Source organism: Strix aluco, chromosome 8 (assembly GCF_031877795.1).
Source record: "Strix aluco isolate bStrAlu1 chromosome 8, bStrAlu1.hap1, whole genome shotgun sequence".
Lineage (NCBI taxonomy): Eukaryota > Metazoa > Chordata > Aves > Strigiformes > Strigidae > Strix > Strix aluco.
In genome coordinates this window covers 18,580,518-18,825,612 of record NC_133938.1, presented here as the reverse complement: position 1 = coordinate 18,825,612, position 245,095 = coordinate 18,580,518, and the positions used below count along the sequence as shown (strand labels likewise).

General features: G+C 38.7%; 3 protein-coding genes across 18 annotated transcripts; 2 read left to right on the top strand and 1 right to left on the bottom strand.

Annotated features, from left to right (window-relative positions):
• Positions 1-51,562: 51,562 nt before the first annotated feature.
• CDC7 (cell division cycle 7) lies at positions 51,563-71,281 on the bottom strand. Of its 2 annotated transcripts, XM_074833248.1 has the most exons (12): positions 71,235-71,281; positions 68,501-68,649; positions 64,843-64,929; positions 62,846-62,981; positions 62,114-62,207; positions 61,889-62,031; positions 59,799-60,048; positions 59,134-59,229; positions 58,120-58,298; positions 56,807-56,889; positions 53,753-53,902; positions 51,563-52,751 (listed from the first exon to the last, which is right to left on the bottom strand). In XM_074833248.1, the coding sequence occupies exons 2-12, from the start codon at positions 68,592-68,594 to the stop codon at positions 52,375-52,377; spliced, it is 1,689 nt and encodes a 562-aa protein (XP_074689349.1). In that variant the 5' UTR covers positions 68,595-68,649; positions 71,235-71,281; the 3' UTR covers positions 51,563-52,374. The 2 variants fall into 2 exon arrangements, with proteins under 2 accessions (XP_074689349.1, XP_074689347.1); XM_074833246.1 differs by lacking the exon at positions 71,235-71,281 and having other exon boundaries at positions 68,501-69,479.
• Positions 71,282-95,547: 24,266 nt separating this feature from the next.
• On the top strand, positions 95,548-138,639 carry HFM1 (helicase for meiosis 1). Its single transcript, XM_074832469.1, has 40 exons — positions 95,548-95,795; positions 97,755-97,806; positions 98,302-98,400; positions 98,790-98,911; positions 100,370-100,691; positions 101,452-101,711; positions 102,849-102,896; positions 104,627-104,697; positions 106,851-106,983; positions 109,262-109,413; positions 109,760-109,837; positions 109,973-110,134; positions 110,580-110,780; positions 110,863-110,951; positions 111,869-111,912; positions 112,001-112,102; positions 114,220-114,365; positions 115,854-115,948; positions 116,756-116,889; positions 117,808-117,855; positions 120,691-120,771; positions 121,392-121,483; positions 122,345-122,451; positions 122,542-122,589; positions 122,803-122,900; positions 122,987-123,118; positions 126,266-126,351; positions 127,357-127,440; positions 128,464-128,621; positions 129,325-129,428; positions 131,446-131,601; positions 132,027-132,122; positions 132,523-132,641; positions 133,471-133,550; positions 133,704-133,813; positions 135,892-135,990; positions 136,452-136,512; positions 136,770-136,875; positions 137,268-137,425; positions 137,711-138,639. Exons 3-40 carry the CDS (start codon positions 98,330-98,332, stop codon positions 137,775-137,777), a joined length of 4,320 nt encoding a protein of 1,439 aa, XP_074688570.1. The 5' UTR covers positions 95,548-95,795; positions 97,755-97,806; positions 98,302-98,329; the 3' UTR covers positions 137,778-138,639.
• Positions 138,640-153,572: 14,933 nt separating this feature from the next.
• ZNF644 (zinc finger protein 644) lies at positions 153,573-231,763 on the top strand. Of its 15 annotated transcripts, XM_074832465.1 has the most exons (9): positions 179,443-179,617; positions 201,195-201,246; positions 214,087-214,159; positions 215,546-217,595; positions 218,034-218,589; positions 218,783-219,388; positions 221,948-222,070; positions 229,329-229,431; positions 229,924-231,763. In XM_074832465.1, exons 4-9 carry the CDS (start codon positions 215,577-215,579, stop codon positions 230,114-230,116), a joined length of 3,600 nt encoding a protein of 1,199 aa, XP_074688566.1. In that variant the 5' UTR covers positions 179,443-179,617; positions 201,195-201,246; positions 214,087-214,159; positions 215,546-215,576; the 3' UTR covers positions 230,117-231,763. The 15 variants fall into 15 exon arrangements, with proteins under 15 accessions (XP_074688562.1, XP_074688555.1, XP_074688553.1 ...); XM_074832467.1 differs by lacking the exons at positions 229,329-229,431; positions 229,924-231,763 and adding an exon at positions 223,185-223,202 and having other exon boundaries at positions 179,442-179,617; XM_074832459.1 differs by lacking the exons at positions 179,443-179,617; positions 221,948-222,070 and adding exons at positions 179,815-179,900; positions 195,823-195,927 and having other exon boundaries at positions 215,546-218,589.
• The last annotated feature ends 13,332 nt before the right edge of the window (positions 231,764-245,095 follow it).

The following is a 245,095-nucleotide window of genomic DNA, read 5'->3' as shown; positions in this document are numbered from 1 at the left end:
GCCCTCTGGCTGAAGCAACAGAGCTCCCTTGGGCTGTTGTACCCTTGACTGCAAGTGCACACTGGAGATACATGAGCAAGGCTGAGATGTGTTTTCATTAATGAAGGGTCTTCCTGTGCTAGAGCAGATAGTTTGGCCATGTATCAGCAGGGCAAGCATTTGGGTGTTTACTATCCTGCTTACTGCTTTGTTTCCTGTATTTCATGTGCAAAATATTTTTATGGACACTCTGGCAGAGCCAGCCTCAGCGGTATTTCCCTGGATTATTCAAAGGTTGTGGTTATTAACTCACAAAAGGGTTCTCTAAGAAAGGGATCTAAAATGTTTAATGATCACTTCTAAATATCAAGATTCCTTCAGTACAGAGAAGGCTGTTATTAGAAGCAATCATAAACTTACATGTTGCCTGTGACTTACAACCCACAGAGGTGTGATACATTTATTGCTTCATAACAGCCATATTTCAGTTTCTGCGTTAAGACAGTTTTTTTCCTTTGGAAATAAGCTCCGTAGAGCTGACACTAAGCATAAAGATATTGGAGCTGTTCTTCACATTTAGGATTTGTATTTTGACTGAAACATGGTGTGAAAGCATGATCGGTGTCTCATATGAGGAATTAATTTTAAAATGCTATTATTAGCCAACAAATTGTGATATATTTGCACGAGACATTAAGAAGTAAGAGTCTTACCATATTACAGAGTAAGTATCAATGTTGTGCTTGTTTGTTTCTGTCAAGCATTTGTGAGCGAAGCAAACATTTTGGAGAGTCAAAAAATACCAAGTGCCAGTTTCAGGAAAAATACAGTCCAGAACTCTTCTAGTTTAAACAGAATTAAATTTACCACGGTGTTCCCTCCAAGACAATATAAAAGAAAAACCAGCCATTATTTTGATAAATTTTCGCAGCTGTCACTTTGTAATTGTAAAGTAGATATTTATGAGGCTGTAGGGTCTGTTTGCAGCTTGGGTTTTGTACTGTGTTCCCAGATCTCCAGCCCTAGACCTGGCCTTGCAAACCTGTGTGCATTTACACTGTTTGAATTCTTTGCATAAGAAAGATCAAATTACATTACCTACCCAAAGAAGGTTACAGCTTAAATTACATTTTTATAGTCTATTCTTCCCTAGAAGCCTTCAGGAACTCACTGCAACATGTCCAGAAGATGGTGTGCACCGAGGTGGCTCCAGACCTGCTGTGCAGCCAGTCTCGCCTGCCTGGCATTTAGTTCTGTGCTGTGCTGTGGTTTCACTCTGTTTAGGAAAAGTATAAAGAGGAGACCATTTACAGATAGTTGAGGAAAAAAAGCAGCACAGAAGTGTTACTCTTGCACTTTTTTAAAATGACAAATTTTTTTCCATCCAATTATTTTGGCATGTATATCTGAAGAATTGGTTAAAAAATATTTGGGTGGAGTCTCTTTTTTGCTCTGCTGTTACTTACTGCTGCTTGTAAACTGCCAGCTCTAGTAAAGAACATACTGTACTACTAACAAAAAATTAAATCAGTATTTTAAAAATCAGAATACTGAGTGTTAAGCAGAGAAGACTGATGATATTTAAAGATGCTTTAAGTCGCTCAGCAAACTCACTCTCTGTTATGTCAGCCATGTAAATTTTTTATGGTATGCCTGCTAAAATCAAAGTGCAATCCCTGTGAGTGACTGTGGTGTTCCCGATTCTCTAAGCATTTAACTTCTAGATTTGCTTTGCAAATAGGGTGAAAGGATCAAAAAGTTCTCAGTCTGTCCTTTAGTGCAAGCAGGCATGCCCCATGGGGTCATAAGAACTTGGGATGTACCGGAAGTCTGCTCTATGCAATATTTTTATTAGTCTGTGATCCTAAAAGTGATCAGTAACATTAGCTGTTAAGAATGGAAAGTAAAATAAACAGGAAGATTTAAGAGGATCATACACGCAGGGCACTTACAGCAGGAATATTTAGGTTTTCACAAAATTTTTGAGTGCCAAAACATGTCATAGAAAATTTAAATAACTGAAAGGAAACCATAAAACAACATGAAGGAAGCAGTTAGAAAGTGTCTGGAAATGGCAGGGTGAAGACTCAAGCCACACTTCAGCCTGAAAGGAGCTGGAGCTGGCGGGCTTCCAGGGCTGCCACGCACCGGCTGCAGAGGCAACCTGCCCCCCGCCTGCGGAGGGCCTCTGGGGTGGGACGTGACCTGTCACCAGGAACTCACGCTTAGAAAGTGCTGGGCATCAGCAAACCGAGCAGGATTGTTATTGACGAGGCTTGCGATAACAACTTTGGGGTATGTCTATCCTTGTGATACACCCTTTATTAACAGACAAGGTTTTTCTGTAAGCTAAGCAGCGCTCTCCAGCTTTTGCTTCCAGAAGAAGGGCTGTAAAATACAAAAGGCTCCAATTAGGAGTCACTAAGCCAAATGGCAAATCACAGTGCTCACGCTTGGGACGGTCAGATGGCACATGTTCGCATTGCAAGAACAGTAAAATGCTAGTGCTGCCTTCTGGGGAACTCCACTGCTAAAAAACATGCTCAGGGGTTCAAAATAAAAATATCTGTCATGAATGAGAGCAAATTTCTGCCCTTCCCTGTCCAGCTAATGCAGGAGCAGGGGGGGCAGGCGCACAGAGGGGTGGCCCCACCATGGGTCGAGGTGAGAGCTGTGGCTTCTCAGGCAGGCTCAAAATGGCAGTGTGGGCCTTGGCGCCATCTCAAGCGGGTTTTGTGGTGAAGCTCAGACAAAGTGAGAGGGGAGGCAGCTGCCAGCACGGGGATGCTGGCGGGGCAGCTGAGGGGTGCATGGCAGCATTTGGTAATGACTCCTCAGGGAAAGCGAGTGTTCAGGTGTAGATTTGAGAGGACAGCCATGACAGTCTGTGTATGCTCGGTGGGCATGTGTGAGGTGAAACACAGAGCTGTTGTGAACCTTTTTTGACAAAATTAAATAACGCTGTTGCTGAAAGATGCACGTGGGTTTTGATGGGGAGGGAGGGTGACCCACATTTTTAGCCCAATAGTTCAATTGCCATCTAACTGAACTGCCATGTGGGGAGCAATGAGGGCCCCTGTGCCCTCTGGGACAATAGATGGCTCTGTAAAGTGTCTCTGCGTGCAGATGGCACCTGCATGGTCTGGGGCTCTGGTCACAAAACAGACCTGCCCTCACTCTTTTGTTTTACATGGAAAGAGACCCAAAACTGGCAGTGCCCTCAGTCTGATGATGCAGGGAGATGATGTTGGTAATTAAGGATGGAAAAAGGAAGGAATCCGTGATGAGGTTATTGTCAAGTTGTTTGACAGAGAAAGTTGGATCAATGCTGTGATTGCAAGTATTGGAGCATGAGAAGCAGAGTATGCTGGTTTTGTCCGGGGAGGGTTGAAGGATGATTACACTGGAAAGTGTGCGCCCCGCTGACACACTTGTACCATTACAAAGCCAGAGTAAGTACACCCATGTTTTTACTGGCAATGCTTAGTTAATTTTTCTGTGACTTTCCTTAAATGTGTGTCCCTGAAGTGAGTCATATTTTACAAGATGTTAGACAACAAGTGTCTGTCATAAACCAAGAGGCTTTTGCTGGGCTGGCTGCCTGGCTCTTCTCCTGTCCCCATGGGCTATGAACATACAGGGTGATCTGCTCTGTGGACAAGGAGTGATTTCTCCTCTTTGGGTTGTGCCCATCACCTGCATCATGGCGTAACCTGCCGAGGAGGCCACAGTAATACCGTGAACTTCAGAATTCTGGCTCTGGCAAGGCATTATGTATGGTTGATTTGTTTTCTGGTTTAATGGTAGGAGTAAGGTTATGCCAAGTTGATTCCAGAAGATTTCTCTATTGCTTGCTTTTGTAAAGTTTCATATATGGCATGGCTCTTTCATTCAGAAGTAAAAAATGAAAAGCTTAAATAAAAATTTACATCATAGGCTAAGTATATAAGATGTTGAAAGTCAGACCTCATACTTCTACAGTGCGTACTTCTTAGTCAATATCTGGTTAAACAACTGTGAACCAAGAACAAATTTGCTATTCTCTCTCTTAGAAATTGTAAGAAATCTTAATTACTGCATTTATTTGAGTAATGACAAATAGTATGGTTACATGGACCCCAGCTACATTTTTATAGCTTTCCTGTGCTTTTATTGAGCAAAGACAAAACTGTGATACCAAAAAGCTCAGTAGTCATGCATTTATGTTTTCAAATATAAATGCACACGTATGTACAAACATACATTGTTCCATCTAGTAGTGGGAGAACTCAAGAAGGGAAAGTGCCAATATGTATGTTAGAGGACAAATGCACATGGACATGAATAGTGCAGAAAGCATCTAGAGTATGCAAGCCAGTGCTCCTGTGAGCAAGCGTTTTACATCTGGAAGATATGACTCAATTGTGTTCTCTTTCAAAATCTTAAAGATCTGGATTCTCTTTGCTTAGTTCAGGCAGTTAGGGGAGCCATCAGCCTGTGCTTCCTATATGGTCGCTGAAGGCAGGCAGTTCCTGAGGCTCAGTACATCTTGCCTGTCTCCTGTATGGGCACTGGGGACATGCTAGAGTAATTCAGTACCTAACTGAGCACCTGCAGTTGTCTGGGATGAATCTGGATGTCCATCTTCTCTAGATGGTGTTGCTCAGGCTGGGGAGCAGTTCTTACAAAAATCATGTAGTTGAATGGGAATGAACTCATAAATTCTCAGACCTTATGTGTGCTGGTGGTGCCAGCGTAGAAATACAATAATGTAAATTTATATTGAAACAATCAATGAAGATAACAGGTACATGGAAGGAGGCTAGAGGAGATCAGGGTCACTGCCGTGCAGGTATGCAGCTTCTGTCCCTAGGTGGGATAACTCAAGTGTTGCCTCCTGCTTACAAAACTTTTAAGAAGATTTTCCACAGCACTGAAAGAAACCAATGTGTGTGAAACTGGAAGCACTTGCCAGCATCCAGGCCCAGTGCCACATTTGGAAAAAGAATGAGTTTGTTGTTATTCAGAGTCCATATTTCATTTTTAGAGCACACTAAGGGCTAGATTCTCAGCTGGTATAAACCTGCTCCTTTGACTACAGTCAAATTCTGTCTGTTTACACCACCAGAGCATCTCTCAAGTGTATAAGCTGTTCTTTAGTACTGAGTAACAGAAATATAATCTGACACGCAGCCAGTTTGAACAGCTGCCAGTGTACATCAGATCCAAAGATGATTCCTTGAACCCTAGCTCTTCCCTCCTTCTTTAGACTTTTATTGAAAACAGGACCTATTCCCTAGTCTCTCAAGTCATACTTGCAACTTTAGTTCGGCACACTACCCACTTTCTCCTAACATCTGAATTTTCCTCCACAGCTGTAAAGCCTTTTTCCTCAACTCTAATTAGCATTAAAAGCTCTTATTTTCAACTGAAGTTCTGAGAACTGTGGTGCTGGTTGTCCTGTTTGCATTTAAGTCAAGAAGGCTCACATTTCAGATCAGCCAGTGCAAAATGCTGTACTCATTTTTTTTAAATGTATGTGTTCTGAGCAGGTTATGCAAGGTAGCAATGCACTAGACTGATTCTGGCTTCAATGAATTGTGTAGATTTTACTATAAAAACCTCCAAAGAAGGTTGAAGCAGGTGTTCTGGGCAACACACATACAAACATATGAATAATGTGTTAATTAGTCACAGAGATACTCTACAGCAAAGCCCACAGGCTCTAGCTGACACTGCAAAACCCTTGGTGGTTCTGTACCTGATTACAGCACACAGAGGATTGAAGGACACTTGAGATCTCTTCACTCCTGGAGTGGTTGTGGGCTTGCCCAGACAAGTACACCATGATGTATTTGACAAGTTGTCTTTCTGGGGCAATGTCACTCTTGTAAATGAAGAGAAATGCTGCTGATGTGCAGAGCACTGAGCTGTGTTTCCCAGGTGCTGTCACTTCCGAACTTGTAAAGACAAACAGCTTCCAGGCTGCTGATGGGCTCGCTCCTGACAAGGGTGACAGCCATCAATGGGCCACTACTGCTCTTGCGCCTCTTTTCTAAGCAACACTTGGTTAGGCTTCCAAGGAAAATGCTAGCATTAGTCATATGTGAATCAGCTGAACTATCCCACCCATTATAAACCCTATTCACATTGCCTGTTTCCAGATGTTTTTAACTGGCAGCTACTTTAAAGTACGTCCATGCTCTGGCCAGGATGGGGCTTCTTAGTACTGCATGTGATGAAGCCCCCTTACCAGTGAGTCTTAAAAACTCCAACTTCTCAGGAGGGTTACTTACTCTTTTTCTCTTGAGCTCATTGCCATTCCTGCATTGAGTGCTGTCCATTCACACTTCTGTGAATGCTTTTTGGACAAAGCAAGCACATCCCTAGATTGACATTTTTGCCTTTGTCTTCTGGAAGTGAGTTTGAAAGCTAGGTGACCTCACTGGAGACAAAGAAGTAGCATATGATGTTTGAGCTCTTCAGTATTAAAGATTTCTAGAAAACAGTCTGCAAACAATATAAAGGCTGCAACTTGCCTTCAGGACTCATCAAATGCCTTGGAATAGCAACCAGAATAGTAAAATCACACACTGCTCTTAGACAAGTAGTAGGTAGGGGAAAAAAAAGCTATATGAGCTAAGTATGTCGGCTGTGTTGGACTCTTTGGGGAAGATTTTAAGTCTGTGGAAAGAAATTACTGTCCAGTTCTGTAAACAAAGACACGTGAAGCTGTTGCACAGTGCTAAAATAATTTTTAACTAATTATAGTTGTTCCTTTATCAGTCATCAGAGTTAAGGAAACCACTCTTCAGGTATCATGCACTATGCTTTCAACATACTCTGTAATTCATTGTCCAGGACTAAGATATTGCAGGGATGTTCTGTGAACTGCTTGTCTTTCCTAGGACTGACTGCCATAGAAGAACACATGACCGCTGATAAAAGACTTATACAATACATGATTCAAACTGAGACTTGACTAAGTCTTTCATGGGAAATCTTGCATTTTCTCCAAAACTTTGATTTATTTTCCTGAAGGCTTCTAGTGCTAAAATTAAGCCTATTTTAAACTGCTTTACTGAATTATGTCACACAACTTTATGCCTCTGGCTGTGAACTCGGACACCTATGGGCAGCCAGTTGAGGAAATTTCACACCTTTGTTTTATTCTTCTAAAGTACTTGATAACTTCCTGTGAATGTCATCGGGATAGTAAAAACAGCTCATGGAAGGGTTGCCCATTTCTTTCTTCTTGAGGAAGATCGGTTGATCAAAGCTAGCATATAAATCTTGCAAAAACGTCAGGTTTTACTCTCCATAACACAGTAATAAGAACCTTTCACTGGTGATGCTAATTAAGAAAAACATTTCTCCACAGCAGTGGGATTTTTTGACATTCCTATCAGGCCAATGCAAATAAACAAATGCCAGAGAGCTGAAACCATATTGCCTACTAGTATGTCAGTAGTATCTAATACTGCAGGTCTGTTTTCCAATCAAGGCACATGGTTTTTTTGTGTATAAATTGTTGGAGTCCTAGTGGGAATTTCCCATGTAAATCTCTCTCCTGCAGATCAGTTGAACAATTGGCTCTTTACTGTTCATCTCTGTTTATGTATCTTCCTCCTTTCACAGGTTGAGTTCATTTTTCAATAAAAGCAGTTTGTGCTTATTTCCTTTATTTTTAAATCCTGATAGTGACAAATAGGTCTTAGCAGCCTATTTCTGGTTAGTTTTTGTTATTTCTGCATACTTCAGGTACTGCAATACAGTGGAATTGCATTTAGAATAAAAGGTTCACACATTGTAAATTAGACACAGAAAATATCTATTTAGGCCACCTTGCCTGCATGTTTGAGACATCTGGAGGTTTGATGTGGATTTTATAGCAGCGAATTAGGGCTGATTTCTGTGACACAACTTCTGATTATTACCTGAGTCAGGTTTAGACACAGGAAACAGGAAACTCAGAGCAGATCTTGATAGGTCTAAATCCAGGGGATTGGGGATGTATTATTATATTGTTTGAGATTTATACAATCTACTTTAAGCCCTTTGGGGGCCACTCTTATCTGCTCTGTTTCATTTAGGCATCAGTTCTGAAGAATGACGTTCCCTGGCCAAAATGCCATTCAAGAAAGATAACCTTGTATTTCCTATGCAGCAATGTAAACCACTCTGTGGGGCACAGCACAGTGGAGAACCCAGCTCTGCCAGTAACCCTGCCAAGGCATTTAACTTTTCTCTGCTTCACTTTTCTTTCACATGAGGCTTTCACATCCCCTTTAGCACATTAAAGATGATGCACATCTGAGAGCTGACATTCTGGGGGAACGCCTCTGTTCTACTTTAACTAACTTCAGCAATCTGCAGTAAAATGTGAAAGGTTAAAAGACTTTGCTGTGTTTTCTAACATTTCTTGCTGAAAGGCACATTTTGCCAGGTGCAAAAAAAAAGTATTCTTTCACTATATTTTTAAAGCATTACATCAGGAAAATTTCCCTAACATTTTAAAGTATGGATTTCTTGTTTCTATTGTTAATTTGTTTTCCCCATGCTATCTGCAAAGGTAAAACAGTGGAATACTCAGTACTGTTTCCTACTGCAAATAACACCAGGAGTTAGAAATAAATGAGGCAATTTTATCACTAACAACAGGCATGTCCGTGAAGAAGTGGAACTCAGGAGGTGTTATTTTATAGGCACAGTCCCTTCATTAACAAAGCTGACTTTTTAAAAATCCTGTTCACTTGTAATCCACACTAAAGGATAGTATGTAGGGTGTAAGAGGCTGTTCTTCCTCTTTTCTGCTCCATGTTATCATCTGGTCTGTTTACAGCATGGTGCATCTGTCACAACATGCAGAATTTGTAGACGAGTGAATCTGCATGAGTGTTAAATGTCAGGCTGCAAACTAAACACTCCCAGGAATGGGAGTCATCATGGAGGGATTCATGTGGTGAGGCAATATTGTTGTCCAGGGTAAACTTGAAACAACCATGTTTTGTTGACTCCGTATTTCAAAACTAATTGCATGTTCTGAGATTACTTTGGCTCTGAGTGATGAATGCCATGCTCATTATTTAATAAGCTTTTCACTCTTGTGTAGAGGAATGTTCTGTAAATGATGGATGTAGAAAATATCCCAGCTTAATGGAGTTGATTTGTAGGTCAAGAGAATTTTGTAGGTCAAGAGAATTAATCTAATAATCATTACAGGTGATTAAAGGATGCTGAAATACACTGGATCCTACCCCTTCACTGTGCCTAGTTTATTTTAAAATTTCTCATGATGAAAGGATGAATGTTGTATCACAGCCAGGTGAATCACAGCATCCAACGAGACATTCAGCACAAAGTATCCTCCTATTTAGAGACCGGTGTGACCACAGCTGGTGCCTCTGGTGTGGCTGAGGGTCAGAACCGCTCTTCCCAGCTCCCAGGCTGAGGCTGACCACCAGGTTGGGGGCTGGGATACCTCAGTCTGATCCTAACCTCTGTTTGCTCTGTAATTTGGACAGTTTTCCTTTTTTGTACCACTGTTTTCATTGCCCAAACTTTGTCTGCAGGAAGTCTGAATGTTTGGCAGCAAAATCTGCCTTTCTCTTTGTGGGGCTTTGCACTGCGAGGGTCTTGTCTTGCTAGGAATGGGGGGTATCTTGACCCCTCAGAATGTGTTGGACTCCTGCCCACCATCTCTTGCTGCTATAACAGGCTGGAGCGTCCTGCAGCAACCGTATTGCTCATGGCTCTGGGACATCTTCCTCCATCTCTAGCAAGACAAATCCAGCCCACAGAAAAGGCTCCTTCCATAGAATGTCTTCTCCATTTTGAATTCTTCCCACTGTGCTTCTCAGACTGGAAAGCAAGCACATTCAAATAAACAAGAGTACTTAATAGTGAAAAAGCCATGGGCAATAGTTTTACTGGGGGGGGGTGTGTTTTATCCATGATGATTTCTCTGAAATCAGGATGAGAAATTGGAAGAAGTGGCAAGGAGCAGCTCAAACTGTTTTGGAGATTTCTTGGAAACACAGATTGCTTTTTGAGACATTTATTTTGTGTGATCTGATTAGTGTATGCTGGGTGAGTTATGGAGGTGACTCACTCGTTGCTTGGGTGCAGGGGGTGAAAGAGAAACAAGAGCAGTTGGCTGTATCCTTGCAGAAAGCTTTGACTTTTCTTTAGTAAACTCTCTGAGGGATTCCCGTTCTAACTGTCAGAGAAATCTTCTCATTGTATTCTCAGCCTAATGATGATTTTACTTGCAAAGGAAGACATTTTCCCATCTGTGCAGCCAGCTTGGAATAAGGGCTACACAGGAGATGAGTAAATAGCAAAGGAAGGAGAGGTGGAGGGCAAAAGGAAGATTAATTAAAATCAGAACTATATTGCAATATCAGAGCTACATATTGCAATTTATGGTTGTTCGGGGTTGTATAAGTACTTTCCTACAATTGTTTTTACTGCAGTGTAGTAATCCAGATATTAACCTAACAGAAATCCATTTAGTCAGTTAAATCAATAGGCACAAGAGTATGGTTCATGGTTTTTTTACTCCAGTTAACTCTCCCATACAGAGTATGCACTAACATTCATGTTTCTACTAGAGTATCTGTTTACACAGAATATTACGTTCTGAAATCTTACTTTAATTTTTGACCATGACAGTAAGAACTTATTGCCCACAAAAATCTGCCAGGCACGGCAACCTGTACGTGGAGATAGGACTCTCTCCAGAGAGGAGACCACTTCATTTGAATGGTGACTTGAGTGGAATAGGATTACATGAAATCATTCTAATGCTTCTGCTTTCTCATTAGGTCAGTTCATTGAATTGTCTTGAGGTTTTAGTGACAAAAGTAGTGTTTTGTTTTCAAGTGACTTAAATGAGATTTCTCCTAGGTGCCTTCTGTTGCTATTACAGCTAGCACAACTGAGCATAGCTTATTTCCCCAGCTCAGTGGGAAGGTTTTTTAAATGAACATCAGTGGGTCAACTGGCTACACCTGCCTCCCGGCTCCCAGGTGTGTGGGTTGGGTGTCCTAGGAGGGGCTGTTTCCTGGGGACTGTTTCCTGGTACAGGATGTAGGAGGAAGGAATTGACCACCTTTGATGTTAGAGCCTGCTCTAAGCTTGTCAGGCAAAGGTAAGGCAGATTAAAAAAATTAATGTGCTGGATTTTTATTTTTGATACAAGGCCTTTGAACATAAAATTGCAGAGGTATAATGCATATGAACCCTACAGTCATTTTGCACGTAAGAGTAAAGCTATATCCAATAGTAGGGGGGAAAAAAAGAGCCCCCGAACTGTCTTTATTTGAGTTTTGTTAGAAATAATGTATCGAGGCTAATTTGAAAAGCTGTGTGGACAGATCTTGTGGATGATGAAATGGAGAAATTGCTTTAGCTAACATATGGAAAATATTTACAGATCTTACACAATGGTGATATATAAGAGTAAACAGAATGTCAGATAAGCACTGCATTCCTTTATTTTCACTTAAGACTCAGGAAAAAATATATGCCTCTGCTAGCAGTGAGAGAGGAATAGCTCGCTGTTGGAGGGCAAACTGATCTGGGGAAAAATGTGCATGTTAAGCAAAGTGAAATATCAGTTTTAAAATCCTTAATAAATTCACATGTCAGAGTATCTCCTCTGAAGTCAGTGCAAAAATTAATTTTTGTGGAGTAGGAGCTCAATTTTGGTTATGGCTCAATTTTCTGTCTGCTTCCATCTAACTTGCAATTAAAAAAGAAAACATCACAATGATGACTTTCATCCTGCTCATGGTGGTAGGGGTGGGGTAGGGGTGTCTGTACAGGCTGAGGAGGGAAACAAGTTAAGCCCCTAGGGCAAGTTGAGGCTACTCTTCCTTTCCTTGGCCACCAAGGTAATACCAAAGGATTTCTCATGGAAGGAAAAGCCTGGGAGACTGAACGCAGCAGGGTGTCACCGTGTGATAGCTCAGACAGAGGGAGAGACCATGGTATGCAGCACTGGGCACTGCCTCTGGCTCTTGCCCCTCATAGCTGTGAGCTGAAGGCAGGACTTGGATACTGAGATTGTCTTTCCAGAGCTGAGCCCAGCTGCTTGGTCTTAGGTGTGGTTCCATTTTCCTGTGGCTTTACACTATTTCAGTGTTTGTATTAATGTAAAAATCTGTAATCTCCTGCTCCCAAAGCTCCTAGTGATTCCCTGGGAGCATTGCAGAGGAACAGTACTGTGCTCTAGCGCTTGAGCAGTGACTGGGGCCCAAGCATCCCGGGGTCATTGCTCAGGAGGAGAAAGGCAGGAGCATGCTGAAAGCCCAACTGGGATGCAGCTGACCATGCTCAGCCTTCCAGCAGCCAAAGCAATTCCAACAGGCTTACAGACGCGGACTTGAGTTACTGGAGTTTTGCTGTAGATTTTATTAGTATGGAGCAGGGTCCTATGCAAATAGTTTCTCATCTACCTCAAGTGATGAAAGGGTGGAATGATGATGATTTTTTTTTAAATTTATTTTAAGGCATAAAAGATAGCTGGCTTTCTAACAGAGGCAATGTTGCTGATATATGGGAAATTCAGTATGTTGCTAACTCAGTGAGGAAAAAATGTAACTTTGAACAAGTGTGTTACTAAAGCTGAGATCTAAGAAATGTTGGCTTGTGTAAAAATATTGGTGATTTGAAACAACGACATTTTAAAATATTGCTGACCTAATAATTTTCTTTCACTTTTACTGTTGTTTCTTTTGGATATGCTTAGTTGTTTATCTAAGCAACTCTGGTCATTGAATGAGGTTTGAAGAGAAAAGGCAAATAAAGGAAAGAAATTAATACAGGCAAATACAAATAGCTTCTGCTATAACAACTACACTTCTTCCATTTTGCAACTCAAACTATATTAAAATGTATTGATTCAGTAAACTTTTCCATGTTTCTAAAAAGAGCAGGATTGAGAATACTGATTCAAACTGAAATGCTTAGGAAGTACCCAAGATTTGTTAGTTTTGGCACAGGCCTGCAAAGGCAGTCTAATGTCATCATGTTTGAAAAAGGAGGACAGTGGCAAAGGGTGATTCAAGTGCAGCATAAACTTGGTTAATTTACAACATGGTCTTGGTTTTAATAAAAACCAAGGGAATTGGTACACAGTGTTGGCACAAAGTCTGAGGCCAAATCAGATTTAGTTGTAGATACCAATAAGGAAGCACAGCAAATGATTGCCATTGCTACATTTATTTATTGCTGCTTAAGCTTTTTAGGATGACTAAATCTGTATGTTAGGGTTTTTTGTTTTGCTTTTTTTGTGTTTTTTTTTTTAAAAGTCCAGCCTGTAACTGTGTCTGAAGTACTTTTTACATGACTGTGGTATCCTGGTCTGCTCTAAGTTCCACTGACAAACATGTACCAGATCACTTGCTGCTTGGTGCTTACTTGCATCAATGTTGGGTCCAAAAAGAACCAGCTGTGAACGCATCTGAGCTGTCTCTGATACAGCTCCAAGTCTGGAAAAACTAATTCCTCCCTCTCTATGCAGACGGTGTTGTGCAATTGTCTGAGCTCACTAAATACTTCTGTTGTACAATGGAAAGTAACCTAGGTACAGCATCTGCTTTAACGGCAACTGACTTGTTGAGGCAATAGATGTTTGGGGTTTTTTTACAATCTGTGGTCTGTTTCTACCAACTAACTTTTGTATGTTGATGGAGTCACAAGAGATGGATATAACCATGCCATCCTGGTCACTATTTCCGTACTATTTTGGCTGCTAAGCAGACCTGAGAAACATTGTTTTATGGCAGACCTCCAGCAATCAGCTTAATTCTATCATGGCTGTACAGACAAAACCAGTGTTATGAAGTTTCTGTTATCTGCTTACAAACTGCTTTGAGAAAACATTTTATAAGACAAATTTCCTGAAGATGTTAAATGGTACCATGAACTAAGGTGGCTAATTATTAAACCCTATGGAAAATCAAATGATAAAGCAAGAAAAACAACCAGGAACTTTTGGTATTGTAATGTTTCCTGAAAGTGGTGATCTTGGCTAACAAGATTTCTATCATCATCCCTTTCCTGTTCTACCCCCTATATCCCTTGGCTCTGTAGTGCTCTTGCAGGTGGTGTTTGTTGCAAAATGCACCTAACCCCCAAAGAATCTTGATGACTACTTCTCAACATACAATATGCTATTGTGCCAACTGATCTCTGTTTGTGCTTTTGGAGTTAGAAGTTTGCCATAGTTATTCTTCAAGAGGTTTTTGCCAGCTGCTTTAGTTATTTTAGTGTTTACAGGTCTGCAGTTGTTGACACCATTAACAGTATTGTTTGTTCCCTTTCCTTCTGCAAGTAGTCTGATGTTACACAGAAGCACCATCTCACCCACTTTCCTATTTTAGGACTCAAGCAAGCAGTGTAGCATTCCTGGGCTGTTTATTCTCTGGAGCCCTATTCCAGCATCAAAGACAAGGGTCCAGCATGAGGGCTGACATATAGAAGCTGTTAATGTGTTCAAGTAGTACAGCATTAATATTTGTGCTTTAACTTCATAAAATACTAATGCTAAGACAAGAAAATGGCCACAAATATAGTTTATGACAGCACTGTGCTTACAGCCTGCAATGCTAGCCTGCAAGGCTTCAAGCTGGTCTGTCTTTGTGAGCAAATGGATATTCTAATTTCTTATCTCCTTTCCAGAAAATATAGCCTGTACTCAGGGCCAGAATAATCAACTGCTAGAGTTGGTGGAACTGCCCTGAGATTAGCAAGAACTACATGGCATGCTCAGAGCTGGGGACAGCCTGGGTTTGACAAGACTAATTATTAAAGTGAAAAGGAGCAAGAAGGATCAGGTCTTGAAAAAGCTCCAGTGATCTTAGAGGATGTGGCTAAGACCAGGCCCAGAGGTACAGTTCTGGTAAGAAGTGGAAAAAGCCAAGGGCTCCAAGTGGTGTAGAGGTAAAAAATGGTTACCAAAGGCAAGGGGTGGGCTGCATGAGGACTTTGTCCTTGACAATTTAGGGAATGGCTGGTGGATGTGGGAAAAGGTTCACTCCATGCTTAGTATTACACTTGGGTTTAGTGTTAACAAACGGACAAAGCCCAAACCTGAACCCTGATCCTAGTCATGGCCTGAGCCCTAAACCATGACCCCCAGTTATGGCCTAGAGGAATAAGCTGCCAGGGATCAAATGTTTGCACAGCCTACCCTTCCCTCTGGCAATCCTTAGGTGCCCCACTCCAACAGGTGCTCCTAATCCTAGGAATTCTTGTTTACCCTAACACTACCCCCAGATGTTGGCTGATCAGTATAAGATAATAATGTCCAGTTATGGCCCAGACAAATACTTCAGGAGTTAATTTTTTGTGTGACTGACCTATTTTTTTGGCTGCCTCTCTACATTCTGGCCCTGATTTGAGCTGTGTCTCTCTCATAACCCTAGGCATGGGCTGAACCTTAACCCATGGCCACAAGGCATGGTTCAGAGACCATGACTGAAATCCTTGTGCAGCCTACCACTTGCTTTGGCAGTCCTTTTTAATCCCACAGTAGTTGGAGCTATTCTTTCAAGGTAAAGAGCGGATTAGGTGGTGATTATCCAGCCCTGATTACATCATGTACCTAAGAACAAGTACATTACAAAGAAAACATAAGATAAGACAAGAAATGTTTCCTCTCCAGGCCTATCCTACTTGGTACGTTGTTCTCGGACCCTGGGCAAATGACGTCTCTGGTAGGGTAGTTCAGTATGTCCTTTCTCCAAGGTCACAGTTTCATAAGGCTGAATAATTGTAATATTTTAGGGCTGTGATTCTGTATTTAACAACTCCATTTTACATGTAGTCTTGCATAAATCATTACTAACCCAAGCCATTTCAGCTAGGGACAGAATCACTGTCAGGCCCATGGAAATACACTAACGAACGTAATGCTGACCAAATGTCTAGTACATCATATCACATTTTTGAGAACAATCACAAGGTAAAATACTCATTCTTTGGCAAGGGGAGATCTCAATTAGGAGGTGCCAAAGGAATTCACAAAGCTTTGGAAAGCTCTATGTATCCTTTCCTCTAGGGAAAGGGGGAACTCAAACATTATTTCCTTGACTGTTTACAGCTGAAAATGAAAGCTGGAAACCCATCAGGGACACAAGAATTTCAACACAGTTTTGTTGCCACAATTGGCGCTCTACGGAATATTGATTCTGAGGCTGTTGAGCTTGTTCTCAGGAGCCTGTTTTGTAATTTATAATGGAGGATTTGCATTTTATAATCTAATTGGAATTTGTAAGATTCTTATGCATGCTGATTTATAAAAATCAACCTTATGTACTGAGATTTTTAGATCTCTACTGTGCTAACACAGATAAGAGAAGGGTGTATTTAACAGTCCAGTCACTGTTAACTCAAGAACTAACAGACCACACTACTTGGCCTTGGACAAGACAGCTAAGATAAATTAAGATATAGAAGGTCATTAACAGCAACTTCTCCTTGTAGTGTCCCTGAGATAACAACCGCTAGAAACAAATGCTAATGTGAAAGAGTATATTTTGTTCACCAGTTTTCCCTAACACTGGACTTACCATACTACTAGTATTATTGTTTGATAGTTTAAGAATCTTCCCCTGCATCTGGTGGTGTGTTTGATGTGAGTGCAGGCGCATTGCAGAATGGTAGTGTCTAAAGCAGCAGTGTCTGAATCTTCATACCGTCCCTGTTGGCGATGAAATTTAGTCTACCTTGGCAAAAAAGTGGGTCACAGGTCCAAGGATCCTTAAGTATGTTGTACAGCAGTCTAATCATCTCCTTTGGAGTGGCCACTTGTGCATGTGAGGGGTTGCCATAGTCTGTGGACCTCTATCTCCTCCTATACCTGTGTTTGGGTGGAAGGCCGAAAGGATTTTATTTTAACAAGAAAGGAAATTCTGGTGGTTTAGGAGGATTCAAAATGCACTTTTTGCTGCAGCTCCAGGGAAGAGTTGTCATTTTCTGTGTTGGTGAATTAGCCAAAACCATCACCAAGAACTGGTGGAAATGAATTAGCCCAGATAACCAGGGAAGGCAAGTTCTTTCATTTGAATTTGTTATGAGCATTTGTCACGTCATTAATAAGATGGCACCAATTCCCTCTCATTTGTTTGTCTCTTATCTGCATAGCAGTTACCATAGAATTAACCAAGGCTCATTTGCAAGGACAGCTACAAACTTAAGTTATTCTTTCTGATGAAATCTGAGGTTTTTATTAAATAGGTCCCCAAGACAAAATTGAAGAGTGGTGATAAAATCACAATAGTTGTCAACATGGACTTAAACCAAACTCTTAATCAGTCTTTCACCACCCACCACCCCTTTACAGAGCAGAAAGTAAAGCTGGGTGCCATTTCTGCTCTGTGGGGTTTCTGTCCATCAAAAGCTTCTGAAGAGGAGGTCTTCCCTGCTTTCTCTTTCAAAGCAATTTCAGATGTGAACAGTACATGATACTCTATTTCCAAAATCAAATCTTCAGTATAGCACACAATTCAATATGTAAACTCTGTTTATGACAGTCACTAATTTGCTCCTTTGCTCCTGAGTGCCTAGTGTCTTGTACAAAAATTGATTGTCGGACTGTTGCTTGTCCTTAACCTCTTGTGTTACTGAGGGTGTTGAACCGTTAGCGATGCTGGGAAGCAGTACCAGTTAGGCAGGAACTGTTATTTCATCATGTTGCTATGGTGGTATGAGCTTGCTGACACAGTCTGTGATGATGGATCCAGACAGTTGGCCTTGGAGAAAGTCTTGCCTGTTTAAGGGCTAACATAACGAGAGGAAAGATAGCTGTCATGCCTCCAGACCATTTCTGTATAAAAGAAACAGACCACTGGACTGTTTTGCTAGTTAGGGTGGAAAGTGTGTTTGGTTTCTGTCTCATATAAATAATAAAAGTAATAAAAAGACACAAATACCTTACCGCAAACTAAGCGGTCAGGAACAAATTGAAGAGAAAAACAAATTGCTGACCAAAGCACATTAACCACTCAGACTGAAATCTGACTTCAGTCTGCAATAAAAGGCTTTATTAGCCTCTACACTTGATGTACTCGGTGGATTTAAGCACCTAGGGTTTTTTCTTGCTTCTGGCAAAACAAGGACCGATTAGGATAATTATGTTCATGAATGTCACTAGCTGGGGAAGAAGGGTCCTGGGACTCCTTTGCTTGTTTGCTGTTGTCTCTGCCCAGGAGACCAGTCAGTGCTTGCTCTGTTAGGAGACACTGGCAGGAGTGTGTGTTTCCTTGGCAGAAATGCAACTTGCTGTATTCACACACACAAAAAAATGTACACAATGTCCTTTTTCCTCAAACACTGGAAATGAGCATAATGCTGTTTCCTTGCTCAGATATCCAAGCCTGCCTTCCAGCAAGTGCCATGCCTGGGTCCCAGCCCCCAGCTCTACATGCTGCTGGCTGGGCTGGGGCTCAGGCTCCCTCTGTGGCACGGGTTCCCACAGCTGCAACCCACCTGTGCCCCGGGCTCGTGTTTGTGCTCCATCACCGAGAGAACTGCTGAAGCCAAATGGTTTGGTTTCAAATCGTCCAAGCCTTGCCATCTATCAGCCTATATCCTGGGCAGTGGCTTCTGGTGTCTGTTTCTCCAAAATGCAGAGCTATTGCTACTTTATTTAGCCTGAATGCAGTTTTCTGATGTCTCCTAAGTACATGAAGGCTGTTGTCATCTCCTTGCATAGTCTTTTGTGGAAGATTCTTGTTGGCAGTGGTCGACTTTGTGTTTGAGGACCAATTCATATTTAGGTGATGCTTTTTTTAAAAGGTACTTGATCTTTAAATGTTTTTTTTCTGCCTGCGCATTGTTCAGAAAGGTTTGCCTTACTCAAGGCTGAGGAAAACACTGTAGGCACCTTCTGCTGGTATAAACTGCCATTAGCAAAAGCCTATCAAATACATCAGCAGACAACTGGGGTTCTTAAGTGCTTAGGAAAGATTATAATAGTTATTGTACATATTTTAGTCATTACTACATTTCTGACCTTTATTAGAGGATTACTTCACACAAGAAAACTCGCAGACCAGCCATGCTGTGCCAATGTGGCATGTAGGGACTGTTTGAACACTGCCACCATGTTTAGAGGGACAGGAAGGCAGAGGGGACTACAGCAGAGTTGTCTGCTCTAGGATAAAACTTACTAAAACCAAAATCCCATCATTTATAAGTATTTGGTTGTTAAAGAAGCTACCTGGGTTATTCCTGGGAAGGAGTGAATTTTTGGTCTGCAAAAAGAAGCAATTTCCAAATCCCTTGGCCTGATGCATCATGTGCCAGTTGGGTGATGCTGCAGGGTACCCCGCTGGCTGTGGATGCTGATGGAGAGAAAGCTGAGACTGAGCAGACTACCAGGGTTTGTCTGAAGACATTTTTTCCAGATACCAGGAACTATAATCTTTCCTGGCTTCCTTGAAATGCTGAGTACTAAAATAAGTGCAGTAGATGGAAAAACTGAAGGAGAACATACAAACAACAGATCAAATGGAGTGAAGGCACAAACTTTCACATTTTGGTATTCCTTCAGAGTGCAAGATTAGATTAACAAAGATGTAGACGATGATACATCAGGAAAAACAAGATATAAAATTCTGTGTTATATATATTACCTCCAAAGAAAACACACAGCATTTCAAGTCTCAAGAGCAAAATCAGTTTTTCTGAATATGGTAGATCAGGTTTTCAGGATAGTACGAACAATTTTCAAAGTCTGAAGGAAGGAACAGTTCTGTGATTTAAAAGACAGGGCCAGTGCAGGATGGCGCAACCTGCTCATCAGGACAAAGCTTCCCAGGACATCCATCTTAAGTCACTGCTTGATTAGTTGTTGCAGTCTTCCCAGGAATTTCTATGTGGAATTTTTACAATATATGCTTTTCACAGTTTATACTATAGTTGAATAGGCATTTATAACTTGCAATTACAGTAACTTATAACACAAAACTGAATATAACTATATAATAAAACTTCAAATGGCTTGAAACAGTGTTTTCAGAGAACATGCTGCCTCCCTGGTGGTCAGCAGGGGTTTTTGAGCTGGAGTTCCCCCAGATAAGTGGGAGGGAGCTGCCGGTGAGGCCTTCTCATACTCCACATGAGGTGCTCTGTTTGGGAATGTGCTGCTCCAAGAGTCTGCCAGATGTTGGACATGTTAGCTCCCTGGGTGCCTTGCAAAGGCCATCTTCTCCCTTCCCTGCATAGCCTCTTGGAGGGTGTGTGCTGAAGTGGATATGTTCATGCTGTAATTTTTAATTCTGTGGGATATGTGCCCAGAGTAGTGCATGGGCGCCTCCAGTTGTATCGTAGAATTTTGAAAAACTACTAAAATAAAAAAATGTGAAAAACTTAAGTTCTACAATATCTCAGAGGATCTTGTTTAAGCAAAAATGTTCTAACTGAAGTGAGGCCTGGGAATGCACGAGCTGTTGAGTCACCTTCCACCCTGACGTTCCTTCTCTTTTGCTCTTACCACAGCATGTTTCCCTCATGTGGAGGCACTCTGTCAGCGCTTCATTGTAATTAGCTTGCTTGCACTGGGAATGGCTCCTAACAAGCCAGCTTGATGCTGCCTGGGTCTCAGGAGTGTGACTGACAGTGAGGAGTTGTGCACAATAGATGCAAAGATGCAGAGTTTGCAGGAAAGTGCGAACTTTGTGTAAATAATCATGTAGATCCGATGTGTATGTTCTGGATAATAATTCATGCTAGAAGTTTAATTTGAAGTGAACAGGAAAAGAGAGTATTATCAATGGCTTGAAACTGATAGTTGCTGAATACTTTGGAGTTCCCTGGGGAGGTTGCATAGAGCTTGAAAAGCTGGTTCCTGTTGCATGTTACTGTTCCCTTCTTTTTTCAGTATTCTTCTGTGTAGCTTTATTGTGTCTTTATTTATAGGCCTGATTTTTCTCTGGGATGTTAATTGAAACCTTTTTTATAAACAAAACGTGTGTATGTTAAGTACAAAGGCTGTGCACTCAGGAGGGCTACAGTGAGTTTTAAACAGAGCAGATAAGAGTGCCACCCCTGCCCCTGACTGTAAAGCTCCGTGGGGTAGGGACAGACTGTTGTGCATGCAAGGCAGCTTTCTTGGGGAAACTGATGTTTCCTTAAATTGATCTTTTTAATGTTTCTTGGGAGAGTGTTTGACAGTAAGAGACCAGTGGACTGCATTGAGGAAACATTTAAAAATAAGGAACGCTTTATCCCTTCATTTTAAGGGGAAGCAAATCTGTCTTCAGAAGCAGAACCAAGCTCTGACTGCAGGGGGTATGCCTCATGGGACTGCATATTCTCTGCTCCCCTTGGCTGTACTGAGATGTCCAAAATGTTAGCGGGTTCATAGTTTAATGTTGCTAATGCTAATGAGAACTGACAGAGTGCAACATTTCTCTCATTGAAAGCCTCTCTGAATAGTTTTGTGCAAAGCTCTCTAAAGTCAGTGGAAATGTTCCAGCTGACCTCAGTGGGCAGTGAATCAGGTAATACATCACATCTGTCCTAGTCACCTGTGGATGTACATAAATAACATGCTGTTGAAGGTGCTAAAGCTGTGCAGCACAGTTCGTGAGTTTTGTAGAATGTATAAAAACTTCCTTGTAAGTACTGGAATACAATGCAGTCCTTTTAAAAAAGTAAAAACAAAATAAAAACCAAACCCACCACCACCCCAAAAAAAACCCCCCGCCCACCCCACCCCCCCCAACTTCTAAACCAGAAAACCACACACACAAACTGGAGGATTTAACTATTGAAGTTAAATCCTGAAGGTCTGCTTTGAAGAAAAATTCTCTCTTATTGTGTGAAAACTGGAGTCCAAAAACAGTCCAAAGGAGTTCTGTGACATTAAAAAACCCCTAGAATTTCATGTTGTAATAAAGTGTACTCAAGGAGCCTGTGGACCACTGTATTTGGAAAGAACAGGTATATTAGCAAATTGATTATAATTGCTTTATAGGCTTGCTCTATTTAGTGTTCTGAAGCTGAAGTCATCTCTCTGGGTAATAAAACCTCTTGCCAGTACAGATATGTAACTCCTGTTAATGTTAGAGAGTGGATGTTACTACTTATTGGCATAGGATTTAGCCTTATCAACTCCTTACTAGCTCTCAAGTATGAGCATTTTGTCTAAACTTCAAATTCTTAATAAATTTGTGCTTCTCCAGCAGCGATACAAAGTACCACAAAATGTGGTAGCTGTACTTCAGTGTCTTCATGTGTTGGTTTAATAGTGTGTATGTGTAGTGTGTGTGTATATATACATATACAGATATATGCATTAAAAAAATTAATTTTTTTAATTTGGGTCAAGGACCGGGAAAACTCATGTCTGTGTTGTCTATAGGTAGTTTAAGATTAATTTGAAGAATCATAAACTTTCTAAAATGGATACTACTTTTATTGCAGTGCAAAGTAGGGTGTTATTTTTTTATTTTGTGGTCAAGAAAAGTAAAAGCTCTGGTAAAAGTAAAGCTCTGGTGCTTTACTTCTTCAACATTCACTCTTTAAAACATGGTGCCTCATGCACTGGATTATTTTTTTTTTCAGTATCTTTATCATTATTTCAGGCCTATGGTGCAGAGATCCCATTTTGTAAGATGCCTGTGACTAGCAGCTCATGAAGTCCTTCCTAGAATGATGTCATCAGTCATCATTAGAGATATCTGTCTTTTGAAGCCTTTGAGATTATTCTGATGATTCTGACAGCTAAGAAGGCTGAGGGGGCAAAGGAGCAGCAGCAGCCCTGTTCTTTCAGCAGGAACTGAGCTCCTTTCCTGCTTATCAGCTGTGATACCCACTTGCTTCAGACCTTTGTTTTCCTTCCACATGATTTTCTTCCCAGTGCTGGAGATACCCACTGACAACTTGGTCTCTTTAAAACCTCTTTGCATGCGTTTTCTGTGCTGGATTGAAAAACTTCACTAAATTAATGACAAGCTCATTTTCAGAGGCAAGCACATTTTCCTTTCAAGCCTCTTGTGGCGGAGGGTGAGAGTTCATATTTTCTTCAGCTGTTATGGTTGACTTTTGACTCTTTTTACTTAAATGACTTGATTTTTCACATTCAGAGCTCTGGTAATATGTACAAATATTTACAGATGGCAACAATAGTTTGGAGTAATGTCCTGATAAATAGTCTTCTTCACAGCAATTAGGATATCCAGAAAGAACTGAAACTACAAAAGGGTTTGCTAGACACCAGCAACAACAGATGAATAGCCTATTCAGTGGAGATGGCTGATCTCCATTACGATTTTGAATTTGCTCTCTCCATCTCATTAGTCTACATTATTAGAGAGAAGTGTCATCTAAACCAACTTTCTTTACTTCTGACAGAGCCTTTTGTAGAGCATTTGGGTTTGAGGACAATTTCACATTTCATGTCTCACCTCCTATTTCAGGAGCTTTCAATATGATAAAATGGACATTTGTATGTACCCAGTGAGGCTGCTTCTCTCCACAGCTAAACAAGTATGTGCTTCTACGCATTTCATCTTCTCCACAAGAAAGAAACAGGATTATTCTAAAGACACTACCTCTGTTTCTGTCAGGAAAAATAATAGCGTTGGCAAGATTTCATAGTCTAAAGCAGATCCTCTTTCCTCACCTCTTGGAAGTCATCTGTTGCAGAAAACAGCACTGTCTCTGGATCGGTCCCTGTGGAGGTCAGGTCATAGCGACACTGATGCCTTCATCAAATGAAAGACTTGGCTGCTGTGACTGAGGCAAACCTGCCCTTGTACTAGTTCTTTCCCTTGTGCCAGGACTGGCGTTCATATACGTGAGTATCTGGCAAACCAGACCAGAGGCACACAGGCAAATGAAAACTAAACTTTTAAGGCAGAACAAAGGGGAGGAAAAAGTATATTTTTAGCCAGGTCATCTCTCTGATTTGTCTTATGGTTGCTACTGGTAAAAGAAGAGGAGAATGTAAAATCGTCTCTTCTGACAGCAGCCTGCACTTCACTCAGCATAAGGCAAGTGTAAAACTCCTGTCTGTACAGCTCCCACATCTGGCAGGAGAGTCAGAATCACAGTTCTCCACAGGTTTTGGTTTGCCATGTTAAGCACCTGGACTAGTCAGAAATAGTGAGTGAAAAGTTGTCCTGTCATTAGTTGTAACTATGAAGAGCATGTGGTATGGAATTCATGCAAGATATTGATATTCAAAACAGCCTCAGATCTCCTAAGGACCTTACATGCTCTGAGGCCATAGCTGTATTCTGATCTGATTAGAATATGTCCACAAAAAACATGGAATGCCACAAATGCTACTTGATTACCCAGTGCAGCTTTTAAGGCCTTCATAAAATTATAGAATGGTTTAGGTTGGAAGGGACCTTAAAGCCCATCTAGTTCCAACCCCCCTGCCATGGGCAGGGACACCTTCCACTAGCCCAGGTTGCTCAAAGCCCCGTCCAACCTGGCCTTGAACACTGCCAGGGAGGGGGCAGCCACAGCTTCTCTGGGCAACCTGTGCCAGTGTCTCACCACTCTCACAGTAGAGAATTTCTTCCTAATATCTAATCTAAATCTACCCTCTTTCAGTTTAAAACTGTTACCCCTTATCCTATTCCTACACTCCCTAATAAAGAGCCCCTCCCCATCTTTCTTGTAGGGCCCTTTAAGGCCGCTCTAAGGTCTCCCCGGAGCCTTCTCTTCTCCAGGATGAACACCCCCAACTCTCTCAGCCTGTCCTCATAGGGGAGGTGCTCCAGTCCCCTGATCATCTTTGTGGCCTCCTCTGGACTGGCTCAAGCAGGTCCATGTCCTTCTTATGTTGGGGACCCCAGAGCTGGACACAGGACTCCAGGTGGGGTCTCATGAGAGAGGAGTAGAGGGGAAGAATCCCCTCCCTCGACCTCCTGGCCACACTTCTCTTGATGCAGCCCAGGATACAGTTGGCTTTCTGGGCTGTGAGTGCACATTGCTGGTTCATAGTCAGTTTTCCATCCACCAACACCCCCAAGTCCTTCTCCTTAGGGCTGCTCTCAATCCGCTCATCGCCCAGCCTGTATTAATGCTTGGGATTGCCCCGACCCGTGTGCAGGACCTTGCACATGGCCTTGCTGAACTTCATGAGGTTTGCCCAGGCCCACCTCTCCAGCCTGTCCAGGTCCCTCTGGATGGCACATCCCTTCCCTCCAGCGTGTCGACCACACCACACAGCTTGGCATCATTGGTAAACTTGCTGAGGGTGCACTCAATCCCATTGTCCATGTTGCCAACAAAGATGTTAAACAGCACTGGTCCCAACACCAACCCCTGAAGAACACCACTCATCGCTGCTCTCCTCTCAGACTTTGAGCTGTTGACCGCAACTCTTTGACTGTGACCATCCAGCCAGTTCTTTATCCACAGAGTGGGTTACCTATAAAAAGCATGTCTCTCCAATTTAGAGACAAGAATGTCATGCGACAGTGTCAACTGCTCTGCATGGGTCCAGGTAGATGACATCAGTTGCTCTACCATTATTCACCAACACTGTAATCCCATCGTAGAAGGTCACCAAATTTGAGGCACAATTTTCCCTTAGTGAAGCATGTTAGCTGTCACCAATCACATCCTTATTTTCCATGTGCCTTAGCTTAGTTTCCAGGAGGATCTGCTCCATGGTCTTGCTGGGCACAGAGGTGAGACTGATTGGCCTGTAGTTCCCCGTGTAGTTTCTTTTTCCATTTTTAAAAATGAAGGTTATGTTTCCCTTTACCTCCTTGTAAATGAAATTATGAACCAATACCAACAAGACCCTGATTGCTGCAACCTGAATGAGTCCTGAAAATATAATATCTCTTTCTGGAAGTTGTAATGAGCTTCCTAAACAGTCTTTCTAAAATCAGGTTGTTCAATTCTTCAGGAGGAGGAAAGTGTTTGGAATGTGGAGATGACTGGTTATTGAAGTTTACATACGTTGTTATTTACCTGAAGGCTTCTAAATCTATTGTAGCATGGTAGACCTAACTTCCATAGACATCCAAACAGGGACATGTGTCAGTCTGCTCCTTCTCCTTCTTTCCAAATGCTCCTCTGTTTGTTTCTTCCTTTGAGAAAGTCCATTTCAAGTTACTCTAATCCTCTTGACCTCCAATGTCCACGGACCATCAGCTGTAATTGTCTCTTATCTACACTTGAGTGTTTGCAGAGAAGACCATACCCTGCCCTACCCTCATCTAGTTATAAAATAAACATCCAAGTAACTGTGTAAACATTAAACATTCATAAATGATTGCAGAGAAGCTCCAATCCATCACAACAGAATCTTGATAAGGCTAAAGCCTGTCTATGTGAACTGTGTTGTAGCAGTTTCTTGACTACACTATAATTTTAGTGTGAAACAACCATTACCCTAGCACGGGTTTATGAAATTATTTTGTAATATGGTTGCCACTGTACACTCTGAAAGAGAAGCCACATTAGTACCTTGCTAGCATGGAATACAGTGAAACGCATTTCATGCAATGGACTGGCTTAGGCTCTTCTTGGTCAGAGAGTACTGAACTCCAACTTCTAGATGTGCTATATGTGGAGAGTTTAATGTTTATTATCAGTTTCACTTATTTGAAGATATTTGATGCTAAAAGTCATCCAAAAATCAATTGTAGAGCTAATCCTGTATTTCTTGTGCATCCAGTATTCTCACTGAAACCAATATCTTCATTTGCAAAGAATGTGTAATTGAGTTTCCATTTTTACAAAGAGAAGTGCTCTATAGAAATAAATTTTAAATTCCTTCAGAAGTCAAGATGAAAATGTCAATGGCTAGGGTGGTGCATTGTAGCCATGACTAATATCAGAGAGCAAAATGGTGCTGTGTGGTAGGAGCTGAAGTTGATCTGTAAATGCTGCACACAGCTGCTGCTACCTGTGGAGTACAGTATGCCCAGGTACTGCTGACTGATAAATCCCAGCTGACGGCATGCAGATGACTGCAGGATGCATGATGGTGCCTCATTGCCTTGCACTTCTGCAGCACGAGTGCCAAGCTCTCTTTTGATTTTAATATGTACAAGTCACTTTGAGATGCTACATTAGGTAGCATGCCATGGGGACGAGGTGCTCTTCAATGTGTGTGCAGAGAACAGAAATCACAGCCTTTAAAAAGCTTTCAGAGATCAAAAAATAGCCTTTAAAGCAAGACTTGGTATGGGAATCAAAGGTGTATCTAGTGATCAGAGAAGTGACCACACTGTACTTCATGTAGCATTTATCATGAAGTTGCTGAGCATGATTTCAGCTTTACAATGTCTTTATAAAAGTTTTTTCAAAGATCCCTAGTCACTTATCTTGGCAAATCCAGTCTTAACCAAATTATGAAAAAAGTATTACTTAAGCTAAAGATATCAAAAAATTATTTGTGTAGTTAAACCAGAAGATTAAGTTATGGCAAATAACCATATTAAATGAGGGTCAGGTTGCTCTCTTAATCAAATAACTTTGCCAAATATTTACTAAAATAGGACAGACTCTTGTAAAAGTATAAATAGTTTGTTAGTTATTTAAATAAAAGATCCTTACAAACCTTATTTGGTATGATTCTTTAATAGTGTTTATGAGGGGTTTTTTAATAGCAGGATTTCCATTGTGATTTTTTACTAGTAAAAAAGAAGTAACATTTTTTTCTGGCAAAGTAGATTTTCCCTATAAAGATTTGATAGAAAACATACTACTTAGTAAATTATGAGATATGTTATAAACACTGTATACATGAACTTTACCACTAAATAAATATTTAAATAGAAAGGATGTTCCCATTTCTGGGATTTGACTAGATATTTTGTTTCTGTACAGCAACTTGTAATCAGCAAGTTCTGAATTCCTGATAAGAAAATGCTTAGAAATGCAGGAAGGAGGGGAAATGTTCTGGAAGAGAAAGCTTGCAGTCTTTTGCCCAAACATGTTCTTTGTACATGCTTGTATTTTGCAGAACAGAATATGTCCGGAAGAGAGAAGATAGAATTTTTTAAAAGGTAATACTAGAGAATATATGTAAAATAATTCAGCATGAATATTGGGAGCAAATATGCACATTTTCAGTCTCCCTGACTGACTTGGCGGAGGGTGGAGTGCCTGTATTCGTGGCTTGCTCAGTCCTGTTGTGTAGAATTCACAATGCTACTTAAAAAAAAGACTAAAAAGGAGTTAGAAAGTACAAATTACTCTCTCATAGTGTAAAAGTCCTGCATAAGGAAATTTAAGCACTTATGAAGTGAAAATCATAGAATTATAGAATGGTTTAGGTTGGAAGGGACCTTAAAGCCCATCTAGTTCCAGTCTCTCTGCCATGGGCAGGGACACCTTCCACTAGCCCAGGTTGCTCAAAGCCCCATCCAACCTGGCCTTGAACACTGCCAGGGAGGGGGCAGCCACAGCTTCTCTGGGCAACCTGTGCCAGTGTCTCACCACTCTCACAGTAGAGAATTTCTTCCTAATATCTAATCTAAATCTACCCTCTTTCAGTTTAAAACTGTTACCCCTTATCCTATTCCTACACTCCCTGATAAAGAGCCCCTCCCCATCTTTCTTGTAGGGCCCTTTAAGGCTGCTATAAGGTCTTCCTAGAGCCTTTTCTTCTCCAGGATGAACACCCCCAGCTCTCTCAGCCTGTCCTCATAGGGGAGGTGCTCCAGCCCCCCCTGATTATCTTTATGGCCTCCTCTGGACTGGCTCAAGCAGGTCCATGTCCTTCTTATGTTGGGGACCCCAGAGCTGGACACAGGACTCCAGGTGGGGTCTCATGAGGGTGGAGTAGAGGAGGAGAATCACCTCCCCCAACCTCCTGGCCACACTTCTCTTGATGCAGCCCAGGATGCAGTTGGCTTTCTGGGCTGTGAGTGCACATTGCTGGTTCATAGTCAGTTTTCCATCCACTAGTACCCGCAAGTCCTTCTCCTTAGGGCTGCTCTCAATCCACTCATCACCCAGCCTGTATTTGTGCTTGGGATTGCCCCGACCCATGTGCAGGACCTTGCACATGGCCTTGCTGAACTTCATGAGGTTTGCCCAGGCCCACCTCTCCAGCCTGTCCAGGTCCCTCTGGATGGCACATCCCTTCCCTCCAGCGTGTCGACCACACCACACAGCTTGGCATCATTGGTAAACTTGCTGAGGGTGCACTCAATCCCATTGTCCATGTTGCCAACAAAGATGTTAAACAGCACTGGTCCCAACACCAACCCCTGAAGAACACTACTCATCGCTGCTCTCCTCTCAGACTTTGAGCTGTTGACCGCAACTCTTTGACTGTTCTCCAGCCAATTCTTTATCCACTGAATGGACCATCTGTCAAATCCATGTCTCTCCAATTTAGAGACATGTATGTCATTCTGCACAGTGTCAAAAGTGAAGTGTAATTACAGCTTGGACACTTCTTTATATATGAGAAAGACCATAATTATTTGATTAGGTTTCAGTGCCATAGATGTTAACACCGTGTAATTACAAATGGTTTGGGAAAGTGGTAAATGTTACCATGTATGAATGGATGACGTTCAGAAAGCATCCCTGATGAACAGATTAGGCAATGATTGTTCACCAGAAGGTTGTCCTGAACCTTCTTTTTGGTTGTTCTCTGCCTAGTATGTCTCAAGATTTAGCAACTGTAAGGCCATAGTCCGTCTTAGCTGAATGGAAGGTTACTTATGAAATGTCACATAAAAATGTTGGGTTGTCTTGGAGAGAGACTGAAACAGATTCAGCGATATTTTCAGATAGTCTGTGTATGAGAAGCAATTCGGCCTAAAATCTTGAAGACTGAAGTGTCTGGCTGCAGATTTCAAAATAGTACTATGTCTGTATCAGTTTTGGTGCTATTTTTAGGATTCTGATTGTGTAATCTGTAATTGCGGTGGTGAGCATTTATATGGTTCATTTCTCTGGCTCTGGCGGAAGTGGTCGTGGGAATAAGATTTACCAACACTATCAACCTCTACTTTCTAGTTCTATTTTTGTTCAACCTTGCTCAAAGCATCTATAGGAAGTAGGTGTGCATTGTACTGAGGCATTGATCACAAGTATAGAGACTTTAATTTCTTTCTTGATGTGAAAATGGCCTACTCTGAAGGGATCTTGACACAGGACTCCATAGTAAGTGCTGAAACTATTGCAAGTGACAGTCCAAGAAAGGAACAAGCCTGGTATTCTCCAGGCAAGGTAAGAAAACCAACTGGAGTCCCAGCTATAAGCCACCAGAAGCTAGAACCATTAAATAAAATGGTGGCTGCTCACTTTATTTTACAAAGGCTCCATTCTGAGGTTCTGCCTGTCTGCACGTCATAAGGAGTAATAGGGTATAAAATTATTTTCAATTGAAGACCAGAAAGATCATTGATAGGACCATAAAAACTGTGGAGTATGCTACATTCCTAAAAAGACTTGAAGTCACCCAATAGGAAAATGAAGCTAGCTAAGAGCTAGACTGCCATCTAACTCTAAGCATAATCTCCTGTAATATTGTTTTAAAAGCCTGGAAGTATTCCAGATATGTGATCAGATGATTTAAATCCAAATGATATCTAAGCAAGTGAGGTAATAAAGGCATTAACTGTAGATGAAGCAACTAAAAATATGTCAAACAACTGAAAAAGGACCAACAAAAATGGAAACAAACATAAGGGGTACAAAACCATAGCAACAGTCAGTGTTGCTGGCTACAATAACCTTGTATTAACTGGAAATAGAACTAAGTAACTCAGGGATTGAAGAATAAAAGATAAAGGCAGTTTTAGTATTTTCTGTTTTAAACCATGCTGTTTATGGAGGAATACAGCAGAAAGCAGTGCAGTTTAAACAAGCAATGTAAAAGGATGGGAATAGATAATTCTGTGAATGAAATGCATTCCATGTTTAAAACTCTTCAATGAAAGAAAATTCAGAGCATCAGCAGTTTGTGCTTGTCACAGAAAATACTGCTGATGCAAGCAGATTGCACAGGGTCTTTCCTGTGCAAACGTCTGCAGAATCATCAATCATAATTAAATGGCAGTCTTTAACTGGTGGCACTGTTTATATGAAAGGCGATGCCAGTGCTAAAACAGTGTGAAATGTAATGGCAAATGAAATGTCTTTTTAGTAGGAGAAAGGAGAGACAAGCAACAGTACCAGACTTACAATACTGCAAAAATTTGATGGGGGGGGGGGGGGAACCACCCTGAAAATAGACAACAGGAAAGAAAGTGAACAACAGCAAGATTGTGCAATTCTGTTTATGTGTTTCAAGGGCTTGGGAGTTTGCCAGTACTATGTACTAGATGGCTCTACTTCAGCAGATTATAAAGCATGAGCATGTCTTATACCTGCAAGTATTCTCAAAGAGTTGAGGTAGTGCCTGTGGAAATCCAGCTGGGCGCTGATGTAATGCTTCAGGCTTTCTGCTTGCAGGTTTCCTAGCAGGCTTGTGGCTGAATTTCTTGCTGTCTTATACTGTACTTGCATACATGCTACAGATAGTCCCCTTGTGGGCAACAAATTTGGGTCTCTTCTATCTATGGGTCAGCTATTAAAAGATCTTAGATGTTTCTGTCCTTTAGCAGATTTGGTAGGAAAGGTCAAAAATGGCTTTGTGAGGGGGTAAACAAGTGATAAATGTACAAACAGTATAATCGCTAAAACCTCCTTACTGTAAGAGAGCAGACTGAAAAAGCAAGGCCTGCTAATTAATGCAAGGATAAATGTATCAGTTGTTTAACTTAAGGGTGTGTTGAGTTGAGTGAAAGAACAGGTTGGACGGGAGAATGAACGGCTGGGACTCATTTGATTGTAACACTCAAAGCACCAGACATTAGCGTCAGAATTTCTGCAAAGCCGAGAAATTCTCAAGAGAGCATGCTCATCTCCTGACTTGAATGAAATAGTGGGAAGAATAGCATCAGCCAAATGACTTTAATCTAGATTTGCTCCAGCAAATACTATTTGATGAGGCAAATACCAGAATATTCGCTATAAATAAACTGTTTGGACAGCTTTGATTCCTGTTTTCTATTAGTGCTCTGCACCCAGTGTTCCACTGGACACAAATGCAAATATCTGATGGTCACACAATATGTTTTGACAAAAAAATGCAGAAAAACACCAAAGCAGCATGCTAAAACCCATGTTCTCTGTTTGTAATTAAGGCAGCACGCACTTTTTTTTTAATTGATAGAAATCACAGATACTGGGGAGTACAGAGATGGGAAAGCCTGAAACAAACAGGAAAAAGTAAAGCAACTCTAGGCATGCTAGTGCACTACAATGGAGGAGATGCTTCTTACATATTTATTTTTCTGTGGAAATCCTTACTTTATACTTTTTTGAATTTCACATAACCCAGCAACAGGGCATTGTTCTGTGACCATCTGTACAGGCCAAGGGCGCTTATCCTACCTGATCCTCATGCAGAATGGTGGGCACTCCTCTGAGAGCAAAGGCTGCAGCTCTAGCTGGGGGGTCTGCACCACTGACCCCAGCAGTGGCCAATGCCTCCACCCAGACAGAGCTGCTGAAGGGAGAGGCAGGGAAAGGAGGCAGACCTGCCTGCAAAAGGTGTGCCCAGGTGGAGGAGCTCCTGCAGCAGGTGGCTGAGCTGCAGGAGGTGGTGAGAAGGCTGCATAGCACAGTCTGCAGCAGACCCATGGCCAAACCGCCAAACACTCCCCCACCGGTACACACAGAAGGAAGGGGGACCAATAATGCAGAAGAATGGAAGTTTGCAACAGCAAGAACCTGCAGGAAAAAGAGACTTCACCCAAAGCCTGAGGTGCCCTTGCAGAATGGCTTCATCGCTCTGCAGACTGGAGGAAAGACCCATCACATCAAGAGAGATGCTAGAGCTGAGTAAGATAGCCTGGTCTGCTCTCCATATAACAACCAGCGCAACAAAGAGAAGGCCTGTGCAAACCTCGAAGTTCAACAAGGGCAAGTGCAAGGTCCTGCACATGGGTCGGGGCAATCCCACACACAAACACAGGCTGGGTGATGAGTGGATTGAGAGCAGCCCTAAGGAGAAGGACTTGCGGGTACTAGTGGATGGAAAACTGACTATGAACCAGCAATGTGCACTCACAGCCCAGAAAGTCAACTGTATCCTGGGCTGCATCAAGAGAAGTGTGGCCAGGAGGTTGGGGGAGGTGATTCTCCTCCTCTACTCCACCCTCATGAGACCCCACCTGGAGTCCTGTGTCCAGCTCTGGGGTCCCCAACATAAGAAGGACATGGACCTGCTTGAGCCAGTCCAGAGGAGGCCATAAAGATAATCAGGGGGGGCTGGAGCACCTCCCCTATGAGGACAGGCTGAGAGAGTCGGCAGTGTTCATCCTGGAGAAGAGAAGGCTTCGGGGAGACCTTAGAGCGGCCTTAAAGGGCCCTACAAGAAAGATGGGGAGGGGCTCTTTATCAGGGAGTGTAGGAATAGGATAAGGGGTAACAGTTTTAAACTGAAAGAGGGTAGATTTAGATTAGATATTAGGAAGAAATTCTCTTCTGTGAGAGTGGTGAGACACTGGCACAGGTTGCCCAGAGAAGCTGTGGCTGCCCCCCGCCCCCGGCAGTGTTCAAGGCCAGGTTGGACGGGGCTTTGAGCAACCTGGTCTAGTGGAAGGTGTCCCTGCCCATGGCAGGGGGGTTGGAACTAGATGGGCTTTAAGGTCCCTTCCAACCCAAACCATTCTATGATAATCTAGGTAAAACCACTTTGCTATTGTTTTGAAGGTGAGGATGGATTGGAAAGTGAGGTACTTTTAAACCACCTTGTCAATGTTGTTATGTTATTCAAAAGTTGAACTGTTAATCAGCTGTTTCTGATCTGAACTTCAGCACCAACATAGTTGTAGTACCAGCAAAAGAAAAATTTCCAGGAAAACATGACTTCAAAAGTATTTAGCAGAGCCGAAGAGAGAATCTGTATTTTAAAAAATTACAAATAAGACTGTAGGCTTGTGATAGATGTATGTGCTCTATATATGCATGGGCTGGGATTTTTGATGTGCCCTTTTCAGTGGCTGTGTGTTATCCATGAATTGGGATTAAATGAACTTGAAAGTATAGCTTGATACTTTTGCTCTTCTGGCAAAGCCAATTAGAAAAAATTCATGGGTCTCCCATGCCCTACTCCCTCCATCCCCCTGTGCTCTCCTCATACTACACTATCTCTTTGGTTGCACTCTTGAAATTGTTGGTGCAGTTGTGTGCTGATTTGTCTCTCTGAAGTGATACATCAAAGTCTCTAGGACAGGGTGGGGCTCCTTTGTTTCAGTGGTTCACTTCACAGCAAGGTCAAAACAGAAGCTGTGCCAGTGTGAGAGAAAGGGGGAGAAGGAGAGTAGGGGATGCTCCTCAGTAGGAGGGATCCTCTTAAACCAAGTGTGTTTCTGGAGGAAAGGTATTACACTGCATCCTTCAGGCATTGCATCTCAAGTGTTTGAAGCTGTAGATTACTAGTACAATCTAGGATGTAAATGTAGTGAAACCTACAATTGTTCATACCATATTTTATTTTTTTTAAAGTGATCCTACTAGTTATTTGAAGAAACTCATTAAAAGCCGTATTCTGGCCATAAGGGTATATGGCACTTCTCCCCAGAACATACAAATTATCCTTCAACTCCTACTTTATTTAAGTTTTAACTTGAAACTGAACTGTTGTTGGGGACCACAAATAGCTCAGCCAAATCTATTCTGCAGTTTCAGAGCAAAGAAATTAAGAGAGTAGTTGTGCCAGCTTGCCAAGAGGCTATTGCCTTATATGTAATACAGAAATTGCAAAGGGGAACTTCTGAATTATGAAACTGTCCACAGTTATAGAAATACATTAATAACAGCAACAGCAGAAGGCACAAGCGAGTCAGTGTTGGAGTCGGCGTTGCCCTGCAAAGCCAGGAACTGATAGCTGAAAGACTGTTGTTGCTTTGTACTTTGGATCAAAAATGTACTGTCAGGCAATACTGTCCTGTGATGGCTCAATTGCTACATGTTCTGACATGTCTTGTTCAAAGAAAGTTTTTTATTCAAAAAAGCTTGGGTTATGACTCCTCTCTATCACCTAAGAGGAGGTGGTTTGCATATGGGAGAGTGTACCTAGCCCAAGAAACCTGGACTGAACTGCAGGTTCAGTGTCCTAAGCCTGGAGATGAGACAGTGTGTTGCAGAGTTTGGACAGTGGTCCTGGCTTTTAGCTTCTCTGAAGTCTTCTGGTTGTGCGTGATACCTTCAGAGAGATGAGGCTTCTGTGATGAATGTACTTGTGTTACATATGTCCCATAGATGGGGTAAAGTAGCCTAGTCACTGTGAGAGGAATGGGAAACAGAGACTGTTCCTCCCATGGTAACCACTAGCATGTAGCAGTGGACAAAATTGATTCCATTTGGTATCTTATTTGATATAGATCAAAATAGTTTTAATTACACTAGCAAAGGAGGTGGCTAATCTGTGGAGCTTCCACTCTGGTCTGAATATCTCTGCATGTTTCTTCTATAGCCTCGACTTTTTTTTAATGAAAGCATGATCCAATATACTGTGCTTTAAAAACTACCTTTAAATGATAGGTAAAGTTAAATTAGGAATAAAAGCTTGTTCTGTGTCTGCCTCAGTTCCTAATGAAGTAAAGATATTGAAAAGCTTACAAGCCCAGATTCTAGTTTTTAATACCTAAATTATTGTTATTGTTGTTATTATTCCTTGGTTTAGATTTAGAAAGACCAAGTACTAAAAAAAAAATATCTTAGATTTCTGTGGTTTTTTTCCTACACAAACACACCCACAATTCCCTCTGTAGTATAACATCACCTTCCATCAGGGCAGCCATTGTCAGGAACAAAAATTCAGTATGGCCAAGTATTTCCCACTTCCTCCACCCATCCAGGAGGTTGTTGGATAATTTTAATTTAGCCTGCATGCAGATGGAAGCAGGATACCAAGGAAGTTTGGGTTTTTTGCTCCATTTCATTGATATCCCAAAGAAATAAACTTGCTAAACTCAGAAAATCTATTTGATTCCAGCTTCAGAAGTGCAAGAAAAGTTCCAGAAAAGTAAAAATCTCCCTCTTTGGTTTTTCTCTGTGAGACAGTAGATACAAATATTTTCATTTAGAATTTCAAATTTGTGAATGCTGAAAATTATAAAAATAAATTCAGACAATGCAAGTATATATTTTGACCGTTTAAACATGTTAACTAAAATATCAAAGTGGATATACAATGTTTGACACAAACTGTACTTTCTGACTTAAACATACCCAATTTTGACATGTCAAACTTGGCTTTGATTTTGGGGTTTTTTCCTTTGTTGCTTCTTGGATGTTTTTTGATCAAAACATTTTTCAAAAATAGCTTTTTGTTATGAAGAATTTTTGATAAATCGGGATTATTTTTCTCCTGTAATGAAAACTTCCTACTGCGACATTAGCCAAAACTTCTCACTTCCAGGTTTTGGACTAGGGACTTGAGTTATCCCTAATCTTAACAAATATCTATTTGACAGAACACATCATCAAAGAAATGCTATCAAGTGAAATTAATGAAATTTAACTGAAGTAGTCCATTTAAAAAACGCCTTGATTAAGGTATAAATTGTCAATGCTAAGGAAAGTCAGTCTTGAGGTTTTGCAGCTATTCACTGGGAATCTTAGTATGGTATAAACAGATTTGGGTTAAAAGCCAGACATATAACAGCTGTGTTGCTGGAAAATCGGGATATCTTATTCTAAATATTTTAAGCCAAAAGAAATGTTTAAAAAAATCTGCTATGCTTCAAAATGGTCTCATGTGAGCAATACCATTATCTTCAGGGGAATGAGGACTATTTAACTGTTTCTAGATCTTGCCCTTAACTGGTGGTGTATTTATATTCTGAATTCAGAAAGACAAAAAAAAAAAAAAAGAGAAAATCCTGAATTCTGGAGAATATAGTTGAAGTTACTTGGGTCCCTTACAAAACCAACTTTTTAAAATACAATGAAGAACAGATCTGTCAAAAATCTGAGAGGATGTGATTTCTAACTTTAGCATAACCAACAGATCTAGCTATTTCTTAGGTTTTTTTAATGAATAAAACACATGGGGCGTAGTGGGTGGAGGAGCTTGTATTTCACTTCCCACCACCTTGGCACTGGGGGGAGCTCAGTCAGTAGGAGTCCCAAGGTGGTGGGCTCCTGCGCCAACTTGGAAGCAGCAGATGACTGGATGCAAGCTACAAGGGTCAGTGTGCTATGTTTTGCTTACAGTAAATGGGTAACTCATTTAAGACACAGGGGAATAGAAGAGTGTTAACTGTTAATCATCAACTCATTGTCAGTGCTGAGTAGAAATGCTGTGTTTTCCAGTAACCTTCTGGGTGACATACAGTGGTGAAACCCTCAGACCATGAAGAAATTATGATACCTTGATCCTGCTACAAACACCTCATGAAGGGCTGTTTTACGTTCTAGCTCTTAGGGAATGTCATCTCTGTTTGGAGAGGCAGAAACTAAGAGGGTCACTAATGCATGCTTACTAAATAACAGTTTGTGACAAGCAACGCTGGTGGTACTCAAGCACTAACTTGGGTATGAGATGGAATGCAATTCAAAGAGCAATGGGATTTGGGAGGTCTGGTCTCCTGGGAACAGCAGGTGTGTGGATTCTGCCACCAACACTGTAGGAACCCCCTTAGCACAGATGTTTGTACACTTCTATTATGGCTCCTGTACTTGCTAAACTTAAAAAAACCTTACTGTTCTTCCCACTTTGCTTGTAAAACTTGTTCTAAACTATCCGACTAGCCGCCTCCTTCTAGAGTTCCCAAGGGTGGAGATAACACTGCCTTGAGTGGCCAGTATGAAACATTATCTCTGTTACACTCACCCTTTCATGCAAAAAGTGAACCACATGGCTTGGGGTGGGGGAGAGGATGAGTGTTTCTACGTTTCCACTGAGAAAGATAACTGTTCATGTTTTGGTGCAGCGGTTCAGACCAGCTCCTTCAGGGGAAGGGGATTTGCAAATATTTGATGTATCTGAATTTAGCATGTTGGATCATCTATGGAGTTGGAGTCTCCTTTTGCTTAATGTGCTCCTGGGTGTTAGGAGAGAGCAGGTATCTTGTCCAGGTCAGTAGGCCTGTCCTGAACTGGGACTCTAGGGTTGGGCAACCTGTCCTGCAGCAACATCTCCTGGCAATTGGAAACATTTGGGGTGCTTGGCACCAGAGCCTGAGAACAAGACATCTCTCTGTAGATCCAGCACTCCCAAAAGTAAGCCCACTCTCCTTTCATTGCTCAGAGCAGCCACCTGATTAGAAATGATGCAGCTTGGAAATATCTGGGGCATGAAGAGGCTGGGATAGGAGTTAGGAGAAGAGAAGGAACGGGACAGGTTGACCCTTCTGAGTCACATTTAGTTGGATCTTGCTCTTGTATGTTCTGCTGCAGCCCAGTGACCACAGTGAGCACTTACTCATACATGCAATATGGTGTGCTGACCTACTTTAAAATACTTGATTTCAGCTTAGTCTCACTCTGCAGACCCAGCAGTAGGCTTGCTTCAACGCCTGCCTTATTTTCCTTTCCCAGACTAACTCTTTAGTGGAATAATTACTGTACAAACTCCAAAGCCGAGTGAGCTGCTCCACATTCCAGTTTCACAGGAAGTAAAATCTGAGCTTGCCAAGTCTACTCACTCATCTGTGGCCACTCGGCATCCCGAATTCCTGTGCCCATTAGCAGGGGGTTACGTAACAGGCGCACACCAGGTCTGTGACTTCTTTTTTTTTTTTTATACGGAAAACCAGAAATGAATGAGTGTGATGTGGCAGGAAGCAGCTTGTATGAAAGGCACAAATGGAGATTGAGAGATGACAGTAATATGTTTTCAATACTAAGTTAAAGCAATGAAATACTCACTTGAGCAGCAACTCTGAGGTCCCTGAGGCTGGCTTTAAAAGGTATAAATGAAGTAAACCTCAAAAATTGCATGGTCAATTTATTTGACAGCATGAGCTTAAATTACCCTCACAGCTGGTTTAAGAACTTTTCTCTTAAGAGAGAGACAGAAGCACTGAGGCAGCTGTCTGTCTTTTTGGAAACATGATGATAAAAGCAATAGGATTACAATGGTAAACTCCTCCTGCAAGGAGATGAGCAGTTAAGGTTTGAACCACTATGTTGGGGCTCTGAGTGCACCACCAACCCTGAGCAGCCTCCCCTGGGGCTGTGTTTCAGCTCAAGCATTGTAAGAGTGCCTGTCTCCAGCCCTGGCCCTGCCTCCTGGATGGGTCTTGGGTCTGTGTTGTGGCCTTGTCTCCAGCTCCATCTCTTTTTGCTACTGACTGGACCCTCTGCATAGGCCCTGCACCCAGTTTATATCCCTTTTGCTTTATCAGGGACTGCCACTGTGCCAGCACCCAGCTCTGCCTGTCCTGTTTACATGCTGTGAGATTGCGTCTTGTTGGTGAGGGGGCTGTCTGCCCTGTGGTTACCTTGGCTCCTGGCTCACACCCCTTCATGGAGCAGCCCTGCTCCTGCTGCTCCCTGGCATGCTACTTTTTACCGGCCTTTGGCGGGCATTTCCTTGCTGCTGAATCGCAGCTGATGCTCATGCTGGGAAGTACCGGACAGCTGGCACATAGCAGTACATACCAACTCTGCAGCAGTGTGTCTGCTGAACTCTCCTGCACTTCATCAAACTGCCACAGAAGCTGATGGAAATCATTTCCATCTTGAGCAGGATTGCACTATTCATGCATCTCAAGGGGTTACAAAACTTCTCAAGGTGTCTGCCTGCGCATGTACTCAGACTAAGCTGATCACCAGCATGTTTCCTGACCTCTCTTACCGGGTCGTATCTTTTTCCTGTGTACTGGGGGCATTGATTGCTTCTTGGGATGAGCTCAGGCTTTTGTTTAACAAATTTCCTGTTGTTGTGGGGACCAGGGCAGGGGTGACACTCAGTTTCTTCAGTGTTCTTCCTACGGTGTGTTACCAGGCTTTGGGGCTCTTGTGCAAGTCTGAACCTTGCTGATGTTTGTTGAGAAGTGTTTTATAGCCTGTGGTGATATTTGAAGCCCTTCAGGGCTTAATAGCTATAGTGCAGATATTTTAGACTTGAGAAAACAGAACTCTTAAGCAAGATGCCTGTCTTGGTTTCCCCACAAAAAAAGAGGAGATGATACAAGGAAACTTTTTTTGCTCTATGCCAGGTGTGAAAGTTGGGAGATGCTTCATCTCTGATGGGTAGGGTTGGGGACAGTTCTGATTTCCTCTGCTAGAATGCAAAAAGACGGTTCCTGCCTACTTTTTCTGGCATGAACAACCTCAGGGGGGGAAAAAAAAAAAAAAAAAGCTTGGCAAGCAAGCAGGACAGACAGATCCTGCCTCCACCGCTGCTGCAGTGGAGAGTGAGGTTGGTGGTGTGGGTGCTAAGGAGCAGGCTGTGCTGCACTAAAACCTGATGTTGCATGCACATTCCCTTTCCTCCTTCCCCATACTGGCTGGCCCTAAATGGCTCTGCCCCAGAAGACAAGACCTCCATCCTCTGGCAGAGCCCACCTGAGCCTTGGTAACTCTGTGCTTACCTGCCAAGGTTGTGCTCATGTATCACAGACAGGCTAACCCTACCTGAACCAGGACCTGCAGCTCCAGCAGCACAGCAGTGGCTGGGCTTCACCTGGCTGGAAATGACCAACTACTATCTAAAAGCTAACCTGTGTTTCGAAAGAAATATATGGTAAGATCTCACTAAAAATCAGCAAATTATGAACTAAGATGTAAGATGCTCCTTTCTAAAGGTTAACTAGAAATAGGAGGGGGGAGGGGAACAGTATGCCTATCCTGTAGTATTAGAATCAAAATACAAAAAAGATGGAGGGGATTTGGGCCATAATTAGTTTACCAGGATGCTATAGCTCTCATTTCACTGTGCTACAGTAATAACTAAATGAAAATCCAGATCGTGTCTGAGCACATGAAGAAATAAACAGTTCCTGTGTATTTCAGAGAAGAATGAATTTCATATTGCTGTGGTTCCCATTGGCTCCTCAGTTTACTTGGAGATGGTCGTTATCAGGATAGTAGATTCTTTAAAGATGAATTAAACTTGATTTTGTTTTTGAAACGACATACTTCTATCATCATCAACACCCTAAGCAAAACACTTTGTAAACTTTTCTTATATTATAGTTTTATGATGAAAAAAATTTAAAATATACATATGAAATTTATAGTCAGTACCTCATGACCTTCTATCTTTTGGGGGTATATTCTCTGGTTCCTCTGAAAGGATTGTTAACCTGATGCTCGAGAATTCTGGTGCCTCAAGCAGTGCCACATCTGAGAGATCACTTAAAAACTATGGCTCTCTAGGGATGAGAAGAAGTATCTTACATGCTTCTAGCACTGTTTATTATTATGAAAGCTAATGGAAAAATTAGATTTGGAAAAGATATTATGCAGATTCTGTGCTACTAGAAATCCAGCAATTTTATAAAGAATTTTAATCCTTTCTGCTACAGATCACCCATCCCTCTCCCTGTGCTTCACTGTGGGCGCTCTCTGTGCAGAGATGGTGGAATTTGTGTGAAAATTCAACCAGGGCTTTGGTCCTGTGTGCTGGCCTGACTGGGCAGGTACAGCAAATGCTTACACAGGCTGTTGATCATTTTTAGATCTGATTTTAAAATCATGTGTAGAGTATTTAATAGAAGGAATTTTATAAACAATATAATATAAAGTTTACCTTTTATAGATTTTATAATTTTTTTTGTTGTTGAGATTTTTTTTAAACTATAAATGAAAACGTTTCCTAGTACACTTAAATGCTCCATATTGCATTTGTTTCTATCGGGGGCATATTCCTGTTGTTCAGATTGCTTGCACTTACATGTGTGCATTCATCCCTATGATGGATGATCTTCTGTACAGCTAAAGTTTTTGGGGAGCCAGTCTGTTTCAGCAAAATCAACCAGATAGAAAAGGAAGAATCTGCACATATCACTGCAACTCTCACATGTGAAAGGACTAAATTCATTTAACCTTTTAAGAGAAAGGTTTAGGTTTTCTTCCATAGATTCCTCTTAAATGTATCGTTTAACTTGCTCCTTCACTGTATGCTTCAGAAACTAGGAAGGCCTAGAAAATACTTTTTTTTGAATTGTGGCGAGACTTGAGCATCTTGTGACCCTCTTCCTCCCAAATGACATGTGCATCTGCAGCTTTTTGGAAAATAAAACTATAAGAAAGGAGTATTTTCAGTGTAACTTGATTAGCAAGTCAGTTGCTGTGTATCTGGAGCACCAGCAAAGGATGTGTATATCAGTTTGTCTCCGTAGTCAATAACCTTTTGCAGGAATACACTCATTTATTCACAGACTGCTTATGTACCTCTGGCATAGACTCTTTTTTTTTTTTAACCAGCAGATCTTGCAATCTATTTCACAACCACCCTTGTCTCCTATATGTGTTGCTTGCCAACTCTAATTAATGGACTGAGTTTAATAGGCAATGCATGAGCATGTTCTCTATATATGTCCTAATTCTGGCAAAAGCTGCATTACCCAGGCCTCACTATGAACTATATTTCTGTATGAAATCCTAGCATGTGTGTGTGTATTGAGCAGGCTGTTGAGATGGCTGTTGGAAACTTATCTTTAAAGCTTTATTGCAAGCCAGAATATTTCGAAACTTGGCATACTGCTTTTGGAGTGGGTGCAGTTCATTTCGTTAAATCTGGGTCTGTCTCCTGCTCTCTTTTTATAGTCCAGGTTCCCTAGGGTAGAGGGAAGTATCTAATTGCAAATCTGTCTTGCCAAGTACTTGGCAACTAGAGTTTTCCCCCACAATGGAGTTTGTCTCTAAAGCAGATAACGGCCGTTTGGAATAACCTGGCACTTTAGGCTAGGAAAGGGCAAAGAGTTTTGAAGAATAGTTCAGAGTTTAAACTCAAGTATTTGTAACACACTTATTCATTTCTAGACACTGTGGATACAATACTTTTTTAAAGTGTCATTAGTTGAAAAGAGTGTCTTGTAACAATCTTAACTGTTTATTTTTCACCTTCTCTTGCATTTTTATCCTTGACAGCTGTTGGTTTAATGTGGCATTTTAGGATATTTGGGTCAATAATCAGGTTATGAAAACATTTTGTACCTATGTAGCCCACAAATATATATTTTTTTTTTTTAAATTTCAAGAAGTTTACATGCTCTATTTGAATCAACTAGATTGCTAGAGGTCACAAAGTACTTTTATGGCTTTGTGTATGCTACAGAAATCTGGCATCTGAGGCAGTGTTTGCAGTATGTGCATACCAAGGAGCACATATCAGTAGAGCAGAGGTACCAGCAGAATTAAGGGCCTGCAGTTGCTGCTAGTCAGTCCTGTAAATCTGCAATACTGCAGAGTCAGCACAGGCCCCACTTGAGCAGAAACCTAAACATCTGTTTAACTTTAGGCATGTACTTAAGCTTCTTTGACATAGTGAGCTGCTAAGTAAGGGGGGTGGGGTTTTTTTAATCACTATTCTGAGTGCTTTACTTCACAAGGTTATGCTTAGGAGGCACTTTTCAAGCAGGATGGAGTTTGTTCCTTAGGTTCAGCCTGCCTTCACATAGCAGGGTAAGATGTAGGCATGCAGTCCCAAAAGTTCTCTCTTCCTTTTCTTTCTCTCCATATACTATGTTTGCAGAGGGAGGAACCTTGGGTGCCCCAGACTAAAAGAGAACTGTAGCTTCTTCATGTAAGTCTCCAGTGTGGAGAATCAAAGGATGAAGACTGCAGGACTGCTGGGTGCACACCTGCCCAGCATACAAATAGCCTAGAAAATGCTTAGTGTTCTCATTTCACTTTCATATTGTGTGGTATGTTCAGTAACACTTCAGTGCATAGGCTGACCAGTATTCATGCAATTATCTTGAGGGACTCTGGCTGTCAAAACTTGCAGTGGGCTTGTTCCTTTTACTCCTCCAAGCTATGAAAACAAATTGCTCTTCCTTTTGGATTGAATTCCATTTCCATTTCATTTTGTTGCTGCTCCTCCTCTGTTTCATCTATTTTCTTCTGCTTTTTGCCTGTCCAGACTCTTTCTGTACTCATGCTGATAACTAGCTGGAATAGTCTGTATAATATATTCTATATATTATTCTATAATAAAGTTCTGAATTAAAATCTCAGTTGTCCTAGCTCTTATGATAGCAGGGTCAAAGAGAACCTTTTGAGAAGGACTGTGGCTGAAAATGCCAGGAGGAAATCACATTATTGCCCTGACACTGACACGATATCTGAAAAGCTACTGGCAAAGTAGCACTGGTCTGTTGAAGCCTTTGGGTTGAGCTCTGTTCTCCCAGACAATAGAAACTGTTACTTTGTTCCACCCAAATGAAGGAACTCGACTTGGAGGCCTCTTCTGACTCTTTGGTCACCAGCAGGTTTGAAAGAGTTGTTAAAGATCCCTCCTGTGCTTGGGTCACTATACTAATTATGTGTTATAAATTTGATAAACTCATTTTGGGGAAGGAGAATGTAGAAGTCAGAGGAAGGGGGCAGGAGGGAAACACTTTTTGCTTATTTCTACTAGAAAGACTTAATTCTGAACCAAGGGAAATAAGGCTTAATAACAAATGGTATGTTTCTTTTAAGAGACCAACAAGATGATGTCCCTCCCTCCCTCTGAGTGGGGGGATGTTAATGACTCATTACAGTTTGTTTGATGGGAATTGGAATTTATTGTGGTATCTGGTAGCATCCGTCTTTCAATTCTTCATCTGTTTTGATAAGGAAAAAATCCTGTGCTGCTGTGTCCAACTCCGTTCCTCCTGATAAATAAGCTGCATATCTTTAAAAGCCATCTATTACCCTCTGTTTGTCAGTTTTATAAACTGGAAAAGATTAGTGGGAAGAGAAAGGGAGGGTTGCTGCTTGCACTGTGTGCAGGGCCTGACAGTGTCGGGGAGGCAGCAGGCTGCTCCCTCTGAGCAGGGGGCCAGGAGGACACCCCACTGGGGCATTTCCCTGCTTCTGCCTCTGCAGCTCCTGCCCTGAAACCCTGCGTGGCCCCAGGAGACAGTGCTGTGATGTTCTCTGGGTCTGGGTAGCTGCTGGAGCTGATTAGTTGGACCAGTGTTAACTGTTGAAGAATAATTTCTTCTGCTGGGCCATAAGTGGTGCCCTGGGAGAGCTGCCCTCCTGGTAACCACCACCTCGAGAGCCTGCGGCCGGCAGAGCTCCTCCTCTGCATCCACAGCTCCCTTGCTCAGTCATAAGGACACTTTTAAAAATGTGCCAGCTGTAGTGCTTTTGGGACCCTGAGTTGTCCCTGCCCCTGCCCACTGAAACTAGCAGAGATAGCTTAGCACTGCATCCCTGCTTTCCTTAGCAGAATTTCAGAAAACAATGGGCATGGGATGCTCACAATCCAGGCACATAAAGCTAAGAGAACAAGCACAGCCATCTAGAGCTGACTTACCCCAGCCTCAGCACCTAACAGCACTTTTTGGAACGCACATGCAGACATGAATGAGGCTGTCAAGCCACCTCCGAGCACTGTGGATCACAGTTGTCCTGTTCTGAGAGGTGAGCATTCCTCTCCCAACATCTGTAATGACTGCAGGTGTGTTTCTGGTTGTGCTACCTGAATTTTTCTTTTGACCTCTTATTTAATGTAGCCTAGTTTTTACAGAAGTCTTTCTCATTATTTCCAGTAAAATCATGAGGAGGAATTATTTTCCAAACTCCAGTTTGTTGTACTGGAAGATAGAAATAGACCTGCTGGGATTAACCCAAACATGCACTTGGCTGAATCACAGCACTGAATTTCTTCCCTGGATGTTCTGAGACTTCTTTGAACATTGCAGATTAGCATTTCACTTAGTCTGATACTAGCAATAGGGTATGAGTGATGTTAATATTTGAAAGTTGTGTGGTAAATCTAATTTTCAGGTTTGCATGACAAAGCCTGGCATATACTGGGGCACTTTAAAACTGATATATAGATGTTGTAGCTACAATTTAAATGTGTGGTATGTCTCAGCATTTCATGGCCCTGATATGCAAATATTAGAGGGTTAAAACTGGTGAGTTGTAACCACAATGGTATGGCTATCTCTTTTGAATAATTAGTACATGATAGAACAAAACAATACCATCTCACAAACTGTGATTATGGTCAGTCAGCACTTGAAAAATATTTTGTTTGGTAATTTTAATTTTTTACCTCAAATTTTACAGGGAGGATGTAGGCAGTGTAAATCTTGTCCAGTTTATACTCTCATCTCCAAGGATCAGTATGCAGTCCTAAAGGTGGTGTGAGAGCAGGAGCTTTGTGGTTCAGCAGCAATCAGCTGAAGTGGCACAGTAATATCCTACCAAATTCATTCGGATCTGAAATGGCAAGAAACAGTGAGTTTTATTAATCAATTTTATGTGCTCTGTGAAATTTGTAGGTGATGAATCTTCACAGGATTGTTCCAGGGAAAAGCCCTAGATTAAGTCTCATTTTATAGGCTCTGAAAGAAGGCCAGGGAATACAGTTCCGGAGCACTGTTGGTCCAGTATATTTGCATCAATGTCCAAAATAATTTACCAGGGATTCTGCAGTCCTTGTTTTGCTGGCTGTCAGGAGATTTACTATATCTAAGTCATAATGCATCAAATTAATTTAATTGATGATTTTTAACAAACAAAAAGCATAGTAGTCAGCAGGTAACTTGAACCTCTCTCCCCTCCCACAATAGGCTGCCTCTAAGTGAATATTCCAGAATACTATAATTTTTACAAAGACAACTGGGGTAAATACTGTTTTCCTGAAGCAACTGTAGTGAATGTGACTCAAGTTACAGACCTAGTTCCAAGCAGACCCGCAATGGAAAACATATGCCAGATTGCACATGTGAAGGATCCCAGCAGGTGATAACCACTTGGCTATAAGATGTGTGCAGGATAATTCTGTGCTGTGGTGAATTGTCCATGGTAAACTACCCTAGTTCAATCCATTAAAACAAAAAATACTAAAGAAACGAAAAGATCCCTGATCTGACTTGTGCTCCGCTGCAGTAAGTCAGCTATTGTAGTCCCCTCACTTCTGGTGGAAGAAACCCCACGAGTAGCTATGGCAGCCCGTGGGAGTGGGCTGCTAATCAGAAGGCAGAATAACTTTTTGGGGAGCTTTGAAAGAAATTTTGAAACAAAATTTATAGCTGAATATGAATCTGGTGAAGGAAAAGTATGTTGATTTGTTTATACAAGGAAGAAGAAGGCTGGCTGTAGCATTTTGTGTCCTCTGAGTTCAACGTTACTGCCTCACTTCAGCACTTTCCTCTAGTGTAAGACAGACAGGTGTGTAGACACATAGAAGAAATTTCAGCAGAAGTTAGACTTCCTCTTTCATTTGAGATTGGTATTCCGAGATCAGATAAGACAAGACTATGGACAAGAAAAATGAAACACTTTGGAGAGCTCTAGAATTTCTTACCTACACTGCCAAGTCCAAGTTGAGGCATTTTGATAAGGAAACAGATCTTTGAAACAACCAAATGGACAGTAGAACAGAAGCAGGACTTGAGAGAGGACTCATAGGACACTTGGAAATAATTGGTGGTTTTCACATAATGCACAGTAACTTTCAAAGCAGCAGAAGAATCATTAAAGACAAATACCTTATAGCAACACAGACTGCAGGAATCTGATCCTCTGGTAGGATTTTTTGGGAGAGGTGGTGGGAGGAAACAGGATTGGGAAGTATGAGAGAGGTTTTATTGATGAGCTGCCTCCTGTTAGACATGACCTGTGGCATTCATTAAAACAAATTATATAATCTTAAATTATAATAAATTAATTTTCTTTGAATATTCCAATTTCTAGGCTACATCCCTATCTCTTCACAGTAGGAAGTAAAACTAATTATGCATTATTTGTTACAAGAAGTTTGTTTATGCCATATAAAAAAATGGATCAAATAGATACCTTAGGTCTTAGCACTAGTATTTTTGAAACAAAGGTATAATTAGGGCTTAGATTAAAATCTGACTCTTCTGAAAACCATGGAAGAACTTTATGCGAGAAAGCAAATAACATGTAACAAAACCACCCTCTTCCCTGCCATATCCCCACAGGAGGATTTAAGTCTTTCCAGAAATGGAAGAAACAATACTCTGGGGATAGTCAGGAATGCTTATAGTGGTTAGTTTTTAACATGATACAATAAAGCATTGTATAGGGATAATATTCTTGCAGAGTCAAAGGACATGAAAGTAAAAAGGGCTGAGTCAAGGACGGGCAGAATTAAGTATACAGCAGACACACATTTAAAAACCCTTTATCTGGGTCATGCTGTACCTTCCTGACGCAAAATACCCAATTTACTGGACCCTCACCTCAGTGGTACCAGAAATTTTTTGTTACCAGAGTAACAAAACTCTATATGCTGGCCTTCGTAAGCCTATGATCAAAGTGACTATCCAATTTCCACCCACTGTATGCAGGCTGCCAATTTAAATATTTACTACCCCTTGAACTGGCCAGCCAGGAACGCAGCAGCAGAAAGGAGTATGAACCACACGTGTACTGCCACTGACCTGGTACACGTTCTGTTTTCTGGAAAAGGTACAAGAGTAATTTGAAGTGAACATGCTGTGGCTGCTTTAGTAGAAAAATTCACTATGTGCTTTAAAAAAACAAACATTCAAAAAAAAAAAAAAAACCCAACCAAAACCAAAAAACCCATTTATAACTATGCTGCAGTAAGAACATTGCTTGAATAATCTCAGAGAACTGTCCTTGCTATAAGCCTACCAATTAATATATGTTGTTTCGTTATAGAATAGGAATTAATGAAGCCATTATGTATTAATTTCCTTTAAAATGCTGTTGTTCTATTAAGTGCCTTCAACAGCTAGTCATTTTCTCCCCATAGCCACAGTGTCTTTGAAATGCAGCGATAAATTGAACAAATGGGAGAAAACTGAGGTTTTTTTACTTCTGTTGTCTTGTGTGCTCTGCCTTCAGGAGGTAGGAAGATGGTGTGCCCTGCTAAATGCAAACACTTTCTTCTACATAGGACATCTAGTTCAGAAGAACATACCTCTTCATCACCAACAAATATTTGAGGCAAGCTCTAAAGATTTTTTTCTTTTTCTTTGTGTTTTGCTGACTAATAGAATGTAATGGTCAGAAAGATGCTAGAAAAATAAATCATCTTTGTAAAGGAAATACTTTCTTGCTTTTGACAGTCCTATCCAAAATAAGACGTTTCACTGTAGCCAGAACAGATTCCAAAGCCCACCATGAGTTTGATGTGTGTTTTATTCCTGCAAAACCACAATGCACTGATTGCTGGATTACCCGTGTCAGAGCTGCCCTAGAATGAAAATCTCCATGTTCTACCTTAAGGTCCAACATAGCTCCTGACCATAGGAACTTGGCTGGATATTGGGCAGTTATGGATGCACTTTAGGATCCCATCACACCTGGTGGCCTCAAGAGGCCACTCAAGGATTCGGGGGAGCCTTTTGCACCTGCACAGGAAGTCTTGGCTGCATATTGGTTTCACATTGCCTTTACTTTCTGGAGAGCAGAGAATATGTAAACTTCAGATACAGCTATATAGATATACTGAATATTCTCAGACAGAATATTGTTGTCCCATTTATTTTCTTATCCACATAGTATTTTGCTTTAAATAAACATTTTACTGAGTCCAGTCTCAAAAGTGACAGGACTACAAACTCAATACAACTTAAAATTTCATTTATCCCTTATTATCACTATTATCCAGAAAAACTTTGATGCTGTTTTGCAGGTGTTTCCTCAGATACTCTTAATAAGATGACCTCCTGTTTCCTAATTATCATTTACAACTAGAAAAAGTATCATGAACTTAACACATGCCACAATTTCCCCACCTAGCCTAGTTTAGTACTGAGAATAAGCTAGTCTTCCCTATGCTCGATACACAGATGTATTTAGATTTGCTGTTCTCAGGATTCTACGTATCAGTTTCTCTTCCTCGTTCCAATCCATGCTGCTTTTTGCTGCTGTTTTTGGTTTCTTGCCAATTTATTAATATCCTTGTCATAGCACAGTGTCCAGAACGTAACAGTAATCCAGCTGCAGCCTCACGACCACTGCACATGTGTTCCAGCGATGTCATTTCTGTGCAGTTTCTTCTACTTGCAACTCTCATGGTAGGAGATTCACATTCAGTTTATAAACATCTCAAATCACGCAATTAAACTTTAAAGGAATCTTGGTACTTGACTCTTACCTATGGCTTTGAGAGATTCTTAGAATCACAGGAAAGAGAGAAGCAGAAAACTCAGTGGCAACCACTGCTCACCTCTAGTGTTTTCCTTAATTTTTTTTTTTTTTAATTTTCATTGGGAGCCCCTTGCATTTAACATTTTACTTCAGACTTCCATTCTTTTGTGGAGTGCTACAAAAAGTACTTCATAACCGTATGCTTGTTCAAATACCTTTTTCTTTTCACTTTATCCTTCCCCAAAAAAACCATCTCCAGGCCTGAAATACATAGCTATCTGGAAGAAGGAATGTATTCTTCTAGCTTGTTATGGAATATACTGAGCTTATAATTGCTCCTTACAGAATTTTATTTACCCTTAATGTTTTGGTAAAAACACTATTAGAAATAATTTTCCCTTTCTGGCTATTAAACTTATGCAGTGGTTAATTGTTGTAGTGCCTGCTGCAAGGAGCTGTTCAATGCTGGGGTTAGCAGGAAAGCTTAAAAAGCTGAAGCTGTTTAGAAAGTTCACAATAGATAGTTGACATATTTTTGCTTCTTGTCAGCTCGTGCTCTCATAAGACCATAGACAGCATGAGTGAACGTAGGAGGAAACAATACATCTGCAGACACTGGCAGACAGCATTGCTTGCCAAATTTGGCCACAGTTCCTTTAGATAAATAATTTCTCAGTGACGTACTGTGTTGAAATTATATAAACAGCAAAAATTACTAAGACCTGGGCCCCAGGGTCTTGTGGATTTCAAGATTTTCTGCAATCAATATTCTGACATCTGCAAATATTTTTCTCTAACAGCTGATGCCAGGAGCAGAGCAACTTTACCATTACTTTCTATGTATTTGAGATTTTTAATATATTGAAATGTCTCTTCAGCCCCAGCCCTGGTCAAGACCTTTGCACTATCGTAACCACCAGCTCATGAGAAGGCTTATACAAAAGTTATCAAAGCAGCAATCTTTTCTCAGAATGGCTTGTAACCTCTTATAGCAACAACTCCATTAGCATTTAAAGAAATGTACATGGAAAAACACTGTATTAAGTTTCAGTCTCCAGAATTATCAAGGGTTTTGAAGTAACTTCTGCTGAACATAATGCAATTTACTTTGCACATTGAATGTACAGGGTTAGAGGTTATTAAGGTTGTTTCTTCTACTTAGGACCAGACAATAGCTAGCTTTTAGCTCTCTGGTAAGACTTCCTTGATAATTAAGATACTTCCACTATGACAGTCATATACACTAGAGCTATCTGAAAAGTGTTTTCTATCACTGAGAATTTATGCAGTAAATAAACATGCATAATACTTCCTGAACGGAAACACACCCCACAGGAAAACCTTACCTGACTAATTTTTATAGAAGCATCTCTAGACAATCTTCTGAAGTTATAAAAACAAATCCTTTATTTAACAGATATTCTTTTAAAAAATAAGGTTCTATAACAGAAATCAAACCTATGCATGTCACATGAGACATCCTGAAGGCAGTTGCTGTTGAATAGTGAGTTACTGGCACTGAGGAAACATGGGCTATGCAAAATGAGTAACTGCATTTAGTACTATTGCCTAAGTAGGAAAGACCAGACAGGAACAAAAATGTCCTTTTAAAACAGTTATGCTTTTCTTTTGATGATATAACTTCCAACACCTGGCCCCTCCTCTAGCAACACTCCCAAAGTAGTAACTGTTCTCTGAAAATATTCTGAACAAAATTAATACACTTTGTTCCATTTTCAGTCCCCCACGTACTAATCAGGAACAAAGCAGAGATATGCAACTATGTAAAAAAGTCTCTCAAGCACTTTATTTCAGTCCTACCTTAAGGCAAATTTGTAAATTTTAAGGGAGTATCTTGAGAATTAAGCACAAAGCTTGTGAAACTCTTTTTCTTTGTAGTTTTCGATCAAAGTTAACTCTCTCAGAGAACAGGTGTGCCCTGCAATAACCCCTCAGAAGTGTCTTAGGATAAGACCCTGTTAGTGATGTTTATGTAATTTCTACATCTGCAAGTATTTCTTAAAGTAAACTGACATTTGCAGTCCAACTGCACAAGACTAAATTTCAGTAGTTCTGTACACAGTGTGATGGTATTCCAATGAGTGTAAATGTTGAGGTCAACAAGGTAAAACTACCTCAGTATCTCATTTCCACATAAAACATGTGAAAGCAATAATAGCATATGGTATCTTCTCAGAGTCTCATGTCTTTAAAAAAAGGATGCAGCAAAGCCTCTTTTGCAGTTATTCTTGTTGCAGGGTTTAAGTCTAGTAGCTTATCAAGTAGGTCATATGCTTCATCAGGAACCTGATCCCATCCTTTCATGTCTGTTGCCTTCATTTCCAAAATACCATCACCTTCCTGAAAGCTCTTTAAGTGTTGAATTTGTTTTCCAAGTGTCTCAGGAGCACACTGTTTGTCTACTGCAACTGGCAAAGCTGAGTCATTTACAGACTCGCTGGGCACTTCACCCTGCGATCTCTTACAGCTGCTATTTGTTCCTCTCAACTTCTCACAGAGGGTTCTTAAGTTTTGTGCTGGGACAACTTGGGTACACAGAACTGATTTACCTAGAAAAAAAATTTTACAGTAAGTGACATTTTATTATATTTTCTATGCAACTGTAAATTCTAAGTTTGTTTCAGAGAAACTTCATGTCTTGAAGTGTAACCAGCGTTTAAAAAAAAAAAAATTCAAACCTCTCAAAAAAACCACATCCAACCTCCCCACTCCTCCAAACCAGCCATGCTTTACAGCAATAGCCCCAGCAAGTCAGCAGGGTAATAGTCTTGGTTCTGCTCGGAACAAAGCTGTTTGGGTTTGTTCGTGAAGTTATGTAGTGAGAGGTTGTCACTCACCCCACACACCATCTTTTTGCATTTCACTGTCATTTTAACAGAACTGAAGAAAATTAGATACCCTGATTTTTACACCTCTGAAGAATGAAAATAGCTGCTGTCAGTTACACTTCCAGGTAGCAAGTGCTGCAGCATTTGGCCTGCAAACAATTAGGGGAATGGTTATTTTAGGGGTTTGTGTGTTTTGTGGTGGTTTTGGTTTTTTAAACAGGCCATCTGTTGGTTTTTTGTTTGGTGTTTTTTTTTTTTTTACTAGCCCTTCTAGAGGGGGGGAAAGCAAGGTTTACATCATCTAAATATTAAATCATATTGACTTAAGCCTCCAGGACAAATTTTCCAGGAATAGAAACACTGCCTCAAGAATTCTAACCAAATGCCAGTAGAAAAAATTTAGTTGGCATATTTCACCTCAAGTGGCCCTGACTGAGTGAAAGGCAGTAGACAGGCTGGGAAACCTATGGCATGAAGTACCCCAAATACAAATTATAGAAGACAGAAAAATACAAAACTTTCTTAAAACTCTGTATACATAGACTAGTACTTTTAGTGTTTTACATGATAAAAGTGTAATTTACCTCCAAGATGACTCCCAAACCTAAAAATATATTTTTATATATTTAAAAAAAAAAAAAATCATAGATTGTAAGTCCCTGCATTAAATAGCAGACCAAGCATACGTTTTCCCCTTTTCCCCATAATTAAGGCTTGCATACCAAAAGTTTTAGCAGCCTGAATGGTTTCTCTGGATCCACGAACTGTCATGATTTGTGCCAGAGCAGTTAAATCATCACTTGCTTTGTAAAATGGATACCGTCCACTGAGCAGAGAAAGGAATACGATCCCCGCAGACCACATGTCAATTGCTGCAATTGAAAGCAAACTTAGTAATAACTAAACTCACCACTTTATCACAAACAAAATCACAACCTTCTTTAAAAAGAAATTATGACCTGAGAAGCTTCTATCAGAAAAAGTTATGTTCTGAAGTACTTACTGACTTTGGTCACATAGATAACACTTTAGCAAACAGTGGAAATTACTATAATTAGATGGAAGAATAATTTCCTGATTTGATGCAGAGGGAGTATTTAAGCTTTTCCATAGAAATTTTCATGAGTAATTCCATTAACTTGCTAAACTTACAATGTACCACAACAATGTTTGAGGTTGTATTACCCAGGGAGACGAGGGGGTGAAAAACTCTCTAGTTTTGATACTTATTTACGTTTGCTTCACATGAAGAAAACCTTATATAAGGATCATAAATAACAAATAATTAACAAATGAATGTGAATCTGAATTTTTCTGGGACTGAGGCTGCCAGTTAGACAGTACTAAAAAAATTTATCTTAGTATGAACTTTGTTCCTCTCTAATATGAAATCACCTGACAAGATAGCCAGTTTAAGAACTGTAATAGTTAGAAGTTATTCATCACTTTCATTGTGTTATGAAGAGTACAGAGAGTACTCTGGGGAGAGACGCCAAAGCGCGATGGAAACTTTAATACTAAAAGTTATGAGAATACCTGTCTGCCATAATTTTTTGGCTCACTAAGGTGCACATTTTGAGAGATGGCAAGGAAAGTGAAGGAGAAAGTTTGAAGGATTCTCAAACTCTAAAGAGAAAAATTAACAGTTGGGAAATAAAGCCATAGTTATTCTACTTCTCTTCAAAAAAAAAATGAGTAGTAAAATAGGCAGTAATTAATTTGGACATTTTAGTTAGAAACACTATTACCACAGGACTTTGGGGGGGGGGGGCGGAAATTAAGTTGACTTCGGTTGCAAAACCAGATTTTATGTCTTTTATTAAAAAATTAAAAATCCAAGTTAATCATTTGGCACAATTGACAGTGGAAAAATTTTGTATCTTCTTCATAGTTCCTGTTAAAAAGTTTTAGTATTACTGTATCACTGTTGAAAAGATCATATTATCTGAGGTGTTGTGCATCATCCCGATTATGTGGTTGGGAAAGCTGGAGCCATCAAGGTGAAGACCTTTAAATAAGTTTAACTACTTAACTCTTACTGAAATTAATAGACTTTATATGTCTGAATGGCTAGTAAATCGTGGCCCTACAATTCTGGTATTGCTGAGATCATTATCAGACTGCAAGATCCTGTGCAATGGTATCAAAATCATGATTACTCTCTATGCTTTTGTCTAGTGCTATTGAACTAGTGAGGTAGAGCAAGGAAAGGGGAGCAGAGGGACAAACCAAGTGACTAGACCCGTATAACATCAACCTGGGAGTTTAGGTTGTATTCCCTGCACTGTGAACCTGGATTGGATGCACTAAGGTAGCTCTGGATAGTCAACTGGATCTAGCTGTTAACTTCATCTCAGCCCAGAGACCACAACTAGTAGTAAGACTGGAAGGAATACAAGGAGGTGACTACAGCAGTCCCAGATGGAAGCAGAGAAGATCTGTAAGTTCAAATACAACATAATCTCATAAATATTAGTATTAGTCTACCCAGTTCTAATTAAGGCCTTTGTTGACATACTACAGGAGCTCAGCACCACTGACTCAGTATTTTTAGGACTGTCTGTGCCACACCCAAGGGTTTCCAGATTAACCCATATTTTCTGTAATCCTGCACTCCATTGCTCTAGAGAACAGAAAACTGTCTGAAAGCATACTTAACACCAGCATGTGTCCAAGATTTCCTAGGTATGTCTTCTTTCTGCCTAAATTCTGTCTAGACAGATTCACAGATTGTCTAAACTTGTCCTGGATTTCTGGATGTCTTCTAGCCAATAAAGCTGGCTGTTACAGCACAGGCACAGTAACTCCAAACAGGCTGCCATACCCCTTGAAACCCCAGTAATACCCACAGCACAGATGTTGTTTCAAATAACACTATCTAGGGATAAGCTGGTCAAATGTAGTTAGGTCTATTCTGAATGTGTACACACACTTTAAGTACTGAAAATTGACAGTTTTCTCAAAAGGTATTCAGCAAAACAGTGGCTAAAAACGGTTATTTTAAATCCAATTTTTGAGGACATTGTATTTATGCCCCTTTTCATAAGTCAAAACTCCTGGTTGTACACCAAATGTTTAACAGGTAACTTTGCTTTTATTGGTCCTCCGTTCTCCAGGTAGGCACAACCTCTCCCATCCTACTTGCACCAGCTAATGCACTAACCATCCTTCTGCTCTCCGATATCTACCCAGACTACTGAAACTTATGTATTTGATAGTTTTTAACCCAGAGAAATTAAACATTTAGTAGGAAAAAAATATGACATTTATAGACCAGCTATTTAAAGCACTAGCTAAAAGGAAAAAGATATGATAAAAAGTATTAACTAATGCTTTCTAAAACACATTTGCAATTATACCATTAACTATGCCTGTTACGAGAGCAAACTATATGTGACAACCTGTCTAGAAAAGTATAAAGTACATTCTCTCCCCAAGATTTATTCAAGTAAAATCTTGAATCAATAAGCCAAGAAACTTGACAAAAATTACAACTTTGTTTTCTTTTAAAAGTCATTATATTCAACTCCTGCATATGGCATTACCCCTCAAATGAACAAAGGCATATTCAAGTTTCAAACACAGGAAAAATATTCCTAACGTTCTTACTCTGAATACTAAACTTTTAATTAAAATCAGGAAATGCCTGATAAGTGTTAGAAGGGATGATATGAATTTCACATGTAAACAAAAACCCTCCCATACAACATAATATGCATAAATGAGAAGGATCAAAAGGTGAAAAAAGGCATTAATTTCAGTCTGTTGTGCAGTACCTGTGGTCTGAGTGGGACATTTTGTTAATACTTCTGGTGCTCTGAATCCAGGTGTTCCTGCCCTGGGAGCAACTTGCTGACACCTTGTAATGAGACAAACATGTTTAGAAAATAAAAGGTGATAAGTAACTTCTAGTTCTAATAATGCTTAATATTATATACTTGTGTAAGATGTGTAAACAGTCTAACCCTGCCTTATTCAAGTTTTATAGAAGTTTGAAGCATCTTATAATTATCTAGCATGAAATTATGTGGCATAATAGACTTATATTATCTATTGTATTATTATATTTTTATTATATTATCTATCATAAGGTAATACCACAGAATACTTATTGCATACTTCACTCACAATGACCTTCTTTAGTTTCATTCAACAGCAGGCTTGTTTTCATAGGAAACTTTAAAGTTGAGACTGATTAACCAAAGGCAAAAAATGCACTAGATTAGTGAATGTGGATGCTCTGGCTTTGTATTACTCCACAGCAAACTAAGGTTCAGTACTTCTGAGTGTTGACAAGAATGTACTTTTCATTAGATTAACTAAAAGGTATGAGATTATCATTATTTAAAAAAAAAAAAACAAACAACTTTCCAGAGCTTTCTTGTATGGCTTAAAGTGCCTTCCTTCTATGGGCTACTTCTGAGTCTGGCAAATTCCTCATGTTTCATACTTCCGAAATGAAGTTGATATCACCATATTTTGACAGTCTGGGAAGAGAGGGACCCCACAGTTTCATGACTATGCCTAGTGAAGCAGAATTCTCTATATTAATCTGTGTTCCTTAATGTGTGGATAAAGGCAATAGGAGATCATAACCAAAAGTAACTGTAGAGGGATGGAGCTGAACTGAGTTATTAAGATTCTCTAACCTATTATTAAAACTTAAACTTTATTTTTTAAATTAACAAATACAAAACAGTCATGCTCCCTTTTTATTCTACATTTCATGATTTCCAGAATCCAAGCTGTTGGTGTGATTTAGGCCTATTAGATAACTATTAATGACATATTGATGTATTGTCTTCTAAGTGTTGTAATTAACTTGAGTGATTGGCTACAACACATGTAGGTGGATAATAAAATACAACAACAAAAAATCATTAACAGTGAATCTCTCTTGCTGCAGATAGCAGTGAACCAATTATTCCATGAACTATTCTTGTTTAAAAAGAGCATACTCAGTGTTTTAAGGGTTGCACAGATCAAATGCTATCTTTTACCAACTAAATCAGCTGTCTAGTAAATCTAAGTTTCTGAGCGTGCTTGACAGCACAGCAGACAATTTTACAACATTGTCAAAACAAATTACCTTGAAAGGCAAACACTGCAAACTCTTTCTGTTGCGAAACAGTCACAGGTCAGGTTTGAGGGACAACCACTGGCAGCTTTCCTGGCTGCCCCATTGCTCACTGTTTTGGTAGAAATAATCTTCTTCTTTGTTACTAACTTCCTAGATGAAACATCTATCATCTTTGATTGTTTTATGAGCTGCAATGTAGATATTTCAGAGAAGGTGACATAGTTAAGAAGCTTCCCTTTACATACAGATAGGCCAGTTCCTAAAATACTATGACTGAACAGGTGCTCATGAGCAAAAAGCTGCAGTTTTAAAACAGAAGACAGCAAACCTTTTTAACAATAGCACATCTATAAAATAGACACTGGAGCTTTCTAAATACCCTGAATTTTTCCTCCCCTTCCCCTTTAGAAAACATTTTTCAGTGTTTACTAAAACACAAATACATTAGGTACTCTGAAGCTACAAGACAAAGATTTTTCAAGTTACTATCATGTTTCAAGAATTCTTTTGGTTCAACATGAAAATTAAAAAAATGTACACAAAATGCCACAGCAACACACAGGCTCTAATTCTACAATAAGATGATCACTGGTGGCCAAACCCTCTAATTTAGTTGGGGTTTCTCCCTTGTCATATTAAATACTAATTACAAGAAGTACAGAAAAGTATTTACTACAAGTTTTCTCTCTAGCTTCAACTGTAAAATGAAAAGAAAATGAAGTTTCACAAGATAAGTACATCCTAGTTGCACAGATACATGTGTAGGAAAAAAAGATAAATTTAGCATACAAACAAGATCAGCTAGAGAGACAGCTCCAAAACTAGTTCTTTTGAGTTTCAAAAGGGACTGAAACAGAAATGAAAAATTCTTTGAGCCTTTCAGCAAAGACACACTTAATAATCTGCTCAAAAACTTCTAGTCCCACAACATCCTGGAGTAGTGTCCAGTCTTACAGAACAACCAGTTCTATAATTTTTCAAATATGTAACAGATTGCTCTTCCTGATGAGTCATACTTCTTACTTTTGTGCTCGAGTTCTCCTGGTATGTGGAACTATAGACATTGAAATTCCTCTCTCCAAAGACAGAGCGCTGGACAGAATGGTGCACAGAATCCTCCTACAATACCAACAAAAAGGACAATAAGGATCCTATCTAACACACAGTCAGCTGAATACTGACAGTTAAAAAAAAAAAGTGTGAAGTGATATAAAACAAGAACAGCTGCATAGTAAGTTATTTTCAGGCATCAGTTTACTGTGGATGAAGAAAACATGGTCTAGACAGAACAGCAAACATGCTTACAAAACTAATCACACCTCAGAAGTACCCCAAGACAATCATCTGTATGGCATTTGTTATGCAACTAATAACTAAACGTAGATGAAAAATTATTGGCTTGGAGAAGAGTTCCGCAGTACATGTCATTTAAAAAAATATTTAAGGCTGTCTAAATAGTAATCCGTGCTAGGGTTTTATACCACCTTTGGCATTGTGTTGTATCTAACAGATAATGAAATGCCAATAGGGTTACATAGCCACTTTGATAAGAAAACTGTGATTCTGCGCATCACATTAGGATCCCCCAAGATACGCGTGCACAACTTTTGTTCAAGTATTACATCTCCCCCTGTTGGATGAAGTAATACATTAAACATACAACAATATTAATGAAAAAGACTGAGAACCTTTCCTCCTCTTCCTTGTTTAATCTGTATTTTTGAAAGTGAGCTGGACCTTTTATCAGCTGCTTTTGAGGCTGACTGTTGAGCTATCTGTTTAGCTGCTGTGACACTGACAGAAACCCCATTTCCCAAGGCTATGGTGGGATTATTTTGCAAGCAACTTCCCTGCTTGTCTTCAGAGTGGGCAGTTTTGAGAAGTTCAATTTTCGTATCAGGGGTTCCTTGTGCTAAGCCAAAATCTACCAAGGCATACCTGAAAGACACAAATTTAGAATCAGGAGTCACAAAGTATCCATCAGTCAGTTCAATTTACTATTCATTACTTGTTTACTTATCTTTCTTTCAATTTTACTCAGTATGTTGCTCGTCTGCTGTTGCCAGCACCACAGTCCTGTTTTCCTCCTCCTCCTCTTGTCCTACCTTACCTATGCCCTCAATGTTTTTACCCTATATCCATCATACTTCGTTGTTTCTTGTACCAAAATCTTCTCAAATGCATACTTTCTCCAGTGGTGTTAAAAAAATACTCCCAGCAACTCTGTTGTGGGGTTCTTCTAATCCTACAGCTCCAAACCTTCAGCCAACAATGAAGTACAAGTGACTTGACCCTTGCAGGATTCCCGTGGGCAGAGAAGAAATGTAGCAGTGAAGACAAACAAGACTAACAATGCTGAGATTTTTTCCAGACATCAAGCCATACTACTGGAATTTATTTCAGTCTTCAAACAGGTAAGACTACATTAGTTCACAATTCAGATCCGTCTTTAAAAGAATTATTTTTTGCTACAACCAGTACAAAGACAATCCAGCTGTCTCTGGGTCTCAGACAAACTCAATTTCATGGCCTCCACATGTAAAGATTAAGGCTCAAACAAATGCTGGAAGAGCCAAAACAACAGTACGAATTATTTTGACGCATTTAAAAAAAAAAAATAAGTAACTCAGTATTTCTCAAATTTTTAAGCTTGTGGTTTGACAAAAAATAATCAAACCTCCCCTACAAATTTCCACTACATAGAGTCCTAGGATCATTTAGGTTGGAAAAGACCTTTAAGATAGAGTCCAACCCTTAACCTAGCACTGCCCAGTCTACCACTAAACTGTGTCCCTAAGCACCACATCTACACATCTTTTAAATACCTCCAGGGATGGTGACTCCACCACTTCCCTGGGCAGCCTGTTCCAGTGCTTGACAACACTTTCAGTGAAGAAATTCTTCCTAATATCCAATCTAAACCTCCCCTGGCACAACTTGAGGCCCTTTCCTCTTGTCCTGTCACTTGTTACCAGGGAAAAGAGACTGACACCCACCTCAGTACAACCTCCTTTCAGGCAGCTGTAGAAAACGATAAGGTCTCCCCTCAACCTCCTTTTCTCCAGGCTAAACCCCAGTTCCCTCATCCGCTCCTCATAAGACTTGTGCTCTAGATCCCTCACCAGCTTCGTTGCCCTTCTTTGGACGTGGTCCAGCACCTAGTGTCTGAATTGTACATAGCACAATACTCACCAATACAGCCATAGGACTGCTAGCACTAAAACAGTACTTTATTCTATCTATTTCAGCTTCACAAAAAAGCAGCACCTCGCTTTCTACAGTCTTTAAATATTGTAATTTGCAGGAAAAAACCCAGCCCTACTAGTTCTAAACATTAATTCAATGTAAAGTGAAAACAGCCCAAATTCAGCTATCTTATCTGTATCAGTTTTACTCTATCCACAAGTAGAAATTTACAAGTATCAATCACAAGTCACTATTAGCTTTTTTATTAAAAAAAATCCCAACTGATTTTATTCTTCTCATTCTTATTAAAAAATGTAGTATTTGTACCCAATAGTAAAATCTTCATTTTTTCAGGTACTTGTCACTCTGAAGCAGATACTACATTAAGTATGAAAAAACAATTCCTTCCCTCCTCAAATCCCTAAACACTGAAAGAAAAATTTTACAAATAAAAAACTACTTTTTTAGTTTTATTATTTAAGCACATGTTATGCAGCTGGAAGGAAAAAAAACCAAAAGCCTAATCGACTCTGTTCTGCCAAGGCACACATCCCCAAATGAGATCACAATATGGTCATCTGGACAGACTTACTCTTTAAGCTGCCTGTTGTAGAGGAAGTTACTGGGCTTGACGTCACGGTGAACAATACCAAAGTGATGAATGCGCCTCAACGCTTTAAACAGATTAAACATGTATTCCCTCACTTCTTCAAAGGAAAGAGAATTCAAAATGTCCTGGAAGATTATTTGGATACTGTAATTATGCAACAGTTTTTAATTTAAAACTTTTACTACACATAAGAAGTCTGGGACTCACCAAGAAGGATTCATGTTCCAGATATGGCATAACAATAACCACATGGTCATTTTTCCTAAAGCAATATTTTACTCCCATAACATTATCTTGTCCCCTAGAAGAAAAATAATGTCACTGAATAAAGATCAGAAGATGGATGTTTATTTTCATTTACTTCTTAAAAACTTCAATCAGGCTTTCTGTTATAATCTGATTTATATTTTGACAGCAGTCTTATCAGCAGTCAGTAGTTATGCTGTTGCCTCTCATTGCTATGTTCCATTTGAGTTCTGCAATCTGCAATGAGGTATCCACAGATTATCTGTGGGGCCATGATTTGTAGTTACTGCTGTAATTAAATGTAGGACCTAACTTTCATGATACCAACTGCTTTAAGAAGGTGCTATTTAGCACACTCTGGCAACAAGTATTCATTCCTAAAACCACAGTTTCTGATTAAGAGATTATTTTTTCCAAGCATTTCAGAACTGGAATATTAGTTATCACAGAGATACATCATAGAATTTCTCAGATGGAAAATACAGCACCATCTGCAAACTGAGACGAGTAGAAAAGGGCATCCATTGCAGGTAAGACACTCCAATTCTTATTTGCTCTTGATAGAAAGAATATACATTTCTGCGGTTAAAAAAAGGCAAGCAAAGTGCCAAAACTTAAAATAAATAAATACAGAACAGTGAGACAATGTTCAGCAGCTTAGTCATGACAGTCATAACTTTTTTGTTTATGTACCCTGCTACTGTGAGGCACTGAAGTTCAGCAGCAATTCGCAGAGGGTGGCTGGTTGGAATCAAGTGCTTCAGAGCCATTTTTTCCTCGTATCCTGTTTGTAGTTGTGCTGTGGCCAAGTAAACTGAACTAAAAGTACCTGTAAAAAGGGGAGAAAAACACTGTCTTCAGCATTTTTAATTAGGTCAATTCAGATTTTTGCAGAAGTGATCTAACTGTTCACAGTCCCACAGTATACTTGATACTACATCAAAAGCAGATTCTAGAAGAGAAAAATGCAGTTCCTTTTTTTCTCCTACTGAATTCAGTGATCTTGTATACAAGTTTTTTATGTCAGTAAAAATGCAAATGTAACACTGTCTAACTTGCTTGAGACACAGAGCTCTTTGAATGTAAATTTCCTGTCTTTGATTTGCTTTCTTGTCTAGGTACCTTACTTTCATCTGACATCTAACTCTTCTCTCCTTACGATGTAAGTGGGGTATATAATGCTAATCTGGAAAGTACTGCCTTTACTATTCAAAGAACTTCTGAAATTGCTACATTTTTCTTAATTCTGTTACCTTATCTACAAAGTAAGACTTCTCACATGATGTGTAACTTTACTATTTGTTTGCCCAGAGCATTATCGCATAGACAGAACATGATAGACCCATTTGAAAAAGAGAATATTCAGACCGTATGCTAAACTTACCCACCCATTTCATTTTAAGGATATTCTAATATACCTCTTAGGAGGTTCATTTATCCTAATGATCTGATATCTGAACATACAAGTTGAAGCATTCTTCCATATGAATAAACAGTACAAATTACTTTTGATTACATTTTAAGTATTGTGCTTGCATCATGCTAGTTTAACAGTCTGTAAGTGCATACATACATCAAAATGCCAGCAAAAACTCTAAGTACTTCTTGCAGTCATAAACAAAAAAAAATCTAGAGTCTCATACATTCAGTAGAATTGATTACAGCAACAAGGGTTACCAAGTTGACCTTAGACATTATTTTTGAGAACTACTAAAATGAAAGTGACTCCAGAGTGGAATCTTAAGTTGAAGCTTTTCTCATAATGCTGCAGAAGTGCAAGTATTTTTTAAAAGCATTGTTTGCTCCCAATAACAAAATCAGAGTACTATTCATAAACAGATATTTTGTTTAATTATACTGTCTTTTTTATGACAGGCAGAACACCTTTTTTCTGTTGTTTTGTTTTTGAAACTTTGTATTGCTGTGGTATATGGAACTGGGGTTATTTGGGGGCGGGGAGCAGAGACAAAAACTTTTAGCCATCTAGCCTGCCATCACAGGTATTCCATCACAAAATAGTTGTTAAACAACCCAGCTCCTCACCAACATCTTTGTTTAAAAGTGTGAAATATCACAAAGCATTTCAGAGATCAAACGGGTAAAGTTCCAAAAAGTGCCGAAACCTGCACTCAGAAGTACCTAGGAATCTATTTAATAGTCATGATTAACAGTCATTGAAGGTATCAGCAATAGTATCTGTTGAAGGCAAGGTATACACAAGTGTTCTAAAATTTGATACTGTATGTCTTAAAAAAAAAAAAAGTTGTTTTTTTTTTAAATATCAGCTATAATCTTTCAGTCTCCTTCAGTTCTGCCCACAGGGTTTCAGCAGAAAGAAAGACATCTTAAGGAACAGTAGTTAAATATATTAAATAGATTTCATGTGTAAAAGAGAAAAAGAATGGAGTTAGTTATTCAAATCTATCTCAAAAAATTTTAGTTGTCAAAACTGGAATGCTGTTTTTTTGAAAGGCTTTAATATACCAGATTTTCAAGAAAATATCTTGAAAATGTCCCTAATTAACATACCTATGCGCTCAGCAACATATTAGAATTCATACAGAGACCAAGAATTAAATCAAAAATGCATCTGGCTTGAATTGCATATATTGGGATCTTAGATTTATACATTTTAAATTAGAAATACCAAAAGAAATCTTAGTCTAAGCAAGCTAAAATAAAACATTTACCTTCTCCAATTTTTTCCTTGATTTTGAACACATTTACAAGCTGTGGCACTGCTTCATAAAGTTTTTCAATGTCTTTTTTTATTCCTGCTGTGGAAAAAATGGGAAAAGTTAGGAAATTTATTTCTTGATTCCATATCTGATCTATATTTGCAATCACAAATCACACTTGAGTTCACAGGACTGTGAATTCACATAAATAGAGGAAAAAACAGCAGACAGGTATCTATCCCTGCTGACATTACCATCTGCATACTTGATAGTGTTGTTGTTCATCACGCTCCCTTTTAAGCTGCAGCATTTAAAAATTTGGTGGTTTTTTTTTTTTACTTATCTGCTACCTAGCAGTTCCTGAGAGGACAAAAGCCTTCTGGTTAGTAAGACATCAGATTACAGCTCATTGATAAATGTTTTCATGAGATTTGCAATGTCAATTTCATAAAAGACAAATTATAATAGTTGTTTCTGTAAGCACAGGAGCACATCCATCGGATGCAAATCAAAAAGGTAGGAAAATAATTTTTTTTTTTAAGATCAACAATGCATTCTTTCACACTGTTACTTAAAATAATAAACGCCAAAAACCATGTTTGCTCTGCATTTAAATTGATGCACTTTGTGCTGCGATCACTAGATGGCATGACAAGGATGTTGTACTGTATTATTTCAAAAAATTATGTAGTTTTCCATTCAGTTTATGAATCCTTGTCATTTAAACGTTCTCTATACCCTGCATAGGAATTCACTTCTTTTGAAGCTGTGAAGTATGTAGAGGCTGTGACTAATTTCTGTAAAGCAGGGGTGAAGAATATTTTATTATGTAGAACTAAGCACAAACAGGTATTTGGAAAGCAATCAAATAGAAAAAAGAAATGTGTATACATTTTTCATCCTAAAAATAATAAATTAAATTTAACATAAATATATAGTGTTGTATACATAAAAATGTGCTATGTTTTACCAGGAGCAAAAGTCATATGCAATGAGAAAAATTTTCAAAATATCACTGATATGCTAGAAACAAAGTATGGATTAGCGTGCATCCCCAATCTTCTATGCTAGCTCACTTTGTACAGCAACAGAATCTGTCTCCCTAAAGAACCCTTTCTTCCTGGTAAAAGCCCAGTAAATTAGTTGGTAATTCAAGTTATAATTTTTGACTGTAATTTCTTTTTATTTCAAAAAATTGTAAAACCCAACATACATTTGAGAACTGAAACCTGCTGCCTCTCTTACTATCCATTTACTTTTTTTTTTTTCTTCCCTTTAAATTGTTCCCTCTGCTTCTCCAAGTTATTTTGTTTTAAGTCATTTCGGTAGGGATATTTCAGAAATGAAAAAATACCTCTGTACTACACACCAAAACCATTAACATTCATAAAAGATACATTTGATTAACCAATAAAAGGTTAATCAGTTTTGCTAGGAATCATATTTAAAAACTTCAAAATATGCTAGGATAAAAATGACCAGGCTTGTACTAACAGTCAAGATGTACAGGACCTTGTGTCTTAATAATCCCTGAAGGAAAAGGCTAAGGAAAACTGGTCAACTGTACAGTTATTCTGGTTATTCCCCAATTTTACAGAGCCAGATTAAGCTAAATACCTTGAAAAGTAGGAAATTGAAAGTTTGCAAAACCCCTTCATTTTCCTGTCAATATAGTAGAAATTTGTTGAAAATACACTAAAAATTCAAGAAGTTACTACCTAACATTGCTTTCATAGCATTCATATTGCCCATGTGCTCTGAACTTTGTCAAGAAATTTATCTATTATTGCTGTAATTCTTGTTGTTTTGTCACTAAAAAAGAACTGTTGATAAAAAGTTTTATCATTTAAAAAGTAGTATTTCCAGTTAGTTTGCACAGTAATTTCAATTTTTCAAACAAATGTTTGTGTATTACATAACAAATGTAAAACATTCAAGAAAGCTTTCTGAAATCTTCAGAAAATACAGGAAGGGTAAAGGCTGGTATTTGTACCGTGTTCCATTTCCCCCAAGAATACTCAAAAATGTTAAGACATGAAACCACATAACAACTATAAAGAACTTAACATTGAAACATTATTGCGTCGCTCAAAGACCTAGGCTTTCCCCTCTGGAAGACAGTCCTGTTACTGGCTTCTGAAACATCCTACACAAACATGATCCCAAGAGGTCAGTAGCCACAGGACAGAGCTACAAGACTGTTTTCAACAGTGATACAGTTCTGACAGGCTCTGTTAGAACAACATTGCTTAGAACTAGTTTGCTATCTAACCTGCTCCAAATAAAGCAACTTAGTTTTGTTCCAATACTTGCATTTTACTCAGACTTCTTACGAGAGTTGCTTAGGCTTCAGTTTTTACTAAAGAAAAAAGTATACTGACAGTAACTTACCACATAAAATTTGCACTGGAATTTCTCCAGTAAAGTTGCTTGGTTAGGAAAAAACGTGTTACTTCTTGCAAAAAGCAAGACTCCCAACAAGGACTCAAAAGACCTTTTAAGTCTTTAGAAACTGGCGGATTTCTACTTTCCCTACCCATATCAGGTTTTGGGTTGTTTTGTGCCACCAGTCTAACAGTCCTAAGGTAGATACTAACAATCATGAAAAGCTCTCTCAGTAACTGCTACAGCATCTGCCAAATACTCCATTTTGTCTGACAATGAATTCAGGTTCCTGCCTGGACAAAGTTCAATGCTATCGGAGCACGAACAGCTGGGTTACACAGGTAGCAGATTCTAGGCCAGCGTAGTGCCTACCCAAGGCACTGAGAGCATTCAGTAACTCAGCACAGCTTCTTGTGTTGAAAGATCCCGAAAAGTGCTAGAAACAGTCAGCAACTGTCCTTGTTGACAGACAGCAGTATAAACATCATCTGTTCTCTTCTGGGACCTGAATCCCCAGTTGGCTATAGAGAACATACAGTCATTGGATATTATTATTATACACTGATGGTACAACATTTCTATGAGCAGATTTTAAAGTAATTTCTTTACTTCCTAGAATGAAAAGAATTTGCCAAGTGAGACAATTAAACGTTATTCAGCATCACTCTATGTAATTCTGGACGTAGATGTCCAGGGGACTGACAGAGGACTACCTTTTTCTAGGAAAATTAGTAGCCATTATATATATAAGCTGGCTGACCACCCACAATTACCGAGCAAGCATTGCACAGAAGGTCCAGATTGTGAATGTACTTCAAAGAGACTCAAAAACGAGCAATAAAAACACTATCAGAACACGTTTTGTAGTTCAGCTTCTCTGGTAAGAGCGAACAGTGTTTTTATGCACATAGACACATCTAAAGATATTTAAGGATAAGGCTGGCGACTATAGGTTAAAAGGCATGTGTACTTGTCTGGTCAGAGAATTTTATTCTCAGCGATTGCCTTTTTTGAATTCTGGTATCCTCTTATAATAACATACTCTGTAATAAATAGTAGGGTTCCTGAATTGTGACAAACTACTGCTGCTGAAGTTTTGTAACACACAAAAAGCAGGAATAAACTTAAAATCAAAAGCCACCTCAAACATTGTCATTTAATTAATTCTTTATACAATAGGATCATATACTGACAGGCTTATAATTGATGCTGAAACCTCCTGAAGCGACGAAGCAGTATGTCAGCAACAAAACATAATGTTAGCCATCTCTGTTTTAGCATGTACCTGAAAGCTTGCTGTTCTGCTCATGCTTCCCATGGAAGTCTTCAGCCTGATGAGGGTGCTGTTCATCACAGTGAGCCTTCAACACCGTCTCCATCACAAAACAAACCTGAAGTTAAAATTCCAAGACTTTGAGGACCACTTCTGAACACCTGGGGGAGCAAGCATATCTGGTTAGACACTTCCTGGCCCTGCACTTAGTTACTGAGGTGAAATTTAGGGAGTCTGAGGAGTTCCTCTGTGCTACCTAAAACAAGAAAGCATAACCCATAATCCCAGAGAAAAACTAACCCAGTAAAACCCCTCTATCTCTAGTAAGAAGAAAAAAGGGGGAAGAGAAGGAAGACAGGAGGATAAACTGAGACACAAATTATGTTCTTTCATCTCTTGTGTGTTTTCTCATTCACATTAAAGCATTATCTTTTCCCTGAAGTTTGCTTTGAAAGACAAGGAACTGATGCACACAGAAACAGCTGCATTGGATACTGCAACACCCATACAGACAGAAAACCTGAAAGAAATAAGAGAAAAATATATCGTCTCAATATGAGAGATTTCTCTCTCTTCTAGATAAAATCAACAAAAGGCATTATTATTTGTTGCCCTCTCCCATAACAAGAAATAATAGCACATGCTTATTTTGAAATGCTTCTTGCCTGTGAATCAGTAAAGTGTACTAATATTGTACATGCAAAAAATACTGTACAACCAAAAAACTGATAATATCATGAAGAAAGGCAGAGAGCCCCAGGGCAGGATAACCAGTGATAAGTGAGCCTGAAAGCACCACTTCTTACAGTTGCCCAACACTGGTTCCATTCAAAGATCTTCCTTGCATGTAACTTTGCCAAATCTTCAAAGTTCTAACTGAGCTTTTCCACACAGGGGAAACATATTCTGAAAAACTTCAAATTAAAGGATTCATCTGTTTCAGCTATGGAGCTAAAAATATATTTTGTCCCCAAAGAATGTGAGCTACCTTGAGTCTGTCATCCTTGTGCAAGAGAACAGGGACAGGCAACAGTCTCTTTTTTTGAGGGAGCTTTGCTGGAAAGTGGGACTTGGGAACTAATGGAATGAGATTAGAGATATTTCTAGACTCTCACAGGTAGACACTCCCTCCGCTAGTGCTGAGTAGGCAGACAAGCCTGTTCCAAACCTGAAACAGCATAGCCTCATTAGCAGAATAAGTAGTGCAAATTAATACAAACACCCCTTCTCCCCGCCGCTCACTGCCGCTCACCACGGCCTACTTGCTCTGATTCAGCCCCACGCCAGCCTCAGTTCTAGGCTCTTCCAGTTCAAGGCAGGTCACAAACACCTTCTTTGGAAAAAGAAAATGCATGCTTCTGTCTGCCTGCAAACCACCATAGGAACATGTTCATGGCTTGCTGGCCATGAGGAGGGTGAAAGGGGCTCAATAACTCAAGGTGTCATTTCCATTCATTTATGTTAAATAAAGAAGCTACTATCTGCAGAACTGGATACCTCGAATACTTGAGTATATTAAAAAATGGTTTACTACTCTGGAAGTGGGCTTAACAGTTATAAAATGGAACATCAAACAAAATCTGATTCAGATATTTACTTTTTACATTAAAAAACACTCAAAAGACACTATTAGATAAAAAATTAAGAGGAAGACCAAAATGATCCAAAGTTTCAGCTCAGACAACTTGCTTGCTGTTAAATCACATCTCCAATTTTAAAAAAAATGTTCTCCGTATCAAAACAAGAAAAAAAACAAAACCCAGATAACGACAGATTCAAACAGCCCACATTGCTTCATGGTCTTTTGAGTCAGCTATCTGAACCCTGCAGACAGAAATTAGTGACAGTGCTGCTGACTTCTTGGCTAAAGCAACGCTGCTAACAGGAACACAGTCTGCTGCCACTAAAATGCAAAGCTCCTTTAAGTGGGAATTTACACAGACACCCCTGGAAAAAGCTCAGCACGCCAAAATAAAAGTTGAGATTAAGATCTCTTTGTCATTTAATAAAAGCAAATGTTGTGGCTGGATTAAGTCTTGCAATAAATTGATGTTTTCTACAAAGACGAAATAAATCCGTCTATTACACGACAAGCAACAAAAGTCACACATCTAGAACTTCAATTTGCGCTGATGATGCCGATGCTGCCAGACAAAAGGAAAACGTCTGGTGCTTGTCAGAGCAGGTTGGCTTTACAGGACAGCCCCTCTAGCAAGGCTCCGGGCCAAGCCCACGTCCCCGGTTGCATTCGAACTGCAGCCTGAGAGCGCGCAGGCTGCAGACGGGCAGGGGCACCCGCGAAACGGCGGGGTCGGAGGCACCGTGCGAAGTGCAAGAGGTTATAACGAGGCGGACGGGGATCCGCGCGGGTGGGCCAGCGGGCGTGGGGCTTCCCGGGCGGTCACAGCCGCCAGGAGCGGGGAGAAGCAGCACCCCACCCCCACCCCCGGAGCTGCCCCTCAGCACCCCTCCGCCGGGCCAGGCGACCGTTCCGACCACGGGAACTGCCCCCCGCGGGGATCAGCCGGGACTAAGGCGGGGGGGAGGCAGCGCGGGGCCTCCCCACAGACGAGCAGGCCGCACCGGGCTGGGCCGGGTCCCTCCCCCGTCCTCACGGAGAGGCCGCGCGAGACCGGCGCCCCCGAGCCGCCGCGGCCGCAACCCGCCGGTGGGGAGGGGTTAGGGGGGTGTGCGGGCCGGCCGCGGTGCGGGCAGGGCAGGGCCGGGGGCTCGCGCGGGGACTCACGCGGGGCGCGGGCTGCCGGAACGCGCCGGGGTTTTGCCTGCTGCCGCCTTTTCCCGACCGCCCCTCCGCCACCAATCCCGGCCCTCGGCGGAAACCGCGGCCCCGGCCAATGGGGCCGTCGGCCGGAGGAGAGCGCGCTGCTATTGGCCGGCCGGCGGGGAAGAGGCCCGCCCAGAGCGGCCACTGGCGGCGCGCGCCAGGCGGGCTCGGCGGGCTCGGGCCTGCGGTTGGGGGGCCGCCGGTGGGGCGGCGAGTGAGGGCCGGGCCGGGCCGGGCCGGGCTGGGCCGGGCCGGGCCGCGGCTGCAGCCGCGCCACCCCGCGCAGCCGTGCTCCGGCCCGGGGGTGGGCAGCGCGGCCCGGCTCGCCCCCGGCCGCCGCCGGCTGCCGGGCCTGGTAACGAACGTCGTGTGGCCGTGACTGAGCGATCGGCGTTCAGCCAGCGCTGTGCGGGCGTAGAGGCCGTGCCTCGTGCCCGCCGAAGGGCCGAGGTGCCGCAGACCGAGGGGCTCCTCTGCCTCTCCCTGGGGCGGGGTGACGCTCCGCCGCAGGCGCCCGGGCAGGAGAATGCGCGGAGGCGGTCGGTGCGCGTCTTGAGACGGGTTGTGTGGGTCCGCTGCTCCGGGGGTCTGGAACTGTTCAAGATACTCGTGCTCGGTACAACAGTATTCAGCCCTTGTACATTTTATTTCTTACATGTGATTTCTGCGAAATAATTACAGTCCCTGGATAAGATCTTGTTCTCATTAGCTCAGCTATAAATTCAGTTAAATAGTTGAGAGTCCACGAAACGACTCTCCATTTACACCAATAATAACAGAGAACATAACTTGGCTTGCAGCTTTGTCTTATTACCTGATTATGTAACAAAAGGAATTGCACAGAATACAAAATTAAATATGCATCTTGATTCTGGTCTGCACTGTAGCCACTGATCAACCATGAGCAGGACTAGGAAAAGAGACTATTTATTGGAATTATGTTTTGCTGTTGAAAGTGGTTGGATTTTACTGAAGCCAATGCAGTTGCATGTTTGGAAATAAAAGAATTTAGCACTTTTTTGTCTTTCATCCATTTTGGGCATTATTTATTTTTATTTTAAGATAAAATAATACTGCTCTTTTTAAAGACTAGCTCTCCTGTATTTGACAATGTATAGATCTCTTGTTCACTAGAACATGAACTACAATACTCTTGTTTATTGCATATTCCATGTAGAGCTATCTAACTGCACCCCTTGGTAAATAACAACCAAGCCTGGGGTTGCCCAAGTGCCCAAGGCAACACTGTAACTTGGCTATTACCTTATAATATGCTGCGTTTAGGTTAAGAAAAATGTTAAAAGCAAAAACAGGTTCCACCACTTTTGCAAACTTGCGTTGTTTTCTATGACACAGTTCAGAAGGAGGGTGCAGAAACAAGTTGCTGAGCTGCTTGGGGGGGTGTTTTGATGTGTGTGTGGTTTTTTCCAACAGTTGTTTAAATTTGCACTTTCTGTTTAGAGCTCTAATGAACCAGTGCAGCAGCTTGAGATTTAGCTACGTATACTAACTCTCAATAATTTCAGTTAAGAGTGACAGTATTTAAAAGCAGATTATAGCAAACATGAATTGAATGAGGAATAATGACAAAATAATGCAGGCCAAATTCTGTTCTTTCTTTTATCCATGTAATCTTACAGAAGTTAGAAGAGTAGCATAAACATTCATGAGCATAGGCTTGTCCTAGTGCTAATGACAGGCACCGTCATTCTAAATTAACCTCTTGTGACAATCTTACCTGCATTCATTTCTGAATACTGTATTGAATCATGGATTACTTTTTCAGATTAATACTTGCAAAATAGCTGGTGATTATTTATGGGTTGCATATTTAGCTCTGCTGTCTCCTGGATAGGTCAGGGTTTCCGACAACCTCCCTGGCCTCACTGCCTAGGAGTTGTCATCGTGTGAAATACCAAATCATGACCGTTTCTGTACAGCCCCCATTATTGACGTTGTCAGTCATATCCATACTACCTTTCTCCCCATCACTTAGGTTGCATTCATACACAGCGAGAAATTTGTCTGATTATATCTTCTGATCTAGACCTTGTCTAGCTGTGGTTTCTTTCCCTGCAATATCTCAATTTATCTTGCTTCCAACACCTAAAATCATTTTCATTTAGATACAGGTCATTTATCTACCTTGATCACTTGTTCCTCTCCATTTCCTCCTTTCCTATTGATCCAAATGTGTTGTGCTCTCTCGTGCTGTCTTTCCAGTGATTCTGGTTCTCCATCATGTCAAATTTACATTTATTTGTTCTCGGGAGCATAACTACCCTTGTAATATAATCTAATACTCTCTCTTATTTGATTGTCCTACTCTTTTTAGTCTGCCAGAAATGCCAGCCTTGATGCTCGCCTTCATTTATCTCTCTAAAAAAGGCTTTTTCCCTTCTTGCTTCTCCTCTGTTTAAGGAGGAAGTTCAGGCAAATTGGCTATGACTCTCCTCGTATGAATATCTTCTCAAAAGTCACCTCTTCATCAATGTCTCTCTTCATGTACATCTTCACAGGAGAGTGACAGATTATGTGTACTGTTTCCACTATATTTCCTCAGTACTTTCTTAAGTATCTCTAGTTTATTTTTGCTTTATCCAGAATGAATGTAGAATAGGTAAAGGCACAGCTTCTGCACAGCTTCTGTGCCTTTGCTACAGCATGAGACACTCCTGTTGGCTTGGGTAAGCAGAAACCCCTTCTTTGCTGTTGGGGCAGAGAACGTTCCATCTTCTCATTCAACACTGAGCTTCCAGTTCTAACAAATACCCAAGGTAGGAACTTCTCTGAAGGAAGGAGAAGAAATTGCATCAACTGAATATGACAAACAAAGCAGCATGTCTAATGCTCTGTAAGCCAAACTGCTGCACTGTCTTCTCTTGTGGCTTTATCTCTGGGTTGGATCTGGAGGATGAGACCAAATGACAAGCCAGGCCTGTGCAGAACATTCCTTACAGCTGACAAGCAAATCGCCAAAGCCCACCTCTGGGACCTCGCCAAGAAAGGATCCAAACGTTGCTGTGCAATTGCATCCACTGCTGCCAGAATCTGCAGCTAAATCAAAATTTTGTATCTGCTGACAGATCTAAAAGAATCCGTGCTGACACTAGAGCACATCTATTAACCTCTTCCTAGGTCAATTAAACTAGTCAACGTCTCCCTGTGTTTGTACTGTCCTCCAGCCTTGAAAAAAAGATAAGCAAGATCCAGGAAGATAATTGATGAATGTGTCCAGCGCAGACAGAGGTAGGAGATCCTTACATCCCCCTGCTGCCAAGAACATCTGCTCATAAATTAGAAACTTAGAAATCAGAAACTACTTAGAAATGAGCAAATAAAGGTAGCTATTGCCCTGGCAGTATTAAAAATATATATACATATACATGTATACAAAATTAAATTTCAGTGATCATATAGACTGTTAAAATATATTAGTCTTCATTAGCTTAAATGCCACATTTTCCAACTTTTAATTCCTCTTTTTGTTAAGCAATATGATTCTATGGCAAAATTTTTCTCTCTTTAGCACCAGGTTGAGACAAATCTCTTCATGCTGTTGTGCCCTTTAGGAATACTGTCAAATTCAATCATTCAGGACTCATGAGTCTTGCACTAACATGAAGAGATTGATTTGAAAACCAGGGGACTAAAGTCCTTTTTTCTGTTTTTCATTTTCCATTTCCATACCTTAACTGTTTTGCAGGAAAGCTGAGATTGCCAGCTTTGGTCTCACATGCAAATGAGTGCTTCCCGATGCTACACAGCCCTAGAATATAATACACTCAGATGTCCAAGTGACTGTCTCTGCCAGTATTTTCTGATCAGTTATATTTGAAATGTCAAGAATTATTGTGGTGTCAGAAAATATACCAGAATATAGCAGTCTCTACAGCCTATTTAAAGGGAGTTAAAAATAGATATAAAAATTACCTCAGGGAAAGATGCAGGGGATTTCTTGACCTTTTATAAACTGGGTCCCATTCAAGCAAAGTATGTTTTAATAAAATCAATAGCAGACATATACCTAAGAATAAGGAATGCACGCTCTCCTATACAGTGGAAAAGTTTGAAAAGGACTGATGAATCAGCTGATCCATTTGCTGGGGCAAAAAGGGTTCATGCAAACCTTGACTTACAGACAGAGTGCAGATGTTAATGGTGGCAATTTTTACCTGTATGTGCAAATTGCTGAGGGTGATTAAGGCATGGTGTGCACAGTTCTGATGCTTACATTGCAAGATGGATACTGAAAAAATGGAAGTGAGTATAGAGAAGGGCTACAGAATGAGCTGAAGTCAGATAAAATGCCATGTAATTGAAGAATTAAAAACCTAAAAGATTGAAAGGTGAGTTGATAATAGTGTATACATATATGCACAGGAAAAAATATTGAATATAAGGGCCCCTTGAACCTACCAAAGAGAGAAATAAGAAAGAATAGTGCCTAGTAGCCAGAATCAAGCAAATTAAAATAGAGTAGTCTTCAGTACCTAATTCAGTACCACTGACAATAAGCAATCCTTGGAACAAACAGTTAAGGGCTGCAGTTGGTTCCTTGGCTCTTGATATCTTCAGATCGAGATTCAATGCCTTCCTGGAAAACGCAGGCTAGCCAAACACAGGCTACATTGCATTTGAGTATAGCAGGTTCAGTTCCGGGTTAAATACAGTTGCCTGTTATTTACAGCAGATCAGACTATATAACCCCATAGTCCCTCTTTTCTAGACTTCATAAATAAATTTTTGTTTTAAACTCTCCAAAACCTCTATAAAGAATTCTTTTCCTCCTATCACCCCAGTTTTAGATTTCCTTTCCATGTATGTGTTTGACTATCCTGTCCCACTTGCACAGAACTGTAGCCAGAAAAATATCACTGACAGGTAATGGGGAGATGACAGCACCCACTTGTGCCAGCTGTTGAGACTGTTCAACATCTCTCAGAGGAGTTTCTTATCTCTGGCCCTTGCCTTTATTTGTCCTCTAGGAGAATGCACTTTATCCATCCATCTCTCTCTATAGCTGGTCTGGGGTTGTACTTCAGAGACTTTTTTGGCCTTTAAAAGAAATCAGAATAGAAAACACCAAAGCTTTCCTCAGCAGCAACAATCAATTTAAAGTCATTTAAATGTTCTTATATTTGCTACAGCTTTTGTGATCGCTTACAGCCTAACAGGAATATTGGGCTTGACCAAGCTGGTACCTGATGTAACGAGGGGGAAAAGTTGCATCTTACGCATGTTGCTGAGTGCTTTTCCTTTCCCCATGTTGTATATTGTCTTTACTTGGAGCATCTGTTTGAATGTAGAGCTACAGTTTTCTTTGTTGTTCTCTATATTTTACCAACATACAAGGTTTTTCTCATGGTTAAATAAGAGATTCTGTTCTCCTAATAGATATGTAGATAACACTGTGCTTTTGCTCCACTATCTGACATAAGGCTGAATCGGGTAACCTCACTTACTGAATAATTGTGTTGTCACTGGGAATACTCACATATGTAAAATGATCAGGACTTGGCCCTTTGGTCCTATTTTTGTAATAAAAGATAAAATGCGATTTTTAGAAAACTGCAACTTATGACCATAATATTTATGAGGCTGTCAGGACTGCACTGTAAAAATTCATATTATTTAATTCTTCACTCTGACACTAAAGCATCATTTCATTTATATGCAAATAAGAATATACTCTACTGCTGTTTCTTCACTGAAGAAGCTGTTTGAATTATTCACATTTTATTAATAAAGCTTCATAAATAAGTATTTTTTCTACTCAATTGGTAGTGGCCAGGGGAGAGAATCTATTTATCAGACTTTGTTATTATGAGCTTCATAACAAAATATGAAGATTTATGGAGTACATAATTAGACGTTATGTGATTGTAATGGAAACATTGGGTTATCCAAATGAAATACTCTTTTCTTTATGCATTTCTCCTTGGTAGAGACACTTTCTGGAGAATGGATTAAACCCATCCCCACCACTAAATTCCAAGAACTGCCTGTGAAAGGAACAGAGCAATTTAATACCTTTTTTTGATCATACACTCTGAAATAATTTTGAACAATGAAAAGATGCTTAAGGAAGACTATAAGGAATGCCAGGGAGAAGCACGCGGGGAAAATGCTGTGCAGAGGTGCTGGTCTGCAGACCAAGGATTGACTGTGTGTATCCACAGCCTGAAACTGCCTGGCCTTTAAACCATCATTTAAGTATCCAGCATTTAATGTTCCCTTTGGGTACAGATCATAGTCAGAGTACTCCTGTGGTAAACTCAGACCTGTGCAGTCAAAGAGGCTGCCTACAGGGCTGAGACCCAGCACTGAACCCTGGTTCTGGCCAGCCAGGTCTGCAACCTCCTGATGGGTTTAGGCAGAACAGGGATGCCGTGGTTCTCAGCTTAGTCAAGACAGTTTCTACATGTGCGCAGCAGGAGGACTTTAGGAACCCAGGTATTTTCTCCAGCAAAATCAGAGCAAGCCATAGAGACTACAGTGACTAAAAGAAGTTTCTGTAAATTGCTTTGTCCAACTTAGGTCCATATATTGCAGTTAAAATAGGCACTTTTTGAAATACTGGCACTGAATTCTCCCTGTGGAGCTGAAGTATGAGACATATAGAGCAATACAGTCATGAGATGTCCAGTGTTATTGCACAATAGCACCTGTGTGCTTATAGATAACTTAATGAAAATTTAAGGGAAGAAGGCTGCGTGTGAAATACCTGCTGAATATTACAGATCAGCCCACAGAATTTTATTACTGCATGCTGTAATCCAAGTAGAGTTTTAATCTCACCCCCAGCACCTCTGAAATTCACCACAGCAAAACTACTGTAAATTAGAAGTAGTCGAGCACATCTAGGCTGCCTGGGCTTGTGCAGAGAGCTGAAGATGTTTTGTGGGAAAAGTTCCTGGCTTGTATTTTGACACTGCTAATTGGATATGGACTGATTTTAGTGTTTCTCTGGAAGCAAGACCATGGAGCATGTCTTGTGGAAGTCTTTCAACATCTCAAAGTTATCAAGACTAAGAAATTGGCCTGTAATTGTATACATGACTGTTCTTGAACCGATTTTTTGCATGTGAAATAAGGGCCTGCAAGTCACTGTACTGGGCTTCATCCAACTAAGCACTTAAGTGTGTATGTAACTTTAAACATTCGTGTAACCTTGATGAAGGCACTGAACTGGGTTGTGTGCTGCTGTTAGCAGCACGTGCTAGATAGATAGGCACATGTGTGTTTTGAAGAGCAGCAGGAAGCATCCCTCTATAACAGCTTGCAGCTAATCGAAGGATCTGGTTTGGTTGACAGAATCGGGGAGGCAAAGAATGTTCCCAAAATTTTCAATTCTGCACAGTCATTATGGACCTAATGCTGGTCAGAGCAAAATTTAATCATTGACGTTAATTCTGTGACATTTTACACACAATCAGGTGTTTAGAATGACAAAATTCCTCACAAAACCCCACTTTTTATGCTAGCTTGTGCAACCACAGATTTTATTTTCATTTATTTTTATAACATTAAGTCCTGAAAGCACTACACCTAAAACTACACATTAGTTTTTGAAGGATCAATATTGTAGCACTGTAACTTTCATTTCTCAGTTTAATTTTTTAAAAAGTCATTACAGTAAACTTTTTTCTGTAGACTCTTTAATCTTCTGCATGTCAAATACAAGCTAAAACTTTTAGACAACAGCAGAATGCTGTTATTCCTTTCACAGTATGTATTTGCTGCCTATTCACAATATTATTCACAATTATTCACAATAAGCAGAGTCAAAACAGAAAGTAAAACAAGTATAAATGTCTGTTTTGCTGGGATGTCTGTGACAGCATTGTAGCCAAGAATAACAAATTTTTAAGTCTACAGACATTTGATATGCCAAAAAAATTCTCTTTGAAAATAGACTCAAATTCTAACCCCTAGGACATTTTATGAAGCTTTATTTACAAAAAAAAAGAGTAGTAAAAGGAGCAGAAGAAAATTCTTGAAGTGCATGCTAATTTTGGTATGTTTGATCCCCCCTGGCTGAAAATTGAAACCAAAATAAGCTTGTATATCATCTAGAAAGTAATGTTGTAGACTGTTTGCAATATGCTAGCAAGGTTAGAATTAAAAGTACAGATGAGTTCAGAAAATGTGCATACAGTTTTCTTCAATTACATAGTTTCACCTACTGAATTCAGTAAATACTGAATCTGGAGGCATGAGTTGTCACCTGCACATTACATCATTTTGTGGGCCTCAGTAGAAGGGATACGTTACTGATCCAAAAATTCATAAGCAGTTCCTTCCTCTCCATTCCTGGTAGAGGACAGATGCTAATTTTCACTACTGAAACGAATGGAAATCTTACTCCTAGCTCTGCAAAGGGAAGAAAACCAGGGATATGATGATTTTTTCCCCCTGCCCTTTTTTTTTTTTCTTGGAATTGGTTACATACATTCAGACTTGCCAGGGCCCTGGGGGCACTGATAGGCTTGATGAGCCTTGGTCAGCCCCACCTGGGTCTTCTCTCCACCCTGCCCAGAACCCTATTTCAGCCCAGACTGGGGCCATCAGTCTGTTTTCTGGTGATGCTGTAACTGCTGGTCTCCAGTCTCTACACAGCCCAGCCTGGTTATGGGCTAACCTGTGGGCTGGTGTCCTGGTTCAGCCTTGGGCTGTCCCAGTGCCTGAGATGTTAGGTGGGTGTTGGGGGCTGGCCTGGCTCTTCCCTGTACAGCTCCCTGGCTGGGGGTGGTGGCTGGTGAGGTCCTGCCTGCCCTGGGGGTCCCTCCCAACTCTCAGTACTAAGAGAGCTCTCAGCCTTTGATGTGCCCTGACAAGAATATTGTTATAGCTGAATTTTACTGAGGAAGAAATCCAGCACTCATCATCTTAGTTCTCCATTACTTCCTTCCTCCATTAGAGAGATGTACAGCAGAGACTCTCTATGAAAGCCTTCTGGACAGGTAGGTCTTGACCTGTGTGTTTCCAGCCTGGCAGCAATCTTTGCGTGAAACCCTATATGCTTTTGGTTCAAAATCCCAGGCTCTTTGGCCAAAGGCAGCAAATACAGAAATTTAAATTGAAAACCATACATCCTAGTCTAGGCAACTAAGTAACCTAACTTTGGGGCTCTCCTAGCCCAGCAGTAAATCAGAACAATTACTCAGTCTGGGTTGTGATATACTTGTTGCTTGATTCTGTTGCCATTCCAGTTCTTCCTTGGGTCAACAATAATAAAATCTGAGAAAAACAATTAAGTTCTTGCAATCTGCTCTTACTGAAAGTAGTCATACCTCTAAGTCAGCTGTCTCCAATACTACTGCAATGCCTACCAGCTACTGTAAGGGTAATAGTTATTGGACTTGGATGTATAACCTTGGGGTTTTTTTGCTTTCACTAAGAGGAGAGGCTAACATGCCTTGGAAAGGCATTATTTAAAGTGTGTACTGGTGCACTGCAGAGCTTGTTCTGTATTAAATTCCAAGGATGAATTCTCTTGTGAGTAGTTTGCTGTGCCTTGATGGAATCATTTATTTTTTAAAAAAACTGACTTTCTTTTTCCCTTTCTTTCCTTACTCAGCTACAGGTAATGAAATGAAAACTAGCTTCACTGTTATGCTATGAAAAACTACAATGAGCTGACTTTCCTAATTACATGAAAAGTTGGTAACTTCTGTGAGCTGATAGAGGAAAACATTGAAGCTTACTGTGGCTTCTGACCCTGGCGACAGGCATAGCTCTGTGTCAGGGTACAGCAGAAGGCCCTTCTTGGGCTCTGGCACAAGGAAGACAGTGAAGTGATGGTGTGGGAAGGCTGTTCTGTGTCTTCTCCTTCCTGTGTGGGAAAGCATGCTGTGTTTCTAGTCTATGGTGACCTCTGGCAAATAAGCAGAGCCATGCTTTCCTTGTTACCAAGGTACATGTTTGGGTGTATGAGACGAGAGCTCTCCAGACAGATGAGGAACAGTACCAAATAGCACATATGGCTGCCTCTGGAATAGGCAGGACAGTCATTTAAAAATGAACTTTTTTGAGCCCTTAAATGCCACACTTCTCTAACGTTCCTCTAAACATAGAAACTCACCTAGAAAACTTTATTATGTCACATTGCCTTGCCTGTATCTGGTTGCCTGCTTTCTGCCATAGTATGTTTTTGCAGGGTGGCATTAGTTTTTCCAAAAGTCCTCCCACACACCACCACTTCTGGAGTTTGTGGATCTCTTTCATATCCTCTGTGAGGAAATAATTTAGCGCCATAATTTGGTGTGGGCATGCTTCAAGTAGAGGGTTTGGCCGCACATGAGCTTTCCAGGGCAGAATTTTGATGACTACATTCTGATTTTTATTTTTGTTCTTCACTCTGTGGTATGCAAACCACAGGACCATATGGCAGAGCTACAGAAATGTGTGAGCTGATTATGCAACTGCTTCCTATTATAGCTACAAAATATGGAAATGATGAGTTAAATGGATCAAAAATAATGTCACTGTTCGAGAAGGCAGCAAGCCCCAAACATTTATCTGTGAAAACTGAAATATTGTTGTCCAAGGCATTTCTAAAATATCTCATGTTAAGAAGACAACTGAAAATTAAATTAATTCACAAGTAACACAGGAAGGTACTCCAGTTCTTTTACCTAACTGGAAATGGACTTGCTACTAGCATCCCTAAAAGGGGAATGAGGGAGGCAATGGTGGTTGTTCATACTTCATCCATAAGAGTTGTCAGCTACCTAGTGGCTCACACATACATTCAACAAACATGAGGTGTTGAGATGTTACTGGGTTTGGTACAGCTGTGGTAGTAGACTGACACTTGTGCAAGTCTTTGGCACTCTTCAGATGTTGCTCGCTGTCACAGCAATCTCTTTTATTCTCTCTTTTGTTCCTCTGTTAACTAGAATTTGTAGCAAAATAAAAGGAGTCACTCGGGTATTATCATACGAAGTTCGAAAACAAATGGGAAAGCAGTAGTACTGTATGGAAGGACTGAGAAAAATGGGGGTTTTGGATAGCAGAAGCAGCTCAGGAGCAGTTTTATTAACACTGCTGGTAAAACTGTAACAAAGGACAGAATGGAGAATGGTGCTAATCGGGGGGAAACTCAGGAACATTACAGCTTTAATTTAGAGATGCTGGGAAAAGTGAGAAGTCTTCATGTTTGTCCTAGTTACAAGGATCTTTAAGCTGTTGTGGAAGCATACGGCTTAGCAGGGTGTTTTCCTTCAGAGATTTGAGTAAGGGAAAAGAAATAAGGCAACTGTAATGCCCCCCTTCCCTCTATGAACACTGCCTTTCATGCCAAAAGAAAGGCTGACAGGTTACTCCATCACGATCCCTATTACATTGAATATTCTTGTAGCCACAGGCTTTGTGTCCTAACCCTTCCCCCTGAAAACTGAATTTCCTCTTGTTTTTATCCAAAATACACCCTTTGGACACAGTTAGGGGTATTTTGTGTCATAGATGGTCTGTTTATCCCAGGGCACTCTTGCATACCACTGACCAATGGGACCTTATTCTGCACTGACTTTAATCTGCATTTGTATATATACAATGAAAACAAAGCTGTATGTAGCACAGGCTTACTTGACAGCACTTGGTACCCATGCAGCTTTGATGAAGGTTACTTTCTAAGGAGAGGTGGAATGGAAAGGCAAGCCTTTAGATGAAAAGGTAGTCTGGAGAAAATCCATGGAGGAATACAAGGAGAGACATTTTGAACAGATCCTGAAATCAATGAAGAGCTGGTAGGGATAGCTGAAGATGAAAATTTATACATTTTAATGTATTTATACATTAAAAATTGCTTTAAGTGGATTAATTTGAATGTTTCTGCTGGGTGCTTATATTGAGAACCATTAAGGTCAAAATACAAGCATTTCAAATTAGGAAAGCAAATAGCTTCAATGATAGCTTTAAATAATCACATTTTTTTTAACACGAGACTTTGGTGAGGATGAAATTATGGTAGAAAAATAGATGGCTAAAGCTATGAGAACAGTAATACACAGCCACGAGAGATACAGGGAGAGGAAGAAAGCCAGGCTCAAGGATGAAGTCAGCATCATAGACGAGACAACCATTAGGTCAGAATGGAGTAAAACAAAAGAGAATGAGCAATGCATGTATATGTGATAGACGGGGCCAAATTCTGTCTGAGCTTACATCAGTTTAACTTCATTGGCTGAATCTTAACACAATGTCACTTTCAATACGATCTAACAACACACATGCAGGGTTTTACTTAAATCAATGCATAAGGCTAAATTTTCTACTCTCTTATGCTGTTTCTAGGCTATTGTAACTTCATTGTTCCATTGTTGTTACTATTATGGTCCTTTAGGTACTGCTGAATTTCTTCTCCTGCGTATCTTCTATGAGTAAACATTTACCTATTTCACATCTGTATTCTGCTTTAGGAAGATTAAATTCTTCAAATTAAAAGATCATTTTAGGAAAGCATGATACTGTACATTATTGCTTGAACAGTATACTGTTTTATGCACACTTTAAAACTGTGAATTCTACCCATCAATGCTAATTTTAAAATATTTAGGGTTTTCACAGTATTAGTATTCACTTTTTTCATATTTTGGCATCAGTGGTGTAAAAAGGAGCAGTGAAGAGGAGAATCAGCTCACAGAATCAATAAGCAGGAAAACTGACTGCTTGAAACATTTTTCTTATCATATCTTTTACACTTGTAGCATTGATACTATTTTTAAAGTTGTCACTGATGTGAAAACAGTTATTTTAATCTAACACCTGGTTTTGCATACAAATAAAACTGTGCCCACTTACCTGCTAATATAGTTTATGCATGTGCGCGTGCATGCAAGGCTTTACTACTCTAAAACCAGAAAAAGCTACAGGTATTTATGTTTTTAAACTCTAGCTCTTTTATTCCTGTTGTTTGGCAGAAAACCCCTACAGATGATTTTACAAACAGCCAAACAAAAACAACAAGCCTTTCTAAGCCCACCCCTCCCACAATAAAGTGACTGGTGTGGTTTCAGTCTTTGCCACCACTCACGACCCATGGGAAACTCTGCCTCTAACTTCTACAGTTTAAAATAAAAACTTAATTGTAAGTCTCTAAAAGCTGCCAACTCCCCAAAGCTCCAGGCTTTAGCCACTCTTACTTACCTATATTTTGTCTTAGTTTAGCATTATAGACAAGACTGTATTTACTCGTTGTTTACATGAGTGTAACAGAGGTAGAATTAACCGCTTAGTTCACTGATTAATGAAGAGCAGCAGTGGTACCGTCTGGTCTTTTCCATGTGCCTACCACACTTGCAGTTCTGAAGCGCTACCAACACAAGAACAAAGAACCGCGGTTCATAAGAAAACTGTTCCATACCCCCACATAGAAGAAGGCAATACATACAAAGAAAACTGTGCCATATCCTGCAAGGCAGCATCCCTGGCGGAGGTGTGCCGAGGTCCCAGTGGGCTGAGGGAAGCAGTTTGGAGCCCCCAGCAGACAGCAGCGCTGGGGCCCCCAGACCAAAGCAGTCTGTCAAAGAGAGATTTTCTACTGAAAGTAATACATATATCACTTAAGGCATCTAGCTTAAAATATTAAAAAGGAGGACAGAACTATGGAAAGGGGGGTTCTTTTAGAAAATTGCCCACAGACTGTATTTTAATGTTCTGAAGTTGTTCCCTCAAGCTATTTCACACAATACCCAGTTTTCTCAAGTTTCAGAAGTACTAATGATTCAATGGATGCAGAATCACAGAAAGCTCTTGAACTCATCTTATGCTCCCCTCCACCGCCTTGAAGTCTTATTTCCAGCTAGTGTTTCAGAACTACAGAGCATTGCAAAGGGGCAAAAATCCCTCTGCAGTATTAACTGTTATCTTCTTTGAAAGGAATTCATTTTAAACCAGAGAAATTGGATGTATATGATTGAAATATTTTGTCTCTTTTTCCTGAGAACTGGTAGAATATTAACCTAGAAGCTTGGTTTAATGCAACAATTACAGTAATGAAATGCAGCATTGTCTTTTGTATTTAGTATCAGGATTTTTTCCTCTCTCTTCCAATATCTCTGTAGATATTTCTTGTGGGTTTTGATGTTTAAAATAGCAGTTACCTGAAATGTCATGGATATCAAATAGACATTTGATAAGTAGCAAGCCCCTCTCTCCAATTTAATATGAGGATAGTGCTTTTTAATCCTTTCCAAACACATGATCAACAGTTCTTCCTATAATGTCAAAATATAACAAATACCATTTAATGCAAATGTTAACTATATGTGACTTCAGATACGTGCTGCATACTGTCTTGCTATATAAATCATCATGGTAAAGATGGCTTGTTTTTATGACAGCAGCAAATAACATTGCCGAGACTTCCACTATTAAAATAAAACTAGGAAATATGTAGAAAATGCAAAAATGTAACTGAATTTTTTTTTTAAATAAAACCTGCAAAATCTCATTTTAATGCCTTTTTCTACAAGACTGTTCTGAATGAATTAGAAATTACTGCAACATTGTTGAAGCAAAGCCATGTTCTGCTGAAATTTCATCATAATCACAATACTCCACTTGGAGATGCGTCCTTTGCCCAAGGTTTTGATTAAAAGTCTCAAAACAATTGGATATTTTAAAAGGGAAGCAGTCTGGGGTATTAGAATTTTACCAGTATGAAAACTAGATTTTTTTTTCAACCAGCTCTGGGTGAAAATGCACTACTTATTTCTTCATTCCACTGTTTTAATTCCTGTGTCACATTAATGGTGATCATGATATTTCACTAGCTTTTACTTATCTGTCCTCTGTCAGCAATGAAAGCTCTCCTCTTGATCTTGAGAATAGACCTGATTCTGTCCTACTCCACCACAGCATCTGAAACGTTCTTCAACAGAAAGATGGCAGTTTTAACAAACTAAAGCACAGTGTTAAGGTAAATTTCTCAAGCATCTCCTTCAGATCTGTACCAAATTGTCCAAGTGTAAAGACAAAGCCAACCAAATTGTCTAGCACTAGTACCATATATCTTAAAATCTTACACTTCCCCTACTGTGATGATAATGCCTGTGGGCTTCCCAGAAATCAACAAAGGAATCACTAGTTATAAGAGTTAAAAACAAAGGTATGCTTTACTACCAGAGAAGTGAGGTGGCAGTTACTGGGAAATTAGTCCAAGTCCTTGAAATTCCTTCTATTTCAGTGACACGTTGTACAACTGTTTAATTGGCAGGAAAGGAATAATGGTTAAAACTATTATTTCAGGCTGGACGTGCAGCAGTGGTGGTCTCAAAAGGGGGAGTTTTGCTGCTTTCTTGTTCCCTAAGGTAACTGCTGTAAATTAGTTTTTGCTCTTAAAGCTATATGTACTAGTACCATGTGTGTGCTTATTTTTCTAGGTTTCCAATGTACATTGGTCTGTATTTAGTGCTGGAGGCATGTTTCATGCTCTCAGTGTCAGTAGGAAGGACCAGGTGACACCCAAGCTGTGTTTTCAACCCTTGAAATACACACAATGCACACCCCATGAGCTAATGACAAAGCAGAAAGTCTCTGTTGAAAAACCACTATGCATTCCCTTTAGTCTTTGTGAAAGATGACAAGAAGCAGTAGTAATGACTCTGTCTTAAAAACTTAGAATGCATTTGGGGAATTAAGAATTTATTTTTGAAACATGAAATACCTGTGAGTAAATGGGACCAGATCTTTGGGATCTAAGGCAGGTGCTATCAAAGCTGGGAAGTCAGGATCTAGATGCCTTTCCAGGAGCATCAGCCACTCACAGAGCCCTTCCCTATCGCTTCTTCCTCTTTTTCTTTCTTTTGCAGAGTAATCCTCCTCCACTGAGCTCATGTCCAGTGTTTTATTGCACGGTTATTATTGCAGTGAGAGATCTCAGCTCCATCATGATAACTGCCTTGTTATCTCTTGTAACTCTTTGCTCTCCTTTGGCATCTAGAAAGCAGTGGTTAGACCCATGTAGCAGAGCTGCCAGCTGCAGTGTGCTAACTGGCAACATGATAAATACGTGCTCTAAAATTGCACGAACACTGGGCTTATGTCTTAACGCTTTGGTCATTTCTGTTGCTCACACTCCATTTTTTTAATTACTGTTACTTCTAATGAATACTGTGAGTTTATCGAAGTTAATTCTCAAGTTCTGTAGATCTATATTCTGTACCTCGTGTGCTGGTGGTTAAGATTCTTCCGCATACATATGAAGTAGCTGGGAGGAATAGCTTGGCACTATGATTTTTTTTTTTTTTTTTGAGATTTATCCTAACACTTTGTTTTCCCTGGTACTCCTGCTGTTGCCACTTCTGTTGCCCAAGGAAATGCTTCTGCCTCAAATCCCTCTGCTTCCAAAGTCTATGCACAGACTGCAAATATAGGCCAGAGGTCACACTTTGGAGAAAACAAAAAAGGGTGGAGAGAAAAGGAAAAGTTACAGGTCTCAAATAGGTGGTGACTTGGTGAAATTTAATGGCTTTTTACATGCAGGAGCTCATGTTGGAGATTCTTATGGACTCCCTGGTCTTAAAACTATGGCTCTGCAGAGGCTAAAGCCAAGAGAAGAACGAGAGCTAAAACAAGGTGACAGGAGATAGATAACATTTTCCTGATATTCAGGTAGTATTTTAATTAGCTAAAAATATATGCAAAAAGAAGTCTATCAGTGACTTCTCAAGAAACAAAACAACACTTCCTTGTCATGAAGACATATTTTTTTCCACACTGGGTATTTTGTAGTCAGCTTATAAAGACCAAATGTTAAAGTCATTTGCCTAGATGTTGCAAGTCCAGCTTGTTTTACAGGAAAATAAAGTGCTTAAATGAGTATGAAGAAGTAATGAATGCTAAAAAACACTTGAAACCCACATTTTCTAATTTTTAGTGATGCTGCAGCAACAGTTTAGGTTAAGCTGATTGTAATTTTTTGTAAGTTAGTATGATTTGCAAAAACATTCTGTTAAGGTACAAGTCTTTAATCTTTAGTTTCTTTCATACTGAATTAAAAAGTTTTAAAAGTTACATAAAATCCACTCCTGAAATTCAACGGTATTAGAATGTGAACAAATTACATTTTGCACTTTTAAATATTGATTTGACCTTTCGGCTCTCCTTGCAAATGTGATCCAAACATCACTGATGTCACTAGAAATACCTTGCTTGCTTATAGTGGATATTTGGTTGGGTGCCTTTGCATGAATTAAATATTTGGACAAGAGTGCACATGACACTATTCTCTTGTAGCCTAGGGGAATGCAGCGATTTGGTTGGGGAGGGGTGTCCCAACTCTCAGATGATTTTCCTGAGCCATACAGTTGTGTTGGCACATATGCACTCTTTCTACATAAGGTTTAACTATTCCATACCATTTCAAAAGGTTTTACCATGAAAGAGCTGAGACAGGCCCGGCCCACAAAACCCAACAATTGAGTAATTGGGAGTTTTCACTCAGAAGGTGGGAGATGTGGATTGAAATCACTTCATAAAAAGGGAAGGGATCTTGAGTGAGTGCTGTAACTATAATGCTGTTTGGAAATATGTATACATACTTTGTAGAGCCTTGCTAGATTCTGTAAGTTCTCAAGTCTTCCACAGAATTATGCAGGAAGCTGAAGCTTTCCATTTTCCACAGGATATTCCAGTAAATAAAACACTACATTCCAGCAGAAGATGCACAAAACTGTTGGAGCATTACAGCATCCTGGCTTCTTCTGCACATACAGCTTCAGTCCACTGACCTTTCTATCTTTTCTTTATGTATTTTAAATATGTATGTCCTCTTCTGAATATCTTAGAAAAAATTAACCAGTAAGTCTACATGGTCTGAATTACTACATGAAAGGGCTGATGAGTGAATAGCTGGACTAAATATGCAAATTACAAAGTTTTCTTCATGGCTTTATATAAAAAGATGTTTTAAAAACTTTATCAATGTCAATGTGTCAGCCTGCACTTCTCTGTGAAATCTTGAAACTGCTCTTTCATCTATGTTGTAAACACATCAACAAGTATGTAGAATGTCTTGACTTTGAAATGCTGTCACCTACTTTCTGTATCATTGTCAGTAGTCAGCTTGTTATAAAAGTGTTTCATATCTAGCTCTGTTTCTTTTGGTAGTGTGTCGACATACTGCATTTTTCAACTGCGTTCCTTGCTGCCTCTTCCATTTTTATCAAAAATTCTGTGTGACAGAAGTTTTTCTTGCTTTGCAACATGTTGGTGTCTCAGGTTCTCCACTGTCACCAAAGCAGTTGTGCTACTTTGAGGATAAGTTGAGTCTGTGTAAACCATCTTCAACGTTTTGTGCCAAAGTGCAGTGGGATTTTGAACTCAAATGTTTTTGTGATGGTGAGAAGTCCCCAAGCTTCAGTCATTGCCTTTACTTCTTCGTTTGGAAGTTTCCCAGAACACGTTCAATCTAATTCAATGCCTATTCCTGACACACTCCGCAATGTGGAGTCCACAGTTTGCTTGGAACAAACCCATCTGGTGATGGACAATTTCTTAAATGTGAGTGTACTCAGGCTTTCTATTGTGCTGCTTCTCAAGTCATTTTCTGTTTTGTTTTCAGAAAATAACATGTCAGGAACTGGTATAATTGCCTCAAGTGTCCCAACTGAAAGCTGAACATCTGTACAAGTTACTGCATTGCAGAATGTAAGACGCTTGCTGTTTTCAAGTTTTGAATTATACTTGTTTCACAAGGATTTTCAGTCCAAAAATACAACACTGCTGAAGCTTACAGAGGTACAAAATTGGTTAAATTGGAAAAGTGTTCTGTTCAAATGCTTTTAAGACTTGTGCAATAGAATTGCAAAGACCTGTACATGAAGGTCAGCGAACCCAAGAACTAGGATGAAGTACCTGACATAATAGATACTTTAATATTAGATACTTGTATCACTCTTGTGTTTACTATGTCAACATCTTGTTGCATCTACAACAGTAGTTTCCTCACAACTTTCAAAGGCCCACATCATACACCAATACAGTCCGAGTGCTGTAAAATACATTTTCCTGGTATCCGATATGGAGTCAGGAGGGTTGGCTTATGTCCCTTCCATCATCTGCAAGGATACGTACTACTTCTGCACTTGTACCTCCTACTGTTTATTACTTTTACTGCATAATACCCTAAAGCTCTACTCAGGACTAGACCAGACTGTGTACCAGAAACACAGTTTTGCACTTAACCTTTTTATGAGGCATTTGGTAAATACTGCTATATTATAAAATTATTACATTTAAATTCATAAGGCTCAAGGCAATGTTCTTTATGATCATAAAAGTTAAAATAGATGAGTATGGAAGAAAATACAAACTTTGAGGAATGTATGCTTTCTACTTTAATGCAAGGAAAATAAACTTCATTTCTGAAGAAAGATCACTGTATGAACTCTTTTCCCCTCTATCAGTATAGATCACATTCCTGATAACTAACATACCGTAAAGAAATATCTTCTAGTTACAGTATGTTTCAAAACCAGGTTGACATAAACCAGAGATCAAACAAAATCTGTATACATGGACCTACTTTGAAAAAGTTAAGGATCTGTAGGATGTTCAAATCATATAGTCTTCAGAAATTTAATTGGCATATTGTTGCTGTTTAACTTAAAATGCACAGCATAGCTACAGTACAGATTACTAGAAATAACTGAGTAAGCAGGCTGTCATCCTAGGAAAGACAGGTTAAAATTATCAGAATTATCTTTAGAATACATATGTGTCTTAGCCGTGACTACATCAAGCCATTAATCATATCAGCTGGACCCCATTCACCTCACATGTGGATGACACTGCTTCTTTAAACATGGTTTATGCTGCTGAGTCACTTTGTTCCACCTTAATCAGCATAAGTTTAGTAATTAGGAGAGGAGCAGGAAATGAAGAAAGGAAGATGAACTTTTTGAGACATCTTTGCATGAGCATTTCAAAGGGGACAGTAGCTGAAATATTTGCTGCTTCTTTTTCCTAAAGAAGAAAATAAATTCTCCTGAGGAAGAATCACACATCATGGCCACTTAACATCTATATGTCACACAAAGAATCAAGGTCTCCTTACCTCTTGTCCTCTCCTCAAACCATTGTCTGCCAAAATAAAAAACATTTCAAGAGACAAGCTCTCTCAGTGAATGAAAATTCTAGGTGTAAAACATAATATATTCTAAAAATTCACCTTTTATCAGACCCATATTTTCAAAACTCACAAACTTTCTTCTGTCCCTTGATTGTGAATAATTACTTCAGGCATATTAAGATTTCTGTATAAGCACCTTTTCCAAGATAAGAAACATCCCTTTTCCTGAGAATTATATTTCCTGATTTATTCTATGGACCTTTCTTTCCATAATCTATTTTCTTGCTGGTTTAATGAGCAGCAGCAAGTTATCAGGCTTTCACTTACAATCCTAACTTTAAGTCAACTGGTCTGTAAGTATTACTGATGAATATTTGTAGAACTGAGGATTTGGAAGATGAACATTCTGGATATATATTTATTCAGTGATGCATGAAGACTACTATGAGTAAATTTTTTTTAAATTGCCAGAACTGTACTCAAAATGAAGTTCATAAACAGTGCATGTTACTTCAAAACATGTGCAGAAAAAGACTATTATTGTCTCCAGGGAACTAGTTTGATGAAATGATGAATAAGCTCACACTACAACAAGAAAACATTATCACTTAAGTTCTCTGTTCCTGCACAAAGCTCACTGCAGAACTGGGACTAATTCAAAACTTTAATTTTTTTTAGAACTGTTTATATTTCTTACAAATGAGAAAATGATTCTAAGAAAAATCTATAGATGTTATAATACACTTATCTAATAAAAAGAAGTCTACAAATGTATTCCTTTTCACGAGTTTCTGAAACATTTTTCTCAATGACAGAATTACAGTTTCCAATCCAAAGCAAGAAATTATGTTGACAGGAAATCTTGTCAAAGTGAATGAACTATCAGAGGATCTGGAATCCAGATGTTAGCCATTGCATAGTAGTAAATATCATCAATTTGTATTAATTTAGAGCAAGAAAATAGCATTTTGTTGTACCTTATACTTCTGCTGAGATCTGACTTCAACAAAATAGCTCTAGCTTAAAAAACATTCATTCCTTTCCTCCCTTAAAGTACATTGTTGGAACTGACAAGATGAAAATAGCCAAGTTAGTTATTTTCCAAAACAGTGGTTGCAGATATAACTTTCAGGTTTATTTGTCATTTATTCAAAAGCAGACTCCATGGGCACTGTATCAACGGGACATTCATTATGCTTTTAAGGGAAGCAGCAATGACTTGCCTCTTAGGAGGTACACTCCAAAAGAGCAGTTATCACCATGGCATTAATCTCATTTTCTTTCCTTCTGCATACGTCTCATTTTTATCAACTGAGCCTATGATTTAAATATACAAAAATTAAAAAGTATCAGCTATGTGAACAATAAAATCTATACTAAATCTAAAATATATACTCAATAATACAATCTCATTTGCCTATATGCAAAATTTCTGATGTCTCTAAATAGTATGTGACAAAGTAATGTGTTTGTACATGATGAGATTTGTTCAGGGTGGAGTTGTGAATGTAAAATGTGCTTATTTTGTTAATTTGAAGAAAGATGCTAATACTATACATAATGAAAATGGTTCTTGATGGTTAGTCTATGCTTGAGGGGTTCAGCGGGAAGAGTTCATCTCTTAAAAGAAAAAATGTATGAGTAAGAAACTGAAAAAGGAAACAAAGGTTAAAAAGTACTGAGAAAAACGCTCTCCCCACCTCACCATGGAAAAAGATAGCATTAAAAATATTTTACTTTAGCCACATAAAAATCGAAGTTCAAGATCTAAACTTCCTGGGGAAGCATATGTAAGGAGCACAGCAAGAGCAGGCTGCCTGCTACAGCTCTGGGGAGCAGTGCCTTGTATCAGGTCTGGGAGATCCCCTCCAGCAGACATGCAGAGCAGTATTGCCACTTCCCAACGGGAGCTGTGTTTAGCTCTCTTAAGACCCAATCTTGCAAACACTTATGCACATGAGTAATTTCAGCTGCCACAAATCAAGTTATTCACCTGCTTTAAGTTTTTGCGAGGGTGGTGTAACATCAGGCCCACATTTGTAAGTTTTGGCTAACAGGATAAAATGGAAAAAACTTCCCTTTTCCTCATCTAGGTAACTTTGGTTTTCTTGTATTTTTATTTCCCAATTTTGACTGGAAAAGGTTACAGCTGCAAATATTTTTTTTAATTCTTGAATCTTACAATTTCTTTAATAAATTAATCGTTGCAACCATCTCAAGCATGTGGTAAAAATCATACAATTCAGGAGTTGCCTGTGATTTTAAAACGTTCCAATATTTCATAGTGATTTCTGTTACAAGATAGGGCACTTTAGAGTCCAATGGTTTTGTCATGTCTATGAAACTGTGGATAAAGCCAAGCAAAGGAAACTGAGAGAGAAATGGTGATGATTGTCAGCCTATTTATGTCTTGATACTTTTCTGCATTTAATTTGTTTGTAGCCAATTTGTTCAATTTGTAAGTTCTGGAGAAAACGGAATCTTCTAACAGCTTTGTGTTTAGTAAGTATGAGTATTATTCTGTTATCATATGGATCACTGACCAATGTCTGGTGTTCACGATTTTCTAGTTACGTTGCTCCAGAACATGTAGGTTTATGACTTAGTATGTGATCTCCATGAGCTGAAAAGACTCAAAACATATGGCAGATCAGATGTTAGGCTTGGGGAAAATCAAAAATTAAACTGTCTCAGAGCAGTTGAGAGACTGCTTTGCTATATATTTTATGTGATTTGTGTGTGTGTTGAGGGAGATGTCACCTAGGGATGGGAATCGAAGAAAAAATAGCTTTAAAAAACGAACTGTTTGTATTATGGCTTTAAACTTTAAAGCCTGGTCAGCTAAAAGCAGATGTTGTGAACTAAGATGGAAACTTGCCTGGGGCCAGAATCGAAGAAGGCATTCTTTAATAGCAAGAAGTAAAAATGCTTTCTGGTTTCAGAATTTATTATAAGCACAAAATGAATGCTTATTGTATGCTTATAAACACAAATATTTTCCCACTTTTATTCAAAATACTGAATAATATTGGTGGCTTCAGAATTTAATTTCAGACAATGGGTTCATTAGCAATCCTGATTGTATTCTAAGCTCTTTATCACAAAATCTTTTGTTATTCTGTGCTGGCCAAGATCCTGTCATGTTGGAAGTAGGAATGAAGTGTTGCTTTCCCTTGGCTGTCTGCCCAGTAATTAGATGGGGAGGTGGATTAAAGCATCCAAACATGTGGTGCAAATTTTGGAACACTGTAATCTGACACAGTTCTGATGTGAGTCTTTTTAAGGTAAGAATAATAAAGGAAAGACCACATATACACAGAATTGTAAAAATGAGCATAATCTTTATTGCATTGACCTGGGCTTGCACAGTCTGAGAGAACACACTTACATTATATAAACCTACAACGTCTAAGAATTTGAAATGGAAAGTTAAAAATTAATATTTTCAAGAAAGAAAAACAAAAAAGTTGATGAAATGAAAATTATTTATGTTAAAATCAATCAATATTTGAGAAAATCTTGTCTCCTTTTCATCTATTTATGTATGAGGAAATACATATTTACAGTAGCTGCCTCTATAGTATTTGTTGAATGGCATGAAGCTTTGAACCAGCTTAAAATTTAGTCTTTGAGACAGTTCTGCAATTTATTTTGAATTTACTAGTTCAAAAGCTATGCTCTAATGGCAAGTCCAGAATTATAAGTTGCAGTATTTCTGTGAAAAAAAACCCAGCAATCTACTTCTGCATTTTAGAAATACATTGTATTATTTCAAATCATACAAATTGTTTGAGGCAGCTTTGTTGCTCTAGTTCAGCAGCAATAATTAAAAAAAAAAAATTAAAATTCTACTAGAAAATATTTTAAGGATCAATATTTTCAGCATATGTACTTCTTCTTGTAGGAATCCTTTTGATAACAGAGTCGTATGGCACAGGAATCGGCCACCTTTTCTAAGTTTATACCAAAGACTTTTCATGAGAGGGAGTAATTCCCAATGAATCCACGTTTGGACAAGCTCTAAATCTGGCACCAGGGGAGTCTCTCCACGTTCCTTTTTTACCGTTTTAAGGAGAATTTAGCCCCTTCCTCTCCCATTGGTTTCAGGATTTGTGAGTGTAGGTGGTTTAGTAACCACCCGTCATGTCACGGCCGGGCCGCGCCTCCGAGGAAAGGCAGCCGTCGGGGAGCGGGCCCGCGCCCTCCATTTCGTGCAGCGGCAGCCCGCACCCCCGCCGCGGCGCAAGAGAGCCAGAGCCCGCCAGCTCCCGCAAGCTCTGGGGGGGCGGCCATGGCCTGGGGCGGTGCGAGGAAATGGCCGCTACCCGCTCGGTCTGCCGGCCCGACTGAGGAACACTGACCGCGCGGCGCTCCGGCACCGCCCTGGCCCCTCGGTTGCCGCCATTTTGCGCGGTGGTGGCGGGAGGCGCCTTGGTGAAGTGGTGAGCGGCTGTGCCCGGATTCCCTTCCTCAGTCGAGGGAGGAGGGCGGGAGAGGGAGCCTGACTGTGAGGGGGTGTTTATGGGCTCGCAGGAACGTGGAGGGAGCGCTGTGAGGTGGGGATGCCCCCTGGTCCACCGCTGGGAGCGAGCAGTTGCAGTTTGTTTGGGTCGGCACTGCTGAAAGTTGCGACCTTCGCTCTGGGCCGCCTGGAGAGAGCACTGAGGTGAAATACTGAGGTCTGAGGAAAGAATTCGGTTTTGGGAGGGAGGCGAAAAGCAAAGGGCGTTCAAAACGGAGCAGACCCCCTTGTGGCCTGCAGTGTCTGTGGTTCCTTAAAGCAGATACATGAGAGGTCTTTGCTTACAGGAGTAGGCACGCATCTCTTTGTGTGAATCAGTGGTCTGTGCTGTTCCTGCAGAACCTAATCATCTCGCTCGTTCTGCCATCTTGCATATACATTTTCCCTGAGCTATCAAAAAACACTGATAGTATGGAAAAGACACTTCGATATCTGTCTGTCTTGGAGACATGTTTTGCCCTTTTATTTGTATCTTCTTCTTACTTTAAAAGTCTGAGAGCCTTTTCACTATTGGCTGGGGATTTTGAGGGGGATATCCCAGCTGACAGCTAGCAAGCAGGTGGATGAATACAGAACTGCATAAAGGAGTGTTGTGCCAGGGTTTTCCAGTCTCTTAGAATGACCATTTTTATTTACATTATTAAGCAATTGGAATTAATAGAGCCAGTCAAAGAATAAATGACATATGGAGAGCAGAGGCCTGAAGGGCCTGGGAGATTAAATACTGTGTATAACAAAGACTGCTTAAGGATGGGAATCATAAATCCAGTTTGTTTAAATGGGAGTTGCGTAATTGTAGATTGATGATTCCCCACCTGAGGTATGAAAACCGTATCACACTGGTGTGCAGTGTTTGCAGCTCCTTGGAGCTGATGGAGTGTTGGTTTTTCAGTTGTATAAGCACTTAACACAGATAATTACTACTTGAATTGCAACAACTTGACAGTAGTACTACTACAAGTGCTTGCTGCTGCTGCTGCTGATACCCAAGCCTGAGAACTCCTGCTTTAGATTACTGACATTAAAAGCATGCAAAAGTATGGTGGCAAAATTAACCAGCTTTGTTAGATTTATTGGTGTGACTTCTAAATTCTAGATTTATTACTCTGAAGAAAAAAGTGGCAAAACCTGGCGGTGGGGAAGTGGCAGAAACTGGCAGAAGTGGTGTTGCAGACTTACTCTGAAAAGAAGTGTGAAAGGGACACTGACAGATTTCTTGTTTGAAGTTCTAAAACCTATCTTCTTCACTGTGTCTTCTTCACAGACAGTTTTGATTACATGCTCTATGTTCTGCCGGTATTGTGAAATGTTTTCTGTTTTAAATTTGAAACATTTCTCTGGAATATTTGAAGTTTTACAGCTTCTGTGGAAGAAAAATATTTTTTAAATTTTTGATTCACAGCTGACAGTATACAGTAATTAAGTAAACCTGAGTCCTATTTGCAAAGCACTCTAAAAGATTTTTTTCATATGTTACTAATGAGATGCTGGAGTACAAAAGAAGTGTCAGCTTTGGTTTATTTCTGAACATAAAGAAGATAGCTTTGTTTTGTTATTTTATCACCAGATTTGGCCTTTACAGAGTTTTATAAACTCTGTTGAAGTTGATTTGGTAGTCTACCATTTGTTTCAGTGAATCTAAGATTGTTGGCTCATGAAATGCTTTCTGTGGTATTCTTTTAGTGAGATCTTTGCTCTTTAAAGCTGTCCTTAAGCAAAATTAAGAGCTGTGAAAATTCTCAACACAAACAGATAAAGAAAATATGTCTAATGCCTAGAGTTGGTGCTAAATGAAAAGCATTTAAATTAACTGGAGTATTTTTAAAACTGGTGTACAAGCTAAATAATTTATAAATAATCTCTGGTCCTGATGTTTCAGAACAAACCTGTTAACAACGTTAAGGAGTTGGGCCCATACTCCAATTATCCAGGTAAGAATTTGCATGTAGTTTTAAAAAAAAAAAAGTCTGATTTTCTTGTAAATCAAAATAATTATTGGGTTTTTTAGATAATAGAATAATTAAAAAAAAAATCATAAAAAATATTTTTCCATCAGAATGGAAACAAACAGGAAAATATATTTTCTGCAGTTGTATAAAAGAATTTTAGCATTATTCTTAGAAATGAAATAATTTAACATAGACTTTATCTGGATCTTCACTCTTATCCACTTTTTCCCTCCTGACATGTCATGATGATGTTGTTTAAAGTGCTGTCCTACAGGATTTTTTGGTCATAAGTAATAGCAACGATATTTTATCAGGAGAGAGATTCTTCAAAGAATTAAGGATGCAGGCAAGAGCTCTAAAAAAAAAAAAAATCTAGAAATTAGGCATTGGCACCTTTAACTAAGAAGCCTTCTATTGCTTATACAGGTTCAATTCTAGTAATTTCAGTTTCACAGTTCCTTGTGCTGCATTTTGCAGATTAAGAGACTTCACATTTGATCTAAAAATGTTCAACTCTTCAGACATGGTTTTTTCATTGAATGATTTATTTTATGAAAGACCGGATACAAGACAAAGGTAAATCTTTATTGTTAAATATATATAATTGTTTTCAAAGTTTTTCTACACTCTGAATCATTTTACAGCCAAATATTTTTTTGTAACTTCCTTTTCTGTTTACAAATAAAAATGTGGGGCTGGAAATTTCCGGGTTCATAACTCATACTTCGAAATGTTTTTCCAAGCACACTGAAGTTTGAATGATGCAGGTGTATCTTAGGGCTGTAAGAAATATGGGTTAGCAGAAGTTTTGCCTCTTAAATTTTCTGTGATTAAAAATCACACAAATTAAAGAATATTTTTTAGCAGGAGAAACAGTAGGTTATTTATGATTAGTGATTTTGAGCTAGGCATTGTGGAGGGTGCTTAAAGAATGCTTTCACCTTACATTTATGTGTTAAAAATAGGTATCTAGAAAATGAAGAGCCTAAGATTTGGTGTGTTGCACCTGCTCCAGCTATTGCTGAAATTCCAGCTGCAGAGGAGTTACAGAGGGAACTGGAAGAACATACCACCAACACTCATCTGGGTAAAATATCATAGAATAGAATCATAGAATCATTTAGGTTGGAAAGGACATTTAAGATCAAGTCCAACCATAAACCTAACACTGCCAAGTCCCACTAAACTGTAATATTTGAGATTCATTTTGAATGGCTTAACAAATAATTAGCTTGACAGTTAATTTCTCCTCTCTCTTTTAATGCTGTGAAATATGGAATATTCTAGGTATGCAAATATAGCCAAAGAATGTATTTTAGTTGAGAGTAATGGTCTTGCATATCTTTGGGGTATTAGCAGCCCTCTTCGGGAGTATACAGGCTACAAGTTTACTGTGCAGAAGTGGGCAGGGTAAGAAGCATGATCAAAATTTCAGCTATTCCACATTGTTCCATGAAGCATCATAACACAGTGGGAAGCAGCTGTACGAGCATAATGCAACACATGGATCGGTGGCCTGTCTCCCACCCAAGGAACAGAGAGTTTGTATGAACCTGACTTTCTTCTTTTCTTTTGGGGCTTTTTTGAAATTGCTGTTCAGGAGGCCAAATTTGAATCTGGCCATTGATTGCTGCTAAGTGGAGTATTCCTTCCATCTAGACATTTGGGATCACATTAAGGAAATTTATTTTAAAGAATTTGGTTGCTTTATCTTTGTCGACTAGATTTCTGCATTTCTTAGCTGTTGTGCTGATTGATGATATTCTTTATATAGGAATTGTATTGTTAAGACAGAAGGGTTTTTTTCTAATTTATGCAAGAGCAATTCCATTAAGAACTACTCATTCAAATAAGCTTTCTGGTGTTTGTAGAATTAGAAATGTCGGGGTTATGTCACGAACAGGCCATTGTAATTTTAAGTTTCTAGATGGATAGCACTGAAATTAATAGGCTGTGGAATAAAGCTACTCTGTAATCTTGTTGCATTCAATTGCTTTTTTCTGCTCTTGCCTTCTTTTTGCTGACAGCAATACTGGTATGGTCAGCCAGATCAGGACACATCCTACTGAGAACTAACCCTGCAAAATGTGATAATTAACCAAGATGACTATGAACCCAGCCTGCCACAGACTTCATTATGATTTTGACTGTTGAGATTGCAGGGTTTATCTTGCAGCTCTCTGTAGTAGGAACTGCAGGCTTGGTCATTGTGTCATTTTTTAAAAAAAATCATCATTCTGGGACAGGGTGAAGAGTTTCTATCTTACAAACTACTCTGTAGTTCTGAGGAATAGTTTTGCTCTATTACTTTGTATAGGAAACATAGAATGTGACCCTATTTTTCTAACTTTTTAATTGACAACTGGCGCATTACATTCATCAGCATGAGTCATAAAATATATAAAAAAGTTCTTGCAATAAGATAGAAGTATCAGTTCATATAATATATATTCATTTGGCTTATTCTGTGTGGAAGTTATTTAATTAAATTACTATGAATAGGAATATGAATATTAATAGATGCAATAGTTTATTGGTTTTGTAGGAGGGAGAAAGCACCAGAAGTTTATACAACAATGTAAGACTAAAGCTGAGGAAGTAAATGATCAATCACCAGCACCTGTTCATTTTGGGATAGACTCTGAAAAAGAAGTGCTCCAATTAAGTGTAGGAGAAAGAGAGAAAATTGGTTTTCGGTGTGAAAGTCTGAAAATGGTTTCATTGTTTCTCTCTTCTGACCAAGATAAATCCAAAACAGGAACAGGGGTTTCTCAGCAAGCTGGTGCAAATTTTTCACAAAATAAAATACTAAGCAGTTTTCCAGCAAACAGTGATGATGAGAGTGTCCATTCAACACTAAGAAGAAGGTACGTGTCTAGTCAATTCTGCTAATTTATCAGCTGTCAGAATCGTATTATTATTTTAGATACATTTGTTAAATGCAGAGTTTTGAATCCTTCAATTGAAGGTACTTGAACAGGGCTCCAGACACTAATTCTTTTTAGTATAAGGAAAAAAGGTGTTTCCTTTTGGCAGTATTTCAGTACTGTAAATAAATGTGGCCTGAGCTCAGCCTCTTTTATGGGAAAAGTAAGTATGAGGTATGTTGCTTTAATTTTAAATAAATTGTTAGATAACAAAAGTTTTTCAGAGTTCTTTGTCTACATGGTAATGAGCAAGAAGGCTAAGATCACTTGCTTTTCAGAGCAGAGGTCAGCCCAACCAGGAATACCTTGAGCAGTTCTCAACACAATTTCAGTGCTGCCTGGGAGGAGAGGTTTTACAGATAAACTCATCTTCTATGCCTATCTCTTCTCATTCCTCAGGATCTGTATGTCTCTGTTGGTTTTAATCATGCAGAGATTGATAGTTAATCTGCTAGTGGGATTCAGAGCCCATCTGGACAGGCAGTTTATTCTTTCAGGTTCTTTCTAGAATGAAAGTAAAGTTAAAATTTATCTTGAAAGGAGTTTTCTTCAGATAACACAGTATCAGAGCAAATAAAGTTAGATACAAACTTTTCTTGTTGTATCTTGCTACTTCTGCTTCTAAAACATACATATTTTTCAAATATTAGAGAAACTGCAACATTACAACAAACTAATGAAAATCCTGGATCTTTTTCAGCTTATTTAACATGTCTGGTTATACGTATAAAAATACAGAATTTAAAGATAGTTCTGTGGATGTGAAAGAAATCGATACTTACTTAAATAGAAGTGAAAACATGAAAGAAGTGAGAAAAGAAGGTTTATGGAGTAATAATCATCATGCTCCAATAACTAAAGACTCAGATTTCACTCTGCATAGGGTAAATGCTGGGGACATTGCATCTAAAAATGGAATTAAATCTTTTTCCAATGCTTTGGAGTTTCTGGATACGACAGGTAATTATAATTACTCTATTTCAAGAAAAACAGTCCACTGCCTGTCTTTGGTATATAATAATAATAATAATAATGGATATCCATGATCTGAGGTAGAGTGAAGAATGTTTTCTCACCAGCTCAAGGTGGTATATTTGGCTAGACATATTGCAATTCTATGGAACTTAATTGCATTGTTGTTTAATATGAGCTGGGTAAACAATTTATGAAGAAGAGTTACATTTTCAAAAGTGCTAAGTCATGTAAACCTTTTTGAAAATGTCACTTTAAATCAGTCCCCTAAACAGTTTGAAAAAGAGCAGCCTTGTCCCTTCATGTGGTAAATAGTCTGATCTGTGTTTGAAATGAGAAATTGAAAACAGAATGTTTATTTGTGATGTGAAGCATTTGTATCTTTGTAGAAATAGATTTTAAATAGGAAGAGTCATTTCCTTGGATTTCAGTGAGGCTTTTCATAGAATTGTAGGATGGTTGAGAAACACTGTCTTCCACAACATTCTTGTATCCAAGTTACACCATTAGGAATGGCTGGACAATGGCATGGGTAAAAAAAAAAAAAAAGGTGGTTGAATGATTAGACTCAGAGGGTGGTGGTTAATGGGTCACACTCTGCCCACATGCCTGCCACAAGTGGAGTAGTGCAGGGATCTGTCCTGGAGAAGGGGGTTGCCAGGGATCTCATGAAGTTCATTCAGCAGGAACAAATGCAAAGTCTTTCCCCAAGGAAGGAGAAAAACCCCTGGGTTTCCTCTGGGATGGACTGACTGGGGCCAGCTCTGCAGAACACATCCTGGGCTTTGTCAACAGGAACAAAACCAGGAACTTGAGGGAAGTGATTATCCCTTTCTTTTTGGCACTTTGGAGACCACTTCTAGATACTGCATCAAGTTTTGAGTCTCTGGTACAGGCATCCTTAAACTGGAGTGAGTTCAGAAAAAGCCACCACGATGGTCCTTTCAAATCATAACCTTGTGACCTCTCTGTCCTATCCTGTCAGCTCCTTCTGTATCGCCTGGCCCTTGTTATAGGCTTGCAGCTCCTCACAGAACACATAGCTTGGGGTCAGGAAGACATTTTTCATGGTTATTGATTGAAAACAAATCTGGTTTTATAAATTAACTGCTTTTATTTCTTTAGGAACTGCAGGAAGAAAATTGGAAATTTTGAGGGCTGTTACAGAAATACGTATCCTTCTATTTGCAGTATCTGATTTACTGATTTTACAATGCTTTTACATTTACAAAATTATAGGTGTTTAATTTGTAGCCATAGGAACTCATGCATTATACTGTAATAGTTTTGATTTGTAATGTAATGCTGAGAATCAAGTGATGAATGGGTGTTTACCCTTTGGACTTCCAAAACTAGAATGAAAATAGGACAACTTATAGATCATTCACTGCTAAGCAAATTTATTCTTATTTCAAACATTCAAATTTTATTCTCAAACCTGTTTATTTTTAAAATGTAAAAAGTAAAATTTTTAGTTTGCATAATATGAATTTCAGGACAGATTTTATATGCAAAGACACATATACACAAATATGCCCATACACTTTAAATAAAGGAAAAGTGAATTAGTATTTAAGCTTACTGGGACAGCTGAATCTTACTTTTTGTCCCATTTTATCAGGAGAAAATAAACTTCATGTATTCCTTATAGATCTGTATTTATGTTGTAGTGTACATACAGCATATTTCCATTCTTTAAGCAGATTTTACAGTAATTGTCCGCCTTCTTGCCTCTGCCTTGAACCCATAAGATAATTAACCATCCATCTATATCTGTCAAACATTTTTTGCTTTGTTTACACTGTCATTTCAATATTTTGTTTCTAGCAACCTGTCAAATGATAGGTTAAATAGGAAGGGGAAGTGTCTAAATTTAGGCAACTTAAATTAATGTGAGTAGCTTTAAGAAGTGTCATAATTTCCAAAATGAGTAAGGACTCGGTTGTTCTGATGTTGCCAATTACAGATAGTCAGTGTTCTGCATTTTGGAAATAGATCACTTATTTAGAGAGGTCTTTTAAAAAAAAACCCTGCTTTTCTTTAGTCTAATATTACTTGCTTATCTTCACCTATTTTTAAAATGTTTATGTTTAACTAGTTTTATTTCTTGGTTTGCTCACTTTCTTCTTTATTTAGTCTTCTAATGTAACATCAATCTGAGGCCTCATCAGTTCATTGTTCTTGTTACTGTTGGTGTTATGTCTTGTGTGTTCATCCTCAGCCTGATCGGATGGTTACAGTTAGTCTGCTTGTGTGGCTTCAGTGCAAGTCCAGACAAGGATCAACTCACTGTAACAATACTGTTTTTCATCTTACTCATATTTTAGATAAGAATGTGGTTGTCTGAAGAATACACAATATTAGCAATTGAAAATATCTTTAAAATCACTTTCAGCACTAAGAGATTGTAGGTGAATTTCTTTGCTACTGTTATGACTGGATATACAATATTATGCTAATTAATTTGTGTTATATTACAAATATAATGACCATTTCAACTTTAGATATGCTAACAGCAGTGCTCTGCTTGCTCTTGTATCTGGTTAGCAGTGTGGAATAAAGCTTTTGTCCCTTTCAGTTTCACATTCTATAATTGCATGCTATTCCATGAAGCCTATGCCAAGGAGGAGGTTCCTGATTATTGGTATAATCCTGAGACCTCTCAAATAGGTAGTAGGTTTTTTTGGTGAAGTGGAATATATGGCACACCAAGAATCTAAATGAAGCTACTAAATCATTTAATAGGTTACTTTTTGATATTTTTTTACAAGCCGGCATCAGTGAAAGGTTGTTGCATGTGTTTTAAGTTTGCATTTGAATTACAAGAGAGAGATGCATTTAGAGTTCTAAAATAAGTTTTATAATATTCACTCAATTGTTTTCAATTCCTTAATGCTGTCAAGCAACCCAGTTTAGAAGTATTTTTAAGGAGTTCCCATATTTTAACTATGCACAGTCTAAAGCTTTGGATGATGTAAGTATGAAACATTACCTGCAGCTGCAAGTAGTACTTTGTAGATAAATTTAAATGATACTTTGATATTCAGAACTTAGAAAGAGTTAGAAAACTAATATATCTAGAACCTCTTCCTGGAGTACTTGAGCAGGGTTGTGCTTAGCTGAGAAAAGAGACCAGAAGACCTTTTAAAAATGTTTTTCTCAGTTTTAAATACATTTGTGTGAAGATGTGAATTATATGTATATTTATGCATACAGATTAATAATTTTTTTCAATGATTTTCACAGGAGGATTGAGAAAAGCAGAACTTTAGAGAAGGTTGTCCTTTTGGAGAAGTGATGTTTATCCATGCCCTTTTTATCAGCTATGCTCTTTCTTTAAAACCTGAAACTTATTTTGAAAGCAGCTAATTTGAGAAAGATTGTATTATAGGTATTGCAGAGAGGAGATACAGATTCCAGCAGAGTCTTCAACAAAGCATTTGAAATTTTTATTCAACTCTAGGGGAAATCCCAGTGTCATTCACGAACATTTCTAGGCATGTTTTTTTGAGTTTTGATGTTGTGAATGTTTTTGTTTTAATTTCTTATCCACTATGTTTTATAAAGAGAAGATTTTAAAAATAGTGCTTATGTGAGTGGAATGATCTTGTTTTTAAATTATATGGGGAGCTGTATTTTTACCTTTTTTCCTTACGTTTTTAGTTTTATGTATAGATTTGGGGTATTTTTCCTTACTTCCAAATTTGTGTTTATTTTCTGATGAGAGTTATACATCATATTGGCCTGTAAAATTATCTGTACGACTCTTCGTTCCTAGAAAAATGGAAGACCCCAGCTGTAATCAAGATTTACTCTCATGAAAGTTGCAAAACAGAGTTCTTAGGGCAATAGTTTAAAAAAAAAAATAATAATTTTTTTTGTTGAGTGGCTCGTGTGTTGGTACTCCTAAATATAAACTTGCTTGTAAGGTACCAGGAAGGACAAGGTTTGCTTATCACTGATGTATGACGTGACATGTTGTTAAAAAATGAAGAGAAATCGGCTTATTAAAAAGATAATGGTCTTGTGGGATTTTTTAATTGATTTAGCTTGCAAAATTCAACTTGTAGCAACTCTCCAGTTCCAAGAAATGAGTTGTAAGCCTTCAAATTGGTAGAATTTCTGTGGTTGATTCACAGTGAATGTTACAAAGGATTATTTAACAGAAATCAGGGAAAAATTTTATATTCATACAGCATTCATACTTCACTGATTTTTGTGAGCATTGGAAAATTGGGAATCGTAGGTAGATGAAGAACACAGGTAATTCTTGTAACTGTTCAGCAGTACTGTCAGTGTCAGTCATTGCTACAGTTATTTATAAATCAAATTCTAGGTAATTCCTGCTCATCCTTGTGAGCTCCTAACACTGATAGAATAGTTTTATAGCATTAACAGCTAGAAGTAAAAAAGAATGAGAGTAGTTGAATCCATGAGGAGTTGGGAGGGAAGGAAGGAAGGAAATGAAGCTGCGCAGAGCATGCTGCATGGAGGGAGGATGGGTGAGTGACACTGCAGAGGAGGAAGGAGGGTAGAGTCAACCCAGTCAGAGGAAAGTGAGGGAACCTGACATGGACATATCTGGCTTCTAAGATGGTGGAGGATAGAATGTGGAGGAAGGAAGGAAGGAAGCATAGTCATACAAAACCTACTTTTGTCATTGTTGAAAACTTAACATTCTATTAAAATGGTATCTATTCAACAATGTTGGAATTTTAAATGCAGATTGAATTACAGAAGGAAAACAAATTACACAATGAATTTGAGCACAGAATAACTCTTTCTGACGAGACTATGTTTGGTTGCAGTTGGACTTGGGCAGTGATTCTGTATTAATGTCATCTAAGGCTAGATACTGGGTTTTTCTGTTTGTCGCAGAATTTCATTACATAATAACCTTAGATGAACAGTATCTCATTTACGTTTCTGTGGTATATGTGTAGCAGATGATGTTCTTTCTTTTGCTGTAACTTAAAGTTCACATCTAATACAAAATTTTTTAGTCTACATACATCAATGTAATAATAACTTCCTTGTGTCATTTTCCCCTAGACAATGCTTTTGGAATGTATGAATAGGTACAATGGATAGCTGTGTTGTATTTACTACTTTGCAATTCTTTCCTAGCTTCTTTATACAGATAGGAATTTTGTGATTTGTGCTCCAACTGGCTCTGGAAAAACTGTGATGTTTGAGCTAGCTATTACCAGATTACTCATGGAAGCCCCACTGCCTTGGTTAAATATTAAAGTTGTTTACAGTAAGTATTATGCAGCTTTAAACATTTTGGTGACAGCAGTAGGAAAAGTCATTCTGTAAATGTGCAGATCTGGAGTGAGTGCTTTAGTAGTATTGAAATTAAATATGTTAAAAAAATGTGACCTACCTCATTCTTTTAAAAGTTGTTTATTTTAGGGTTTGTTTATTTGTGATACCATTGTAACTATTACTAGTATTTAACAGCACTGTGTGATTGTAGTGTTCAGCATTGCCTATACAAATAAAAATCTTTAAAAATCTTGTAAAGAGTTTGTCCTCTAAGAAGGCAAGATGTACATTAAAAGAGAAGAAGGAAGCAAAGGAAACTAAAACCAATTCTTAGTGGCAGAGCCAGAAATTATGCAGTATCTTTTGTATGCCCGTCTGTTGCTCTGAGATGATGATCAAATTTCCCAACATTCACTTACCTGGCAAGGTTTCATGCTAACTGTTGCTTTCTGTCTAACAGTTCAGAGGCAACAGGACTGTGATCTTCATGCGTTTAATTGATCTGTATAGGAACTAATGAAAATACTTGAAGATAGTCACCAAAATTACACTTTTTTTCTTTCCTTCCTGGAGAATTGAGTTCATATCATGTAAATCAGATTAAATTAGTGGGTTTGTCCTAGTTGTAATTAATTCATACAGTGATATATTTGTCAGTCTTGCTATTAATGGTCAATCTTTATAGTTACAGAAATTTCAGCTTAATTATCTTTTTTTTAAAAAAATTCCAATGTGTTCACATTCTTACAATAAAGCTAGTGTTGATTTAGAGTTTACTGTGTATTATAAACAGATCTTTTATAAACAGGCATGTATTATAGTTTCTCTGTCAGCGGATCAAGGTGGAGCATTTCAGTGTACTGTAATGTTTTTGATTGCCTTGGTAGAATTGATACAAACTGGCTGGTTGGAACTTTTAGTAAGGAAATAGTTACCCACTAGTGGTACTAGATCTGCTGACCTTTCCAGGTTCGACAATGATGGAGAAGGAGACAAGTCAGTTTTCCAAACATTGGAACAGAGGTGTTAATCAGATTACACACTGCCGGAGCGTGCTCTGGTACCTGGTTCATCAGTGGACCAATGTATGTGAATTAGTTTGCAGTAGTTGTGTAAATTAAGAGTTGTTTCCCAGTAGCTTTATCATATGCTAAGGACTGGTGACCGAAGTTTGGGGAGCAATCACTAGCTTCTTGCATTCTTGAAGAGTGAAAGATTATTACTTTTGCAATTTTGTGAGTTACTTGCTGGTAATCAGTTTTCTAGAGCTAGTGATTTCCCCTGCTTTATAGGCCACTGATATGTTTATGAGATTTTTACACCTCTTTCTAAAGTAGAAACTGGTTCTTTGTATCCTTTCATTTTAAGGATCACTTGTCAGCAGATATGCAGAAATGGTTCATATTCCAGTGGCTCTAACTAGCCTAGAATGTAACCACTGCAAGATCTATTTTATTACTGCTGTTTTCAGATCATGTGTAGAATACTATTTCTTTCACTTAAATCACTGCATTTTCTATATAGATTATTCATCCAGTATAGACTTGCATATGTTGCTAGTATCAGTCTTTGTAGAGGATTACTTCTGATTTCTAGAAATTGACCTCATCTGCAGAAGTATAGTATGTATCCACAGGAAAAAAAAAATATTAAGAAATAGGTTGTTTTAGGAGTCTACTCATGAGGACCAGCATCTGCTACCTGCTGTGTTAGCTGCTTGGTATGACCCTGACTACACTTAACTGTACATTTGGTTTAGATAGATTTTGATTTCTTCTGGTATTCTGTCTCTCACTTGTGGATGGTTTCTCGTTTATAATGCCTTTTCTCTCTGAATATGGAGTGCTCAAATCATTCTGAACTGGAAAAAGGTTGGTATTTGTATGATCTTCCATTCGAAAATATGTGTTTCTTGTGGTTTCTTCCGTTTGTGAGAAAACCTTTGATAGCTGAATGATTGTTTCCATGTGGGATTGAGGAAGAGATCAGGATTAAGAGAGAGCATAAATAACCTTAATTAAAGGGTTCTGTTTCTGATTGCTGATAGGGAAGAACTGGAGCCCAAAGCTCAACAATGAACTGTACACATGGAATAAGATAATAAGGATAATAATACCAGTTACAAATTTTGTGCTTCTGAAAGCAAAGCTGAAAATTAGGGAAATGAAATTCAAGAAGACATCTTTAAAATGTATGCATTTAGCATCTTTAGCAATACAGTCAAAGATTTGGGTTTCCTGATATAACTGATTATTTTGTGTTGTTTTTAGTGGCTCCAATAAAAGCTCTATGCAGTCAGCGTTTTGATGATTGGAAAGAAAAATTTGGACCTGTAGGACTCAGCTGCAAGGAACTGACAGGAGATACAGTGATGGATGATTTATTTGAAATACATCATGCTCACATTATTATCACTACACCTGTAGGTTTCAATCCCAATTCTTACAAAAACCTAGAATAAGCAGACATTTGTAGCCTACTAATTGTATGCTACTAGGACTGCTCCTTTTTTTAATAATAACTAGTAACTTTATGCTTGCCCGCACACTGCTGTGCATAATATGAGTTCATATAAGGAACAGTTAGTAATATAATAATGTGCCAGATGAAACATACATGGCATTAGCTTGAATTGATTTAACTGATTTTATGTAAAGGTTTATTAAAGTTTAAGCATGTCTGCCTGTACTTACTTCTGGCATATGTTGGCCTTTAAAACATCTTTCACCTTCTGTTGTTGTTTTGTTGAGGGTTTTTTTTTCCCCTAGGAAAAATGGGATAGCATGACTAGAAGATGGAGAGACAACTCTATAGTCCATCTTGTACGGCTGTTTCTCATTGATGAGGTAAGAAAATTAAAGTTTTATATGCACTAGTTTTGTTCTTGAAGATAAAAGGAAGCTTAGAAAATGTAACGTTTATTTAACACATGTACAGACTGTAACTGGAGAAATATATAGCAAATCTAAAATTCCTAATAGGTGCATGTTATAAAGGATGAAAGCCGTGGTGCAACATTAGAAGTTGTAGTCAGTCGAATGAAGACTGTTCAGTCATCTCTTTGGCGTCTTTCAGAGAATCATGACACTGTTCCTCCCTTGAGATTTGTAGCTGTTTCTGCAACAATCCCAAACGCTGAAGATGTAAGAGTTAATTTTAACTGTATTTTAATTAATGTAGTTGTATTTTATAAAATTTACCTGGAGTTATAAATTCAGATTGATAACAAAGTTGTCATTTTGAAGCTGTCAGCTGAAGACAGCTGTGAGGTTGATGTTAATGTAACAAATGACCTACAACCATATGGAACTATCAGCCAAGTATGGACATGCTTCAGTTTTAGACTTCTGTTTGTGTTTTTTTGACTCTTAAATATAAATCACAACAGACTTGAGATTTCAGTCCACATTATATTGATCTTGTAGAAAGCAGAACTGCACCTGGGATTTTGAAGATAAAAGCAATGTCAAATGTGTTAATAGTTTACATGTGACAAAAGCTAAGTTAATTATTGTGTGATGCAGTTAAAGCAGAGCATGATTAAACCCAGAAATTTATAATTTCCATTCTATTTCTTCTTTTCTAAAGATTGCAGAATGGCTTTCCGATAGTAAGATGCCTGCTGTGTGTCTGAAAATAGATGAGGATCAACGACCAGTGAAGCTACGCAAAATTGTGCTTGGTTTTCCTTGCAGTGACAATCAGACAGAATTCAAATTTGACTTAACTCTTAACTACAAGATAGCTAGTATTATACAAACATACTCGGAACAAAAACCAGCGCTTGTGGTACAACAGCTTTTTTTAATCACATTTGAAATTGTTCCTTTCTTGAAAGTGTTGATTCAAGAAAATATTTTCTTATTTATAGTTTTGTGCCACAAGAAAAGGAGTACAGCAGGCCGCTTCCGTTCTTGCAAAAGACGCAAAATTTGTGCTGAGTATAGAACAGAAACAAAGGTATTTTTATATTTGAGTTCTTAATGAGTGTTTTAGTAATCCTGTGACATCTGTGAAGAAAGCTGTTGAGCTAATACAGTTTCTAGCAGAGTGTCTGCAGCAAAATCATCATCACAGTTGACATTCTTTTTGGTAAATTGGCACTTTTCTTGGAAAGTTTTATTTGCTTCTCAGATTTTTAGGGTACTTTTAACAAACATTAAGTTGTTTCTAAAAGCTGCTTTTTAAACATACAGATGTTAATTCTGATGGCCCTATAAGGCCTTGCAGTGCAAAGATTAAGCATATGCATAGTTGAATTGGATATGGTCTTACTAGTTTTTTAAGTTAAGCCGTAAGAAGTCTTTGCATTATCAGATAACTTTAATAAATACAGCCCTCATCCATATTAATTATTATTTACTTCAGGGTTGCCTAATCATGGCAGCTACAGAAGCTACTTCCTGATTTTGGACCTCAAACATTGTCATCTTTGCCTTATTTGAACAACACATCTGGATTGTAGGTTGTGATTTAGAAAGATGACTGGGTTTGAAAGGCTGCAACAGCTGCCCTGGAGAGTCAGTTTGTTCCCTTTGCAAAGGTGGGAAAGGTGGTGGTTGAAAATATCCAAGGAATGTACATTTTAAAAGTTACTTTAAGACTGTGCCCTTTTGATAGTCTAACATGTAGTTGAGAACTAAGAACATCCGTAAAAAGCACAAATGCAGTAGAGTTGTGGGAACATGTGTAAAAAATGTACATTATGTCAAGGAATACACCTTACAATCTTTAGTGAGGTAATTGTGTATCTAGTTTCATGTGAAGCTTTATTTTTGCTTTTTAAAAACATACTTGCATCTTTGTATATTCCACTTGCATTAGTGAATCTGTTTTGTGATTTTGAAGTATTCTTTTTTTGTGTGTGTGTTGCATAGATTACAGAGGTCTGCAAATTCATTGAAAGATTCCAAACTGAGAGGTAAATATAACCTTCTACTGCTCCACTCTGAATGAATACTTTCTTGAGTAAACTTAGTGAAGGATGGATATAATTATTTCATTATCAGATCTTTTAATGTATGGTGTGGCTTATCATCATGCGGGTATGGAGATATCGGACAGAAAAATAATTGAAGGAGCTTTTACTGTAGGAGACTTACCAGTACTTTGTAAGTAAATTTAACTTTGAAAGTCAAAATGTTGTTAATGTATCCTGAGAAGATTGCAGTTTGGAAGTGGTACTACTTTATGATTCTATAGTGTGTATATATATAATATATAACCTTTGGAGTTACTGGGAAAAAAAAAAAAAAAGATGTGTTTGTGTTTCACATGCATGTTTACCCTGTGAGTATACATACACACTGTTACTAAAGACCATAGAACTTAACTTTTCAGCATACATGGAGGTCATCCTCCCTCATATGTCTGTATAGGTCTGGCCATGTCCATTTCCTTCTTGTACCACTGAGTCATCCTGTTTGAGGTGGAACTCTCTGCTAGTGTGTCTTTCCTCAGAGTTCACATGATGTTTTCTTTGTTTGTCATTTGCAGTAGTGACTTCCCTGAAGGTAATCTTTTACATTTGTGCTTCTCAGATGGGCAGGATATTATCTTCAAAATCCCATGCAAGGTTTTTTGACTGGTGGGGAGGTTCCTAAGAAATATTCCATCTGCTGTTACCTGAAATGAGAAGGTATCTGTTTGAGACATCATGGTCTCAACTCATCCAGGCTTTCTTCTTCTGTAAAAAAGATTCAGACCCTATGGGGAATTGTCTGTGTGGTTCATGTACAACACTGAAAGATTCATGGATTCCTTTTCTTTCCTGTACAATGGTCATGACTCACTATGAAAATTTAAGGTAGATACCCTTACTGTGATCTGGCAATGCTGCTAGAGTTGCAATGTCCATGGTATTTAAAAAGTCTCTACATCCCTGCAATCTACTGTACTTGGCTGCCTGGTTCACTGTGTGTGGCTTTGACAGCTGCGGTCCCATTTCTGAAATCTCAAGCAACTGTGGTTCTACAGTTGCTCTTTGCAAAAATAACGTTGAGACCCTATGCCACGGCTGAACACGATGTGAATGTACATATGGACTACCACTGAATGAATACAATGTTGCTTATTGGTACTTCATTCCTTTGAAAATTATAGTTTGTATGAATATTTCAGAATCATCTGAGATAGTAGAATTACACTTCTACAGCTGAGGGGAAACTGAAAGAGTATGGGGCACATTCCACTTCATATGTCTGTGAGCATGATAGGGCTAAGGTTTTAACACACCTTTCACACATACTGCCAAGGGGAAAAATTCTTTGGTCTTGAAATGGTGTATGTATACTCACAATGTGTATGTATGTGTATATACACACACACATACATGGACTGAAGCTCTGATTGCGCTGGTAAGTGACCTTTCTTTGCAACTTTTTAATGGTTAGGTCATTGTGCTTTGACAAATTTCCCATTTTGCATACCACCATGATATGAAAAACAAAAATATTCTTACAAAGTGGTGTGTTTATGCCTTTAGTTTAGATTGGATTCTTTTTTCCTGATGTACCTGATTACTTATTTTAGTTCTCCTTTCATTTCAAAAAAGAATTGGAAAATTCATTAATACTCTTTTCTAGTGGACTGGAAATGTCAGTTGGCCTGTATAGCTGGCTTTCCATGTTCAATTCCTGCCACCCCATGTATTTGTTAGAGAAAGATTAGAAAACATGAGTGTGAGATAATCTGCTACAAACTTGACTGGTGTTTTCCGTATGCGAGTGCATATTGGTAAAGTATTATGATAGTATTGGTGGTGATTCTGGCTTGGTACTATGGATATAAACAATGCTAATGACTGATGACTTTAAAAAATATGTCTTAAAGATATTGATCCCTACAAAGCAAGATGAAGTCATGGCTGTAATCAAATATCTATGAAGAAATATGAATAACATTTCTTCAGTGTGTGTGTGTTATATTGAAGATGGATTGGATTCTGGATTATCTCCAGATGTTAAGGAATGTTTAAAAATATCTGGGATGTAATTTGTTGAAGAATACTTGATAATAAATTAATGTTGATGATCAGATACAAAAATTTTTATGCAAATACATGTCTGTATTAGTCTAATTCTTTGTGGGGCAGAATGCCCACTGACTTCACTAGAAAATAAGAGCTCTTATGAATTAAGAGTTAGTCACTTATTTGCTGCTTGTTTAACGTCTGCCAGACGTTTCAGTGGTGTTCATCTTGCAATCAATATACTTTAATCTGATGTAGTTACTACTAGCACCTTAGCTATGGGAGTCAATCTACCTGCACATCTGGTGGTTATAAAATCCACAATGCACTATGTTGGAGGAGTGTTCCAAGAGTACAGTGAAACTGATATTCTGCAAATGATTGGGAGAGCAGGAAGGCCTCAAGTAAGTTAATGCTATATTATATTGATGCTATCTATAGGCAGATCAGTAGAAACTAGTCTTGGCAAAAAAACTACAATTCCAACAATTCTACTGCAGCATTTGGTTTTTAAAGGGTTGTTATTAATAGTTAAATTACTCCTGGGTAACTTCTTAATTGAGAAATGTTTGGTTTTGCATTGCTCACTAAAAAATACTGCTCCACCTTGCTGTGGAGAAAGATTTAAAGATTACATTTGGGTTACATAATGAATGGGGATTAGAGAAAAAGGAGGAAGCTGGCACACAATTTACAAATTGCATGATAAAAAAATCTGGAATATTGAATAGTATAGAGAGCAATGTGCTTTTGTTGTCATCAGAACAAGAAAACTTCTAGAGTAGAAGTGGAGCAGAGGGGGAGGGTCAGAAGCACTGCCTTCAAAGAGCTGTAATTCATTTTGCTTGCCAAGAGGTTGCTGTTGCCAAGAACAGTATGTCTTAGAAAGGGTTTAGACATTGCTTTGGTTGTAAAAAGGAAGGGGGAGTGGGATTTAAAAATTGTTATTTTAATCATATCTCTTTAAAGTCTCCAAATCATATGTTAAATCTTACACTTTTAAGTCTTCTAAGTTGTAGAAATACAGATAAAGCCTAATACGGGTGATAGCTTACCCTACATCTGTCTCCAGAGGCTGCTTATATTAGCCACTGTGGTATGTTGTGTACATGACAGTATTTATCTGGACCTAAGATCTAAACTAATATGAAAATTTCAATATTACTAACTTTCTTAACTGATTGGGGTTTTTTTGCTAGAGATTGTAATTCAGTAAGATTTTAAAAGTTGTGACTCAGAATCCTGAACAACTTTAACTTACTGAGTCAAAACCTGAAATATTTACGAAGATCTACCTTTCAGTATTATATACACTAATCTGATCTAAAAAATGCAAAAGACAGGAAACTTCTCATACACAAAAATAATAAATCAGTCTAACAGCATTTTTTCCATTACAAAACAAAATAATCTAAGTGAGGTGGCTTTGAGAGTAGATGATGAAGATTATAAAAAATTACTTGCAAAAGACTTGATGGCTCATTCAAGTCTTTCTAATGTTTAGGGATTACTCATGAGAATTCATGTCAGTAAATTATTTTCTATAGTTGTGGTTAGGAATCCTTTCCTTAGCTGTGGACCTTGTAAGGGGGTCAATAACAGTTCACACTTGTGTTGTTTCTTGACTTGTCTCTGTTACACGTACGTTAGCACATGCAGGCTGCTGTGCTGACCTGCCTGCCATCAGTGGCTGGAATCCCAAGTCCTGCTTACTACCCAAATGAGTTAGAACTTGCCTTTAAGTTAGAGAGGTCTTGGCATTCAACAGCCATTTCAACAAGGATTTTAAGAAAACAATTTTAATGGTTTCAACAGATATGTGATGCATATTCAACTGGAATTTTTTTGCTAAGACCTAGAGACAAGTTTTTGTTTGTGGCCTTATTTTTCAGTTTGACACTACAGCTACAGCAGTTATTATGACTCGTTGGAGTACAAGGGAGAAGTATATACAAATGTTAAATGGTGCTGATATAATAGAGAGCAGGTACCTGAGTATTTTTTACAAGACTATATAGATGGTAGCAATGTTTCATAGTTTCTACAGAGTGTGTTTTTTCAGGTGGGTTTTGGGATGGCTTTTTGGTCTATTTAGAAGAAATTTATGAAAAATTTAAGGTAAATCAAATCAAGCTATTCAGAAGTTAACAGCCTGTTTTATCAGCTGAAAACATCTTTAGAACATCTTAAAAAAAAAATAGTTGTAGATTAGCTGGAAAACTGAAGAAACTGAAATAGTACATATTGCAAAGACAGAAAGCAAGAATTGACCCCAAATTGTGTCTCTGAATTTTTAGATGATAGTCTGGAAAATTCCAAACTACAGAATTCACTTGATGTGAACAGAATATCAAGAGAAATATGTAGGAAAGTTAAGACATTAGAGGGTAAAACAGGAAATTTTGCTCATGTAATTTTGTTAAGGTTTAATTTTTCAAATATATTCAAAATATCAACACTGTGCTGTAACTTTTAAATGTATGTAGCTTTGTTTTCTAAATAATTGTGAAACTTCACAGTTGACAGAGGTTTTTTTATTTTTGTTTGCTGGACATTGCCATAATAAAATTTATTGATTATCTACATATTCTTTACTGTTTTCTATTGATTTCACTGATTAAAGTGAATAGCTGACACACCCCACCCCACCCCCCAGCCTCCAAAATAACCAGAAAATTGTTGTGGTTTTGGGGGAGGGGCTTGGTTTGGTTTCTTTTTTCCCAAAAAGTAGTTTAGCGCTTTTTGTGATACTCATTGGTAAATGTACTTACCTTTTTTTTTTTTTTCCTCCTAGCTTGCACAGGCATCTTGTTGAGCACTTAAATGCAGAAATAGTGCTACATACTGTCACAGATGTCACTGTAGCTTTGGAATGGATACGATCGACATTCTTGTACATTAGAGCCTTAAAAAATCCAACTCATTATGGTTTGTTGGGGTTTTTTTAACTGATCTAAATTATGACACTAGGATGTATTAGATCCATATTATTTGTTTCTGTCATTTTCTTATGAACCATTATTTCATAAGGGGTTGAAAATAAGATGTGTAATATGGTCTGTAACATTTTTAAGAATGACAGTTTCAGTTATTTTAATATAAGTAATAGGAATTTTGGCATGGTATAACATCTAAAAACTATGAAGAAGCCATTTACATCATAATGATCTATTTCTTTTTATCTTAATACACTAAACCATGTATTAATGCAGTATCAAGCCATAATGTTTTTCAGCGCTGAATATGTAATCTGCTAGGAAAAAAAAATGTCTAATACTTCATAGTTTTTCTAAAGCGAGATTTCAGTTATCTTATTGCTGGTGTCTTCAGTTTGTCTTGTACAGAACAGCCTCTTGGTCCCCAGCCCTGACCATATCTTTGTTCCTGACAACTTGCTCTACTCCTGATTCTGAAGTCATTGGGCACTTGCTGGAGAAAATTTTTTTTTTAAGGATTTATAGAATGCAACTGGAACATACTACATCTAGTGCTTGAATGGATGTTACAATTTAGGTGGCTTCCTGTATTATAAAATAGGAAAACTCTACATGTGAAGTTGCTCACTGATATTTCTTCAACTTTTAGGACACTCATAATTTACATAGGGGAATATCTGCAGCTTTTACCTTTGCACATCTGTTCTAACAGCCACTTACTGATACTTAGATACTTACACTATGTAAGGCTTTTGACTTGTTCCCAGTATAATAAATATTTACAAGTTCTTCCCTTTGGGGTATTTGCCTGGCTCCCAAAAATAAGCAAATCAGTTTTGAGGAAGTAATGATATTGAGAAGGAAGTATATCACTGTATTAGGTTATAAAGCCTTTTGTTTTTTCATGAAGGTTTTTCATCTGGATTGGATAAAATTGGAATTGAAGCAAAATTACAAGGTAAGTGGCTTTTAAGCTTTTTTCAGTAAGATACTACGTTTTAGGTCAGGTTCATCCATTTTTATTACATGTCTCCATTAATTTCAGTGATCCCTTCACAGAATAAATGTAATTTACTATGTCGTGCTATTGATTTTATTTAATTATTAGTAATTTTGAAACACTATCAGTGCATTTTGATTTGTGAAACAGTTTGTCTTGTATAGAGGAAAAAATTAAATGCCTTTACCTCATCTCCATATACATACTCAGAAATATGGAGCAGAGTACTTTAATTTTGATTGCTGATCATTCTTCCTAATTTTCCTTTGATTGGTCTCATTTGCTTTCATTAATTTTTGTTACTATACTTGCAAAAAAGCCTTTTTAAGAAATTGTCATCTTCCCTTCATCATAAATTTAGTGTTGAAAAAAAAGGATGTAAAACGTAAACATCACCTTGTTCAGAAACAGTTTAAAATTGCATGATTATAGCATGTTAGTCAGCAATAATAAAGAGCAGGTTGAGAGAGGGAACACATTATTTTTTTTATGAGGGATATTTTTGCATTGGTCATTCAAAAATGCATAAATAATGTGAAAAAGGAATTTTAAAGAACTCCAGAGTGTGGCAGATCTTGTCCAGCAATGGACTCGGTGAATTGGAGGATAGGAACGGATCTTAAATTCTGTATTTTTGTACAGGTAAATCAGAGTACTCACATTGTATAGGTTTGCTGTTCAGACATCTGGACTGATATGATCTGAGACTTCCACTCTCTGACCATGACATTTTGCATTGGAGATGCACATTCTAGTGCATTGTTTGCTTGTTTCCTGAAATTTGACCCTTATGGATTGAATTACTCATTTTGTTTAGAGGCATCAAGGGAAGACTTGCAGTCTTTCGAAGATTTCTGTGCATTAAGCAGTCCATACAACATCAGTCATATCTCAGATGTATGGATTCAGTAGATCCTCTTAAGAATCACTTTGCTATTTTAATTCCAAATTTAGTTATGAAATTTTCATATGAATAGCAAATGCATAATAGCAAAGAACTGAGAGAATGTAAATATATAATTAAGAAATCGCACTTGGTCTTCAAGTGAGCAGTAATGTGAGAATGAGGCATCCAACTTTACAGATACAAAAAAAAATTAGCAGCACCGTGTTTTTCCTGTAATACTCTAAAAACTACTGGAAGACTACTTTTAAGAGGCTTTTTTTGCTAAGCCCTGAGTAGAACCCAATTACTGATTTTTTTTTTTTTTTTAAAATACTGCTTTTTAGTTATTTACAATTCCATTAGAAAACCTACAGCTGACTAAATAGTTTGGAAATCAGTGCCTCTCATCTTTAAATATGGAAATAGCATACAACTCTTTTATTCATTTATTTTTCTTAATGTACATTTTCTAGTAGATCCAAAATAAGTATATTAATAAAATACTACATACTAAGATTGTAAATGGAGTTCTGCAAATCTACAGATGCTGTTTTCTCTCTTCATTGAAAGTCCTCATGTCCATTGTAATTCTGTATTTGTATGCTAGACCATTTGGAGCTTAAATATCTGGAGGGGGGCCTGGTACATGAAAACATAGACTGATATATGCCCTGAAATTTGTAGAGCAAATACTTGGACTCCACTCACACATTTATTAAACTTTACACAATTGTGTAGAAAAATTTGTGATTGTTGTTGGGCTTGGTGGAACTATGCTGAGGCTGTTTATTTTGTAAGGGTTTCAAGGACCCATCTCCACGGTATATACATATATATACTTAGTATATACAGTACTGCTTGAAGTCTCCAAATATGAGAGACATTGACTATGACTTGCAGATAGGAAAAAAAGGAGTACTTACCAGTAAGAAAAGTTACCTAGTTCATATGCTCATTCAGTTGTTTTCTACCTTTTTCTGTATTTTAGATCAGGACATTCTGTTTTTGTCACATAGGTTGAAAGGAGTGGAGGGTATGAAGTATGTTACTACCTAAATAAGCCTTTATGGGAGAAGGCAGGGTTTGAAATCACCTCTACAGATAGTGCTAGGGTAGAAGGCTTCACTTAAAAATGCTTTTTAGGTGTGGGTTATATTTCCCTGAAGTTCTCTGATCTTACAAACAATCTGTATTTAAAGTTCTTACAGAATCTAGCTTCTTTTCCCTGCACACATGAAATATTTTGTAGTAATGTATATAGTTATGTTTTCATACATTTCATATACATTGTGAATGATTTCTGGTTGCTATGGGAACTATCACTTTGAGTGCTTTCCCAACTCAATTTTAAATTCTGAACATTGTATTAATATTTGCCTTTTAATTACCTTGGTTTTGCAAGAGAAAACCAAAACATTTTGGTCATCCTCATGCAAATATCTGACTAAATAGGTTTAGTGAAGTAAATACAAATGCACCTGATACAGTATGAAAATTTCTGATTAAGAATTCATAAATACCTGTGGATATTGCAATTTCAACCATTTAAGTGTTAACACTGTTGTGGAAATCTTTTGCATAAATACTGTGGGCTCTCTGGTCTGGCATTCAGAATTGAATGTGGCAGCCTACATTCCATGCATCTAGTTTCTTTTACTTTGCTGCTTTTGCGTTACTGAAAAGAGTTGGGTTGTCCTGTATCAAATATCTTTCAGGGAGCTTTCCCCAGGCAGAAGTTAACCACCAACTTTAGTAGAAGCAGGATCATGTTCTAAAACCTATACTTGAGTTCAGTGGAATTACTTGGGTATACATTCATTGCAATTTGATGATGATGTTTCTGGTTTGTACATAGATAAGTTTTTCTGCATGTATTAAAAATAGATATCTTTTCAAATTGTTGACAGAACTGTGTTTGAAGAACTTAAATGATTTATCATCTTTTGATTTGATCAGGATGGATGAAGCAAATAATTTCAAACCAACAGGTAGCACTTTTTTTGAATAAAATAGTTTTCAGGGTCATGTTGTGATAGTAGCGAACTATGAAGACTCACAGTTATTCTTGTGACCCGTTAATAGGAGTACACAAATGTAGTAGAGAGCAGAATCTGAGGGATTGTTTGGCTAGAATATATGAGCAAGTTTCTTTAACAAATCATGGAAGTTCATTCTCTTCATGTTGATCCATTAATAGATCTTCTGTTGCTGGAAATTTTGTTGTAGATTAGGAGAAAATTACAGAACATTATCAGAGGATGATTGGATGTGACACAGTGCAATGAAGGACAGGTTTTATCAATATCTATCTTCTCTACAATCCTCTGCTAGAGGTGGTTGGATTCTCAGCAGCCACGGTTCACAGTCTGGTATATTAGTGTGAATTCATCTCCATTGGAGAAAACTGTAACTGGCACATGTTTCTGCCACTCTATAATGGGATCAGTAATATCTATCAGACAGCTGGGGGCAATAACATGCTGAGTCAGTGGTGGTAAATCTCATATAGCCCTGTAATAAGAAAATTAATTTGATTTGTGACTTTAAAAAAATACACTAAAAAAATACTTGGCGTATTTATTTTTTAAGGCATATTCTTCTTTTACAGAGACTGGAAGATTAATGGCGTGGTATTATATTGCATTTGATACAGTGAAACAATTTTTCACAATTAAGGGAACAGAGACTTTAAATGAATTGGTAATTTAACTTTTTAAAGAAAATTTACATACATTTCATTGATTTTTAAACAGAATCAAAGATAAGCAGAAGTTTTTATTTCTTTTAATGAGCTCAGGCTTAGTTTATGTAAAGTATAAAGTTTTAGAGAATACATCTAAATAAATTCCATATGGAGTATTTTTGAGCCTTTGTACTCTGAGATCTTTCAATTTCCAACTCTCTCCCCTCACTAACCTTGCTTACGAAGATACAAAGTTGCTGAACCTGTTCTCTTTATGTATTAAACACTGTATTGTTTTGTAGTTTAGTAGTTATTTTTTACTGCAAAAAACAGCTGAATGGAGAGCAGATTTTACTTCTAAAAGAATGTTTTTGTCTTTGTGTTTTAAGTAATTTTCCTCTGTCAGATAACAGGTTGTTATTGCTACTGTTAAGTCACAAAAGACATTTTGTTTTCAAGCAAATACCATGGTAGAACAGATTGGCCATGAAAAAAATGGAATGCCTGTTCTCCTGTGGCTATCTTTGTTACTAAAATATGAAGAAAGTAAAGTGAAATACATAAAAGATAGCAAAAAGTATTTCTATTTGCCTTATATGTCATAAAGTGTTACCAGTGTGGTTGATTTTTGGATAATTTCAAGTGGAATAGCAATCTAAAAACTGAAAGAAAAATCTTCCCCTTTTGTTATATAACAGCCTTTATAGGAAGATGAAAGAAAGTTGGTCAGTATTAGAAAAAACTGATTGACTGTCTTCTCACGGTCATAGTGTTGAGACAATATATTTTTTTTAAGCTTTTTTTAAAAAAAAATTTGGAAGAAATGGTAGAAAAAATGGCAAAGACATATAATTAATCAAAAAGTGAAATTGTTACAGATTACAATGATCTCCAACTGCACGGAATTTCTGGATGTCAAGTTAAGAACAAACGAAAAGAAAATACTGAACAGTTTGAATAAAGACAAGGACAAAATAACGATCAGGTATAAAAAATAAATACATTGAAAAAGGGAGGTATCTTTTTAGCAATAAATAAAATTAATAGCAGAATATATGTATATTTTTATGCATAGGTTTCCAATGGAGGGGAAGATAAAAACAAGAGAAATGAAAATAAACTGGTAAATACTATATTGTGTTTACTTTTTATTGGAAAGCTGTCATTTTATGGCTGTTGAAGTCCATGTTAAAATTTGTCTCACTTTATAGAGGACTAAATCTTGCATTTCATTGTTTCTGTTCTGAATTTTCTTTTGTTTTCCAGTAGAAACTTTTATGTTGGTATACTCTGCTTACTGCATGGCTTATACACCCAAAAATATTTTTTTTCCCAGTCTTATTCAGGCTCAGCTAGGATGCATTCCTATTCAAGACTTTACTTTGACACAAGATACTGGCAGAATATTTAGAAATGGCTTAAGAGTTACTAGATGTATGGTAAAATTTAATCCTTTTTTGGTACATATAATAATAAGCTACATTTTATTTGATTAATACAAGTGAATCTTATTTTTACAGGGTTATCTGACTTTCTGGCATCATGTAAGAACAACTTTTCTGCTTTATTAAACTCTTTGATTTTAGCAAAGTGTTTCAGGTGCAAACTTTGGGAAAATTCACTTCATGTGTCTAAACAACTGGAAAAAATTGGTAGGTACTAGTCAGAAATTATGAAGGTGTAATCTGATAGAGAATCAAAACTCATAATTAGCCTGCTAATTTCTGGAGTGTTTACTTGCATAATTAAATGAGTCTCTCCTAATTACTCATTTGCCACAATTGGGTACCACAGTTGTCAGAATAGTCTGTCATGATAAAAGTAATCCATGTAGTATTTTTCTTCAGGCTTGCAAAGTATTTCAGAGTTGCTCTTTTTTCTTAATGTTCATGAGTATCTTGGGCATATTCCACATTTGTGTGATTGCACATCTCTGAATAGGCTATGCCTGCATTTCCAAACAGCTGTCACTGTTACTCATATGCATGAAAGCCCTTTAATTTGCATTGACATGGATAGAAATCATGAAATAGAAATAAATTTACTGTGCATGAGGTTCCTATACACATGAGGATCATGAGTTTCTAACAATCTTCTTCCTATCACAGTGTCCTGTTACTAGACAAACTTCTGTCTGGAAGTACAAACTTGTCATAATTATTTGAAAAGGAGTTCAGAAATTTTGGAGTCCTCTGTATTACAAAAATGTAGTTATACTTGTTTGAGGTAGTAGTATAGCTTCCTGATTTGATGTCTGGTCTTACTGTACCGTCATGCTTTCAGAATTCACTGCAGTGTTCTCTGTATTTGCTCTGCAAATTAGAGAATAGCTAAGACAGAAGATCCATATGGTACAGTACATTGCAGCCTTGCCAGCTCAGGTGCAGAAGCTGTATTGCTTCAAGGAGGTTGCAGAGAGTGGGGATGAGTCCCTTTAACCAAGTAACAAGCGACAGGACAAGAGGGAATGGCCTCAAGCTGTGCCAGGGCAGGGTTAGACTGGCTATTAGGAAGTATTTCTTTCCAGAAGGGGTTGTTGGGTGTTGGAATGGGCTGCCCAGGGCAGGGGGGAAGTCCCCATCCCTGGAAGGGTTTAAGAGTCAGGTTGACATAGCGCTGAGGGATATGGTGGAGTTGGGAACGGTCAGTGTGAGGTTCATGGTTGGACTAGATGATCTTCAAGGTCTTTTCCAACCTTGATGATTCTGTGATTCACGTGAATTCAAAGCAAGGGACAGGGCTTAGCTTGTGCACAGCACAGTACAGTGTGGTGGGAGCCCATTTCCACTACTTTTGGATCTGTGCCAATGTGCATATGGTCATTTGGGGAGTCTGCCTCATGTTCAGCATTTCTAGGGGGTTAGGATGAGTGGAATAAACATGGCACTTGCAGTGTAGACAAACCCTCTCTTGTACACTATATTCAATAGAATAAAGTCAGGTTTATTTTTTTTAATAATAGAAGTGCTATATATATACATCTCTGTCCTGGTTTCCTTTTTTTTGGTATTTTTTCCTATGCTGTCATTGCTCTTGCAGCATATGTTACAAAGAATTGCTGACTTTCAAAGTTCCATTTGTTCCACTCACAGGCTTCTTTTGAACCATCTGCTGACAGTTCACTCTTTTTTCCTGAATCAAATATTGAATTGATGCCTATATTATGATGTCTGATTCTTGACCTCTGTCATGCTATGGCTGCTAAGCCTATTCTATGTCTTTGTGAAGTTAAGTGAATTGTTTGAGCTCACAGAAATTTACTGATACTATGTAACATATTCAGAAATCCCTAATTTTTAAACTCTTATCTCAGTATATTTTTTTTTAATCTTAAAAAAGTCTTAGTAATCAAATCAGTATTTCCGTTATAAGAGTGACTGTTCTTTAACAACATTTGGCCTTACTGAGATTGAGGATTCAGTTGAATTCTTACTGCATTTCTACTACTATCTCAATTTGTTACTCTTGTCCAATAACGATGTTCCCTCTTGTTGCTGTATGATATGCTTGATTTCTGTTTGCTTGTTCTGACAGACAGGATAATGACCAGCTGCTGTACAGCATTCTATCATGTTTACTACTTGTTCAGCTTGATTTACACCTCTGGTTTTTTCTTGCTCAGAAATAGATAAAAACAAAGAGAAAAATTCCTATTTATATCTCATATTTTTTTCACTGGTGGAAACCCTTCTGCCATGTTAGGAATTATGACAAAAGAACTAGTCTTCAGCTTCACTTATAAAAGAAGCAAGGTAACAGCTCTAACTGGAGTAGCTGCAGAAGTAAAAAGTAAGAGTCTTAAGTCTTCAGACTGTTTGCAAGAGCTTCTGCAAAGGAGAGGGGAGATGGTAGAAGATGCCTTCCCTAAGTCAGACCCAGAAGGTGTTCAAATACATATAAAAGGACAAAAGGTCTTCTCTTTCTCTAAATCATTAACTTCCTGAGTTGAAATGAGTCTTTTCTTACAAGATTGCTGTAACATCTTCCAAAATGCAATCTAAGAGTCTCCTGAGAGGTTTCCCACTTAATTTGCAGATCTCTTTTACTGTTCTGCAGCATTAAGTGTGAAGAATCCACATACTCATTCTAAGTATTTGGTAGTATCTTTTATCTAAAATTATTGCAGTTATTGTAGTAGGCTGTAGTTTCAGGTAAGGGAAATGCCTTTTCAAATGTGTTGAAAACTCTAAATCTCCCTGGAAGTTTGAAAGAACTGGGAATCACAAAGATTGTATGTGGAATTCTCTGCCAGTCTGCTTTTGTGGCAGATAAGCCATGGGAAAATGTTTTGCTAAATCTTCAAAGCCTCCTAGATGCTTATAATAAATGGGTTTTTGAGTGAATTTCATTATTAGCTTGCTTAAAAACATTGAGATCCATATGACTTTAACATAGTTATATAATTTCTTGGATAGGGAAAAAATTTCTGAGACAAAGAATGCTGTGTGACATGCTTTTTTTCATCATATATATGCAGAACACGTTTCTTGATTCTTGTAGAAAGTGATCTAAAATCTGTTTTACTCTAGAAGACATAACTTAAAATTGTCAGTATTGAAATATTGAATGTTTTCATGTTTGATTTGTATTGCATTTCTTTTTACTAATGGATAAGTGAAATTAAATAATACTAAAATACTTAACTGAAAATAAATTTAGTAATATGCTGGGCAAAAAACTGGGACAAACATACTATAAAATTATTTTTGCTTTGGTTTTACCTGCTATAATGCAGTTGTTGAGAGTAATTTGAGATTAGTGATTGTCATTTAACAGCATAAAACTTAAATTTTTCACAGGTGTATCACTGTCAAACACTATGGTAAATGCTGGGCTGACATCATTAAAAAAAATAGAAGACACAAATGCAAGGGAACTTGAATTGGTAATATATTATGTTGTATGCAGATAAATATGATAAAGAAAATATTGAGTATTAATAATGTTACCAGTAAAAGCGGGATGGTTAATATATGTATCTGCTATATGATTGTCAGTAAAATTGAATGGTTTAAGTGGTTTATTCATTTATACTAGTGAATTAAAAAAAAAATACGTGGCTACTGCTATTTTTCCTTGAAAATATGCATGGTGTTTTGTTCTAGCAAATTTAATGTGGATGACTTCACTGATTTGGCTGGTTTTGAAAAGCAGTTGCTTAAATATGTAGAATTTCATCATTAACATGTTTTGAAACAAAGGACAATCCTTTTGTATAAAGGACTCCCTTTTAGGAGTGTTAGAAAAAATATCAAAGGGAATATGTATTTACAGATTCTCTTAATGTATGTTAATGACGAGAATCCTGAATTTCCATTATTGCTAGTTTTAGTTAAAAATAATCATAGAATAAAATTCTTCTGAATCATCTATAAAGCACTTCTTATTTTAGGGGAGTTAGATTTTACTCCAGGACAAGTTCTTCAGCTCTTGGCTTCTTTTCTGAGGAAACTGTTTTTCCAGTGTTCTGTAAGATACAACATATTCGGAAAGGAAATTGATCTTACTTGGATTTTTCTGTTTTGACTTTAGGAATTTGATTCTCTTTTCTGCCCCCTTTTGCAGTTTTCCTGTAATTTGTTTTGTTTTGACTGAAGCTAGTGCAACATAGAAGAGTCATCTCCTATAAAACTTGAGTAGTCAAGTTTTGAGGTCATTGGCTAGTTCATTGCCTGTTACATGAACAGCAGTGGTGGCAACATGAAAAAGTATTGGAATTTTCTTTTGGTTATGTTGCTATTCTGGGCATCACTGACAGTAGAGAACCAGGGGTGATAAGGACTTTTGTTGATAGCATGATTACTCTGGTGACTTTGATTCCTTGGATTTACATTTCTGTTGGCATCTCTGATTAGCTGAATCTATCAGAAATTAAATTGAATCTTTACAGATTTTAAACAGACATCCTCCTTTTGGGAACCAGATAAAAGAATCTGTTTTGCACCTTCCAAAATATGAACTTGACATTGAACAGGTATATGCTTTTTTATTTATTTTATGTTTTTATGCTGATATTATTAAATGAAAGAGCAAATACTGACTTAAAGAAATTTTGAGCCTTCGCTGATAGAAGAATACACGATATTATGGCCTCCTTCCACCTTAGCGTGTATAATCAAACTCTTAAACATCAACGGAGAGCCTTGGAATAGACATTCCCTATAATACATCGGCCTCTCTCTCATTAATAGCATTTTATGTTACAGATGCAAACCAGTGTATTCTACATTCTAGCATTATATGTGAGTCTGAGAGGTCTCTTCTATCTTGAATATAAACAAACCCTAGAGACAGAAAAACATCCATATAAAACTTACTGAAGAAGCATTAATTCATGTTAATTTTCTACATCACACTTGGGAATATAAAGAAACAGTAAATTATTACATTAACCTAGCTGGTGCCATTTCAAAGGAAGGGTGCAATTCCCTGTGCAATCAAGAGCTTTGAGGTTCTGATTTTGTCTTTAAACAGGTTACATAGCCACTCTACCTCTCTGAAATGCAAAATTTGAAAAATAGTCTTAAAGTGTCTCATGAATTTGGTACAAAGACACCTTTGAAGTTAAACACTCAATAAATGTGTGAGCTAATACTGTTATAATCAGTTCTATTTTATTTGACATAATAGCAGATGAGTATCTCTGACATTATTCTCAAAGATTTAACAATTATAAATATGGAGAAATGTTGGGATGCCAAAATATACCTAGTTTTCTTCTTGCATCTCTACATTGAATAGAGGATAATTTTTCAAGGGCTTAATGTAGACTGACTTTTATTCTCAATACTTAAATCAAATTTAGGATATTCAGCTATGTGCAAGTTAGTACTGTATAATAGTGTCTCAGAACAACAAATAAAAATTGTACCACAAATTGAAATTGCTTGAATCGAGCTTTTGTGCTTGTATCAACAGTTAAAAATTTATGGAAGGGTGTATATTTTACTTTGCATATTTTAGCAGTAATGTCTTCTTCTATATAATTTTTTCCTAGCTTCCAAAATACAGTGATACATTGGCTGAAATCTTAGTAACCATCAAATTAACAAACTATGAGCAGCTACAGACAAAGAGAACAGCAACAGACTTTCACTATGTTACATTGGTCATAGGAGATGCTGACAACAAAGTCATTTTTAATCAGAAAATTATGTATGTATGATCAGGTTTTTTTGCCTCGCATCTTTTAAGGGTGTTGGCTTTTAATCCTTTCTGTGACTTGCAGTTTTTGCAATACTTTCTACTGATGCCAAATGGTACAAAATAATTCTTTATCCTACAGCATTTTCTAGTCACTGTTGTAATTTAAAATGCTGCACAAGATGCAGAAACCCCCAAAATATGCCAGTGTGCCTGTCAGTACAGAGAGTATGTGTAAGTATCTGAACAACACTGGCGTAATATTATGGAACTCATAATTTCCACATAAATGTAAAACAAGTAAAATACCTATTAAAAAGACACATCCTCAAGTTGTTCTTTACTCTTATTAGCATATTTCTTTAATTATATCATATCATCAAAGTTGTTTTTCACTCAGAGTTGAAATTAAATTCTCCAGTTGGCAAAGATATGCTTGGAGCAAATGGGAAAGGGAAACAAAATCTTGCGTGACCTTCATGTGAGTTCTGGTCGAAGTCTGGCACTTCTGGCAGAACTGAAAGTGATCTGCAGGATCCTGGCACTCTTATGGCCATAAATCATATATTATTGGAAGGTTATTCTTAGGCCACCTATCAAGCAAAATCCAAGAACTAAGACCAAGTAAAGGCTCTTTCACTTGGTTACAGATGCCATAGTATACAGGTTTGTTTTCATTGTCCATGTCTAACAAAACATTACTGATCTATTACAGGGATTCTGTGCTCCTGAAAACTGGAAATTGGATGAAGAAAATAGAAGTGAAAAGAGCTCTTAAATCAGAGGACATTAGTATAAATTTAATTAGTTCTGATTATGGTAGGTTGATTGTTATGCTTTTAATTTAAAAACAACTGCATAGGAATTTTGAATAAATTATTAAAACTTTATATCAAGCAAAAAATATTATAAAATGAAGTGATCTGGAAACAAATTTCTATTACATGTTTTTTACTGGGTTGGGTATTACCTAACACTCTTAATTACATATCTGTTTGTTTCATTTACTAGCATATTAATGAACTGGGAAACATCAAAACTGTTACTAGGAGATACTATTTTGCTCTCTTGATACAGATTAAGATTCTCTTTTGCCCCTCGCCTTCAAGTTGAATTAACTTTCAGTAGTGATAACCTATCAGCTTGATAGGTTATTTATGCTGGAAAGAGTTGTCTTTGTGAATGGTTAGGTTTTGCATTGTGATAAAAAAGTATTAGATATGGATTCATCTCCACTTCAGTAACAAGAAATTTCTACAGTGGAAAATTCTGTGCCTTAATGTGTGTAGATTTAAACATTGGTCCCCTCAGTGTCAATTTCCATAGAATTGGAACTATAGCAGCAGAGGAGGAGTGACAGTGATGACCTTGAAACATAGAACTTTGAAATACAGTTTAATAGACTGGCTCTATTAAATTCTGTCATCATGCCCACCTGTAAAGAAGATTGCTGTGTGCTAGGTTAACTGAAGTATACTTGGTGCTTCCATGATAAACATTGAATATTGAGACTATTACAGTAATCAAGCCTAGAATAATCTGTATTCCTATGGCTAAACTTGTGGCTTAGGAAAAAGGAGGGTTTCCTAACCAAACAGAGGTGAAGAAGTGTAGTGGCCAAAATAATTCGCATGTCGGGGTCACCAGTTGTGGCGGCCAAAAAAAACTGAGTCAAAATTTTCTTCCTTCTTTCTGCAAGGCAGGGACCATTTATTTTCTTTAATCTCTGTTTTTCTTCTTACAATAATAATACTTATGCAATAATACATACTTATGCTCTCATTCAATCTCTTAACTTCATAATAAGCAAATCAGCACTAGACAGCCATCAACCCTCTCCCACAAACAGTTCTGTACTTTTCCACAGCTCAGCGTTGCAGCTGTCCGTTGTTTTTCCTTGCCAGCTTAGCACAGCCTGGCAGTTTCTTATCTTTCTTCCAAGGCCTGTTTCAAAGCCTTGCTGCTTCTCTGGGCCTGCACAGAGCTGACTGGCTGATGTGGATTTGCCTCTTAAATTGAATCTCCCACAGCTGTGCAGGGCTGACAGGCCAATGCCGACTTGCCTCTTAATCATTTACCAGTAACATATTGAATCTCCCACAGCTGCGCAGAGCTGACGCTCCCACAAAGAAGGAGTTGTCCTTTTATTACTACTTGGCTATCTACATGTTCTGATGAGTTCAGTAAAACTCAACACAACAGTTAATTTCTCTGAAATTGGTAACAGTGAAGTTAGACTAAAAGCAGGTCTTCCTAGTCTTTACTTATTTTAAAGTCTGCTTCTGTTTCAGACTTAAAGACTGTCTGGTTTTCCAGCAATATTTGCCTAATAAAAGACAAAAATACTCTTTTTACAAATGGTGTCTCTCATAATCTTACATGAATCTGCGTTTAATTAGAACTAGAACCATTACTAGCATTCAACTTCAAAAATACTATCAACACACTCATTTTATGCCTTGGCCAGTACTGAGCTGCCATTACTCCTGTAACACAGACTGCAGTACAGTTTTAAAGTTTAATTATCTTGGCAGTGCAAAGCTGTAAATAAATGTAGTTTTCAAACAATACAGAACAATTTTTTAAAGGTGCTAATTTTGTTACTCAAGTAACCATGTCTTTAAGTCTGAAAATGTTTGGTTTTTTAAATCTCAGTCATAAAGAATCCATTCATATAATAGCATGGTTTTAATGGTACATTATCTTAACAAATTTACATGATCTTTTAATAACATTTATACTTTCTTAAACTCTTCAGTAAAACTAAAAAGAGTAAAACTAAAGAGTAAAACAGTTTATAGCAATTTTAAATATTTTTGTCTTTTTTCCTTCAAAGTCGGCCTTGATGTACAGCAAGCATATACAGCCTTTTACTTAACACCAAAACCAGTGGGAAGTAAAGTGGTTACAAATCAAAAACTGAAAGCTGAGTCTTCAGTTGATATGCATTATGGCTCACCACAAAGTCTGCCAGGAGCAAAAGTAGATACAGGTAAACAGTCAGATCACAACATCTGCTTAATACCAAAGTCAACAGAAAATTTAATTTTGTTTTTGGTAGAGAGCTGAATCTTTGTTTATCCATACTGTTTCTTTCTCATGTTAAATAAAAGTACAATGCTGCTGCTTCTGCTTGTCAAGTACTACAGTGCAGTTCTTTGAATTTGAAAGTAAGAAAAATCATAGGTGTTTGGTATCTAATATTACTGTTTCAATTTGGGAATGTGGTAGTAATTCTGTTTTTCAGTAGCATTGATTAATTTCTTTCCAATTCCATTGCTTGTGCCACCCAAAGTTTTGCTGAAAGCAACAAAATTCTAGTGACCCAGATTACTTCTAGCCTTTTACTGCCTGAAGTACTCTCTTAACAATACATATGAAATAAAAAATGAGCATTTCTGTATTATATTTATCTAGGAGGCAGATCTAAACATGAGATTACTTACAAGAAATACGGAAACAGAGAATGCAACCATCGCTGTAAAAATAAGGATGTGTGTGGGCATGACTGCTGTGAGTTTCATTAAATCTACAATTTCTATTACTTTTAGACAAATATAATTTCAAATAGCTTCATTTATATCAATAGATACATTAACAGAAGCAGTGTAAGCAAGAGAGTCAGGCCTGAGTTGTTGCTATAATGTAGTCATAAAAACAGTAATAAAAAACTTTGTCAGTAACACTTTTATAGGCACTACAATGATTAATAATATTTTTCAGAACATCTAGCATATAATTTAAGAGCAACGTCAAGCTCGTTAAATTTTATATAAACATTGGTGTGTTAAATCTTTTAGGATCTTTCATTAGACAATACTAAGCTTAGTGGCAAAGTTTCCATTGATCTGCAAAGAATTAGAATTTATCCCTTCTAAACTAATCTGAAGATTATTTTAATTCCTTTTCTCAGGTAAAACTGGAGTACCTCCAAACTCTGAGATGAATGGAGATTCAAAGTTTTCTTTGTACCTAGCTGATTTAAGGAGCAGGAACTCAATTTCATCTCTACCACCAGTAAAACGATTAAAGGTTCATTTGAATACAGTCAGACATTGAATAGATTTATTTTAATCTGTTATGTATTTGTATATATTGTTTGCAGAGAGAATTTTATAACTAAATATGAACATTCAAGTTTGTCTTTTCTGTATAGAATGCAAAAAGCAAAGCAGTACAAAGGTCCAGGAATCTTTGAAAGGTTCTGCTGATGTTTGGAATACTTCCAGTGATCCACTTCTGTGCATGTACTCTTTGTTTTTACTTTTATGGCATTTGATAGATTGTGGTGAGGTGAGGTACAGGGGTGTCGTTGGAAGGTACTGTACTGTGTCTTGGTTTTGGCAAAATATGATCTGAATGACAATAGTGGTATTTATCAGAGTAATGATACTAAGAGATGTTTTTGCATTGACAGGTAAATCCACTTGTTTATAAGAAAAGCAACCATGTTAGTTTTTAACCTCTGAAAGATTTCATGGCTTACACTTTATTCCTTTGAGTGTAATACTAAACTAGTTCTTTCTGCAGCAAAAATGGCATTTGAGATATTGGAGCGTTTTATTTCCTCCTCAGTTTTGCTTTCTTGTTTGCAATAGGGAACGAGTTAGCCTATAGCTAATACAGATGAGGGTTAGTGATAATCAGTCAGACTTTGCCAGGGTACTTGGATAACTCCATTAGAAGCATGTAATTTAAACCTTTTTAACTGATTACGCTAGATAAGCAGATACCAGAAAGATCTTATATATGATCTTTAAAAATTATGCGAACTTAATATTAATGATGTCATTAACATTGTTAAAAAAATGATTTTCAATATGTTTATACCCTATAAATTACAATAATCTGCTTTCTTTAGATGCAGATGTTAAATCAAACTCAAAATGTGGATCTCAAACAATTTGTTTTTACACCTAAGTCTTTGCTGACATTGCCAAGGTACTGATTAATATAAGTAACAAACAAGAAATCTGCCTTATTTTAGATAGTATGTTAAGTTGTAACAACTAAAAACTGTTTTCTTAACAAAATTATTTTGCAACTTTCTGCAACTGTTTTACTGACATGACTGGTTTTATTTTTTTTCAATAGGTCTAGCAATAAAGAGTCCTCTGCATCCCCTTCAGTGGACCGGGAAGATAATGTTAATAGCTTAGGAGTATCTCAGAAACAACTGCAATCTTGGAATTATGGAAAGAGTAGTAAGTTATTGCTAATGTTTGAAGTTATGATTTTCACTGCTTTGATCTGAATATACTTGTAAACTCAAACTTGCTGAAATCACTACAACAACCAGTATAACATTATAGAACACTGAATGTATAGGGAAATATAGTGGCCTTAACTGGCTTTCCTTCTGGCATCGGTAAGAATTTCTAATGTAGATCTAAGCCTCTAAATGTACCTTTAAATATAACAGTAATGACTAAATCGAATATATGAGGGCCCAAATCTGTAAATACTTCCTGAAAGGTATTTTACTCCTTTCTGCTGGAAGAAGTTAGTGAAATATGAGCTTTTGTTTGGTAGTTGACAAAATATGACCATTCAGTAACTGAGTTCATAACTAGTAAAATATCTCTATCTGGAAAAAAATTTCCTCTTTGTTTCTCTTCAACTGGAAAGGCCACAAATTTTTTTACATTTGGTGTTAAATGATCAGACTTCATTATCAGTACACAACTATGATGTTCTCCTCACTGCATGCCTTTTGCTGTTGTATTTGGTGACAGTAGATTGATGTGAATCAGATTTTGATTAATTTAGCTAATAAGTGGTAGCTCCAATGTTTAGGTCATACTCAGACATGTAAGAAACACTGTGCTGAAATGAATTGAAACGTTTTTTAGTTCATACTTCTTTAACTGCTGGCAGCTATGCTGCATAATTTCATTTTTACTTAATATTTTGATGATGGGATTGTAATTCCATTCCTTTAATGCTCCATGTTTTCCTGCCATACTAATTTACCTGTTATAGTTGTTATCTAGTCTTAAAATGGAAGACTGTTGCATAGCCATATCATTGGTTGCTGGGTGGGGTGGGCAGTTAATGTATGATATGATTGTGTTAAAAGAATAAAGTCCTGGGAAGACAGATGGATATTCCAGTAGAGCTATAGTCTATGCTCAAGAAGATCTTGAGGGAAATCATACAGAATCAAGGGGACGTAGTAGATATTGCTGACTAAAAACCATCTCCATGGAATAGTAGCAGAAAAGATAACCTTGGCCAATTGATTGGGCCAGCTGCATTTTAAAAAATGCACCAAAAGTAGTTCTAATGAAGTAAGGCATCAGTTCATATGATTTTTATAGGGTTAACTGCATCTGTAATACGGTAACTTCCCATTCCATACCAAAAAAAAAAAAAGCAGGCAATTAAGAATACACTGTGAAATTGTAGTAAACTAAACCTGTACAGTTTGTCTGTGTGTCTGTGCAATAATGCACTGTGCTGACTGTGCACATCCAAAATTACAGTATCAGTGCCTTCCTGGAGTTGCCAGTGTCTGTGGAACAGGATTTTTGGTTTGAGCCTGTCCTGCTCCCCCTCTATTGAAAGGGAGACCTGGATCAGGGTTTTCTAGGCATATTAGGGCCATGACAACAGAATGAAGATTCCAGCACTGTCTGATGCTGGAGGGTAGTATGGCAGAAGAGAGATGAAAAAAATTAGCACAGGGAATTGGATTGGTGATGAAAAGAGAGAACACAACAAACAAAAGGGAAAGAGAATAAGAGAGGAAACAGGAAAGTCATCTTTGCACCAGAAAAAAAGTATTCTAAAACATTAACTCTCACATTTAAATTAAGAATTTTAACAATGCTTAAGAGTGTGTTTGTTGTGGCTAGTTCTTAGACATTAGATGTATAGGAGGAAGGCAGCATTTAGAGTTCTTTAGAAACTGCGGACAGAAAAAGGGACTGAATTGAAAGTATTAAATCTGGAATCAAACAATGCTTCTGACACAGGGAAGGAATGAAATTGCAGTGATTTTTTTATAAGGCCTGTTTTTCTAGAATCTACACTGAGAATAACTTTTCTCAAAATAACTCAGGAAAAAACGCGTATGTGACAATCCTTTCAATAGATTGAACAACTGGTCATAAAACATAGTACAGTTTTTGTTCTACTTGTCCATTACAAATATATTACAGCTTTCTCTTGGAAACATTTAGTGTTTGTGAGTGAGAACAGCTAAGAAACAATGGCATAAAAAAAAATCTTTAATACATAACTTGACTGATACAGATAAAAGCAGATCCTTGTTTTTCAGATGCTTTGGATGTGGACTTTGAACTGAGAGATGATGTTTGGGATGATATTGATGATGAGAAATTAGTATTTGCTAGCAATTTTGCCAGTAGAGAATTGGGTAAGGTCATTTTAACAAAATTCTTTGCTTCCTACATACATATTATTTTACAGGCTGCTATTTGAGAATAATTTATTGTAGTATACAATGAATAGAACTACCTGAAATTTTTTGGTTAATTGATTTGACTGCCAGGTTTATTACTCTATTTTGAATGTCAGCTGTATTGAGACAAATCTAATATGGAAGGGAAAGTTGAGAAAGTCGTCATAATTTTTTTTTTCAGATGGCCTGCAACTGCATATTTGTTATTTTATCTGACTGCTTATCTCTGCTTATCTTTACATTAGCTCAATACCACAGAAGAAATATGTCAAGTATTAAGACATTTGAATAATTTTTAAACTACTATTTATCATATTATGTAAAAGATTTACAAGGGCTTTCGGCTGGTTTGTGACTTGGTTTTTAAAACTTTCGTTCTTATGTGGAACATGGAAATATCTGCCTTCAAATCCCAGATGAGTGTGAACCACTTTGCCAGTATACAAGAAGCAAAGCCACAAATGACATTTCAAAAGAGTAAGCATTATATAATTTATGACAGTTTTATTCAGTTAAAAATATTGTCTGTATATCACATGTATCTGTATAATTAAATGTATTCACTCATAAAAGTGAGTGGAATTTCAACTTCTAAAAGGAATGAATTGTTGAATGATTTGAATTTTTTTTTTTATTTAAGTGTGGAAGGAAGTAAGTAGAAAATCCTGAACTGAAAAGTAAATAATTTTGCACTTCTGTAAAAATACTTAAATTATTCAACTTAATATTTTCAGCTTGTGCACATTACAAGATGAAACCAATATTCAGAACTCAGTTGTTTCTGTGGTTAACAGCACATCAAAAGTGAATTTATCTGTACAGAGTGGAAATATAAATATGGTGAGTAAAAGTATTCAAACAGAATTTCATATAATTAGAGTATTTCATGTGTAAATATGTTTACCATATCTGACTTATGAATCAGTTTGGACATGCTGAATTTCTGAACCATTCTGTGTTGTCCAAACATGCATGCATCCTGTTGATATTCATGATTCGGAGAACTAAGACTTGAATTTATTTTATATAGTATGACTTCAAAACTATTTACTGAATTTGATTGTGATGTGATTCTGCAAGTCATACAGTATATAACTATGTTTATCATGTGCTTGGTCCTTGTCAAATACCATAATATCAATATAAATATCTGCACTACATACAACAATCTGGCAGTTTCTCTTTTGGTTAGTTGTTTTAACCATATACGTTTTTTAACATTTACATTGCAGTTCAGTTTCCAAGAAAAAAAGCATTCAAATCCTTCACAAGATCTGAAAAATGTACAGTGTTCTTCAATCTCAAAAATAATCTCAGATTCTTCCAAATTCACTAGGAAAGAGGATTTTTTTATTTTCACAAAAGAAAAGGAAAAAGAAGTGGATCCCAGGTACTAAAAAGTTGTGTAATGTTTTTCTGTTGTCTTGGTCCTCTAGTGCTTAGTTCTTCATGGATCACAGACATTAAGGCAGTGTGTTAATTTATAACATTAATTTTTAAAAGATGAATTTTCACAGTAATAGTAGCAATTAACTTTTCTTAGAAAGGAAAATACTTTAAAATTATTTTGCTTGTGTTGGTATCTCTTGACTATACTTTGTATAGTGTTCCTGATTTCACAGGCTTTGATGTACTATACCTAATTTAATTTTCTTGTTTGCTTAATCTTCATTAGATATCTTCTTGATGATGAAATCAATGATGTCAAGCCCTTTCTTGGAATATTTGATGGCATTTTGTGAAACATATAAACAAAATACATTGTAAATGCTGAGGAAAAAGAAGTTCGTAATTTTTACAGTGTGAAGTCTTCAAATTCAGTTAAGAGAACTTCATTTCTGTTGTATACCTATTTACCAATAGCTGGATTGCTGCATAGAGTAGATAATAACAAAACTGATGTCTAATTTATGGAATTCTAGGTATATTATCTTATTTTGAGATATTCTTAAATATTTGTTTGTTGACCTTGCCGTTCTCAGGATTACAAAGAAAAATACTGGAATGTGTCAAAGGAGAACAGTTCTCAAACTGAGGATGCTTTTATAGATAAAGTAAAAATCACATAAGGAAAAGTAAGCTGTTTATTACATGCCCTGCTCACAAGTACTCTTTAAATGTATGAAACACTCTTTTCTCAGAAATTTCTTAATGCCTTTTGGTTTTGTCTTTCTGTTTCTCTAATGCTGAATAGCACTGATTTTGTAAAATAATTAGATTTACGCAGAAGTAATAGAATGGTAAATTATTCTAGACTATATTTCTTTTGACAGTGCTATCAACTCCTTAATAAAAAAATGTAACTTCCTTCAAGCAAACATGTTTCCAGACTCTCAAAAACACAGTTATAAAATATCTATAAAGAGTATTCGAAAGTTGTGTTTGGCTGTTCACTTTGACATCTAAAGTCATAAAATGGACATTTATGCATCCTAGATTCAGGCAACCAAACATTGGTTTTGGATATCTTCTTGTAGCTCTAGTGTTTGAACATTTGACCTCACAAGTTCAATAGTTAGAAAAATACATGATATTGCCTAAAATCCAAGAGAATGTTAATTATTCAAAATGTGTGGAATTAAAATGTTAAAATCACATATGGAACCTTAGCTGTCTGTTCTTGCAAACTTGTTTGTGGTGCATCTAAATGCAACCATGTTTTGCTGCACTTCCTGGTTGTATTTTTCTCAGCTAATAACATTTTACTTGACTCCACTGTTTCCTTGCACTTTTGACTTACTTTCTGGTATAACTCTTTCTCCATATGGCCTAGCACAAGCAGCCTCAACACTCACCACTCAATGTGGTTTTGACCATGCCAAATCCAGCAGGCCCAAGCTTGTAACTCACTTTGCTATACCTCAGATATTTCATTGCATTTGGAAGTCAGTAGCATGTGAGATCTCTTTTTGTCTCAATTTTTTTTTTTTTAATTAAGCTTCCAAATGGGGGTAACTCAGAATTACTATACTACTGCTATGTTTAGCCCAGCAGTCCTAGTCATGTACATCCAGGTCACCTCCTAGTTCTGTGTCAGGGTGAGATTTAAGAATGCAGAGTGCCCAATGTAATTTTAGATGCCCCAAAGAATCTTCCCTCGGCTCCATCTACCATGCCAGAAGAGCATGGGTCTCCTACATAGAGGTGTTCCAGGTTTTCCAGGGCATCTAAAATGGTACTCGGTGCCAGTGTTTAAGCACCTGACTTTCTCCTTGCTGCTTGAAATACATACATTTTTTTTCCAATTTATAGTTCATAGTTATATAGCATACTTTAATTGCCTTTGTATCCTGCCTTTTCCTAGGGTTTTAGCTTGCAACAACTAATTGAGCTGTTCCTCAGTTTCTTCAAGTTTGACAAAAGCTTTTACACAGCAACACAAAGCTGAGCTTCAAACATGGGAAGTGGGAGAGGAAGGAAACAATTAGTATAATCTTGTGATTATATCATTTATATAATTTATATAATCCTGTGATTATACAACTTGCAAGTTTCCAAAACCTCTCACGGGCTGGTTGCTCAAGCCTCACCTGCAAACTGGGGATGCTTCTGATGGCAGGGTCTGCACTTTTTCCTGCCAGTCTGCATGAAGCTCCTTCTAAAGGTCCTGAACTGTGAGGTGGCAACTGTAGTGGAAGCTGATTGTGCTTAGGTCTTCATAAAAATGAATAAGGTAAGCTTCTATTTATTTCTCCAAAAATACTAAAGAAAGGTAATAGTAAAAAGGTACTAAAGAAGTATCTTTTTGAGTATGTTTCTTGGTCCCATTTCTACACTGAAGGTGTATTCCCTTTTTTCTGTGAAATATTTTGGTGGTTTATATAATGTCTAGAAAGTAATTGACATTATTGCCGGGTTTGCTTCATTTTTTTTGTATAGGCTAAAAATAACCACTTGGGTTTAGTTAGTTTATAGGAATAGGTTTATATTTAGACTGTTACTTCAAAGAAAATTATCCTTGCAGGCAGGTATTTTATTTTCCTCCTTGTTTTCCCCAGTGCAGGAGTTCAGTAGTTATTATTGAGTTTCTTCAAGATTCAGGCTGATTAATTTTCTCATACTGTATTCAAATTTTTTCCTTTTGATTTTTAAAAGGTTTTAATTTCCAATTGATTCATAGTCAAAACACATGATAACAAATGCATTTCAGTACTTTCAAGACTAATCAGAGTACTTTGCAGATGGTTTATAAGATTGTTTCCTGTCTCTGTTTTTCACAAGAAATCAGCATCCTATATCATCCTTGGAAAATTAGAAAATCATGCTATTGCTGCTGGCAGTATTTCACAGATTTCAAAACATAAATCTTTCAATACTGCAACGTCTTTACAGTAATATTGAACCTCTGGTGCAAACCCATTTTTTTAGAGATAAGGGCTTTATTTGACATTGTTCTTTTGCTTCATTATTCATATTAGCTCTATGACTCTTTAAAGTCTAAATCACTTTCAGAAAACCAATTTGGAAGTACTTATATGCTGAAGTGTTCTCTGTCTCAGAAGAAGGAATGACTTTTCATATGGTAGCATTTGTTATTGTTCCATTTTTCAAATCATAATAATTTAAAGATCAAAAGTGATAACCATAGTAGGTCTCTTTGGCAATAATTAATTGCACATACACAGTGACTATACCTTGAAACAAATACAGGCAGAAAGAGCAAATTGACTGCAGAATTAGAAAAACCCAGTCAAATCTGAATTATTTTTCTTAAATTAAACTTCCAAACTGAGATAACTCACAATTACTATACTACTGCTTTGTTTAGCCCAGCAGAATGCAGAGTTTACCTCCTGCCCATCACCGTTGTCCAATTTCCATGGAAATCAGATGGCTCCCAGGCAGGAACAGTGGTGATTCTCCACAGATGCTTTATATGAATGGCCAGGGCACCAAAATCCCAGGTCATGCCCCAAATGGTTAAGTATAGACATAGCTATGAAGAGCTGTAATTTTAGTTATTTAACTGAATCACCTCAAGTGATAAACCTAGTTTACCTGGACTCCCTGTGTAGTCACTAGAAAAAGGCAGACACTGTCGGAAGATGATTCAGATCGTAAGTGGGCTAAATTGCTCTCTGGTGGAAGTCACCAAATTACCTATGATGAAAGTAACCACATGGAGTTAGTATGGAGAAGCTGATGTGCTGTAAATTCACAGCAAGACTCACTGAATATTGCCTTTCTTGTGCGCGTGAGACACCTGAGTTCTTTTATCCACATAAGGATCCAACTTTTCTAAGTTTTGAATTGTCTTATTTCTGTACAGCAAAAGATGGCTGTGCTCCACTAATGTTGCTGCATGCAGCTTCCTTTCAGGTGCTGCCCAGATAATAAAACAGACTAAATTCAACAGAGTAACATCAGACCATTTCACTAAGCTACTACCAATAGATAAAATACAGACTAAAATACATAAAAGCATTGTTAAAGTCTGAAAGGATCCTTGTTTTTAATGCTGCATAGAGTTGTAACATTAAATGAGTGGCTTGAGTTTGAATCAGTGGGATTATGTAAGTAATTCTTTGGGGATACAGAAGAATGCCACAGACTTTAGTCTGGGGATGATTCTATAAAATAAAAATACTGTTTCCCATAATGGAATAGTGAAAGAAAATTCAATGTGACAAGAAGTCAGATTTTACTATCTTACTTGTCTGATTCTCCCTAATAAAATACATGCTCATACCTGCTTTTAATTTAACTTCAACTTCCTTATATGCTTCCTTGTCCTATCACATATATTGGTTTCAAAATATAAACTGAGGTCAACCATATCTGTGCCTGAAGAAAATGCAATATGCACTCAAAAACCATGATCTTCAAAAATTGTTAGCAGAAAAGAAAGTATAGTGTTTAAACATGTTGCCAGACACATTTGTGTATAAGGTACGTTTATAGCATATAGGATACTGTAAATGTATTGTGACATCATTTTAATTGTATGTAGTGTGGCTTGTGATCATTTTAATTATGTAAACTTTACTAAAGTATTCGAGGACTAACAGGTTAAACATTACAGTATTGTTAAAATAGTAACAGCAGTTGCGACAAATCAGACTCTTGTTATTTGGGTGTATTTTTACCTAGATATATCTTCACAGATAGTTCCATGAGGGATAAAAGTTGGTGCTCTTAAAGGCAGTCAGCATAATGATAAAGAGTGAACAGAAGTTACGTATGGAACCAATATGCACCTGAAAAATAGTTAAAATCAGTCATTTTGTAGAGCACAAACAATACCTCTCTAAGGCATCGTTATGACAGATTCAGTGGCATCTCTTCTAAAAGAAAGGGTGTCTTGCATTACCTCTTTGTCACCACTTCTGCTTTTTATATAGAAGCAAGAGAGCAGTACCATATCAATTGTTTTACTGACAGAATCTTTAAATTATATCCATGAAATGAGATCCATGAATGCCTGTGTTTTTTCTAGCTCCTTTGCTTAACAGTGAAATAGAAAAGGAGATACTAGTCAGGGTAAAACTGACTTCCTGCAGAGGACTAACAGCACAGTGAATTTATCAAAGGTTTACATGAGAATAAACTGAAGCACATACTGTGTGCTGATAGTTCACAGTAATGAAGTTCAGCTTGACTGAAAAAAATCCGATAGAAAAAGAGCAGTGGTTCATTGGCTGCCACTGTTCAGCTGAGATAAGGGCCATCCCGATTGAACCATGTTTCTGTATTCGTTCTTTAAACCTGTATGAGATAACTGTATCTGTCCAAGCCCTCGCTTTTCTCCCAGTGTTGTAATCCTTGGTCTCCATGTGCCGTACTCTTGATAGGTGTTTTGGATGGAGTGAGCTGGCATAAGGACTGCATCTTTCTAAGTAATAGGGGCCTTTGGGGCCCTTTTGTCTCTGTCCTGGTTTTGGCGGGGATAACGTTAATTTTCTTCCTAGTAGCTGGTATAGTACTGTGTTTTGCATGTAGTGTGAGAATAACTGTTGATAACACACTGATGTTTTAGTTGTTGCTGAGCAGTGCTTACACTAAGTCATGGACTTTTCAGCTTCCCATACTGGCCTATCAGCAAGGAGGGTGGGGGTGCACAAGAAGCTGGGAGGGGACACAGCCAGGACAGTTGACCCCGAAGGAATATTCCATACCATATGACATCACACTGAACAAAAAACTGGGGGGAGTTGGCCAGGGAGTGGTGGCCCACTGCTCAGGGACTGGCTGGGCATCAGTCAGCAGCTGGTGAGCAATTACTTTGTGCATTACTTGTTTTATATATTCTCTTATCATTGTTATTATTTTCCCCTCTTTTTCTGCCCTATGAAACGGTCTTTATCTCAACCCATGAATTTTACCTTTTTTCTGATTCTTTCCCCCATACCACTGGGGGGGAGTGAGCAAATGGCTGTGTGGTATTTAGCTGCCTGCTGGGTTAAACCACAACAGTCTCCCATCTTTCTCTAGGCGGTGCTGATCACTGTTGCTCTTCCGTGTGGTTGTGAAGCAACTGGAAAAGCTGTGCTGCTGTTAACTTGCAGTCCTGCACTGCATGTCCTGTTCTTAATAACAGGTGCCAATCCAGACAGTTTATAGCAGTTAGTGAGAGTTAATTCCCTGTTCACTTTAGTATGCTACCTACCACACTAGAACACTACACTTTCATTCTGGTCTTGTGGGATGATGTGCTTCGAGTGCTCCTGGGTCTGTCCTCCTGTGGTTTTTAAATGGATTTTGTCCATGTGCAAGGACTTGAGGGGCACACCCGATGGGTTTGCAGAAATGCAGGAGATGACACTGGGTGGACGTCCTTTGTATAAAGAAGGTATATGTTCTTTCAAACACAGTAAAAGTGCCTGCATACAATAGCAAGGAATTTCTTCTTGTATTTAACATATACTATGTGGAGCTAGCATGCAATGATGACACAGACTGTCCTTTTGATTAATGCTACATGGCAATGTCTACATTTTTAGATAGCTGAGCATAGGGAAAAATGCAAAACATTTTGTTTTGAAGGCTTGTAAGGGTATTTTGTTTATATAAATGAAACAATGTTTCTTTTGTAACTGTGAAACTTCCTATTAAAGGATGCATATAACTTTCAAAACAAAAAGATGCTTGTAACTGTAAATGGCTATGATGTATTTGCTGCTCCCCCACCCATTTAGAGGCAAAACCTATTTATGAGGCTTTATTAAGTGCAAATAATTCCCATGGCTTCAGCACAGAAGAAACAGCTGCAGAATATAGTCTGATTTGCATATAAATGACATGATTTCTGCTCAGAAAAGGATATTGAAAAATATGTATTTCTACAGTGAAAACCTGATAGTCACACATATTAAGGTCAGCTTCTGTAACTTTTTTTTAAGCTGCTGCATGTTGATACCTGATCCCACTTCCAGCTAGATTCAGGCTTTATCAGTTGTGCCCACTATGAAATTGGGAATTTTTTCTTTTGAGCTAATTAAGCGATAATTTGTAGAAATAGATTCCAAAACATTTATCCTAACAGAATACAAGTGGACAACTCCAAACTTGGCACTTTTCTTTATCTTCAGTATTGTGAATTTGTGATGACAGGGAATTCCTGTTGTTTGGGTAAGACAGAAAAAGTCCTGCTAACTTGCTCTAGTCATGTTAATAAATGGTAGGATGTAATTAAAGCAGATACAGGGATATTACTTTTACTGTCCCAAATAGTTTCCTCAGGTTATCTTTTTGTATTAAAGATAAGTTCATGCTTCTAAAATTTCTGCCTGACATAGGCAACCATTGATAACTGAGATGCTTGGCCAAAACAGAAAACAGGTGCTTCAAAGCTAAAGCTGTATATGCCGTTTTATTCCAGTAGTTCCAGCTCACTGCACAAATACTTTAAAATACGGTATTTATTACAGTAGAAGTATTAACTCTAGATAATTTTAATAATGAGCTGTCTTCAACAGTAATCTAATTGCTGAACTCAGATGTTACACTGTTCAGCATATATACTCATACAGAGCACCAATATTCATACAGAGAGCTTAGGCACCAGCAAAACCAAGCTCCGTAGAACAGACCCCTACCACTCCCAGCTAAGCTGGCAGAGTTCCCCCAGATTCTTGAGGAATACCCTTGGGAAGTCAGCTAGTGCGTGAGAAAACTAACCCAGGGTTCCAGTCAACAAGCCACTTCCCTCCCTGAAAGGCTGTAACTGTGACTTTCAGTGGAGGGTTCATTTACTGACAGGCTCCTGCTGCTTCTTAAATATATCCTAACATAAAAGAAAGATGCTGGAGAACAAGGCAGTAAAGGGTTTAGAAGAGATCTGCCAAACCTTGGTTCTCAAATCCCTGCTTGGCAAAGGCCTTACTGAGCTGAATGCTATTGCCAGAAGCAATAGATTGTCTACTCAGAGATTGATTGGCCACAGTGAGTTGTCATTAGTCTGAATGCCTCTTGGAGAAGCTTGATACTGTTTAGTAAAGAAAAAGTGGAAGTAGTGCTGTCTAGAAACTGTGCAGGTCAGAACTTCCTTTTCAGCAATTTCTTTCAGTTTATAAAGGCTATTAATTTATCTGAATGAAAATGGGGCAGTAGAGTTTATTACTAGAATTGTGATTTTTTGTTTGTTTGTTTTTCTGGTTGTGGTGTAATATTTTAGCTGTTGTAGTCCAGACTTGTTACCTTACTGGGTGCAGGAAATAAACTACTTTTATCCCAGGGCTCCATTCTTGTGTCTTACATGTTATGCCTAGAGGAGGTTTTTCTGCCTAGCTGGAAATTTCTACTTAAAGAATAGTCACCGAGCACCTTGGATCATTAACATTTTCAGTATCTCAGTATTATAAAGATTTTAGGTTCTGAGGTCAGTTGGGTGGTTTCTAAAAATTGTACTAATAGATGTAAAATGAGCATTCACCAAAGCATCACTACATTATCAAATAATTTTATTTCAAAAGTATGGCAGTAGAAGTGATTAAGAAAGTGTGGGCCATGAAATAGGTCTACTTACCTTGTGGTATATCACAGAGATGCATTTCAGAGACTCGAGGCTTGCTTAGTGAGGAAAATAACCTGTATTAGGAAGATAAGAGGTACAAGTGGGTCTCCTTCCCTCCCTCTCTCTTGGGTGTGATTGTCTCAGACAACCATATTAGCAGAAGCTTAGATGCATTCTTAGCTTCTGGAACCGATTTACCGAAGTGACAGTGCATACTGAGGATGACAGTAATAAAATGGGCAGTGTATTCTGGAAGAAAATAAAGTTGGCAGCTTGGAATGCTGGAAAACAGCTTCAGATAAGCATGTGGTTCAATAGAAATTAGTCTCTGTCCATAGACTTTATAGCAGCCCATCAGAACTGCTCTTTCAGTTCAAGCAGTTAATAATATCTCAGCACTGTAGCTTAAGGGATACAATTTTCAAAATTATTGTAGTGTGGGACCGATAAATTTCAGCACAAAGAAGGCAGTATTCCATATAATTTATTTTAGATTTCCATCTAGGGTATGTTCTGACACTCCACATGAAAGTCAAATTGTCCATGTAAAATGGTTTTCAGGTGATAAGTTGACCCCTGGGGTTTTAGTAAAATAATAGATTCAGAATTCTATCTGACTCTCCAATCTATAAAAGCTAGTTATCAGCTGTTTGAAGGATTTGATAAGAAGGAGAAAAAAAAAAGAGCTTTTGTATAGTGACATTTTTCTCATTAATGGGGACAATGTTAGAATCACAAACTCCTTCTGGATTTGGTAGTAAATACTCTGCTGATGTGTTTTGGGAGGTGGTTGTTCTGTGTGAGGAGTCTATGTGTCTAATCCTCTGTGATATGCATATGGAACAAGGAATATTTCTAATAGACAGTACAGCCCTTCAAAAGAAGGGTGTTTACTGTGCCACCATCTGGCCATCATTTTTAAACGCATTCTATCACCAGAGCCTACCTCTGAAGAAGCTTTGCTGGAGAATGACTGTCTTATGGTGCCTAGAGAAACACTAGAAGAGTAACAACATAAACATTTTTCCTGCCAGCATTCTTCAGTATTTAAATGTAGTGCAAAACAAACGGTAACCTGAAAAGAAACAAGGTATTACTTCCAGTTCTTGTCTGAACACTCTTACAGGACCTGCTGTAGTTTTTTTTTTCTAGTTTTGTTGTTTTATTTAATTGTATTTTCTTGAGAATACTTACAGGTAGTTCCTAGTGTATTGTGTGGCTTCACTGTCGGTTTAAGGAGATCCAAAGCTGGGTAGAGGCTTTCTTGCATTTTGTTTTAGTAGATGGGTGTATCTGCATGTACATGTGTATGAAATGCAGCACTAGTAAGTAATGAGGGAAAGTTGACAGTAAGATAGGACTAGCCATAGTGACAGTAAAAGCTTGCCTAATAAATGCTAGAAGCATGTTTATGTTTAGTGCAGTTGAGTGTCCCTTTGAATTTTCAGCAAAGAAAATACCTCCTGCTTTTTAAAAACAACGATGCTCAAGAAAACTTGACTTTTTACGGTCTGTGTAAACAAAAAGGATTATCTCAAAACCCCAAGTCTCTCTTCAGTTGTTGCTCATGTTAACCACTGCCCTGGATATTTTCCTGCTCTGTGATGAACATTTAGTTCACTGCAGAAGTACTGCCTATTGTACTCTGTTGCTGGGACTTCTGCAGGGCATAAAGAAGGCTGCAAGGAGGGCGCTTGTTTGCCTCCTGCATTCTGGGTTACTGGGGGAAGAGGCAGATGTCTCCTCCTCTGAGAGGAACTGAGCAGTGCTCAGGGGTGGGGACAGCTGGTATTCCCAAGTGGGGTGGAGAAAGGAAATGTTAGCCAAGATCTTGTAGGCAGTGTCGTGGAGGCGCTGGGATTTTGCTTGCGAGACAGAGCCAAGAAGTGACAGGAGAAAGGGGAGTTCCCTAGAGCTGGCTGAGGGATCTCTGTGATGCTCTGTGAACCATTTGGAAATTTTCAGATTGAAAGTAGGCCTGGAAAGAAAGATTTACCCTGCAGTGACACAATGGGGAGACTAATTTTCAAGCTCCTCTATTTAATCTACCTCTCCAACAAATCAGACTTCTCATGATTTAAAGAATAATTCTGTCCTGCCATTCTAATAACATCTGCTCTTAGAAATCTGGATTCTGTGAGTGTGCTTATCAAAAGGAAAAGCTTCTACCTAAAGACAATTGTTAATTCATGGTCTCTGGGGATAGGATCCAAAAAGAACAAACCTCTCTTAAACCTTGCCTTTTTCTGGTTTTGGTTGGTTGGGTTTAGCGTTACAGAGATAATTGGGTGCTGGTCCTGCAAGTAGGTAAATTACAGGCCTGTTCACTGATTTGAGTGAACAGCTGCTCACTCAAATGTATATGAGCTCTACTGAGGTTGTCTGGAGTGTGCTCAAAAGCAAAGTGTCTGTCACGTTCTTTAAAGTGCTTTTCTTCTGGAAGAGCAGATCTGGAAGAGTTTATAAGTAAATCTGACTTCTGCGATTGACTAGATTTAATCTGCATTAACACTTTCCAAAGTAGCAGTATATTCTCCTTTGGGTTGTTTGTCACTCTGAGGCTGATTTTGAAAATGTATTATCCAATTTCAAGGTTTCATGTGTTAGCACTGAAACATTTACCTATCCACTGAGGTAATTATCAAAACGTTTGTATTTGTGGCCCCAGTTAATTGTAGGCCACACCTTTTGCTTACTTGAAGCCCTGTGAGAAACTCTTTCCTTTCCTGGCTTGAGATGATTCACAGGAGGAAGTACAGTACTTTATCTGTATTCCTCCATACCCTTTATATGTTCTGGAAGTGCCAGGCTGGTACACTCTCAGGTGCTGTAGCTGTGTTAAGTGTTCACTGAAAAACCTGTGACTGCAGCCATAGGTAGAGCTAGTGTGGGACATGGAAACATGATACAGGCCTGCAAGGAGAGTCCCAGGGCTCTGCATAAGGGAAAGCCCAGAGAGCAGCCATGTGCCCAACATCAGCCTCCTCAGAGCAGCTTGCCTCGGGACAAATACAACAATCCATTCCCCCAACAGGGTAAGATTACTAAGGAAGCCTTTCATAGATGTGTTTTTATGAAAAAGTCCCTCCCATAACTTTTAATGTGGGAGTGGGGCATCTGGCTTAAGACTTCTAATTCAGTTCATCTCGTAACTAAAAAAAAACGAGGCAAAAAACCTGGACAAAGTATTGCCTCCTTCAGAGGCACAGCTTTAAGAACCATCTGTTGCTTATATGAAGCGCTGAGGCTTCTGGAGCAATGTAGGCACGTTAAGTTAGGGACATACCTCACCTTCATTGCCTGTATTTTGCCTTGTCCATAGGACAAACTTTATGCCATGTTTTCTACTGGTAGAGAAGGTTGTGCTGACTGGCCAGACATTTCTGGAGGTTAGTATGACTGGAAGGTGGTTGTGAAGACATGGGAACTTAACCAGTAAGGGAAGTAAGTACTCACTGCAAACATAAAGCTTGTCGCTGCTGCTGACTGCTGAGCTCCACTGCTGCCCTGTGCCACCCAGCTGTTGTGCCAGTCCAGTTGTTCCATAGAGTTGTTGTGTGAAATTAGTTAAAACAAATGTGTGAGTAATCTCCAGCCCCCCGCCTCCGTTTTGAGAAGCCTGGCTCTTGGCAGTGCTGTTATTGCTAGGAAAAAAGTGCATGCATGCAAACAGCAAAGCACGCTGAAATGTTACCTTCTACAGTTATATTTCACTCATCTTTAGATTGGAAAATAGCATTTGTTTCATGTATATGACAAATGAACTACATAACATTAATAAAATAGAGATCCTAAATCCTGCATGGAATTGCCATTGGCAGCTATTAATGTATCTTCAATTGTATTTTTTATTTGTAGCTTAATAATAACTCATCAACATGTAGTTGGTTCTGCTTGTTAGCTTTAGATGAGGTTGAAAGTGCTTGGGATGCTCCAAGGTTTCATCCCAGCTACACAGCCTTCCACATTGCCTTGCTGGGTTTTGTATCTGGTGAAAGAGCTGAAAAAAGAGCAGCATTAAATTTACATTTCCAGTTGCTATCCGGATGGAATGGGAAATGGGCTCTTTGCGACCAAGTGGAATCGGTAATGTAATTTCAAGTACTGGCTAACATCTGTAAACATCTGTGTCTTCCCACAGCCTCTGACAAGAGATTTGAGAACGTATTTCTTTAAAAAGGGCATTGAGGAATACAACCCCCAGGATGCACCGCACGTTAAGGGGTTTAATATGTCTTTTGCATAGGCCTCATATTGGACATTTCCCCTTCTTAACGACGCTCACAATCGCCGGCCCGAGGCACGCTGAGGAATCGCCCATCTGCCTTGCAAAAGCTGTGCGCCAAACGAGCCATCTTTCCTCACGGCGGCGCCGCGCCGGCCCCTTCCCGCACACTGGCGGGTGCTCCCGGGCGCTGCCGGGCTGAACGCTGCCAGCCAGCCCTCTCCCTGCGCTCGGGTACCGCGCCCCGGCGCCGGCCTCGCTGCGGGGCGCCGGGGCCACACTTCGGGGCTCGTTACCCGCCGCCTTGGGCGGGCCGCCTCCCCCTTCGCCACCGCCGCGGTCCGCAGCGGAGGGGCGGGCTGGGCCTGGCGCGGGCCCCTGGGCTGCGGGGGGGCGTTGGCGCCGCGCCCCGTTTCCTTGCGCCCCCCTTTTTCGCGGCTGTCGCCATGGAGACGGGCGGGCCCAGCGCGGCGCTCGGCGGGCGGGGCCCGGCGTGGCAGCCATCTTCCCCGCCGCCTGCCAGCGGGCCGTCGGCCCGCCCCGGCCCGGCTGTTGGGGTAGTTAGCCGGTGGCCCTCGCGTGTTACCGTGCCCTCCACCTTGGTGTTAGTAGCACCGGGTGCAAGGTGAGTTTGAGGCATTGCAAAGGTCATGTTGTAACCGAACCATGGTGTATTTCGCAGTGTTTATCCAAAAACCTCTCAAGTCGCCGCAGTATGAGGCGGCAGAGCTGTCGGGGGGAAGGGGTGCCGCAGCGACCCCGGGCAGCCACGGCTGCCTCCCCAGGCCGCTGAGGGACCTGCTGGCTGGGCACGCAGCTGGCTTAAGCAGGTTTTTCTGGACCTAAAAGAGGTTGCCCTAAATACTGAACGCTTAAAAAAAGCAATTTAAAAGCGAAGGTGCCGACTATACTATAGCACTGGCAAGAACTGTAATTTTAAATGGGGAAAAGCCTAAGTAACAAGATGGCTGCTTAACTGTGGGCTTGAAATGTATTTTAACAAAACAGATTAAATCATTAAACAAGGGACCGACATGCTGCAGATGAAAGGTTAACATACCATCCTCTCAGAATTTTTCCAGATGAGGGAGTCGTGTGACCCACCCCAGAGCTGGAGTTCCCTGATGACTCTTTTGCTTTGTCATTCTTGCCGATCCGGTGCAAACTGAGCCAGCCAGGAGGGGAGGGCCACCATTTTGTCACTTCCTTTTCCAGCTGCTGCATTACACTCACTGCTGCTGCAGAGACATCTTGGTGTGCATTTCCTCTCTGTGCAGAGCCCATCTGGGTGTCTGCCCCCAGCCAGCCGATCATCCTTGTTCTTGGAAAAAAAGAGAAGGAAAAGTGCGTTTTCTTTAATGTTTGTGGGTTTTTGTTTTTGTTTTTTTGTCTCAGAATTTATTATCTCCTGAAAAGGAAACTGCATGCCCAAAGCAGCTGTTGGGCTGATCTCCCTTCCCTGCATGTGTGGCCCCAGTTGTGTGCCAGTGGGGGGAAGGGACAAGTGGTGAGACTTCACTTTACTCTGTCCTGTCCTGACCTTGCTGGGTTTGGCTCTGCAGCTGGGGGCCGAGTGGTGGGTGGTGACTCTTGGCCTGAGGAAGGCTTGGGTGCGCCTGCACACAGGGGGCTGCACCCAGACCCTTCCCTACAGGAGAGCTGTGTCAGCACGTGGACTGGTACCTATCTTCACATTCCCTTTCAGAGTTCATAAGATGTTAACTTTCAAAAGGGAAGTCCCCCTTGTGTATTTACGTCAGTGATTTTGGGGTTTAAACTATTCATGCATGAAAAATGACTGTAGGAACGGTATACTCCCATGTGTGAATAATGACTACATGGGAACACAGATTACAGCAGTTTTGCACTGAGAGTGCTGCAGTTTACATGCTCTCTTTGGGAGCGTTATGAAACATTTTTAAATGCTGGTGCATGTTAATGCGTTGATTTCAATCAGTCTTCTTTTTGTCCCTTTTGGATTTGTTCAACTTAACAGTGTGTCTCATGTTTGCTCTAAGATATGCCTAGCAAATTAGGCAAATTAAAAAATGCATGCAAAAATATGGCAGTATGCACATGTATCAGGTTTGTTATTTATTAATAGACTCCAATTTCCATACGATAGCCTACTTTTTTTTTACTTTGGCTCAATGGATAGTTTATGCCAATTACATGTAGCTTAACAGCTTTGTAATCTGTTTTTGCTTTTCTTATGCATAAAGACATGGATTCTGTTTCAGGTTTTAATTAAACTCTACACTGGCTTTAAAGATTCTATTGTCCTTTTCATTTAAATAGGATTTTTGTTAGATCTTTAACAAGACCTCAGTGGGGTAATAAATCTAAGCAATTGTCCTTATTAGGAGTAGATTATTCTCAAGAGATGGAAAGTCACAGAAGTAACTAAAACCATTTGTAGAGACTGAACTAAAGCTTTTTTTTTCCTAAACATTAAACAGACTTGCGAATGACTTGCTTGGGCGCTCAAATTAAATTAAATGATATTTTGTTTATTTTTCACATTTTCAGTGTAGGCTATTTGCATTTACTTAAACTTTGAGTTTCATTGAGCAAAATTCACTCCTGGGTAAGGATCTTTACTTTGATTACACAAGCTGTAGATTAAACTTGGTATATCCTGCAATTTCTTTTGCTAGTAACCCTTGCAACACTTGTAATGTCTAGGACCCACGGACCTAGTGTGTTCTTAGTTCACTGTATTTGTCAGAGGACACGAGTCCTGGCTGCAGAATTAGTCTTGCATTTTGTCCCACACCCCCGCCAAGTAGAACAACTGCAGAGCACGTAGCTGCATGCAGCTTGTCCAAAGATCTCCTCGGATGATGGACTAGAAACCCAAGTTCTTAGAGAAAACTTGCCACAAAACCAACGGTTCTGCCCACGTTTGGCCTTCACATGTCTACATATCGCTAGGAGGGGTAAGGGGGTTTGACTCCAGTGGTTCTTTTTGTTTCAGCTGCTTGCTTTATTTGAGGGTATTTTCCAGTCTGTAAGTGCTCGGGCCCTGTTTTGTTCCCGGTTTTAATCACAGGTTAGCTTCTGGTGGGACATGGCCTCCTTTACACACACAGTCTAACCCCGAGTTTCTGCCGCGTGTTTAATTCCCAAATTTGTTATACACCCTGGAGTGCAGCTTTTTTTAAGCATCCGGTTATCTGGAAGCTCCATTTCGTGGTGCCAGGTTCGAGACGCGCATTTCTAGGCCTTCGTTCTACGCAGAAACCAAGAGGCGAAGGCGCCGCTGGCGCGGGCAGGGCCGTGCCGCGGGGCTGCCCTCTGCAGAGCGCGCCGCAGGAAGCCGGCCCGGGCACACGTGACCGCCCGCCTCCGCCTCCCCCGGGAAGGAGCCCACAGCCCCGCTCAGCAGATGAGGACAAGCCCTTCTTAGTTGCTGCAGCTGCCCCAGCTCTCAGCCACCAGGTATTTAATGTCTTGCAGCTCTCCTGTCCCTGTCCTGCAGGCCGGCGTCTCTGTAGAGCCAAGTACTGTCAGCCTCCAGCCTGCTGCTGCTCCCCACATGGTACTCTGCTGTGTTGCTCTATTGAGGGACTTCACCTCGACCCTTCTTGTCTTCTAAGGACACTGTAGTGATAGTTTGGGGTAGAACAAATTAGAGTAGAGCAACATAGCTCATAGTATTTATGAGCTATGCTGCTCTGCTATAATACTAATTTCTGATTAGACATTTGCTGTATATTGTGGGCAAAATTGCAGATTTTGAGCCTTCATCTCCTGCTTTCCATATCACTCAAATGGCAAAGATTTTGGCATGGTAAGTCACAGAGGGAGGTGGAAAATCTGGTGCAAAGTGAGATGATGTAGTTTTTCAGGATCACAGCTTCCCTGTGCCCTGGTAGGAAACTCAGAAAAATGGAAGGTGCTGACAGCAAATAAATCACCTGGTTTGCTGCTCTGCTTTTGGCTAAAGCTGAGGGAAAGCAGGGGGAGGAGATGTGCACCCTGGCTTTTAGGCTCGGATTGCCACTCTTCCTGCCTCCCAATGCAGTGCACATTCACAGAGTGACAAACCTAGGCTGAGTTGTTCTACTGGTTTAACGTGACTCAGTGCACAAGATTATGAAGCGACTAAGAGTGCTCAGCCTTTGGGACAGATTCTGGGGGAATTCAGAGACTATCCATCCTGTATTGTGTGGCAATTAGACCTGATTTAGGCAATGCTGTATCTCAGACAAAATCCATCGGGCATAGTTTTGCTCCGGATTCTAATCAGGATGTGGGATTTTCCCTCATGTTTTCTCCAGCAGCAGGGCCAGGAGCTAACCTGTTCTTGGCTCTGCAAGGTGAGATTGAGAGTGTCCAGCACTGCATCTTGCCAAGAGATAAGTCTCGTCTCTTCCCCCTTCCCTCCACCCCTGTTTCTGGGAATGTATGGTGTAGGCACAGGCAAGTGCTGGGGATCTGTGCCTGCAATGTGATAGTGATAACGTGTGGACAGGAAACGCAGGGCTAGCTAAGTGGGCTTCCACTGCTTGCTGATGTTCGTGATCTGACAAAAGATTCCTTTCTTGCCTTGCACTCTGAAGGAATGTGTGTTGCTTTCCAATGCCGAGTATATACCACAGCATCAAATGTGGCTAGATGCTGTTTGCACATTGGCCGTGTGGTGAGCCAGCAGCATTCTCCCCTGTTCGCAGCAACCTCCCTGGAGGGGGAACAGGCTGCTCAGAAGGTCAGGAGGGCTACCTGTGCATCACAGGTGTGAAAAGCTGCCCTCTTTCTGCCCTGAGGCACAAACCTGCTTTCACTCTGTGAAGCAGAGCAGAAAAGATGGGGTCCAACACTGGTAGGTATCCCTGAGTATCTACAAGATGAAGGTGGCATGTGGGTGTAAGAAATCCAGTTTGCTTCTCAACATGAGTAGGTGAGGTTTGGGTGGGAAGGTAATGGGAATGCTAAGTGATTGCTGCTAACACTTACTAAAATGACAGCAAATCTTCTTTATATTAAATGTTCAACTTTTGAGACTAGATTGAATCTTACTTTATTAAAGAAGGTAGGAAGCCTAGAAGTAGCTCTTTAATCTTCAACTGGAAAATACAATTTTGAAATCCATTATCTTAGGAATGCAATAATCAGAGTAATAACTGATGTTAAACCTACTTTGAATGTTATTTAAAGTACTTCTTGGATGGAAACAAAAGTCAGGTTCACTTGGCCATCTGCTTTGCTCATGCAGTTGCCCACATGAGGAGGAGAGGTTGATCAACGTGCCTTTTCTGGCTGTATGATGGTTTGGGAACTATGGAAGGCTAAAAAGTCATTATGTGATTCATAAATGCTTTCATTTGCTATTTGTTCCAACAAAAGGTTGTTGGAACTCTATCAGTGTTATTTTGTAAGTGCAGCTCTGCCCATCAGGACTTCACCACGATGGGTACCCAGCGTCCCGCATCTTCAGGAATCTTCAGCATTAGAGAGAAAAGACCTGTTAGTCTCTCCCCCACTACTGCTGAACTATTACCCTTGGCACATTTTTGATCTCCCCTGGTCAATCTGTGCCTGATCCCATGTATACACATGTCCTGTCATTCCCCACACTGTATTACTCTCCTGTTTTTCCCAAATGTTGTCACATTTCCTTTCTCCTTCCCCTTGTTTTCATCTCTCCATGCCCATTTGTATAACACATCTGCTCTCTCTGTTGTTTTCAGCTTCTAATTTAATATCACTGGTGAATTTCTCAGTCTCTCTGCAGATCATTAAAAAGAGGCTATGTGGGACTGCTTGTAAAAGAAAACGCTGCATTCCCAAGATAGGTTACAGACTGGTGTGTATCAGTACTCTTTGTTTTGGAACTTTTAGCTTTGTTTAGTTCTTTAACAGATGCAAAATGATCTCATGATCTCTTGTTTGCTGCTTCAGTGTGAGAATACAAGGAACACAAATTCAAAAGTTGCAGGACTTGAAAGGACTTGGGCAGCCCTAGGGAAAGGGCAGTTTGCCATGTAAGCAAAACAAAAAAACAAATTAACAAAATCCCAGCCCAGCCACAAAACCAGTCTGGCCCCAGCCTGTGGGCAGGTGAGGGAAGCCCTTTCCACCTTCCCGCTCTCTGTACAGTCTGTTTCAACCCGCCATTGTGCTCAGTGGCTGGAGAGTTGGCAGAAGTGGATGTGTGCCTGAAATACCATCACATAGTGAAAGGCCGAGCTGGCCCACCTGTGGTGTAAGGTGAGAGGAGTTCTGCTCTTTGTTGCCGTTTTGGTGCTGCTCCTGCGAGAAGCAGGGGTCACATGATCGCTTTAATCCACCAAAAGTCTCTGTTGGTGGATGCTGCCAAAAGGAGCATTTGTGTGTTGTGGTGGGTGGTGGGGTTGGGTGAGGGAACAAATCCACTGCGAGTATGGCGTTGCCTCATCAGGCCCAGCCTGAATGCTGGTATTGACACAAGGGAGGGAGTTGCTGGGGCAGGAAGGGAAGACGGGCTCACACGGACTGAGCACTGTCACTACAGGATCAGTGGAGAGTGAGGCTCTTGGTGCAAGGGTCCCTCCCTCGTGCCTGGTTTTGGGATGTCGATGGCACTGCTGTGCCTGTGAGGGCTGCGTGTGTCAGGTGATGCCCAGGGTAAATCTGTGCCCAGGCATTAAAGCAGCGTTGGACTGACAGACCCATCCCTTCATTTTGCTCATGCTCCCTGCTGGAGTTTTTTTGCTATGAAAGCTCTCGTTCTCAGCTCTTGTTAGGCCAGGGGAGATGGTCTCCTAGGTGCGCCTCTGACTGGGTTAAAGGATGGCCTTGGGTAGCAGCAGCATTTCTGAAAGGGCCCTGCAGGCTGCATCTCTTGGCACAGGCTCCCTGTGCCCTGGGTTTTCCTTGGCTGCAGTGCTGGAGGCAGTGCACCATTGCCCGGATGGTAGTTTTAACTCTTTGTTACCTAAAATTCAGACAGTGTCCAAGCAACAAAGTAGTAAATAAACCACTGGCCCCTTTGTACAGTCACATCCTTCATGTTGCCCCTGCTACTAGTGTTAATAATGTGTGCGACTCCCCAAGCACTGACTGGGAATTACGGAGTGTAAAGTATGCCTCAGGGGGCTGGTAGCAGCAGTGAGTGTTTGAGGCTGGATAATACCCGCTGGTGCTGCATGAACTTGCTGTCGGGTAACTGTAGGTGATGTTTAGCTTCGGTCAACAGCAGGGCTGTAAACTGAAACAAATAGCTCAGTCCTGATTACTTTTACTAGAAGGGATGATACAGAAGGAAATTGAATTAAAAATTAACTTTGAAATGAGCTCAAAGCTTTTTACCAACCACTCAGAACTTTAAAATATCGGAGATTAACAAAAGAACCTATTTAAAATAATGGTAAACTGCCATCTGCTGGTAAAAAAGTAATGCACATAATGAACAAGCAGACTTTCGAAGTGATAAACAATTCTTTTGTATTTGACATGCTACAGTCAAATATATACATGACATGGAAGCTGCATATATTTATTTTACTGTTTTTTATCTCCATTTGCATTTTCGTATAGAATATGCTAAACAGATGCCTATAACATAACTAACTTTAACGACAAGCGCAGAAAACCAAAGACAATAAGAATAAAGAATGAGGACTAATAAAAGCAGATGAGCGATCAGGATGGTGACAGCCTCCAAATGTGTCCTATTTACATTGCTAATAATGAACCACAAGCACTTCCTTCTTTGATCCCCCCCCATAGACCATCCCCTATGACCAGAATTGTAGCACTGAGAAACATTTCCTGGCTTCTTCAATTTGATTTTTTTTTGTGTGTGTGGTTCCTTAGTCAAGCTTATAAATAGGAACTGGGTCTTTAATTGTTCCTGATTTAAGTAGGTCATCTTTGCCAATACACAAATCTCTTGTCTTCCTGTAAGCCAGGTCAGCTATTGAAAGGATATGGGAAATACTTATTACACAAATATGACCAGAGAAAATAATTTAACAAAGGACCACTCCCAAATTATATGGTGTTACACAACGTTTCCATAAATCACAAGTATGAGTGTACTACAGGGGAGAGACTATCAGATTTCATGTTTGTATAGTGCTTACCAAGTAGGTGTGCTGAGCGTGACTGGGTCCCTAAGGTGCTGCTGCACTATAAATAGCAGTATTAGCGTGAATTACCTCCAGTGCAAACATCAGGCCACTTGCCTTTTTCATATGCATGCAATTTTCTTTTATGATTGTGGTTATTCCAAACACAGCCCATTGTTTTAGCAAACTGATCTTGTCACAGGAAATGTTTAAAATGGGCAAAGAAAAAATAGGTCAGTTCTTCCTTTGAAATCAGAGAGAAGTGTGTATTTGTAATATTTCCCAGGTTTATTTCCTTGGAGCAGGTTTGGCAGGTATGAGAGGAAGTTAAAGATTTATTTTTGGTGCTATGTACCAGATGTCATACCTGCTCTTCTGAGACAGTTGCTTTTATCTCCAGCAGTGCCTGCTCTAGTAGCAATGAAAAAAAGTGACTTGGATCCCATTTAAAGCATGTAGTGTGCACTGTTCGCATGCCACTAAAGGAAAGGGAAGGCTTGTTTGGGAGACTCCAGGCAGAGTCTTTATGCGTCATCATAAAGCAAACATGTTTGCATCCCTCTCAGCAGTGTTTTTGCCTCTCTGAAGAAGTGATGAATTAATGTGCCCAAATCCAAGGCTTGCGACCCCAGCAGAGGCTGAAGGTCTACAAAGATGTCCAGTCTGAAGTGCCATTGTTTCTACGGGGTCTCTGCATGTGGCTCATTTTGTGGCATCCAGGTGGTTCTTTGTAAAAGACCATTACTGGGGAATCTGTGGTGCTTTGCATATTCCATTCACACTGGTCTTAATCAAACGCTGCTCCTGCTCTGTATCTGAGCATCCTGATGAGGCCTTGCTTGGTGGCAGAGGAATGTTAGGAATATAGGGACAAATCCTCAGCTCAGGAGAACACCACAGGTTTTTTTGACTTTTAATCTGGGGAGGACTTTGCCTGTGGTGCATGGTTGCAGAGGCACATGCACCTTGCTCTGGGCCTGTTTACTGAGATGCTCCAATAGCAACACAGCATGATCAAAGGGAGACAGAGCCAGGGGAACAGCAGTGCCCATGGATACCTATTAACAGGCGGGAGCTGAAGCACACAGTTGCCATCAAAGACACTACTGTCCTCTGCTTTGCTCTGTAGCACTTCAATCTCCCTGCTAACGGGACTCTGCCTTCCAGCTGAAGTGTGACTGACAGTTGAAATAACAGTCCCAGTTTATTCCAGGTATGCCAGTGACCTGCATGACCTATAGGAGGGATAAGGTAAAGGCAATCAAAGCAGCATGCTCCTGTAGCCTCTAAGGGCTATAAAAATGGAAACATGGGAAACAAGCTAGTAGATATGTGAAGGAAAGAAATGAGGATGGGGATTCACTGTTCCCTGCTAATAGGCTAAATCGGGAGTTCAGTGAGACTGAGATTTGACCCAACAAGAGAAAAGAGATTAATAAGAAATAATCAAGAGATAGAGCTGGTATTTCCTTCATGTTATGCTAGAATCACTCTGTTCAAAAAGTCTCCTGAACCATGGAGAGCCGGGGCGGGCAGGGGTGAAGAGGTGGGTTATGGTGATGGGAGGGTATTGTCATTACATAAATTGGAGCAGTTCAGGTCTGTTTAATGCCACATCCCATTTGTCTTTTCTGAGCTTACTTTGCTGTGGGATGGGGGAAATCATGCTGACAGTGCAAATGGTTGGTTGGCTGTTTCCTTTCTCTCTGTTTCCAGAAAATTAAGCACTGTGTCCAGCCTATGCTATGCTCAAGGTTTGGCAAAGGGCTTTTGATGGGTTTGCCATCCTTTTGGCCGACACTTAGTCTTGTTTCCTTTTCATACTATCCCTCCTGTACTAAAATGGAGTGGTCAGGCTAAGTGACAATAAAGCTACTAGTGGTTTACCAAGGAGCGGGAATACCGTTAGTCAGTGGCCAGTTTCTAGCAAAGTGTAGTTCTAAAGCTGAATGGAGATCCTTGTCTTTGCAAGTATTACTGCATGGTGGACTCAGAAGTGATACCTAACAATTAAGTGCTGTTCAGAAAGTAATAAAACATTCACTTTAAAAATCAAGAAGCATGAAATAGATAGTGGCACAAAGAAGGGGGAATGCTAAGAGAATCATGTAATGGCTGCACAGTTGTTAGTTTCTGTGAATATAGTGACATTTGGAGAGCTCTGGTATTCATTTGAAATAAACAATGAAATAAGACTCATGTGCTATATGGTTGTCAAAGCCAGGCGTAGCAATCAGCTAATATGCTTATCAGTCAGACAGTATATACGGAGATACTCTGCTTTCACACTGTCTGCTGATTGGAATTGGGCCCATGAAGAAGCCAGGTGATTAATCTGCAGGGGTTTATTTTTTCTGAACTGTTAATGTCCTCTGTTTCAGAGCAACAGCCCATGGCTCATTAAGCAGGGAAGAATTGAATGCAAGTGTGAAGGGCAGCACACAAAGATTCTCCACACATCTCTTGTTTGAGCCTTGGAGATTAGAAAATGAAGTATTGGAGAAAGTTTGTCCTGTGCTGGGGCTGAACCAGTACTTTCTGAAAAGCAATGATATTGTTAGACAATTTTTTTGTATTTCAGTCAACAGGGATAAAATCTAGAGCTACAAGGCTCTTGTGAGGTGGTAGTGGACACTTGGTACTAGCCTAGAAATGCACAGCTGCCACTTCAGCTGACCTGCTGTGAGAATCATGCTCTTTTTAAGTCTGTTGCTCCATTTCTTTGGTGATTACATCTCTCTCTTGCTGCGTTCTTTCCACCCGTACTGTTGTGTACTCTGGCATCAGATGCTGAGAAAGCAAATGGGGCTGCTGAGTCCAACTGCCTCAACAGAAATGCAACAGGGGAAATAAATACTCACTCTGAAAGATTTTGCAATATTAGATTAATCTTAAGGGGATCATCTTGAGGTTATTAGCCACCATTTGTAGTCTGTGTTGTACCTGTTTGTAAAATTAACTTCTGTCATCAACTGAAATATTTGAAAATATGTTGATTTAGAGAAAGGATTCTTCTGACAATATGGTGTTCTGTAAGCATTAATTAATTTATTAACCCTAGTAATGTTCTTGAGAAATAGGGAAGTATTTCAACATTGTTTTTACAGATGGGGAAACTTAAGGCTTAGATGTATAGATTTAGATCTGCATATTCTAGTATCTGCTAACTAGGCATTTGGCTCTGCTCACTTTCACTCAAGTCTTTTCCTCACCTGAATTCCTGGTCATGGAGCAGCTGTGTCCTACGCTCCTGGCACCTCTCTGATTGCATCCTGTGAGCAAGTCCGTGCTGGCAGGGAGGGTAGTTGTGAGGATGGGTTATTGTGGAAAAGGGGTGAGGAAGATGAGTGAAGGGCCGTCTTGCTTCAGACTGTAAGAAAGGTGTGCCAAGCTCCCATTTTGAACCTGGGGACCAGGAAAGGAGAGTGGCTGCATGAGAGAGAGCAGACCCAGGCTCTGTGCTTCCACTCACACATGTTCAGACTGGACAAGCAAAGCCAATAAGCCAATATTGGGAATACAGACTAGAGTTGCAAAATCATGGGCCCAATCTAATAATTTATTGGCTCCAGGAACAGGAGACTGTTGTAAACTGTTGTAATTATTGTGGACAACAAGGTCATTCGAAACGGGAGTGGCCAGTATGACAAAACAAACCAAGCCTCCCCAAAAGACCTCTCAGTCCTATGGTGCAATCTTTCTCTGCTCTATGGGCTGCTCTAAATATAACTATTACATTATTATTTACCCATGATCTGGACTTCCAATGGGCTGTGGAGATGCAGTGACAATGGGGAAGGATTGAGGATGCTTGTGAGAAGGGAAAGCAAGCAGGTTTCAAGGGTTTCTGGGCTTTGCTGTCTGCTGAACCTCTACTGGTTTTTTCTTTATTTTTCTCTCCTGTTATGCTTTAAAGTTCTACTGTAAACAATTAGAGGAAATTTAGCAATAATATTGCCTGTGGAGACTAGGAAAGTAAGAATACATTCTACATCACCACTTCCCTTTGTTTGTCTTTTTAATCTTGTTTATCTTTGATCAGCTGCAGATGAAATAACCAGCTAACTGATTTCCCATACAGGGCTGCCACTCATGCTGATGAAACTCTGCTGACATGGGAGTATGCTCTGTAGCAGTCTAGCAGTATCCATTTCTTATTCCAATACACTGACAGGTCACTCAGGGAGACTAAAAACTCTATTCTGAAGTGGAAAAGAAAGTGCAATTTCAATTTTGTTTTTATTTGAAATTTTCCAGCTACCTATCAAGACCAAATCCTTGAACTATTTACTTAGAGTAACTGGAATACCCCTATTTGAAATAGTGGATATGCAAGATTTAGCCATTAAAGAGTTGGGGTAAAATTAAAATCCCCTTCAATAATAACTAAAGTCAGAGAAAATCTTTCAAGAAAATTAAACACTTGATCAAAAAGAGAGAAGGGTTATTGTCGAGAGCATAAAGATTAAACAGGAGAGTTGTCTCAGAGAATAACCATCAGTGATAAGTAGCAGGCAGTTAATAATATCCCCTCAGGGATCTTCTTTTACTCATGTAGGTTTTTGGACAAATACAGTATTACATTTCTTATAGTTAAAGCGTGAGAGAGCTTCATGCCATTCCAAAGTAGCAATAAAACTTCAATGGAGAAAGGACAACTGGAGAGGTGGGGAAGGGGGCGACCCAGAAGCTGAAACAGTGGGGAGCCAGTGACAGTTCTCTCCAAATAACTCTCCTTTTTAACCTTCAGATTCTGAGATGTGTTCTCAGTCTCCCTGACATGCTCTTTTTTCGTATCCACAGCACTGTGTTAGTGCTGAGATTTTATATGGTATTGCTCCTCATTATATAGCATCTGAAAATGAATGAGAGACCCAGTAGACTAAGGGTGTGACTCCATGTTGTAATTAAGAGCTGGTTTAAAGCTTGAACATGCAAATGGTTGAATTGGCAGAATTAAAGGGATGGTAATCTGCAGCCAGGGGAAGGCGCATAGGGTGGAAAGGATGGGGGCAGGAGGGTTCAGAGAACCTCTCAAGCCAGCTCTGCAGCTGGAGAAACTGTAACATGAAACGGCTCCCTTGATCTCTCATTTTTCTTCTCTTATTCTCTCCTCGTATGTAATTACAATAATAAATCTTTTTGTTTCTTAACCATCTTGTGGCCATTGCAAACATTTAAGAATTAATGCAGTTCTCACACATGATGCACATGTTCTGCATGTCCCCTTGTGTCCCTCCATTTATTCATTTATCATGTACACACAAAATTCCCATAAAATATTAATCTGAAATACAAATCTCTCTTTGCATCCTGGGAGCATTTGCATATAGTAATGTTAACGAGATTATTAATTCTGCATGTGCAGTCTGTGGACTGCATAGAGGGCCAAACCTCTCTCGGCAACCATGCTGAAATCAGTAACAATTTCAGAAACATTTTCATATTAAAAATGTTGAGTGGAAAGTGACAGTTTCCTAGAACTGAAGTATTGTCCTTAAAACTCAAAACAAGAGGATTTAAAGCTTAGTTTTCGATTTTTCCTTCTAAGAATTCCTCTGTAAAAGGAATTTTATACTGCTCTATGTTTCTGCCCAGTGGTTCCTAATAGATTAATACAGTCTGGAAACAAAGGGATTTTTTTTTTTTTTTTTTAACAATGTTATAATCTATGGGGAATCTGAACATTTATTTTGCCTTTTCTTGTTGGGAACATCAGGAGTAGCTATACTTCTGCCAGTTGGATCTAGATTGCCCTGGGAAGGGCAGAATGTGCTGGTGCATATAGATCAAAAATAATTCAGTGAGGCTGGAGAGAGTATCATTTTCTCAGGGGTAGCAAAGACTGAAAACTGTCTGAGCAGGCACTCGGAGAGATGGACTTGCCAGAAGGATTCTCCTGTGGTGGGGAAAATCTCTGCACCTCTGTCCTGGCTTTGAGCATTGGCAGGGTGGGGCTGTCCTGCCTTCCACAGGGGCAAGCCCTAGGGCACCTTGGATGCCTGTGGAAGCTTGTGAGGGGTGGCTCTGGGGCAGGGACATGGTGGAACAGTCTTGTCTAAGCCTGATAGTCTGCACCGGCCTGCTTGGATCCTTCACCGTTCAAGGCAGGCTTAAGACAAAAAGTTGTACCAACAATGAAAGATGGGTTCTTTGGTCTGCAGCCACATCCCACCAGACACAGAAATATCGGGGCACGTTACATACACCCCTTCCCCAGGTTCAGTTCACCCCCTAGCAAGTAATTTTGTTCTCGGTGGTGGATTAGTAAAGAGTTGCATTTCGTTCAGTGAAACTCAGGTCACTGGAGGTTTCCAAGAGATTTTTACTGGGAAAAGGCCCTGCAGCTCAAGTTGGACCTTTTCTTCTGCTGGGACAGGGAGAGGTGAGAGGTGGTTGCCAAAGCGGACCAGGTCACCAGGTGCTGCACCCTGTGGGGGAACCCGGGGCTCTCAGTGGGGAGCACGTAGTGGGTCCCTGGTGCTGCTCTGGGTCTCAACAATGTTCTGTCTGTGCTGCAGTAAAATCAAAGCACTTCTTGGTGTTTCAGGAAACAATGTATTTTCAGTTTGACTTTATTTCTATTCTGATATTCAAATTCAGATGTCTGTAATTTGTGAAAACAGTGCTTTACTGTCTACAGTAACAATGCCGTTGATCCCTCAATTCCTAACTGTAAAGCATTCATTTGGCTATACAGCTTTTAAAAATACTATAAATGAAGCATGTGAGACAACCTCCACAGCTGGAGTTAAGCACTTCCACGTGCTTGCTGAATCAGGGACCAAGTTGTTAGAAAGATCTTTCAGGACTGACTGGAGATCCATAAGAAATTGTCTTGACTTAACCAAGCCATCATATTTCTCTTAATCACTACTACTACATCATCTTTTTTCTTTCACTTCCTTCTTATTCATGCTTAAATGAGAAACATCTGTTTCCATTTTTCACATTGTTCTGTTATGTGAGTAACGATACCAAACATCTTTTTTTTCCTGCCCTGTGAAAGAATAAATTAGTGTTAAGTTTTGTGAAGTGCTTTAAAACACTAAAGCAAAACATCTGTTTCAGCTGCAGGTCATTAAGATGAAAAATCCTAGTCTGTGTGTAGTGCAAAACTGCCAAAAAATTTATCAGCCCAAGCACATTTCTTCACCTGTCTTTTACTCTAACAACTGAAGATGGCAAAAGGAGATTAAATCTTGTCTTCAGGGATGGAGCAATTAGAAGTGCTCAGTGCTGTAATCCACAGCAATACCTTGTAGTACTGAATCCTGGTCTGATCTGGAGATGCCTGGAGGTTGCTCCACTGTCGTAGACTTCAAGCTGAGAGTCTCCTTGAACTCCACATCTTCCAGCCAGGTGCGGCATTGTGCAGGATTGCCTAATCCCCTGTAGATGTTTGTGTCATTGAACTTCAGCTGAAAATCGCTCCCCCTGCCCCCAGTCATTTAAGATTTGGAGATTGTTTCCAGGGCAGATGGCCAGAGTAAAGCTCAACTGGCAAATCTACTTTACAGGTGAACTGAGATGCTCTTTCCGTGCCAAAGCCCAAATGTAGATGTCTGTGTTCCTTTGTTGATAATGATCTCCTTTGTAAAGCACTCTGAGGTCTAGAGATGCAAAGCCAACAACTACCTGAGAGCTTGGCAATTAATAAATAAAATAATGAATATTAACAACAGTGAGTGCATTCCCTGAATTCTGTAGGAAATGCCAGATCTTTCGGGCAGGTCCTGGCAGGCAGGTAATAGCTTACTCCAGCAAGAGGCTGAGTCCACCCTCGTTTCCCTCTGTCTTTAATTAAAAGGTCCAGATCCTTCCTGAGTGTAAAGGAGGTGTTCAGCCTCTGACAGGAATGGGCTCCAAAACTGGATGGGGCTTCTCTAGCACTTTAAGAGGAAATGCTTGTTTGTTCTTCCAGTCTGCTAAAGCAGCAGCCAGTGCAGTGTTGAGCAGTTCTACTGCACTGTGCTCACACCCTCCCTGAAGCAAATCAACGGGATGGTTTGGGGTCTCTAGCAGCTTTTTAAAAGAAGTATTGTGGCTCCCATTTCATATAAACCCAGAGTTTTTGAGACAGGAGACTGTATATATGTTGCTGCACTGAATCTGTTCACCTGCAGCTCTCCCCACCCCCAGCTTATAAGCATGATTTCCTTTTATGCACTGCTCTGTCACAGCTTGGCAAGCTTCCCAAGACAATCCATACCAGAAAGGAGAATATGGCTGCTGAGCAGCGTAGACAGGAGAAATGCCTTATGTAACAGATTCATTTAAATACTATGAAATGTTGAGACAGGCGAGACATAACTGAAAGCAAAATGCAGCCCTTAATCTCTAGCATCAGTTCTGCTTGCCCTCACCATCATCAGCATCTAATAGTCACTGACTGTCTCCATTCACGGCTCCATCTTTTTCAAGAAACTGCCTGCGGCAGAATGTACAAACAGCTTGGGAAGCGGTTTTAGGGGCACGGTTTTTATTTATTTTTTTTCTCCTAATTCCTCATGAGCCTCATGAGCATTTTCCCACTAATATGCCTGTGGCATCATTAGGTGTTTAATGAGAGTGACGTTGCCTGAATATTGTTTTTATAGCTCATTTTGTTTTGACAAGTCTTCAGTTTTGTGGCAGTTTATAGTGTGCAGACTTCTCCTTCCTGTATCTGACTTTCAGAATTTGTAGCAATATTTATCACAGAGGTCTTGTCATAAAACCTGAAATAAAGAATTGTCAACATTCATTATGTTCAAGTGCAATATGTGTTCAACACCACAGTAGTTTAATGACATCAATTAATTATTTTAGTGTATTTTTTTTGTATAATTGAAGCACCAGGAATAGTCCAACAATCCAACACGTCTCAGATAGCAGGGATAGCAGTAAAGTGCAACTCTGCAGATGAACAGTCCTGTTTGGCTTCTTTTAGCAGCTCCCTGAAAGACCAGTACGGACTCCAGCAGGTCATGGACCACAGTCTTGTTCCTCTTCTTCCTCATATCCAGAATCTTGATCATGATATGTTGTGCTCAGACAAAAAATGCCAGCATTGTACCTGCAGAAAACAAGGCTGCTAAAATTGTAAGTCTTCAATAGATGCATACAATGTCATTTTACCCCCTGCATTTTGTCTACATGTTGCCTGTGCTGCATCCATTTCTTTACTGATTAAATAAAATGGATGCAGTTTTTGTGTACAGACAAGACTATAATTCTTACTTAGGAATGTGCCATCTTCATTTACCATGTCATATGGATGATCAATGCTGAGCAGGGCATTTATTCAACAGCTGTGTCTATGTGAGAAAAACACTAAGTAATGCCCATTAAGCTCTCACTTTTATATTGTCTTCCAAGTGATTTTACCTGGTTTAGGATGCCAGTGTGTGTTGTCTTATTGCCACAGTGGCAGAGCCTTTAAAACAACTAGCTGCTGTCATGAATTTAGCTTGCTTATCTTTACTAAGATGAGAAAAGTTATTGGGGAGAAGGACAAGTGAAGGTACTCTTGCTGCTTCCTTATGTAATGTGTGTGTCCTGCATGACAGTAAAGGGGGAGAAACTGCACCTTCTGCAGTCCCTCTTCTCCTCCCACCACACCACAGCATCACTGCACAACCATTTTGCTCTTGGGATTCCCCATTGCTGGTTAGATGCTATAGGCCCCAGAAGTCTATGCCTCTGTTCCCAGCACAGCTGCAGTCAGTGGAGCTGCACAGCCCTGGGAGCAGACAATGTTAACAAAACTGTAATTGTATACATAGCTACTGTTTCAGATGTTCATATCCTGGCTTCCAACATCTCCATTTTTATGTCCTTGTTTATATTTAATAGCAGTTACAGTGGTTAAGTGGCTTTATTTTGGTAACCGTGACATTTCTCTTGCTGGTACTGAAGCTGTGAAGATCAGAAAGAAAGATGTGCCTTTTTACTCTGTTTCTTCTGATAGGTTTTGTCATTTGGCAACTGTTGTTCTATTAGACTTTGCAGAATTTGGACAGGATTCTGATCTCCTACAAAGTGACACACACACTTATTAGAATGCAGGAGCAGGTTTGGGGCCTTTTTTCTGATACACCATGCTGAGTGCCATGCATGAGAAATTAGAGTCTGTCTGTTATTATGTGACCAAACAACTGCAGGAACTTCTAGTGAGTACTTTTAAATAGTAGTAAAATAAAAATCGAAATAATATTCTCACAAAGCAGAATGTAAAGCACAGGCTCTCCTTCTGCAAGTCTCCCAGGCTCTAGAAGAGAATGTGCAAATCTGGACCAATCCAGCCCTCTTAGACTTACAGTTCCATTGAAGTAAATAAAAAATAAGGAGAAATTTTGGATTCTTCTACAAGCTCTTTCATGATAGTTCCTGTTTCTATAGTCTCTTTTCAAACCCAGCCCAGCGTAAAGAAAAAAGAAAATTGTAATTTCTAAATTAAATGAAACACAGGACTTGAGATTTTTTTTCCTTTAATGCCTCAAAAGCATATTTTTGAAAATCATATAATCTTTGGTAGAAGGGATCCCATGATTAGGGTGCATTTCAGTTGACACTCATACATCCTACATTTTATATTAGGTTATTTCTCCTTTTAGGTGCACAGATAATCACTCACATGGCATTTCCAAATAAGCAGTGGGGAACTCCCCAAGCCGTTTCATTTTCCTGCTCCTACTGGGAAATGGGATTTGTTCAGTCAGCCTCCCTGCAAGTAAAATATCCTCATCCCACTCAGAACAAAAGAACTGCCAAATGTAGGGAGGACAGATAGCTTTGTCCTTCTGTCCAGCAGAAGTGCTCCCATGCCACAATTAAGGCTCTATTGCCTGAGCATTGTGTGCCCTCTGGGACTTCCTGGGAGTGCTCCAGCTAGGATGCTGTGGGGAAATTCCTCAGTAACCACCTCTGTTTCCCCCACCCCCCCACACACATATAGTCTGGACCATCTCCGCTCCTCAATGCCTTTCCCTGGAGCACCCCCATACCTGTCCAACAGAGCCATATGGCTTGGCCCTGACACTACAGCTCTGCACCTGTACGTGTGCCATACCTGCCCAGACCTGTTCAGCACCATCTGGCCATGCAGCCCTCTGGTTTACAGTGACGTGCCTTCATCGCCTTCCCAGCCCAGCCCCCCCCAACCTGGTCCTCAGCTGCCATCTGCAAACACTTTGGCCTTCTCATAGTCTTCTTCCACACTTGGGAGGCCCCAGCTACAAGCCGAGCTTTTTCTTGCTTCTGTTAACCCAGGGGAGGATCAGCAACCTTCCTTCCCAGAAGGATCAGTGTCCACCTTCTCCATATTGTATGCAAAGCAAAGGGAGAGCACTATGGAGTCTGTTTCTGAAGTGAAGGCCTGAGTGGGTTATCTCAGAATGGACTGAGAGACCACAGAGGTGCTGGCTATCCTGGGGAGATGCTTCTGAGCAAGATCAGAAGGGTGGTGATCAGTGAGGCTTTTTACATAAAGGTAGGGGTGTGTAGGATGCAGGAGGTATGTGGTACAAATATGCTGATGTCACAGAAGGGCCTCAACACGGTATTCTGCTGATGTTGTGGGATCGATGTGCTTCATTTGCTGTGCCATGCAGATGTGCTTAAGAGACCTGGAGACCTAACACAGCATGTAAGGGCACCCCCTGTGCAGCTACCTTGATTCCCAGCATCTCTGCATTCAAGGACTCTTCCACTAGCAGTTACCTCCAAGCTGTACTTTACAGTCACCCTTTTCAGCAGGAGAAATATAAAAGGGCCAAGGTTAACATATGCCTGGGGTTAGAAATGGTGGCTCTGTATTCTGAATGTTCACCATCATTTCCAGCCCTGCTCTTTTGCCAACAGCAGGCGTCAGCCCCCTGAACTGCTACTAAGTGCTGTGATCTCCTGTTGGTAGGTCCTCCACAGCAAAAGCAATATGTCTGCTCAGATGGCATTTTCTGCCTCTCTGCTCTCATCATGCTGGAGAGCTGTTTGATCAACACAAACGCTGACAGTCGGACATCATTAATTTTCCACAGCCTACTACTTGAATCTCCTGAAAGGACGGGCTGTCACTGTTCCTCATAGCCCTTGCTGGCCTGTCCTGCTGTAGCACAGGCGTGCTAGATGCCTTAAGCCACTGCTCTCCTTCCTTGGGCCTGGGATTTAAATTCTGTCAGCTCTGTCAGAAAAAAAAGAACTCTCAATATATAATTATTTCTTTTTAAAGGATGAGATAAACTATAACACATTAATGATGGAAGTGATCGTATACAATTCATGCTTAGTGAGTATCCATTGTATTAAATTAATCCTAATAAGCACTGTTTTCCCCAGCATGTGCCATTTTAACAGTCATTGTGAAAAGATATGCTTCCTAATGTACTGTCAGAAATGTGATAACACCCTCCTTGTTTAGAAAGCATAATTGATAAAATGTGACAAAAATATAGTTATTGCTTATTCATAAATGGGATACTTTTAAAAGTACTCTCAGTCTTCCATTGATTGGGTTAAATGACTTGCTGATGAAGACCTCTACATGAAATATTAAACCACCATTATCTGGCTCCTGTTAAGATTCAAAATCAGGATTCTCTTTTGCACAAAGTAAGTAAAAACTGTTCTGCTGTTTTAAAGCAGACTATAAACATTGTAACTCAAAGCCAGAGGTATATTTGAATGACAATTCAGACCTAACTTCTTAAAAAGGAATTTTAATGTGCTCGGGATGGAATTAGCGAGATGCATCTGATATACTAGTAGATAGATTTGAGTGCTTCCTGAGAGTGTTCAGGCATAGCTGCTTTTGCTGAAACTACTCTGCTAACTGTTTCTGCTTTTACAGATACCCCATTTTTACTCTGTGAATTGTCTGTATGGTCTAACTAAAAATACACTTCCAAAGCCTTACCTGAGTCCATTTCCACACACTGACCTATGAACACATTGTTGGAAACCAAAGCCAAGGACTGTGAAACTGGGACAAATTTTAAAAGTGAACATGATTGTTCTTCTGAGTTTCTTCATTCTTTCTTTTGTCTGAAAAACCTCTACTCAGCATGTATTCCAGGATACTGAAATAACTATTTTACAGTTATTTTAAATACGTAGATTTCTGTTACTAGGAAAATTAGCGCTAGAGTTCTCTTTCTTTGAGCATGGTTGAAAGCTCATTAAAGTCTTTGCAGCTATTTCACTGGGCTTATAATGAGACATTTTATGTTCCTGTGAGCTTCACACTAAAAGCAGTAGTATTATAATACAAGATCTGCCTGCAAATCCCAAACCTAAAATGGTATTTCCTGAACGGGATAATGGCAGATGAACTGCTGTTCGAAATAATTCATCTGAGAGTTTAGGGGGGATGTGATCTGGAAATACTGGATGAACAAGAAAGAAGCAAAAGTTTTAATATAGCTTTGATCATTGCACTGAAGATACTTTTTGGCAGATGAGTGGTAATGGAGTGGCCAAGCTGAGGAGCTAGGAGATGCTTCTCCTCTGTTGGCATAGAGGGGGACCAGCAGGGAGGTTGGAAAGAAAAAAGTTACTGGGTAACAAAACTCGCATTGTAATAACCCTGGGTTGTAACTTGCTCTTTTCATTTTTGTCAACCTACCATGCCATATACTGATTCTGTACAACCACGGAATCTGATAAATAATTTTTCAAAATTGCTTATTAGCTCTAAGAGTATGTTAAACTTTCACAGTTTTATATAGTTTTTTTCCTCTCCCTTTCAGGATTCAATTATAAAGTTGTCTGTTTTCATTCCCTGAAGATCCATACTTTTCTATACAGTACAATATACTCTAAAAAAGCTTTTGTAGTTTTTTTTAAGCTTTATCTCTGATGTTAGAAAGACTCAGCTATATTCATAGTTAATTGTCTTGATCAAAACCAAATTCCTTACAATTAAGAAACAAACAGAAGGTATGGCATATCAAACAGACTTTCTGCTACTGTGATCTTACCTAAACACGAAATAAGTTCCTCAGTACTTCCACATTAATAGTAAGAAAGTGCTTTTTTGCTTTCTTTACTTCTTTAAATATTATTAGTCTTCCTATACACAAACCTCTGGTGCTTTACAAACAAACAATAATAAAGATTTATGTAATTGTTTGTGTCAAGCGTAAGGACAAGAGGGTGTATGTCCATCGGACAATGAAAGAAATCACAATTGCTGAGCTAGTAATTGCCTACGGGGCAGAACAGTAGGAAGTTGTGGGGAAAAGAAGGCGGTTTGAGGTCCTGCCTGGTATGTAGTTATACACTGGCCATGTCGTTGACAACTGAGAAATGCTGTTCATTTTTCAAGTGCTGCTAAAACATATGGCACTTGCTTCTAGAGCAAAGGTTTTTGGTGAAGATGTCTTCCCTTGGATCTTTGTCCTGACTTCCATCTGGCCAGATGACTTCGAAGTACAGAACTGGTGGGGGTTGGCTGCCAAAACCTTTTCCTTTTTGTGAGGGTGTTCCCTTGTTGTTCGGTCAGGGGAGGTGACTTTCCCTATGTTGTGTTACCTGTGTCCTTCACTGGGACATGTAGAAGTCACAAATTTGGAGATGGAGTGTGCCTGAAAGGATTATTGTCACTAATTCCCCACATTAATATCTCTAATATATGCTGTAGACGTGGGTGTGACCCTTAATGCTAGTCACAGAGGTGGGTGTAGGGAGAAGTAGGGTGTGATGCAACTAGGAGACCAGAACATGGCACTCTACAGGTCTAGTGCAGTTGCCTTCTCATCAGTAACACTTTGCCAGCATAGGACAGTCATGGTGAAGGTCAGGGATGTGGTCAATAGTGGTAGGAGCTGGACTCTTTTATGCCCTGTCCTCTACAGGGAGACATAGAGGACTGAAACAGGAAGCTTGAAATGATTCTCTGTCTTCTCTCAGTGTGTCATTTTGGCACTATAATGTGAAGTGAATCATCAGACTGGGTTAAGCAGAGCTATGATAATTTATACCTATTATATCTAGGTCCTTTCCATCATCTACTGAAGGCCAGTTTATTGCCACAGCTTTCTTCCTCTCCCACTAAATTATAATTCATCAACAGACTCAGGAAGAAATTTGTTATGGTTTTGTCGCTCATAGCATATTTTCATATATTAATACTTCCTGTGCATGATGCAAATGGCAACCCTCCAAGGCAATACATTGTTGTTTTTAAGAAGGTCAGTGCTATAATATATGGTGGTATTTTCCTACACTAATCTGCTTTCTTGTGATCTTTGAATTCTGCCAGTCTTCAGCTCAGTAACTCAGACATGAGGAGATGTCAGGTCCTCCTGAAGGGAACAAGGATGTAGGCTTAACTGTCAACTTTTTAATGTGGGATGAATTAGAATAACACAAGATAAAAGAAAATAAGCATAAAGACTAAGGTTAATTAATTACTATTGATAATTAATCCAGGATTTGTTAATTGGTAATGTTTATTATGGTGGTACCTGAGGAGCTGCTAAGAACAGAGCCTGGTGTGCCAGGCAGGCAGTGCTGCCCCAGCAGCTGCTGCTCTCTGAGCAGGGGCAGATGACAATAACACTCCTTAGTGGTGAGACTGAAAACAGGAGACAACTGTGGAAGGCTGGGTATGGAACTGCTGCCCTCCTGACAAAAGCTGTTTTGTAACCACTAGCGCGGGCCTAGCCAAGGGGAGCAGGCCTGAGCAACAGACACGGTATTTTCGTACTGGTGCCTATGAACAGAAGCCTAGCAATGGGGAAACAGAGCACCAGTTGTCTTTATTATGTAATGTGGGAAATCTTTTCCTCGCTGGGAAATTTAAAACACTTGTAACAGTACAACAGTTCTAAAGGCAATTCACAGTGGCAAGCAACAGTATTTCCCTAGGTAGAGTTTCTAAATATTCTTCCATTGCAAAATACTTTATTTCAGGACTAACTTTACCTTGGGATCACTGTTAAGAGAGCCATAGGTTTTAATGGCTAGTGGTTTTAATTGTACCTATACATTCTTACTGCCCTCTTATTGTTCTACTGGCAATTCTAATAGTTTAATTGATACTGACAAAGATGACTAGAATCTTGATTTATAACAGAGACTAAATTTATATTATAAATAAAATACATTTTTTGTTCTGTCTGAAAAATAGACTAGACAATCCCCTTTAATTAATGTTTACAACTGTATTTCAAAAGAGCCTGTGAAACAAGCAAGCCAACAAAACATGAATCAACAGCTCAAACAACAAAAAAAAAGTTAAGAAAATTCATTTTTTCTCTTTCAATTTTTACAATGTTGAAATAAATCAAACTGCTCCAATTCATTCTGTTACTAGTTCTTCTAAAATTTCAATGGAAATAATGTTAATTACTGTTTGTTGAAACAACCCGTACATTGAGTTCCTAAATTTGTTGATACTGGAGATAGGAGAACTATATTTTTGTAAGAAAGGCCAAGAAACCAGAAACATCTCTGTAGGATGAAAAGCAAAGAAAAACTCTGTGGCAAGTTGAGTAATAACCTTTCACATCATGTTTTTGGGGCCTTGTTTTTGTAGTTATGAGGGTCTAAGGGCAAAGACAAGACAAACTCTATAGGTAAAGGTAAGATATTTTTTTAAAACAACCATCTTAGCTGAAAAAAAAACATTTAGTCGGGTACTCAAAAACTCTAATTTTTCAGTTTATAGTAGTGGATTTAATAAAAGGTGCTACTTTTTCCTATAAACCCCATTTTTGTCTGAAATTCAGGCATCAAAGATCATTTCAATTTTGAAAATGTTATGGAATACAAAATTTTCTACCAAAGGCTACAGTATAAAGATCAGATCAAAGTAGTAATTGGAGAGGGGAAATGGATGGGATAAATGCAATGTATCCATTACATGAGTGCATTACTATTTTGAAAATCATACAGGCTTAAATTGTTCTACAACTCAAAACTATATAATTTAATCTTTTATCTGTGGTTGTTTTGGTTGCTATATACAGGATAAGCAGAATATTTTGTTATTGAAAGAAATGTGTCAACTGAAAATGAAATTTTCAAAGAATGATGCATAGTGGCTCTATTTCCATGGTGAAGCTTTTTGCATAGAGTTAATGAAGTGCTTGGGGTCCAAGGGAATAAAAGGTGCTATATAAATGTAAAAAATTATCATTAAAAAGTTTTTCCCTCCAGGCATCTGGGATTTTGCTGTGTGTCTTACAAGGAGGCATTTGCAGTCTTCTTTCATTCAAAACGCTTCAGCTTAGACCTGCTCCAACTCTCCCTCTGCAGCTTCAGCTACAGAAATGTTTATATGAAGAAATAGTTTCTAAATTGGTTCCAGTTAATCATATTTTGCTGCTAACATGAAAGAGCCTGTTTTGGTTTAAGCTTTTTATAACCATGTTGAAGACCAGGAGGAACTAGGTAGCAACCTTCTCTGAAGAGGTTTTCAAATGCTGTTTTAACCATTATTAGGCCCTGTCTGCATTGGTGGAGAAATAATACAGGACACAGCCAGAATTCTTGGAAACTAAAAGCCAGCTGTGCAATATCTGGCTTAATTTTCAAGAATCGTATCATATGGTCCTCTACCGGCTGTACATGTTCTTTCACTGATCTGAGTGCCTCACTGGAGGCTGGTCCTAAAATGTCTATTTCATGAACACATGCAATCCAAATTTTGCATCATTTTGAGTATATTTCTCAAGTCTTCTTAATCTAACATGCAACCTTCAAGATCATCTACTGCTTTTCACATATTATAAGCATAAGTGGCAAAGCTGGTAGAATCAGAACAAGAGTTCTGACACCACTGGACATAATCTTTTATTGCACTGCCATTTTGATGAAATGTTGCAGTTATGTGCTCTGTGAATTCACACCAAATGTGGATTTTTCTTTGGATCCACAGATTGTGTAGATCATAAGCATTTTTTAGAGAGTCTACTACTGCTTATGGAACTGGGTCTTTTAGCTCAAGTAGTAAATTAAACAAAGTGCCAGGTATCTTTAAACTCTTAATAAAATTGTGATATTTGGCAGCATTAGAACTAAAGTTCATATTTCCTTGTGCTAACCATTTTACTTGTTCACAAATAGATGTGAAATATAATAAAACACTGCAACTTCTGTAAGTTTTCTTGCTGTTATAGAATTTGGTATTTTCCTTTAACAGACTTGAAGCAAGAATTGCTGTTGCTTAAACATTATCTACCAGGGGACAAAATGTATGTAAGTGTGATGAACTTAAAATAATTGGGCACAATAAAATATATCCAGTAAGAAGCATATGGGTAGTATTAATATTTGCTTTTTCATGTTCTTATTGTTTGTATTTTGGTTAGCGTGAAGCACATATGACCAAGAATCTTAAGAAGAAATCTGTGGATTGAATGAGATGATAATGTTTCTTGTGTTTAAGAGCAGTGGAAAACTGTCCATATGTGCTCCAAAATATCAGAACTTGATTTTATAAATGTATCTTTTCAGAAAACAAGCTTAATTCTCAGAAGAATAACATTAGCACTCATTAGGGGACTGAGTGCTTTAGGGTATTGTTAATGAAATTCATAGCCTTTTGCCTGTGGGCTATCAGTTTGAATTCAGTCTAACTCAGTGGAGATTAAAAATTGGCCTATTTAATGGCCTTTTAGTCATCTCTGATGAGATGAGTTTGGTGGGTCTCAGTCCCATAACATAAACCATTCACACTACCTTCTCCTAACTGGCAAGCTCCAGAGAAACCCAAAAATTTAATGAATTCTGGGAAAAATTAATCTCTAGTACCATGAAAAAAAACAAAAGCAAAAGCCTTGATTCACACTAGTTACATGAGCACTAACAAACACATAATTTTTAAATGTGGACTTTATATTGATATATAAAGTTTATAAATTAACAAATCAGCTGAGTATGTGACATATGTTGCCACACAGCTATACAGAATGTAATATGACAAAGACTCCCAAAGGACATATCTACACCTGTGCATAAGATCACACCAACACATTAAACGTTTGAATGTCTCTGGGATTCATTTCTATCAGAAAAAAACAGGATCAGACCAGATAGCTGGATAGTAACTGCAGTTACAGAAAATTATGCTGAAAACAATGATTCCTAGACTGCCTCCATTAGTTCACAACAGAGTGAAATGCTTCTCATTTTTTCTTGGGGATATTTAACTTAGTCTTTAAAAAAATATTAATGACATTTCCAGAACCCTCTATAGAACATATGCCAGTTTTATTTATCCATATCATAGTAAAACTTTTCCTAATGTCTAACCTAAATTTCTTTCACTGCAGTTTGAAACTTAATTTTTGCCCTGTCAGCAATGGATTTAGTGAACAATGTATTTTTCTCCCCATAGTCTTTTCTTCTCTAGACTAAAAAATCTCAAGTGTTCCTATTTTCAGTTAGGGTCATGTCTTTTAAAAATGTCGATTTTTTTTCCCCTTCCTTATACTCTCTTCTACTGGATTTTTTTGAAAGACATTTTTCTTGAAATGTGGAGTCCAAATCTTAACACAGTATTAAAGCTGAGCTTTACCAGTATTAAATGAGGGTAGCTTCTCTGTATGTCCTAGATATGACAGTTCTGTTTACATGTCTCTGTACAGCAGCTTTTTTCACAACGGTGTGACACTGTTGACGCATGTTCAGTTTGTGATCTACTCTGGTCCCCAACCCCTTCTCTGAAGGCCCAGTATTTATTTGTCTGTTCCCAGTCTTGCAATTGTGCAATTGTTATTTTCCTGCTTAAATGTTGGAAGTTGGCACTTGTATTTATTCAGTTGCATACTATTTCTGCAACCAGTTTGTCAAGAACATTTTGAATTCTTTTCTTGCCCTGCAATGTGCTTCCAGCTCTGCCAGTTTGGCATTGTTGGCAAATCCGATCAATGTAAACTGTACTCTGGCATTCACATAATTAGACGTGGTACCAAACTCAGGACACACCTCCAAGGTATTGCTATATCTTGCTATTTGTCACAGTGAAGCACTGCTGAGGTAGTTTTGCACCACTGCGGAGTAATTTTATTATGTCTTTTGCTTGGTCAATTAAGAGTTCTCCGAGGTGGTATCAAAAGCCTTAAGTCAAGCTGTAACAGATCTACCGCTAGTCCCATCCAAGGCCTGTTACACCATCACAGCATGGGATGAGTTTGGCACCATACGATTTTCTTGACAAATCCACGTTGGCTGTAACTTATCACTTCATTAGCTACCATGTACTTAAAGATGCATGATTATTTGCTTCAATACTTTTCTGGGAATAGAGGCTAGAATGATTGACAGTTCTTGGCTCTACCTATTCCTCTCTTTTGAATTATATGTGTTGTGTTTTTCCTTTTCCTTTCTCTTGAAATCTCAGTTGTCTTTGTGAGCTCTCAGTGATAACTGCTCACACCTCTAACGTTACCTTAATCAACTTCTCAATCTAGTGTAAAATCCTCCGGGCCTAGCAAATCTGAAGGAAAAAATCTCATTTATCAAAGCAGTCTCTACTTTACACGTTTACTATTCTCCCCTGAATCCCTGCCCTTTTGAATCGGGGTTTGCCATCAGCAGCATTACTCTTAAGAAAAGATGGCACCGAATGCTTCTACTTTCTCGGTGTCACCTCATAGCTTCCCGCCCCCCCGAATGGACTGACAGTCCCCGGGTCGTCTCCTCTCTCCTCGCGTCGCTTTCTCTGCTCCCAGGTTTCCTGTTCCCCTCTCACGTCGTTCGCCAGCCGCGGCTTGTCGGAGGAGCCTGCCTTTCTCACTGGCACGGCGAGCGCCTTTGTACAGCTCCTGCAGCACTTGACCTAGTTTTCCACTTTCTGTGGGAAAGGCACCGCCAAGCAACTGACACTCCGACTTCCCGCTCCCGAGCGCGCTGCGCGGCCTAGCGCAGGTGAGGGGAGGCCGCGCCGGGCGGGCGGCGGCCGCGCAGGCAGTCTCTGCCTTCTGAAGAAAGGGCTCTTAGGAAACCGCCCTCCCGCCCGCGGGAGGCATTTCCTTCTCGGCCTCGCAGACCCGCCGGGAGCGACCCGCCGGGGCCGGCCTGCGGGGCCGGAGCTACCACCCGCCCCGAGGGAGCCGCGCGCGGCGGTAACGGCCGCACACCTGCCCGCGGCGGGAAGCGAGGCGCGCGCCCCCCCACCCGAGCGGCTGGCGGCGGGAGGGGGGCTGGGGAGTGCCGGCGCGGGAAGGCCGCACGCATGCGCGCTCCGCCCCCCGGGACGCGTGTGCGTGTGGGGCTCTGCGTGCGCGCGTGTGTGTGTGTGTGTGTGTTTGTGTGTGTGTGCAGCCGCCCGCCGAGTGGCGGGGGGTCGGAAAGGTTGCGCGATGACGTCATGACGCCGCGCGCAGGACGTAACCCCGGCGTGACGCACACCCCGGCGAGCCCGTGAGTTTCCCGTTATGCTTTTTTTTTTTAATGCCCACCCCCCCCCCCTCCCCCGCCGGCAGCCGGGAGGGGAGGGGAGGGGAGGGGAGGGGGCGCGCGCCGCTCCGCGCGGCGCCGCGTGGGGCGGGGGCGGCGCGGGCTGAGGCGGGCGCGGCGAGCCGGCCGCCCTAGCGGCGGTTGGCGGGGAAGGCGGCTCTGCCTCCATCCTGCCGCATCGGGGAACATGGCGGCCGCCTCCGACCTGGTGCGGCACCGCGACTCGGCCGCAGCCGCCCGCGCCGCGGTAAGTGGCCGGGCGGAGGCGACGGCGGCGCGGCGGAGAGAGGGCGGGGGGCGAGGCGCTCCCCTCCCTTCCCCGGCCCTCCTCGTCGCCTCCCTCCGGCCCCGCCGTCGCCCCTCGCCCCCTCCCCGAGCCGGCGAGCGGTCTCCCCGGTGCTCCGTCCGGGCCGGACACAAAGGGCTGTGCCGGGGAGGGTTTTGTTCGGTCACATGAAGCGGCGCAGCCAGTGAGCGCGGAGCTGGGAGGGGGGAGCGGGGCCGCCGCCATTGCCAGGCGCGGAGGAGCTGGGCAGCCCGGTGCCGCCGCGGCGGGGCCTAGGGCGCGGGGAGAGCCGCCTGGGGCCGGGACGCCAGCAGCGCGGGGCCGCGGGGAGCCAGGTAATGCCCCGCGCGGCGCCGCCGCGGCCGGCGGGGGCCACTGGGGCTGGAGGATGCCGTCGCTCGGGGGTGGCCGGGGTCACCCTGGGGGGCTCCGGCAGGCGTCGGTCCCCTCCCGCCGCCCGCCCCCGGCGTGCCAGGGCGGCGCGGCGGGTCCCGCTGGGCGGACCTGCGCTCTGCTTCTCGCTGCCGCTCGCCTCCCGAGTGCGGGTCGCCAGGCACGCTGCCCACCCGGGCTCACGGTCAGCCGGGGAGAGGCCGCCTGCCGCTGTCCTGGGGCAGGGGTATCGTGCGATCCCCGCCCGCCCCTTCGCTCCCTTCCTTCTTGGCATGAAGCAGGGCGGCTCTGAAACGCACGGTGTTGTTACAAAGGGCTGGCAAGTTCCTGGCCCGCCGTGGGACTGACTGGTCGGTGTGCCCTGCGTACCGGGGGCAGTGCTGCTGTCTGCAGTGCGCGGGGCTCCTGCAGCCGAGGTGGTTTACAACAGCGAAGGAAAAGTTAACAGTTCAGGTATCAAAGTCGTGTTTTCGGGCTCCCAGCTGCTTCAGGGTCTGGCGGTTTCTCTGACAAAGTTTGTTACATCAGGTCGCAGTGATGAGCATCATCTTGACCAATGTAATTTATCTACAATCTAGAAAGTTTTCTTTCTTCTTACGGCTTTAACCTTTAGTCTACTGGAAATACTTCTGTTGGGGTAGTGTGGGCTGTAAACTGACAAGTCACGGTGGTAATGAAAAACAAGCATGGTATATCAAAATAGGTTTCCATCAGTGTTGTACAACTCTGGCCCTTTAAGCAAATTCTCATTCGCAGTGATATTCTGATTCCTGCCTCCCTTTCTAGCACATAATTTAATTATGAAGATTGTGTCATGGAACTTAGCTTTCAGACGCATATGGGGAATGAATGTGCACCAGATTTTAGAGTAAGAAGCCATTTCATGTTGTATAGATAAATGAATTAACACATGGGACAAACACTCTTAAGAGGCTGATAAGCATCTCTGGAATTCCACCACAGAATTGTACCTTCTACTGAGAAGTTTATGCAATGTGTTATTTTTTTATACGAGTTGCCAAATAATTTTTCATTCAATTATGGGACAAATCTGTAAAGAGAAGATTCTTCACAGTTGAGAGTGAAGTGCTTCAGAGTTTTGTTAACTTCATGTGATTCTTCTGTGTAGAATTCTTCGCAACCTGACTTGTGCAAGACAGGTGATTTGAGGGCAGAATGAATGGACTGATTAGACAATGCAAAATAGATCTGGAGAAGCTTTTAGTGGGTCACTTAGATGCAGAGAAAATGCAGCAATTTTCTTATTGGAGAGGAGTTTAAGTAGAGTGCATGGAGGAGCAGTGCAGTGTGACAATCCTATTACACTGACTTACAATCAAAACTGATGTTGCAGACCTGTCTAATGTAACTGCAGAGGGATGTGGTGCAAAGTTATACAAGAATTACAAGAAGAATTGAAATGAATAATCTTCAAAATACTGTCTTAAAATAGGTTCTTCTGACGTCTAGCTTTCATTCAGGTTGATTTTTTTAAAAAAAATAAAAGATCTAGGAACAGGAGTTTTGTGGAGGGAAAAAAAAAGTTATTGTTAACGTCACCAGAGAAACTTCTTTTTATAGATATATTTTTTTATTTTGCCTTCTCTAATCTGTATGGTATTTTTTTATATTAAAAAAAAAACCTTGGCAAATATCATTGTAACAAAATTAGAGCAAAGGTGTACTACTTTGCCTTTTTTTTGAAGGTTCATGAAGTACAGCATCTAGTTTATACTGAGTACCACTAGAAGGAATACGTCTAGGAAAATGTGTATGAAAGTTCTTAAGAGAATGCTAAAAGAGAATACTAGTGTCTTGAAATCTCAACAGGTGGTCTGGCTAGTAGGAGGAAAAGGCACTGATCACTTAGACCATCCTTGTGAGGTTATTTACTACAGCAACAATTGATTGAAATAGGAGCATCAGCAATTGAATAAACAGGATGTTAAACAATAGTGGCAATGCCTTCCACTTTAAAATAACAGTGTAGACTAAATTTCAATATGGACACTGAATTCAAGGGTTGTCAGTGGAATTTCTTGTGGAATAGTTTTAGTATTAGCAGGACCTACTAGCATGTGTACTTTTTTCTGATTCAAGACTTTTGAAGTCACTTCTGGAGAAAACAGAACTGAAAAGGGAATAAAATTCTCTGTAGTAATAAAACACACACACATGCTCACACACAGTTATTAATTTCAAACACTTTCAGACTTTTTACCAGCTTGCAAAAGATCTGACAACTTAAAACTGGAAAAAATGTGGAATAATTGTGTCACTTGCTGTGCAGGTTCACCTGAAGTTGGTATGAATTAAAGGTCTTTGAACAGTTGCTGATTGGCTGCATTTGCCTAGCCAATAACTCACTTGCCTCATGTTTTTACATTTCCAAATAACTTCTTGTCTTGAACAAAGTTCAAGTTATGCACCTATTAGAGGACTGCGTTAAGATGCTTGTTTTATTCTATTTAACACTAAATGCTAATGTTAACAGTTATTTTAAGCCAAATTGAATTAGTTCCCTCTGTGCTCTGGATTGTGACTACTCTGTATTATGTATTCAGAGATTGGGAGGAAAATCATTTAATAAAATGAGGTTATAGCTGAACAATGTTGCACTCACTTAAATTGACTTTGAGACTGGTTTCAGTTGGCATAGCCTCCAAAGCCTGATTCCTTCAGGTGAAAATAGTGTCCACCCAACTTCAGAGTATAAAGAAATCCCTGGTGAAATAAACCAAAACAAGTCTATCCTCTCTAAAAATACGTTCACCTGTCTTCTTGAGCACTCCAAATATAAGCTGATTTTTGATAATATTTTTCCTTGCTGCTTTTTTTTTTTTTTTTTTAATGTGGATGCAGACTTCATATAGCTACTGGGAAAAGAGCTTAAGATAGCCAAGGAAATTGTGAATGTTGGTCATTCTGGCTGATATACATAAAGATATTACTGGGTTAAAGGATTTCATGTAGTTTGTAGTATCATGACAAAATATCCTTTTCATGCTTAATTTAAAAAAAGAAACACATATGCTTTCCTGATTGTATACGTTGTGTCCCTTAAATCAGAATTTGTGTCAGTTAATAGGAACCATTCACACAGGCAGTGATGGTAGAAAAGTCATGCCCACGTTGTTCACAGAACTGTAGAAAAACTTCTTGATAGGCAAGGGTGTGAAATTGTCACTCTGACTTTCCCAGTTACGTAAAAATGGACACAAATACAATGCATCTCTACAGTACAGTAATACTGTGAGATGTAATTTGATGCCCAAATCACAGCTGTCTGTCAAGAAAGACCGTGTAATGAGTTTGCAAAAGCTTCTAATGTGTGGGTTTTTTTCAAAAAACTGAAAAGAGCATGGTAGTCATGGGATCAGTCATGTTACCTAGTATGTGATGCAGTGTCACATAATGAGTATTTCGCCTTGGTACAAAGTCTACCCAGGCTTCTATGCTATTTACTCATGAGTGGTATTGCTTCATTGAAGGAGAGCAAGCTTTTTTAAATTTAAAATTAAAGAAAGAAAATAATCCCAGTGAGTATCCAGTTGTGCTGCATTTCTGTCACGGTTCAACTGTGCACAGCAGCTGTTACATTGATAAAATGTTGCAGCAATGCCCTTATGTTGCCAATGAGGTTAAAGGGAGGGAAAACAGTGGCTTAACAGTGAGTGTGCATTTTTTGGTTTTGGGTACAATAAATATTAACTAACTTAATATTTCTGAACAAACTTGATAATGCAGAGAACTCTCACTCCAGTAGATGTAATTGTGATACTCTTGGTATGGGAACTGCTGGTTTCAGATGTGGCTAAATCTAGCTACTGGAAATGATAAATCTCTAGTTGACATTTATTTATTGATACTGACTGCTTAATCTTACATATAATCAACTAGTTGAACGATGATGGGATATTTAGTAATTCAGTATTTCTTGAAACATAATCCAGAGGATGCGAAGTTCGTGCTTAAATCAGAATAAAGGTCAGATTGCTGGGGCTTTGGAATATTTCAGGCCTATTGTTAGTGTGTAGTAACTATTTTCAGTATGCTTAACATTGCATGTTACTTACCATACTTATAAAAGCACTGGAGTTTTGGAGACTCTTTGGAGTACAGTCTTACTCTTTTCTGAGTGAAAATAAAAAAGGTAGAAGTTGCAGTCTGAGATATTTTCGATCAGATTATTTTCTTTATAAAGGGACATTATTTTATGAATATTTGAAGGATTATATTTTTTGTTTGCCTTAAAGGAGTACTTGATAATGTTGGTGTCTTCACAAAGCAGCTGGAGCAGGGGAAAGGATGCATCCTGGGAAACAGATGGAAGGAATTACAGGTGCCTTATTGATTTGTCCAATTGTAGCTGAGGACAGGGATCGAGATCATGGTAACTTTCCTGTTTTCTGGGTCAACTGTTAGCACTCCCTTGTAAAAATACTTTCCACAACAAAGTGATAGAACACAAGCAAAATAAGGTGCAAGGTATGTGTCTTGTATAATTTACCTTTATTTATAAGCTTTTGCCCAATGCATCCTTTTTTAGTTTGAGTGAAAGAAATGAGGAATTCCTTAACAAATGTAGTCACTGTAATGTTGAAAAGTAGTAATGAATCTCTCCTGCTGGCCTCTTCACAGAATAGTAATTCGGTGCATTGATAGCATGAGTTGTGCTTTATCCCATCTACTTCCCCAGTGTGGCTCTTTTATGGAGACAGGAATGGGGGTTTCCACCCAAGATTTCTTTCTAGAAAAGGCATATGACAGGACGTCAGGGGACTGCTTTCGGAAAACTTAACTTACGTCTGCTTCTAAAGCATGGCAGCTCTGAAGCTGCTCCTTGCTGCTGCTGGTAGGAAGTGGTGGGTATCTGTTTCTTGTCTGGCTGTAGTCAGTGGGGTGATGGGTGGTGATTATGGTTTATGGTTTTTTGTTGTGTTTTACTGCTTTTCAAAGAGTGTTCTGGTTGATAGGTTGCTCTTATTTTTAACTTCAGGTTTTGTCTTCTTGAGTGGTTGTCCTCTGAATATTTTTGCTTCTGATTCCACTCAGCTCTCATAGGAGCACTACCTATGTGATACAATTCTTGAGGACTAATTTTGAAAAAGCCCTTTATGTTTGTTGCTGATAATCTTTCTTCATCTTCAAATGTAGGCACATACAACAGTTTTGTGGCTATAGAGTTTCAGAAACTATCTCTACTATTAACTTAATTTTCCAAATTTATCTGAGTCAGAAGAGGCAAGTACTTTAATAGAATTTATATCCTAAAATTAGGCTCCCAACCACCAAGACAGTGGTTTTAGGTTATTGAAATGTTTATTGTATTTGTGATTATTTTGTTTGCAAGGAAACCATGTATTCTTGCAGATGTGCTTGGGAGCCTTCAAAGACACTAGATTCTGTGTTCCCCTGTGATAATTGGTGGGGAGGAAGGAGTAAGGGAGTATTTTTTCCAAAAGCTGCTTTTTTTGTTGTTACTATAAGTTGGTTTGGTATTAGAAACGATATTTTCAACATAGGACAGCCTTTGCCTGAAGAGTTCCAATATAAATAACTTTTTTCACACAGAAGTGCTGCTTTCTGTTGTTTTAATACCGTGGTTGTTATGAGTGTGTCTTCTATGAGAAAGTCTTGATTGTATGTGCTATCACAGGGAGTGGGAAGTGACAATTCTGCAGCTGGCTTCTCCCATCTCTCTCACAATGAAGTGGTTACTCTGTCCTCTTCTGCTTCCTTTTTTTTTAATATATTGTTGTCAGTGAAATCACCTAATCTTTTCTGTTCTTGAGCAGCACTTAAAAACTGAGAACCTGTGGCATGTAATGAAAATAACTGCATTGTATACAAATTATAATGAATGTTAGAACTCTGAAGTTACTTTAAAAACAGGTTTTCATCTTCTGAGAAGTTGAGAACAAAATACTAGTTAGTGCTCCCTACTCAGGTACTTGCTAACAAATTAAAATTTGTTGTGGCAGTTTTCTTCTGGGGGGAAAAAGGGGGACGATAAGTTGGGGGGACATGGATGGTGATTTAACCTAGATAAGCTGTGATGCAAAAATTTAGAGGCTTTGGAGCAATTACAGAATGGGAGGAAGTAGAGCTTACATGTCTAGTATGCAAACTGAACTGAAATGCTGATGAAACTGAGGTGGAAAGGTTGCTTGTGTGGTGTATAAACCAAAGACAACTGTAGATACTGTCTATTGTATATTCTTTCTACATCTATATTCTTTGGGGAAACCTCTGAAGGTTTGTTTTGTCTGTCTTGTTTTCTTTTAAGTGCTCTGGGATAGTGATTGTCTTTTTCTGTGTCCTTATAAAGCCTTGCATGTATTGGATGATAGTGACACATGTTGTGGTGAGAAGTGGTAGACTTGCTGATGAGCTCCTTTAGCGTGGATTCTCACAGACCTTTCTATTGTTAGTGTTTTGAAGTAAGGTGGGTACATCACTAGTATTCAGTGTCATGTTCTGTAAATGACAAGCCCCTGTTACTAGACTTTCTAGGTGGTGAGACTTACTGGGTAAGTTCACTGTGATTCTCACTGCTGTACATGTGGCTAAAAGTGCTGGTGGAAGAGAGAGGTCGTTTCTTTCCTGGTGTGTGTGAGGCTTGGAGAGGAAGAGGAACAGCTTGTCCAGAACAAAATTTTTCCCCAGGTCTACCTGGGGCAAGTACCTTACTGGAACTCTAAGATTGATGTTGCTTTTCACAATTTTACCAGCAGTAATGTGCATTAACAGGCACAACGTATTTCTGCACAAGGGAGAGAACCAAAAATAGAAATAATACTTGGGAGAAACCATTCAGGTTCCTATATAACTGAAGTGTCACACTATTTCTAAAAATATCGTACAGGTACTGTGATAATTCATTTTTAGAAATCTTTTAGACACTAAAACAACTTGGGAATTTGCCTTGCATTTTTTAGTCCAGTGAAGTTCTAGCAGAGGTGAGCAGAGAATATGATGTGCAAGAGGTAGTCTAGCAAGGATTTATGTCAAAAACAAACAAATAAATAAATTGCAATATTATAGTGGGGGGTGTGTGGTTTTAATCATTGCAGGATTTTTTGTGGGTGTGCACAGTTTATGTGTTGCTTTGCCTATAGATTTTTATAAACACTTATATAGAGACAGACAATTAAAACAATCTTTATTGTTTTCCAGTGTAAGAATATTGTATTATGGAACTAAATACAAAGTTCTAATTTAAGGCTATATTTAGGGTAACGTATTGACGTTAGTGAAGGTGTGAAGACATCCAGGTTCTGTAGTCTCTTCAGAAGTCCGCAATGTCCATTAGGGAATTAGAGAGATGAGTTTATATGCTTGCATAAAAGGTACTGCAGTATCCCAGCAGAACATTTCTTCATGTCATTTGGAGATTAACGACGAGTTGGGGTTTTTTGTCTGTTAAGCCATTTAGAGAAAAGTGGGTTTGTTTGACTTCTGCAAGGTGATCATTTTGATGATTAGAATGTCAAGTGCCATTTTAAATGGAAGTTCTATTTAATATATTTCAAATAACTTGGCTTTAGGTTCATCTAGTAAGCTGGTCCTGAAGCATGCTGATGCATACTATTTTCAAAGGATGTAAATATAAAGGAGAAAAGATTAATTAGTGATCCCTTGTGTTGTGGTTTCTGTGATCATCTTAAAACAAGGTCTTCTTCCAACTTAGTATTATTAATACTAGGACCCAGGGTGATTTTGTTCAAAGTAATTTCTCTGAGAGTTCACTTTTATTCTGCCAGTTCTACCTTAACTTTTCTTTCAGTTTTTTAAGTCATCTTCTGGAATGCCATTTTCAGCAGGAGAAAGTACACTGGTTTTTACATTCTTGAGGTTGTCCTTTTTCTTCATGTTCTCTGTCACTGTAGATTCATTAGCATTTCTTCCTGACCTTAAAGAAGATTTTAGCATTCAGAAATGAAAACCATTAATCAACAGCTTATTTGAAAGAACACAAAAGTATTAAAACATTACCTTTTGTTACCAGTACCTTTCTATTCAGAATTCACACTTCATTTTTAATAGGACAACCCTATCAGTATAAAAAAAGAGCCAAAAATAACCAACCCAAAACAGAAAACAACAAAAAACACCCCGAAACCCCCTGCTTTTTCTTTAGTCTTGCCTTCAGTACAAATCTGAATGTTTTAGGACTGCCTATACCTCACAAAAAATTAAAGACACAAATATCACATTGTTTTCCCCTAAATATTGTAAATTCCCAGCAATTTTTTGATAGGTTTAAATATAGTCCAGGAATAGATTTGGTTAGGGTATTCTGAATTCTAATTTTGGAAAAGTTGACCTGTTCTGTGCTGTAACTTCCTTTGTTTTCTGTTTTATTTGTTCTCTGAATTTTCTTAAGTTTTGTGAATCTGGGGATAAAGACAGCTTATTTCTTAAATTAAATTTGTAGTAATACCTTTTATGGCTCTTATTTTCTCTGAAGCTGTTTAAAGTTGATTAGGTGGGAATTGAGTGAGTTCTGAGCATTTTTATTAAAATTGCTCTAATTAAGTATGCTTCTATAGGTTGTCTGTGAATTTAAGGAAAAGTTCCTCTCTCTCTCCTTTAATCCCTTTAAACCAGAAGATTTCACATTCATAGATACTCTATAAGCATTTAGTGTTGATTATAGTTTCTTCAGTGTTCCAGTCAAAAACAAACATTAAATACTGGAGCTAACTTTGAACATCTAACTTTTTTGTTTACAAAATTACCAATAATGAACTAAGATAGTAGCTCTGGGGCTAGTCAGTAGGCAAATAGTCAACCCTATTTATGGGCCTAAAAGTAGGCACAGAACCTCTGTTGATATAGGTGACTAAGTTTTTGAGACATATTAGTCAATATCTGTGTGAATTTATGAAGCCTTTGCAGGAGGTATTCTGGTGGTCCTTTTGTTTTAACTGTGGGTATCCAAGACTGGCAAAGTTTCCTTTATCGTAGGTGCTCACTTTCATTTCTTTTAAGAAGCTTTGTTATTAGCACAAATAACAGAAGCTGTTTACTTGCTAGAAGAAAATGTTTCTGTCTCAGGGTTATGTGCTTTTTAAGGTTCAAGGGAGATGTGGGAAACATACACCTTTCTTTGCCTCAGTTAAAAAACTGTCATCTGTGTCTGTATTCTGAAATGGAGTCATGTATATGGCTTGTGCCAACTGTGTGTATATTTATTTTATACTTTTGATTTTATGCAACCTTAGTCCATGCAGATCTGGTTCTTTTGCACTATCCCTGTAATCCAGTGTGAAGCATATGAAACAGGTTTAGACTATATGTCTTGTCTCTTCTGTTTCTTGGGCTACTTCTGAAAGTTTGGTTTGGTCAGGAAAACTGACAAATAAAGTGTGTATATATATATATATTTTTTAGCACCAACCGTCTAAGGACAGCCAATGGGCTGGATATGCGCGGATGAGGATAACCAATGTGGCATGCTTTTTGCTGCTGTCTTTTCTGAAAATCTTGTAACTTCTTTGGGGGCGTACCAGAAGGATGCTTTCCTGTGGCCAGATCAAGGGTATTGACTGCTGTAACTGATCATATGACAGAGACATCAGCATTTTTATCATGAGATTAGTATTTCATATGAGTAGCAGTGTATGTTACATGAACAAAATGGTGGCAATGAAGTGGCCAAATACATGCAATGTAATTAAGTTTCTGTTTTGTGTTGTGGCAGGTATATTGTGGCCCTTAAGTATATTTGTTAAAACCTGTACGCCCTGCCTCAGTTTATTGGTTGCATTATCATTATGGCTAGCTAATGGAAACTGGGCCATACCAGATAGGTATTTGGAGATGTGACAAAGCAGTAAAAGTATACTTTGCTGTGTATATACAAATGAAGAGAGGTAAGTCTCTTCATAAAACGCTGCTCGCTTACACTTGAAATCTCAGATATCTTATTACTAAAAAAGTACAAGTTGGAATGACTGAGTTTGTCCATTGACTGTCATGTGTTTGGAAGAATTAATTCAAATAGTAAAAGAATCAAAGATTGAAAGCTATTGTCCAGTTGATGGCTAAGCAAAAGGAAGTAAACAGTGGAACAAAGTCCACAAGCATTTAAAGAGTTCTAGTTTGAAGAGAGAAGGATTAATGAGGCCTTAACCTTGAAATAAAGCCTGCCTAGGACTACTGCACCTTCTTGCAATCTAACATGGAGACTCCATAGAAGTTTATTAAACCATGTAGAAAGTAGACCTCAAGGTGCTGCATAACTTGGGTAGAGAGACCTTGGGGTACATCTTGAGAATACCTGCTTCATAGCAAAATGCTTTTCATAGAATAATTTTTGAGCAAATACTTAGTAACTTTACAAAACACTTGGAAATTATACTACAGGAAACAGTTCTGTATGGTCATTAAGTGTGTTAGTAATAAAACTTGTGGACACTGATTGAACACAGGGACCGTGAATAGGAGCTTGCTAATGAGACATGGATGTTGTGTCAGAGCTGATCTGTGGTTGTGGTACTGGTGATGTATGGCTGGTTCGATGGAGTGTTGAAAATGCTAACTAGTGGTCTCAAACTACATTTCAAAGAGATGTGTGGAGGCATTTGCCCCAGTTTGCTTGGGAGGTGTGGTAGCATAGCCTGGGTGGTTGTAAGGTGTGGATTGTTCCTATTTAAAAAAAAAAAAAAAAAAAAAGACCTAATGCAAAGATATAAAAATAAACCACAAATGGTTTAATTGTGTTGCATTGCTACAGCTTATCTAAAGTAGGAAATAGTTTTTTCCTCTTTCTGTAGGTGATGGACAATGTTGGAAGCTTAAATTGCCACCAGACCAAGAGTGAATACTGAGTAGCTCAGTGAGGAATGGGTTTTTACTTATTTTAAAAAACATTTTCAGTAGCTATTAAGGTGGTATATAATGGCTTCATCAAAAGCCATACTCTGTCATAAAAAAAGCAGACTCCTGCAAAATGAAGGAAAGGCTTTACATTGGTTATGTATATGTGATTCCCCAAAGTGACCATTCATAGATTATAAGTAATAACGTGTATACAAACCCAATTAGAGAGCAGAGTGTTTTGTAGCTTCACTTCAAATCTGATAAGCAGTAGTTGAATCCTATTGTATAAAATATATGTATATTTGATTTGGACAAAACTATTGCAGGAAGAATGCTGATACTGGAATTTATGTTTTTAGGTGATTGTTTTATGTGATTATTTTCTTCACACTGGAACATTCATTGTAGTGACATCTTAGTCCTCTGATAAGCAAGCAGGGTCTTTGGGAGTTAGCAGTGGTGTTTAAAGGCGCTAATACTCCAGTGTGTCTACTCTGTCCTCTGCTGGAGGTTTCTGTCATAGGGATATCAGAATAAAAGGTCTCAGCCACACCAATTCAGAGTTCAGCATAAACTTAACCTTCATTTTAAGCTTAAGCCCTTACATATGAGATATTTATTACTAGTTTATAAGCAGAGGTTCACAAATACTTATGGAAATCTAAGTGTGCATAAAATCTCTAGGAAATTTTTGTTAGATTTTACATTTTCACATGCATAGAAAATACACTTCCTCTGAGGCTCTGAACAGGAGATTCCCTTTCCTGCCGTGGTCTACGGGAAGTGTCAGAAACACTGTCTAGACAGACGGCAGCAGGCATTAGAGCTCGTGATCCCAGCATAGCTACCCATTCAACTGGAACAAACTTGTGAGGAACTGAATTTGGACTTAGGATCCTGTTTTGTAGGGGGTATTTATGCACTAATACCAGTTCACTATTTCCTCTGGTTGCTGTTACAAATAGCAATGTATTTATTTCACTTTCTTGTTAGTGCCCTCCCACCATTGCTTGCTTTCAGACTGTCATGATACAAGAAAGGGAGATTTTTTTAAAAGAAGTTAAAATAGTGTCATTTATCACTAATTTTGAGCTGTAAGATTTTAGGTTCAACCTTTTTTAAAAACTGCATTGCAGTCTTAAGAAAGCCAGGAAAGTGTTTCAGGTGGTGTAATTTTTAAGACTGCAAAAATGTAGAGGAGGAGTTGGAAATGAATGTGTGTGCTAGTTTTGTCTTAAAACAGTTTTCTAAATACAGAAAATTCAGAGAGATGTCAGTCTACTAAGAAATTGCTTTTGGCTACAGCACTTTGATTTTGTAATCTGTGATCTGAGAAAGGCTTCTGTGTGGCTGCTGTCAGCATAATGACCAAGGCTATAAGCTTGCTACCTGGTAATCTTGTCTTGGGCAGTGTTCTGAGAGCCTGCAGGTTAAAATAATGAATTGCATTGCTGTTCTTCTCTTCCAGTGTCCTGCAAACTGTTTAGTCTCCTAAATGCAGAGGGGTTTTTTTAAAAAGTGGACTGCATAGTGTTATATTTTCATTAGTGTAAACTGACATTGTGTCAAGTTCAGCATTAGAGAATACTGTTAGGTAAGTGCATTAGACTGAAGAAGACAGTCTAGAGGGAGGTATCTGAAGTATGTAGCCAGAGAGAAAACTACTGAGCAGTTTGCCGCCTTTGGGTTTAAACAGAGATTGCAGGAAGGACTGTTGGCTTTGGAACAGTGTTAAAGCTGAGAAGAAAATGGCTACCAGAAATCATTGTTGCTACAGTAACAACATGGCTTGACTATTAATGTGCTGCTTTAACTACTATTAGCAATGTTGTGCAAGATACTGATTTCAGGTAAGTGTCTTTAATGGGAACAGAGATTTAAATCCACTTAGATTTTAACAGATATCATCAGGCTTGTTCTTTTAGAATACCAATCTATTTATTGGAAAAAGTGATTTCCAGTAAATATTTTTAAAAACCTAATTACTGCTTTTCCTACCCAAAAAATTGCTTAATGGTTTTAAATTGTGTTAATAAACATAACATCCTTATTAAAGAACTTGCAGAAAAAACCTGGTACAGACTATTGATCTCTTGTGATAATCTTTTTTTTAAAAAAAGAGATGCTGTTTCACAAAGTAGTGGTATCTGGTAACATAATTCTGGCTTTCAGAAATTAAGCCCTTTTATTTTTTTTTCAAAAAATAATTCAAAAGCAAAGCTTTTGTTTAAGATATTTTAATATTTTGAGTTCAAAATAAAAAAATACGGCCAACCTAAATCCTGTTCAGAGATCTATAAATAAGGATCTATTTGGGGATCTGCATTGTATTTAATTTTATAATGATGTAAATGTATGTATTGTGGAGTAAACTTTTTGCAAGTTATTTTATTAATAGGGATGAGTGCAGTTACATTGAAGAATTTCAGATGTGTGTAATGTGGTACATCAGGAAAGGGATATGTGAAGTGCAGTGAGTGTGTGAAGATTAATTGATGCGTGTCAGGATTCCATGGGTGGCAGATTTGATGGCAGGTATAGACTGACAACTGTGTCTGCTCTTCATCAAAGTCCCATATGTGTGATGTGTCCCATATACCTATGGCAGATCCCATTTTTCTGTAGTTCTTTCATTTTTGTGGGGGAGAGGTTTGTGAACTTCTCTGACAGATTTCCCGACTGAAAAGGTACCGGATTCATTCAGTGGAGATGGAGCTGATAAGTCCCCTGAACAGAGGAATAGTTTGTGAAAGATTATTCAGTGGTCATTGGTAAAAATTAGAAGGCCTTTACTTAAAGCATACATCTTAAAATACACAGTTGTTATGACTTGGAATGCAAGTATCTGTACTTAAAATGTGGCATTTCTCAAGTAACACACATGCTTTATTTACTTTGATTGTATATATGTATTATTTTTATTGTATAATCTTACACCGTCCTTCAGTATTTTGTATGAAGCAGTCTTCTGACTGATTTCAGTGGAATCCTGCCTCATTTTCAGGCATATGTGCCAAATACATAAAATGCAGCTTCCAAGTTGTAGAAAAAGACATAGTATGTAAAGACAGGTCATTTGGACAATAGAATGTTGCTGCTTAGTGGTACGCAAAAGGGGATGCACTAATTTGATGGACACAACCTTAACTTGAACTTTTTTTATTCTTCTTAGCTTTGTCTCCTTCATGTTTTTATTAAAATTCTGTGGGTTTTGTAGAAAGGAGAGGATGACACTACAAATGTCTAACACCACTGCAGAGTTTGGTATTTTAAAAACAAACCTTGAAATGTAACAGGCTGTTTTCTTAAAATGAGCACATGGAAGGTGCTGCCTCAGATGTTTCTAAAAGCTTATTTTAAGACACAATATGCATGTTTTTGAATTAAGGCTGTTGGTTTCCTTAGGAAAGCACTTCAGAGAAGCAGCTTTCTGTTTTGAATTTCTGATTACTTAGTTTCAGCTGAGAAATTGTGTGTGCAAACTTGGGCTAGAAATTTGTAAGGAACCATAATCAATTTCCATGAGATAGGCAAGATCTCATGTAACTGTTTCCTGGAGTGCATTTTTGCAGTGCTTACAGTCAGAGTGTGTGTCACTGTATTTTGGGGTGCTGTATGTAAAAGCTCATGTGATGATACTATGAAGGGATGTATAGTAAGACTTGAAGGAGAGAGTGATTCCATAGCTGAAGGGTAGAGGCAGTTCCTGCACAGGTAATGTATTGATGAGATTCTGCTGACGGTGTAATGAAAGAAATGTTCAGTGTCAAGGATGATGCCAAGGTTATGTACAGTGCCATTAGTAGTTGGGAGTGGAAGGGAAAGATGATGTCATTCTGTGCTTTAAGCTTTTCCTGGTTGAGGGAAACTGTTATATTTAAGGTATATAAATGAAGCAAATGAAGAGCTAGTTTATGTGGTCAGGAAACATAGGCTGAAGGGTGACTGAAAATGTACAGGTGTTTATTATACAAGTGGTATGTTGATCTGTAGCTTAAACTGGTAGAGAAATGATAAAGTGAATTATTTCTTTGAAGCTTATTGCAGTTCTCACTGTGAAGAATGCCATTCAATTCAGTTGCATATTGATGGCCTGTAAACTTATTTATTAAATATCAATGATAATTAGAATGTTACACCTCATCTTAGCTGGGGGGGAAACTGCATTGATGAATAACCTTCAGAAACAACACATTAATATTTTCTCTTAACGCCCTGAAGTTCTAAATGGTTTCAGAACTCCATCTTTAAACCGATGCTTCAGTTTAGTACTTTTATGATGCCTTCATACAATTGTATGTTGATTACATACAAATTTGTTGGTTACATATTTACTTACTGGATAATGTATGCTCAAAGTAAACAGCTCTTAAATTATGTTTGTTTCCCCTTGCTTCTCTGTAGACATTTCTGTCTTTATTGTGTACATCTTTAAAATGCTTACTTTGTTATCTGTTTAGTGGTGGAGAGGATAAGTAACCTTTTGACCAATAAATGTGGTGTTGGTCCAGACTTCAGTCTACTAGAGTATTTTTCCCTCTAATGACTTTTCAATTTTTTGTAATTTACGTAATACAGATTTTTGAAATGATAATTAAATCTGTTGTGTTTTTACCATCAATTAAGTTAAACAAGTTCTTTTTTTGTTTTTTTGTTCAAGCTACTCTCTCTGACTACTTTTTTCCCTACTGTGATGCTCCTATTAATGTTGCATTCATCTACGTGTAATCTTCTTGTTTGGACTGAAGTAGCTTCACAGTCTGAGGTATGATCAGTTGTGTTCATTTGCTATGCTGTCACACTTTACCTTGAAGTGCTTCACTGTCCCATACGGGGTGTTGTCAAAAAGCAAAACTTTCTCCAAGTAGAAAAAGGAGAGATTTCAACACTTCCTTGTGAAAGCCCTACCACAGCTTTGGGAACTGTGCATGTGGCTTTTAACTGTGATGAAGAGACAAAGAAAGAACTGTAACTTCTTTGAACTATTTTTCAGATAACTCTCAAAATCTAGCAGGAGATTCAAAATGCAGGAGGCAGTCTTCTCTCTTGCAGTTCCTTGCTTGCTCACTTTTGTTCAGTCACTGCAGATTCTTTGAAGTTAGAAGCATCTCCAGTAAAAGGACTTAAATTTTGTCTCTTCATGTTGTGAAATATTAAGTTTTTTGCTTGATTTGACTTCTGGGTAATTCAGGCTTCAGTAGGATACCTGCACTTAAATATCACTTTGCATTAACCATTTCAAGAAGATTGATTGTTATTTTTCCTTTGCAAAACTAATTTTGGTAAATTTGACTGTGGCATTTTCAGTTGATTATGGTTGGAACAGCAGAGATTGAGCGAAGTTTTACAAATTCTCAAAGGGAATTAATTTTGTGATTTTAGAAAACCTTATGTTTAAATTCGAGTCATTATTTAAATTAATCTACACTGAATGTTAGTTCTAGATATTTGTGGGTACTGAATGTAGATTAAGCTATTTTTGTAGTTTTTAATAGAAATCAAAGAGCACCAAAGCTCCTTCAGCAAACAGAAAGCAGGTAACTGGTTTGTACAGACAAGGTCATTGCTGACTACTTGTTGGGAAAATGACAGTATAGACTTGTATTTAAAGAGCTTTTCAGCTGTATTGACTGATTTAGGAGACTTTTGTCAGCTAAGTTTCTGCTTTGTCAGTCCTCTTCTGAAATGATTCTTGGTAGTTGTGGGTACAATTTTAGCTGGAGCTTCTTCTGGGCTTCTTGTAATAGCCTTTTCTTGGAGTAATCTCTGCTTTCTACTGGATGTTTTTTACTGCATTGATTGTTAGGATTATTAGATTCCTGTAAGATTATGGACATTTTCCAGAGCTGCATAAGATATTAGAATGAAATTTCTTTCTCCCCTAGTCCCCCATCCCCAGCTTTTGAATTTAGCAGATTTTAATGCCAGGACAGCAGGATCCTAGTAAATAAATGTAAATGCCACTCTCAGCCAAGTAATCAAATTTTGTAAGTCCTAGAAAGTACTTGAAGTCAAGACTACAGTTGCAAGCCTTTTGCTGTGTTTTTATGTTAAGCTGGTGAAATGGACTGTTTAGCCACAGCTTATACCAACAAAAATAGTTTGTATAGTATAGTTTATTCTAGCCTTTGTTTTTTTCTCTTCCTTCCTTCCCCCACAAGCAGAGTCAGCTATAGAGGCAAAAGCTAGTTTTGTATTATATTGTAACTCTCTTTATAACTTCTATATGAATTATGTTCCTGACTGCAGCTGTTCCAGGAGAAGGTGATGGTTAAAGATGGTTAAGTGTCTTTTTCCAGATAGATGCAGAAATGTCAGTTATCACAGATCTGTTAGGAAATAAGGGCTAAATAGTAGATAAACAGATCAAAGCTCTTGTCAGAATTACTGCAGATTTTATTTACTCATTGTGCCCCTTTGCATTCTACTGTTTCTCAAACTTTTTCCCCAGAGGAGGGGCATGTTATAGGAGATATCTCATTATAGCAAACAGAGCCCTAATAATGTAAATAGAAAGTGAAGAAAAGTAAATTTAGGCTTGACGTAAGATCCAACTCTAATGACAAGAGGAGTGGTTAGGCAAGTTTTGTGTGGTAATTGGCATTTGAACTCAGATTAATTGTCTTTATTTAAACCTTGTATTGTGAATGGCTATGAGCTTGATGCAAGTAGGATAAAATATTTTCTGCTATCTTCATGGATGTGAAAGTAATTCTCTTAGTTGTTCTTTATGAACCTGAATTTTGAAATGTAACTGTAATTGTTGTTTACTTGGAAAGCTGTATTGTGGAAGCTTTTGTAGCTGTTCTCTAGCTAGCCAGAAAGATTAAAAATTTTAACTAGTCTAGTGTGATTATCTGTAACAATTATTTTACAGCCTGTATATATAGCCTTTTGAATTTTTCCTCAAACAAATGCTTTTTGAGAATCTCTTTGTGTGTCTCTAGCTTAGATACACTTGAGGGGGGGTTCTGTCTCTGAGCAGTATCCCCACATACATGACTTTGTCATTGCATACAGACTGGAGAACTTCTGGTGCCTACTTTGGCCTTTTTGTGTGTTGCATGGAAAGAAGTATCATTGGCATGCTGCTTTTTTATTTTGTTGCTGAGCGAGGTAGTCACTGCTAGCACTGAACCAGCCTTGGTTCACATTTACCCCAGTTAGTGATAAATGCTTGTGCTTTTAAGCACTTTCAGTCTATCTGTGTTTCTGTAGTATCACTGGGGGTACACTTGAGATATCACCTATCTCCACCATTACAGTGTTCTTCCACTTCCTGTTCTCTGCCTTTATCAGAACAGGCGGCTGCTTATTGGTGATCAGAAGCTTAACCATTTTGTAGCAGTCCTTGTACCTGCTCTGGGCCCCTTTTCACTCTTTGAATGGCAAGACCTCAAGGTGAACACCCTGTAACTACATTTCTTCCCTGCTCTGAGTCCCTTTTGATGCTGACTTTATTACCTGGTGAGGGAGAGTGGTTTTCATTCTCACTTTCTCTCCTGATAATGAGAATTAAGACAGGAAAATCAGAGCCAAAGCATTTTGTGATTTTGAAATCTTTGCCTTTCCCTGAGGAGTCTTAGAGAACTACCTCTCCTGGATCTGCTGGTATAGAATTTCAGGTGCTCAGTTATTCCAGATGTCAACACCCTTGAAATGAATAGTAGGTGTTAAGAGTTTGATTTTTTTGTGCTGGAGTGAGACGAATCTTCCTTGACAGCAGAAAGACCTTTGAGAGGTGAGTGTTGGTTAAGTACGGTAGGTTGGATCACTTTAAACAGTGAGAGTTTCAATGCTATTGATAGTTTGGGCTAAAATCTGGTGTCTTGATGCAGATTGCATTGCCTTCATCCAGATGTTTGCATGCCACTCTCTCCCATTGGGTGGAGCTTTGAAGGCCAGTGGGTTTGAAATCCTGAAAAGGGGAGTTAATTCTTCAAGGCCCTTTGAAGTTTGTAACACAGGGCTGCAGTGGCCAGCCCTTTGGTCCTTCAGCAGTTTGCTTATTGATGAACTCTTTGTGAAACTTCTGTCACCTTTCCTTCAGCTGGACGATATCCAAATTATGATGGCCCATCTCTATTCCCTTCTCTTTCCCTCTGTGCCAGATGTAGATATAGAGCAAACCCAGATTTATACCCAAAGAGGTTTGTGAGCTCCCTGTGAATCAAAGAATGCTTAGATTCAAGAGTACTTCCATTTAAGTTTTCTCCAAAGAGCACATTCAATGAGTACAAGAGTACATGCCCTCCAGATAGACAGTGTAAGGTAAGACTTCCCATTTTATGTCAACAGAGTGAATTGATTGGTCTGAAGTAATGTGTTTCCATGTGTTTCCCCTACTAGTGAGTAGCGGATTGTATGACAGCCTGCTGTGTTACCACAGTGATCTATAGTTGCCTGGGCTCAATCATTTGATGCAAAGATTCTGTCTGCACTTGAATCACAAAACATGAAATCTATGTTGAGAACAGTTACTGCTAATGTTTAGCTAATTGCAGTGTTCAGAAGATGCAAGAATTGCTACAGTGGTGGTGTGAGATCATTTTGCATGGGGGCAGAGTCAATGATACAGTTCCTACTTGCAGTGAGAGAAGTGTTAGACTGGGATTGACTCTCCCCAGCCAACTTGCGCAGGTTTACTGAGATGTTTGGTTTAGTGCTGATCTTAGTGTTTGATAATGTAAAGCCTGCATAGACCTTCTTCCCCATTTTGGCTCTTCGTACATGTGGGGTGTATTTTGTAGCTTTACATTTATGTTCTGTAGCATATACAGTAAGACTCCACTACTGTTTGAAAATAACACTTTTGCTTCTCTAGACACATGCATATTACTCTAAAACCTGGCTAAAGAAATTTTTTTTCTGTAATACAACTTATGTGCGAAATGAGCATATGTTTTGAATAAAAATAGTGCATAAAGGCTACAGTTTAATGTGATAATTAGGAAATGATCCCAAGGTTAGAGGCTTGGAGACTTGTCTTCTGTTGCTTTATATTGCCCAGCAAGACTTTTTTGAAAGGTCTGTCTTTACTCTCAGTCTTTGTAATTTAGGCAGGTGGCTTTGAGACAGTTACAGGCTGACTGGGACTCAGAATCAAAAAAGCCTGTGTATGAACAAATTGAGGGAAGGAATCTTAAGCAGTATGTGAGGATAGGTATCTCTTTCAGAGTTAATTTTGTTGATGGATACATTAGTCTAGATATGAATAACCCTTTCTGTAAAGCTGTATGCTAGTTGTTATGTCTTCATTAGAAGTAGATCCAGTTCTGTGGAGGTGCTGTACTCAAATCCATTCTTGTTTTTGTGCAGTTTCAGTGACTTTCAGAGTCTCTTCCAAATGTTATATAGTCTGATATCTCCAACTAGGAAGTGAAAAATTTCTTTGTATAGTTAGTTCTGTTAAAGATCTGTGAGCAAAACTGAAATGAGAGCATTTAATCTGCATTAATCAGCTTTCATGAAGGCAAAATAAGTTACGATTTTTAAATGGGTCAACTAGCCTTAAAATAATAAACACAACTTTGTCCTAGGAAAAGTGAGGAAATAGTGAGGTCCAGTTTTAAAATACTCCAACACTCAATCTCAGATATGTTGATTGGTTTCACTAAAAAGATTTATAAAAAGCTTTCATTTATAACCATTTTCTTTCTGTGCTTCATTCCCCATTCAGGGAACTTAAGGTAACTGACTTTGAAGACACTAGCAGAAAATGCAGCAGAGCTTTTCGTGACATGCAACTTTTTCCTCTCTTCTGCTCACTTAGTTTAACAGCATGTGTATATTTGATATGATTGCTCAGTGGATCTTTTTAAATTAAACTACCAGCATCTATGTTGTTTGAAAATTACATGTGTATTTGAGAGAAGACTGCTGGAATTTTGATATTTCTACCCTAAGACAAAACTGATGGAATACTTTTGTAGCTGTGAATTCCTTACCTCTGTGCTTTGCCTGTCTTGTCTGATGGTCTAGAAGACAAGCAGAAATGACAGCTGTACAGTAAGTTCTTGTTTTATTTTGCAGGTCTGTTTTAATGTGGAAGTGGATCTCACAGCTTAATGTAAATCTAACAAAGGTGAGTGGAAGTTTTGGGGTTTGATTTTTTTGGTTGGTTGGTTTCTGGCTTTTTTTTCCCCAAATTCCTTGAATGCTTTAGCCTGTACTGCTAAACACTCAGAAAAATTGGTGAGTGAAAATTGTGTTGAAACTTGTATCTTGATTACTGTAATTTATGGATGTAATGTTATTTCTATGATACCAAAATAGGAACACACCCCCCCCAAATATTTAAAATTATGATGATAATTATGCTTTTCTTCCATAAACTATTATAGTCAAAAAGCTATCAAGGCATTCTGCTAGCTGTTGAGAGCCAAAATTGTGAATACTTAGATGAATTTCATCCTTTGCATATTGTCCACCCGGTTTCAAAGTACTGAAAGAGTACTTTGCATTGTCAAAGCAGTGTGTTAGTTACACTTATTATATTAATAAATAACTGTGTGGGAAATTTGACCGGATACCAGCATAGAATTTCAAATTTTTAATAATGAAATTCTGTTTGTTTGGGGTTCGGGTTTTTTTCCTTTCTTGTCCTCGGGAACCCTTTTGGCAGCTATCTGAAAAACAAAGTATATGAAGATTTACTGCTGGTACTCATGAGCTTAAGTGTCCCATTTGCAATTGCAAAGTGTTTGTCTAGGAAAAATTTTCTGTAACTGGCATTTCTCCCCACCCCCATTATTCTGAGAAAAAGAATTTGGGTAAGACCAGATTTTGTTTCCTTTCATGTTACTTGATATTCCACTTCAGGAATACTTTGAACTATAAAATTAATCTCTTCTCCATTAAGTTATGTGAAATATTTAACAAAGAGCAATTTGCTTTAACCTGTTTGAGCTTGAGTCTTTCAAGATTATCTTTAGGTAAGGCCCACAGTTTGTTAAATTCTCTGCTGTGGAGACAAGGCATGATGGACTCATGTGCACAGAATTCCGTAACAGACAAAAGCTGGCTTCTCAATTTTCCTGCTTGCTGTTTGACTAATATGACATCTTAGAATACAGCTGCTTGTGGTGACTTGATATTTTGAAGAGGTGAAAGGGAAATCCTGTTTACTCTAATGAGCTTGTTCTTCATTTCTAATCTCTGATTAATATGTAGACTTAATGTAGCTTTAAAAATGTAGTATGTGCATTTTAAAATAGACATGACCTGCTTTGTTTGTATCTTCTGCTCTTAAGACTTTTTTTAAAGCTACTGCTGTCAACATTAAAATACTGATTATAGCAGAATACTTTGTGGGAAATTTAAAATAATTCTTCTGTTCAGTGTTGTTCCTTTGTATAATGTATAACTGATTCAGGACTTTGATTATGAATTGTCTTCTGATCTATGAACAATTAAAAGTAAGCTATACTGCTGTAATATGCATATACTTATGCGTAGAGGATGTTTACTGCCTTAGCCTGAGTTTGCAGATTTGTGGAATGTGCTGCTTTGAGAAAAGGAATAAATATAACTCTGCAAAAGGAAATACTTTTCTTTATCTTTGGATGAGTATAAAACAAGAATTGTGGCTAGGGAGGGGACTTGAATTCACAGTAAGATTTAGATTGTTCCCTGTGCCTTCTAATGCTTTCAGTATTTAATGCTTACAGTTTATGTTCTGTCTCGTCTTAATTTATGTGTTACCTCATTACTGATTTAAATACAGAAAATTAGTTGAGAAGTCTAATATATAAATGAGTGTGTTCTTTAAGCATGAAATCTTCTGAATGAAACTCCAAAGACCTTTCATCTTAATGGTGGTTAGCTGTGTATAATAGAAAAAAGCTGGTCTCTCAGGAGAAAGCCTGTACTCTTGCATACATAACAAGAGGATATAAAAATGTGTAAAAGAATACATGGAAACAGTGTAATGACGTTTGATCAGTATTGTTATTGCTTGGAGGAGATCTTGAAGTTCTGACAGTTCTGTAAAAATGACAACTGAATAGTCAGTAAATCAATTAAAATATTATGCATTATCAGGGAACAAAACAAAACCAAGAACAAAACAAAAACCAGATCTGTTTATTCAAATTTGTGGTGTAGCATAGATGTATTGCATTGCAATGTGTATTGCTTCTTGAGTACTAGTTTAGCCCTGTGACTGAAAAATGACATAGCAGAGCTGAAGAAGGTTCAGAGAAGGGCAGCAGGGGTGACTTGAAAGAATTAATTTTAGAGAACAACCTGCATTTCCCAACTGCCTCTGTCTTCTGTCTCCACTCATCAGTGTAGTGGCTGCAGCATCTTGTAGACTTCTAAACAATGAACTGAACTCCCACAACTCACTGCAGATTTGTCCTTTTGTGTAAGCTTGTCATTTAAAGCAATAGCTGAAAGTGTGATTTAATGATTTGCTCAAACATTTTTCTTGTACTCTTGACCAGAGTGCATTTCCTGATGACTCTTGATAGTGTGCTTTTCGTGTCAGTTTTCTTTGAGTAAAGGATTTGGGGTTTTGTTCTTCTAATTTCAAATCATTCACTTTCCTAATGCAAATATAAAAGGTATGATATCCTGATGTTTGGAAATTAAAAAAAAAAATAAAATCTATTGCCAGTTAAAACCACACAGGTGTAAGATACTATTTACAGTGAATATGCTTCATTGGTATAACCATAGTCTTTGGTTTTAGATTTTCTGACTTCCAGACTACATCTTCTGAGCTCCATAGGAGGACCTATCTTGTTTTAAATATAGGGAAGAGTTAGGAACAAATAATCTTGGTCTCAAGGTGTTAACAGTATAGTGTGCCACACTTCCATGTAACAGGAAAGGTTACAGAAGGTAGATGTTTGTGTTGAGTTTCCCTGTAACAGTGTGTAGAGTGAGGTCAGATTTTAAGCATTTGAGATACCAGGCAAAACCAGACTTGCTTCCAGAAACTATCTTGAATGTATTGAATATTGCTTTACCTAAAAGTAGAGCATGTAGTAAATAAATAATAGCACCACAGATGTTGAAGAAGGATAGGTTATATACAGAATTCTGCACGGGATAAATTTGAGTGTGTGGGATTTGTGTTTCTTTGGCTCAGACAGGAATCTCATACAATTTTCATCTTGTTCATATTATCCTGGTGGCATGAAGTTGAGTTTTCTGCCATTAAACCACTTACGGTGATGACTTTTCTTTTAACAAAAAAAACCCACCAACCAAACAAAACCCAATTATTGGGGGAGTGACCTTATCTTTTCTTGTCACTTGGAATTATGAGTTTTCTCTGTTCATCTGGTTGTGTGCAGTGTCACATAGCTTTGGGTCTTTTAAAAACTCTTACTTCATATGTTCATCAGTAAGGATAATAACTTTCTCGAAGTTGACAGAATTTTTTTGTTCTTAATCTAAAAAGGTACAAATTTTTTTTTGGCCTTACCCGGCACTGTTACTTACAATCTTAATAGCTTTTTAACCCTTGGTCACTGAAAGAATATAGAGGATGATGAGAGCTGGTTTGCTGCTAAGGGTGAGTGAATATTACTAATGTAATTCATTACACCAAGGTTCTAAATTAAATGAGTAAAAGCAAAGTGTTCATTTCAAGTATTCTTTTTATAACTGGGAAAGATAGCATGCTTTAGGAGTCAAGAAATCTCTCTACATTAGCAGGAGAGACAATCTTAACATTTGTGATGCTATTAAAATATGTACAGCCAATAGTTATCAGCCAAAAAAAAAGCGTGAGAAATTGCTAGATGTGTTTCAGGTCATGCTGGATAAAAAGGATTACAACTTTAATATGATAGGAAATAAGGACAGAATTTTTCCAAAGTTGAAAGGTGTGTCATGCTCAAAGATCTAGCTCAGTAAAATTGGATTAAACAGTTCATAATGTCATCTTTAAGAAAGTTGTACTGTACATCCGTTATGCAACATCATGTTGTCATGCAAGTTTTCATCTGATCTGTAGGACTGACACTTCAGGACTAGTTCATGCAGGTAGCTAACAATATAGTTTCATGAATTTGAGAAATATTCCTGTAAAAATAGTCAAATATACTCAACCTGTAAAAATCCTTCCCAGTCTGGTTGTGATCTTTATGTACCAACAAAAGTACATTGAATAACATATCCAAATAACAAGCTGGATAATTATACCTTCAGTTACTGAATTCACCTTTCTCTGAAATTTGGGATTATGGTAAAAATAAGACTTCGGTGGCCATGTATTTGTAATCATTGGGGATTTGTGTAGAGTAATGGAAAACAGCTAATTATTAGAGTCAGTTCGTTGATATCTATTGGATTTGTATTGGAAGAAAGTGTTCTTTACTCAACTGCTCGCAAAAGGTGTCTGAACAAAAAGACTAAAATGCAGGAAAAACCTTTCTTTTAAATTGGAAGTCAGTTTTAGATTTGGATATGAAAAATCTGTAGGTTCTGTTTGATTAATTTTTAAATGTCTTTGTGTTAGTACACCATCACTCATATTTGGCTGGGGGAATGTTTTCAGTTGTGTGTTCTACACGTGGGGAATAATTAGATTTGCGTACAGAATTTCACCACCACTTGGTGGCAGTACCTGGCTTCAAAAGGACTTGTTTCTGAGCAGATAACGTGACTGATTCTGTAAAACTATAGGTTAAGGGGGAATAGATATATTTTAAGAATTTTAAAAGTTAGTGATATGTTTTAGCAATGAAAATACTTTTTATTTAACCTACTGGAAGGATTTGCATTTCTGAGTCTCTATGGAAAATCTAGCTATCATGTCTAATATGTAATTTAAGATTATTTCTTGTGTTAATAGTATTCTCAGAAGATGTATTTAATGTTCCCCAGTTGAATTATTTTAGCATTTACTTTGAGCGTTTTACTTCGATTGAGTCGTGTACTTCAAGTAATTTTAGAACATAAAATTTGCTTCATGGTAGTGTTATTCATAATGTTGTCTTTTGCAGTTAAATAGAAGACTGCCAAAGCTGCTTTTTTGCCTTCTGAGATGTTCTCTGCATTTTCACTTTTTTATTTATTGATATAAATTTTAGGAAAAGATTCCCTAGCAGACTTTTCTGTGAACAAAGGTAGTAAAAGTTTGTGCCCTTACTCACAGTTGTGCCTCTCAGCTGTGGGTCCCAGCCATTTAAACTGGATCATGAAATTGTTGATAAAGTTTGAAAGGAGGAATGTGGGGGAGTGAAGGAAGGCAGGAGTTATTTAAATTGGCTTTGCTGCAAAGAAAAGTATAATTCCAATGTATAGCACAGTAATTTGACAGCATATGGCTCCATGTTGAGACTACTTCCTCTTCTCTGCAAGCCAAAATCTTCTGCAGTGACAGCAGGTCTTTCATTTTAGTATTATCCCCCATGTAAGGACTGTAGTGGTGAGACTAGAGCCTGGAAGAATGCAGGTACTTTTCCTAAACATGTGCTCTTTGTGAAATGTCTTACTCACTGTGAGTGGAGTTATAACAGAGCATTGCTGATGGGAGTGGGTTCTATGAGGAGGAAATATTTTTTTCCTGAGAATCCAGCATGCTTAGGCCTCCCTGAAGTGTGACATATCAAGAAGGCATCTAAGTAAATTGTGACATGGAAGAGGGACTCGTCCTGTGGAAAGTCCTGAATTGTAGAAATACTAATAGAAAATGAGGTGGGACTCGGGAAATGCATGTTTATAAATTTGAGTGTGATAATATTATTTTATTTAGTGAGAGAACTCTGGAAAACAGGAACACTGGAAGAGAGATGGAAGGGAGAGGAGCATCAAATTATAGTTTTGCTATGAATATGTTCTATATAACTTGGGATAGAGAGAATGTGCTTGTGCTATATACCTAATTATTTTTGTGTAATTATCTTAAGCTGCCAGAATTATAAATCTGGAGTTAGTGGTTGGAAATTTCTTTTTTAAAATTAAAATACTCTTTTGCCGATATTGCTGATATTTTGAAATGAAAGAAAAAAAATGAATAGTCTGAGCATATGGAGCACTCTAAAGAGGAGTAAAGTAAGCGATGCTTGTGTCACAAAGTGTACTCTTAAACAGAATCACAGAATAGTTGAGGTTGGAAGAGATCTGTCTGGAGATCTTGTCCAATCCTCTGCCTTAAGCAGGGTCACATAGAGCAGCTTGTCCAGGACCATGTCTGGACAGCTTTTGAATGTCTCCAAGGATGAAGAGTCCCTAACCTCTCTGAGCAACCTGTGCCAGTCACTCTCAAAGTAAAAAAAGTTTTCCGTCTTTTCAGATGGAAACTCACATATTTTAGTTAGTACCACTGCTTCTTGTCCTATCACTGAACACCACTGGAAAGAGTCTGACTCCATCTTTTTCTACCTTCCCTACATAGAAACGTACACGTTGATGAGATCCTACTGAGCCTTCTCTTCTTTTCTCCAGTCTGAACAGTCCTACCTGTATCACCTTTCCTTAGATTTCCTCAGGTTGAGGAAAGGTTGACAGAGTTAAGAGAGATGCTCCAGTCTCTTTAATGGTCTTAGTGGCCCTTTTGCTGGACTCTTTCCAATAGCTTTGTATTTCTTCTGGACTGGGCAGCCCAGAAATGGACACACTAATCCAGATGTAGCCATACCAGTGCTGAGTAGGTGGAAGAATCACCTCCCTCAGTGTGCTGGCAACACTCTTAATGCAGACCGGGATAATGTTGCTGCCTTTGCTACAAGGGCACATTGCTGGCTCATGTTCAGCTTGCTCTCCAACAGGACCCCCAGGTACTTCTCTCCAAATACTTTGCTTTGTTGAACTTCATGAGGTTTATGTGAGTCCATTTCTTCAGCCTGTTGAGCCCCATCTGAATGGCAGCACAACCTGCTGGTATATCAGCCACTCCCCTCAGTCTTGTATCATCAGCAAACTTGCTGAGGGTACCTTGTGCCCCATCATCCAGGTCACTAACGAAGCAGTTGAACACTGTTGGACCCAGTATTAACCCCAAGATACAGTGCTAGTTACTGACCACCAATTACACTTTATACCACTGAAAACAACCGTTAATTTTTTGGCAGCCTGATAAAAATACTGTTTGACAACAAGGATGGGAGCAGGGCTTTTGTTTATAGACTGTACTGAGGAAAAACTTCCTTGTTTTGTAATGTTGGTAGTCAATAAACTATTCATTGTATTGTGTGTAGATAAAAGCAATTTTTGATACCGTACTTGAGGCTTAAGAATACATGGTGACGAAAGAGAAGAAAGATGAGAGTATGTGAGATTGACATAAAGGAAAATAATTTATCTGTGCATGTAAAAGTACTTAAGGGAACAGTTTTGGAGAGAAATATTGTGTATTACCACAGAGCATTAAGTCTCTATTTTTCAAACTTCAGTGTCTCTTACTGGAATGCTGCTAGTCATTACCATGTATGTCTGAATTCAGAAAAATTCAATATTTGATTGTAGTTCTCATCTTTAGTAGAAACTAATGGTAGTGCAATTCAAACTAAATCTAGTTTTTAGTACTACTAAAAATCCAAACTATACAGAGAGCTGCAGGAATGTGGAGACTTAAGTACTTGGCTGACTATGAACAGGGTTGTGGAGTGCTGGGGGGAATTGTGGAAGCCTGTGGAGTTCCTAGACGTGTGACTGTCCTTAAGTTACCAGATTCAGTCTTGCTTTTTGTACTGGCTAGGCATCTTTTAGAAATACTTAATTCACTTTGAAAAGTCTCTACCAGTGAAACCATCTTAAACTGCTGCATTAGCACTTACAACTAGAAGAGTATTTTAAGTTATACATCTGATTCTTGTGACACTTAAATGGTATTGTCATTTATTTTATTGATTTCAGTATTGAATTTTAGCATGATGCACCCCATTGTGACAAACTGGTGTATTTTCTCAAGCAAATCAATATTAGAGGAATAAGATTAAGAATGGTCAGTGGCAGCAATGATATTCTCTTCTATTATTTCTGCATTGCAAGACAGTCAGTTGTGTACTGTTTCCTTTCACATCTGAGATGTTAAAATATCACTCGAACATTTTAGACTAGCAATCAATTTTGTGAATTTTTGACATTTTTAAGGAAACATGGGGTTTTTTTCCTCACTGCGTGACACACAGTTTTGAAGAAATTGCTTCGTTAGAAACAGTTTCAGGTAAATAAACTTTCTGAAAAGTGTGCTTCAGGTTTGATGTTCCCAAGTATAATGTTACTGAAAAGATGGCTGCTTTTGTGTGATGACTCCTCTATAATTCAGAGTTTATCTTTGGTGAACTTTTTTCACAGACATAAGACAACTCAGTGAAATCTTTCAACGTGTGAGTGGCAATGACTTTGTATTTCTGTATTTAGGCATAATACAAATTCTTATTGTTGTATCAGTAATTTTTCTGGCTGCTTTAAAAAATAATTTTTAATAAGGGACTCTGATTAGCTATGGGAGTTTTCCAATGTTTGTGTTCTCCTGTGAACAGCTATGGGTCTGAATTGAAGATAACTAGCTTTCAGTAGAACTCCTCAGACTGAAGTTATATTAATAACCATACACTTGTATGTAAAGTAGGTGTAGGAGGGGAGTATTCGTGGTGGTGTACATATTAAACAAGCTGTCTCTTCTCTACAGAAGTTTAAAAAAAAAATCCAGAAATGTTCAGGTGGATGTGTAGGTTTCAGAGCTAAGTAAGCAGTCTACAAATAGTCAGTGTCTGCTGTGCAGAAGGGAATGTATTTTCAACAACTTAATTTGCAAACACAGATAGAAGCTGGAGGAAGACAAGGTGAGTCACAGACTCATCCTCTGGTTGTCAGTCTTTGTGGTTCTGTCTCCATCTGAAGAGTGGGTCTGGATAGCTTTTTAAGAAGAGATAAAAGTGGAAAACAAGTAATAGGTATTCTTCTAATGTTCAAAGTATCTTAATGTTATTAACTTTGTGTATTCATATTGCTAGATAGCACCCAAAACTCGGGAGGTGTGAACTGTGTGCGTTACTGTATGGAAGAGGCAAAAATATTCTGCAGTTGTCCTCTAAATAACTTGATTTTTTTTTTTCTCAAGATGTGGCTGGTTTATACTAATACACTACTAGTTCCTCTATTACTCTGTACAAACCTTCATTTTCCAAAGGTTCTTAAACATTTCACTTTTGATGGAAGCTCTGTGCTTGATGTTTGCCGTGATTAAGTTGTTAAAGGAATAGACTGCGTAATGGGGCAAAATGGAAGGAGACACCTCTTTACTCCTGTGCCATGATGTACTTAAGCTCTCTCTGGTCTGCTGTTGCCTAAAAATCTGTGACTTTGGTTCCATCCACCCATCATCTGTCATTTGAGAAAGTTTCATTACAGGAATGCTTGTGGATAAAGTGGTAGGGTTTGTTAGTTTATTTACATAACAAAGTCTTGAAGAAAAATCTTAATGGGAACAGTGCAAACCTGATACACCTTTCCTATCTCTTGAATATTTGAATAATCCCTTGAATGTCCTGGTTATGCACATATCTGCTTAAAGAACTTGATTTAAGAGGAGTTACTTAGCACAGGACAAGCATATTTTTGCCTTCCTTACAGCACTGCTGAAAGACTGTATTTCTTCAGTTACTTTAACTAGGCTGATTAAATTCAATCCATTTAGGAGATGGCTTCTAAGTTTTTGTGCCATTTAGTAGTCACTCTGTGCTTTTAGCTTATTGGCTTATATTTATGAATTTGAGAAACTTGATATTAGAACACATAAAAGCACTTTATGCTTTTCACAAACTCAACCAAATTCTTCCATCTTAATTTTTCAGCTCCAGTGTGCTTTCAAATCTATTGTAAGTCCTTGTAAAATAATGTAGGTGTTGTAACAGAAACTGACAAATATCTAACTACAGCTGCTAGTAGGCAGAAGTGTAGTAAACTTAGCACCAGAGTGTAAGCTTTAATGAACTAGCATTGCATGAAGGCAATACTCTTAATTTGGTGTGTGACCCTATTACATAGCAAGGGTTGTCATTATGAAATAAGAACTTGGAAATGTCGTAAACCTATCAGTAATAAATACAATTAATAATGTACATAGAACGATGCAATTAAGTACGTTCCTATCAAAAAGAATTATTAATGAACAGAAAGTGGACAGCATAGATCTGATGACAGGAAGGTTGCATCTAATCTGAATTACTGAGTGACCTAGGAAGCTTGCTCAGAGGGATTACCGAATAATTATGTTAATATGCAATTATCACCTCGTTTCTTCTGTAGTAACCTCAAGATGTAGTGTGGTAAGGGTGTTATAGCAAGTGCTGATAGTTTGCAAAAATACTGATGTTCAAGATTTTTGAGACAATAAGATTAGCTTAAGGCATTTAAATTATGATCTGTCAGCTTGAAGATAGATCTGACCTTACTCTTTTTTAATACTTAGACTATCTGGCCACAGGCAGTCGTATCTGCAGAACTCATTATTTAAAAACCTGGTATTTTATGAAGAAAAACAAAATTAAAAACGATGTAAATTTAAAAGTACTTAATTAAATAGGGGTGGAACGTGGCTTAGTTGGCTAAATAATTAGTTGGTTTCTACTTTTGAATATGAAAAATTTCTATATAATAAATAGCGTATCATGTAAACCAGGAATAACAGTTAACTGTACTACTGTCAATCTAGGCTTAATGGAAACCATTGAATTAAATTTGGCCAGCCTTTTAGATAAAGTGTGTTTCAAAGGTATGAGCCTGGGATTGTGTAGGCTTTTTTGAGCCTTGCCATTTTTACACTTATATTTCCAAGTATATTGCACTATGTGCTTAAATAAAAATTGCCTCAAGTGTATAGTACTTGCCCTGATAGAGGATATAACAAGCACTGTTTGCAGCAAATTTAAAGTTTAATCTCAATGTTTAATTTTTCAATACACTAAGTAAGGATTAATTACTGTATGTTTTGACAGAATTAATAATTTTGTATTTCTGATATGGTATAGAGAAGATAATTTTTAAAATGTGATGCAAACATGCGAAGAATATTGCATAGCCTTGGTTATGTCTTAGTTGTTACAATGATTGCTTTTTATTTATTTTTTTTTCCCCCCAGAGTGTTCAGATTAGGTAGTGTTTCAGTTTGGGTGTTGTACTTTGTGAATGGCACGAGTTAGATGATAACATTTCCTCAAAAACGATGGCATTAGGTGGAATGTTTTCTTGCATGTGTCTAGTTACACCTGTCATTGTTACTGTATAAATTTCTACACATAGAGTAGATAATGTAAATGAAGTATTGCATCTTGGCTCAGTGTCATCTCAAGACTCTAAATTACTGTAATTTAAAAAGATACTTTATATGTTTTCCTTAATAGCATGCTGTTAAAACTGCTAAATTTCTTGTTGTTCTGCATGCAAAATAGTGAATTGTACCACCCCGATAGCTGGAAAAAATGTGATAATTAGCAGAAAATTATTAAAATGTAACAGCGTTATTATTGATACAGTAAGCATTTCAGGCTTGATTCAAAGACTGAAATCTGTGGGGACAGCTGTATTACCATAGAAAACTTTTAATCAGATCCATATGGAATAGTTCACAATCTCCATAAATACACAATATGGAAAGGAGTCTCTTACAAGATTGCACAGTGTAATGTTTTAGATATTGCTCATGATAACTCTGACGGGAGTCTCAGTTTAAAGGTGATCGTATGGTGCCCTAGCCACCTTTTAAACTTAAGCTTTAACACTAATATTTAGTGTCAGTATGGTTTTGTATGTAGAGCAACATAGTTTCGTCTTCATCGGGTAAACCTGTGAAAAGTTTTCAGGAGCCATTCTGGTTAATGAGGATTGCAATCTCCAAGCAGGCACAATATTCTCAGTTTGCCTCCCCGCTGTTCAGGGGTACCAGTGAAGTTGCTTTAAATGGGAAGCGTCTGTTCTTCCTCTGAACCCCTCACACCAGAACAGATGGGTGGAACGTGGAACATGAAAGGCTTTACCTCAGAGGTGGTAACAGTGAAGCCACTCATTAACACTGAATTTACCACTTTGTTAGCAACATTGCTTCCTGTTGAGAAGAGCTAATATAGGCTTTCAAATTGACTGAGCATACATTTGTCTACCTCTGCAGTAATAAAACAAAAACACACATCTTTCAGGCAAAACCAGCTTACTAACGTTCTTCTAAACTTTTTGTGAACGTTTTTATACTCTGCTGCCTGATACGATATGAAGCTTACACTATTCAGTTGTAAAATTGTAGGAGCTGTTGTGCATCCTTGGAGGCTTCACTTATTTTAACTGACTTTTGCATTACTGATTCTTAGTGCATGTTTGCACTGCCCATTTCTAACTTGTGTACGTGATGTAGACTCCTGCTGGGTGGTGCATTATCACCATTTTAGGGTGACAGCTTTGAATGTGATCTTATTGGAAGTCTTTATTATGGTGGAAAATTGACCCATCTCAAAACAGCAAAGATGCAAAAATCTAAGAAATGGGAAGATCAGAAACTGGGGTGTCTAGTAGAACATTTGCATAAAGATATGTTATAGGTAAATAATACAGTAAAACACTTCATACACATAAGCATTTGTTATGCATCTGACATGAGCGTTGCTGTATTTCTAAATTGGCTAGTTCAATGACTGAGTAGCAAAGGAAACATTTTTTTAATGGCAAAAATTTTCATTATATTTCTACTCCAAATGTAGTTACTTTTGTCTTCAAAATGGTAAGTAAGTCATATTAGTTTAAGGTTTGTTTTTTACAAACTTAGAGGAGGTTAAAGTATTTGATTTGTCCTTTTGCTGATTTGAAACAAAAGAAGCAAAATAACGGAGTTTCCATGAGGCTGTAGCTAGTGTTGAATTGTGTAGATAGCTATCATAATGTTGAATTGAAAAACTAATAGAAATGCTAGACCCAAATGTGATGTATAAAGATGGAAGTGGTGTCATTTAACCAGGTTGTGTTTTCTCCTTAGGAAAAAAGGATGTCAAGAGTGGTCTTCCTTGATTTCGATGAAGGACCATTGCAGGGAGCCATGGATATTAGTTGTGAGTTATAACTTCTTAATTCAAAGAGTCTAGGTAATGACTCCTTTTAACTGAGCTCTATTCAAAATGTTAATTGGTAACTGAAACTAAGTATGGAATAGATATATAAATATAAAATATATTTTTATTCCTTCCTTTGGCAGGAATCAAATCCCCCAAAAGATCAAAGTGAATAGTACTCTTTAAGGATAAAATACGTGATTTCTGTAAAATATAGATAGATGTTTCCAGCTACTAGATGGGTATTTTGATGCCTTATGTTTACCGTGTTCTGAGGACTCATATAAGAGGTAACTGCCAGGGTAGACTTAAGTTCACACTCCTGCTTATTACACACTGATTTTCATGTGTAGGCAGCTCCTTTGTGCTTACTAAGCATTGGGTAGATGATATGGTGTATGAAAGTCACTTATAGAAAGACACATTTATGTACATAAGGCCTCCCAGAGGGAATTAATATGTAGTAGCTCTCTGTACTAGTAGATACTATTGTCATGCTCTGGATTCAGCATGATGATTTCCTCTGATGTGTAAATCCTAATTAAATGTTTCTTTCTAATTGTGGGGTTTTTCCCACCTTTGTTTATCATTTAAAAAGGCCTTATAACATAAGCAGAATCTAATTTATTTATTTTAAAGCAAGGAGAGCCCTTTTGTAAGAAGGGTACTGAAAGACATGTAACTTCTTCAGTGATTTTGATCCTTTGCTGTGGCTCTATCAGTAATTAGATGTTCAAAATCAGCTTAGTCGTGTTTTTTCCTTTAATACCAAAGTATTATTCTGCAGGCTTTTGTGTAGCATCAGGTCAGTTGTATATAAGTGCTTTGAAAAAGTGCTACCTTGACATACGTAAAGGTTATTTGAGTTTCCTAGGTGGTAAAGGGAAGTATGGGTTTTTAAAAAACAAACAAACAAACAAACAAAAAAAACCACACTAAAATGACTTGGCAGATGTCTGGGTAGCCTTTACTCCTGTCTGGGTAGCCTTTACTCCTAACTTGTTTTACTTCTAGAAAACAACTAAATGTAAACTCTAGTTTTATGTAAATGTACAATTAGAATGTATTTGCACAGTTTTCGACAATCTCATTTCCCCCATGTTGCTTGTGTGGAGCTGTTCAGGCTTTTTTGAACTGGGACACTGAGCAGTGACTAGTTTGCTGTATGGTTATTAATATAGCACAGTAAAAAAGTATAATTTTTTAATTGCTTCATTTATTAATTTTAAACGTGTTGAATATCTTAAATAAAAATACATTTTTAGCAAGTTCAAAACATTTTTAGATTACAGTGTGAAGAAGGGTGATCCTGAAGAAAACTGTAAATTAAAATGGCCATTATTTATTTCTGTGATTGCCTGATTCTTTTCTTCTTTGTTTTTTTAGTATAAATGTACTTATTGGACAGACCAGCAATATGGATGATTTAGAGATAAATGCTGAAGTCACTGGTGCTAAAGAAGAAGAAGAAATCCTATGTGATGATAATTTCATATCTGAGGAAGAGGGTGGCATTCCTAAACCACAAGAGAGTGACACATCATTTCAGAAGAACAATACGTTGACTCTGCCTGAGGAGCTGTCAAGGGACAGATCTGAAAAAGCCTTAAGTGGAGGCCAGACTTCTCTATTTATACACACTGGTGCTCCTACTGTTTCTAGCGAAAACTTTATCTTATCTAGAGGAACTGCTGTTAATGGACCAGTTTCACACTCCACCTCAACTAAGACTTCCATTATGAATAAAGGCAGTGTTTCATTAACCACTGGACAGCCTGTAGGTCATCACACAGATTCCTGCTCAACTTTGACAGTGGTTCATGATCTTCAGCTGCCTGCAAAGAGTGCAACACAGAAATCAAATCAGCACCAAGTTTTATTTTTGTTACCTGATGTAGCACATGCTAAGAACCTGACTCATTCCATTAAAAATCTACCTACCTCTGCTTCAATTGGTTGTGATTCACAGAAATCAGTAGGAAATAGTGTAGATAGCACTTTAGTAGGCCAAGTAGAAGTTTGTGAGGATGATAAAAATTTACTAGTAAAAGATGATTGTGTCGATACATTAACAGGCATTTCCTCAGGTACAGGTGGTTTCAGATCGGGATGTGATCCCAGCTGGGATCCACAAAAAGAGTTTATACAGTTTCTTATGACAAATGAAGAAACAATAGAGAAGTCTCCCATTCACTGTAAAGTAGGCTTAGAAAAAAAGCGAAAAAGGAAAATGGATGTTAGTAAAATAACACGCTATACTGAAGACTGTTTTGGTGATACCAGTTGTATTCCTAGTAAATCAAAACTATTAAACGTTGACTTCTTAGAGCAGAATGAGGAGCTACAAATAGTAGAACCACAAAAATATTCATTGAGTAAAGTAAAGCCTGAATCCACAGATGAAGAGCTGGAAGCTGTTGACGCTATCCAGCAGCTCATTTATAGTCCTACTAGTAACTGTGCAGAAGATACTTCTCCTGTTCACACTAGCACTTTTCTTTCCAATACTTTAAAAAATAAATGTGAACAGAATGATTCTGAATCTCCATCTACTTTCAGTACTGATGAACCATCATTTTATCCCTGTACAAAGTGCAATGTGAATTTTAGGGAGAAGAAACATCTGCATAGGCATATGATGTACCATTTAGATGGGAACAGTCATTTCCGACATCTCAATGTCCCCAGGCCCTATGCATGTAGGGAATGTGGAAGGACATTCCGAGATCGTAATTCACTTCTTAAACATATGATAATTCACCAGGAAAGAAGGCAGAAACTGATGGAAGAAATCCGTGAGCTGAAAGAACTTCAGGATGAGGGTAGGAGTGCACGGTTACAGTGCCCACAGTGTGTATTTGGTACCAATTGTCCCAAAACATTTGTGCAGCATGCAAAGACCCATGAAAAAGATAAAAGATATTATTGCTGTGAGGAATGCAATTTCATGGCTGTGACAGAAAATGAACTGGAATGCCATCGAGGGATTGCTCATGGAGCAGTAGTCAAATGTTCAATTATCGGTAGTGACATGTCCCAGAGGAAAACACAGAAAAAGGCATCCTTGAAAGACCCATATTTAGGATCCTCAAAAAAGTCATCGACGTATATGTGTAAGATGTGTCCATTTACTACTTCAGCTAGAAGCATTTTAAAAAAACACATGGAATATTTGCACCCAGCATCATGCATTGATCCCTTTGGTAGCCATCTTAGACTAGAAAAAAGAAAAGGCAGCATAATAGAAGAATCTTTAGATTTTGGTAGCAGGACAAAACAGTTGATCAAACAATCTTCTACTTTTCCAAAGAACTCTGTTTTAAAACAGGATGTAAAAAGATCATTTGGCTCTACTTCACAGTCCAGTAACTTCGCAAAACTTCACAAGAGACCCTACAGGATACAGAAGGCTCGGAAAAGCGTTTCACAGTCATCTGTAAGTGTGTGCAATCTAAATTCTACAAACAAGACCTTTTTGATTAGAAATAGCATTGAGCAGAAACCTAAATGTTTTCATCAAGCAGCAAAGCAGAAAGCTAGTGTGAAAACAAGCGGTAATTATTTATATAGACACAAATATGAAAGCTACAGGATGATTAAAAAATCTAGTGACTCTTACCCTTTGCATTTAAAAAAGGAAGAGTCCAACTCTGTCAGTTCTTTACATTTATTTTCTTCATCAAGTAGTCCCCGTAATAATTGTTTTGTCATGGATTCAAATAATCTTGATTGCAAAAGGGCAAAAGGCTGTAAAGATCGTAGGCATGTAGCTGTAAAAAGAGTGGTTAAAGAATCCAAGAGGGAAGGCTCTGTTACAGATGATTTGGATTGCTATCCAGATTTTCTGCATAAAATGACTGTTGTTGTTTTACAGAAACTTAACTCTGCTGAAAAAAAAGACAGCTATGAAACGGAGGATGAAAGTTCATGGGACAATGTTGAACTATGTGATTACACTACACAGTCTGTGGAGGATGAAACTTACAGTGATATTAATCAGGAGCATGTAAACCTATTCCCCATATTCAAAGGTAAAATGGAAGATCATGAAGCTGGTGATAAATCTTCGCTTAGTTATGAGCAGAATGATGGCTTTTATTTCGAGTATTATGAAGATGCTGAGGGTAGTAACTTCCTGCATGATTTGCATGATCCTCAGAATTTAGAAAATGTGGGATCAGCATTGCCAAAGCATAATTCAGTTTTCCATTGGACTGATTTGTCGCTTGAAAAGAAGTCCTGTCCGTACTGTCCAGCAACCTTTGAAACAGGTGTTGGATTGTCCAATCATGTCAGAGGACATCTTCACAGAGCTGGACTAAGCTATGAAGCCCGTCATGTTGTTTCACCAGAACAGATAGCTACAAGTGACAAAATGCAGCATTTTAAAAGAACTGGAACAGGAACTCCTGTTAAACGTGTTAGAAAAGGTAAGTTGGTTTTTTGGGGGGTTTGGGGTTTTGTTTTTTTTTTTAATTTGGGTATAAAGTAAAGGGTACAAAGGTATTTACTGAGTACTAAGCAAGACTTGCTTTATCTTGTTATAAAGTCTCTCTTGTGATTTGCTATTGTAATGTTTAACTATATAATTGTCAAAAACCATGATAATTATTTTCTTTGTAGCAATTGAGAAATCTGAGACTTCCTCTGAGCATACATGTCAGCTCTGTGGAGGCTGGTTCGATACTAAAATTGGATTGTCTAATCATGTGCGAGGACACCTGAAGAGGCTTGGCAAAACCAAGTGGGATGCACACAAGTCTCCGATCTGTGTTCTGAATGAGATGATGCAAAATGAAGAGAAGTATGAAAAAATCCTAAAGGCTTTGAACAGTCGCCGCATTATTCCCAGACCGTTTGTTGCTCAGAAATTTGCATCGAATGATGACTTTTTATCTCAGAATGTTATACCTCTTGAAGCATACCATAATGGCCTAAAGACTGAAGATACATCTGTGTCTGCATCGGAGGAAGAAGGGCTGAGTTTCCTAAATGAATGTGATGAAACAAAAGCAGTACTACATGATGAAAAAAAAAATCCGTCACTTACACTGATAGAACTCCTGAAAAATAAGAGGTTAGGAGAAGAAAGGAATCCTGATATTTCTCCTCAAAAGATTCATAATCAAACAGCAAGAAAGAGGTTTGTTCAGAAATGTGTTCTTCCATTAAATGAAGACAGTCCATTGATGTATCAGCCACAAAAAATGGACTTGACTATGCAGTCAGGTAAGAAGATGTTTCTAGCTGTCTTGACAACATTTCCAAAGAATCCTTTAATTCATAGAAAATGTACAAGTGCAGAGTATTTTATTTGGGCTTCTGTTCATTTAATTCTTGTTTCATTTCCAGAGAACACTGACTGCGAGAAGTAGCACAGAAAATTTTTCTGACATGTTTTTCCTAAAGTAAAAAAACCCTCAACAGCACTGAGTGGTTTGTGCATGGAACATAGTTCCTGTTCTGCATATGACTGGGCAAACAAATTCAAAGTGGACACAAAATGAGCCTCAGTAAGGAAGAAGACACATCCTGCAATAGCAAGTTGAAGTGTCCATGCATATTTGGTAGACTAACAGTTCTGAAATGTTTGGGCTTGTAAGCCTGTTTCAGGGCATTAAAAGAACTGGTTTGGGAACGACCATTTAAGTCTTTTGAGGTTTGTGCAAAGCAGCAACTGCTTAAACTAACAGAACTGTTAATACCATTATAGATGCATAATATTCCAAGTTAGTGAATCATTGTCAAGTAATTATGGTGGTTTTAGGCAAACATACTCTTACAACATAGAATAATTCTTGTTTGTTTCAAATTTGCGGCTGCTGTGAGAAACTGGTGCTTGCTTAGGGCCTGTCTGTCCTGAGTGAAGACCTGTGCTGGTTCAAGCTTTGTCGGAATACAGTTGTAGCCAGCAGGTTTCTAATGCACAGCCCCTGACCAATGCGGACAGTGATTGCCCCTCCACTGAGAATTGTGCTAATGAAACAATTCTATAATCAACCTCCTAAATACTCTGTGTACTAACAGAGCAGGTTTTTAGAGTGATGTTTTTAACCTACTTGTCACATAAGAGTTACTTCTAGTCTTGGAGAATTCTTACAACATCCTTTTTAATGTGTATGTAGAGCTTGCATTTACCCGTTTCTTGTTTGGACACCACCTTATAATGCTGCAGGATTCTTTAGACTGAGGATCTTATTTTTATACCCCTGACTTTTTTTGGTTCTCTTGGTTTTCTTGTTATTACCCAGTGCAGCTTAGTAAAACTGGCAGTGCCTAGTACTTTTTCACCTATATTCTTGTCTTCCTTTAAACAAATGAAAACAACAATCCAATGTGTTCAGAAGTTCTTTTAAGGGACTACAAATGTGTGGCAATCAATTTCTTAACAAAGGTGGCTTTCTAAAATGATGTAGCAGAGGTGGAATACAATTACATTTAATGTCTTCTGGACATCTGTGATTGTCCTTTAAGACAGGAGATTGCTTAATAAAGGGAGTGTGTCTTTGACAGGCTTAATGATTTGAAAAACAATGCTAAAGGAATAGCTTGCCAAACCTGACACTGTGTATTGCTTTCTGTTTAATATTTACCGCTGAATACTAGGTAGCACCTCGTTGGTTGTGATGAACAACCAGGTAAAAATAAACATATGCTTGCAGAGTACTAACAGTTATGTATGGGGCCCTATAATTATCTGTGGCTGAGGTAACAGAATTTGACAACTAACGCACTGTGCCAGTTGAGTTATTAAGAAAATATTTAACATTAAGTTGAAATTCTTCTGTTTTTCCTAAAAAGGCAAATATTTCTAATTCTGGTTTTAGCTTTTAAAAAGGTTTTTACCAGCCAGGTGTTCTTCTTCTGTACCTTGCCTGACAAAACAGCATGTCTTCTGTGGGCTGCTGGAGAATAGGATTCTTTCTTTCCTGCAAACAGAGGCTTTCCAGCTGAGTAGTTTTAGCTTTTTCATTTATTCTTCTAATAATCTGTTAGTAGAGAACTTGAAATATTAGTTGACCAAAACAATACATCTTTTGTAAAATGGAGGGAGAAACATGGTGAAGTTGAGCAGGGGATAAGTTATAATGGTTTCTTTCTCTGGTAAGTGAGGAGTTCAGTATTGTTTCACTGTTTTCTTGTGATAAATAGCATGTTGCTTTGTTGATCATTTATTTAGCACAAAGATTTTAGCAAAAAACTTCAAATCATTAACTTTCATTATCGATTGCGCATCTAAAGTAATGAACAGAAAATGCACTGAACAAAATGTTCTGTCTAACAGCTGTTCAGTGGTGTGTTTTACCACCTTTTTCTCTGAGCCTTCAACAGCAGCCTAATTTAGTATTGAGCTCTTCAGTCTTATGGGTAAAACACTTTTAATTATCACTTTGTCAACTAGACTTTTAAAATTCTCTTTATTAGAAATGTTACAAGCTCTGAAATTTCTCAATAGAATTGTGCTATTCAAATTGCAGGATTGTATTTTGGGATTAGACCTTCATAATGTGGAGATCTGTAGGAACTTGATAGTAGGTATTAAAGCAGAGTAGCCTAATGGGCTCAAGTTGCCTCCTTTCTGTTCTTTTTCAAATAACATGGTTTGGCTTAAAGCACTACATGGAAAACTAATAACAGTTAACTTGGATCCTTCTAATATACTAAACAATTGCGTCAATGCAGTGAATATATTTTAAACCATCTTTATTGCAGAAAACTTTTTACAACGCTTTGAGAATTTCATTTTTTGAAGAGAGAACTGGATTATAGTTTTCTTTTGAATGATAGGTATGCCTGTGAAGCTTAGAACGTGTGTGCATTGCAATACGACGTTTACAAGTGCTGTTAGCCTGTCCAACCACTTACGCGCTTATGCACGAAAGAAGAGTGCTGGACTTTTGACTGGGACAGGTATGTTTTGTTACAGATGTAAAAAGCAAGTCTGTCTATGATACATTTTTCTCATCAGACTGGACAAAAGCATATGTTAATTCAAAGTAATTTTGAAGCTTCTGCTGGTAAACAATTTATTTGCCATAAAACTTCAGCAACTTGTAAGAAAAGGAATGTTGCTGTTGTCCACTCTCATGTCTGATTTTCATTCTTACTCATTTATTTTGGATCCAACACTTAAGGTATGTAAGCAAAACTAAGAGATGGTGACTTAAATTCATTCTCCTACAATATCACAACTTCCAAACCAGCTAGTTGGCCTTCTAATGATGTGTTTAAAAGCACCTCAAAAATGAGAGGGAGAAAAAAATTTAAAAAACCACAACAAACCAACAAGTAATTTTTACAATCTAGTACTTATAATTACGAAGAATACTGTAGTTAAAATAGGAAAAGGAAGTAATTTTACAGTTTGTGTATTTCTAACAACATATTGTATGTAGTTGGTTTCATTTCTTGTTTGGATCACAACCCAAAAACTACCTGGCCTGCCATTGCATGAGTGTGATACAGCATTTGGCACTGCTGTTAATGTTTTTTATTAAAACACACTTCATTTTGAAATTCCCTAATATACCATATTTTGACTTGTTTCCAGAGACCTGCAGTTTGCTTGGCTGTCAGCAGTTTCTGAGTTTACTTGGATTATTGCTGAGATTAGTGGGACTTTGTATGATCAACAGCAAATTGGGGAGCAGAGGTGGAATATAGTGAGGAAAATTTGGAGCTCTGAAGTCTGGAATATTCAGTAATTAAGAAGGGCAACCACCAGTTTTCTGTGTCAGCAAGCACAGACTTTTACATAATGCTTTGGAAAAAATCCTTTTTTTTTTTTTATCTGCAGATGTAATTCATTGTGATAAGAATGACAAATAAAATGAATTTCAGGCTTTCTCTGCAGAAGGCTAAAAGAAATATTTTTACAAACTGGGCCTGTAGCTGCCAGGTCTTATGGTATACTAAGTGCTATAACAAAGTAGATTTAGAAGGAAGTCAGCAGATGCAGTAATACCCAGTGTGTAGGAGTGTATGCCATTAGTTAGTGATTCTGAAAGTTTTCATGTTTACTCAGTAGAGAGATGATGATAGTGGACTTCATTTACCACTGCTGTGATTTGATATTAGCCCCGTGGTAAGTTACTTCGCTTGTATACCTACCGGTGAAATATTTTTGAATAGCTATGTATTTAAATTACATGTTGAAATCTTAACAGTAATTCAGTGGAGGGAGATACTGTGGCGAACAGGATAGTACACAGAGATTGGATCCTGGACAAGGTCCTTGTACCTCAGCTTCCCTTTTGCTAAATGGGAAAAGTGAAGGTAGCTTTCAGGGATTTTTGTTTATTTTCTTTAAGAAATGTATTTTGCTAGTGAAAGTAGTAGCTTACTCATCAGAACAGTTGCCACTTTCTTTAAAAGAACTGAAAGAAAACTCCTGAGTTTTCTTGAGGTCATTGGACCTGGAAGTTTGTTTAAAATTAGGTTAGAAACAAAGCTTTTTAAAAAAAGTTAGAAACAAAACTTTAAAAACAAATCTTTTGATCTCAAAAGCTGGACCTGAGCCAGATAAATAGCCTGTACCGTGTGAATAAAAGCCTTTCACTGAAACCAATAACTTGGAGAGGCTTAAGTTCTACCTATAACATTATGCAACCAATGTATATTTGTATTAACTTAGTCATTACCATTAAAACTGTTGTAACTGTGAAGTTTGTAAACTTTGCTCATTGACTTTTCATTCGAGCAAGCTCAATGCAAGGCTTGTAGACCAGAAAATATGCTTTTACACGGTGGTTTTATTTGATATTCCACTTTATATTACAGGTTTTGTGAAGACAATTATTTTAATGCAAGATTTCACTAGCACACACTAGTTTTAATCTTTGTTATGAGTGTCACTCTTGGGGAGATCTCAGTTTTTCTTATTAAAAAATGGTTGCGGTTGAGAGCAATTTTGAAATGTCTTCAATTTGGCTTCAGCCTGGAACCTGCATGGATACAATGAGGATACCTTTATACAGGTTCCTACTTCTGTTTTCACAAAACCTGTCTTATAACTTCTAAAGTAAACATAACTACCAAAAAGAAATCACCTTGGTTGAATATCTGTCTCAGTTTCTTGCTGTAAATACATAATTGCGTGTAAACATAAATGCTGTAATTATTTTATTTGGCAATTGTTATCTAGGCATTACTGTTTAGTAAGAGAGTAATGTCTGCATGTCACCAAAGTGAGACCTTTCCTACGGCTACATTAGCTTACATACTAGGCTTCTGCTCAGTTTTTCAGTTTGTCTGCATATGTTTTTGATATTGACTATTATCATAGTGCTTTTCTAGCAGATGCCCTGTGTTTTCAGTCAGTAATTTGATCACATTTAGTTAAATCTTACCTTTTTTTTTTTTTTCAAATGCACCTTGACAGTTTTAGTGGTATAATAGACTTAGTTAATCATAATGGTAAATTTTGAGATGGACTTAAAGTCCTCGAATGGAAACTTTCTAGGCTGTTGGCTGTTCAAGGTTAGTGTTTGTTAAACTTAGTGGTGCCTATAGTTATGCAGTATGGATCCACTGTATAGCAAATGCCAGTCTAGGTTCATTTGGATAGTTACTTGCTTTTGTATTAGTGTTTGCATGTTGGTCTTCAGATGCCTCACTGGAACATAAATTTGGGGGGGGGTTGTTATGCAGTCCAGTTTTGAACAATGTAATGATTTAATTGCTCATCTTGAGTAAATGCTAATTTCCTTTTATACCTGTTTTGATGAATAGCAACACATTAGTGTTTATCAGAGCATGTGGCAAACCTGCTTCTTTCTTCTGATTAGAGCATTGGACAGACCTATGCAAAATCTTCAAAATGCATCTCACTCTTCTTGGTACAGTTGTATATCCAGCTTCCTTCCTTTTCTTCTCTCTAGGCCTCTCTTCTCCCCCAAAGTCTCTTGATATTCTGTTGCACCCTGCCTTTTTACACCTTCTCTTCGTTGACTCTTCACATACTCAGTCTCTTCTTACCAACTGTCATCTTCTGGGAATCACCACTTTCTTCCCTGGTCTTTGTCTCTCTCTCTTCTGTAGATGGAGACTGCTTTTTCAGAGGTTTGAGAGAGATCAATAAAATACAGAGCAAGGAGTCTGGCCTTTGAGCCAACAGTACAACTGAGGTGGCAGTTCAAGCAGCCACTGCACTTTCAAATGATTTCTAATACTGCTTTGTCAAAATTATGGCTTCAGGAAGTTTACGGTGGAAGCATATGCAGCTACAACAGAAATCTTGAGATCCACTGGCTTTGTGTGTCTTTATTTTGTTCTGTTACAGTTATAACTGATCAACTGGCACTATGAGCTAATTTTTAGTATTCTATAAAATCCTTTAGGGAACAAATTACTGGAGGGTTTTTTTTTAATGCAGTAATGATGACGATAGCTAGCAAGTGATTGAATTTGAAAAATTAGTGAATAAATATGTAAGAAAGATAATTTTTTTTTACTTTTTAATTGGCAGTGTTTTTAAATGGTTAATTAGATCCACTTATGCATGCAATTATTCAACTTGTGTTAGCGTACATACACTATAACAAAAGACATGAAGTCTGAATAAAGACACAACTTCAGTCTTCCTGAAGTGAGAAGTGTTCCATGTTGGGGGACATCAAGAAGTGGAGCATGCGAATTAGCATAAATGCACTTTAATTTTGAACTTCAGACCAAATGTCGTGGCATGAAGGACCTCTAATTGTGACTTTCTAATTCCATGTTGTCTTAGGCATGCTCATTTTAGCCTCTCATCTCCATCTGCTTGTATTATTTCTTGATAAGCAGTCGCAGAGGTAGAGGAGGTTTTTATATGCAGCCTTTTTACCTAGCATATATTTTTCTAAAGAGCGTGCTCTGAAATTGAACTTGAGTGCCTCAAGGAGATTCCTTCAAAGTTTGATTGTCTTTTGTTTTAGATGGGTGGTTCTCTGTTGTACTGTATCAGAGGTTTGATGAAGTGGTGTAACTGGTGGTTTACACAAAAATTTTTGGAGTAGCAACTAGGAAACACCAGGTGGCCAAACTTGATGGAAGGAGGCTTCTTCCAAAAAGAATTGGGCCTTTATGGAGAATGAAGGATGATAGTTTGGGAGTTGCGGTAGCCACAAAGTAGGCATTAACAGTAGGTAGTTCCTGCCTATCTCTGGCAATTTGCTGCAATTTCCATGCAGCTCACTAGAGCTAAATTATCCTTGGTCTCTTCCTGAAAGTGCTAAAAGCATAGTTTCTGAGGAGGTCATGCTTTGTTACAGTAAAGGCATTGGAAGAACAGTAACTTGAGTTTTGGTCAGAACATGGCTATGCTTTCTTATGGGTGAGGCAATGGTGTGACTTGATGCTTGCAAGCACTTGTAAGAATCGTATCAACAGAGTACTTAAGTGTGTGCATGTGACTTCATTTAAACTTGTTACTCTCTAGATAGACAAAAATGAAATTAATGTGACAGTTACTGGTACAATTCTCTGATAACTGGTGTTGGAATTATGGTTTTCAATCAGCTTTACCCAGATGTTACTCTTTCTCCACTTCCTGCTTCATTGGAGTAACTTCAAAATGTACTTGTGCTGCTTTGTGCCCCCTAAAATGTGAAGGAATATGTTCACTAGGTCAAAAGACAAAAGGAACAAAAAATACCGCTTGCAGAACACAGGTTTAGTATTAGTATTTTCTACCTTTTGTAACAACAGCTTCTTGCTTGGGCAAATCTACTTCCAATCTTAGCTAAATTACTCTGAGAATGCATTGAGTGATCTGGATTTTTTTTCTTGATGTCTTTTACTGTGGTATTTTCTGTTCTTTGTTTTGTAATTTCTCTATCTAGAGCCTCCGTCGTAAATGGCTCAGAGAAGATGCCTATTCTTTTGTTTTCCTTGTTTTCTCATTGTCCTTGGAAAAGGTACCTTTCAAGGAAGTAGAAACTACCTCTCCTGGTACATTATGGCAGTTTCTGTTTGTGTTGCTGTCTATTTGATTGCATGGTAGTTCAGAAGGGTTTTTTCTTAGAAGATTACACACTGAAAACAATTAGGTTTCAGGAACTCTGTTGCAGAAGACCAATGTAGGTCTAGTAAGAAAGTGAAAGCTCTCTGAAACGCTTGGGATGTATGCGAGTAAAATCAAATTCGTTGATGGGAGTGAATGTCTTAAGTTTGCCGACGTGAAGGAAATAAGCTGTTTCTTGTTTCAAATGCATGTAGGCTTCTCTAGGAGGAGACTGCTGTCTACTGCTTTATTTTTTTTTAACTCATATCAACTGACATCAACTAACTGACATCGGATGCAACTCGGGTGTGTTTGCATTTGGATAATACTGACTTCTGTTTCCCTCTTTCCCATGATGTTCTGCACAATCAGCAATGGCAAAGTGCTTGCTGTAATAACTGCTTCAGATAAGTTGCCCTTTATGCAAATAATTCTCTTCAGAGAACGGGTGTCTGGGATTCAGTATTTTATCTTACATTTCTGGTGATGTTGTTACTGATGGTGCGGTATGTAAAATATTTATATTACTTGGTAGTTCCTACAGCCTGAAAGCTAGTTAGCTTTTTTCTTCCTAACTATATGAAGAATATGCTTTTGATGAGAGCGTAAAGCATTGAGAACCCCTTAACTTCTGGAAAAGTGAATAGGTATCTTGGCCATTTCTATTGTTCTCTTCCCCCGCCACCTTGGGTTACTGCCTTTATATCCAGACTTTCATTGTTGCTATCAGATAAAATGCTGTTGAGCCTCATCTTCCTAAATGATGGCTTGACCCAGGGTCTGAAAGAAGTCTATTTAGGTTGGTATCTGCTTTCTACTTTTTGATTAGTTCTCTGGTACCTTCAAACCTCAAAAAATCATTCTAATTTTTCTACATACTGTAGAAATCTTTAAATCTGGAGATGGAACTGGGAAATGTCTGGTGTATCTACAAGTTAAAAGTTTGGCTACAGGGTAAAAGCTTGAGAGGTGCTCATTTGGAGGACATAAGAAAAATGAAGGATGCAATCAAGACTGTGTGTTCTTTAAATCAGTGTGTTTTGCCTCCCCAGATGATGTCTTATGCTTCAGAATGCTAAGAGGTTTATTCTTCCGTTTTATATTACAGGAGTGAAAACTTAAGTGTAATAATTTTTTAAATTTTACTGTTAAGATGCTTAAGTAGCATAGCATTATGCCTTTTTGGTGTCAAGAACAGCACTTGTTACTGTCTCTCAGGTTTCTGTGGAGTTTTAGTGTCTTGTGTTTTGGAATAGAGTGTAGCTAGATAACTTCTCAGTTCAAGCAGTACCAGACTTCTTGTTTTTTCTTGAGCTTTATCAGGTGTTCTTAATATAACAATATTGACTCAGTTTAATCCCCTCATCCCCCAACTTTGGCTGCTGCTTTGAATCTCCAGGTTTTGTTACAGATTTCTGTTACATCTTTTTATGGGAGATACAGACCTCAGTGAACCCATTTGCTATGCATTTCCTGTTCACACACATTATTTTAATACATAGTTTCAGATGCTTAGACTGAATTTTAAAAGTGGCCTTGCTATCCCTGTTGATTGTCCTAATACCAGCTCCCACTGCTGCCAAGGATTGATACGTGATTTTTGTAAGATGTATTAGAATTCAGTCAGGAGTGAGGGGGAAGCTTCATTTGAAATTCTTAGAATAAAAGGACACTTTTGCTTTATGTTGAAAACAAATGACAGGTGTTGTATTCAAACTAGAAATTCTTGATTTTATTAGCTGAAAGCTACAACTTTGTGAAGTTGTAACTTGGTTGAACATGAGTGGTCTTATGATGATACTTGAACTACAAAACAAGTTCCAAGATTTTGAGAGCGTTTTATGCATGAAAGGGAATTTCCAGTGGTGCTTTGCTTCTGTATAATTCTGCAATAGGTTAGTAGGTGCTTGCTGATACTAAAACAACAGTTTAATGCTGAATGTCAATTACCTAGTCTTTTAAAAGAGCAAGCACTGTGCTAAACTAAAAAACTAAGCTTCCTGTGTTTTGCCAGTAAATTTCTCAGAGCACACTGTAATTATTTTGGATTTAGATTATGATTAAATGTAGAATAACAAGGAGGTAGATATCTTTTCATTGTTGCTATAGGGAATGCTAACTATAAATATCTCTGGTTAACAGTCACTGAAGTATCACTTTCACATATGGAAATTTCTCTCTTCTTAGCTTTAGACTGTAAGCAAAAGAAGTCAAGGTCAAGATCTGGAAGCAAGAAAAAAATGCTGCCATTACCTCATAGTGCTGATGAAGTTTACATACTCAGATGCAGGTACATAGGGTTATTTTTAATTGAAAGAACATGTTCTTAAGAGCTTGCTAATTTTAGTCCTAAAATTTAAGATTGTATCCTGTAAATGTGTTTGTGATTAAATTGAATAGTAAGGGGGGGAGAGCAGTTGCCTATTTTCATTAATTTTAACAAGAGGACTTGAATCAGTCATACTCGGGTATTAGATTGCCAACTGTTTCCCTAGCTAAAATCTTACTGGTTGTGTCTGAGTAATACTCTGTCCTTCAAATACCTTACGTAAGAACAACAGATTGTTATTGCTAGTGTTAAAATGTAAGAGTGTAAGTTGTATAAACTGCAGATTTTTTGTGCTCACAGTTAATATAAATGAACTCAATTACTAAGGTTTTCAGCTAAAATATGTAGAAACAAACGTCAAGAAAATTAAGACTTTCCACTTAATGTCTTTAGTTCATAATTTTTCAGTAGAGCTAAATATATCTTGATGAAATAATTTTAATATTTGCGTAGGTTTTGTGGTCTGGTCTTTCGAGGACCTTTGTCTGTTCAAGAGGACTGGATAAAGCACTTGCAGCGACACATTGTCAACGCAAATCTTCCACGGACTGGAGCTGGCATGGTTGAAGTCACATCACTACTCAAAAAGCCTGCTTCAATTACTGAAACTTCATTTTCTTTACTGATGGCAGAAGCAGCATCATAGAACAAGGAAACATTTTGAATTTTAATTGGATGTAAATTTGAAATACTTTGTCATTTTTTAAAATAAATCGCTACACTAAATTATGTTTATAAATGCTAAAGACAGAAAATAGAGGAAGTGGATTACAGTAACATCAAAATAAATTGAATACTTAACAGTTACAGTAAGTAGTCTTTATATTTTATATAGGGTGGAAGATGTGTTTTTAAGGTTTATTATGTTTTTGTCAGTTACTGTGTTCACTATCAATACAAGACCATTACATGTATGGCAGCCATTTTTAAATTGTTGCACATGGGTACTTAAAAGACAGATTTTAATAAAACAAAGAAACCATGTTCTCTTCAGTGTTACCCAAATCAAGGCTCTGTTTATTCCAAAAAGAATTACATAGTAAAATAAGATATTATTATATTTTGTTTGTATGTATGTAGTGTTTTGTATAATACCAAGAACTGCTAATACAATTTACTCAACTTAGGGCATTAAATATCATGTACTTCATAGTTCAAGAGACTGTTTCATTCAAATAGGGCAATTAGTACTATTCTATCTAGGTGTGTAAGTGTTTTTTTTAAATCACATGAGACTTTTTGTACTAAAAAGTGGAGGGAAACTTGTTTAAACAAATTTCTAAGAGAAATATGTACATAATACTGGAAATTTATGGTAAGGAAATATTCTTTACTTCAGTTGCATTTCTCACTGACAATAAAGTGGTGCATCCATGCTACCTCCTACTTGTCAACAAAGATGGTATTTACCCTTATGTTTTTGTATCATAGTAGATTCAATCCAACTTTCTTTATTACAAAGCATCTTTTTGTTAACAAGTTTGTTTCTTTATGATGATTTACTTCCAAGTCTGACTTGCTTACAGAAGTTTGCCTCTCTACTATTTTATTTAACACTGTAGAAATGTACTAATAAGCATTGCTCACTACACGGTTAGAGTAGACTTTTCATTTATAATTCTGTTTAAAAGATTGATCAATTTAGAAAATTGAACACAGATTGAAATGTTTCTACATATGAAGAGAATGTTTACAACTTAAATTTTAGAGCTTGTTTTGGATGTGATTATATGTATGAAAACTGTAACACTATGCTCATGCTAAGGACCTACTTACAGAATTACTGAAATAAATGTGCTGTGAGGATGGAAATATGGTGCAGGTGTCTTGGTCATGATGAATTGTGTTTGTTCATTTAAACTGTCTTCAGAACATGATTTTTGTTTAAATCAAATCAGATTCCTCTACAAATCAATTTTGTATGCAAGTAACATTTCATTTTACTCATATAGGGTAACAGATACTGTAGTTAAGCCAAGGATATGCATTGATATTTTCTTTATATGTAAATAAAGTTAAAAGCAGTTAAAACAAGAGGAGTATTTTGGTAGAGTATATACATACCTCACTGCCAGTGAAATTGCTTTCCTATGGTATATCTCCTTACCAGAAAAATCTCTAAATAAAAAGGTTTAAAGAAAATCTAAATGTCTATAATGTGAAGCATTTATTTGCATTGTGTGAATTAAGTTTGTGAAATTGATTTGTCTTGCTTGAGATTAGAATCTTCTCATGATCTTAAGTAAAAGTACATTTACTTGCAATAAACTGACTTGTTCACAGATGCATTACATTTGATTGGTGGAAAATACAAATAAATGTCTGTCTTCCTGTATGTGCGCAATTCGGAGTTAACACATGAGGCTTGTTAACATCCTGATATTATAGATGGGCTAAAAATGCACAGCTGTGCAGGATAGAGTCCTAAGACAAGGCCATCCTAGCTCTGTCAAGGCTATCATTAAATTAGTGCTATCAGGTGTTTTGCTGTAAAAGTTGCTACAGGTAACTTTAGCTTTATTGTCAAAATTTATTCCCTTTTTTAAAAAAAAAAAAACACCTGGAAAATCTACGTCAGTACATTTAAAGGCTGGATAAAAAATACTTTAGAGATTTTAGGAAAGATAGCTGGGATATTGAAGTTTATTGCAGACAAATTATGTGTATGCAGACTAACAAATTTCTAAATTTGTGGATGATTGTGGGAATTTTTTATATGCTGTGAAAATGGAAGATATACAGCAATGTGTTGCAACAGAAGAGAGAAGTGATCAAATCACCTTGAATGTTTATAATGCTTTAATAGAGTGCTTGTTTACCCTTCTCACCAAAAAAGGTGCTTGTGAGAGCATCATATTTTGTGGCTGTTTAACAGATGAAAAAATCAAGTGCAAATGATATTTATCTAGTATTGTTAAGAATGCTCGTAAGGTGAAGCCATACCGTGCGGAAATTCGCAGTAGCAAATATTAGGTTCATAATAATAAAAAAAATAGTTAATTCTATTTAATTCATTAAACCCCAATAGTGAGCTGCTTTGTGTAACACTAAAATGCAAGGTTATGTCTGAAGAGCAGGGAGCTCTAGGCCTGATTAGTTTCCAAAAATAGTTTCTCTTGATGAGGAGCAGCAATTTTCAGTGACAGGCTTTCTGAGTGGGTGCACAGGAGCTGTGTGCCCTGCTTGCGTCAGATCCTTGACAATATAGTTTGAAATATATACAGAAGTGGTAGAACTCTTCTGAATATTAAATTAATTGCATATATGGTTGATATGGACTGAATGATTTTTAAAAAAAAAAATAAATAATTGAGTACCCTTAAGCTTTCTTTAGCCTCTAGTCCTCAAGTGGGGCTATTTGTTTTCTTGGTTTCTGCGGTTTGGAAATACAGATCTTCTGTCCTTACCTACAAGGAGATACAAATCCCCCTTTCCAGAGTTACAGTATTCTAAATAATCTGGTAGAACAGAGTTAATTAAATCAGTCACTTTATTATATGAATCTCATGTTTTGAGATGTGTGGCTTGAGAGACTCTATGGCAGTCTGTGCTGGACTTCCAGAATTGCACATATAAGCACGAGTGTTAGTCTGTTCACGTTGGCTAGATTGCTTTGGGGTAGAGGCTGCAGAGGCATAGTCATTTTTGTTTGGTTGATTTTGGTTCCTTATCATAATCTCAGTTGTTTCTGGAGTTACCCTAGTTTCTGGTAAAGGTCTCTTAAGTAGCAGCCTTTGAAAAATTACGAAGGAATTTTCAGAATGTTTAGAGAAGCCTAGGAAATGTAGAAGACCACCCCCCCACATTCTGTAAGATGATTGCCTGTATCCCCTAGTCGCAGTGATACTGCCAAATCATCTTAAAAAATGAGAACTCTGTTTGCTTTCATTGAAAAGAGGTCTTTGCAGGACCTTGGAAAGACAATTTTAAAGTGCCTGTGGTAGCTGCTGCCAAGTGGTAGTGTGTTCAGGCTCTATACATGGAAAATGGGAGATGGAGGCAAGTGGATAACAAATGTTGGCTCAAAGCTCCCTGGGCATTTACTCCTGTTGGCCATATACTGCTTCATATGGATTGTGTGAATTGTATTAAATGGACTGTTCCCACAAGCTGAGGTGGTCCAGCTCTGCCCACAGATCCACCTTCTGCTGCCTCAGGGCTCACCTTACCCAGCCAGGATGTGAGCTGCTGAGACTCTTCTTGATGGGAGAAAAAGTACAGACCAGACAATAGTTAACACTAGCCACTGGGGAGGGAGAGTGAGCACCTAACGTTCCAAAGATGGGGATTCTAACAGTTGGGGGTTATGTCCTAGGCCAGACTTTCTGTGTTTGAGCTATGTGCCTCTTCAAAGTCCTACCTTTTCAGCTACACTCAGGGAAATCACCAAGGTCTTTGAGGTAAGTAGATCACAGGAGGAACATGAGTCATGAATTGGGGCTCAAAGATGTGCATCCATCCAGAGTTTCAAAAGGTCAGTGTCACAGGACTGAGATGGGGAGATCTGTTCCTGCAAAGCTATTTTGACTCCAATGCTTTTTCTGGGCCAGTTGTGGTTCTAGATTTCCTGCATGTCACTAGTGCTTTAAAGAGGGGTTATTAAAATTCTACCTGATTCTGAAAACCTATAGAAGACAAATGTCTGAACAAATGTGGAAAGATTAACGGTGAATAACAAGTACTTGCTTTTAACTAAATGGTAAGGGCTGTGAACAAAGCCTGTTTAGTTGACCACTGGTGAACAGACTTTTCCATTTTTTATCACAGTAGTTAATGGCCTGGATACTTAAACACCAGTTTCATATTTAAAAAAAAAAAATTGTTTATATAGTTTTGACTTTGTTTTTAAAAAGATCTTTTTAGGATGGTACTTCTTTCAAAGAGCTGACTGCATTATGATTTCAGATATTTCAATCCACCATGCTTTGTAGGTGCTGTTGCCTGACACATGGGTAGCAATTTTGATGTAATGGAAACATATGGCCATAGTGCCAGGTCTGTAATCTCTTGCAATAAAATGTTCTTTTTTAACACTGCAGGCTTCTTGGTGTTCTTCCCATTGTTCGGAGGTGAGCTGCACGGCATGTGTCACTTAAACTGGGGACTTCCATCTGAACCTGAATAGTTTCATGGCAAGGCAAAGAGAGCAGTTTTCCTGGCTGTAACCTGAAAATTCACAGGTGAGGTAGGGAGAGGGTATTTACATTCCCTTATTGGAGGCCAAGAATGAATATTGGTGGTGGAGGGAACATCACCAGAGCCAGGGGCCCAGATCTGAAGCCAAATCACAAATAACAACAGCTTTCACCTGTGCCTATCCTCCCACTTCTCTTCCCACACAGTCTAGTCTTGCTGATGCTTGCTTTCCCAGTTAGAAGCAGTTTTTCCCTACAGCGCTAGCTGTGCTGTGGCTTCCACGTGTACCTGGACCCAGAGATCTCTGAAAAAAACAACAGTCTACTGGGTGCTCTGTAATTCCCTACAGTCTCCTGCTGCAGCATGAAAGGATTCATTGCCATGCCACAACTGTTCACACACACACTGTAAGACCAAAAATGCAGAGGTTGATCAAAATTAGCATAAATGTGCCTGGGGTTCTTTTTTGTTTGCTTGCTCGTTTAAGCAAGGGGGGTTGCCTCCACACTCTTGTTAGGCTTGATACTCTGCCACTGCTCGTCTTCGTTTCTAGTTGCACTATAGGCTGATAAACTTGTATTTAAAAAAGCAAAACAAGAAATCCCTCTAACTTTAGTGCCCTATTCCCCTATTAAGATTTGAACATGTCAGGTAACAGCCTTTTTGTAAAACTTCTTAGTAATACTAAAGTACATCAAGTAGAAAAACCCAGTGGTCCAAGTAGCTGGGGTGTGTCTGCAGCGGTGTGGGTGCAGTGCTTTCCGTTTGGGGAAGCAATTCTGGCTGCCTTAGCTCAAGTGCCAGAATGGGAAGTAGGGAGGTGTGTGCAGGGTGTCACTGGTTACAGAGATGGTTTGCACATGTTGCACGAAGACTGACGTGCTCTTATTTTGGCTAGAAATAAAAATTGGAATGCATCCCTGTAGGGATGCTTTTCTCTAGGTGGAAGCAAAGTTTGTTATAAAAGCCCTGAAAGACCTTTGTCATGCAGGCTCTGCATGCTTTTTACTACAATGAAAACCCAAGCAAATAACATCCTTAGTAACTGTGAGCCCAGAGACCTCAAAATTACAACTTACTGTCCAGTGGGGAAAACAGAGGGATCCCTGGAGCTTTCTCACAGCTTCTGAAGTGCTTGTACTATACATGTTGTATAAATTGCAACACTGTTGGTCTTTCTATCCTATATTTTCACTTAAAAGTACGCTTTTAACTCATAATATCTGAGGTTTACATACTAAGTGATGATGGTGATCTCTGCTTTTGTGGCAGAAACCTGCAACATGAGACATGTTTACATGATGTTTATAGTGAGTGTTCCTAAACATAATCTACCACTTTCAAATAATCTGTTTACTGGAAACTGAAAACTTCATGTTTAAATATTTGATTATATATCTTTAAGCCAGCAGCAGCTGTAAATCATGTTTGCAACTCTCCATGAAACTCATCCAAATCCATCCTCACTGCTGTAGCAACAAATGCTGAAGCTCTGAATCCCATTGTGCTCTTTGAAACAGCTTCAGAAAAGTGACTGATAAAGCAGAATGCAAACACCATTAACCTGTGTTTTAACCAAATAAGGAATAGTGTGTCACCCAGGTACAAGTATTTCTGACAAGAAATAGTTCTTTCATCTGCCTCTTCCCTGAAAAAACAATTGTGTGAAAGTGGGAGAAGGAAAATAGCCTTATTTGATTAAAGAAACAGGAAGAAAAATCTTTTAAAAACAAACAAACAAAAACCCCATAGGTTGAAACAGAAACTGCAAACAGGAGAAGACAGTATAAGCCTGAGGTTGACACTTGTTTTGTAGTCCCTGAAATCCAGCTGATAGCTGCATTTGCTGTGCCTCCAAATCTTCAGGGGTGCGTTTGGGTTCCTGGCACAGAGGAGGTTAGGGCAAATATTTTCCTTAGCTGAACAGCCAAGGAATAAGTTTTAACCCCAAACTGTTAAAAAAATAGGCAGTGACGGGGAAAGGGGGCTTTAAATCTGATTTCTTGTGTTGAAAGTCAACTGTACCCGTTCCCTTTGCTATCTGGAGTACATTTACTGATGTTTTTTAAGTGCTGTATAAATCCATAGACACTTGGTCTAGTCATGAAGGAGCATGAGCTGCTCTTCCCACATACGGCCTCAGTCACAGATTTGGTACTGAAATCTGAATTTCCCAGGTTCTGTTCATGTAGGGATTACCATTCATTGCCTCCAAAAAATCTCTCCTCTCTACTAGTTGGCATCCATCATTTTGTAACATTTTCATTAAAATAACCTCCACTACTAAACCCAGTGTTCTCTGACTGCAGCTGACCATGAGCGCTAATCAACAACTAAAGACCCTGACCCAGAATGTGACTGTTCTTCCAGGAGCCCAAACTCATTTCTTTGCCCTCAGGCCCAGGTTCCCATCTGGGGACAGTACTTAGCCTCGTCTCACTGGGCTGCTAACCTGACCATTTTCATTATCTTCATTCCTAGCCTGGTTTGTTTTCCCTTTCCTCTGTTTTTGCTTATATCCACATTCACTTTTTCTCCTTCATTTTTCATCTCTCTTCTTCTTTAGGACTTTATTTTACTGCTGCCTGCCAGAGATAAAGCTTTTTGGGGAAAGCTGTATCACTGTGAACACAGATAGAGTACTGCTTAGTATTCTTAAAAGCATAGCTAGTGGCCTGATTTCTGATTTATTTTATATGGAGACAGTAGCTGTCTATACCCGAATGGTAGGGAGAGGAGGAGATGTTTAGATTTTAAAGTCACTTTGGAAGAGAAATTACACAGAACAAAAATCCCGAGTTATACAGTTAGTACCAAGCCAGGACTCTGGAGTTGACTCTGTTGTGGGGAGCTGAACTCTTGCCTCGTGAGTTACCTTATGTCGCATGAGCCCATTTGGGACAGTGAACGTTTTGTACCATCTTTCTGTTTTGTTTGCATAAAGGTGGATTATTGGCTTTTCTTTTTTTCTTTTTTTTTCTTTTTTTTTTTTTTCCTGACAGCCTTTCTGAAATCATGGAAATATTTAGAAAATGGAGCATTTGCTTGAATGATTTTTATGAACAAGCATCTGGTTAGCTTCTTTGAGCAAAGCAAAACAGGGATATCTATTAAAAACTGGTAAAAACATATTGGAGATAAGCATCTATTTGCTAGTAAATGATGAATGTGATAGCATGTAATTCTTAGGAAATTAAACTGTGATTTCAGATTTAGGTGTAGAAATGTGCCAAGAGTATGTGAGCAGCCCCCTCCACTGCCAGCAGCAAACAAAAGCAGCAACCTGCAGGTTTCTGTAATTTCCTGCAATATCCAGCAGCTGTCACAGAATTTCATAAAGGGTAGGGGGAAGAGAGGGAAGCCCTTGCTTTCCAGTGGCTCCTGCTGTAACACATGTTGTGTGCTGAGCTGTGAAAGTTGTATGATGATCCAGACTATGTTTTCTTCATGTTACCTTAGAAATTGAAAGCAGAAGGTATGTACGCAAGAGTATCTAGTAGATGTGTGTGATACCTGCTACTGTAGCAGCCAGATTTAGAGTGCACCCATCTTTTTTTTTTTTTCTCTTTTGAAGCAGTAGATGCTTATCTTGCTGTCGTCTTCCAGATTTCAGACATCTTTCCTACCTTAACAGACTGAAAATCTCAATCCTGGCTACCTAGTGTTAGGTACTTAGCGAGTGTCCTGGTCTCAGAGAGATCCCTGAATGGCCGGTGAGAGCTGGTATTCACTGCTGTCATGAGGAGCTTGTTTATCATCAGAGAAAATCTGAGCACTTTCCCTACTTTTTTGAACTTTCCCTGCATGTACTTTCTCTCACAATCCCTTTCCCCTGTCCCCAGGAAAGCATTAGTTATGCCATTTTTAACTAGAAATGTTCTCATTAGAAGTCTGTGTTAATTCTAGAAGATTTGCAAAAGTGAGATTTCTTACCCCTCTTCACCCTGCAGATCTGAACTACTTCCCTACCAAAAAGTGTTCTCTGCCTGCACAGGTTAATGAGGCCCATCTCCAGTTTTGTGCTTAGGAACTAAATCAAATGAAATAATAACAAATATAGCCTTTCACTGTGTTGATACTTTGCCTCGGTTAACAGTCAACATTATTTTGATTTTACTCAACAGGGAAGCTATGAAAACAGCAAGACAGTATAAAATCATCGTGCTGTTTAGTTATGGTTAGTGCTGTAACTGGAAAATGGAGAATGGCAAAGCCATGGCCAAGGGTGGTGCTGTGGACACACCAAATGAAGCCACATCCTAGTTCTTAAGTTTTCCTGAATATGAAATTCTCCATTAAAGTCCATGTGATCTCTGACATGATTAGTGCTGGGAACTAATTGGATAGGAGAGAGGAATTGTGCCTACTGCTAAAAAAAATTGCTCAGAAAAAAATGGTATGAGCCATCAGAAGACATTAGAAGTTAGTGAAATGCATGTCCTTTAAAATACCCTATTTGAGAAGTTAATAGTTGGAGAACAAGAAATGCAAAATATAGTATCTTTGAAAAACAGATGCAGCTGACATCTGACATAGAAAAATATATTGATACTTCCAGATCAGGTATTATGTAAGAAAATAGTGAAAGTGATTAAACCACTTCAGGGAGCCTTAACAGATGTATCTGCTGCTTCTAAAAATGCATGTAAACCTGAATATTTTGTTGTCTCTCTCCCACACAAAAACCGTCTTACACTATAGAATGGAAAATGCAAGATAAAAAGGAGAGAGTTATCTCACTGCGGTATTTACATTAGGATTGTGCAAGATAAGTAATTTCCCATAAAAAGGGAGGGGGAGCGAGCTGTGGAACCCACGTGTGCTGCAGCAAGGCTGGTAATTAGAATGTAGCCAGGCAAAATCACAAGGGGGTATGTAATAAAAGAAAGCTTTAATGTGATTTAAATACCATGACGGAGTTGCATTCAGTGACAGCCTGGTCACCCAGTACAGTGCGACATCCTCCTCTATAGAGATGTGCTCCTGCAAGAGGCTTCTGCACCGGCCATCTGGCTCGGCTGCAGGAGCGCTGTGCGGTGAGGGACACGTAACCCGGCGGGACACACCAAATTTGCTTTAACATAGACACAGCATCTTCTCATAACAAAAGCTTGAATATGGCCCTAATTTTACCTCGTGTGGGAGTATGCCATTTAAAAGAGATTAAAACCAAAGATACAGTGTATTTTGGACACATGCCTATAAATCTCCTTCACGTACTTTTATTGCTCACAGGTGCAGTGGGTGAGGTATGTGCTGGGCAGCATAGGCTGTGGAGAAGCATTACACTTTTGCTCAAGAAAGTTGGCAAAGGTGTAACACGCAGTCGCAGTTACAGAAGCCCAGCAGCGGCAAGGATGCGTGAGCTGAGCTTTCCTTCTCCATAGCTTCCATTTGGCAGACTACTTCTGCTTTTAAGTCCTTTAAAAAGGCACTGGTTTTCCTGTTGCCTGTATTTTAACTGTATTTTATTTGTCTGGTTTCTTCTCATCAGTGTGTCACTAATGGGGGGTGATTTATTTGCTTCCACTTCTACAGTTCCTGTGCCACCTACTAAATGTTACCCAAGTCTGGCGTGGGTGCGTGTTGTTGTCCTTTAAAGTATAATGGATTTATTTACCTTTCACTGGTCCTCAAAGAGAGACCATCACTAGCAGCAGGCAGGGCAGCTCCTTCTTCTGGAGTCCCCGCCCAAGCCACCCTGCACTCCTCCAGGGAAACAACTTCTTTGAGAGCGGATCTCAGTCACTTCTCTCTCTGCTTTTCTTGTCAACCCTTGTCTTAGCTCTGATGGGAATTGTCCCCTTACATCTCGCTCCCTCTGATAGTACCATGTTTAAAAAATTGGCTTTTTTTCCTTGCATGCCATAAATACATAGGCATAATATTGTCTGTATGTGTAAGGCTCTATCTGGGCCACACAGTTTTGTTAGTCAAAATTATTCTGTGAAGTACCAAGTAACTGGATATAGATATATCATTACTATAAACAGTTTCTATAAGTTAAATGGTTTTAATTTAAATTTAAATATTTAAATTAAGTGGTTTTTTTCAGAGGGTAGTTGGATTTTGAATTGTTCACCCATGTAAAGGACAAACTACAGGGATGAAAGGCACAATTTAAAGACAAATGAGGTACTGGAGTTGCAGAAATCTTAACACTTCACCTGAACAGAGAGGAATGCCCAATATGTCAGTAACGCAGACATTAGCTAATGCCGGAGCTCTCTAGAAAGATCAGCTCTGCTGTGAGCGCTCAGTACCAAGAACGGTTATTCCAGCCAATACTTGTGTCTTCTGCTTGCTCATTTGCAGCACAGACAAGGCAAAAAGAAGATGTTTCCTGCCCCACTTGAGCTAATTCACCACGTGAAATTCCTGAAGGCAACACGTCATGGTCACAATTTGGACAGTGAATTGATCACACAAGATCAGTGACCAAAAGGCTCAGCAACACCTACACTAAGGGCTACCAATGTAATCCCTTGTGCTAAGGCAATAGTAGGCAGAGCAGAGACAGGGACCTGAAATTCTGCAAGACTGACAATGTTTGCAAGAGCAGAAGGTACGCCAACTTGTTTGTCCTCCTCTTGTTTGTCCCAAATCCCATTTGTGAAATGAACTATTCTGGAACAAATGTGGAGCCTGGTGAAGTTTAATGCATGGCCGTGCTGCTGCTCGGAATGTGAGCTTGTTTTCCTCATTTCGGGTTGTGCTTTTTCCTTTAACCTACATTTCACTGGTTTTGTACCTTGATTTTCAAGCATAATGAATACTCTGACATGAGTAGCATCAAGAGAGGAATCAGATGAGCTCTTTAAATTCTACTATGTGTGACCTGGAGTAAACGAGAGGGCTGACACTGAGCGTGTTAGAGCTGTGTATCTCAGCTGGTGGAGATACTGGCTCTCCGTGGGCAACTGAGATGTTCAGTTATTTCTGAACAGTCGCTTATCACGTTGAATGTTACTGCTGCTGTTCTTAAAGTTGGTAGAGAACTACTTTTCAGAAGTTTTCTTTATACTCCAAGAGGATGGAGGCAATCAATGATACAAGTATCAACTGTGAGAACAAAAAAGGATAATCTAGAAAATTTTCAGTGATGGATAATCAGTCTCCAGGGCATTGGATTCCTAATTGCTCCGGGCTGTCATCAGGATTAAGGGAAAGACATGTTTTCTGTAATATTGCAATAAAATAACTTACAGACCTCAAGGTCCTTTCCAGCACCTGTATATAACCAGGGCAGATGAATCATTAAGAGATGATGCAGATACAGCCATTCGGATGCTTCATCTAACAGTTTCATCGGGACAGAGATTGTATCAAGCAGGCTGATGCAGGTACAGGCTCTGTCTGCAACATACTGAGCAACAACTGCGGCAAAACCGGAAAGCAACAGCTGACCACCTATAACTCATTTACTGTGTTCTGCAATAAGCCTTACAGAAAAATTTATGGAGCAGATGGGCAAGAAATGTTCATGGCCTTATGTGCCTGAGACTTTTTGTAAACAGATACAAGCGAATGTATCTCAGGAATTCCTCACTGAGGCTCTTGGGCCATGTAAAACATGAAATAGGCCTGCTGGAGAGGATTCTTGAGCTTTGAAATGAAACCATCATGGACGCGATTAAAAATAATACTTGTTACTCTTACAGATGTAACATTTGTTTGTCTAATACACCTTACAGAAGATCAGGATGATGTAATTAGAGCATCTGGTGCTCCAAGTGAGAGTGTCCCATATGGGTTTAGGAATAGGGGAGTTCTTAGCAGGGATTGTCACTAGGCAATGTAAGCACTGATGTTTTACACTTCACTCCAAAGCAGGATGCCAGTAGGATCACACTGATGCATTGTCTGTGACTCTGTGGATGGACTCCTGGGCCATGATCCTGCATCACGTCAAAACTGCATTTGGGTGCAGATGTAAGGGAGCGGCACGAGCGGGGCTTTCCTTTCTTTCTGGATCTGTTTGCAAGGGCAGCTTGCAGTGCAGCACCAGTGCTGCTGCAAGAACCCTGCCCGGCGTGCCCTGGACCAAGGACGGGCGCAGGCCAGCGTGGGCAGCAGGACGCCAGTAGATCTGTGCCATGACTCCTCAGCACCCATGTTTCTCCTTACTGAAGAGGACTCGTGAGAGCCAGATGTAGGTTTGTGGTGGGTTTAGTGTTGCAGACTAGAGAAGATGGCCGTGCTGGGGCCGTAGGCTTTGTGCCCGCAGCTGGGCGTGCATCCTCCTTGTGCTGGGCTCCAGGCGTCTGCAGGCTGGCGCTGCCTCTCTGGGCTTCAGGGCGCCTGAGTTGCTGTGGCTTCCTTTAGTGTTTGCAATCGCTGTGAACCTTCATTACCAAAAAAACCTCCTTATGACTCAAAATAGCATGACACCTTGTTTTTTTCCTCTCTTGCACAATTTTGGATTAAAAATACCATGAGAAGAAAGGCTGATACTTTTTCTGTACCATTTAATATATTTTTGATTGATACAAAAATTAAATGAAACAATGAACATATATATATACACACACACTTACACACCTGCTCACACATGCACATGAAATGCAGATAATTTACAGTAGCATTTTCTCACTGACTTAAGTGGGTATAAAAATCCCAAACGTTTATTACTTTTGAGATGAAGGTCTAAGGTTACCTTGGTGGATTGTGATTCATGTTATTCCCCAGAACAAGCCGTTCATTCACTGTTTTAATTTCTAACTCCACAAGTTTTTATTGTTTCTAAAATCAGTGCAGAGGCAAGGCAAAGTTAATTCTGGAAGCAGTGGTTTCCTTTCATTTGCAGCCACAGTCAGCTCTGGGATGACTGTGTTTGCAAACGCCCTGCTCCTTTCTCCCTCCTCCTGTCTCTTTAGAGTATCAGCTCTTGAGAAACGAATCATCTTAGTTTTGTATCTGCATAACTTTTGGTACTATGGATTTAATTTAAAGTTTCTTCTTGGTAATACAAATAAAGAGTAATAATGATGGTTTGTACTAGGCAACAATAAATGAGCTGCACAAGCAGCGTGCCAGGTTGAGACTGGTTAGCTCATGAGGGGAGGAGGGGACAGAAGTTGTCACAAGGATATTCTCAGCCAGCTTTTTGCCGTGATTTAATTCTTGTGTGAGAACAGCATCAGAAGATTTATTTCGTTTAGTGGATTTGAGACTATTAGCTATGAGAAGTGAGATACAGTAAATTGTATAGTGTACAGAGCATATAAGTGTGATACAAGAATCCTGTTACTGATGTATAAGAAGAAAAGGCCTGAAGCCCTGTTTTATTATTCCGTAAATATGCTGTGCTAGAGGCTCTTAAAGCAAGATGAAAGTAGAGGGGTTTTTTTTAATGTTCATTACAAAGGAGTCCTTCTCACACTTGGGCTGGTGAATCCCCTTCTCCAACTGTGACTTCATGTGGCCACTTGCCTGGAGAATCCCCAGAGGTCAGCCCTAGTAAAAGGTTATCAAATACTGAAAAATGATGGACTTCTCAGTAATCAAAGTCTGCTCATAAGAAGTGCCAGATAATTTATTTACTGTCTAGAAACAATAGAACAAAAAATGGATAAAGGAGGACATTCATTTTCATAGAAATATGTAGTAGAAAATAATTTTAAATAACATTATTAAAATGTTGAAGATAATTTTAAAATTGGAAAAAATGTAGCATTGAGGTGCCAAATTTTCCGTATCAAGAAAAGGACTTCAGCTGATCTCATTGGTGATGTGAAAATGATGCATATGAACTGCTATGTGCAAAGCTTCCCTGCAAAGCTATGCATAAGGCTGCATGTTTGACATGCTCAATTCTATACTCAATATTGTACAACTAATTTCTGAGCTAGTGTAAGCTGCTTATGAAACTAATTATGGTTAAAAGGTACCAAAAAGATAACAAGAAAGAAATAAGTTCATATTAGGAAATCCTTCTTAACATCAATCCTCCCTAACATCACAGGCAAATTACAGTAATAGACAAAAATTGATTAGGGGAGTAATTGAAAATTGTAGTAAAATGTGGTTAGGAAAGTGGGAAGAGATTTAGGCTTAGAGAAAGATTATTTTTATCTGACCTAGACTTTTTTTTTTCTGGTTTTTGGTTTGGTTTTTTTTTTTAGCAACTTGCTTATTTACTGGGGAAAAGCCCTGGCATTATGATATGTATCTAGGGAGGAGGACTCATGTTCTGCCTTCGGGGATCAATAACCAGATCTGGGATCACCTCGATGATCTGGTTACAGACATACACTACACCAAAATGTTTAAGGTATCTGAGAGTCGTCTAAGTACTGAAACTGCCCCGCGCAGCACACAACATCTCCGCACTCGGTGAGCCGCAGGGCAGAGGTAGAGGAGTAATGCTGGACCCTGGGAGTCGGGCTGTGCCTGGATGAGATGGGGTACCCGAGCCACACGCCATCTCCAGCCTGTCCGGGCAGGACCGAGTCGAAAGGAGACAGCAGAGAAGGGCCCCCTCTGGCAC

Bases quoted from the DNA above. Each gene is read 5' to 3' on its own strand.
- HFM1 (XM_074832469.1), top strand. From the start codon at position 98,330: ATGTTCAACTCTTCAGACATGGTTTTTTCATTGAATGATTTATTTTAT. The intron at 106,984-109,261 runs GTAAGTATTATG...TGTTGTTTTTAG, and splicing joins AAATATTAAAGTTGTTTACA to TGGCTCCAATAAAAGCTCTA. The intron at 115,949-116,755 runs GTACCTGAGTAT...TTTTCCTCCTAG, and splicing joins GCTGATATAATAGAGAGCAG to CTTGCACAGGCATCTTGTTG.
- CDC7 (XM_074833248.1), bottom strand. From the start codon at position 68,594: ATGGAGACGGTGTTGAAGGCTCACTGTGATGAACAGCACCCTCATCAG. The intron at 62,208-62,845 runs GTACATAAACAA...TTTTTCTTCTAG, and splicing joins CAGTGCCTCACAGTAGCAGG to GGGACAAGATAATGTTATGG. The intron at 62,032-62,113 runs GTGAGTCCCAGA...ATAATCTTCCAG, and splicing joins TGGAACATGAATCCTTCTTG to GACATTTTGAATTCTCTTTC.
- ZNF644 (XM_074832461.1), top strand. From the start codon at position 215,577: ATGGATGATTTAGAGATAAATGCTGAAGTCACTGGTGCTAAAGAAGAA. The intron at 218,590-218,782 runs GTAAGTTGGTTT...TTTTCTTTGTAG, and splicing joins TGTTAAACGTGTTAGAAAAG to CAATTGAGAAATCTGAGACT. The intron at 219,389-229,328 runs GTAAGAAGATGT...CTCTCTTCTTAG, and splicing joins GGACTTGACTATGCAGTCAG to CTTTAGACTGTAAGCAAAAG.